This window comes from Mustela putorius, unplaced genomic scaffold (genome assembly GCF_011764305.1).
Source record: "Mustela putorius furo isolate JIRA1106 unplaced genomic scaffold, ASM1176430v1.1 tig00000870_pilon_pilon_pilon, whole genome shotgun sequence".
Lineage (NCBI taxonomy): Eukaryota > Metazoa > Chordata > Mammalia > Carnivora > Mustelidae > Mustela > Mustela putorius.
Genome location: NW_025421503.1, coordinates 2,290,459 through 2,578,816, shown reverse-complemented (window position 1 = coordinate 2,578,816; position 288,358 = coordinate 2,290,459). Strand labels below are relative to the sequence as shown.

Here is a 288,358-nt window from a genome sequence, read left to right as displayed (position 1 = left end):
CAGAAGAAGAGAAAAAAAATTGAAAAAGAAACAAAAATTAAATTAACTGCAAGACTAAAGAATCATGGGGAGAAAGCCATGAGTTCTGTGCTTTGCTTTCTCCTCTTCTGGAATTCTGCTGCTCTCCTTGGTATTGAAACTGCACTCCTTGGTAGGTGAACTTGGTCCTGGCTGGATTTCTTGCTGATCTTCTGGGGGAGGGGCCTGTTGTAGTGGTTCTCAAGTGTCTTTGCCCCAGGCAGAATTGCACCACCCTTACCAGGGGCCTGGCTGAGTAATCTGCTCGGGTTTGCTTTTGGGAGCTTTTGTTCCCTGAGTGCTTTCTGTAGAGTTCTGGAGGACGGGAATGAAAATGGCGGCCTTCTGGTCTCTGGCCCGGAGGATCCGATAGCCTGGGGCCCCACTCCTCAGTGTGCCTTCAGAGAATAGTGCCCAATTACTCCCATCTCCCTGGCCTCCAGCCACACTCCGAGCTCACCGAGCTTGCCCCCAGTTCTAGGTAACCTTGAGCTGGGAGCTCCCTCTTTGGCTCTGTCTTTGTAGCCAGCTTCCCTGTTCTAATACCTGTAAGCTCTGCGATACCCAATCCTTCTGTGACCCTGCGGGACCTAAGCCACGCTGACCCTGCATGGGCTTCACCCCGGTTTAGCCTCTGGAGTGATGTCCCTCAGTGGAACAGACTTTTAAAATTCCTGATTTTGTGCTCCGTTGCTGTGCCACTTGCTGGGAGCAGGCCCTCCCCCCGGGGTATATCTTCCCGTCGCTTTGAGTTCACTTCTCTGCCAGTCCTACCTTTCAGAAAGTGGTTGATTTTTTGTTTCTAGAATTGCTTTTCTTCTCTTTGATCCACTCTTGGATTTGTAGGTGTTTGCAATCTTTAGATAAGCTATCTAGCTGATCTACTAGCTGAAGTAGTCTCAGCCTGCTACTTCTCCTCCATCTTGACTCCTCCCCCAAATTTAATCTATTTATGTTTAAAGTATTGTTTACAGGTAAGGACTTACTGTTGCCATTTTGTTAATTCTTTTCTGGGATTTTATAGATTCACTTTTTTTTTTTTCTTATCCTGCTGTCTTTTTTGTGTATGTTTTAATGTATTTTGTATCAGTGTAATTTGACTTCTTTGTCATGTTATTTTGTGTAATTGCTGCAGTTTTTTCCTTGTGGTTACTATGAGGATTACATAGTAAGGTTATATTATATCACCTTATTTTTAAGCCAGTAACAACTTAACTTCAATGTAATTCTTAAACTTTACACATTTATTTTTCCTCCCCTTTACATCTTAGGTTACTGCTTAAACACTTTACATTTTTTTTACTGCATAACTAATAATGGATTATTGTAGTAACAGTTATTTTTACTACATTCATTGTTTTTATTTTTAAACTAGAATTGTAAGTGAATTATGAACCACCATTACCAAGTTACAGAATCTAACTTTAACTATATGCTTACCATTGAGTGAATTTTACATTAACTTCTAATGTTTTCATGATGTTAATTAGCATCCTTTTACTTTATTTTTTATTTTTTATTTAAATTCAATTTGCCAGGGTATGGTACATTAGTTTGCATCCTTTTACTTTCATTCCAATAACTTGTTTGAGTAGTTCTTGTTAGGCAGATCTAGTGGTGATGAAATCCTTCATTTTCTGTTTGGAAAAGTCTTTATCTGTCCTTCATTTCTGAAGGACAGCTTCACCAGGTATAGTATTCTTTGTTGATAGGTTTTTTTTTTCTTTGAATAATTGAATCTGTCATTCCATTGTCTCCTGACCTGAAATGTTTATTTTGAGGAATCTATCCTTGGTCTTCTGGAGGTTTTCTTGTATGTAACTTCTCTTTCTTCTGTTGCTGCCTTTAAAATTCTTTTTTTTTTTTTGTCTGTGACTTATGATGATTTAATTATAATTTGTCTCAATGTAGCTCTACTCAGGTTCAAATTATTTGGGATCTTTAGGGCCTCGTGGATCTGGAAGTCTGTTTCCCTCCCCAAGTTCAGGATTTTTTTTTCTATGTCTCTTTTCCTTCTATAATTCCCATAAAGTGAATATTGTATATGTTTTTGTGCATAAGTCTTATAGGTCTTTTTCACTCTTTCATTTTTTATAACATTTTTTTCTCCTCTAAGTGATTTCTAATATCCTGTCCTCAAGTCACTGATTCTTTCTTCTGCATGGTTGAATCTCCTTTTGAATCTATCTATTGAATTCTTCATTTCAGTTATTGTATTTTTTTTTAATTTGAGAGAGAAAGATAAAGAACAAGTGGAGAGGAGGAACAGAGAAGGAAGGAGAAGGAAGGGGAAGAATCTCAGACAGACTACATGCTGAGCATTGAGCCTGGTATGGGGCTCAATTTCATGACCCTGAGATCATGACCTGAGCCAAAACCAAGAGATGGATGCTCAGCAGACTGAGCCATCCAGGCATCCCTCAGTTATTGTATTTTTCAACTCTAGGATTTCTGGGTTTTTTTATGGCTTCTATTTCTTTGTTGAATTTCCTGTTTTGTTCATACATTGTTTTACTGATTTTCTTGAGTTGTCTCTGTGTTTTTTTAGTTGCTAATCTTCTTTAAAGGTATTACTCTGAATACTTTGACAGTTCATAAATATCTATTTCTTTAGGATGAGTTATTGGAGCTTTATTAGTTTCCTCTAGTGGTAACATATTTACCTGATTTTTCATTATATTTTATTTCTTATGTTAGTATCTACACATTTGAGTAGTTGAGATTTTATTCCAGACTTTATAAGTTTCCTTTGGTAGAGACATATTTTCACCATTCAGTGCAGTTTGGTTTTCTGGGTGTCTTCTGGTAGTGTCCTTGGTTGGGTGGGACCTTCTATTAGGGTATATTTTGGGGTGAGGCAACAGTTTAAGCTCTGAAGTCAGGACTAGAGGAGGGTGTATCACTAACTGAGAACAGTTATATAGGACTGGTGGCTTGGTTCCCTGCTCATGTGAAACTGTAGCATGGGCACTGGGGTTGCCCTGAATCTCTGGTTAGGCTTACAGCATGGTTGGGCCTGAGTACTATATTCAGTAGTAAATGGGAATATAAATTAGCTTTCCTGCTTTAGCAGGGCAGCAGTTTGGGATCCAAGGGATGGGGGACTCCAGTCATGTAAATGTATGACTGAATCCCCTGGTCAGGTGAGGCCACCAGTTTTTCTCTACAGATAGGGAGAGCCAAAGGCTGTACTCTTAGTTCAAGTGTCACTGTGAGCAAGAATTTTGGATGAGCTACACAATTTCCTATGTTTTTTTGTTAGATTCCCTTGTCAGGAAGGCTGAAGACTATATTAACCAATGAGTGGGGCTATGAATTAATTTCCTTTTCCAGGTACAGCAGGAGAAGCAGTTCTTAAGCTGATAAAGCTCTTTGTTTTCTTAACTTAAGGCAACACAGCCCCAAGTTACCTGGCTACACAGGGCTTCTGGCTTTCTTCTGCTGTCTGTTGGCTCTGCCTGCCTATCTCTCAGCTTCAGCATTGCTGGGTTACACAGTTTCCAGGTCTTGTAGCCAGTCATTCTGTTCAGATGAGGTTGGGAAATACTCTCCACAGTGGGTGGAGCTATGTCTCAGTTTCCTTGTTTGGGCAAAATAAGGAGGGGTCCCTCCAAGTCTCTCACCATTTTCACAAAAAGGCTTTACAGTTTGGAGGATCTGAGAGCTACAAATTAATGCCCATTCCTGGACTATAAATTAATCCCCCTGCCTGGGCATAGCAGGGGAATCCTTCATGCCTGGTACTTGCTTTGTTCGGGGGGCAATTGGCTCCATGTGCCTCTCAGGTGGAGAATTGTTGGACTATATAGCTATGTGATCTTGCCAGCCCCTATGGCAGATGGGGCCAAGAGACACTCTCCCCATTCAGGGGTTTGCCTGGGAATAGGCAAACTGACACTAAGGTTTGCAAAACTCACTTAAGAACCCAAATCAGGCAGATCTTCATTCCAACAAGGTCTCTAGTCAAAAGGTGCCATCAACTTGGTTCTTCAGATGAGCAGAACTTCTAGTTGGGATTACTACTTGGGCACTGCAGATATGAACTCAGTTTTCCAAGATTTGTGTACTGGTTGTTGCAAGCTCCCTGCCTTCTCTGTCACAGATTGCCAGTGGTTAAGACCTGCATATTCCACTGTAGTCTCCATGGGGTGAGACCACATTAGGGAGCTCCACAATGCTAGGGGTTAATGCTAGGGACAATTCTAATTGTCCCCTGGGCATTTTATTTCCCACTGGAGGAAACGGAGACTCAGGGGAGACTTCTTCAAGTGGCGCCATCTTAGTCTATGTGGCACAGCTGGGTGCACCAACCTCAGTCCTGTGTTCTAGGATTTTCTCAATGGTGTCTTGTTCATTAATAGTCATTAGTTCTTCTTCTTGTGAGGGAGAGTGAAGTCAGGAAAGCCTTATATTACTCTCTGAGTGATATCACTCCACACAGTGGGTTTTTGGAAGAAGGTTATTTTGTCATGTGATCAACTTAATAATGCCTCTCAAAAAATATCAATATGTAAACAAACATGTTATTAATTTTTGCTGAATTAGTCCATTTTTCTATAGTTTATTGTATTTATACTATTTATAAAGATAACTTTTAGGTAATAATCCATTTCATTATTTTTTTCTGATTGCTATTTCTACTTTTACAGAGAAATACAGTTTGCAATTAATGTAACTACAGATCAGCAATCAATGAGTATTCATCATTAGCTTGAGCAGTGTATTATTTCATGTATTATGTACACGAAAGCATGAAGTAAGAGTTGCCTTGTTAAACTATGACAAGTTAATGATTATAATAACATAAAATCATTCTGACCTCTGAATTAGTCTCATGGCATTTAACCAGTCTTCCTTTGATATCAAATCTCCTTTCTAAAAATTGCACATTAAATAAGAGATATATATATGTACATATATATAATATTGATATATATGAAGTATTATATAGACTATAATTTTTACTTATAGTACTCATATAACTCATACATACATTATGTATACAAAATATTATATAAATAAGGTATATTCATGCATATAGACTATTAAATATACTATACCCTTGACTCATATTTCCTAATCTAATTTTACAAATGGAATTATAGTAGTAACAAGTATTTTATAAACTAAGCTTTCCAACTTCATCTCAACTGATACTTTCATATCATTTTGCCATAGCGAAGTCTTAGCATTCATGTGTTACTTTTACTTGAAATATGGTGATGACAATCACATATAGAAATTGAAATGTACAATACATACAAAGAGTGGCTTTAAGTGTGTGGTTGAAGAATACTTGTTCTCATAATTTGTTTCAAGTTTAGCTGTTTCCAAGAGCCATCCCAGTTATAAGTTGGATAGATGTAAGGATTGTCTTCTTTGGGTTCATGAATCATAAGCTATTTGAAATTTAAAAATAAATATGAAATATTTCATTGTACTTTAAAAAAAACTAAAATATGTAGTGTTAAGTGTTATGGTAAAATAGATTCTTACCACATTATACAGGAAGAAAATTAATGAAATCATCCAGAAGTCACATCAGACTGATTTAACACATAATAAAATAATGGCACCCTCATAAAACAAAGAAAATCATTCTCCTTTTATTCAATTTCTCACTAGGGTTTTTGTTAAGGAATATTTCCTGTTCTTTCTTAGAATGTTTGAGAAATTATTATGATATTTAGATAAATGAAGGAAGTACAATTATAAAAATCTTACAGATTAATTTGGTCAGTGCTGACTTTTTTCTTAGGAAATTTGTCAGAGTTATCTTCTAATCTGGCATAAATACAGCTATGTAGATATTTGTGGTTAGAAACATTGTTATCTTTGACTATGCCTCTTCCTATCTGCAAGCCCACCTCTTACTGAAAAATAAATGCATAAAACTCTCTCCTAAAATTCTTTCCAAATAAGATTGATCTTTTTTTCTTTTTCAGTATTTACAAATTTTAACTTTCCTTTTAAGAGAGCTTACTTGTAATTTCTTCCACAGAACTTTGGTGGTGGAGGTACAGGACTTCAAGGAAGGATGCTCTGATGGGATGAGCTCCAGGGGCTCTGCACATAGAGGAAGGAAGGAAGGAAGGAAGGAAGGAAGGAAGGAAGGAAGGAAATGTTTAACCATGATTTTAAGGAAATTTGAAACAGAATAGCCTACATTGATTCTACCTGCTAAATATTTAAATGTCAAGGTAGTTCCAGGCAAGATTATTATGAATCACACATAAACAAAGGTATTGCTAAAAAAACAAATGCTTACTGATAGTGACAACTGAGCAAGCTTATCTCACATTCCTATCATCTATCATCTATCTATTATCTAACATATATCTACTTATTTATCTATCATCTATTTATCCATGATGGAGAATGGCTTACTGAAGGAGATATAGAAATGGAATATTTACTTCAGCTGTCACTCTAAGCATTAAGTGACCTTTCTATCCAAAAGAATTAAATATAAACCCGCCTTCCGATTGTTATAGTGTGGAAAACGTACCCAGATAAAACACAGTTGACAAAAGTAACTCAGACTCAATTTTGAGAGCTGCAGCCTCAAATAGTGACAGCACACTGCAGAGAATTTTGGAGGGAAACTAATACATACAAATCAATTTTTAAATAGTTGGTACTTAAAGACTCTACTTTAAGTGCATTAGCAAAGAATAAGTTGTAATAATTATGAGCATTGGAACAAGATATTGCCATTTTATCACAGATATGAGGCATATAACAATGTATCCAGACCAGATCTACACAAAGCTTATTCTTATAGCCACACTGGTTATGTGTGGGTACATAACTTTGTGACATGGCCATTTTGATGGAGCCACATTGAAATCAAGGATTTTTTTTTTTAAAGATTTTATTATTTATTTGACAGAGAGAGATCACAAGTAGGCAGAGAGGCAGGCAGAGAGAGAGAGAGGAGGAAGCAGGCTCCCTGCTGAGCAGAGAGCCCAATGTGGGACTCAATCTCAGGACCCTGAGATCATGACCTGAGCTGAAGGCAGCGGCTTAACCCACTGAGCCACCCAGGCGCCACTGCTACTTTGATAGAGCTATTTTGATATGGAGAAATTTGATGCAGACTATAAAACATTGTACTTTCTGATTAAAAAAAAGATTATTGTATGCACCATGACTCATTCCTAAGTTTCAACTCATGTCCACAACCACCTCTGGGGAGTGGGGAATCTTGGACTGGTAATAATATCAGAGATGAGATAAAAATTAGGTATTTGGAAAGACAAACTGATATAAACAAGAAGAATGAGACATACCCATTATTTCTCCTCTGTTGTCTAATTATCTTTCTTTTGTCTTTGGGCCTTCCTCTTCTGCTTTGTTTTTGCGATCTTCTTTAAAATAAAACAGAAGACCACAAAAAAACAAAAGAAGAAAATCATGACTTTTGAAAGTGTGATTCCTATGAAGCTTGAGAAGAAAGCTTCACTTGTGTCTATATCCAGTCCCTCTGGTCTTTGATCCCTGATGTCATAGTAGTCAGAATCAAGGGTTCCTGACCATTCCATACATCAGGTCTTAAAAGGGCTACCTTTCTTTCCATTGTGGACCTAAGTTCATAAGTCCAGGTCTCTTTCTTCAGCAAGCAAGAGAGAATAGTATTTCTGATGTGACGAAAAGAGGCTTATCTAAAATTTGGCCTTGGAAGTCATAAACCAAATTCTCTAGCTTCAGCAGTGTGGATATACTGAGAAGAATACCATAGAAAAAAAGTGAGGGGGGGTCTCAACATGTAGATGGACTTTCATGTACCTCTCATTTTCCAAGTTTTGGTTTAATTTAAAGTCATTAATGCAAACCCAGCCTTGGTTCAACTAGGTAAATGTCAAAAAGTGTTTTAGGTAGAATGTAAGGGTAGAAAATTATAGAGTAGAAGACAGGGCCACACTGACAGTGTGAGATTATTTTTGAGACCTAAAGGTACTGGTGATGGTAGTGGTTATAGCAGTGTGGCATTCTACTCTGATGAGCACATGGGGATCCAGAAAGAACAGCAACTGACTACAGAAGACAGTTTTCTCCAGAGTCAGTGACTTATCAAACCCTTGAGGCGGGGTGATAATATAGTGTATTGTACAAATCAGAACACTAAGGTGTATAATGGGGACTGTTAATGTTTATATTGGAACAACCAATAGAAAGTGGGACTATCCTGATCACTCTATTTTGAAGTCACTGTTTTGGGACCCATAGCTGAGCCTCTTAATCTTTTTCAGAAACACAGTCAGTGTGGCTTTCACTTTCTCCATCAAAAGTAATTCCTTTTCCATAGTTTGTTTAAGAAAATCTTGAAATACCCTATCTGGTATTACATGAGCAAAATAATTAATTCCATTATTCAGTACCTGTAGAAAGATTGATGATGTGAGAGTGTGAGACGGATGTGTTCAGTAGAACATTAAGCCATGGTCTAACATGACAATTTCAAAGGACAGAGAAAAATCATGTGGAGGGTTCCATTAAGACATGATAAGGAAAATCAGCAGATTCACATTTGAATTCATGATCAAAGAACAAAACATCATCTGAGGATTGGGAAAAGTAAAGAAATCAACAGAAGTTTCTGGAGCTCTCTGATGACATTCCAACGAGAAAAAAAAAAATGTGTGCAGGAATATACACAAAAGGTCCATCTAATCTGGCTAGGACTGCCTGACTAGGTGCCCATGTATTAGAATTCAAACAAATCAGTTCTCCTTTCCAGTGTCAATAGAGTTTTTCCAATTGTTATAGATTGAGGCTCAATTTAGGACAGCGATACCAGGAATCAGGAGTAGACTGCACCACAGGGGACTGGATCTGATTTTTTCAGATGAACTTCAGGTTTGAAAAATATGTGATAAAAATTTTTGTAAAGGGTCTGATAGCACTGCCTAACCATACTACAATTCATTAATTTATTAATACTCCTGTTCTCTGAGACAATTCTTTCACCACACCCTCTCTCCACAAACCTCCAACTTCTCCATCTCCTTTATTCTCAGTTGATGATCTTACTTTTTATTTGACTAAGAAAATACAAATTATTACAAAAGACTATTTTTATTTTCCCACCACCAAATTACCAACCTACTTCCCTCTGTATCCATTAAATCTATTTGGATAAAGTATCAGTGCTTGTGTGAAAAAGCAACTCCTCCAAATGTGCTCAGGATCCTTCTTCTTCTGGCCCTGTCGGGACTTTATGTAATTATTCCCATTCTATCTTGTAGTACAACTTTTATTCTTCATTACTGGGTCATCCTTTTTGATATATAGACTTTCATTACAAAAAAAAAAAAACTTAACTCCACATTATCTCCCAGCTACTACCTCATTTTTCCACTTTCTGTCACTATAGAAAATTTCAAAATAAATTTGTCCACCCTTATTGTAGCCACTCCCTAACCTCTCTTTCACTTGTCAATCCATGCCAGGCTTGTTTCTATGGCCATTACTCTGCTAAAACAACTCTTGTCAAGGATATCAACCACCCCATGTTGCCAAGTCCAAAGTTATTTCTCTCTTCATCTGACTTTTCTTGCAGTATCATTAAATAATAGAATTAAATATAGTTGGTTATTCCCTAATTCTTGAAATACTTTCTTTTCTCTCTTTGCTCCCATGGTACCACACTCTCTTTTTGCTCCTATTGCTTTATGTGATCTGTCCCAATTCCTTTTGCTGGCCCAGATGCTCCTTCATTACCTGATTACTAAATGTTGGAACACCTGAGGTCTTGTTACTAACCTCTCTTTTTCTCTGTATCTACACTCTGTCCATAAGCCCAGTAACATGACTTTAAATAGCACCCATATCCCGATGACTATCAAATTTCTATTTCTACTTCAAAATTGTTTCCTGGGATCCAGATTTATATCTTGCCTACACAAGACTTCCACTTGGGTATTTAGTAGGGGAACTAACCATTTCAAAAAAAAAGATTTCATCCCTACCCCCACAAAACACCCCTCTTCCTCCTCCAGTGTTCCCCCTTCATTCAGCTACTTAAACCAAAATTTTTGGTCACACTTAGTTTCTCTTTTTCCCTTATGTCACATGTCCAATCTATCAGTAAACATTACACTTCTAAAATAGATTACTTCTTTTTCTTTCCACTGTCAATTTCTAGTCCAAGATATCAATACATTTCTCTTAGACTTCTGTCAGATTTTGAACTTTTCTCTCTCCTTCTAGTTGTGGAACCCAGAAAACCATTCTCTGCACAGCATTCAGAATCATTCCTGCAAAGAAAGCCCTCTAATGTGATTTTCCACTGAGCCAGCAATAAAACTAAATATCTTAACAATATCCTACAAACTTGCTCTTGCTGCTTAGTTCTTTCTCTGGATTTTTTCTTTTTCTTTTCTTTTCTTTTTTTTTCTTTCTTTCTTTTTTTTTTTTTTTTTTTTTTTTTTTTTGACAGAGAGAGAGGAGCAGAGAGAGGAGGAGAGAATTGTAAGCAGACTCTATGCCCAGTGTGAAACCCAACATGGAGCTCAATCTCACAACTTTGAGATGATGGCCTGAGCCAAAGTCAAGAGTCATACTTAGCTGATGAGCCACACACGTGCTTCTTTCCCTGACTTTCTGTACAAAGGGTTTTGCTCAGATTTCAGTCTGAGTTCAAATATTATCTCTTCAAAGAGTCTTCCCATCTAACATTGTCCACTTCCAAGTCGCATCACCCTGTTTTCTGTACCTTTATAATTTATCACAATCTAAAATTATCTTATTTGCTTCCTTATTTGTTAACTGTCTGCCTCCTCTCCCTCCCCACAATGGAAAATCCATGAGAATAAGACTTAATCTCAGATACCCCTGTATCCACAGGGTATACAACAGTTCCAAGCAGATAGTAGGCAATAATTTTTTGTTGTTGTTGGCTGGATGAAAGAATGATGATGTCTAATAAACACTACTGAGTGTGGTTCTATGCTGAGGGCCAAAGGGAATAATATTGGTTTCTTCTAATATGGAGACTGCACTCCCTTTGTTATAATCCTATACTTTAATGGCCAATTCATGTATTTATCTTGAAAGAATACTAATCCCAGATGAGGAATAGTCTGAAAAATAAATAAGGCATAATGAGTTTTCAATCAGAACTAGCCTACTGTTTATGCAGGATGCTTTATATCTCAATCATTCTGCCTGCCTACCTTTTGATACCTTTGTGTCCTCATAAGGAGAATAAGAATGAGAAATAAAATTTGGTTCTCAAGCTCATCAATTTGTCTTCCATTAGCAACTTTAATCAAAAGCTAGTAGCAGAAAAAATACTGTGAAGGGGAATTTGATTATTTTCTAGAGATAAACTATATACACATTTCCTCTTGCCTCACTTCCTGATCAAAACAAAAGATATTTAGATATTGAATATTTAAGATCTAGTGAATATGGGTAACACATCCAGGAAATACATGAGTCAAAGAAGTGGAAGAAAGGGAAAGAAACAGGTAGTCTTCAATCCCTTACTCTAGGGTTACTACAATAATCAGAAAGAAGCTGTTTCTTTTCCCGCTTCTGCCTCCAAATAATAGCTTTGTTTACCAAAATTAGTCTCTTTTTGAACTCTTATGGGTCGTCTGTAAAGTGAATATTTACTTTCTTAATGTTCTTTAATTCATACTAGGCTGGCCTGGGAACTTAGAGAAAAGTTTCACATCCATGATTTTAAAAAATCCATAAATATTATAGAAAGTACATATAAATGGAGCAAAAATAACTCATTGGAACCACAACCATAAGACAGATCAAGTATGTCTCTACAAAATTCTCCTTGATTCCAACTCTAAATTGGTTTACTAAGTTCTTTTCTTTCTTTCCCTGTTCTTTTCTTTGTATTAGAGTTTATTTCTATCACTAGTCACAATTGTGATATTTTCCTTAATTTTGTTTAACTTCTTTAATGTTTTCCCCCATTATATTCTAAATGGATAAATTGGGCACATATCTTGGTCATCTATTAATTTGTAGCATCTTGCACTCACAGGCAAGGTACTAGGAGAGCATAAAAAATGAATGTGGTAATATCTTTCATCAAGGACCTCACAAACTAATAGGAAGAAAAGTATTTTTTAAAAAGTCAGCAATACTAGATTGAGTCTCAAATTATAATCAAGACTTGAAAATATATGAAATTAGCAGAGAGGAAGGTCATTTTAAAAACTATAAAGTCAGGAAGGATTTATGAAAAGAAATGCTTAAGCCAAGGTAGGAAGAATGAGTTCATATGGACTAAAAAGGAGAAAACTACATGCAAAACAGAACAAAATATAATAAATAGAATTTGCAAAAAGGAAGAAAGCAGGAGAGAACAAAACTTAAAAAAATATTGTTTGGTTGTCTTTGGACCTCCATTGCTTTTGATGTAACTTTTTATTTCCTCTCGCTACTTTCAAGTTTTTCCTTTAATTTTTGGTTTTCAGCAGTTTAACCATGATGTACTTAGGTGTAGTTTTCCTCATGTATATATTGCTTCGAGTTTGCCAAGCTACTGGTAACTGTAAGTGTGTTTGCAACAATTTAGTGAAATTCTCATACGTTATTTCTCCAAATATTTTTTCTGTCTCCATCTCTCTGTTATTCCAAGTCTTTGTAAGCTAGACTGACTCTTTGTAGTCCTTTTTTCCCCTGTTTTAGATTAAATAATTTTTATTGACCTATCATGTTCACTGACACTTTATTTTTCCATTTGTATTTTGCTGTTGAGTCTATTTAGTTCTAATTAACAATAAGCAAGGCAGAGAGGCAACTTAAGTGTCCATTGATAGATGAATCAATAAAAATTCTTTATCTATCTATCTACATATATACAATCATATATATAATATACATAATATCTCTTACATACATAGTAGAATATTACACAGCCATAAAAAATGAGTTCTTGTCATTTGTGACAACATGGATGCACCTAGAAGATATTATTACAGTGAAATAATTCAGAGACAGACATGATATGATTTCACTTATATGAGGAATCTAAAAATCAATCCACATTGAGATATCACCTTACACCAGTTAGAATGGACAAAATTAACAAAACAGGAAACAACATGTGTTGGATAGGATGTGGAGAAATGGGAACCCTCTCCCACTGTTGGTGGGAATGCAAGTTGGTACAGACTCTTTGGAGAACAGTGTGGAGATTCCTCAAGAAATTAAAAATAGAACTTCCCTATGACGCTGCAATTGCACTCCTGGGTATTTACCCCAAAGATGCAGATGTTGTGAAAATAAGGGCCATCTGTACCCCAATGTTTATAGCAGCAATGGCCATGGTCACCAAACTATAGAAAGAACCAAGATGCCCTTCAATGGACGTATGGATAAGGAAGATGTGGTCCATATACACTATGGAGTATTATGCCTCCATCAGAAAGGATGAATACCCAACTTTTGTAGCAACATGGACGGGATTGGGAGAGATTATGCTGAGTGAAATAAGTCAAGCAGAGAGAGTCAATTTTCATATGGTTTCACGTATTTGTGGAGCAGAACAAATATCATGGAGGACAAGGGGTGTTAGAGAGGAGAAGGGAGTTGGGGTAAAATGGGAGGGGAGGTGAATCATGAGAGACTATGGACTCTGAAAAACAATCTGAGGGTTTGAAGTGGCGGGGGTGTGGGAGGTTGGGGTACAAGCTGGTGGGTATTCTAGAGGGCACGGATTGCATGGAGCACTGGGTGTGGTGAAAAAGAAATGAATACTATTTTTCTGAAAATAAATAAATTGAAAAATTTATTTTAAAAAAAGAAAATATAAAAAAATAAAAAAATAAAAATCAATACAAGTGAAAAAACAATAAAGCAGAAACAAAGATTGCAGTCTGTTCTCCAGAAAGCCCTCCAGACCACACCAACTCCATTCTGCCTTTGCTGTATCAAAAAAAATTTTTTTAAAGATTTTATTTATTTATTTGACAGACAGAGATGACAAGTAGGCAGAGAGGCAGGCAGAGAGAGAGAGAGAGAGAGAGGAGGAAGCAGGCTCTCCGCGGAGCAGACAGCCCGATGCGGGGCTCGATCCCAGGACCCTGGGATCATGACCTGAGCCGAAGGCAGAGGCTTTAACCCACTGAGCCACCCAGGTGCCCCTGTATCAAAAATTTTTTGAACAGATGTCCTTTCATTCTCATTAGTGTCATGAATTTTATAAATTCTTCTTTAATTTCCTGGTTGGTACATTCATTTTTTTAGTAAGATGCTCTTTAGCCTTGAAGTGTTTGAGTTCCTTCCAAATTTTCTCTTGTGATTGAGTTCAAGTTTTAAAGCATTGTGGTCTGAAAATATGCAGGGAATAATTCCAATCTTTTGGTACCAGTTGTGACCTGATTTGTGACCCAGAATGTGATCTATTCTGGAGGAGGTCTAGGTGCACTTGAAAAGAATAAATATTCTGGTTTTTTAGGATGGAATGTTCTGTATATACCTGTGAAGTCCATCTGGTCCAGTGTGTCATTCAATTTCTTCATTTTCTTGTTGATATTCTCTTGATAATTCTGCTTAGATATTTTGCAATGAGAGGGGTGTTAAAGTCCTCTACTGTTATTGAATTATTATCAATGAATTTCTTTAAGTCTCTTTCTAATTGATTTATATAATTGGCTGCTCCCAAGTTAGGAGCATAAATATTTATATTTGTTTGATCTTCTTGTTGGATAGTCCCTTTAATTATGATATAGTGATGTTCTACATCTTTCATTACAGTCTTTGGGTTAAAATCTAATTTGTCTAATATATGTATTGCTACTCCAGCTTTATTTTGATGTTCGTTAGCATGATAAACATTTCTCCACTCTTTGTTTTCAATCTAGAAGTGTGTTTGGGTTTAAAATGAATGTCTTGCAGACAGCATATCAATGGGGCAACTTTTTAAATCCAATCTGATACCTTGTGTCTTTTGACTGGGGCATTTAGCCTTTTTACATGCAGAGTAACTTTCAAAAGATATTTAGTGCCATTTTATTATCTGTAAAGTCAGTTTGTAAAAAATGTCTCTGTTCCTTTTTGGTCTGCATTACTTTTGGGCTCTCTCTTTGCTTTAAGAATCCCCTTTAATATTTCGTGCAGGGCTGGTTTAGTGATCACAAATTCTTTTAGTTTATATTTGTTATCCAAGCTCCCCTACTATTCTGAATGTCAGCCGTGGTGGAAAAGTAATCTTGGCTGCATCTTTTTCTAATTTATTACACTGAATATATCATGCCAGTCCTTTCTGGACTACCAGGTCTCTGTGGATAGGCCTTCTTCCAGTCTAATATTTCTACCTTTGTAGTTTACAGACCTCTTGTCCTGAGCTGCTTTCAGGATTTTCTCTTTGTCTCTAAGATTTGCAAGTTTCACTATACTATGTTGAGGTATTGACCCATATTTATTGATTTTGATGAGGGTTTTCTGTGCTTCTGGACTTGACTACTGAAGCATTATTTACAATAGCTAAATTATGGAAGCAGTCTGAATCTCCAGCGATAGATGAATGGAAAAAGAAAATATGGCGCACATATATATTATATATATATTATATTGAGAATGATATGAGCTGAGGGTTTTTCACATATCACTTTTATGATGCTTTAGGTATGCTTGCTCTAACCTGATGTTGCTGAGGGTTTTTAAACGTGAATGGATGGTGTATATTGTCATGTGCTTCTTCTACATCTATTAAAATGATCTTATGGTTCTTACCCTTTTTTTTTATTAATGTAGTGTGACACATTGATTTGTGAATACTGAACCACACATGCAGCCCAGGAATAATTTCCACTTGCATGTTGTGACTGATTCTTTTAACGTACTGTTGGATTCATTTTGCTAGTATTCCAATGAGAGATTTGGCATCAATGTTCATCAGAGATATTAGCTTATAGTTCTTTTTTTTCTGTGGTATCAATCTGATTTTGGTATTAAGGTAATGCTGATCTCATAGAGCGAATTTGGAAGTTTTCCTTCCTTTTCTATTTTTTGGAATAGTTTCATAACAGGTATTAACACCTCTTTAAATGTTTGGTGGAATTCACTGGTGAAGCCATTCAGACCTGGACTTATTTGTTGAGAGCTTTTTGATTACAGATCAGTTTCTTTGCTGGTTATTGGTCTGTTCAAGTTTTCTATTTCTTCCTGTTTCAGTTTTGGTAATTTATATCTTTCTAGGAATTTATCCCTTGCATGTTGTCCAATTTGTTGATATGTAATTTTTCATAATATTCTCTTATAATTGTTAGTATCTCTGTAAGGTTGGTAGTTATTTCTCCTCTCTATTTTTTTAAATTTTATTATCTTGGTTCCTTTCTATTTTCTTTTACAAATATGATGAGGGTTTTATCAATTTTGTTAGTTTTTTTTCAAAGAATCAGTTCTTGGTTTCATTGTTCTGTTCTGGTTTTGTTTTGTTTTCGTTTTTTATTTATTTAGTTAGTTATTTTAGTTTCTATATCATTTATTTCTGCTCTAAACTTTATCATTTCCTTCTTTTGCTGATGTTAGGTTTTATTTGCTGTTCTCTTTCTATCTCCTTATGTGTATAAAGTTTGGTTTGTTTATTTGATATTTTTTTCCCTTCTTGATGTAGGCCTGTATTACTATATACTTCCTTCCTAGGACTTCCTTTGCTGCATCCAAGAAATTTTGGACCATCATGTTTTCTTTTTATTTGCTTCCATGTATTTTTTTTTTAATTTCTTCTTTTATTTCCTGGTAGACCCAGTCATTCTTTAGCAGCATGTTCTTTAACCTCCATATATTTGTAGTCTTACCAAATTGTTTTTTCTTGTGGTTGATTTCAAGTTTTATAGCACTGTAGTCAGAATATATGCATGGTATGATCTCAGTCTTTTTGTACTTATTGAGGCCTAATTTGTGATCTACTATGTGACCTATTCTGGAGAATGTCTTACTGCACTTGAAAAGAAATTGCTTTCTGCTGCTTTAAGATGAAATGTTCTGAATATATCTGTTAAGTCTGTCTGGTCCAGTGCATCATTCAAAGCCATTGTTTCCTTGTTGACTTTCTGCCTAGGTGATCCTTATGATTGTTGTTTTAAATCTCCTTCAGGGGCGCCTGGGTGGCTCAGTGGGTTAAGCCGCTGCCTTCGGCTCAGGTCATGATCTCAGCGTCCTGGGATCGAGTCCCGCATCGGGCTCTCTGCTCAGCAGGGAGCCTGCTTCCTTCTCTCTCTCTCTCTCTCTGCCTGCCTCTCAGTGTACTTGTAATTTCTCTCTGTCAAATAAATAAATAAAATCTTTAAAAAAAAATAAATAAATCTCCTTCAGGAATGTTACTTATATTGGTTTGCTTAGATCTCTGACTTATGAACTTATGAACTTATCTTGTTTTTTTCAGTTGGGATGAATTTCTCTGTCTTGACATTTTGTCTGAGAGTCTGCTTCTGTGTTTTAAAAAGCCTATTATGTTGCTTTTCTTGATAGTAATAACTTTATGAAAAAGTTATTATATAGCATCTCAAGCCTCCCACTTCAGGGTGTGCCTCTTGTGTGTGCTGCATGTTCTGTAATGTTGTGTTATGGTTGGTCTATCTTTAGTCCAGTCATCTTTTTTGCTCTCTTTACCTTCAGTGGTTAGTGTTTTCTCCTTGCCCAGAATGTGGCAAGATTTAACTACGTGTACTCCAATCTGCTCTTTAAATGAGACCTGATACTACTTCCACTAGAACAGAAGCCCTACAGAATCTCTTGTTGGGAGAGGTGATGTGAGCAGGTGTTATTGCTGGTTTCCTAGTGAAGGGGTCAGACATACTGGGATTGAGGCAAACTTGACTGAGAATGGCAATACAGCCAGAGTGCAGTCGTGTTGGACTTGGTGTAAGCAGATTAGGCAACCAGTGTCAGAACTTTGGTGCTTACTTTATGTAAGTGGCTCTCAGTTTATGTTGAGGCATGGGTGGAGGGAAATGGCATCAGCCAGTTCCTTTTTCCCTGAAGAGGCATTTCCGTCATGATGGCTCTCAGGGAAGCACTGGGAGAAAAGAATACAATCTCCCCCACTGTGAGTCCTAGGCATTTTTCAGACCGCTATTTCCACACTGTGTGCTTCTGGGTTATTTGTTTGTTTTATCAACAAGAGCAGTGAGGTGCCCTTCAACCTCTATCAAACCCAAGTCTGCTGAGTTTTAAAACTCCAGGCTTTATGGACATAGATTTGGCAGGAGCCTTTACTGACCTTGGAAAGAAGGGTCCTGCCATGCTGGGACTCAAGCAAGTTTGACCAAGAAAGGCAGTCACACCGGAGCACAAGGGTATGTGACTTGGTGTAAGCAATTTAGACAGCCAGTGTCAGGGCTGAGCTGCTTTCTGCTGGTGGTTCTGTGTTTATGCTGATGTCAGAGTAGGGAAATAGTGCTGCTAGCTCCTTTGTCCTAGGAGAGGCCTCTCCATGGATGCTGCCTCTCTGGTACAACTCTAAGAAGACTGAATAATCTCCCTTCTCTGTGCCCCAGGAGTTCTTTGCATTGCTGTTTCTATGTCATCTGTCCCAGGTTGTTTGTCTGCCTTCTATCCAGGAGTAGGGCAGGGCCCTCAGGGTTCTATTCCAGCCAAGTCCAGGATCTTTAAACCTTCAGTCTTTAAGCCCTGCCTGCTGCAAAAACTCATGAAAATCAGCCCCTCTTGTTTTCCCAGCCAATGGCTTTGGGGAGATGTTCTCTTTGTGTGTTCTGTATGCTCCTCTCTCTCTCTCACCTTTCTCCAAGACATAGCTCTCTCCACTCTGCAGTACCCATGGTCCATTTATCCCCCACACCAAGTCTCTGTACTTCCTATCTTCTCTAATGTGGCTTCTCTCTCTTTAGTTGTAGGGTTTATTCTTCCTGTCTTCAGGTTGATTTTTGTGGTATTTAGAATGATTTGGTAGTTATCTAGTTGGGTTTGTGGGATGAGATGAGCCTAGGGTCCTCCTGCTGCTCCACCATCTTCTCTCCTTCCTACAAAATTAAGTATGTAAAAGTTACTAGTGGGGCGCCTGGGTGGCTCAGTGCGTTAAAGCCTCTGTCTTCAGCTCAGGTCATGACCCCAGGGTCCTGGGATTGAACCCGTGTCAGGCTCTCTGCTCAGCAGGGAGCCTGCTTCCCTTCCTCTCTTTCTGCTTGCCTCTCTGCCTACTTGTGATCTTTGTCTGTCAAATGAATAAATAAAATCTTTAAAAAAGTTATTAGTAAAACTTCTTCCTTTTGAGTGAAGTCACACACATGCATATGCACACTTGCAGAAACACACATACAGATTTAAGAGAGTGTGTTGGCAGCTGCATTAAAAATTCAACCACCTCTCTTGGATTCTATTTAGTACCACAAAATGGTACTCTGAGATATTGCACACCAGAGAGAGTGAAGGGATTTGCGAAAGGTACTCCTTTTACAAGCCATGAGTAATTTAAATTCTGAGGCAATCTGACTCACGTTACTTACAGTTTCTTCCAATGACACTACAGGTAATAAAGACACCATACACCTGTACTTTTATATGGACAACTCTGAGTTCATGTAACTTCCTTTTAATAATGGAAATGTACCATATATATTACCTAAATATGATGCCATATCTGTGCAAAAAAATATATACAGAACACAAAAATTTTTAAATAATCATTTTCAGACCATATGTCTTCATTTTCAGATCAGCAAATATAATTTCTATTAATTTATTACCTCTTATGATAAGGAAATTCCTCCAGGATTCAGTGATGCATAAAAGAACACAATATTTAGTAAGATGAACCTGATTATCAAGGGTAAGTGTTTTATTGTTACTTCCTTTTTAAAACTGAAGTACAGTTGACATAAATATTATATTAGTTTCAGTTATACAACATAGTGATTCAACAATTCTATACATTATATTTTTCCCATGATAAGTGTAGTTACCATGTCACCATACATTATTCCAATTTTAATGACCATATCCTCTATGTCATGCTTTTCGTCATCATGACCTACTGATTTATTTTATAACTGGAAGTTTTTAACCTCTTAATCCCATTCACTTATTCTACACTTCCTTCCCACCCTTTTCCCTCTGGCAACCACAAGCTTGTTCTCTGTATTTATGCTTCCATCTCTGTTTTTGTTTGTTTCTTCATTTGTCTCATTTTTAAGATACTACATATAAGTGAGATCACATGGCATTTGTTATAAGCATGGGGGAAAAACGTGAAGAAAAGCAGAAACAGACTTAATTATAGAGAACAAATTGATGATTACCAGTGTGGATGTAGGCATGATGGTGAGTTAAACAGGTAATGGGGATTAGGGAGAGCACTTTTGAATAACACTGAAGTTGTATGGAAATGTTCAATGATTAAATTGTATGGCTGAAAGTAATATTACACCGTATGTTAACTAACAGGAATTTAAATAAATATTTGAGGGAAAAGGAAAAAAGAATCCAATGAAGCAGGTATTATTATTATCCCCATTTTATTTACTTATTTGCATTTTAGATTATTATATTTTATTTTTATTTATTTTTTATTGTTATTGGGTCACCATACAGTATATCATTAGTTTTTAATGTACTGTTACATGATTCATTTTATGCCTAAAGCACCCAGTGCTCCATGCAATACATGCCCTCCTTAATACCCATTACTAGGCTAACCCATCCCCCCCCATCTAAAACCCTTAGTTTCTTTCTCAGAGTCTATAGTCTCTTATGCTTCATATCCCCCTCTGATTTCCTGCCCTTCATTTTCCCTTCCCTCTCCTAATATCCTCCATGTTATTCCTTATATTCCACAAATTAATAAAACCATATGAAAATTGACTTTCTCTGATTGACTTGTTTCACTCAGCATAATCTTCTACAGTCTTATCTATGTTGATGCAAAAGTTGGGTATTCATCTTTTGTGATGGCTGAGTAATATTCCATTGTGTACATGGACCACATCTTTATCCATTCATCTGTTGAAGGGCTTCTCGGCTCTTTCCACAGTTTGGCTATTGTGGACATTGCCGCTATGAACATTGGGGTACTTGAGGCCCTTCTTTTCACTACATCTGTATCTTTGGGGTAAATACCCAATAGTGAAATTTCTGGGTCATAAGGTAGGTTTATTTTTAATATTTTGAGGAACCTGAACGTTGTTTTCCAAAGTGGTTGCACCAACTTGCATTCCCATTAACAGTGTAAGAGGGTTCTCCTTTCCCCACAACCTCTCCAACATTTCCTATTTCTTGTCTTGTCAATTTTGGCCATTCTAACTGGTGTAAAGTGGTATCTCAATGTGGTTCTGATTTGAATTTCCCTGATGGCTAATGATGAACATTTTTTTTTTTAATGTGTCTGTTAGCCATTTGTATTTCTTCATTGGAGAAGGGTCTGCTCATGTTTTCTGCCCATTATTTGACTTACTTGTCTTTCGAGTATTGAGTTTAAGAAGTTCTTTATAGATCTTGGATACCAGCCCTTTGTAGTGTCATTTGCAAATATCTTCTCCCATTGCGTGGGTTGCCTCATTGTTTTGTGGAATATGTCCATTGTTGTGCAGCAGCTTTTTATCTAGATGAAGTCCCAAAAGTTCATTTTCACTTTTCTTTCCTCTGCCTTTGGAGATGTGTTTCTAAAGGAGTTGCTGTGGCCAACGTTGAAGAGGTTCTCCTCTAGGATTTTGATGGATTCCCATCTCACACTGAGATCTTTCATCCATTTTTAGGTTATCTTTATTTATGGTGTAAGAGAATGGTCTAGTTTCATTCTTCTGTATATAGCTGTCCAATTTTCCCAGCACCATTTATTGAAGAGACTGTCTTTTTTCCACTGGACATTTTTTCTTGCTTTGTTGAATATTAATTGAGCATGGAGTTGAGGGTCCATGTCTGGGCTCTCTACTCTCTTCCATTGGTCTAGACTGCCATGCAGTCTTGGTGACCACAACTTTGTTTTATAGCTTGAAATCAGGCAGCATGATGACCTCAGCTTAGTTTTTCTTTTTCAACAGTTCCTTGGCAATTCAGGGTCTTTTCTGGTTCCATACAAATTTTAGGATTGTTTGTTCCAGCATTTTGAAAAATGCCGATGGTATTTTGATCCAGATAGCATTGAAAGTGTACATTGCTCTGGGCAGCATGGACGTTTTAACAATGTTTATTCTTCTGATCCTTGAGCATGGAATGTTTTTCCATCTTTTTGTATCTTCTTCAATTTCTTTTGTGAGTGTTCTGTAGTTCCTCAAGTGTAAATCCTTTACCTCTTTGGTTAGGTTTATTACAAGGTATTTTATGGGTTTTGGTGCTATCATAAATTGAATCAATTCTTTAATTTCCCCTCTGCTACTTTTTTGTTAGTGTATAAGAATGCAACTGATTTCTGTGCATTGATTTTGTATCCTGCTATATTACAGTATTGCTGTATGAGTTCTAGTCATTTGGAGGTGGAATCTTTTTAGATTCCCACATAAAGTATTATGTCATCTGCAAAGAGAGAAAGTTTGACTTCTTCTTTGGCAATTTAAATACCTTTTATTTCTTTTTGTTGTTTTATTGCTGTTGCTGGGACTTCTAGTACCATGTTGAACAATAGTAGTGAGAGTGCACATCCTTGTCATGTTCCTGATCTTAAGGGAAAGGTTGTTAGCTTTTCCATTGAGAATGATATTCGCTATGGGTTTTTCATAGATAGATTTTATGAAATTGAGGGATGTTAACCTCTATCCCTATACTCTGAAGAGTTTTAATCAGGAAAAGATGATGTATTTTGTCAAATGCTTTTTCTCAATCAACTGAGATGACCATGTGGTTTTTGTCCCTTCTCTTATTTATGTGTTCTATACATTGATTTGTGAATGTTGAACCACCCTTTCATCCCAGGGATAAATCCCATCTGGTTGTGATGGATTAATCTTCTAATGTACTGTTGGATCTTATTAGCTAGGATCTTGGTGGGAATCTTGAAATCCATGTTTATCAAGGATATTGATCTGAAGTTCTCTTTTTTAATGGGGGCTTTGCCTGGTTTTGCGACCAAAGTAATGCTGGCCTCATAGAATGAGACTGGAAGTTTTTCTTCTCTTTCTATTTTTTGAAACAGATTAGGAGAATAGGTATTATTTCTTCTTTGAGTGTTTGGCAGAATTCCCCAGGGAATCCATCAGGTCCTAGACTCGGTTTTTGGAAGGTTTTCAATTACTGCTTCAATCTCATTACTGGTTACTGGTCTATTCAGGTTGTCAATTTCTTCCTGTTTCAGTCTTGGAAGTTTATAGGTTTCCAGGAATGCATCCATTTCTTCTAGGTTGCTTAACTTATTGGCATACAGCTGTTGAAAATAATTTCTGACCATTGTTTCTATTTCCCTGGTGTTATTCATGATCTCTCCTCTTTCATTCATAATTTTATTAATTTGGGTCCTTTCTCTTTTAATTTTAATAAGTCTGGCCAGTGGTTTTCCAATTTTATTAATTCTTTCAAAGAACCAGCTCTAGTTTTGTGGATGCGTTCTACTGTACCTTTGGTTTCTAATTCATTCTTCTCTGCTCTAATCTTAATTATTTCCATTCTTGTGCCTTGGTTAGGCTTCATTTGTTGTCAAGTCTCCAGTTCTTTAAAGTTTAAAAAGAGCTTGTGTATTTCATATATATATATATATATTTTTTTTTTTTTTTGAGTGAAACTTGAATGGCTCAGTACTTCCCCCTTAGGATTGCCTTTGCTGTATCCCATAGGATTTGGACTGATATGTTTTCATCCTCATTGGCTTCCACGGATTGTTTAAGTTCTTCTTTGATTTCCTGGTTGACCCAAACATTCTTGAGTAGGATGGTCTTTAGCTTCCAAGCATTTGAATTTCTTACAAACTTTTTCTTGTGATCGAATTTCAGTTTTAAAGCATTGTGGTCTGAAAATATGCAGGGAATAATCTCAATATTTTCCTATCAGTTGAGAACTGATTTGTGACCCAGTATGTGGTCTATTCTGGAGAAAGTTCTATGTGCACTTGAGAAGAATGAGTATTCTGTTGTTTTGGGGTGGAGTGTTCTGTATATATTTATAAGGTCCATCTGGTCCAATGTGTCATTCAAAGCTCTTGTTTCTTCATGAATTTCTGCTTAGATTATCATCTATTGCTGAGAATGAAGTGTTAAGGTCTCCCTCTATTAATGCAGTATTATCAATATGTCTCTTTATTTTGGTTAACGGTTGGCATTTGTAGTTGGCTGCTCCCATGTTGGAAGCATAGATATTTACAATTGTTAAACCTTCTTGCTGTATAGACACTTTAAGAATGATATAGTGTCCTTCTACATCCCTGACTACAGTGTTTAACTTAAAGTCTATTTTATCTGATATGAGAATTGCTATCCCAGCTTTCTTTTGAAATCCATTGGCATGAAAGATGGTTTTCCATCACATCGCTTTCAGTCCAGATGTATCTTTAGCTTCAAACTGAGTCTCTTGTAGACAGCATATGGATGGGTCCTGTCTTTTTATCCAATCTGCAACCCTGTACTATTTTATGGGAACAATTTAGGCCATTCATATTGAGAGTGATTTTTGAAAGATATGATTTTATTCTCATCAAGTTGCCTGTGAAGTCCTTGTTTGTATAGATTGTCTCTGTATATTTCTATTCTATATTACTCTTGGAGGTCTATTTCCTTTTTTAGAGCCGCCCCCCCTTAACATTTCTTGCAGGGCTGGATTAGTGGTCACATATTCTTTCAGTTTCTGCCAGTCCTGAAATCTTCTTATCTATTCTAAATAACAGCCTTGCAGGATAATGATTTCTTGGCTGCATGTTCTTCTCATTTAGTTCCCTGAATATGTCTTGCCAACCCTTTCTGGCTTGCCAGGTCTCTGTGGACAGGTCTGACTTTATTCTGATGTTCCTCCCTCTGTATGCAAGGAATCTCTTCCTCCAACTTCCATTAAGATGATTTCGTTGGTTCTAAGATTTGAGAGTTTTACTATTATATGCTGGGGCATTGGTCTGTTCACTTGATAATATGAATCAATCTGTCTAAACTCAATTCTGTAATTTTCAGGGGTGCAAATTAGAGGCTGGCCCACCCAGAAGGACTCACTCCACCAGGGACATCAGGCTGAGGGCAGTCAGAAACATCTCCCATGCAAACACCACCCCTTTGCCCCTCTTGGGTGGAAGCAAGCTCGGGCAGGTGGAGTTGGGTCCAGCAGGGTTGGTGCTGAGCTTTGTCCTTTCTCCATCCTCTCTGCCTCACTCCTCCTGTCCCTTCCTTTTTCAGTGCTATACAGACAGTGCATACAGCCAAGCAGGGGGCTGAAGGGTAGGGGTGGGAAGACTGTGCATTCAGGAAGGGCAAGGGGAGTCTGTAAGAAGGGTAGTGAGGTCTTCTGCTGATTAAGGTGGCTCCTGGTCTCTAGCTTCTGGGAGTCCTGGGGTGGAAGCTGCTACTACGGTTGCTGGTGGGACCTGAAGGTTCTCTGGCATGAACCATGCAGGACAGGGGAAGAAATGCTGGGAAAACAGCCTCTAGAATATGCCTCTCTGCCTCGAGGACATGAATGCTTGTTTCATTCCCCAGATTAGGGAACTTCTCTGCTACGGTTTGCTCAAATATGCCTTCTAGTCCTCACTCTCTTGCCACCCCCTCAGGGATCCCAATAATTCTGACATTGGAACATTTCTTGTCATCATTTATTTCTCTAATTCTGTTTTCATGGATTCTAAGCTGTTTGTTCCAGTCTCTTACTGTTCCTTCTTTTCAATCAGTTTGTCTTCTAGATCACTAATTAGTTCTTCTACCTTGCTCACCCTAGCTGTTAGAGTACTTAGATTAGATTGGATTGCATTGATTTTTAAGTTCTGCCAGATCAGATCACTTCTTCCCTTAGAGAATCTATGTTGTCATTAATAGTTTTCTCCATCCTAGCTATTGTCTGCATAACTGTTACCCTGAAGTCTATTTCTGACATCTTGTTTATATACATATCCATTAATTCTGTGGCAGAGGAGACAGTCTCTGTGGTTTTCCTGTGTTAGAGGTTCCTCCTCTTAGTCATTATGTGGAGGGGTAGTTGAGGAAATGTAGAAATTACTGACCACAACTCGTGCAATATTCACCAGTTTTATAGGGACCTCAAGGTTTTCTGCCTCTTGTTCTTCCAGCCTGTTTTCTGAGGGAGGGGCTTGCTGCACTGTTACTCAGGCAACCCTGTTTGGGCAGAGTTGCCCTTCCCTCTTTGGGAGAGGATGAGCTCAATGAAAACCGGTTGGGGGGGAGCTTTTATTCTCTGGCAGCTTTCCATGCCTCTCCCCAAGAGTCAGAGCAGAAGTGACTGTGTCCAAACCTCTTTTTCAGGACAGAGATCACAGTCTGCCCCTTAGTGGTGTCCCCAGGCCACACTGTCTCCAATTCTGTCTGTACTGGCAAAAACTGGCGTGTTCTGGATTCTGCCCCCTACAGCAGCACTCTCAGCCCTCACTTCCAGGTCAAGGCACATTTCTACCTTTTGTCCTTCTAAAAGCATCAGCCTCCCCAGTTTGCATGCATGCCCCTACAGCTCCAGGTATCAGTCTGGAGGGCTGACCTAAATTATTTTCCCTGCTGCTACTTGTCTGCAAGTCTGTGCCCAGCCCCAGCTCAGGAGGCACAGGATTCTGTTTATCTTCCAATATTTGCCTGCAGAATCACAGTTCCCTGCTTCATACCTTGAAACCAGCCACCTGAGATACTTTCTTTGTAGAGATCCAGGTATATCTTCTTACAGCACAGACTGATTTTGTGGGTGTTCAGAATGGTCTAGTAGATATCCAGCTCAATTCAGGGGACTGGTTGGAATAGGGTCCCTATTCTTCTGCCATCTTTGCCCTTCCACTGGCATCTTTCACAGAGCTAGAACAATCCTAAAATTTTTACTGAACCCAAAAGACCCTGAATAGCCAATGCAACCTTAAAAAAAAAAAAAAAAAAAGCAAACCTGGAGGCATCACAATTTTGGACTTCAACTGCTATTACAAAGCTGTAGTGATCCAGACAGTATGGTATTGGCACAAGAACAGACACATAGATCAATGGAACAGAATAGAAACCCACAAATGAACCCACAATCATATGGTCAACTAATCTTCAACAAAGCAGGAAAAAATATCCAATGGAATAGAGAGTCCCTTCAATAAAGTGCATTGGAAAAACTGAAGAACAACATGCAAAAGAATGAAATTGGACCATATTCTTACAACATACACAGAAATAAATTCAAAATGGATGACAGACCTGAATGTGAGATAGGAAACCATCAAAATCCTAGGAAACACAGGCAGTAACCTCTTTGACATTGGATACAGCAGCTTCTTACCAGATATGTCTCCTGAGCAAGGGAATGAAAAGGAAAATGAACCACTGGGAGTTAATAAAAACTGAAAGCTTCTGCACATCAAAGGAGACAATCAACAAACAAAAAAAATTAACCAATGGAATGGGATAAGATATTTGCAAATGACATATCCAATAAAAGGTTAGTACTCAAAATATATAAGGAACTTATCAAACTGAACACCCCAAAACTAAATAATCCAGTTAAAAAATGGGAGCACTGGGTGTGGCACATAAACAACGAATCTTGGAACACTACATCAAAAGCTAATAATGTATTTTATGGTGAATAACATAACACAATAAAAAAATTAATGGACAGAAGGCACAAATAGACATTTTTCAAAAGAAGACACTCAGATGGCACACAGATACATGAAAAGATGCTCAACATCACTCATCATCATCAAAATACAAATAAAACCACAATGAGATAACACCTCATATGTCATAATGGTTAAAATTAGCAACACAAGGAACTACAGGTCTTGGTGGGGATGCCAAGAAAGGGGTGCCCTTTGAGATTTTTGGTGGGGATGCAAACTAGTGCAGTCACTCTGTAAAACAGTATGGAAGTTCCTCAGAAAGTTAAAAATAGAACTATCCTATGGTCCAGCAATTGCACTAGTAGATATTTACCCAAGGGATACAAAAATAATAATTCGAAGGGAGATATGCACCCCAATGCTTATAGCAGCATTGTCAACCATAGCCAAATTATGGAAAGAATACAAATGTGCATTGAGTGATGAATGGATATAGAAGATGTAATATAGATAGATAGATAGATAGATATAGATATAGATATAGATATAGATATAATGGAATATCACTAAGCCATCAAAAAGACTATCTTGTGATTTCCAACATCATGGATGGAGTTAGAGAGTATTATGCTAAGAAATATATTAGTCAGAGAAAAATAAATACCATTTTATTTCACTCATATGTGGAATTTAAGAAACAATGTGTGCCTGGGTGGCTCAGTGGGTTAAATTCTTTGCCTTTGGCTCACCTCATGATCCCAGAGTTCTGGGATCAAGCCCCATATCGGGCTCTCTGATTGGCAGGGAGCTTGCTTCCCTCTCTCTCCCTCTGCCTGCCTCTCTGCCTATTTGTGATTTCTGTCTATTAAATAAACAAATAAAATCTTTAAAAAAAGAAACAAACAAAACAGATGCACATGGGGGGGGGGAGAAGCAAAGCAGGATACAAACTCTTAACTGTAGTGGTTACCTGAAGGGAGGTGGGCAGAGAGTCAGTTAAACAGATGATGAGGATTAAGGAGGGCATGGTTTTGATGAGCTCTGGGTGTTATATGTAAGTGATGAATTACTAAAATCTACACCTGAAACTAATATTACACTGCATGTTAACTAACTATAATTTAAATAAATACTTGGAAAAAATTAAAGGTTTAGAACTTAAAAACATAATGATATGCTTTATTTTGAGTGGTACACTTTTTTATTTTTTTAAAGATTTTATTTATTTATTTGACAGACAGAGATCACAAGTAGGCAGAGAGGTAGGTAGAGAGAGACAGGGAAAAAGGTTTCCTGTTGGGCACAGAGCCTGATGTGGGGCTTGATTCCAGGACTCTGGGATAATGACCTGAGCCAAAGGCAGGGGCTTTAACCCACTGAGCCACCCAGGTGCCCCAGAGTGGTATACATTTTAAAAGATTTATTTATTTATTTATTTATTTATTTATTTGATGCAGAAAGAAAGAGAGAGAGCAGGGGTGAGGGGCCAAAGGAGAGGGAGAGGGAATCTAAAGCAGACTTCACACTGAGTACAGAATCTGACGCAGGGCTTAATCTCATGACCCTGAGATCATGACTTGAGACAGAACCAAGAGTCAGACACTCAACGGCTGGGCCACCCAGGCACCCCTTGAGTGGTATATGTTTTTAATGTGCACAAAATTCAGGAAAAGATGTGCACATTACTTTAGTGCTTAGTACTAAAGAAACCATTTTCATCCCTTTCTCTGTAATAATATAGTCTTTTGTGTAACAATTCTGGTCATTTGCAGTACTTTACCTTTATTATCTCACTGAATATTCACAACAGCTTTATGAGACAGACAAGAATGGCACATAAGAAATCAGCTAAGATTTTTTGAGCATTTTGAATAAAGGGGTTAGAATGGTTGCATCTTATGCAGACTTTAAACAAACTTTGACAAGTTTCCACACCAAAGACCTTTTAAAATTTAGGTAATATGGGACTAGAGTACAGATAATTTCTTCCAAAATAAAATTTGATGCTGGCCTGATAATGAACTGCCAACCTGATAAAGATAATCTACATGAGGATCTCCCAAGGCTGGGTGAGTGGGTAGAACTCAGCAGAGAAGCTTCAATGACCTAAATGTTATTTATTAGAGAATAGGCATTAAAGAATAAACTTGGCATTTAACATACTGAAAACAAAAGAGTTGAAGGGCAGCAAAAGCAAGAGATCTTTGACTCTTCAAATATGAAGGAAGTTGAAGCAAATTTAAGGTAAAATATGCTGAAAAGTATACAAAAATCTTAAGAGTTGACTCTCATAGAATCTTAGCTGTTATCTAGTCTGTGCTCTCCTGAAGATGTCACTCCTGTCTCATCCTAACCTCTTCTGGAATTCCTCCAGTTCTGAGAGGTGCATCCTCACAGTGGACCTATATATGTGTGTGTGTGTGTGTAGTGTGTGTGTGTATATATATATAGTTATTTGATTGCTCCAACTGTTAGAAGATAAATGTACTACACTGAACTGAAATTTGCCTCTTAGCTGTTGTCTAGTCTGTGCTCTGTGCTCTCCTGATGATGTCACTCCTGTCTCATCCTAGCCTCTTCTGGAATACCTCCACTATAACTATAGTTCCACTGTGAGGATGCACATCTCAGAACTGGAGGTATTCCAGAAGAGGCTGGAAATATATATATATATACACACACATATATATATATATTTAATTATTTGATTGCTATAAATATATATATTTAGTTATTATTTAGTTACATGTATATATATATTTAGTTATTTAGTTATTATTTAGTTATATTTAGTTTATATATATTTAGTTATTTGATTTGGCAAATAAATTTGCCTCTTAGCTGTTATCTAGTCTGTGCACTGTGCTCTCCTGAAGATGTCACTCCTGTCTCCTGTCTGTCATATATATATATGTGTGTGTATATATATATATATGTATATATATATATATATACATATATATATATAGTTCCACTGTGAGGATGCACCTCTCAGAACTGGAGGTATTTCAGAAGAGGCTGGAAATAAATAAATAAATAAATATATATATATATATATATATATTTAATTATTTGATTGCTATAAATATATATATTTAGTTATTAATTCTTATTTAGTTATATGTATATATAAATATATGTATTTAGTTATTTAGTTATTATTTAGTTATATTTAGTTTATATATATTTAGTTATTTGATTGCTCCCACTGTTAGAAGATAAAATTTGTTTGAAATTTGCCTCCTGTAATCTCCACTTTTGGTTTTGGTTCTGTCTTTATGAAGTATGCAAAATAAACATAATCCTTCCACTTATATGTCCTACACATGCTTTAAGACACCTATCATGGACAATATGTCCATACATTTCCCTGCTCCTGGTGGGGAAGCAGACATTACAATAATAGCCACCCAAATGAGTGTACAGATGCAAAGTTAGGTGTGTTATGAAGGAAGAAACATCTTCCTACAAGAGTGTATAGCATGAAGGAAGAAACATCTTCCTACAAGAGTGTATAGCAAAGGAACCTGAGCTAGGATCTTTATCATATTCCTCAAACCAGGGATAATGATGTTTATCTATCTTCCACATGTCCCAGCAGGCCTGCGGACCAAAGAGGTTTCTGACCAATGCTTATTTTAAAATACCTTTGTATTTTTAAAGAATTTGGACTTGCAGACAAGCTGCAAAAATTGTACAGTGAGTTTCCACATTTCCTTGACTCATCTTCCTCTAATATTAACATCTTACACAACCATAGTATCTCATCAAAATTAGGGAAATAACTGTGGTATAATATTATGAACTAAACTACAGACCTTAGGTGAATTTCTTTCCTTTTTTAATTTTTGTGACGATTTTGTTTATTTATTTGAGAGAGCTACACCATGAGTGGGGGAGGGGCAGTGGGGGCATCAGTCTCTCTGCTGAGCAGAAAGCCCAATGCAAGGTTTGACCCCAGGATTCTGGGATCATGACATGAGGGGAAAAAAATGACCAACTGAGCCACCCAGGTGCCTCCGTAGGCTAATTTCAGCAGTTTTCCCACTAATGACATTTTCCTGGTCTAGGATCCAACCCAGAGTCCCACATTTCTTTCACATGCCATCTCTCCTTAGTCTCTTCAGGTAGTGACAGGCTTTCTGTCTTTCTTTGTTTTCCATGACTTTAACACTTTTGAAGAATACTGGTTGGTTATTTTGTAGAACAGCCACTTAAATGAGTTTGTCTAGTGTTTCCTCATTATTATATTTAAGGTTTTCTTTTTTTGTAAAGATTTTATTTATTTGTTTGACACAGAGAGACAGTGAATAGGAACACAAGAAGGGGGGGTGTGGAAGAGGGAGAAGCAGACTTCCTCCCTAGCAGGAAGCCCAGTGCAGGGCTTGATCCCAGTCTGGGATCAAGACCTGAGCCAAAGGCAGATGCTTAGTGACTGAGCCACCCAGGCACCCCATATTGAAGTTTTTCATTTTTGGCAAGAAAACCATAGGAGTGATGTGCCCTTCTTAGTCAACATATCAGAACATACATTATGTCAATATGACTTATTATTAGCAACATTAACTTTGGTCACATGGTTAAGGTGGTTTCTGACATATTTCTGCTTTAAAACATCATAAGGAATAACATGGAAGACATGGGGAAATGAACAGGAGAAGAGAATTGGGGAAAATTGGAGAGGGAGATGAACCATGAGAGACTGTGGACTCTGAGAAACAAACTGAGGATTTTGGACAGGGGGTTTGGGTGAGCCTGGTGGTGGGTATTATGGGGGGCATGTATTGCATGGAGCACTGGGTGTGGTGCATAAACAATGAATTCTGGAACACTGAAAATAAATTTAAAAATGAATAAAACAATAAATAAATAAATAAAACATGGGTTTTTTTATAGCATAATTAAAAGCAAAATATTCTGAAAATTTTTGAATGAGTAACATTTTAAAAAATGAAGTTCTTTTTCTCAGCTCTGTTCCCTAACCACTCATTTCTCACCCCCAGTATTCTAAGCATAACTTTTATACTTGCTTGGGTATTCATCCAGAGTTTCTTTATATAAATATAAGCAAATAGGAAGATATATTCTCACTCTCTCCCCTTATACACAAATGGAAGTGTACTATACACACTGTATCACACCCCCCCCTCCAAGTGATTATGTCTTGGAGACATACCAGGACGCAGATAACTTTCTTCTTTTGTAAAGTTCCATAGCACTCCATTGGATGAAGATACAATAGGTTATTTAAACAGCCTCACTGGACCCACATCATGCCAATGGGCTCCCTTGGCCTATAATGTTTGGTTAAAGGAATTCTCATTAGAAGTTAAGAGGGAGGTAGGAGAGTGAGAATGAAGTAGTTATTCCTCCAGTGCCCTCCCTACAGGGTTGCCTTGAGATGATTGCATACCTTAATCAAGCTGGTCTTCTCCACATAACTCTTTTCTTCCAGGTTCCAGTAACCATTCCCTTTCTTAACTCCTTCAAGCCTAAAGGTGGTAAAAGCTTTGATGTTACTAGTTCTAGGGTGTTATGTTATCCTTGTGACTCCCTTATGCTATCCACACCTTTCTAAATAGTTCCTTTATTAAACTTTCCTTGAAGACAACTAGATGACATTCACATTAGGATAAATAACCCAGAAAACAACCAGATGACTGGCAGAACAAACTCCACAGCTAAAAACAGAGAAAAGGCCATGTTAAGGTAGGGTGAAGACATGGTTTGGGAGAAAAATAGATCGATCCCATCCACAGTTGGGAGGGACCAGTGGCAAGAAGGACAAAAAACAGACTATCACATCAGGGAGCCCACATGGGGAAGATGAATTCCCATAAAGTTTGACTTTGAAAAAGATAGGAGCCAAATTTCATGAGTTCTTACAACCAGAGGTACTTAAAGCCTGGAATGTTACAGTTCAGCAGGCTCAGCTCTGGGAAAGACCAGAGAGCATTAAGAAGTGGCATTCCAACCCTTTAAGGGACAAGACAGAAGACCAGTGGACATACAGATTGGAAGCAGTAGTTTGGAAAAAACAGAGGCAGATGGGAGAAAGTTGTTTACTCATCTCAGAGCATGACCCAGAGATGCAGGGATTGTGGGGAGATCTCTCCAGGAAAAAAGGGAGCTGTCAGGCACCAACTCCTTCCCCTTACCCCCAGCATAAACACACAGCCACCTGTGGGGACCAGTGTGGCTCTCACACTCACTATGTAACTTCTTTAAACCAATTGCTGACCCTCCTCCACATATCAATAGATCTGTCATACCCAGTCACTCTTATTTCAGTCATGATGTTGTGAGCCCCCTCACCCAGAAGACCAGTGCAAACCATACCAATATCTTATCCCCTGGCCCATGCATTTTTGTCAGTGGCAGCGGGTGTCATCTCACAAGCAGACCAGCCCACACATTGTTAAAATGTTCCTCATGCAGTGGGGACCAAAATAGGCCCCACACAAGGCAGAGAGAACCTCTGCGGATAACTAGAGTGAAGGAAGAAGTGGCCAGAACTAAAAGACAGAGCATACACAATACACATAGGAGAAACTCCCTGAAGTACCAGGTCCTGGGGAATAGGAGACACTGCATTACAGGACCTCTTCATCATAAGGCCATCACCTTCAGGAGGAGGAGATGTAGCTGATTTCCAAGATAGACTTAGATGAAATGAGATGACAAAGAAATATGACACAAATGAAGGAACAGGACAAAACCACAGTAAGAGACCTAAATGAAACAGGTATTTGATAGAGAATTTGAATGATCACAAAGGTACTCACTGGACATGAAAAAAGAGTGAAAGACATCAGTAAGATGCTTAACAAAATGACAATAAAAGAACCAATCAGAGAAGAACACAATAAATAAAATTTAAAATATCCTTGGAAAAAATAGCAGGCCAGAGTAAGTAGAGAAATAAATTAATGGTCTAGAAGACAGAGTAATGAAAATAATCAAGGTGAGCAAATGAGAGAAAAAGTTATGCAAAATAAGAATGCACATAGAGAACTCAACTGTGGTAACATTCATATTATAGAGGCCCCAAAAGAACATGAGAGAGAAAAGGGGGTAGAAAGTTTATTTGAAGAAATAATAGTTGAAATCTTCAAAAAATCTGGGGAAGAAAACAAATGTCAAGATCCAGGAGGCACAAAGATCCCTCCAAAAATCAACCCAATGAGGTCCACACCAAGATACAAAGTAATTAAAATGGAAAAATGTAGTGATAAAGAAAAAAAAATTAAAGTGGTAAAAGAAGACAATTATATACAAAGGAAACCCACTAAGACTATCAGCAGGTTATTCAGCAGAACTTTGCAGGCCAGAAGATATTGGCATGATACATTCAAAGTGCTAAAACAGAAAAAATCTGTAGCCAAACATAATCTATCCAGCAAGGCTATCATTCAGAATAGAAGAAAAAATAGCTTCTCAGATAAATAAAAATTAAAGGAGTTTATGACCACTAAATCAACCCTGCAAGGAATATTAAAAAGGGCTCTTTGAATGGAAAGGAAAGACTATAAGAGTATGGAATGAAAAAAAAAAGGCAGTAAAAATAAATACATTTGTAAAAAGCAATCAAGGGATTCACAAAATAAAAGGATGTAAAATGTGAGACCATGTACCTAAAACATGGGATGGCGGGGGAGAAGAGTAAACAAGAGGTTCAAACTTAAGTGACCATCAACTTAATATACACTGCTATATGAAGAGCATGTTATATACAGGCCTAATGAGAACCACAAATCACAAGCCAGTAATAGATATGCAAAGAATCAAGAGAAAGGAATCCAAGAATACTACTAAAGAAAATCTACAAACCTTGAAAGACAGCAATGGAAGAAAAAAATCAGAGGAAAAAATAAAAATGGCCAGAAAACAAGTATGAAAATAGTAATAAATGCGTACCTATGAATAATTGTTTTGAATGTAAATGGACTAAACATTCTATTCAAAAGACACGGTGACAGAACGGATTAAAAAACAAAATTCCCATCTGTATGTTGCCTATAAGAGACTCATTTCAGACCTAAAGACACCTTCAGATTGAAAGTGAGGTAATGGAGAAATATTTATCATGCAAATGGATGTGAAGAGAAATTCATAGTAGCAATACTTATATTTGAGAAAATAGACTGTAAAACAAAGGCTAATGAGACAAAGAAGGACACTATGTAATCATTCAGGGAACAATCCTAAAAGAAGATGAAACAATTATAAATACTTAATGCACCCAACATGGGAGCAGCCAATACATAAAAAGTTAAAAGCAAACATAAAGGAACTAATCAATATTAATACAATAATAGTAGGGGACTTTAACCCTCCACTTACATCTATGGACAGATCATCTAAACAGAAAATCAACAAGGAAACAGTGACTTTGAATGACAGACTGGACTTGATGTATTTAACAAATATATTGAGAATATTCCATCCAAAAACATCAGAACACACATTACTTTCAAGTACACGTGGAACTTTCTCCAGAATAGACGACATATTAGGCCACAAAACAAATCTCAACGAATTGCAAAAGATGAAATTCACACCTGCAGACCTCAAGTTATATTACAAAGCTGTAGTAATCAAAGCAGTATGGTACTGGCATAAAAATTGACACATATATTAATGTAAGAGAGTAGAAAACACATAAATAAATCCACAATTTCATAGTCAATTAATCTTTGAAAAAGGAAGAAGAATATCCAATGGGAAAAGTCTCTTCAACAAATGGTGTTGGGAAAACTGGACAGGTACATGCAAAAGAATGAAACTGGACCACTTTCTTACAACACACACACACAATTCAAAATGGATTACTAAACCTGAAACCATAAAAATCCTAGAAGAGAGCAGAAGCAGTAATTTCTCTGCCATCAGCCATAGCAACATCTTTCTATGTTTTTCTCCTGAGGCAAGGGACATAAAAGCAAAAATAAACTGTTGGGAGTACATCAAAATAAAAAGCTCCTGCACATCAAAGGAAACAATCATAAAAACTAAAGGCAAAACTATGGAATGGGAGAATATATTTGCAAATATCATATGTGATAAAGGGTTAATATGCAAAATATATAAAGAACTGATACAACTCAACATCCAAAGGACAATTCACTTAAAAATGGTCAGAGGACATGAACAGACATTTCTCCAACGAGGACATACAGATGACCAACAGGCACATAAAAAGATGCTCAATATCACTATATCACTCATGATCGGGGAAATGCAAATCAAAACTAAAATGAGTTATCACCTCACACTTGTCAGCAGAGCTAAAATAAAAAACACAAGAAACAACAAGTGTTGGTGAGGATGTGGAGAAAAAAGAACACTTGTGCACTGTTGAAGGGAATATAAATTGGTACAGCCATTCTGGAAAACAGTACAGTAAATTGCTTTACAATCCAATAATTGCACTGCTGGGTATTTAGCTAAGAAACCCAAAAACACTAATTCAAAGGGATACATGTGCCCTTAAGTTTACTGCAGCATTATTCACAATAGCCAAATCATAGAAGAACCCCATATGTCCATCAACAGAAGAATGAATAAAGAAGAGGTATATATGAGGGTGACAAGATGGTGGGGAACTAGGAGAAGGTGCTGTTTCAACCTGTACCCTAAAGTGAGCTGATTACCTACCAAAGAACTCTGGTCACCCAGGAAATCAGCCTGAGATTAGAATTACAAACGTCTGGATCTCTACGGGGGCTGAAGACACCAATGGGCAGGTAAAGTGGAGAGGGAACATTGGACTGACATAGGAAGATAAACAAAAGGGGGAGGGAGCCACCAGAAGTGACCCATTGGAAAGTAATACCCCACTAAGAGAGTGCCCTGCGTCTGTGGACCAGCATTAACTTGGAGTCTGGTTGAAAGCACTCAAAAAGAGCAAAGGATCGTGGGGGAAATTGTGGGAATCAGGGCGGTTAGGTACAGGGGCTTAAGTCCCTGGACTGAGGACAGCCAGCCCTGGCGCTAAGCCAGAGAGAGTGTGGTGGAGAAACCAGGTCTTGGTCCCTGAGCCAGGAGCACGCCTGAGAGCACCATACCTCCCCCTGAGAAAGGTGCTTGCAGGCGCCAGCCCGGCACTATCAGACCCGGAAAGACTGAGCACTCCCAGCCCAGACCAGCGGGAAAATCTCAGTGTGCTATCACTGCTTGGGACATTTCTGGTGGTGTGGAGCTACCCAGACAGTTGTTGCTGTTGTGGTTTTGGGTACAAGCAGGAGTTCCTGCATCCCCAGAGACCACGACTGGGAATGTGCTCTGCCAGCAGCTGAGGAGGAATTTACAAGCTCTGGAGCACCCAGAGGGCAACAGACTGAGGCTTCTCTCTGAGACGGAGGTCTGGGTGCAGTTTGCTTTCCCCTAAACCTCCAAAAACCATCAAAAGCTGTCAAGGTGAGAAAAAACAAATGAACAAAGAAACAAAACACCTCCAGAGAACAAAAACCTGAAAACCCGGTTTCCTCAGAGCCCACCCCCTTGAGGGGGGTGGGAGGACTTAACTCAGGAAACACTGCCTGAAAACCCATGTGGCAGGCCCCTTCCCTAGAAAGCCAACGAGATGGCGGGGGAGACAAGAGAACAACCACTACTACTTCATAGATACAACATTTACTTTTAATTCGTTTCCCCTATTCTTGTTCATTTTTATATAGATAATTTTTTAACCTATTTACCATCACAGTGAGATGTCTAGTACATCAAATTCCATAATAACCTTTTAACCTGAACTTTTGGATACATATACAGATGTTTTTCTTTTGCTTTTCTATTTTTAAATTTTTTTTAAATTTTAGTTTAGTTTATTCTTTTTTAATTTTTATTTTCTAATATTCATATAGATTTAAACTTCAAGGTAATCCCCTTCCCCAATCAATGCTACCCCTATAGGTAAACCTATTTTTAATCCCCCTTTATCTTAGGAAAGTTGAATCTTTTAACAAAGATATCAAGATACATCCAGGAAGAATCAAAACAACCTTCCTCACCCACATTGAGAATTTACAACCACTCTCCCATCTTTTTCTTCCACCAGTGTTTCTGTGTTTTTGTGTTTGTCCTGGTAGTATATAAATCTTATACTTGGGGTTCTTTTTGACGAGGTTCTTTTTTGTTTTGCTTAAATATATATATATATATATATATATATTTTCTCTTGTCATCTACTTCTATCAGTCTTTTTGTTTGTCTGTTTTTGTTTGTATACTTCAAAAATCTTACCTTGGGGCCAAGTTAGGCTGGGCCTTCTCTTTTATTTTATCTTTCTTTTTTTTCCCCGTCAATCTCTCTCTCTCTCTCTCTCTCTCTTTCTTTTTTCTTTCGTTTTGGTGGGGAGTCTTGATTGCTCAGAAGCATTCCAGGGTGCACCTTGCCTGCACCATGGTAAATACATTCAGCTACATCCATTCGGCCATCTCTCACCAAAATGACTAGTAGGAAGAATGCCCAACAGAAGAAAAATTCAGAGGCTGGGCCTTCTGCAACAGAGCTAATGGCTATCAACATAGACAATATGTCAGACAGAGAATTCAGGCTAACAAGTATCCAGGCAGAACTAAGTTGGAGAGTGTCAAAGATGACAAAATGGAATTGATAAAGGCAGAACTGAAAGCCACCAGGGATGATGTTCACAATGTTCTCAATGAGTTCCAATCTAATATAAATTCTCTCAACGCTAGAGTAACTGAGACAGAAGATAGAATTAGTGATCTGGAGGACAAACAGATAGAGAGAAAGGATCAGGAGGAAGCCTGGAACAAACAGCTTAGAACCATGAAAACAGAATTAGGGAAATAAATGACACCATGAAACGTGGCAACGTCAGAATTATTGGAATCCCTGAGGGGGAGGAGAAGGAAAGAAATCTAGGAGATATAGTGGAACATATTCTCCATGAAAATGTTCCCAATCTCGTGAATGGAACCAGTGTTCATGTGCTAGAGGCAGAATGATCTCCCCCAAGATTATGGATTCTCAAAAGTCCTCAAGACACCTGATAGTAAGAATGATGAATCATAATTGTAGACAGGATCTCTTGAAAGCAGCTAGGACAAAGAAGCTCCTTATGTACAGAAGAAAGCCCATCAGAATAACATCAGACTGTCATTCAGGACACTAAATGAAAAGAACATGCAGCCAAGAATAATTTATCCAGCAAGACTGACATTCAAAATCGATGGAGAGATAAAGACTTTCCAAGACCAGCAAGGCTTCAAAGAGTATGCGGCCACTAAGCCGATACTGCAGGAAATATTAAGGGGGGGGTTCTATAAAAGAGACAAAATCCTAAGAATGTCAAGGAACAGAAATATAGAGACAATATACAGAAAGAAAGACTTCAAAGGTAACATGATGTCAATAAAAACGTATCTATCAATAATCACTCTCAATGTGAATGGCCTAAATGCACCCATAAAATTACACAGGGTTGCAGATTGGATAAAATGACAGGATCCATCCATATGTTGTCTACAAGAGACCCATTTTGAACCTAAAGATACAACCAGAATGAAAGTGAAGGGATGGAGAAGCATCTTTCATGCCAATGGGCTTCAAAAGAAGGTTGGGGTAATGATTCTCATATCAGATAAATTAGATTTTAAACTAAAGACTGTAGTAAGAGATACAGAAGGGCACTACATAATTCTTAAAGGGAATATCCACCAAGATGATCTAACAATTGTAAATATCCATGCCCCCAATATGGGAGCAGCCAATTACAGAAGAAAACTGTTAATCAAGATAAAGAGTCATATTGATATAATAACATTAATAGTAGATCTTAACACACCTCTCTCAGAAATAGATCATTGAAGCAGAAAATCAATAAAGAAACAAGAGCATTGAATGACACATTGGACCAGATGGACCTCATAGATATATACAGAACATTCCACCCTAAAACAGCAGAATACTCATTCTTCTTGAGTGCACATGGAACCTTCTCCAGAATAGACCACATACTGGGTCACAAACCAAGGCTCAACTGATACCAAAAGATTGAGATTATTCCTGCATGATCTCAGATCACAATGCTTTGAAACTGGAGCTCAACCACAAAGAAAAGTTTGGAAGAAATTCAAACACCTGGAAGCTAAAGAACACCTTGCTTAAGAATGCTTGGATCAACCATGAAATCAAAGAAGAACTGAAACAATTCATGGAAACCAATGAGAATGAAGACACTTCCATCCAAAACCTATGGCATACAGTAAAGATGGTCCTATAGGGGAAATACATAGCGCTCTAAGCCTCCCTCAAAAAAATTGAAAATTCAGAATACACCAGCTGTTGCTACACCTTAAAGAACTGGAGAATCAACAACAAATTAAACCAACTCCACATACAAGAAGTGAAATAATCAAGATTAGAGCAGAGATTAATGAGATAGAAATTAGAGATACAGTGGAACACATCAATGAAACTGGAAGCTGGTTTTTTGAAAGAATCAATAAGATCAATAAATCATTGACCAAACTAATCCAAAGGAAAAGAGAGAAGACCCAAATTAATAAAATTATGAATGAAAAGGAAGAGATCACAACTAACACCAAGGAAATAGAAACAATCATCAGAAGTTATTATCAACAGTTATATGTCAATAAGTTACACAACCTAGATGAAATGGATGCATTCCTGGAAAACTATAAACTCCCAAAAGTGAACCAGGAAGAAACTGACAACCTGAATAGACCGATATCTAGTAACGAGATTGACACAGTGATCAAAAACCTCCCTAAAAACAAGAGCCCCAGACATGAAAGATTCCCTGGGGAATTCTACCAAACTTTCAAAGAAGAAATAACACCTATTCTCCTGAAGCTGTTTCAAAAACTGGAAGCAGAAGGAAAACTTCCAGACTCTTTTTATAAACCCAGCATTACCCTGACCCCCAGACCAGGCAAAGACCACACCAAAAAGGAGAATTTCAGACCAATATCACTGATGAATATAGATGCTAAGATTCTTAACAAGATCATAGCAAATAGGAGCCAACAGCACATTAAAATGATTATCCACCATGACCAGGTGGGATTTATCCATGGGATGCAAGGGTGGGTCAACATTCACAAATCAATCAATGTGATAGAACAAATCAATAAGAGAAGAGAGAAGAACCACATGGTCCTCTCAATCAATGCAGAAAAAGAATTTGACACAATCCAGCATTCGTTCCTGATTAAAAGGCTTAAAAGTATAGGGATAGAGGGAACATTCCTGAACTTCATAAAATCTATCTATGAAAAACTGACATCAAATATCATCCTCAATGGGGAAAATCTCTCAGCCTTCCCTTTGAGATCAGGAACACGACAAGGATGCCCACTCTCACTACTTTTGTTCAACACAGTATTAGAAGTCCTAGCAATAGCAATCAGACAACAAAGAGAAGTAAAAAGTATCCAAATTGGTAATGAAGAAGTCAAACTCTCTCTCTTCACAGATGACATGTACTTTATATGGAAAACCCAAAAGACTCCACCCCCAAACTACTAGAACTCATACAACAATTCAGCAACGTGGCAGGATACAAAGTCAATGTGCAGAAATCAGTAGCTTTCTTATACACTAACAATGAAAATACAGAAAGGGAAATTAGAGAATCGATTCCATTTACTATAGCACCAAGAACCATAAGATACATGGTAATAAATCTAAACAAAGAGGTAAAGGATCTGTACTCTAGGAACTACAGAACACTCATGAAAGAAATTGAAGACACAAAATGATGGAAGACCATTCCATGCTCATGGATCATAAGAATAAACATTGTTAAAATGTCTATACTGCCTAGAGCAATCTATACTTTCACTGCCATCCCAATCAAAATTCCACTGGTATTTTTCAAAGAGCTGGAGCAAATAATCTAAAATTTTTATGGAACCAAAAGAGAACCCAAATTGCTAAGGAAATGTTGAAAAAGGAAAACAAAACTGGGGGTGTCATGTTACCTGATTTCAAGCTTTACTACAAAGCTGTGATCACCAAGACAGCATGGTACTGGCATAAAAACAGACACATAGACCAGTGGAACAGAGTAGAGAGCCCAGATATGGACCCTCAACTCTATGGTCAAATAATCTTTGACAAAACAGCAAAAAATATACAGTGGAAAAAAGACAGTCTCTTCAATAAATGGTGCTGAGAAAACTGGACAGCTATATGTAGAAGAATGAAACTCGACCATTCTCTTACACCGTACACAAAGATAAACTCGAAATGGATAAAAGGCCTCAATGTGAGACAGGAATCCATCAGAATCCTAGAGGAGAACATAGGCAGTAATCTCTTCGATATCAGCCCCAGCAACTTCTTTCAAGATAGTTGAAAGAAGGCAAAGGAAACAAAAGCGAAAATGAACTTTTGGGACTTCATCAAGATCTGTTTTATTTTGTTTGTATTGTTTTTAATGTAGTAAAATTTCCTTTGTCATTTTATGGCTTCTATATCTTGAGTCATAGAAAGAAATTCCCCATTCCAATTTTGTAAAGGATTTCTCTAATGTTTTCCTCTAGTAATTACATGGTTTCAGTTTTTTTGAAATGAAGTTTTCATCAAGATCAAAATCAACTTCATCAAGATCAAAATGAACTTTTGGGACTTCATCAAGATCTTCATCAAGATCTGCACAGCAAAGGAAACAGTCAACAAAACAAAAAGGCAACCCATGGAATAGGAGAAGATATTTGCAAATTACAGTACAGACAAAAGGTTGATATCCAGGATCTATAAAGAACTCCTCAAACTCAACACACACAAACCAGATAACCATGTCTAAAAATGGGCAGAACACATGAACAGACACTTCTCCAATGAAGACATACAAATGGCTATCAGACACATGAAAAAAATGTTCATCACTAGCCATCGGTGGAATCCAAATTAAAACTACATTGAGATACCACCTTACACCAGTTAGAATGGCCAAAATTAGCAAGACAGGAAACAACATGTGTGCAAGAGGATGTGGAGAAAGGCGAACCCTCTCACACTGTTGGTGGGAATGCACGTTGGTGCAGCCACTTTGGAAAACAGTGTGAAGAATCTTAAGAAATAAAAAATAGAGCTTCTCTATGACCCTGCAATTGCACTACTGAGTATTTACCCCAATGATACAGATGTAATGAAAAGAAGGGTCATCTGTACCTTAATGTTTATAACAGCAATGGCCACGGTCGCCAAACTGTGGAAAGAACCAAGATGCCCTTCAACGGACAAATGGATAAGGAAGATGGGGTCCATATACACTATGGAGTATTATGCCTCCATCAGAAAGGATGAATACCCAACTTTTGTAGTAACATGGACAGGACCGGAAGAGATTATGATGTGTGAAATAAGTCAAGCAGAGAGAGTCAATTATCATATGGTTTCACTGATTTGTGGAGCATAACAAATAGCATGGAGGAAATGGGGAGTTAGAGAGGAGAAGGGAGTTGGGGGAAATTGGAAGGGGCGGTGAACCATGAGAGACTATGGACTCTGAAAAACAACCTGAGGGTTTTGAAGGGGTGGGGGGTAGGAAGTTGGGGGAACCAGGTGGTGGGTATTATGGAGGGCACAGATTGCATGGAGCACTGGGTGTTGTGCAAAAACTATGAATACTGTTACGTTGAAAAGAAATTTTTTAAAAAAGAAGAAGAGATATATACATAATGGAATATTATTCAGCCATAAAAAATAATGAATTCTTGCCATTTGCAACAACAGGGAAAGAGCTAGAGAGTATAATTATAAGTGTAATAAGTCAGTGAAACACAAATACCATATGATTGTACTCATATGATTGTACTCATAAGGGAATTTATTAAACAGTGGAATGAAGGAAATAGAGTGAGAGGGATGGAGAAACCAAGAAACAGACTCTTAAGCATAAAGAACAAACTGATGGCTACCAGAGGGGAAGTGGGTGGAGTGATGGGTGAAATAGGTGATGGAAATTAAAGAGTATATTATGATGAACACTGAGTAGAATACAGAATTGTTGAATCACTATATTGTACACCTGCAACTAATATCACACTCTATGTTAACTCCACTGGAATTAAAATTTTTTAAAAAACATGATAAAGTAAAAGCTGGAAGTAGCTGGGGAAGTGAAAGTTAGAGGAGACATTTCTGATTGGAGTGGGTGGAAAAAGAAGTAGTCTAAAAATGCTATTTTCCAGATAAAATGAATATTAGTCATAAAAAAAAACTCACCCTGAATTAACTGTTTCTTCCTGGAACCCTGAATAGTACAGTATCAGTTGCAAATATTTTTTTCCTATCTTTGTAACTTGTGTTTGTTCATGGTGATTTGACTACATAGAGCTTTTTCTGTTTTATTTTGTTTGTATTGTTTTTAATGTAGTAAAATTTCCTTTGTCATTTTATGGCTTCTATATCTTGAGTCATAGAAAGAAATTCCCCATTCCAATTTTGTAAAGGATTTCTCTAATGTTTTCCTCTAGTAATTACATGGTTTCAGTTTTTTTATATGTAAATATTTTAATTCTTTTTTATTGCTGATTAGTTTCTTCTGCTTTATCTTCTAAACTCATTGTTTGACCAAATGGATGCTACTGATTCTATTCAAAATCTTGGTTTTCTATGTGACTTTACTGTACATAAATAATGATAGCTTTTACTCTCCTTTCTAATTCTTATAACTCTAGTTTCTGTCTTTGTTTAACTATTTGGTTGCCATCTCAAATACTGTTAAATAATAGTAGTAATAGTAAGCATACTAGTTTTGTTCCTTATTTTAGAGGGATTCACTATGTTTTTTATGACTAATGCTGACTTCTGGTTTGGGAGAATTATATTTTATTATGTTGTCAAAATATTAATGGATTTTTATTTTTATTAAGTGCTTTTTTCCATGAATGAGTATTAATTTCTGTCAGTTGCCTTTTAACTTTTGTGGGGATGATCATAAAATTATTTCCTTTGATGTATTAATATGATTAATTATATACCCTTTTATTCTGGGAATAATCCCACTTAGTCACAATTTATTATTTATGTGCCACTAGATGCTGTTCACTAATATTTTGTTTAGGATTTTATGACTTACATTTGTAAAGGTGATTATTCTATGATTTTCTTTTTAAATGCAATCTTTTTCAGATTTTTAAATCAATGTTATACTCACTTCATTAAAAATGTAGAGGTTTTCCTCCTTTTTTATGCTCTGAAATAGTTTAACTATAATTGGAAATCCTGGTTGACACTGATGTATCTAGTGTTCTGTGTGTGTATGGAGGTGGAGGGATTTCTCTATTAGTTCCATGGAAATCACTCTGTTTAATATTTTTTTCTGGAAATACTTATATTTTCCTAGAAAAATATCTAATCCATCTTTTTACATATATTTAGATAGGTTAGGACAAAGTTGTCTTTTGTGATTCTTTAATTTCTTCTGTTTTGGAAGATTCCTCCCACTTAATAATTTATTTTTTATATTTGGAAAAGGCAAATAAATTTTAATTCAGAATTTCGAAAAACATGGGAAAATCGAGATAAGGGAAGCAAAAGCACCCATAGACTCCCACGTAAAGAAAGGAATGGCTAATATTCTGGGTAAATGTATATCCATGTACATTTATGTATACTTTACAAAAAGCAGAGCTGTAATTCTTTTTTTCCTAATACTTGCTTTTTTTGTCTTTTTAATTCTTTTTTTTTTTTTAGTTTATTTTCAGTGTTCCAGAATTCCTTGTTTATGCACCACACCCAGTGCTCCATGCAAAACGTGCCCTCCACAATACACACCACCAGGCTCACCTAACTTCCCACACCCTCCCCTCTAAAACCCTCAGTTTGTTTTTCAGAGTCACAGTCCCTTATGGTTTGTCTCCCCCTCCAGTGTCCCCCAACTCCCTTCTCCTCTCTGTCTCCCCATGTCCTCCATGTTATTCCTTATGCTCCACAAATAAGCAAAACCATATGATAATTGACTCTCTGCTTGACTTCTTTCACTCAGCATAATCTCTTCCAGTCCACTCCATGTTGATATGAAAGTTGGGTATTCATTCTTTCTGATGGAGGCATAATACTCCATAGTATATATGGACCGTATCTTCTTTATCCATTCATCCGTTGAAGGGCTTTATGGTTCTTTCCATAGTCTGGTGACTGTGGCCATTGCTGCTATGAACATTGGGATATAGATGGCATTTCTTTTCACTACATCTGTGTCTTCCAGGTAAATACCCAGTAGTGCAATTGCAGGGTCATAGGGAAGCTCTATTTTTAATTTCTTAAGATTCTCCACACTGTTTTCCAAAGTGGCTGCACCAACTTGCATTCCCACCACAGTAAGAGGGTTCCCCTTACTGCACATCCTCTCCAACACACGTTGTTCCCTGTCTTGTTAATTTTGGCCATTCTAACTGGTCAGGTGGTATCTCAATGTGGTTTTGATTTGAATCTCCCTGATGGCCAGTGATGATGGACATTTTTTCATGTGTCTGTTAGCCATTTGTATGTCTTTTTTAGAGAGGTATCTGTCCATGTCACCTGTCCATTTTTTGACCTGATTATTTGTTTTGTGTGTGTTGAGTTTAAGGAGTTCTTTATACAAGGATATCAGCCCTTTGTCTGTATTGTCATTTGCAAATATCTTCTCCCATTTCCTGTTCAAAAACAGACACATAGATCGATGGAAAATAATAGAGAACCCAGAAATGGATCTTCAACTCTATGTTCAACTAATCTTTGCAAAGCAGGAAACAATATCCAATGGAACAATGACAGTCTCTTCAATAAATGGTGATCAGAAAATTGGACAGCCATGTGCAGAAGAATAAAACTGAACCATTTTCTTACACCACACACAAAGATCAACTCAAAATGTTTGAAAGACCTAAGTGTGAGACAGGAATCCATCAAAATCCTAGAGGAGAATACAGGCATCAACCTCTTCACCCTTGGCTGCAACAACTTCTGACAAGCCATGACTCTAAAAGCAAGGAAAAAAAAAGTAAAAATAAACTATTGGGACTTCATCAAGATAAAAAGCTTCTGCACAGCAAAGGGAACACTCAACAAAACTAAAAGGCAACCTTCCTTCTGCATGGAAGAAGACATTTGCAAATGGCATATCAGATAAAGGGCTGGTATGCAAGATATATTAAGAACTTATGAAACTCAAACTCAAAAATCAAAAAACCCCATCAAGAAAATAGGCAGAGGACATAAACAGAATTTCTCCAAAGAAGACATACAAATGGCCAACAGACACATGAAAAAATGCTCAGCATCACTAGGCATCAGGAAAAAACAAATCAAAACCACAAGAGGATTCCACCTCACACTTGTCAGAAGGGCTAAACTCAACAACTCAGGAAACAGCAAATGTTGGAGAGGATGTGGAGAAAGGGGAACACTTTTACACTGCTAGTGGGAATACAAGCTGGTACAACCACTCTGGAAAATGCTATGGAGAGTCCTCAAAAAGTTGAAAACAGAGCTACCCATGACCCAGCAATTTTTCTATTAGGTATATACCTCAGTGATACAAATGTAGTGATCCAAAGGGGCATTTATAGCAGCAGTGTCCACAATAGCCAATCTATGGAAAGAGTCCAGTTGTTCAATGATAGATGAATGAGTAAAGAAAATGTGTTTTATACACACACACACACACACACACACACACACACACACAAAGGAATATTACTCAGCCATCAAAAATGAAACTTGCCATTTGCAATAATGTGGATAGATGTAGGGGGTATAATCCTAATGAAATAAATAAATCAGAGGAAGATAATTATCATATGATTTCACTCATGTGAAATTTAAGAAACAAAACAGAGGAGCATAGAGGAAGGGAGGGAAAAATAAGATGTAATCAAAGAGGGAGACAATCTATAAGAGACTGTTACCCATAGGAAACAAACTGAGAGTTGCTGGAGGGGAGCGGGTGGGTGATGGGATAACAGGGTGATGGGCATTAAGCAGGTCATGTGATTTAATGAGCACTGGGTGTTATATACAACTGATGAATCATTGAACTCTACCTCTGAAACTCATAATATATTATATGTTAATTAATTAAATTTAAAGAAAAAATCATTGTATACTCAAATTGAGATATATTTCAAAGACTTTTTTACATATATCACTGTTCTTTTCACTATAGATATCTGAAAGTTCTAGCTTCATTAATACTTTTGTTTAACAGATGGGAAATGATTGGGTCATAAATCACCAGTCAGAAGGGTTGAAAACCAAGTAGATGATGGATATTATTAGCTTCTCCATGTGGCCCCCTAAATATAGCTCAATGAATAACTATTCTCCTAGAGGGAGTCACCCATCAGCAACAATTTTGAGTCACATTTGGGTGAGATCAGCTATGTGGCATGCAAGCTAGTTACTGGTCCACAAGCCTGCCTTCTGTTCCTAGGTCTGTCATGGCTTGGACTTGGAAGTAATTATCTGCTACTTTATTTCCCACAGAAAGTGGATATAAGGAATGAACCCCCTATATTTATAGCTGAGGGAGACTCTATTGGATGTAGTACAGTTAGTTTTTAAATATATCCCACCAACATCAGAAAATTACTTGTTTTCCCAGCAGCTAGCATAAAATTTTATGGGCCAGATACCAGTACTCAGTGATCCACCCTGGCATCGTGCAAAGAGTTTTTGTTTTCTGCCCTTAGAGAGTGATCCAGCAAGGGCAGGTACAAAATTATCTTTATGGGTTTATGTTCATCCCAGAAGGATGAGGGAATCTGTTGAAGTAGCAAGGAGATGCGAGAGGATAGAAACTATTTCTATTCTGGTACAAATATCTGAGCTCTGGGAAGTCTAGAGATGCTCCTTGTCCTATCATAGACCCTTCTTCAGTTAGGTCAACAGTTCAGGTTCATTCTATGATAATTGCTGAGCAAGACATTGAAATTTAATGATAAGTCAAGTTATTACCCCACACTCGCTCCACTATCCCTTTGTCCACCAATGGCGTCATTTCTTCAATTGCATGCTGGTGGAAAGTATAGTAAAACTTTGCTTTGGGGGGGGCAATAAGATTATTCTATCTGTACTCATAGACTTTTGGAATGCTACAGTGGCTATAGTGGCATAGCACTCTGCTTGTCTTTCCCTAACAGCCAACATGAAAGACAGCCAACATGAAACATTTTATACATGTTTACCTATTATAAACATCATTAACAGTTATTATTTCAAAAGCACTATTTTTTTGGCATTGTTTTGACCTCCTTGTAAGCAATATATCATTTAATCCTTTAAACAACGTTAAAATATAAATTATTACATCTCTATCTTTGAGGTAGATACCCAGTAGTGCAATTGGAGGGCCATAGGGTAGCTCTATTTTTAATTTTTTGAGGAATCTCTACACTGTTTTCCAAAGTGGTTGCACCAACTTATATTCTCACCTACAGTGTAAGAGGGTTCCCCTTTCTCCACATCCTCTCCTATGTATAGAAGAATGAAACTCGATCATTCTTACACCATACAGAATGATAAACTCGAAATAGATGAAAGACCTCAACATGAGGCAGGAAACTATCAAAATCCTAGAGTAGAACATAGACAGTAACTTCTTTGACATTGGCCATAGCAACTTATTTCAAGACATGTCTCCAAAGACAAAGGAAACAAAAGTGAAAATGAACTTTTGGGACTTAATCAAGATCAAATGCTTCTGCACAGCAAAGGAAACAGTCAACAAAACAAAGAGGCAACCCACAGATGGGAGAATATATTTGCAAATGACACCACAGACTATGAGAAACAAACCGAGGATTTTGGAGGGGAGGAGGGTGGGGGGTTGGGTGAACCTGGTGTTGGGTATTACAGAGGGCACATATTGCATGGAGCACTGGATGTGGTGCATAAGCAATGAATCTTGGAACACTGAAAACATAAAATTTTAAAAATAAAATATTAAAAATTTAAATTTTTTAAAGATAAATTGTTTTTTAAAAGATTTTATTTATTTATTTGACAGAAAGAGCAAGAGAGCACAAACAGGAGGAAAAGTAGAGGGAGAGAGAGAAGCAGGAGCCTCACTGAGCAGGGAGTCCACTGTGGGGCTCGATCCCAGGACCCTGGGATCTTGACCTGAGCTGAAGGCAGATGCTTAACCATCTGAGGCACCCAGGTGCCCCAAAGATAAATTAATTTTAAATTTATTTTTAAAGGTTTATTTATTTGACACAGAGAGAGAGAGAGCATGAGTGGGGGGAGGGGCAGAGGGAGAGGGAAAAGCAGGCTGTCTCTGCTGAGTAGGGAGCCTGATGTGGGACTTGATCCCAGGACCCAGGATCATGACCTGAGCTGAAGGCAGACACTTAACTGACTAAGCCACCCAGGTGCCCAATAAATTAATTTTAATCTCAAACCCAGAAAATTCAAGTGACCCGCCAGCAGCTAGTAAATTCTAGGCCTTTGGCTCAATAGCTCATGTTTCCATAACATTATCATGTTGCCCCATGAAATACAAACTCTGGGCTTACCTGCATAACAATACCCTGACTTTACCCACATGACCTAAAGCTAGGTGATCTAGAGCAATGCCCTGGAGATCTTTCAGGTGCTAAGAGCATCAGAAGCTTGGAGAGAAATTCAGGTAATAGGCAGTTTGTAAGTGTAGTGTTAGTGGCTCCAGAATCACCTCTGCAGCTGTATGGTGAGTAATGTCAGCAATGTGTTCATCCTGTAGCACAATAGTGTTAGCTAAATATTAAGATTCAGATTGTGTACATAGGCCAGTTGCATAAAGGGCCAGGGAGAAAGAAACCAATCGCCACTTTCCTTTCCTACTGGTAAGAATTGTAAAAAGTTTATGTGAATGAATGGAGTAGGAAAGGAAAGACATTGTTGGGTAGTATGGAGAAGAGAAATAATCAAAGCTATCACTGCAGTATAAAATTTTAATGTATCAAGTAAATTTGTATGACATCAAGTAGACTCTTTTTTTCATACTAACTCAGGACAAAATAAATGATCTACCCAAATATTTAGGATACAGAAGATCATATTTTTCTCATTGCATTGGTTGAAGTTTTCCAAAGAACTATCTCCACAGATGAACTCTCAATGTCAAACTCGGGTGTTTAAGTAGCAATAGTGAAATAATTAGATCAGTTTTGAGGACAATTTAAAGAGGAGAAAATATCAAAATGTCATGTCATGTGTGGCATTAATAAGATGCAACTTTGTTCTTTTCAAATTTCTGTTACCATCAATTCATGTCTAATAATACTTATGGTGAACTTAGAAAGTAGTGTCTTTCAAAAATGTCCACTCTTACCACTGTTATTCAACATGGTCCTAGAAGTCCAACTTCAGCAATCAGATGACAAAAAGAAATAAAAGGCATCCAAATTGGCAAAGAAGAAGTCAAACTTTCACTATTTGTAGATGACATGACACTCTATATAGGAAACCCTGAAGACTTGGCCAAAAAACTGCTACAACTGATACACAAATTTAGTAGAGTTGTAGGATATAAAATCAATGTACAGAAATCTGTTGCATCTCTATACACCAATAATGAAGCAGCAGAAAGGGAAATTAAGGAAATATTCCCACTTATAATTGCACCAAAAACAATAAGATACCTAGGAATAAACTTAATCAAAGTGGTAAAATACCTGTACTCTGAAAACTATGAAACATTGATGAAAGAAATTGAAGATGACACAAAGAAATGGAAACACATTCCATTCTCATGGACTGGAAGAACAAATATTGTTAAAATGTCTGTACTACCCAAAGTAATCTATATATTTAATGCAATCCCTATCAAAATACTAACAACAGGGTCACGTGGGTGGATCAGTTAGTTAAGAGTCTGCCTTCAGCTCAGGTCATGATCTCAGGGTCATGGGATCCAGCCCCACATCAGGCTCCCTGCTCAGTGAGTTGCCCCTTCTCCCTCTCCCTCTGTTGCTCCCCCTGCTTGTGCTCTCTCTCTCTCTCTCACAAACAGTACTAAACTTTATATGGAACTACAAAAGACCCTGAATAGCCAAAGCAACCTTGAAAAAGAAAGAAAAGCTGGAGGTATCACAATTGTGGGCTTCAAGTTATATTACAAAACTGTAGTAATCGAAACATTAGGGTAACTGGTACAAAAATGGACACCTAGACCAATAGAACAGGAGACTCAGAAATGAACCGACAACTATAGGGCCAATTAATCTTTAACAAACCAGAAAAGAATATCCAATGGATAAAAGACAGTATCTTCAACAAATGGTGTTGGAAAACTGGACAACATGAAAAAGAATGAAACCACGTTCTTACTCCATACACAAAAATAAATTTAAAATGGATTAAAGACCAGAATATGAGTCCTGAATCTATAGAACACAAGCAATTACCTCTGTGACATTAGCCATAGCAACTTCTTACTCAGTATGTCTCCTGAGGCAAGGGAAACAAAAGCAAAAATGAACTATTGAGAATTCATCAAAAATAACAAGTTTCACCTTTCCTTCCAATTAATTCGAAGGGGAGGTGAACCATGAGAGACTATGGACTCTGAAAAACAATCTGAGGGGTTTGAAGTGGTAGGGGGGTGGGAGGTCGGGGTACCAGGTGGTGGGTATTATAGAGAGCACGGATTACATGGAGCACTGAGTGTGGTGCAAAAATAATGAATACTGTTATGCTGAAAATAAAAAATAAATTTTAAAAAATATAAATAAATAAAAAGTTTCTGCACAGCAAAGGAAACAATAAAAAAAAACTAAAAGGAAAGCTATGGAATGGGAGAAGGTATTTTCAAATGACATATATGATAAAGGGTCAGTATCAAAAATCCATAAATAACTTACCAAACTCAACACCCCCCAAAAAAACCCACAAATAATCCAGATAAGAAATGGGCAGAAGAGGTGAATAGACATTTTTCCAAAGAAGAAATACAGAGGGCCCACAGACACATGAAAAGATGCTCAACATCATTCATCAGCAGGAAAATACAAATCAAAACTACAATGAGCTATCACCTCACACCTGTCAGAATGTCTAAAATGAACAACACAGGAAACAACAGGTGTTGGCAAGGACGTGGAGAAGGAGGGACCCTCTTATACTGTTGATTGGAATGCAAATTGGTACAGCCTCTATAGAAAACAGTATGGAGGTTCCTCAAAAAGTTAAAAATAGAATATCAGCAATTGCCCTATTAGGTATTTACCCAAAGGAAAAAATATAACAATTCAAAATGATACATGAGCCCCGATGTTTATAGCAGCATTATCTTCAATAGCCAAGTTATGGAGCCAGAATAAGTGTACATCAACTGATGGATATATAAATAAGAAGTGGTATATATGGGGCATCTGGGTGGCTCAGTTGGTTAAGTGTCTTCCTTTGGGTGTAGGGTCCAAGGGTCCTGGGATCAAGGCCTGTTTTGGGCTCTCTGCTTAGCAGGGAGCCTGGTTCTCCCTCTCCCTCTGCTTGCCACTCTACCTACTTGTGATCGCTTTCTCTCAAATAAATAAAATCTTAAAGAAGAAGAACTGGTATATATAGAGAAGCAATATTACTCAGCCATAAAAATAATGAAATCATGCCATTTGAAACAACATGGTTGGAGCTAGAGAGTATTATGCTAAGTGAAATAAGTCAGAGAAAGACAAACATCATATAATTTCCCTCATATGTGGAATTTGGAAAATAAAAAAGGAGCAAAGGAAGAAAAGAGGGAAAAAATTGACTCTTAACTATTGAGAACAAACTGATGGTTACCAGAGGGGAGGTGGGTAGGGGGATAGGTTAAAGAGGTGATGGAGATTAAAGAGTGCACTTGTCAGGATGAGCACTGGGTGACGTATGCAATTGTTGAATCACTATACGTACACCTGAAAGTAATTAACACTGTATGTTAACTATACTGGACTTTACACCACCCTGGAAGGAGCCCTCCCCCCTTTCCCACGAATGGGTAGATGACAAAAACATGATTGGGTGACAGGTGCAAGGGGGGAGTGGTTAACCAGATTAAAACAGCTCACCAACAAGCCCATAAAAATCTCTAGACTTAGAAACTCCAGTGGCAACACTCTTGGGTCCCATCTCTCTTCATGAGCTTTGTACTATTGCTCAATGAACTTTGCTTTGCTGACCACCAGACTTCATCTGGTCTACCTTTTCACTCATCAAAGTGGCATGACCAAGAACTGTGGGCCCTGGAGGAAAAGAAATCCTATAACAAAAATAGAATATGTGTTCCTCAATTCTCTATTTATAAAGCAGAAAACAGGAGCTAAGTGATCCATTCAAAGTCATAGCCAGTTAGTAGAAGAGAGCTGATTGGAAGATCTTGAACCAGTGTTCTAGTAAGTTTTGGAGCAGGAAAACTATGGAAAATGCTTAGAAGGTGACCTATTTGCAAGTATGATTTCTAAATATAATGAATCTTTAAAATCTCATGAGGTTTCCAATGTAAGTCAAGCAGTAATATGAAATTCTCCACACTAATTTCAATTTACAAAATTAATGTTAATTAACATTGATTTTATGCCTATGGAATAATGGTGCAAAAAAAGATTAGGATCATGAAACAACAAAAAGGTTGCAGAGTTTATCTCAATCCTCTCAGAGACAAATAACTAATACTGTTCAAGTTGTGTTTTTTTTTTTAAAGATTTTACTTATTTATTTGATAGAGAGAAAGCAGAAGAGGAGCTGAGACAGAAGGACAAAGAGACTCCAGGCAAAGCATGGGGCCTGACAGAGGGCTTGTTCCCACAGTTCTGAGACCATGACCTGAGCTGAAATCAAGAGTTGGGCACTTAACCAACTGAACCACCCAGGCACCCCCAAATTGTTGATTTTATTGAAATTTGCAAACCAATTCTTAGGAGTGTGAGGCTCACAGTGCCAGCACTTCCAGTTTTAAAATTACATTTCAAACTATTGTCATATTGCATAGAGGGTAGTATTATCTTGTCACTGGAGAATGATACATCAAAATAGATGTTAATTTGAATTAACTGAAATAATTGATGATATTTTACCTTATTCGTGTTTACTCCTCATATCTGTACCATTCAGAGGCAATGGAAATTATAAAGGGTACTGTTCACTTTTCAACAAAGAAATAAAATGAATGTAGCAGGGCTTTGCAGCTTTCAAAGCACCATTTTATCTCATTAGATTCCATAAATATAGCATGGGGATTAAGGATTCAGGCCTGGGAACCAGATTGCCCAGGCCAAGTTATTTGATCTCTGTCTCTCAGAAAGCTCATCTGTACTTTATAGGATTCTTGTGAGAATTAAATGAGTTGATAGGTATGAAACATTTATAATTCAGCCTGAGACACATAATAAATCCTCAGGAAATTATTGTTGCTTTCAGTATTATTCTTACAATTTTTATGAGGTGCGTAGTCCAGATTATAACAATCTTTATTTTGTACATGAGGAAATTGAGGCCAAGTGAAGTGAAGAGATTTATCCCAAGATAGAGTCAGGTAATAGTCAAGTTTATTGGGTTCCTCTTTCCATTTCTCTGACATTCTTGCTTGGAGGTGGTGTGAATAGGAGGTACTGGTATAGCAGCACCTCCAGTTTCACTCTTAGGACAGTATGTGTGGTGCCCACAGATAGTGTCTTGGTGGGAGGAAGGCAGTGAATTAGGATAATTCTTTAATAAATTACACTTGGATTTTATCTGGGGAAGAGGCTTCCCAGTTTTTTTAACCAAATCCTGAACAAAATGTATTTGTTTATCCTAACTTTTATTTCAATTTAATTAAGTGTTGATGAATATAAAAGCAAACATACCAGTTGTGGGCATGATAAATGATATCTATTATTTCTTGATTCATTTGCTGATTTTACAAGAGATTTCCCACCATTCTCAGACGTATTTAGAAATTTCTTACTGGTGATCATTTATATTCTTCTTTCACTTCTTTTTACAATAGTGGATAGTCTGGATTGTTACACCAACTACTAAAGTGAATCCTATACCAGACAATACTGTTACTAAATAAGGTTCAGAGTATTCCAGAGTTGGTGACTTTTGGCGCCCATGTGCCAATAATTTCCACCACTGACCTCTGAAATTTGAACATGTAAATAGAGATAATAGAAATAGAAAAAGCTTACAAATTAGAAGAAAAAATTATCTCCCCTGAATGAGTCAAACATTTCCTTGTTACTAAAGCAGGACTTTTCCCTTTAAAGAAAGATTTATGTTGTCCTATTTTCAACTTAAGAAAACCCTCTAAAACCTACAGCTTTTAACATTTGAGTCAGCATGCAGAAGGCTGTCAAGATTTCCCAACTATTAGCTAGTAAAGATGTAGCAGTTAGTTAGAAATAAAAAAAATGGTTCACCCAGAATGTCTATCTTAAGACTGCTTTTAAAATTGTTCACATTTTGCCTACCATTCATGCCTCTATTCACTCTGGCTATTTTAGTTCCATCAGTGCCATTAAAAAAAAAAAAAAAAAGTTTGAAGCAGCCTAGTTGACCAGTTCTGTCTGTAAATGCAGGCTAGGTGAGTCCTTCCACCCACTCCTAAGTGATGAATAAAGATAAGTAAACTGACAGCCACTCTGCAGCAAATACAAGAAACCTGAGAAGGTGAGAATGGGCTGCCAGGGAAATCTGCCTGCCCCCGTCTTTCCCACAACTATAGATTGCTCTCCTCTATTTTATAGAAGTAAATGACTTATATATGAACTTCTGGTGTTTGCATAGAGCCTTGACAATCTGCCAAATAACCTGAATGTGGTTCTCTGGTGCACTGACTATACTGGCATAGCATATGCCCACATAGAAATGTCTATGGTTTTGTGGAAAGAAATAGTATGACTTCTCACCATCCTCTGTGGGAGTAACTAGTGGAGGGGTTAGTTCATGTAGTGTTTTAGAGACTGATTCATTGTGTTCTTAGAATTGGTTAAGGATTACCCAGTTGAAAAGAAAGTGTCGGATCCTAAGTAAGTTACTCCTGATTTGTATTGTTTCAGTACATTAAAAAGTACTGTCATGGATAACATGAAAGAATTAAGTTAGTACTATAAACTTTCATAGTTCTGATAGTCTAGGATTCTGTAAGAAAATGCACTTACCAACATTTATTGCATTTATTATACACTAATCTACTCATTAGGAGATAGTTTATAATATGTAACAATGTCATTCATTAAGGAGGTCAAAATATATATTTGAAATATATTTGAAAAATATGTCTTTTCAACCCTCATGGGTTTCTTCCTGGAAAAAAGATCTTTGCAAGAGTACATTTCCTATTTTCCTTAGGAATGAACCAAAAAGGAAGTATCTATTAAATAATAACATTTCATTCATCTATTCAATAACATTTATTGGGTACTTACTATGTGCCAGGCACTGTTTCAGGCATTTGAGATATAATTTTAAATAAAACAAAGATCCTGTCTTGCTAATTTTGGCCATTCTAACTGGTGTAAGGTGGTATCTCAATGTGGTTTTAATTTGAATCTCCCTGAGGGCTAGTGATGATGAACATTTTTTCATGTGATAGCCATTGGTATGTCTTCATTGGAGAAGTGTCTGTTCATCTGCCCATTTTTTGATATGATTGTCTGTTTTGTGTGTGTTGAGTTTGAGGAGTTCTTTATAGATCCTGGATATCAACCTTTTGTCTGTACCGTCATTTGCAAATATCTTCTCCCATTCCGTGGGTTGCCTCTTTGTTTTCTTGACTGTTTCCTTTGCTGTGCAGAAGCTTTTGATCTTGATGAAGTCCCAAACATTCATTTTCACTTTTGTTTCCTTTGCATTGGAGACATATCTTGAAAGAAGTTGCTGTGGCTGATATCGAAGAGGTTACTGCTATGTTCTCCTCTAGGATTCTGATAGATTCCTGTCTCATGTTGAGGTCTTTTATCCATTCTGAGTTTATCTTTGTGTACGGTGTAAGAGAATGGTCAAGTTTCATTCTTCTACATATAGCTGTCCAGTTTTCCCAGCACCGTTTATTGAAGAGACTGTCTTTTTTCCACTGTATATTTTTTCCTGTTTTGTCGAAGATTAATTGACCATAGAGTTGAGGGTCCATATCTGGGCTCTCTACTCTGTTCCACTGGTCCATGTGTCTGTTTTTATGCCAGTACCGTGCTGTCTTGGTGATCACAGCTTTGTAGTAAAGCTTGAAATAAGGTAACATGATGCCCCCAGTTTTATTTTTGTTTTTCAATATTTCCTTAGCAATTCGGGGTCTCTTCTGATTCCATACAAATTTTTGGATTATTTTCTCCAGCTCTTTGAAAAATACCCATGGAATTTTGATCAAAATGGCATTAAAAGTATAGATTGCTCTAGGCAGTATAGACATTTTAACAATGTTTATTCTTCTGATCCAAGAGCATGGAATGATCTTCCATCTTTTTGTGTCTGCTTCAATTTCTTTCATGAGTGTTCTGTAATTTCTCGAGTATAGTTCCTTTACCTCTTTGGTTAGGTTTATTCCCAGGTATCTTATGGTTCTTGGTGCTATAGTAAATGGAATCGATTCTCTAATTTCCCTATGACCCTGCAATTGCACTATTGGGTATTTACCACAAAGATACAGATGTAGTGAAAAGAAGTGCCATCTGTACCCCAATGTTTATAGCAGCAATGGCCACGGTCACCAAACTGTGGAAAGATCCAAGATGCCCTTCAATGGATGAATGGATAAGGAATATGTGGTCCATATACACTATGGAGTATTATGCCTCCATCAGAAAGGATGAATACCCAACTTTTGTAGCAACATGGACGGGACTGGAAGAGATTATGCTGAGTGAAGTAAGTCAAGCAGAGACAGTCAATTATCATATGGTTTCACTTATTTGTGGAGCATAACAAATAACATGGAGGACAAGGGGAGATGGAGAGGAGAAGGGAATTGAGGGAAACTGGAAGGGGAGGTGAACCATGAGAAACTATGGACTCCGAAAAGCAATCTGAGGGTTTTGAAGGGTCGGTGGGTGGGAAGTTGGGGGAACCAGGTGGTGGGTATTAGAGAGGGCACAGATTTCATGGAGCACTGGGTGTGGTGCAAAAACAATGAATACTGTTATGCTGAAAATAAAAATAAGATTCATAACCTCAAGTGGCTAAAAATATAGCAGAGGAAGACAGACAACAAAAATAAGCATAATTAGTAAATTATCTAAAATGATTAAAGATGGTAAGTGCTAATGAAAAAAGAAAAAGTAGAGGAGAGTAGGAGGGATTAGCAATATAGGTGGCAGGATAATGGGACAGGTTTCAGTCATATAACAAGGTAGTAAAGGGTAGGCCTTTTTAAGAAGGTGAAATTTGAAGGAAGTGAGAGTTAGCCATAGTGTATTTTGGGGAAAGAGCATTCTAAGCAGCAATAACCTCAAGTAAATAAAGGTTCTAAAGCAAGAGGGAGTGCACCTGTTTGTATGAAGAACATAAGGAAATCAGGGTAGTGGATCATAGTGAGTTGGGGGAGTATGGTAGAAGAGCAGGGTAAAGGTCACAAAGCTGTTCAGTAATCTAGGCAAGAGATGACCAGAATATCTTAGAACAGAATAACAGTGGGGGTAGGAGTAAAAAATGGTTTATTTCTGTTCATCTTTTTAAAGGCAGAACTGTAACCAAATCAATGTGAATTCACTCCTTGTGAAAAAAAAAAAAACTGCACCAGGTTGAGTTGTCACACAAAGAAAATTTATTTGCAGCAAAGAAGGAGATCATAGGGAAAGGCTTCCAAAGCTATGACTCCCCCCAAGAGAGGGTGAATGAGTCCCTTTTGTTTAGTGTTCAGATGAATAGATAGGGAAGCCTTGTCCTTCTCTATAGAGGTAAGCATAGGTCACACATCCACCTTAAAGAAACAGGCCTATACACACATTGTATGTTATGTAAATGAGGCAGAGGATCCTCCTTGGATAGAGATTTCAGTGTTAAGGGTATGTGCTATGGTGAGTGCTGTGAAGTATGCAAGCCTGACAATTCACAAACCTGTACCCCTGGGGCAAATAATACATTATATATTTTAAAAAATTTATAAAAGAAATAAAGGTAATTGTAGGTCATTCCAGAGGTCATTCCACAGCCCATCTTAAGATACTTAATAGTAAGTATGTGAAGATAGTAGAAAGATAAATTAACTGTTACAAATAAAAATAGTTGAACTCAGAGAAGAAGAATCAAATGAAGGTTGTCAGGAGCTGGAGGGAAAGGGGTAAAGGGGAAGTGTTTTTCAGTAGGTATAAAGTTACTATTATACATAATGAATTCCATATTCCCTACAGGCAGATAACATACACAAACACACATACACACACATTGTACAACAGTATCTATAGTTAACAGTACAAAATTACATTGTACAACAGTATCTATAATTAACAATACAAAATTGTGCACTTTAAAATATGTCAAGATGATAGAGTTTAAAAAATGGAAAGAAAAGATATCACAAGAAAATTTTTGGAGGTAATGGATATGCTTAGTGCCCATCAAGAGTCTATACATGTTCCCCTTTCTTTGCATCCTCACCAACACATATTGTTTCCTGTGTTGTTAATTTTAGCCATTCTGAAATGTGTGAGGTGGTATCTCACTGTACCTTTGATTAATATTTCCCTGATGAGGAGTAATGTTGAGCATCTTTTCATGTGTCTGTGGACTGTTTGTCTTCTTTGGGAAAATGTCTACTCGTGTCTTCTGCCCATTTCTTAATTGGATTATTTGTGTTTTGGGTGTGAGTTTGATAAGTTCTTTATAGATTTTGGACCATAACTATATATCAGATACATCGTTTGCAAATATCTTCTCCTATTTCATAGGTTGTCTTTTATTTCTGTTGATTGTTTCCTTCACTGTGCAGAAGATTTTATTTTCATGTAGTTCCTGTAGTTCATTTTTGCTTTTGTTTCCCTTGCCTCAGGAGATACATCTAGTAAGAAGTTGCTATGGCTGTTGTCAAAGAGGTTACTGCCTGTGGTACCCTCTAAGATATTGAAGGTTTCCCACTTCAAATTTAGGTCTTTAATCTATTTTGAATTTATTTTTGTGTGTGGTGTAAGAAAGTGGTATGGTTTCATTTTTCTACACGTTGCTGTCTAGTTTTCCCAACACCATTTGTTGAAGAGACTGTCTTATTTCCATTGAATACTTGTTCTTACTTTGTCAAAGATTAGTTGACTATATAGTTGTAGGTTCATTTGTGAGTTTTTATTCTGTCCCATTGATCTATGTGTCTGTATTTCTGCCAGTAATATACTATCTTAATCACTACAGATTTGTAATATCACTTGAAGACCAAAATTGTGATACCTCAGATTTGCTTTTTTTTTTTTTTTTAAAGATGGCTTTGACTATTCAAAGTCTTCTGTGGTTCCACACAAATTTTAATATAGTTTGACCTAGCTCTGTGAAAAATGTTGTTGGTATTTTGATAGGGATTGCATTAAATGTGTAGATTGTTTTGGGTTTTATAGATATTTTAAGAATATTTGTTCTTCCAATCCATGACCATGGCATGTTTTTTCATTTCTTTGTTTCATCTTCAATTTCCTTTTTAAAAAAGATTTATTTATTTATTTATTTATTTATTTATTTGAGAGAGAATGAGAGAGAGAGAGTCAGGGGAGGGGGGCAAAGGGAGAGCAATAGAAACAGACTCCCTACTGAGTGTGGAGTCAGATGCAGGACTTGATCTCATAACTGTGAGATAATGACCTCAGCCAAAATCAAGAGTTGTACACTAAATCAACTGAGCAACCCAAGTACCCCCTTCAATTTCTTTCATAAGTCTTCTAGTCTTCAGAGTACAGATCTTTTAAGTCTTTTGTTAGGTTTATTTCTGTGTGTCGTATAGTTTTAGTGCAATTGTAATTGGGATTGATTCCTTGATTTCACTTTCTACTGCTTCATTATTGGTGTATAGAAATGCAACAGATTTTCGTACATTGATTTTCTATCTTGCAACTTTACTGAATTTGAGCATCAGTTATAGAAATTTTTTGGTGGAGTCTTTCAGGTTTTCAACATAGAGAAATACGTCATCTGCGAGTAGTGAAGATTTGACTTCTTTCTTGCTAATTTGGATTCTTTAACTTCTTTTTGTTGTCTTTTTGCTGAGGCTAGGACTTCAGTGCTATGTTATATAGCAATGGGGACAGTGGACATCCTTGTCTTATTCCTGACTGTAGAGGGCAATCTTTCAGTTTTCCCTTTTGAGGGTGTTATTAGATATAGGTTTGTTTGTTAGATACATATATGACATTTATGATGTTGAGGTTTGTTCCCTCTACCCTACTTTGTTGAGGGTTTTTATCAAGAATTGATGCAACTAAAGAATCATTGAACACTACTTCAAAAACTAATGATGTGATATATGTTGGCTAACCAAATATAAAAAAAAAAAAGAATTAATACTATATTTTGTCAAATGCTTTTTTCTGCATATATTCAGAGGATCATATGATTCTCATCCTTTCTTTTATTAATATAGTGTATCATGTTGACTGATTTGCAAATACTGAACCACTTTTGCAGCCCAGGAATAAATCTCACATGATCATGGTGAATGATTATTTTAACATACTATTTGATTTTGTTTGCTGGTATTTCGTTGAGGATTTTTGCATCCATGCTCATCAGAGATATTGACCTGGCGCTCTCTTTTTTTGATGGCATCTTTGGTTTAGAATGAGTTTGGGAGTTTTTCCTTCCATTTGCATTCTTTGGAACAACTTCAGAAGAATATGTATTAACTCTTCCATAAATGTTTGGTAGAATTCACCTTTTAGGCTGTTTGGGCCAGGACTTTTGTTTATTGGGAGATTTTTGATTACTGATTCAATTTCTGTGCAGGATATCCATCTGTTTGAGTTTTCTATTTCTTCCTGTTTCAGTTTTGGTGGTTTTGTGTTTCTATGAATTTATCCATTTCTTTCAGAGTGTCCAATTTGCTGCCATATAATTTTTCATAATATTCTCTTATAATTAATGTATTTCTGTGGTCTTCGTTGTGATTTCTCCTCTCATTTGTGATTTTATTTATTTCAGTCTTATCTCTTTTCTTTTTGAAAAGTCTGGTTAGAGTTTTATCAATTTTATTAATATTTTCACCATTCCTCGTTTCACAGATCTGTTCTACTGTGTTTTTTTTGTCTGTTTGTTTCTATATCATTTATCCTGCTCTAATTTATTATTCCCTCATGCTGGCTTTAGGCTTCATTTTTTGTTCTTTTTTAGGTCCTTTAGGTGTAAGTTTAGGTTTCATATTTTATATTTTTCTTGCTTTTTAAAAATTTATTTTCAGCATAACACTATTCATTATTTTTTCACCACACCCAGTGCTCCACGCAATCTGTGCTCTCTCTAATACCCACCACCTAGTATCCCAACCTCCCACCCCCCACCACCACTTCAAACCCCTCAGATTGTTTTTCAGAGTCCATAGTCTCTCATGATTCACCTCCCCTTCCAATTTACCCCAACTCCCTTCTCCTCTCTAACTCCCCATGTCCTCCATGCTATTTGTTATGCTCCACAAATAAGTGAAACAATATGATAATTGACTCTCTCTGCTTGACTTATTTCACTTAGAATAATCTCTTCCAGTCCGGTCCATGTTACTACAAAAGTTGGGTATTCATCCTTTCTGATGGAGGCATAATACTCCATAGTGCATATGGACCACATTTTCCTTATCCATTCATCCGTTGAAGGGCATCTTGGTTCTTTCCACAGTTTGGTGACCGTGGCCATTGATGCTATAAACATTAGGGTACAGATGGCCCTTCTTTTCACTACATCTGTATCTTTGGGGTAAATACCCAGTAGTGCAATGGCAGGGTCATAGGGAAGTTCTATTTTTAATTTCTTGAAGAATCTCCACACTGTTCTCCAAAGTGGCTGCACCAACTTGCATTCCCACCAACCTTGGAAGAGGGTTCCCCTTTCTCCACATCCCCTCCAAAACATGTTGTTTCCTGCCTTGTTAATTTTGGCCATTCTACCTGGTGTAAGGTGATATGTCAATGTGGTTTTAATTTGAATCTCCCAGTCCAGTGTATCACTTAAAGCCATTGTTTCCTTGTTCATTTTCTGCTTAGATGATCTGTCTATTTCTATAAGTGGGTTATTAAAGTCTTCTACTATTATTTTACTATTATCAAATAGTTCCTTCCTGTTTGTTTTTTATTTTTTTACGTATTTGGGTACACCCAATTTGGAAGCATAGATATTTATAATTGTTAGATCTTATTGTTGGATAGATCCCTTTATTATTATATAGTGCCCTTCTTCATCTCTTGTTATAGTCTTTGGTTTAAAATTTAGTCTGTCTGATATAAGCTTTGCTACTCCAGCTTTCTTTTGACATCCATTTACATGATAAATTGTTCTCCATTCCCTCTCAATATGCACATGTCTTTAGGTCTAATACGATTCTCTTGTAGGCAGCATATCAGTACATTGAATATACCGTGCCATCTTCTTGACTGAAATGTTTCAGTGGAGATATCTGCTGCTAACCTTATTTGTCTTCCCTTTCAGTTTAGGGACTTCTTTTGTCTTTTTACTTTTAGGATATTTTCTTTAGCTCTAGATTGCAAATATAACCATGATAGTCTTGGTGCTGGCCTGCTTTTGTTGATTTTGATGGGAATTCTTTGTGCTTCCTGGATTTGGATGTCTGTTTCCTTCCCCAGTTTAGGGAAGTTTTTAGCTATAATTTCCTCAAATAAACCTTCTGCCCCTTTTCTCCCTCTCTTCTTCTGGGACTCCTATGATATGAATGTTATTACACTTTATGGAATTGCTCAGTTCCCTAAGTCTACATTCATGGTCTAATATTTTTCTTTCCCTATTCTTTTCAGCATCATTATTTTCCATAATTTTATCCTCTGTATCATTTATTAATTTTTCTACTTCTTCCATCCCTGTGGTCATTACATCCAATCTGTTTCAAATCTCTGTTATTGCCTTCTTAATTTCTAACAGTTATTTTTAAACTCTTATTTCTCTGCAATAAGATTCTCCCTGACATCTCCCATGCTTTTCTCAAGCCCAGTGAGTATCCTTTTGATTGTTGCTTTATATTCTCCATCAGGAATATTATATCTGTTTTGATTAGATGTTTGTCCTAGAGCTTTTCTTTTCTTTCATTTGGGATGAATTCCTTCTCTTGGCATTTTTTCTAGGTCTCTATCTTCTTCTGCATGCTACTAAAGCTCCTTCTTCTGTGTGCTACTATGGCTTTAAGAAGAAGAAGTCACATACTGTCTAGTGCCTGATGCTTCAGGAAGTATCTCTGGTGTATGCTGTGTGTACTCTGCTGCTGTATTTTGGCTACTCTTTCCCTCAGGTCATTCCTCTGCAGAATTTCTCCTTGCCTGCAATAGGAAGTGCTAGAACATTGGCCAGAATATGGTGTGTTTTAATTATGTGTGTTCTGGTCTTCTTGTTAAAAGACTGGTCTTATCTCCTCTAGAGCCCAAGCTTTGTAGAACTTCATGGTTTGTAGATATGGTGCATGTATGGGGTGCTAGTCTTCTGGCAGATGGTCCCACTGCACTAGTTCTCAAACACACTTGCCTGAGAAAAGCAGCACCAGGAGAGTGCAGGATGGGTGGGGCTTGGTGAAAGTGGTTTAGGCTGCCAGTGTTAGTGTTGTATTGCTTAATAAAGTTAGTTTATGCTAAGGGGCAGGGAAAAGAAATGGTGCCAGGCAGCATCCTAGTCCCAGAAGAGGGGAGTTTGCATCTGCTGCTGTCTGGGAATCCCTCCCAGAAGAGTGAACAATCTCCCCTTGTGTGTCACAAGCATCCCTCAGATCACTGCTTTCTTGCCGTCTGTGTCTCAGCCATCTGTCTACTCAGGAGCAGTGCACCTTGGGCTCTATTCCAGACAGGCTGGCTGAGTTTCAAAATTCCAAACTTTAGGGACCTGGCATGGCAGGGATCCACATTGGTCCTCTACAGAAGGGTCCTGCTATGCTGAGACTGGGGTAAGTTTGTCCCAGTAGGGCTGTTGCACCAAAGCATAGAGACATGGGGTTTGGAGTAAAGCACAGCAAAGAGCCAGTGTTCAGGTTAGCTTCCCACAGCAGGTATCTCTGCATCTATGCTGAGGGGTGAGTTGGGGAAATGGTGTCCACCTGCTTCTTTGTTCCTAGAGAGACAATTCCACCTCTCCTAGATACATTCCAAGAAGGGGGACAATCTCTCCCTGTGCATTCCAAGGTATCCTCAGATCTCACATTCTACCTCTGAGCTATCTGTCTTCCTTCTCCACAGGAGTACTGCAGTACCCGCAGGGCTCCACACCAGCCACACTGTGGACCTCTAAAACTCCAGTCATTGAGCCCTGCTCATTGTAAGAATCCATGAAAATTAGTCCCTCTTGTTTTCCCAGTCAATGGCTTTAGGGAAATGTTTTCTTTGTGTGATCCCCTGTGCACTCCTCTCTCTCTTTATGCCTCTCACTTCTCTCTGAGACAGGGCTCCCTCCCTGCCATAGCACCTGTGATTTGTTTCTCCCCCAAATCATGTCTCCACATCTCCTACCTTCCATGATGTGGCCTCTTCTTTCCCTCTAGTTGTGCAGTTTGTTCTGTCAGTTCTTATATAGATTTCTTGGATATTCCAAATAATTTCATATTTATCTAGTTGTGTTCAAGGGACAAGGCAAACCTAGGGTCCTCCTACTACTCTGCCATCTTAGCTCTTTCTCCCTGATGCTCATTTTAATAAGGGTGAGGGAGGTAGAGGGGGAGAGTTAGTTCAGTTTTTTATCTAAAATTCAGTATCTAAAATTATCTTAAACTTTATTCTATTTGCAAAAATGTAAAATTAGTTATTCAAAATAAAACATGACTGAAAATTTTTAGAGGCATATATCAGGTATGTGTTCTTAGTTTGACAAATTTTACTAAGTTGTCTAACTTTAAACACATTTTAAATTTGGTTTTTGTCTATTCTTTATTTAAATAAAACATTCAGAACATGTAAGTGAGTGTGTATGTGTGTGAGAGAGAGATCTGCCTGTAGGGCTGTGTGTGGTGGTGGCAGATATGAACCTTCAGACAACATCAGCAATGCCATTAAAATATTTTAAGAACTAAAAAATAATAATTACATCATTTAGTTTGGTATGTTCAATTCTGATTTTAGTGCCTACCTCTGATGAACAATATCAAAATAACTGACCCAAATTGTGAGATAACTATATTTAGTTGTAAAGATGATCTCTTGTCATCAGGTAGACACTCAAAGAATTCAACAGGCCTAAGCAAATGAACTGATAGAGTTGCTATGAAAGACTGTAGAAAGGCACAGCAAATCCAGAGCAGTTATGGTTCCATATTGAGATCCACAGGTTAAAAAAAAGTTGAATGAACTTGGCAGAGAAAAATATTTCAAAATAGGTATAAGGTCTGTGTGATGTGGCAGTTAAGAATTGTAAAGACTTGTAAAACAAATGGGACAAATAATTATTATAAGGATTAGGAAAATAGAGAAAGGGTAATTGGCTTTTAGCCAACATGTTGATAAAATGCCTCCAGAATTCCTTCCAACTAGGAGTTGGAATAATAATTTAAAAAATGTATTAATAATATAGTATTAACACCACTACTAATAATATTAATATATAATTAATAATTATATAATACTAATAATATTATTAATATATTAAATATGTTATTATCATTATATTATTATAATATATTATATTGTTATTGTTATTATTATTAACATGTTAAATAATATCAAACAATATTAATAATATTATTAATATATTATCATATCATTATTGATTATATAATAATTATATATACACTAATTGTATAATGATTAATGATATAATAATATTTTAATAATATTGTTAGTAATGGTGTTAATACTATATTACTAATATATTAATATTTAATAATATACTATTAATTAATAATATCTTAATAAATATCAATATATTTATCTTAACATAATATTGATATAATATTAATCAATATATCTTTAATGTTGATTGTATTATTAATGATATTAATAATATAATTAATAAAATAATTAATGATTATATTAATAATATAGTATCAACACCACTACTAATAATATTAATATATAATTAATAATTATATAATACTAATAATATTATTACTATATTAAATATGTTATTATAATTATATTATTATATTATAATATATTCTATTGTTATTGTTATTATTATTAACATGTTAAATAATATCAAACAATATTAATAATATCATTAATATATTATCATATCATTATTGATTATATAATAATTATATATACACTAATTGTATAATTATTAATGATATAATAATATTATTAATAATATTGTTAGTAATGGTGTTAATACTATATTACTAATATATTAATATTTAATAATATACATTTAATTAATATTATCTTAATAAATATTAATATATTTATCTTAACATAATATTGATATAATATTAATTAATATATCTTTAATGTTGATTGTATTATTAATGATGTTAATAATATAATTAATAAAATAATTACTGATTATATTAATAATATATGATTAATATAATATATGATTAATGATCATAATTAATTATTAATGTAGAATTAATATATTATTAATTATTTAATATATACCACAGATAATATATTGTCCATAATATATTATCAATAAATTAATAATATTTATACAATTATATTATTAATATATTAGTCATATGTTATTGTAATTAATATACTAATAATAAATTAGTAATGATATATTATTACCATTAATGTTAATTACATACCATTAATAATATATTATTTATATGAATTAATATTAATAATAATATAATTATTAATGATATATCATTAATATATCAGGTATGTGTTCTTAGTTTGACAAATTTTACTAAGTTGTCTAACATTAAACACATTTTAAATTTGTTTTAATGATATATCATTAATAATTATATTAATATGATTATTAATGTTAATGATCTATATTAATATATTATATATTATTAATAAATAGTAATATAATTAATATTAAACAATATTATTAATGTTAGTGATAATGTTAATATATTTTTAGTATTATTATAATAATACATTATTAATATATTATATCAATTATATATTATTATATATTTATGTATTGTACTTTATATAATTATATTATATTATTCAAATTATATAATATATTCATATATAATATATTTTATATATAATTTTTATATATTATATATGATTTTTAAGTGTATATGTAAAATTATAAATATATAATATAAAATATAAAATTATATATAATTACATTATATATAATATATAAAATATAATATTATATTATATTATTATATATATATATATTTCTGCAAGCACAAAATTCTCTCAAATATCAGTGCCTTTGCCCAGACTGGTCCCTTTCCCTACACCTGGTTTTCCTGGTTTTCTTACTATCAGTTTTCAAAGTTCAGCATGGGTCCTGGAAAACCTTTGATTATTGCTCCCTCCCCACCTATCCTCTCTTTCTCTACATATTCACCTTTATTATTCTTATGTTATCTGTTTTCCTGCATCTTCTTCACTTTTTTGACCCAACTACTCTTGTTTTTGTGGTTAGGAAAAAGTAGAAAAAAATGCCCAATTTTTCATTTATTTATTTATTTATTTATTTATTTTTTGGGTGTGCAGCAAAGCAAAGTTTATTGAGGGTATTACAAAGCTTCCAAAGGCGGGGTCCTAAGAGGGTTGCCGGAAAATATGCCTGACTTTTAAAAGAAAAATATTAACTATTAATCAAAGAACACACTCTTCTAAAGAAGTAAACTTGAAAACAAAAAGTGGGCGAATGGATAAGGAAGATGTGGTCCATATACACTATGGAGTATTATGCCTCCATCAGAAAGGATGAATATCCAACTTTTGTAGCAACATGGCCGGGACTGGAAGAGATTATGCTGAGTGAAGTAAGTTAAGCAGAGAGAGTCAATTATCATATGGTTTCACGTATTTGTGGAGCATAACAAATATCATGGAGGACAAGGGGTGTTAGAGAGGAGAAGGGAGTTGGGGTAAATTGGAAGGGGAGGTGAATCACGAGAGACTATGGACTCTGAAAAACAATCTGAGGGGTTTGAAGTGGCGGGGTGGGGGGGTGGGAGGTTGGGGTACCAGGTGGTGGGTATTATAGAGGGCACGGATTGCATGGAGCACTGGGTGTGGTGAAAAAATAATGAATACTGTTTTTCTGAAAATAAATAAATTGAAAAAATTAATTAAAAAAAAGTGGGTGTCACAGTGCCTTTAAAATATTTCTTGCATGAGGTGCCTGGATGGCTCAGTGAGTTAAAGCCTCTACCTTCGGCTCAGGTCATGATCCCAGGGTCCTGGGATCAACCTGGCCATTGGGCTCTCTGCTCAGCGGGGAGCCTGATTCCCCCTCTCTCTCTGCTGGCCTCTCTGCCTACTTGTGATCTCTGTCTTTCAAATGATTAATAAAATCTTTTAAAAAATATTTCTTGATTTACAAATAAACCTTATTCACACATAATATGCCAGGATTATTGCTATTGCATAATATGAGGCACACCTTAATTTTTTCTCCTTTTTTAGAATAATAAAACAGTTTATTTATGAATTATGTAACTTATCTGTAAAAAGTCTAACTAACAAAAGTTTTGAATGATGCTAATCCCTTTAAAGTTAATATAAATTGGGTCAGTTAACGTTTTACATTATGTTGTTTTCAAAACAATTAAAATATTTTAGGAAATCTACAACAACCATGCTATATGTCAGCAGCCTTTTAAAACAAGTATTGCATCATCGAATATAGCAAACAATAAAAACAAAGTGAATTATTACTTACAATATACATTGTGGTTACTCTGCTTTTACAGCATGAATAACCCCTTATTTGCAAAAAGCTCTCCAACTTTGTATACACAAACAATATGCTCTGGACAGAAATCTGTTATAGTCCCTAACAATCATGAAACTCAGTCACAGATATACAATTGGCTGTAAATAACAACATTCAAATATCCCTCAACAATATAATACAAAATGTTTTATACTTGGCTAATATACATGTGAAAAGTTCTACATGTTAGAAAAACTATGTTAAGGAATCTTAAAAAACAAAAGTGAAAATAACTTTGAATGTTCAAATATCATGTATTCAAGTACTAGTCTCTATAAATCAAGATAATCCACAAACATGATTTCATTCTAGTATTTTGTACTTGATGATTTTCATAGCATGACTTAAAATTAATAGTCAATATGCAGCACTATAGACCAAAGGATGTCTAACATTTAAAACAAAGTTCTTTCAGACTGAATTTGAATATCATCTTTAGCTAATGGAAGACAAGCCGATATGACCAATTAGAGTCAACATGTGTCATGGTTTGCTAGGACTGTTCTAGTTTATGTCTGTTGTCCTGGAATAATTATTAATACTTCTTTTTTCATTCTCAAAGTGCCCTGGCTGAAACAGAGAGATTAGTACAGGTAGGCCACTGAGGGATGGCAGGCACCTCAGCCCTAACACTTAATGATTTTTTCATATTTCTAAGATTACACTGGAGAGTCATTCTGCCAATGATAATATCTTCAGTATCCCTTCCAGCAATCTGGACTGAGAAAAGGCTTTCTATATTTTGAAAATTAGTAGTAGGAAAATTTATTAGGAGTCACAGGACCCATAAACATGCATAGAAAATGTGATTCCAAGAAAGGAGTAACTATTTTGACCCTCTGTCAGCATAAACACAAAGAGATCCTATGAAGTGAAATTTCAGACTGTGGGAGTTTCAGACCTTTGAGTATCTTAAGGCAGGTAAGAAGAGAAAATGTTTCTGATAACATCAGGCCCACAGAATCCAAAAGCAAACTGCCCTTTGGAGAGTATATTTTTTCTGACATAAAACATAACACATTGATGTTGTTACATAAACATATCTAAAAGAAATAAAAGAGTGATATCACAAAACATAAAGGAATTTTTAATTGAAAACACTATACGGTACTTTAAAAACAGTTCCACTCAAACATTTGAATATGGAAAGAACTTCAGTTGACCAAAATGCTCCACTGACCATCTAACTATCCAACATAATAAAAACCCCTCACCAAAATTAGTGGGTCAAATGGTGCTACTTAAGAGAAATTTAAGCCATATATGCTTTCAACAGGCAATGTTTTGAAAAATAATTGTACTTTTTGGCTTGCCAAATATTTTAGGCTATATTTTTAGACAAAGATGATTATTTGATTATATAATTTATTTATTTGGATATCTCTCTCCTATTGTAGGAATTCACTTTTTTTTTATTATATCAAGTAAGTACATGTTGTATTAAACATATTGCAGAGCTAAAATTTTCTGAAAAATAAAGTACAACCTTTTTTATATTATGACAAAGTCTTAAATACAAGTGGCCTAAAATAATCAGTAATATTGATACAAGTAAAGATTTTTGTTGGTAGTCCATAGAATTTTCTGTATTTATCTCAGAGATCAGATACAAACATATTAGCTACAAGTGCAAACAGTTATTTATCCATTTTTAAAATAAACACTTTTAAAAAATCAGATACTTTCAGGTTTGTGAATTTTTAACAACAGAACTTTGCATGGAATACAGTCTAGTCTCTTAGGCTACCTACCGCAGGCTTAATTCTCTTTCTAATTAAAATCTGATAAATTTTTCAAATCTTCAACCAATGAAAATAAGGTAATTTAAAATTTTGTGTTGTGCACAATGTACAGTCAGAAAACAGCAGGAGATGAATAGAATTCTAGTCAACATAAACATGTTATAAACCATTGTGAAAGTGAGGCAGAAACATAAGCAGTCCTAACCAGGGCACTTAAAGTCTACTTCAATTATGAGAGGTGATAAGTAAACAGAGATTGTGAATGGTTTATAATAGGAGATAAGTGAGCATGGATTTTGAACTCCCCCTCATCCTGTGTAAATTACTAGTTAATTTTTTTGTTGGTTCCCCGTATCTATAGTCTCTCTCTGTATAACACACATGACTTACCTATCAGTTGTTTACTGTTTGAGTTTACTCACAGCTATTTGTTACTCAGAAGAACTATTTGTTCATCTTTGTACTAGGTTTTATAGTGTCTTATTATATTTTTTCTTTAATCTCATGTTGAAATATACTGCTACAAATGTAGTTTTCAGCTTTGCCAAAGCCGGAGATCTCTGACCTTAAAGCCAGTTGGGATTGCTAAGCAATGATCTGAGGACATCACTGGGTATCAGTGACAAGGAGAAAAAAAATAAAGAGCAGGGGAAAAAAAAAGAAACTGGAAGAGAGCAGAAAGAAAGAAACAGAAATAAGGAGAGCTGCCAGAAGAGAAAATAAATAGGAGACAAGGAAGCATTAGGCAGAGCAACAGACACAAGATGTAACCCAGCTGGGACACCAGGTTTTTATTAGGATCCTTTCCCCCTCATATTTTTCTCTCTCTCTTTCTCTTCCTTTCCCTTCAAGTTCATATTTATCAGGATGTCAGTTCACATTCTGCAATATTACCTTTTATATATTTTTCATCTAGGTGATTTTGATAAGTTGTTAACCTTGCATCCACTGTGTATCTCAAAATGTACTATTTTCCCTATCTACTGTTAAGTGTATTTTATGTACTATTTCCTGCTTATAATTTATCCATGATTGTACTTTATTCTTTACCCCTTTTTTCTGGCAACTGAAATCTTCAGTTTCATGAAGGTTCCATGTTGAACCTTTATGCCACCTGTTAATACAGATAGATAATTTTTTATCTACCCAGATCACCCTGACCCAGTATAACTTCTTTGTTTACAACAATTCTATCTCACTTTAAAAATGATTTTACTTTATAATACTTATAGCAGTAAAATATGTACTTAATGGTATTGGTATCATATTAACAGAATATGTATACTCACTTTTTAAAAACAGGAATTTTTGTTTATTTCTATCATTGTAAGACCCAAGTCCTTATTTAAATGTTTAGTAAGACATAAGATTTTAAAAAGGTTATGAATCACTCAGAATATAGAGTATTTCTATATAACCTCTGCCTGGATCTCCTCTACAAAATTACACTGGCTTCTGAGATGAATCTCAGGGTTTTTGGTTCAAAATTTATAGGGTACTATTGTCACTAAAGTGCTCTGCTTAAACATTCTGGTGAGAGGAAACTCAGATGCTCTGGAAGTAGTGAGCTCTGTTAGAAATATTCTTTTTCTATTAAATGAAAATCTTCTTTCTTGAAACTTTCAGCCAATATGGAACAAAATCACTGTGGACCACTTAGAAAGTCCTGCCATATAGTGAGACTTATGAAGCACAGTGGCAGAAAACTTGTGAGAAGGGAACATTTCAGTTAACATATCCAATTTACTATGGACATAGTAAATATGTACATCCCTTCTTCATCTCTCTCCTTTCTAAGACATTAAGCTATCAATTATCTACGTGAGGCCCATAATGATGGTTGCAATTCCAACAATAAATTGTTCCTTCCTAGCCCAACTCCCACCTTCTTCTATGTAGGCAAAAACCTTTCTTCCCCCAACAGAGGGTGAAATTGCTAGTTATTGCTCTCTCAGCCTACTTTGCAGCTAGATGTGGCCATGTGGCACAATTCTAACTAATGGGACTTAAAGAGAAGTCTGTGGAGCTTCTCAGAAAATGTTCCTCCCTGGTAAAAAGAAAAAGGTTCCTTTCTCTTGCAGTCTTCTTTCTTCCTGCTTTGCATACAGCTGTATCAATATGTGATGCTTAGAATAGTCCCAGTCACCCTATAACCATGAGTAGAGACATCCTAACACAATAGAGGCTACAGAGTGAAAAGATGGGAAAAATCCAAGTACTTGATGACCTCACTGAACTACCAAATCAAGCCTGGTGGTGCCTAATCTTTCCTATTATATGGGTTTTATTAATAAGCTTCTATTGTTTAAACAACATTTAATCAGATGTTCTGTATTTGATGTGAAAAGTATTCTGATTTACCATGTTAATGAAAACAAACAATAGCACAGATCAACTAAAGTGGTTTTTTAAGAATTTGGGGGTAATGATTATAAACCTGTTAATCTGATGCATGAAACAGGATACAATTATTTTTTAAAGTATATATATGATATAAGTTCATATAATTATGGAGGTTGGCAAATCCAAAATCTGCAGTGTAGGCTGGCAGGCTGAAAATCCGGGAGAACCCATGCTGCAATTTCAGTTCCAAGGCAGTCTCCTGGACTACCAGAGAACAGTCTTCTATACTGCTCTTGCTTGAGGAGGTTTGACTTTTTGTTCAATTTAGGCATTTAAATGATTAAATAAGTCCTGCCCACGTTACCCACATTATGAAGGGTAATCTGATTAAATCACAATTTACTGATTTAAATGTTAATCTCAGAAACAGGATTCAGTTAAATCCAAGAAGGCTAACAATGGGTCCCAAATTTTAAAATAATTATATAATGGGAATTTAGTGTAGCCTGCATTGAAAGTATAATCAGCTGTTAATAAAATATATTGTAAATAATTCAGTAAAAGTAATCTTACAATAACAGGAGCTCATCTATGTAGCTTGGTCTAGATATGGTCAAACATACTATTTCAAAAGAACAAAAATGTTACCCTAGTTCTGCCTTTTGCTGTGTGACCTTGGGCAAGTTAGCTAACTTCTTTGAGCCTTCGTTTCCTCTTGAAAAGAAGGAATGATAATAATAGTACCTTCTTCATAATCTTGTTTTGAGGATCAAAAATGTAACAGAGCACTTACTTGGCATGCAAGAAGTACATGATAAGTGAGAGCTATTATCATAATTATTTATAATTTTATGAAAAATTCAATTCAAATTAAAAAATTAGAAGAACAAAATCATTGTCATTTAGGTGAATAGGGTATAATTTTGGCTTTCATCCTTGAATGAGTGAAAAGAGCATCAAAAGCAGGCAAGAGGGGCGCCTGGGTGGCTCAGTGGGTTAAAGCCTCTGCTTTCGGCTCAGGTCATCATCCCAGGGTCCTGGGATTGAGTCCCCCATCTGGCTTTCTGCTCAGCGGGGAGACTGCTTCCTCCTCTCTCTCTGCCTGTTTCTCTGCCTACTTGTGATCTCTGTCTGTCAAATAAATTTTTTAAAAAATCTTTAAAAAAAAAAAGCAGTCAAGAAATAAACAGATTGTTAATGGCAGTATGCATGTATTTTTATATTTACTTATTTATTTATTTTAAATATTTTATTTATTTATTTGACAGAGAGAGATCACAAGTAGGCAGAGAGAGAGAGAGGAGGAAGCAGGCTCCCCACCAAGCAGAGAGCCTGATGCGGGGCTCGATCCCAGGACCCTGCGATCTGACCTGAGCTGAAGGCAGAGGCTTTAACCCACTGAGCCACCCAGGCGCCCCATGCATGTATTTTTAAAGTAGGTTGGATTTAAGTTCAAAAACATAGAAAACTAATGGTAGTTACCATTGGGAGAGTAATGACTGAGAGCAACAGGGGAATCCTGGGGTGTGGATAACGTTCTGGTTCTTGATCTGGGTACTATTTACATGGGTATGCTCACTTTGTGAAAGATTACCTGCTTGTGCACCTATGATTCATATATTTTTATGAATGCAATACTTCAATAAAAAGTTGTTTTATAAAGGGGAGTTGGGTCTTCTTATAGAAAGAATATAATGAGTTTAATGTAAATTAAATTCAGATCCTTGGCTTTCAGAAAGGCATATTTGATGTTTCCTTACATGTTGATGGACAAAGGCAAATCCATGAATAATAAGCCCATAAGAAAGTGAGATTAATCCAAGAAGTCTTTTTGAGAATTATGAGAATAGGCCAAGACATTGTAATAAGGAACTTAGCTTGCTTTCTTTGAAGACTAAATTAATCTCAGTAAACCAAGGCCTTAAATGAATTATTGCTCAGAAGACAGAAAAATATTGTGGTGGCATTAAGTGCACAAACTTTAGAGCCCAACAGTGGGATTCATGACTTGGCTCCTCCATTTACTCACTATGTATCTCAGTTTCCCCATCTGTAAAATGGGAATAACAGTAGCATCTACTTCACTGGGTTATTGTGATAATGAAATGAATCAATCTATGAAAAGTGTTTGGAACTGTGCTTGGCACAGGGCAGATGCTATTAAAGTATTAGCCATTATCACAAATGCTAGGCTCCTCTCCTTTTAAAAACAACATCTCATACACTGAGGGATTCTTATTCTTTGGCAGAATTAACATTCAGTTCTGATCTCCAAGTTATGATTTATCAAAGGGCAAGGCTGGTTACAATGGTGGTTAGCAAAAGGCTAAAAATTTCCATCTGGAACAGTAGAAACAGATTCATGTGAATCAGGCAACCCTAAGAGCATGTGTATTGAATAAAAATAACAATAAGAGTGCCTCTGCCTTCGGCTCAGGTCATGATCCCAGGGTCCTGGGATCAAGCCCCACATCGGGCTCTCTGCGCTGCAGGGAGCCTGCTTCCTCCTCTCTCTCTGCCTGCCTCTCTGCCTACTTGTGATCTCTGTCAGATAAATAAAGAAAAAAATCTTTAAAAAAAATAACAATAAGAGCAACAATAACATTTTAATGATAATAACTTGTACATTGTTTCTTATCTCTTCTTGCCTACTTAAGGATTTTGCTCATTAATTCTTCCCTCTCTCTTCTGCATTAGAGTTTTTGGTTCTTCATTGGATCATTCCCATCAACAAACATGCTCTCGTGTTATGCATTTTCTTTTTTTTTTTTTTGAATTATTAATTTTTTATTTTTTATAAACATATATTTTTATCCCCAGGGGTACAGGTCTGTGAATCACCAGGTTTACACACTTCACAGCACTCACCAAAGCACATACCCTCCCCAATGTCCATAATCCCACCCCCTTCTCCCAAACCCCCTCCCCCCAGCAACCTTCAGTTTGTTTTGTGAGATTAAGAGTCACTTATGGTTTGTCTCCCTCCCAATCCCATCTTGTTTCATTTATTCTTCTCCTATGAACAAAAAATTCATTGACCTCTTCCTTCACCTATTTTCCTTTATTCTCATTAAAATTAAAAAAGTCAGAGACGTCTAGGCTTATTATCTCCAGCTTTTCCACATTCTGTCTCAAATTCACTTCAATCAAGCCTTCTTTTCACCATTCCACTAAAACTGCTTCTGTCATGCTCAACAATGATCACCATGATGCTAAATCCAATGGCTAATTCTCAGTCCTCATGATACGTGACCTATCTTGGTGATCATATGTCCAGGTTGCCCAGGACAGTTTTAGCTTTTGCCTATTCTCTGAACATGATTATTAATAGCATTCTCTTTCACTCTCAGAAGTGTCCCACTTCAGACTACAAGTTACATGATCACCTGACCCTACCTATTTGACACAGTTGCTCACTATTTCTTTGTTTTGTTTTGTTTCACTCTCTATTTATTGAAACACTTTCTTCACTTGGATGCTGGGACATCTTTCTTGCTTTTTTTACTTTACTGGCCATTCCTTCAGAGACATCTCTGCTGGGCTATTAATTTCTAAGCAATGGAGTGCCAAGGACTAAACCTTAACCTCTTCTTTTCTCTGTTACATTTCATTGATCTCATATCATTCCAGGCTAATGATTTTGACATTTTTATCTCCACTCCAAACTACTCTAATCTCCAAACTCATATATCCAACAACCTACCAGACACTTCAACTTGATTCTAAACAAGTGTCTCAGACTTATTTCCCAAACCTTCTAATATTTCCCCTTAAATTAGTTTCTTGCAGTCTTACCATGCCCTAAAGACACTATCTAATCTAACCATATCTCCCAATTGCCTCCTTGTTTATTGAACTTTAAACCAATACACTAGCCTCCTTACTGTTAACCCAGAATGTTAGACACTCGTATTGTCTGGGACTATGTACTTGTTCTCTCAGACTGGAAATCTGAAATTCCAGATATTCAAATACATTACTTTTTCACTCTTTTACGTTTTTGATAAAATGCTGAGTTTAAAATTAGGCTTCCCTGGCCAGCGTATTTTAAATTTGCATCACCTTCACAATGCCGCTCTCCCAAATATCCTTCCCTGCATTATTTTCTGCATAATATTTAAATCCATTTGACATTATACACACCTTATTTGTTGATTATTTCTGTCTCCCTCAACTGGAAGGTAAGCTTCATGGAGGCAAGTGCTATTTGGGTAGAGAGTTAAAGGAATTGAGGGATGGAGTCACATGGATTTCTGAGAAAGGGAAACAGGTGACATTACACAACTTGTGTTTTAAAAGATCACATAGGCCACTGTGTGGAGAAAATGCTGCAAAGGGAAAAGGTAGAAGCAAAGGGATAGTAGAACACTATTACAGTCTTCTAATTTCAGCTTCAACACATGCAGAACTTGAAAGTCATCACTCCCTTCCTTGCAGCAAGGAAAAAGCCACACAAACTGAAGACCAGTGATATTTCTTAGACCTGTTAGAGAACTGAGGTTACAGGGCAAGTCACTGCCTCTAAACTGGAGACAGGTGAACATAACGAGTAATGGTCCAGATTAGTTTCCCTGGTACAGAAGTTAATGGAGGCACTAACTTGTAGGAACACTTAAATAGCAACTGAAAAATTGCTAAAGGCTGAACATGGAAAAACTTGAGAATTAAAAAACTTCTGGGGCCCAGTCTTGGGGTTGGGGTGCACTTTCATTAAGTTTACCTTCAGGAGCCCCATTAAGTTTTCACAGTGAGGATCAGAGAAAAACCCATGTTTTTGGGGCAGGAAGAGGGGAAAAGTAAGCATTTTAAAATATGATCAGAAGAAAATAACCACTTTGAAATGCTCAGAGTATTCTGTTCTCAATAACAAGGTTCTGCTCTCAAGGAAAACTACTTTACCAGAGCCTTATCTGACTTGTAGGAAAGGCAATTAGACAATGCCAGTCCCCTGGAGTGTTCCTTTTTCAGATATAAGAGGTGAAAAAAAAGGCTATGAAGTGCTTTTAAAGGTTACAGCCTAAGGACTCAGGCCCATTAACAAAATGAGATGGATTACAAGATTATAGAACACTTCCCCTTCCTTATACCTTACTGTCACTAAAACAGGACTGTGGTATAATAACAGTAGGATTACAATAAGGAGAGCTGTGAGACAAAGGCTCCATTTAAGGATCTTTAGGAAAATCCAAACACAGTGGGGGTGGGGGCAAAAGAAGGACATTAGAGGACATTTTAGCCACTGACACCAACAACTCCAGAAACAGTAAATACAGTTTTACTTCAGATAAAGATGATACCTCACACTAAAAGTCTATTGATTCCAGCTCCTCCCACCTTATACATCATGTCTGGTTTAAAACAATTACAAGGTGGGCGCCTGGGTGGCTCAGTGGGTTAAGCCGCTGCCTTCGGCTCAGGTCATGATCTCAGGGTCCTGGGATCGGGTCCCGCATCGGGCTCTCTGCTCAGCAGGGAGCCTGCTTCCATCTCTCTCTCTCTCTCTCTCTGCCTGCCTCTCCATCTACTTGTGATCTCTCTCTATCAAATAAATAAATAAAATCTTTTAAAAAAAAAAAACCTGTGTTTTCTAAAAAAAAAAAAAAACAAACAATTACAAGGCATGCTCAAAGGCAGGGATGGGAGGGAAGTCTGAAAACCTCAAACAGAGCATCAGAGTCATAATAAGATATGGCAGAAAATTTGGATTTATCAGATTGGAAATTTAAAATAATAGTGATTAACATGCTAAAGCTTCAAATGGAAAAAGTAGACAACACAAGAATAGATGGGCAATGTAAGCAGAGAGACAGATAGAATTTCATTCATAATGGAATTCTACAACAAACACCATGACAGAAATGAAGAATACTTCTAATGGGTTTATTAGTAGACTGGACATGGTTGAGGAAAAAAATCTGAGCTGGAAAATATGTCAGTAGAAACTTCCCAAACTGAAATGCAAAGAGGAAAAAAAAAAAAAAAAACAGAATAGAATAGAATACCCAAGAACTATGGGGCAACTACAAAAGGCATAACGTATGTGTAATGGAAATACCAGAAGGAGAAGAAATAGATACAGGAGCAAAAGAACTATTTGAAGTAATAGGAGCTGAGAATTTCCTAAAATTAATGACAAACACCAAACCGTAGATCAGAAATCTCAGAGAACACTGAACAAGCTAAATACCAAAAACTCTATATGTAGGTATTATCAGATTAAAACTGTGGAAAACAAAAGCAAAGAGAATCCTTTAGAGAAGCTGGGGTTGGGGGGGTGGGCAGAGAGAGCTATTACAATCATCAAAGAGAGATACTATTGTTTCAGATTAGGGTAGTGGTAGTGGAGTTAGAGAAAAGTGGTTGGATTTAGCATATATTTTGAATGTAAAGCTGACAGAATTTCCTGAAGGATTAGAAATGGGATATAAGAATAAGTATGGGGCGCCTGGGTGGCTCAGTGGGTTAAGGCCTCTGCTTTCAGCTCAGGTCATGATCCTTGGCCCTGGGATCGAACCCTGCATTGGGTTCTCTGCTCAGTGTGGAGCCTGTCCCCCACCTCCCAACGCCTGCCTCTCTGCCTACTTGTGATCTCTGTCTTTCAAATAAATAAATAAAATATTTTAAGAAAAAAATAACTAGAAGTGAAGAGCATGGCACATGGCCTCCAGCATCAGACAAACCAGGGATTCTTTTTAACTCTAGTCATCTCCTTTAAATTTTACCTTTATCTACTATTCCAGACTTTCATCACCCTAGATAACAATTTTCATAGGGTAAAATTGAGGTTATGATGTGATGACTCATTAGCTTCCTGACTCTTGCCATTGACCTTTCACATATAAAAGCTTCTCTACACTGGCTTCCATCATTAACTTCTTCATTCCCATCCTTCCATTTGTGTTCTAGATCCCAACCTCTTCAGATTCCTTACATTCCCTCTTCCTTGATTACCCCCTTTCTCCTGAATCTCAGGCTTCTTTATGTTTGTCTTTATGTTGGCTCCTTTTAATCAGCATTTAAAGATAATCAAGTCTTTTGAAAGAGAGAAAGAGGGAGAGAAGTGAAAAAAAAAACTGTTATGGAGACAAAGATAATTAAAAAAAAAGACAAGTCTTTGAAGTTCATTAATTATGTGCATGCAAATGGTGCTGTTGTTGTGATGAAGTTCTAGAACCTAGGTGAGGTTCGGTGGGCTGAGGTCCGGAGCCGACCAAGAAAGAATTCTTGAGACATCTTTGGTGCAAAATGGTGGTTTATTAAAGCATGGGGACAGGACCCGTGGGCAGGAAGAGCTGCTGCCCCAGTTGTGAGGGGTGGCAGGTTACGTACCCTGCGGTTGGGGGAAGGTGAGGGGAAGGGAGGTTTCAACGGAGTTTTCATATGCTAAAGAGGGCCTACAATGTGCCAGAAGACCAATGTTGTCTTTTAGCAAGCCATTAACATCAAGATAGTTGGGAGATTCCTGTCTTGCAGGATTGTGATCCCTGCAAGTTAATTATTTGCTTATTGTTCATGGCAGTTGGGGCTGCCTGAGGAATGCCACACATATTACCGAGGGGGAGTGGATGGAGAGGGGGGTGCAAGGCGCCAGCTTTTGCTTTGTCTTCAGCCAGCCTCATGCTCCCTCATCAGGAAGGAGAGTAGGAAAGAAGAAGGCAGGAAGAGAAAGAAAAGGAGAGGGAGAGAGACCTCCATTAAGCCAACTGTGCCTTCAGTTATCACGATTTCTCTCTTCTTCATAGCACAGCTAGATATAAGAATAATATTCATTCATTGTATCTACTCCTGCACTTCTTATCCACTCCTCAGCCTAAAACAGTTTGATTCCATTCCATTCATTTCACTGAAATTGAAACTGTTCTCAATAAGGTTATATATAACCTACATGTTGCTAAATCCAGTGCATACTTTTCAGTCTTTATGTCCTGTGCAACATTTGACACTGGTAACTACTTCCTTCTGGACACTCTGTTCCCTTGGCTTCTGTGATATTATTATTGTAAGGTTTTTTCCGGCGAGATAAACACAACACCAGGCAAAGTGGGTGCAAGGCAAGATTTATTAAAAATGCTCTCCGGCGAAGTTTCAGGGCTCAGGAGAAGGGGAGCCAGGAAAGTTGCGCCGGGAGGAGGTGGGCACCCTCGGGCAAGGTTCCACCACTCTGGAAAGCAGAGTGGCAGAAGTCGCGCCCAAGACAGGGAGGAGGGGGCTTTTAAGGGGTCTTGGGGAAAGCTCAGGGGTCTTTTGGCAAGTTTCCCTTATTTGGATATCCCGCCGCTCATCGGGATCCCATTGGTCCACAGGAGCCCGGGGCGGGGGTCTCAGATTCCTGCTTGGGCCTTTGTTCTCCTGTCCAAGCTCAGGTCTTGTGGCGGGAACTTTCGCCATCTTTGGTAGCCCTTCCTGCCAGCCCAACAATTATCTCCCTGACTTTCTCCATACCTCTATAGAGAATTCATTTCAATCTTCTTCAGGGGCTTCTCTTCTTCTATTTAGTCCATATACAATGATACTTCTTAGGACTCTACCACTGGGGTTCTGATCTTACTTTTTGTACTCTCTGTTGAGTAAACTCATAGTCCTCAATTACCAACTCTCTGAAAGTAGGCCTAAGTCTATCCCCAACACAGAAGTCCAACTGCTAACTGAACATCTCTGCTTGGAAATGTCCAAGTTACCTGAAGCTTGGCATAACTGAACTCATAATTTTGCCTGTGTGCCTGCTTCTTCCCCTCTCTATATGCTATGTTTCATTAAACTGTATTTATTTATTTATATTATGTTCAGTTAGCCACCATATAGTACATCAATAGTTTTTGATGTAGTGTTCAATAATTCATTAGTTGTGTATAATTCCCAGTGTTCAAAAACTGCATTCTTATCCATTTATTCACAAAGGCCCCAAACCAGGGGTCTTCCTATATTCTACCATCTCTCCCATTCTCACATGTAGTCAGTAATCAGGTCCCCTCATATCTACCCCTAAATAATTACTGAATGTATCCTCTTTCCTCTGTACATCCGCAGCTTTATTTCAGAACTTCATTTTTTAAAGTGTAGTTTATTATGGACATTGCTACTATGAACACTGGGGTGCATGTGCCCCTTCTTTTCACTACATCTGTATCTTTGAGCTGAGATGTCCTTCAACAGATGAATGGATAAAGAAGATATGGTGTAGGCAGCCACAGACCCAGCTAGAGGCGAGGGATCAAACCAGGCCCTTACTCATGCCTCCTGAATATCAGTTGAGTTGTGCTTGAGAAAGAGCCTGAGCTATGGACCCGCCAACGTGACTGCCTGCATGTATTAAGAGGCAAAACTGGGTTGTACATTTAACTGTTATAAGATTTCCCTGTACTTGCATGGATTATAAATTGCACCATTGTAAGCTCGGGAATTGCTAGTTAAAGATTAGCTAAGTAGACAAAAGTTACTGGCCTCAGAAGATCCACTACTAGCGCTTGGGAAATGGGCTTCCTAAAAGCTTGAGGGGTTTCATGTGAATGTTACGTGTGTATGAGCAATCAATCGAAAATAGATACTTCCTTATAATTGTTTCTGATAACTATATAATGCCTCACAGCCTTGAATAAAATTGGCACTGTTGGACAATCAATCTCCTCAGTGTCCTCCTGCCCCCATCTCTTTGTCTCTTAATTCCTTTTCACTATCCTCTTACCCTCACATTCCTGGTAGATTTGTCACACTGGCCACGACAATGTGGTATACATATACAATGGAATATTATTCAGGCATCAGAAATGATGAATACCCAACTTTTGCATCAACATGGATGGAAAAGGAGGGGATTATGCTAAGTGAAATAAGTTAAGCAGAGAAAGACAATTATCATATTGTATTTCACTCATGTGTGGAACATAAGGAATAGCATGGAGGACAATAGGGGAAGGAAGGGAAAATTGAAGGGGCGAAAATCGGAGAGGGACACAAAACATGAGAGACTATGGACTCTGGGAAACAAGTTGAGGGTTTCCAAGGGGAGGAGGGATAGGGTAGCTGGGAGATGGGTAATAACCAGAGCATGTGCTGTGATGAGCACCGAGTGTTATATGCAACTAATAAATCATTGAACACTACATCAAAAACTAAGGATGAACAATGAATTCTGGAACACTGAAAAGGAATTTTTAAAAAATAAAATTTTTTAAAAAACTAATGATATACTATATGCTGTCTAACTGAACATAACAAAAAAATAAAAATAATAAAGTATAGATTAAAGTAACAATCTCTCAACTGATTTTGGTTCTTTCCCTCTTTCATTAGATTTATCTCTGAAACAATACTTATGTCACTGTCCTGCTTAAAATACTTTCATGGCTCTCAATCCCTTCAGGATAAAATCAAATTCCTAAGCAACATCATACCAAGTATATTTTTTAAGATCTGGCTCCTGTTTACATCTTCAGCTTCATCTATTGCTGCTCCTTCCATCACACTTACATTGAACAAGTTGCAATCTCATGGAATCCTCCTTGCTTTTTGTTATCTCAAGACATTAATAAAAAGCTTCTTCCACTACCAGAAATACACCCCAATCTCCTTTAATACGAATAACTTCTATTTCTCACTTATAACTCAGCTCAGGCTTTCATCTACTCCAAAAAACTTTACTTGATCATTCAATTTGAGACCGATGTTCTCTTGCTTGCTCCTTTTGCACTCTCTGCATATCTCTAGCACAGTACTTACATTGACTTCATCTATATCATCTATCATCTGTCATCATCTATCAATAGGTCATTACAGACTGACTTTAAGATAAATTCTTGTGTATGCCAAGTTCAGAAGTGATATCTCCTGTTTAAATAAGCCAGTGGCCAATTCTTTTTTCCTCTCCCTAGACACAACACACACACACACACACACACACACACACACAACACACACACACACACACACACACACACACACACACACCTTCAAATGGAAGGAAAAACACATGCATCAGATTTAAGCAATGAAGAGTTATTTTTGCTTCTGCCTTCACTTTTTGCCTGGCCAACACCTACTCACTTTAATGTCACTTCCCAATTAAGGTATCCACTTTTTTACATTAAAAGAAGACCCAACAAATTCAATATCCCTGTGATACTCTCTAATAGACTCTATGGTTCTTCTTCATGGCACTTATCACACGTTTTTCTCAGACAGATGATTAGATATAATTTAATGTTTGCCTGTCCCACTATACTCTAGCTCCATGAGGGCAAGAACCACACTGGTTTTTTGAGCCAGTGTATACCCAGTGCATGAAGTGATGTCTGGCTCATAAGTGCTCAGTACATTATTTGTTTAATGAACTAAGTGGAGAAGAAAGCTGGCATTTATTGAATACCTAGCCCTATGCTAGACACTTTACACATAAACTCATATTCTTTTTTAAATTTATTTTTATTTTTTACTATGTTCAGTTAGCTAGCATATACTATATCATACTTGTTCTTTACAACAGTTTTGTGAGGATGGTATTATTAGTAAATTTTAAAGAGGTGGAAACTGAAGTTCAGAGAGACTAAGTAACTTTTCTAACATCACAGCATTATTAAATGGCTGTGCCAGGATTCAATGTGAAGATGGCTTGATTCCAAAGCTAGTGCTCTTTGCTCTAGCCCATTGCTGCTTTTTTTTTTAAATTGAGAAATAACTGACATATAACTTTGTGTAAGTTATATATTACAGTATGATCACTACAGTGGTGTTACTCTATTATGTCATATAATTATTTTTTTCTTGTATTGAGAATAATTGAAATGTAGTCTTAGAGACTTTGAAGTTACAGTATTGTGGACTATAATCACTATGCTGTGCATTAGATCTCCAGAACTTATTTATCAACTAGTTGTAAGTTTTTAACCCTTAGACATCTCCCCAATTCCCTCAATCTCAGCTCCTTACCACATTGCTTTAATATCTGTTTAGTGTGATATTTTCACTAAATCGATGATATAAAGGATATTCCCAGGAGCTGTATATAAATTAACAGAAGAAAAGAATAAGGCAAATGTTTGAAACTAAATATTTACAATTTAGTCCCAAATATCTAAGTATCATAGAGAAAGCTGGATTATAAATAACTATTCAAATGCATTTTTATAGAGTGGCATATTGATAAATCATGGAGTCAATAGCATAGCCCTTGCCTTTTTAAAGCAATTCTTTTTTTTTTAATTTCAAAGGTAATATGTACTCATTTTTTAAAAATCAAACAATACAGAAGTATATGAAGTAAAAACCTAAGTCCCTTACCCTTGTCCCAATCCCACTCTTCAGCAGTAACCAGATTATCAGTATGCTGTGTTGGCAATGTGCCTTTTTGGTTTCTGAAAAATCATCTACAATTTCCATTAAAAGATTTATGTAACTCATGTTTGACAGATTTTACAACAGTGAATCTTGGAATGGGTAAATGTTTATCATTTAGTGTGTGTGTTCTTAGAGCATATCTCTTTGTAGTAATTGATATGTAAGGTTCAAAGGGCCTCACGGAATTCACATTGTTTTTCCCACTTTAGGGGACCTGTTTTTTCCCCTTCCTTTCTTTCATATAGTCACTTATTTATTTCTTTGTTTCAACACGTATTGAGTCCTTACTGTATACCAGGCACTGGAAACACAAATCGTGAGCAAGACAAACATAGTGCTCTCATTACAAGTTAGAGGGAAGAGACAGATATATAATTTTAATTCAGGGTGATGAGTATTATGAAAGATTGTGGCTCTTAATATTTAGTGTTCATCAAAATCATTTGGGATGCTAGTTAACTTGAAGACTGGCTCTATACCAGACCCACTGAATCAGAACACCAGGAGGGTGGATTCTAGGAGTTTGCATTTTAATAATCTCCCAGGTGTTCTGATGTGGGTGTTTTCTTTTGGCAATGTATAGAGGAAGAATGGGGTTCAATAGGAAGTTCACAGGGGCAAATTTGTTTAAAGGGAACCTGAAATATTCTGCAAAAAGTTATGTCTACCTTGAGATTTGAATAATTAGTAAGAATTAACCAGGCAATTGGAAATTGGGCATTGAGAAGTGAGTAAAAGTATAACAAGAAGACACGCTGCCTGAATATGAGAGAGGGAGAGAGAGAGATAGTGTCTGTAATCAGAAAGTGAAATAAGTTCCATATGGCTAAGAACAGAGTTTGTAGTAGGTAGGAGAGTGGCAAGTGGATAAGAATCCCAGTTGAAAGGGTACCTTGAGGTGATAACCAAGGGTGCTACCATAGGGATCATTAACATTTAAGGGAGGTGTGAAGGAGGTTAAGACGATTAAGAAGGCCATTTAATTATTTTGTTATATTCTTAATCAATTAGTAGTTCTTGTTTTACACTTACAGATATCATTATCACTCTGTATTTAATAATCCCTTACATTTGTACTTTTATATATATTTTTTTCATTTGAATAAACCCTCACAACAAATCTGTGAAGTAGGCTGCACAGGTATTATTATCTCAACTTTACATATGAGAAAACTATGGCTCAAAGAGTTTAAGTTTCCTAAGGCTGGAAAGTTACTAAGAAGCACAGACTTGACTCTTGAACTAAGATTTTTTTTGTTTGTTGTTCTGTTTTTGGTTTTTTGATACTAAGTTCAATATTCCTCTATCTCTTTCTCTGAGAGCATTTTGAATTCTGAGTTTATCTTCCAAAATTCTATTTACTTCAACTGACTGAAAGCCATTACAATGTTGAGAATATCATCACCAAACAAGTGATGATAGCACAGAGCCCAGAGCCAACTTAAGTAGAACCCATTTTTTTTCCATTTCTATGATGGATAACTCTAATTTTTTTTTTTTTTTTGGTAATAGGTTTGTAGAAGAAGAGGAGTGTGTTTCAGAGTATATGGTTCAAAATCACTAGCATTTGGTGAGTAATAACATTTTCCATTAGTAGTCCATAATATTACAGAAGATCGTTTATTGTTATGACTTTTCCAGTTCCAAAGTTCAAGTGAAGGAGAATTCTCTCATCAAACACCAGTAACATAAACTCAGTTTCTGGAAACATGTTTCCTTTAACTTTGCTTCCTGCTATCTTGAATATTTCCCAATAATCTTGAAGTAAATTGAATTCTCAATTTCTTTTTTTTTAAAGATTTTATTTATTTATTTGACAGAGAGAAATCACAAGTAGATGGAGAGGCAGGCAGAGAGAGAGAGAGAGAGGGAAGCAGGCTCCCTGCTGAGCAGAGAGCCCGATGCGGCACTCGATCCCAGGACCCTGAGATCATGACCTGAGCCGAAGGCAGCAGCTTAACCCACTGAGCCACCCAGGCGCCCCGAATTCTCAATTTCTTGTTAGCATTTTTGGTCTGCGTTCATCCCAGAATTATATTCTTCTTAACAGCTTTACTTTTACTTTCCTTTTTTGTTTGTTTGTTTGTTGTTCTGTTTTTGGTTTTTTGATACTAAGTTCAATATTCCTCTCTTTCTCTGAGATCATTTTGAATTCTGAGTTTATCTTCCAAAATTCTATTTACTTCAACTGACTGAAAGCCATTACAATGTTGAGAATATCATCACCAAACAAGTACAGGAACAAGGATATTTGCAGAGACTAGAAAAGTAAGATTACAATAAGATTTAGTTGGGTTACTACACAGTTTAAAAGGAAGATTAATTGAAGGGGGAAAATCAGGATTTAAATTACATTAAATTGCTTAATAATTAATAATTAAAAAGGGAAAAGTTATTTCTTAAATGTATCCTGAATTGTTTTATTCTAGTACTTGATTTTTTTTTCCTTTTAATGTTTCATATTTAAACAACCTCTTAAGGATAGCTTTTCTCCTCCACTTTCCTCTGATTCTCCTTAAAATATTTGAAGAGGGGTGCCTGGGTGGCCCAGTCAGTTAAGCATCTGATTCTTGATCTTGGCTCAGGTCATGATCTCAGGGTCATTAGATCAAGCCCTGTGTCTGGCCTTGCACTGGGCATGGAGCCTGCTTAGGATTCTCTTTCTCTCTAAAGAAAAAAAAAAGGTTAAAAATATTTGAAGAGTTAGATTAATATATATATATATTTATATTTATATTAATATATCTATCTATATCTATATCTATCTATATATAATTTATTTGACAGAGAGAGAGAACAAGTAGGCAGAGAGGCAGGCAGGGAGAGAGAGGAGGAAGCAGGCTCTCCACGGAGCAGAGAGCCTGATGTGGGGCTTGATCCCAGGACCCTGGGATCATGACCTGAGCCAAAAGCAGAGGCTTTAACCCACCGAACCACCCAGGTGCCCCCAAAATATATATTTTTTAAAAGTAAGCTCCACATGGGCATGGAGTCCAACATGCGGTTTGAACTCACAACCCTAAGATCAAGACCTGAGCTGAGATTAAGAGTCATATACACATGTAGCACTGGGTGTGGTGCAAAAACAATGAATACTGTTATGTTGAAAATAAATAAAAAAAAAATTTTTTTTTAAAAGAGTCATACACAACCAACTCAGCCACCCAGGCACTCCTCCATTTTTAAAAATTTATTATTATTATTATTATTTATTTATTTATTTATTTTTTTAGTGTTCCAAGATTCATTGTTTATGCACCATACCCATTGCTCCATGCAGTACATGCCCTCCTTAATACCCACCACCAGGCTCACCCAAGCCCCACCCTTCTCCCCTCCAAAACCTTCAGTTTGTTTCTCAGAGTCCACAGTCTCTCATGGTTCATATGCCCCTCTGATTTCCCCTAAATCACTTCACCTCTCCAACTCCCAATGTCTTCCGTGTTATTCCTTATGCTCCACAAGTAAGTGAAACCCTATAATAATTGACTCTCTCTGCTTGACTTATTTCACTCAGCATTATCTCCTCCAGTCCTGTCCATGTTGATATAAATTTGGGTATTCATCTTTTCTGACAGAGGCATAATATTCCATTGTATATATGGACTATATCTCCTTTATCCATTAGTCTGTTGAAGGGCATTTTGGCTCTTTCTACAGTTTGGTGACTGTGGCCATTGCTGCTATGAACATTGCGGTACAGAAGGCCCTTCTTTTTACTACACCTGTATCTTTGGGGTAAATACGCAGTAGTGCAATTGCAGGGTCATAGGGTAGCTCTCTTTTAATTTTCTTAAGAAATCTCCACACTGTTTTCCAAAGTGGCTGCACCAACTTGCATTCCCACCAACAGTGTAAGAGGGTTACCTTTTCTCCACATCCTCTCCTACACTTGTGTTGATTTTGGCCATTCTAACTGGAGTCAGGTGGTATCTCAATATGGTTTTGATATGAATCTCCCTGATGGCTAATGATGATGAACATTTTTTCATGTGTCCATTAGCCATTTGTAGGTCTTCTTTTTTTAAAGTTTTTAAAATTTATTTCCAGCGTAACAGTATTCATTGTTTTTGCACCACACCCAGTGCTCCAGGCAATCCGTGCTCTCTCCAATACCCACCACCTAGTTCCCCCAACCTCACACCCCCCGATCCTTCAAAACCCTCAGATTGTTTTTCAGAGTCCATAGTCTCTCATGGTTCACCTCCCCTTCCAATTTCCCTCAATTCTCTTCTCCTCTCCATCTCCCCTTGTCCTCCATGCTATTTGTTATGCTCCACAAATAAGTGAAACCATATGATAATTGACTCTCCCTGCTTGACTTATTTCACTCAGCATAATCTCTTCCAGTCCCGTCCATGTTGCTACAAAAGTTGGGTATTCATCCTTTCTGATGGAGGCATAATACTCCTTAGTATATATGTACCACATCTTCTTTATCCATTCGTCCGTTGAAGGGCATCTTGGTTCTTTGGAGAAATGTCTGTTCATGCCTTCTGCCCATTTTTTGACATGATTATCTGTTTTGTGTGTGTTGAGTTTGAGGAGTTCTTTATAGATCTTGGATATCAACTCATCATTGTAGAGTCATCTGCGAATATCTTCTCCCATACCATGGGTTGCCTCTTTGTTCTGTTGACTGCTTCCTTTGCTGTGAAGAAGGTTTTGATCTTGATGAAGTCCCAAAAGTTCATTTTTGCTTTTGTTTCCCTTGCATTTGGAGACATATATATTTTTTTAAGATTTTATTTATTTGTCAGAGAGAGAGAGAGAGAGAGTGAGTGAACACTGGCAGATGGAGGTGGAGGGAGAAGCAGGCTCCCTGCCGAGCAAGGAGCCTGATAAGGGACTCAATCCCAGGACGCTGGGATCATGACCTGAGCCAAAGGCAGCCGCCCAACCAACTGAGCCACCCAGGCGTCCCTGGAGACATATCTTGAAAGAAGTTGCTGTGGCTGATATTGAAGAGATTACTGCCTATGTTCTCCTCTAGAATTCTGATGGATTCCTGTCTCACATTGAAATCTTTTATCCATTTTTAGTTTATCTTTGTGTACGGTGTAAGAGAATGGTCGAGTTTCATTCTTCTACATATAGCTCCCCAGGTTTCCCAGCACCATTTATTGAAGAGACTGTCTTTTTTCCACTGAATATTTTTTCCTTCTTTGTTGAAGATTAGCTGACCATAGAGTTGAGAGTCCATATGTGGACTCTCTACTCTGTTCCACTGGTCTATGTGCCTGTTTTTGTGCCAGCACCATGTTGTCTTGGTGATCACAGCTATGTAGTAAAGCTTGAAATCAGGAAATGTGATGCCCCCAGTTTTGTTTTTCTTTTTCAACATTTCATTAGCAATTCAGGGTCTCTTCTGGTTAGGTACAAATTTTAGGATTGGCAATCAGGGTGGCATTGAAAGCATAGTTTGTTCTAGGCAGTATAGACATTTTAACAAAGTTTAACTTCCTGATTCATAAGCATGGAATTCTCTTCCATCTTTTGTGTCCCATTGAGTATGATATTAGCTGTGGGTTTTCATAGATAGATTTTATGAAGCTGAGGAATGTTCCCTCTATCCCTATACCTTGAAGCATTTTAATTGGGAACAGATGCTGTACCATGTCAAATGCTTTTTTTTTTCTTTTTTTTTTTTTGCATCAATTGAGAGGACCATGTGATTCTTCTCTCTTCTCTTATTGATTTGTTCTATGACATTGATTGACTTGCGAATGTTGAACCACACTTGTATCCCAGGGATAAATCCCATCAGGTCACAGTGGATAATCTTTTTAATGTACTGTTGCATCCTGTTAGGTAGGATATTGTTAAGAATCTTGGCATCCAAATTCATCAGAGATATTGGTCTGAAATTCTCCTTTTTGATGGGGTCTTTGCCTGGTTTGGGGATCAGGTTAATGCTGACTTCATAGAAAGAGTCTGGAAGTTTTCCTTCTGTTTCTATTTTTTGAAACAGCTTCAGGAGAATAGGTAGTATTTCTTCTTTGAATGTTTGGTAGAATTCTCCAGGAAATACGTCTGGTCCCTCTTGTTTTGGGGGAGGTTTTTGGTCACTGCTTCAACCTCATTACCAGATAGTGATATATTCAGGTTGTCAGTTTCTTCCTGGTTCAGTGGAAGTTTATAGATTTCCAGGAAGGCATCCATTTCTTCTAGGTTGCTTAACTTATTGGCACATAGCTATTGATAATAATTTCTGATGATTGTTTCTATTTCCTTGGTGTTATTCATAATCTTTCTCCTTTCATTCATAATTTTATTAATTTGGGCCCTCTCTCTTTTCATTGGATTAGTCTGGCTAATGGGTTTCTCAATCTTACTGATTTTTTCAAAAAACCAGGTTCTAGTTTCATTGATGTGTTCTACTGTATCTCTAGTTTCTATCTCCTTGATCTCTGCTCTAATCTTGTTTGTTTCCCTTTTTTGTGCACGGGTTTGGCTTAATTTGTGTTGATTTTCCAGTTCTTTAAGGGTATAAAGAGAGCTGTTGTATTCTGGATTTTTCATTTTTTAGAGTGAGGCTTGGGTTATGTATTTCCCCCTTAGGACTGCCTTTGCCGTATCCCTTTGGTTTGGGGCTGTTATGTCTTCATTCTCATTGGTTTCCATGAATTGTTTAAGTTCTTCTTTGATTTCCTGGTTGATCCAAACATTCTTAAGCAGGGTGGTATTTAGCTTCCAAGTGTTTGAATTCCTTCCAAACTTTTTCTTTTGGTTGAGTTCAAGTTTCAAGGCATTGTGGTCTGAGAATATGGAGGGAATAATCTCAATCTTTTGGTATTGGTGGAGCCCTGATTTGTGACCCAGTATGTGGTCTATTCTGGAGAAAGTTCCATGTGCACTCGAGAAGACTGAGTATTCTGTTGCTTTAGGGTGGAATGTTCTGTATATACCTATAAGGTCCATCTGGTCCAATGTGTCATTCAAAGCTCTTGTTTCTTTATTGATTTTTTGCATGGATGATCTGTCTATTACTGTGGGTGGCATGTTAATATCCCCTTCTATTAATTTATTCATATCAATATGACTATTTTGATTAACAGTTGGCCTATGTAGATGGCTGCTCCCATATTAGGGGCATAAATATTTACAATTGTTAAATCTTCTTGGTCGATAGACCCTTTAAGAATGTAGTGTCCTTCTGTATCTCTGACTACAGGCCTTACTTTAAAATCTAATTTATCTGACAGAAGAATCACTACCCCAGCTTTCTTTTGAGGCCGGTTGGCATGAAAGATGCTTCTCCATCCCTTCACTTTAAGTCTGGATGTATCTTTAGGTTCCAAACATGTCTTTTGTAGACAGCATATATATGGACAGGTCCTCTTGTTTTATCCAATCTGCAACCCTGTACCATTTTATGGGAGCATTTAGGCCATTTATGTTAAGCATGATTATTGAAAGGTATGTTTTTATTGACACCATGTTGCATGTAAAGTCCTTGTTTCTATAGACTGTCTCTGTAAATTTCTGTTATATGCCACTCTTGGGTTCTTTCTTCTTTTATAGAACCCCCCCTTAATATTTCTTGTAGTGTCAGCTTGGTAGTCACTACTCTTTTAAACCTTGCCAGTTTTGGAAGCTCTTTATCTCTCCATCCTTTTTGAATGTCAGCCTTGCTGGATAAAGTATTCTTGGCTGCATGTTCTTCTCATTTAGTGCCCTGAATATGTCTTGCCAGCCCTTTCTGGCTTGCCAGGTTTCTGTGGACAGGTCTGATGTTATTCTGATAGACCTTCCTCTGTATGTAAGGAAACTCTTTCCCCTGCTGCCCTCAGAAGTTCTTATCTAAAATTATGAGTCATCAGTTTCACAATTAAGTGCCTCAAGGTCTTTCCAGATTCATTGATCTTGGGGGGTGTTCTTTCTGTCTCTAGGACAGGAACACTTGTTCCATTCCCCAGACTAGGAAAATTTTCATCCAAAATTTGTTCAACTATATCTTCTAGTCTTCTTTCTTTCTCCACCTCCTCAGGGATGCCAATAATTCTGACGTTGGTACGTTTCATGGCATCATTTATTTCCCTAATTCTATTTTCATGGCCTCTAAGCTGTTTGTTCCATCCCTCCTTTTGATCCTCTTCTCTATTATGTTGTCCTCTAGATCACTAATTCTATCTTCTGCCCCTGTTACCCTACCTTTTAGAGTATTTATATTAGATCGGCTCTCATTGATAGCATTTTTAACTTCTTCCCTGGTGGCTCTCACTTCTGCCCTTAGAGATTCTATGATGTCACTAATGGTTTTCTCCAACCTAGGCATTGCCTGGATAATTGTTACTCTGAATTCCCTTTCTGACATACTGTTTATGTCCATATCCAATAGTTCTAATGGAGAGGGCACAGTATCTGAATTTTTCCTCTGTTGGGTGTTCCTCCTGGTAATCATTTTGGTGAGAGGTGGTTGAGGGGATTTAAATCTGATTATATCAACAATGATCCAGGCAAGGTGCATCCTGCAATGCTTTGGAGAAATCAGAAGTCACTACCAAAAAGAAAGAATTCTAGGGCTCACCAGATTAAGCCCCAAAAGTAAGATTTATAAGGTATATAAACAAAAACCAACAGACAAAAAGACGGGCAAAAGTAAATGAGAGGAAAGAAAAAAAAAAAACCCAAGATTAAGATTTATATAATGCCAGAAGAAAAACAAATACACAGAAACACTGACAGAAGAAAAGGATGGGGGGTGGATATAAATCCTTGATGTGGACGAGGAAGGTTATTTTAGTTCTTTCTCGGTGTATCTTATTATCTTTGTTAAAGCACTCAACACAGATAATGGGAGATTAAAACTGGTGTATATATAGGGGTAGGATTGAATAAGGAAAAAGGATTACCTTTAAGCTTATATCCATATGTATTTTTTAAAAAAGAAAAAAGAAAAGAAAATACAGATATATGTATGAATAAAGTTCAAGTTAAAAGGTTGCTATGGAGTATGTTGTATTAAACCTCTGGTTGTAATGGTAGGTAGGTTAAAGAAATTAAAAGATCAAGAATTGTGAGAACAAATTAAAAAAAGAGTTGTATCTATGAAATATACAGGTTTTAGGGCAATGCTGGGAGCTTAATATATTTTTATTCCCAATGTTGGGGTTTTACAGTTTTATGGGGACCCTGTAGTGGTTGTCTTCTCATTTTTTTGGCTTTCCTTCTGGGGGAGGGACCTGCCACATTGTTTTTCAGTCAGTCTTGCTTGGGTTGCATCGTCTTGCCCCCAGTCAAGGGGCTGGGCTCTGCAGAAAACAGTTTTTCATGTTTTTGTTATCTGGAGGTTTTTGTTCTTTGGCAGCTTTTTGCGGCTTTTGGTGGGGTGGGGGGCTAGTGGAAAGAAAATTGTACCCAGATCTCTGTCTCAGAGAGAAGCCTCAGACTGTTCCTTTCTGGGTGGCCCAGAACACACAGATTCCTCCTTTGCAAACTCTGCTGAGCCACGCAACCTCCCACAGGTAGTGTATGGGCCCCCAGCCACTGTCTCAGGGGATCACCCAAAGTGCCCGCTTGTCTCTGCACACCTGTGCCACTAGAACTGCAATGATATTGGTCCAGGGAGTCCACTTCCAGTAGTTGCTTTTGTCGGGACTGCTGTCTGGGGACCAGGCTCATGCCACCGGGTGCACCAAGGGATCCTGACCAGAGATTGCACCAAGTTCCTTCAGGCCTGGGATGGGAAGGTCCAGACCCTTGGTAGGTGACTGCCAGCTAGTGCTCATATGGAGCTTTCTCAGGCAGGGAGTGGGTTAGACACCAGTCGCACAGTGCTTGCAGAGTGCAAAAGGCTGTAGTTCCAGAGAGCACAGGCTGGCACCCACACCAGACTCCCTCATGCGGGGACAAGAGTGCCCCCAGCTGAGCAGCAGTGCAAGCCATGCAATGCCAGGAGCTCAGGGACCATGGAATAGAGGCCCCACCAGACTCTCTCTGGCATGGGTAGTTGCTGGCAGTGGCCATCCTAGGTCCGTGGGCTTAGACCTGTGCTCATGACTGCCCCATTCTACCAGTTGCCCCTTAAGCTCTTTTGCTCTTTTTGAGTGCTTTTAACCAGACTCCAAGCTAATGCTGGTCCCCAATCACAGGTCACTCTTGTATTGGGGTATTACTTTCCAGTGGATTGCTTCAGGTGGCTCCCTCCCCTTTCTGCCTATCCTCCGATATTAGTCTGAGCAGTCCCACACTGCCTTACCTCTCCATTGGTGTCTACTGCCCCCAGAGAGAACCAGAAATGTATAATCCTACATCTCAGACTGATTTCATGGGTGTTCAGAGTGTTCTGGTAGGTATTTAGTTCACTTTAGGGGACAGTTGATACAGTGTCTCCTACTTACCTGCCACCTTGCCCCTCCCCACAGTCTTTCCACCCCTACATTTTTTAATATGAAAAGTATATCCTAACTTGATACTCCCTGGGTATTTGCTGAACCTTGTATATTGAGGGAGATCTTTTACCTAAGTGTCATATATATCAAATGAAAGGTATTTAAATATCTTAAATAGAGCTTTTGTGTTTTATCTACTGATATTTTTCTAAAAAGTTTCTGGGTTCTCCAGACATATTTAAAGTGATTTTTATTTAAAAACATATTACACAAATATGCTGACTGGAACACTGTTTAACACTATAAAACTGGAAACAAAAATGCACATCAAATGTCATATTAAAGAAAACATATACACAAACAGTGAAGTAACTCAGCATCTGGTTCAAAGCAGTGAGCTCAGGAATCACACTAGCTCTGGGTTTGAATATTGGCTCAAACCAAGTTGTATGATCTTAGTAAGTTTAATTTCTCTAAGCCTCACTTTCTCTAAGAAATTACGGTCATTATGCCTACCTTATTGTGGGGATTAAATGGGATTACATATATATATATATAAAGCATTTGCCATAGCACCAGACACTTGATAAATGTTCAACAGGGCCTTAAACAATTTGCCATATGGTTGGTGTTTAATAAATATTTGCGCAGTGACAACAAATTTTAAAATGTTGTATGTAATGGTATAGCATGGGGGAAGATTAATAATATATTGCTAAGCAAAAAGAGGTAGCTACCACATATCAATTATATTTTAAAATTTTATATAATTATATAATTATACTTTATGTATATTTTTATTATAAAATTATATATGTATATATTAGAGAAAGAAGAGAAGATAGTCATTAAAATGTAAATAGTTATCTCTAGATAGAATTCTGACAGGTTTTTCATTTCTATTTTATATATATATTTTTTAGGAAACTTATGTCTTCCAGTCCTCTGGCTCCCTTTAAAAAAAGTGCTTTTTATGTGCAAAGCAATTTAATTCTCAGTCTCCATCCCAGACTATGCTCTGGACTCATCTTGCCTTTCACAAAAGGTCACCCTTGGGGCACTTGACTAAACAAAAAAGCCATGAGAAGAAGAAAATGATGGTGGAGTAAGACCATAGGTGCACCTTATTCCATGAACACAACCAGATAACTAATCATCCTAAATACCCCAGAAATCAATATAAAGACTGACAAAACAATTTCCACAATCAATCAGAGAGAAGCAGCCACCTCAAAGAAGGTAAGAAGTACAGGGGCACCTGGGTGGCTCAGTGAGTTAAAGCCTCTGCCTTCGGCTCAGGTCATGATCCTGGGGTCCTGGGATGGAGCCCCGCATTGGGCTCTCTGCTCAGCAAGGAGCCTGCTTCCTCCTCTCTCTCTGCCTGCTTCTCTGCCTACTTGTGATCTCTGTCTGTCAAATAAATAAATAAAAATCTTTAAAAAAAAAAAAAGGTAAGAAGTAGAGAGATGTGGTTGAGGAGAGAAATGGATTGTGGGTACTTTAGAAGGGAGGGAGCCATGGTCACAGAGAGAGGGTAACACCCAGGGGAATGCACAAAGAAAAGGTTTCTGCAAAGCCATTGGCTTGGAAAACAAGAAGAACCGAATCTTGTGAGTACTTGTAACCAACAGGGCTTAACGACTGGCATTTTAAAGACTAGCAGGCTTGGCAGGGTAGAGACTGGATGACACTACCCTGCTTCTGGAGAGAAAACAGGCAAACAACCCAGGAGCAGATGGCACAGAAACAGCAATTTGAAGAACACCTGAGGCACCCAGGGGAGAGACTACTCACTCTTCTTGGAGCATGTCCCTGAGAGGCAGTGCTTACAGACAGACCTTTCTGGGAATAAAGAAGCTGGCCAGAGCCATTTCCCTTCTCTGCCCCTCAGCATAGACAGGGTGTTGAGCACTATAGCACCAATATTGGTTGCTTAACTTGCACACACAAAGCTCTATAGCCCTGTATTCTGGTGGATTTCCCCTTCTCAATCATGCTTACTTTGGTTTCAGCACAGTGGGACCCTCACCCAGAAGACCAGCACAATCCCTGTCCACACCATGTCTTCCAACCAGAGTGTATGTAGGATCTTAGTTCTGGTAGAGATGGTGTTAGGTATCATTTCACAAGCAGACCAGAGTACATCTAGCTAAAACCACTCAGTCCAGGGACCAAACATTGCCCACAGCAGGCAAAAGGAGCCTTGGCATTAGAGTGGCCTAAAGGTTAGAGCAGCCAAAACACAACAGCAGAGTGAATGCAGTACATAAAAGAGACTCCCTGAAGTGCCATACCCCAGGCATTACATGATTCCTTCTTCATAAGGCCATTACTTTCTGGAGCAGGACACATGACCTTTTAAAAGGGTTACTAAGTGCCTCGGTGTTAGTTAGTTAGTTAGTTAGTTACTAACCTCGGTGTTAGCTTTTCTAACACAGAGAAGGAGGAGACTTAGACAAAATGTGAAGATGGAGGAATTTATCTTAAGTGAAAGAAAAAGATAAGGCCACTCTCAGAGATCTAAGCAAAACAGATATAAATAATATGCATGGTGGAGAATTTAAAGCAACAATCATAAGGATACTCACTGGACTTGAGAAAAAAATAGAAGACATCAGTGAGATCCTTGCCACAGAAATAAAGGGTTAAAAAAAATCAATCAGAGATGAAGAGTTTAATAAATGTAATTGGAAATATGCTTCATGCAATAAAAAGCAGGCTGGAAGAAGCAGAAGAATAAATTAGTGACCTAGAGGACAATAATGGAAAGTAATGAAGCTGAACAAAAGAAAGAAAGAAGAACTACACAAAACAAGAACAGATGTAGGGAACTCAGTGACTCCATCAAATACAATAACATTCATGTATTACAGAAGTCCCAGAAGAAGAGAGAGGAAAGGGGGCAAAAAATTTATTTGAAGAAATAATAGCACTGCCCCACCCCCAGCCCTTCCACCTCCTACTTAACCTTCCACATTTCATCTATTGTGCCCCTCAGATGCAGCCCCCTCCTCCCTGTCACATGCTTCTCTTCCCTACTGTTGTCCATCTTGGCCCTTCCAGGTTACTAAGTGCCTGATCATGGGCTTCCTTGCTTTGTGTTTCTCTCCCTGCTAGAATGTAACAGCTTTGTGAGAAATGTAATAGCTTTGTGAGAGCAGAGGGAGTCTTTTTTTCTTAGTTGGGTTTCTTTGTTTTGTTTTGTTTTCTCAAAAGTAGTGGCTGGGGGCATGGGAGGAGCAAGACGGCAGAGGAGTAGGAGACCTAAATTTCATCTGGTCCCAGGAATTCAGCTAGTTATCAAACCATTCTGAACACCTACAAACTCAACAGGAGATTGAAGAGAAGAAGAGCAGCAATTTTATGGAGAGAAAAGCTACCACTTTCTAGAAGGTTGATGTGTGGAGAAGTGAATTCAAGTTGATACATGGTAAGATAGACCATGGAGGGGAGGGAGCCTCTGTCATCCAGCTACTGGCAAGTGAGAGGGCAGCGGAGTACAAAATCAGAACCTTTAGACGTCTGCTCCATGGTGGGACTTTGCTCCAGTGAATAAGCATGGACTGGAATCCTCATAGGGACAGTGTGGTCTCAGGACACTCAGGGTCACAGATAGACTGGGGGTGCCTGAGTGTGGCAGAGTCCCAGGTATCAGAGCGGGGAAGAAAGCTGCAAAGATGGAGCCAAGGAAGGGGCTCTCAGTTTGGGGTTGCCATAAACCATGATCTGATGCAAAGTCAAGACACTACTCTTCCAGCAGGGACCCCACAAGTGGCAGATCTGGGGAGGCCCCCTTCCTCTGCCAGGAGGAGCAGCATGGAAGTACACTGCAGGAATCTGCTGGGCTTGGAGGCTCCAAAAAGGGCCATGTGCCAGAGATAGAAATGCTTGGTCACAGGTTGGGTGGGCATGGAGTACAGCTGGAGGCCAGGGAGATAGAAGTGACTGCCTGATTTTCTCTAAGGGCTCATTGAAGAGGGGGGCCCCTGAACTCTTGGCTTCTCCAGTGTTGCAGATTGGGAGACTGGCATTTTCATTCTCGTCCTCCAATGCTGTACAGGAAACAAAAGCTACGGAGAGCAAACCTGAGCAGATTCTTTAGCCTGGCCTCTGGCTAGGGTGCTGTAATCTGCCTTGGGCAAAGACATTTGAGAATCACTGCTACAGACCCCTCCCCTAGAAGATCAGCAAGAACTACCAGCTAAGACGAAGTTTACTGATCAATGAGAACTGCAAAACTCCTGAACTAGGGAAATACAGCACATCAAATTCATGGCTTTTCCTCCCATGATTCTTTAGTCTTTCAAAGTTAAAATTTTTAAAATTTCATTATTTTTTTCTTTTTAAAAAATTTTCATCATTCCTATTTCAACCTATTTTAATTATTTTATCATTTAAAAACCTTTTTACAAATTTTTTAAATTTTTCATTGCTATAGTCATATTCTCCCTTCACTGTATTTAACCTTATTTTTTGTATACATATAAGTTTTCCTTTCCTTAAAATTTTGGGATACAGTTTCTTCTAACAGACTAAAATATACCCTAAATCTAGCACATGGCTTTGTTCTCATCTCCATTGATGATCACATTCTCTCCTTTTTTTTCTTTCTTTTAAACTAACTTCTTATATTTTCAATTCCTTTTTTAGAATCTTTTTTCATTTTCATCTTTACAGTTATATTCCATCCCTTCATCATGCTTACCCATCTTTTGTATATATGTAAGTTTTTCTTTAAAATTTTTGGGAGTCAGTTTCTTCTAACAGACCAAAATATACCCCAAATCAAGTGTGTGGTACTTTTCTATTCACAGTCTAATCATATTTTTTTCCCTTTCTTCTCCCCCCAGTTTGGGGTCTCTTTTGATTTGGTTAGTATATATTTTTCTGGGGCCATTGTTACCCTTTTAACATTTTGTTTTCTCATTCATCTATTCTTCTCTGGACAAAATGACAAGGCAGAAAATCTCACCTTAAAAAAGAAAAGAACAAGAGGCAGTACCGACTGCTAGGGACCTAATGAATACAGACATTAGTAAGATGCCAGAACTAGAGTTCAGAATGATGATTATAAAGATACTAGCTGGGCTTGAAAAAACAATCATAGAAAATACAAGAGAATCCCTTTCTGGAGAAACAAAAGAATAAAAATCTAACCAAGTTGAAATAAAAAAAATATTAATGAGGTGCAATAAGAATAGAGGCTCTTACTGCTAGGATAAATGAGGAAGAAGAGAGAACTAGTGATATAGGAGACCAAATTATGGAGAATAAAGAAGCTGAGAAAAAGAGAGATAAACAAGTATTGGACCACAAGGGGAGAATTCAAGAGATAAGTGATACTATAAGATGAAACAATATTAGAATAATTGAGATCATAGAAGAAGAAGAAAGAGAGAGAGGGGCAGAAGGTATATTGAAGCAAATTATAGTAGAGAACTTCCCTAATTTGGGGAAGGAAACAAGCATCACAATCCAGGAGGCACAGAGAACCCCTCTCAAAATCAATAAAAATAGGTCAACGCCCTATTTAATATCATTTAATAGTAAAACTTACAAGTCTCAGAGACAAAGAAAAAATCCTAAAAGCAGCTCAGGACAAGAGGTCTGTAACCTACAATGGTATAAATATTAGATTGGCAGCAGACCTATCCACAGAGACCTGGCAGGTCAGAAAGGACTGGCGTGATATATTCAGATCACTACATGGAAAAATATGCAGTCAAGAATACTATATCCAGCTAGGTTGTCATTGAAAATAGAAGGAGAAATATAAAGCTTCCAGGACAAACAAAAACTAAAAGAATTTACAAACACCAAACCAGCCCTACAGGAAATATTGAAAGTGGTCCTCTAAGCAAAGAGAGAGCCTAAAAGAAACAGACCAGAAAGCAACAGAGACAATATACAGTAACAGTCACCTTACAGGCAATACAGTGGCATTAAATTCATATTTTTCTATAATTACTCTGAAAGTAAATGGGCTAAATGCCCCAAACAAAAGACATAGGGTATCAGAATGGATAAGAAAAACAAGACACATCAATATGCTGTCTACAAGAAACTCATTTGAGACCCAAAGACACCTCCAGATTTAAAGTGAGAGGGTGGAAAACCATTTACCATGCTAATGGACATCAAAAGAAAGCTGGGGTGGCAATCCTTATATCAGACAAATTAGATTTTAAGCCAAAGACTATAATAAGAGATAGGAAGGACACTATATTATACTTAAAGGGTCTGTCCAACAAGAAGATCTAACAATTTTAAATATCTATGCCCCTAACATGCAAGCAGCCAATTATATAAACCAATTAATAATAAAATCAAAGAAACACTTCAACAATAATACAATAATAGTAGGGGATTTCAACACCCCCGTCACTGAAATGGGCAGATCATCTAATTAAAAGATCAAGGAAATAAAGGCTTTAAATGACATACTGGACCAGATGGACATCACAGATATATTCAGAACATTCCATCCCAAAGCAACAGAACACATATTCTTCTGTCATGCACATGGAACATTCTCCAGAATCGATCACATCCTGGGTCATAAATCAGGTCTCAATTGGTACCAAAAGTTTGGGATCATTCCCTGCATATTTTCAGACCATAACGCTTTAAACCTAGAACTCAACCACAAGAGGAAAGTTGGAAGAAACTCAAATACATGTAGACCAAAGAGCATCCGACTAAAGAATGAATGGGTCAACCAGGAAATTAAAGAAGAATTTTGAAAATTCATGGAAAAAAATGAAAATGAAAACAACTGTTCAAAATCTTTGGGATGCAGGAAAAGCAGTCCTAAGAAGGAAGCATATAGTAATATAGGCCTATCCCAAGAAGCACAAAAAGTCTCAAATACACAACCTAACTTTACATATAAAGAAGCTACGAAAAGAACAACAAAGCCTAAAGCCAGCAGGACAGAAATAATAAAGAGTAGAGCAGAAATAAATTAGCAATAATCGCGCCTCGGATAAAATTCATTGGCTATGATACTGCCACTGCGCAAAGCTAGAGCAGAAATAAATGATACAGAAACAAATGAAAAACGGTAGAACAGATTAATAAAACCAGCTCTTTCAAAAAATTAATAAAATTGTTAAAACCCCTAGCTAGACTTATCAAAAGGAAAACAGAAAGGACCAAAATAAATAAAATAAAAAGAAAGTAGACATAACAACCAACTTCACAGAAATATAATTATAAGAGAATATTATGAAAAATTACATGCCAACAAATTGGACAAACTGGAAGGGATAAAGCCCTGGAAAGATAAATTACCAAACTGAAACAGGAAAAAATAGAAACCTTGAACAGACCAATAACCAGCAAAGAAATTGAATTAGTAATCACAAAACTCCCAATAAGTAAGTCTAGCTCTGGATGACTTCACAGGTTTTAAAAAAAACAGAAATGCAAGGAAAACTTCCAAATTCATTCTATCAGGCCACTATTACCCTGATATGAAAACCAGATAAAAACACCACAAAGAGAAATACAGGCCAGTATCTCTGATGAACATAGATGCAAAAATCCTCAACAAAATACTAACAAGCCAAAGGCAACAATACATTAAAACAATTATATACCACAATCAAGTGGGAATTATTCCCATGAGGAAATGGTGCTCATTATTCACAAATCAAGAAATGCTATATACCACATTAATAAAAGAAATGATAAGCACCATATGATCATTTCAAATGATGCTGAAAAAGCATTTGATGAAGTACAGCATCCATTCATGATTAAAAAAAAAAAACCCTCTACAGAGGAGGTTTAGAGGGAACATACATCAAAATCCTAAAGCCATCTATGAAAAACTCAAGCTAGTATTATCCTAAATTGGGCAAAAACTGAGAGCTCTTCTTTGACAGTCAGGAAGGAGACAGGGATGTCTAACTCTCACCAGTTATTTAACATTGTATCACCCACAGCAGTCAGGTTACAAAATTATCATATGCCTTCATTTATTTGTGGAACATAGGAATAATATGGAGGACATTAGGAGAAGGAAAGGAAAAGTGAAGTGGGGGAAATCGGAGGGGGAGATGAACCATGACAGACTGTGGACTCTGAGAAACAAACTGAGGGGTTTGGAAGGAAGGTGGGTGAGGGATAGGTGAGCCTGGTGGTGGGTGTTAAGGGCACGTATTGCATGGAGCACTGGGTGTGGTACATAAACAATGAATCTTGAAACCCTGAAAAATAAAATTAAATTTTAAAAAAAGAAAAGGCATCCATATTATTTCAAATGACATGATACTATATAATGAAAACACTAAAGACTTGACCAAAAACCTGCTAGAAGTGATACATGAATTCAGTATAGTTTCAGGATACAAAATCAAATTACAGAAATCTGTAATCAGCCCAGCAACAATGAAGCAGCATAAGGAGAAATTAAGGAATCATTTCCATTTATAATTGCATCCAAAACCACAAGATATCTAGGAATTAGCCTAACCAAAGAGGTTAAATATCTGTACTCTGAAAACTATAAAACACTGAGGAAAGAAATTGAAGATGACATGAAGAAATGGAAAGACATTCCATGCTCATGGATTGGAAAAACAAATATTGTTAAAATGTCTATACTACCCAAAGCAAGCTACACATTTAATGCAATTCCATCAAAATACCACCAGCATTTTTCACAGAGCTAGAAGAAACTGCTAAAATTTATGGAACTACAAAAGATCCCAAATAGTCAAAGTAACCTTGCAGGGGGGGGGGAGGAAAAGAAAAGAAAAAAAAAAAAAGATAAGAAGAAAAGCAACACTATTCTAGACTTCAAATTATATTACAAAGCTACAGTAATCAAAACAGTATGGTACTTGCAAAAAAAAAAAAAAAAGGACAAAGATCAATAGAACAGAATAGAAATCCCAGAAATGAACCCACAACTATATCATCAATTAACTTTCAACAAAGGAGGAAAGGATATCCAATGGGAAAAAGAATGTCTCTTCATCAAATGGTATTGGGAATACTGGACAGCCACATGCATAAGAATGAATCTGGACCACTTTCTTACACCAAACACAAAAATTAACTCAAATGGATTAAAGACTTAAATGTGAGATAGGAAACCATTAAAATCCCAGAGAAGACTGGGGCGCCTGGGTGGCTCAGTGGGTTGGGCCACTGCCTTCGGCTCAGGTCGTGATCCCACGGTCCTGGGATCGAGCCCCGCATCGGGCTCTCTGCTCGGCGGGGAGCCTGCTTCCTCTTCTCCCTCTCTGCCTGCCTCTCTGCGTGCTTGTCATCTCTCTCTGTCAAATAAATAAAATTAAAAATCTTAAAAAAAATTAAAAAAAAAATCCCAGAGAAGAACATGGGCAGTAACCTCTGATATTGGCTATAGCAACTTCTAGATATGTGTCCTGAGGCAAGTGAATTGAAAGCAAAAATAATCTATGGGGACCTCATCAAAATAAAATGCTTCTGCACAGTGAAGGAAACAACAAAACTAAAAGGCATCCTGTGGAGTGGGAGAAGATATCTGATAAAGGGTTAGTATTCAAAATATATAAAGAGCTTATAAAACTCAACACACAAAAATGAAAAATCCAATTAAAAACAGGTAGAAGACATGAATAGACATTTTTCCATAGAAGATATACAGATGGCCAACAGACACATGAAAAGTTGCTCAACGTTGTCCTCATGCATGAGCAAAGTGATAGTTTTCACTTAATTGGAAATTTACTGCTATTTGGAAATAAATTTCAAATTCTTGGGTGTGCTCATTTCCAATCACAGTGAAGTGGTGAGGTATTTTTTCTTTTTGGCTGTCTGTCAGATATATTCCAAATATTTTAAAATAAGCATGTATTCTGAAATAAAATAAAATAAAATAAATAAAATAAAATATAGCAAATATTATGAAAATATTAAGTGGTACTTACTGATAGATGCCTCCAAAGCACTCTAAGTTTTTATTTCAGAAGATATCCCATATGTTAGCCCTGTTCTAGTCTGGCTCCCTACATTAAGATCCACCCCTCCCTCCCACACACCCCCTATCCTCCAGTCCACTCAATCTTCTGTCTTTTCTTTTTCTTTTATTTCTTTTTATTTGCATTTAACAGAAGCAAAAACTAAAAATTAAAGGGGTAGGAGAAAAAATATTGGCTCTGAAGTATATGAAGATTCCAACAAACTTAAATTCTGTTTGCTATAGATTAAAACTATACAAATGCCTTTTTAAACTGTGCATATTCCTTTAGATGACACCAAGCTAGGGTCAGAATTTAGAATACAGGATTTTACTTAGCTTCTTCAGAAAAGGGCACATTCTGAGTTGAAGTCATTTTAACGCATAAACATATCCATATTTTTAGATATATTGGTGGTGGCTTTATATATTATATTAAATTTAAAACATTTTGGTAGAGCAGACAATGCATGCAGTTTGAAATCTTAGAATCTGGCAGGTCTTGCCATATATAATTCACTACCTAGACTGTAACAAAATAGTATGTTAAGACTAATAAGATTTTAAAAAAATTTTCTGATAACATCTGGAAATGACAAAAACCTCAAATTAAGAGTATGTATACTTTGATTAATCATTTAGACTTTGGGTTCCCAAACTGGATAACACTGCCACCTTGTGGCAAACACTTATTATGGAGGGTTTTGTTTAAATATTAAAAAACCACCTAGTTTTTCCCGGATGGTATTACACCTACAGTGTGAAGATACTTGCATGGCTGATGGAGGCAGTCTCATTCTGTATTCCAAAGATGGGACAACTTGTGTTAATAAGTAACTGAGCAGGAATATGCATTCTTGGTGTGTTCTCTTAAAATAAAAATTGAGTAATATTCAAACCAAACATTCTTTAAAAAAGAAAATGAAAACCTACATGACTTTCAAGAGATGTAAATGTTTATGAGCCAAAATACAAAAGAAACTATTTAACAGATATAGGTCACTAAACAAATTTCTGGTTTTATCCCTTTAAGGGATCAACTAGACATATGTCTCCTCTAAAATAGTAGAAAAAAAAAAAAGTCAAACATCCCCATGATGAATTATGCAAATGGTCTGATTTTGTAAAGCAAACAGTAAAGTTCCTTCACCCCTTTCATGGCATTTCAGAAAAACCAAAATGGTAACTGGGTTTTCCAAATTTTGTCTGAACTTTTCATTGTGTAACTTAAGTCAAATTATCTAACCTCTCTGTTTTTCTACCTGAAACAATGGTCATAATAATATCATCCATGTCACTGGACTTTGTGAGGATTAAATAAATTACTGCAAGTAAATTTTTCCTTAAAATCATGCCTAACATCACAGGAATCATTCATAAAATTTTGCATCTCATTATTATTACAAATGGGTTGAGATCAAATTACCTACATATAATGTGTCAGGTTTACCATAATTTTGTGATGTGACTTATTTGCCTGTCATTATATGAAAATGGACTCTCTAGTTTCCATTTACAGCCAGTATATGCCAAATGGTGATTGTGCCTCCACGGTTCTATTTATTGTTTTGTCCATGCGATGGGCTTTGGACTCTGTCCCCCTTCTGCCATGTAGTAGACTTGGAAAAACTAGTTAATTCAGATTATTAATAAAGTGTAGAACAGTATATATTTCACAGAGTTGCTTTGGTGATTAAAAGAAGTAATGCATATATAAAGTATGAGACTTAAAACAGCTTCAGTCAAGGCTCTCTGGTATAGTTAAAAAATAAAATTCATTCCATCTGTAACAATTTTAGTATCTATTACATAATATCCATTGTTGTAGAAATGAGCCAACAAATAAAATGGGATAAGGGTTACTGTGAGGGAGGATGGGGTATAATACACTTGATTTCACAGTTATTGGGATGAAGAATAAGCATAGCGTGTGTAAGAGGCAGGATAGTGTGATAGCAAAATGCCTGAAAATGGAGTTGGACAGATCTGGGCCTGAATTCAGGTTCTTTTCCAATCGTTTAGGCCTTAGTTATTTTACCAGATCTTCTGAACAATTTTCCCCAGAAGTGGGAAAAATAGGATTGCCATGGGATTAAATGAGAAAATGTAATGTGCTTCTCACTGAGCCTAGGTCACAAAATAAGTCAATAAATAGTAACCAGTTATTTTTTAATTATTTGTAAAGAAATATTTTCTGTATTAGAGACTTGAGCACCTCATTAGAACAACCTTTTTAAGCATTCTAGTTTCGATGCCTATGGGAAAGAGGTAGTAAGTGGAAGTCAGGACAGAAATAGGAAGTGAATTATTTCAGGGCCAGGGAATGGGACAAGCAGAATTAAAGGAACTATCTTTGAATTGAGTGGTTAAAATATCAGGTAATTTAGGGATACTGCCAAGCATAAATAAGCCCTCAGACTCCTTCCAGCTTCTTGCTTCACTCTCTCAAGATCCAAGAAAAGAGGAAATAAAGTGGTGGTCAAACAGGTCCTGTCCCTCACCACATGGGGGAGCACTTAGGCACATTAAACATGAGCATTGTGACTTCATCACTATGACACAGAGACTGTGCAAGGGGGTGAAGCAGTAATACTCCCCCAGGATCATTTTCTTCTTCCCCTCACTTCTGGCCTGTTGGCAGAGAAAGGCCAGATGACAACCTGAAATCCAGCCAAGCCTACAGCTGTAATCGCTGGTGAGGTCAACTCCAGCAAATCAGAGGCATCAATACTCTTTAGGTAGACCTTTATTTTACCCATTCTCATTTTGATAGAGGGGTCTCAAAGTACGAATCAAGTTGAGAAAAAAAAAAAAACAGAAAAATCCTAAAGCCTCCCACTACAGCACTGTAGTTAAAGACCCCTCCTCCATCAAGACACTTAGTCACTGGCCAACCAGTCATCTGCCAACCCATCATCGGCTAGCCAGTCCTCAGCCTACCAGTCATAAGTCAACAAGTCCTTAGCCAACCAGGGATGAATCAACTGGGCGTGAACCAATCAGGCATCAAAGAATCAAGCTTACCAGACATGAACCAACCAGGGATGAGCCAGCCAGGCACAAGCTTATTTGGTACAAACCAACTGGACATAAATCAACCAAATGCAAGCTTAACTGACATGAACCAACTGAGCATGACACAACCGGGGAGAAGTCAATCAGGCAGAAGTCAACCAGGCACATGCCGTCCAGGTTTGAGCCAACTAGGCCTGAGCCAACCAGCCCTAAGCCAACTAGGCATGAACCAACCAAGCATGAGGCAACCATACTCGAGCCAATTCAGCACAAGTCAACAAAGCATGAGGCAACTAGGCCCAAGCCAACCATTCACAAGTCAACCAGGCCCGAGGCAACCAGGCCTGAGCCAATTCAGTATCAGTCAATCTGGCATGAGGCAACCAGGCTGGAGCCAATCAGGCCCAAGTAAAGCAGGAACAAGCCAATCAGGAACAAGTCATGCAGGTATGAATCAACCAAGTCCAAGCCAACCAGGCATGAGGCAACCGGGCAGAAGCCAATCAGGCATGAGGCAACCGGGCAAAAGCCAATCAGGCATGAGGCAACCAAGCAAGAATTCTTTCCGAGTAAGACCTGCAGAGGCTCATGACTGCCCAGAAATCCTGCGCCTAATTAAAGTAAGCATCTATCTCCTTATTCTGTGGAGTTTCATGACGTTAGTTTAGGGCTGAGAGTAAGGAAGGCTTAGATTGGGTTTGAATCCTAGCTCTGCTAATTATGACCCATGTACACAACTTTCTGGAAGTTACTGGACCTCTCTAGGCTTCAATTTTCACATCTAAAATCAAGGTCATAACACTATCTACATGAAAATATTGTTGTAATAACATAAAATAAATATACATAAATTTTTTTACTTAAAGTAGTGGGCTCAGGAAGTTGGGGGGGATGAATTCGTGGATATTTCAGGGACCTAGTATTTTGTCCCTCCTGGGGAATTTTTAACTTTAAAAGAGGATCATAGAGAAAAGGAATGTTTCACTTAAATGAATGAGCTATCAGTGATAGAATTTCAGGTATTAATGTACAAGATTTTAGGATGTTTAGGATGTTTAGGATTTTTAGGATGTTTAAGATTTTTCTCGTTGCTTTTAGGACCACACCCAAATGTAGAAGCTAATGATTGTACAGGAAACAATATTCAACTAGAATAATTTTCCATACAATTTCAGACAATTCTTTGACTCCTAAAGCCCATTTTAATGGTTTTCCTGGAAATCATCCCAGTAAAGAGGACAAACTAATATTGACAGTTACTGTGCGGAAGTTCTGTGGTACTCAAAGCAATCACTTATGTGATGCACAACCTAAACAACTCCATATAAAAGTAGTAGCCTAGATTTTTAATGGATTAAATATGAGACTGGAATAAGGCACAAGTTATAGATAAGGGAACCTTATAAAGAGTTTTGCAATGAAAATATTCCCATCTACTAATTTAGGTATACATACTGATTTATATTGATTTATATATATATATGTTTTCTTCCTATCTATCTATCCTTAAATCAGGTCAAGTTTCTGTTCCCTTTGATCAGAGAATGTGTTTTAATGGCCAAAATAGAATACCATGCATTTTCTAGTGAAATCCATCTGATGGAATGATGCTAGGTCCTATTACAGATCTGTAAGAACTGGGTTATCTATCCTTCTATATCTTCCATTCTGTTCTATCCCCACAAGTTCCCATATCATTTCTCTAACTGGCATTAATCTGCATGATTAGATCACCAATCAAAATACTAGGTACAACATGTTAATTATTCCAGAAGCACACTTTCCCATGTAAAAAAATTAATTTTTTGTAGCTTAGTATCTGACACTCAGTTGGCAATTAATAAATTTATTTTTGAATGGCAATGAACTTCTCTATCCAGAAAAATTACCTTATCTTTCCAAACATCACCAAGGGAAAAATATATCATGGACTGTCCCACTTAAATGAACCTGTATTTGTGGAGTTCCTGATCACATTTACTTTTAAATTTGCCTCATATACCAGAATATACTCCAGAAGTTTCTTGGGAATAATTCTAGTGAGTATTCACTAGAAAAGTAACAGAAAAGCCAAAATTACTTACTCTTATAGAAATGAGACATTACTTACTCATAGACATGAATGTAATAATTAATTTGCTTTGAGATTTATGCTCTAATAATCTGAAAGTGGGCAATGATTTTCCAAGCATGAGATCCAAACCATCTATTAATTTGAATGTGCAAAACAAATTATATAGTGAAAAGCCACATCAACAAAGTCTAAACTGGGAAAAACACATCACAGGCAAACATGACAGATGTTTCTGTAAAGTCTACTAGCTTTATTGTATATAGACTTTGTGACATCTACCTTCAATATGCAGGAACATTTTTCACTTTACTTCCACCTTTCTGGTTGTATTCAAGTTACCTGGACAATCTTCATGAGTGAGTTATTGACATAGTTGATATTCTCTCTATGTACATTTAGATTTTAAGGTTCTAGATGATTGGAGTTAATTCTCACTCACGTCTATTAATATTAATACTGTGGAAGGGCACCTGGCTGGCTCAGTGGGTTAAAGCCTCTGCCTTCAGTTTGGGTCATGATCCCAGCGTCCTGGGATGGAGCCCCGCATTGGGCTCTTTGCTCAGCAGGGAGCCTGCTTCCCTTCCTCTCTCTCTGCCTGCCTCTCTGCCTACTTGTGATCTATACCTGTCAAATAAACAAAAAAATCTAAAAAAAAAAATTGACTGGGGCATCTTATGTTAATGAATGCTCAATAAATAAGTGCTCAAGAAAAAAACTTCATGATTATCATAGTAAAAATGTTATTAAGCCATAAACTGAATGTTTTCTCTACTTTGATAGGAATTGGCTTCCTGTGAAAACATGTTAGATTCAGTGAAGTTAACAGTAACAGGTAAGATGTTTCAAAGTATTTTCAGAGCTAAAAAAAAGAAACATGGCATAAAATATACACATATACTGCTTGTATCTAGATATGTGGAAGCTGCTGTCCTTGGTATACAAAGATAGTGCCATTAATAGTATCTACATGGACAGGACAATGGCTTGGTAGCTTTGTCAGTGATCCACTATTTTATATTTTCCCCATCTTTTAAGTATGAAATTAATATTTAAGAGTTTTTACATTTTTATGGCTGCAATAGACTTCAACTAATTTTCAAAATGTAGAATGAGCAGTGTAACTGTTCAAAGACAGTAAATTTAATGCCCAATATGTCCATAGTAACTTTATAGGATGAAATGGATAAACATAAAATGACAAGCTATTTTCAAGATATTTACTACATTTTGATAGCCAGCAATATTAAAAGGATAGGCTTGTGTTTTATAATGAATTAGAACCTTTTAGGCAGGAAATATGAACACTAAAAGATGATTGAAGTGTAGAACATTACACACTTGGATTTCTAAATAAATTTAAGGATTGGCTTTACCATTTCTGTGAAAAGGGAAAGGGACTGGAATTTTGATAAGGATTGCATTAAATCTTTAGATCACTTTGGGTAGTACTGACTTCTTAATAATAATGTTAACTCTTATCTGTGAATACAAGAAGTCTTTCAATTTATTTAGGTCCTTTTCTTTCAGCAATGTTTTTGTAGTTTTCAGCAAGCAAATAGTTCACCTCTTTGGTTATAGTTATTCCTAGTTATTGATTTTAGAGGCTACTGTAAATGGAGTTGCTTTCTTGGTTTACTTTTTCGTTTGTTCTTTTTATGTATAGAAACAAAACTGACTTTTGTTGATCTTGTCATCTGCAAATTTGCTGAATTCCTTTATCAGCTATAGTAACTTTCTTTTGATTTTTTTTATCAGTAGGATTATGTCATCTACAGAGATCATTTTACCTCTTTTTTAAAAGATTTTATTTATTTATTTGAGAGAGAGTGAGAGAGAGATCACGAGTGGGGTGGGGGGAGGGCAGAGGGAGCTACAGACTCTCTGCTGAGCAGGGAGCCCAACACAGGCCTCAATCCCAGGATCCTGGGATCATGACCTGAGCCAAAGTCAGACACTCAACCAACTGAGCCACCCAGGCGCCCCTCATTTTACCTCCTTCTTTCTAAGTTAGATAGCTTCTAATTCTTTTTCTTTTCTAAAAGCTTTGGCTGTAATTTCCAGTACAATGTTGAATAGCAGTAGTAAAAAGTAGGCACCCTTTTCAAGATGGGACCAGGGAAATAGACAAACCATAAGAGACTCTTAATCTCAGGAAACAAACTGAGGGTTGCTGGTGGAGGTGGTGGTGGAATGGAGGGGTTGAGATAGGGTGACTGGGTTATGGACATTGGGGAGGGTATGTGCTATGGTGAGTGCTATGTATTGTGTGACTGATGATTCACAGACCTGTACACCTTAAACAAATAATACATTATATGTTAATTTTAAAAATGCACATCCTTGCCTTCTTAATCTTAGGGGGTATGCTTTATGCTATTCACCACTGAGCATGAAGTTAATGGGTTTTTAATAAGTACCCTTTATCAAAAATGTTGAGGAACTTTCCTCTACTCCTGGTTTTTTTAGGGCTTTTGTCGTGAAAGGATATTTTGTCAAATGCCTCTCCTGCATCAATTGAGATATTCATGTGCTTTTTTCCTTTTGTTTTGTTAATGATGCATTATATTGATTGATTTTCATATGTTGAACCATCCTTTCTTCCCTAGGATAAATAACACTTGGTTATGGGTCATGGTGAATAATTCTTTTACTATGCCGTGGGTTCACTTTGCTTATAGTTTGTTGGAGATCTTTGCATCTATATTAATGAGGGATATTGGTCTGTAACTTTATTTTCTTATGATGTCTTTTTTAAATGATTTTATTTATTTATTTGAGAAAGAGAGCCAGAGAGTGCAAAAGTGGGGGGAGAGGCAAAGGGGGGGGAAGTAGACTCCCTGGCTGAGAAGAGAGCTGGACATGGGGTTCAAACCCAAGACCTGGGATCATGACCTGAGCCAAAGGCAGACGCTTAACCAACTGAGGAACCCAGGTGCCCCTCTTGTGATGTCTTTACTTATCTTTCGTACCAAAGTAATACTGATTTCATAGAATGAGTTAGGACATGTTTCTTTCTCTTCAAATTTTTTTAGAAGAGCTTGGGAATTATGTTAATTCTTCTTTAAGTGTTTGATAGGCATCCAGGTGGCTCAGTCATTAAGCATCTGGCTTTGGCTCAGGTCATGATCCCAGGGTCCTGGGACTGAGACCACATTGGGCTCCCTGCTCTGCACGAAGTCTGCTTCTCCCTCTCCCACTCCCCCTGCTTGTTTTCCCTCTCTCACTGTCTGTCAAATAAATAAAATCTTAAAAAAAGATGTTTGATAAAATTGACTAGGGAAACCATTCATGGTTCCTGACTTTCCTTGTTTTGAGAAATTTTTTTTGATTACTGATTCAAACTCTTGTTACAGGTCTGCTCAGATTTTTTCTTGTTTCAGTTTAGGTCATTTGTGAGTTTCAAGAAATTTGTTCATTTCTTCTAGGTTATCTAATTTCTTGGAGTAAAGTTCATAGCATTAATTTATCATTTTTATCTCTATAACATCAGTAGTAGTGGTGCTTTATTTCTGATTTTAGTTAACTTGCATCTTCTCTTTTTTGTCAGTCTACTTATCCAGTTTTTTTATATTTTCAAAGAATCAACTTTTGGTTTTACTGATTTTTCTCTATTGTACTTTTCCCCTTTATTTTGTTTATCTCTGCTCTAAACTTTATTATTAACTCCCTTCTATTAGCTTTGGGCTTAGTTTGCTCCTTTTTTCTAGTTTCTTAAAGTATAAGGTTAGGTATTACTTGAGTTTTTTTTGTTTTGTTTTGTTTTGTTTTTAGTGTAGGCATTTATAGCGTAAGTTTCCAAGCACTGCTTTCACTGCATTCCATAAGTTTCATATGTTGTATTTTCATTTTCATTCATCTTTTTCATTCATCTCTGTTTTCTAATTTCCCTTGTGATTTCTTCTTTGACCTATTGGTTAAAAGTCCATTACTTTCTACATATATGTCATATTCCTAGTTTCCCTCTGCTGTTGATTTCTAGTTTCATTCCGCTGTGATTGGAGAAGATACTGTGCATGATTTAAATCTTTCAAAATTTATTGACTTGTTTTGTAGCCTAACATATGGCCTATCCTAGACAAAGTTCCATGTGTACTTTAGAAACATGGGCATTATGTTGTTGTTGGGTGGAGTGTACTGTATATTTCTTTTCAGTCCATTTGATCTATATTGTTGTTCAAATAATCTAGTAAATTATTTATCTTCTGCCCAGTTGTTCGATACATTACTGAAATTGAAGACCTGAAGTTTCCTACTATTAGTGTAGGTAGCTTCAATTCTGTCACTATCTGCTTCATATACTTTGAATCTCTAATGACTGGTACATAAATGTTTATAAATGTTACATCCTCTTGGCGAGTTGACCTTTTCTTAATAAATATATATTAATACATAAATATTAATAAACAACCTCCTTGTTTCTTGTAACAGTTTTAACTTAAAGTGTATATATACTACAGCCACCTCAGCTCTCTTTCGGTTACTCTTTGCATGAAATATTTTTCCCATTATTTCACTATTAACCTTTCTATTTGTGTGTTTATTTTTTTTTTTTTTTTTTTAAAGATTTTATTTATTTATCTGACAGAGATCACAAGTAGGCAGAGAGGCAGGCAGAGAGAGAGAGGAGGAAGCAGGCTCCCTGCTGAGCAGAGAGCCCGATGCGGGACTCGATCCCAGGACCCTGAGATCATGACCTGAGCCGAAGGCAGCGGCTTAACCCACTGAGCCACCCAGGCGCCCTCTATTTGTGTGTTTAAATCTAAACTGAGTCCCCTATAAACAACACAGAGTTGGATAATTTAATTTTGTTTTAATCCATTATGCTTATTTCTGTCTTTTGCTGTTTTCTATATGCCATACAGCCTTTTTGTTCTTCATCTCCTCCAGTACTACCTTTTGTGTTTTGTTGATTTCTGTATTGAAATATGTTGATTCCCTTCACATTTCATTATGTGTATATTTTATAGATATTTTCTTTGTGGTTATTATGGAAATTACATTTAACATCCCAAAGTTATAATAATCTAATTTGAATTTATATCAGCTTAATTCCAATAATATATAAAATTCTTCTCTTATATGTCTCCATTTCCCCCTTTTATGTTACTGATGTAGAAAATAAAAGGTGGAGTTATAAACAAATTAAAATAACTATAGTCCTTTTAAATGCCCATGTATTGGGGTGCCTGGGTGGCTCAGTGGGTTAAAGCCTTTGCCTTTGGCTCAGGTCATGATCCCCGGGTCCTGGGATCGAGCCCCGCATCTGGCTCTCTGCTCAGCAGGGAGCCTGCTTCCCCCTCTCTCTCTGCCTGCCTCTCTGCTACTTGTGATCTCTGTCAAATAAATAAATAAAAAGTCTTTAAAAAAATATAAATGCCCATGTATTTACCTTTAACTCAGTACCTTTAGTTTTTTATTTTTTTAAGATTTTATTTACTTATTTATTTGACAGAGAGAGAGAGAAAGCAGAGGCTTAACCCACTGAGCCACCCAGGCACCCCTCGGTACCTTTAGTTTTATCTTTATTTCTTTATGTGGCTTGAGTTACTATCTAGCTTTCTTTCATGTCAACCTGAAGAACTAGCATTTTATGTAGGGAAGTCTAGTGATAATGAAATACCTCAGGTTTTTGTTTTGGGTGGTGATCAAGGGATGTCTCAATTTCTCCCTCATTTTTGAAGGGCAGTTTTGGTGGAGATACAATTCTCAGTTGATAGGCTCCCCCAGCACTTTGAATAGATCAATCCACTGCCTTCTGGTCTCCACGGTTTCTGATGAGAAATCAGCTGATAATCCTACTGAGGATCCATTGTAGGTAACAAGTTCCTTTTCCCTTGCTGCTTTCAAAATTTTCTCTTTGTCATTCAGCAGTTAAAGTATGTGTCTTGGTGTTGCTTGTTTTGGATTTGTGTGAAGTTGTTTTTGTATGGAGTTTTGTTTTGTATGAAATTTGTTGAGCTTGTTGGATTTGTAGATACATTAACTGATTCAAATTTAGAAAGTTTTCAGCCATCATTTCTTCAGATACTTTTTTCCTCTCTTTCATCCTCCTAAGAACCTGCCATATAGTGTGTATATTGGCCCACTCAATAGTGTTCCACAAAGCCCTTAGGCCTTGTTTACTTTCTTCATTATTTTTCTTTCAGTTCCCGAGATGGTAATTTCAATTGTCTTATATTCAAATTCACGGATTTTTTTTCTTCTGCTAGTTCAATTCTGATTTTTCTCCTCTACAGTGCATTTGTCACTTCAGTTATTGTACATAATTATCAGCTTCAGAATTTTTTGGTGTTCTTTTTTCATAATTTGTATTTTGTTACTGAGATTCTTATTTTATTCACATATTTGTTTCCCGTTTTTGTGCATTCTTTTTTTTTTTTTTTTAACTCTTTGAGCATTTTTAAGACAGCTCTTTTAGTCTTGGTCTAGTACATGTGGGCTTCCTCAGGTACGTTTTCTACTGATTCATTTCATTCTTTTGAATGAGGAATAGCTTCCAGTTTCCTTGAATGCCTTGTGACTTGTTGTTGTTGAAAACCGGACATTTGAATCTTAATATGTTTTAACTCTGGAAATGAAATTCTCCCCCTTCGGGGCGCCTGGGTGGCTCAGTGGGTTAAAGCCTCTGCCCTTGGCTCGGGTCATGATCCCAGGGTCCTGGGATCGAGCCCTGCATTGGGCTCTCCACTCAGTGGGGAGCCTGCTTCCTCCTCTCTGCGTGCCTCTCTCCCTACTTGTGATCTGTCAAATAAATAAATAAAAATCTTAAAAAAAAAATTCTCCCCCTTTACCAGGAATGGTTTTTGTTTTTGGTTTTGGTTTTGTTTTGTTTTTATTATTATAGGGTATCTCTGTTAAGAGATCAGCCTGAGTTAAATGTTTAAGGTATTGTGAGGTCATTTCTAAATCTCTGTCTTTCCCTGGTCATGCACAGTAGCTTTGTAAATTCTCTGTATATGTGGTTGTTTTAAATATCAAACGAAACAAGTGTGGCTCTTTTTACATCTGGAAGCTGCTTTCATTGGTGAAGGTTGGAAAAATGGTGGCCAACTTCATAGCTCTTACCTCAACATTCAGGGTAGCAATCCATGCCTCAGCATTCAGAGTAGCAATCCATGATCAGAACACAGAACTCTAGTGTTTGGAGGATAATGCCTAATGCCTACCCTGGCTCCAGCAAATCACTCAGCAATTTATGTTTTGTATACCTGCTTCCATAAAGCAAGGAGACAGGGGAGACTTGTAAGCCACCAGTGGGCTGACAGCTGAATTTAACCAACATTAACTGAAATTTACCAGCCAAGCTGTCCTCTGGAAGTTGCAAATGTTCAAATAAACTCTAGACTTCCAGAATATCCACTGCCAGTACAGTTATACATGTGAAGAGATGAATTTCTGGTGCTGCCTACTCTACCATCTTCCTTTTCTTTATTATAAACTTTCTAACATACTGTATATGAATTTGTATTTCAGATTTACTCAGGGATGGCTTTGGGGACAATCCCCTTTTCTACTGCCTAATTGCAGAAGTACACAATCAACAAAAACCATCAGGTAAAATAAATCTGCCTCTTCCAATTTAATCTGGAGTATACTTTCTCTACCCTGAAAATGAAGAACAGTTTAATAGTACAGAATTACTATTAAATAGAGTAGAAGGGCATAAGCACACAAACTCATTTTTTTAAAAGAATATGTGTGGTATGTATTTGTATATGCATAGAAAATTTTTGAAGAATATACATTATTAAAAGATGGCTTATCTTTTTTTAAGATTGTGTTATAAGGGACTTAAGCCTACATTATATATATTTTTTTATTGTTTGATATTTTGTCCAGTAAGCTTTTATTAGTTTAATAAGGAAATCACTAACATACTCAATTTTAGAGGAAAGAACATTCTAAGATTCAAAGCATTAACCTCATCGTACCTTCTCTTCCCTCTTCTAGGCAAAGTGACTGTTGGATTTGCCATGTACTATTTTACATACGACCCCTGGATTGGCAAGTTACTTTACCTAGAGGACTTTTATGTCATACAAGCTTACCGAGGTCAAGCTATACTTATATTACTACGTACAGTTTAGAAGTTAAAATGGCACATTTTAAGGAGTAGAGATAGGGCTTCAGTATAAATATGGTATTTAAATTAGTTTATGTAACTCACTTCTATTTAATGAGACTGATCATTATCCTAGTTATCTTTGCATATGGTGAAAACTCAATCACAGATTAGAAAATGACTTTCATGGCTCCTATCAACGTTTGAATACACCAAGTTATCACAGCTACCCTTTTATCTTAAAAAAATCTATTTATATTTTAGATTGTGTTGTCTGAAAATGAATAATAAGTATACTATATCGAGCGTGACAGGGACTCATTTCTGCTTCACCAGTCTTTAAATACAAAATCTCTTCTACTACCTTTGGAACCACTTTACAATTAGGAAGAAGATATTAAAAACATTCATGAGTTTGAGTTGAGTTTCAACATAACTTATTAAGAATATATAACAGCCAGATATAGGGTTTTATGTTTTACTTATTTAAGATTAAAGCAAATGAACTTAAGTGGAATTTTTTTCAACTCATGTCATTTTTCATTATCTATTTAAAAGGTCTAGGTATTGGAGCTGAAATGCTGAAGAGGTTAAGTCAGGTATGTATTACATTTAGTATTGGTATTCTATATGTTATAATTTTCTTCATTAAATATTAATTGACAGGGTGTAAATTAGATAATTTCTCTCACCTTCTGAATATATCCTCAAAACATACTTTTTATTCCAATTAAAAACACATTTTCAAATCAGATAGTCATATAAGTTATATCTGAATTATATTTAATCAAAAATTGATTTGTATGTAATCCACAACCATACTATACACCACTTTCCTATAAAGCAGAAGTAAGCAAGAGGGGGATTAGAAGGCAATTTCAATTTTACCTATAAAATAGGTCCATGGTATGAATATAAGAAGAGCATAAAAATGACTTCTGGGAAGTTGGAGGAGTAGGAGCCTCCCTAAGCTCATTTTGTCCCAGGGACACACCAAGAAAACAGCCACATCAGTATAATCAACCCAGAAAATGACCTAAAGACTAGCAGAACAGATATTCCACAGTTAATCAAAGAGAGGAGTTCACATCAAAAAGGGTAGGAGAGTCAGAGACAAGGTCAAGAACCAAATTCCTGAGGAGACTAAGCACAAGTGGGAGAGACATCACAAGCACATAGAAAGGAGAGGATCAGATCCACACCAGGAAACCTAGGCATGAGGGATCTGCATTGGAGACAAGTTCCCATAACATTTGGCTTTGAAGACCATGGAGCTTAACTTCTTGAGTTTTTACAACCAGCTGGGCTTAACTACGGGAGCTTTAAAAATCAGTGGGCTTGGGGCACCTGGGTGGCTCAGTGGGTTAAGCCTCTGCCTTTAGCTCAGGGCTCAGGCCGTGATCTCAGGGTCCTGGGATCTAGTCCCGAATCGGGATCTCTGCCCAGCAAGGAGCCTGCTTCCTCCTCTCTCTCTGCCTGCCTCTCTGCCCACTTGTGATCTCCCTGTCAAATAAATAAATAAAATCTTTAAAAAAAAGTCAGTGGGCTTAGCACTGAGAGTGAGAGGGCAACAGGAAATAGAGTCCCCGACCTTAAAGAAACAGCATAACAAAACAACCCCACAAAGATAGAGCATAGAAGCAGCAATATGAAAAATGCACAAGGTATCCAAGAGGATTTCTTTACAAATCTCAGAATATGTGCTGGTGGGAACCATTTCTCTTCTCACTAAATCCCTACTTCCCAGCCTAGAGAGTGGGATACCTGTGGGAAACAGGATATACTGCACCTACCTTGCTAATACCATGCATCCTACCCCACATTCTCCTGTGGATCCACTCCATCCATTTCACTCCACTCAGCAGGAGTCCCTCCAAAGCAGCTCCTGCCAGGTCTTATTTAAGCAGCTCTGGCAGTGACCTGCACCAATCCAAAATGATTCCTGCCTCGGGGAGAGGGAAAGATAACCCTGGACATCAGTTTGACTGAAGTCCTAGCAGCTAAACCATGTAACTGACAGTGCAGAGAGTGTATTGCTGATCAGTGGGTCTGCAGTATCAACACATAGACTGGGGGACAGGCACCTGATATGATAACTGGCTCTGTCCAACAACAAAAACCCCTCAGGGGTAGCAAATAGAGAGACTTGTACAGTTTGGGGTCACTGCATGGAAGCTTGGCAATAGACATCTGGTCTGCCAGCCCTGCCAACAAATAAAAGCCTCTCAAGGCAGGAGAGCACCCTGCAGGCTGGTGCTACCACAGCCCTAAGAGACAAACGGGATAGCATCTAATTTGTTTACAGCCCCTGCCCACCAACAGAAGCCTCTTAGAAGACAACATAGGGAAAACACTCTGCAGTCTGGTATGACTAGAGCCCCAGCAAACTGGGCTTAGGGCAGGCATTTAGTCTGACTGCTGACAATGTCCAACTATAAGCCTATGGCCGCAGAATGGCCCTGAACAACACAAGACCAAACACAGCCCACAAAATTCAAAGAATGGACTGAAAGCAAATGAGGCTTAGCCACAGCAGTAGGGCACACAAACCACAGAGAGGATACCCATGAAGTACCTATTCTGGTGAACAGGGGCCATTGTGCTACAGGAAACCACAGGACCTCTTCTTTGTAAGACCACTACATTCAGGATAGGAGATGTAACTGATTTTGCTAATACATATAAACAAACATAGAGAATTAGACAAAATAAAACAGAGGAATATATCCCAAATGAAAGACCAGGACAAAACCACAGCAAAAAAGCTAAATGAAATGGAAATAAAGAATATACCTGGTAATGAATTCAAACTAATGGTCATAAAGATAATGGACTTGAGAAAAGTGGAAAAACATAAGGAAACCTTCAACAAAGAAATAGAAAACAAAAAAGAACCAATCAGAGATGAAGAATTTAATTACTGAAATGAAAAGCAGGCTAGAGGGAATCAATAGATGAGAGGAGGCAGAAGACAGATCAGTGAGTGGGAAGACAGTATTGGAAAGCAACAATGCTGAAGAGGAAAAAGAAAAAAAAATAATTAAAAATGAGAATATGGTTAGGGAACTCAGCGACATCATCAAACCTAATAAAATTCACACTAAGTGGATCCCAAAAAGAGAAATGAGGGAAGGGGACAGAAAACTTATTTGAAGAAATAATAACTAAAAACTTCTCCAATCTGGGGAAAGAAACAGACATTCAGATCCAGGAGGCACAGAGAGTCCCCAAGAAAATCAACACAAGGAGATCCATACCAACACACATAATGATTAAAATGGCAAGAAAGTACTGAAAAGAGAGAATTTTAAAAGCAGTAAGAGAAAAGTTACATACAAGGGAACCCCCTTAAGGCCATCAGCTGATTTTTCAGCAGAAACCATGTAGGTCAGGAAGGAGTGGTATGATATATTCAAAGTGATGAAAAGAAAAACACTTGCAATCAAGAATACTCATTTCATGGCTATCCAGCAAGGTCATCATTCAGAACAGAAATAGAGATAAAGAGTTTCCCAGACAAATGAAAAGCACAGCAGTTCATCACAACTTAACCAGCCTTAGAAAAAACAGTAAAGAGAATTCTTCGAGTAGAAAGAAAACATGATAATCAGGAGTAAGAAATTATGAAAGGAAAAAGCTTTAGTTAAATACAAACAAAATAAAAGCCACAGATCAATCACTTATAAAACCAGTATGGAGGTTAAAGCACAAAAGCAGTTAAGACCAAGTGTATCTAAAAATACCAAGTCAAAGGATTCAGAAAATGGAAGGGCATGAAGTAGGACATATTATACATAAAATCGTGGGGGGAGGATAAAAATTTACTGCTTTTAGAGTGGGTTCTTAAAAAGGGGTGCCTGGGTGGCTCAGTTAAGTGTCTGCCTTCAGCTCCGGTCATGATCCCAGGGTCCTGGTGATTGCCAGAGGGAAGGTGCGTGGAGGGGATGGGTGAAATAGATAAAGGGAATTAAGAGTACACTTAACTTGATAAGTGATGAGAAATATATAAAACTGTTGAATCATTTATTATACTGTATACCTGAAACTAATATAACATTATACAATGTTAATTGTACTTGAAAAAAAAAGCATAGTATAAAAATAAGATCCTTTTGTACTTTGGAAATGAATATGAAAATTTTAGGATCTGGCAATCACCAGTTTGTTCTCTGTATTTAAGAATGTTGTTCTGTTTGACTTTTTTCTTTGTTCATTAGTTTTGATCCTTAAATTCTACATGAGTGAAATTACAAAGTATTTGTCTCTCTCTGGCTTAATTTCACTTAGAATTATACCCTCTAGATACATCCATGTTGTTGCAAATGGCAACATATCGTTCTTTTTATGGCTCAGAAATATACCATTGTGTGTGTATATGTATGTAAATATACATACCACATCTTCTTATCCATTCATCTGTTGATGAACACAAAGGTTGCTTCTCTTTAGCTTGGCTATTGTAAATAATGCTACAGTAAACATAGGGGTGCATATATCTTTTTGAATTAGTACTCAGTAGTGGAATTACTGTATCATATGGCTTTTTTCCATAAAGAGAAAAACTGAATTGGATTTGTAGAAAAACCAATGCGTAGACTTTGCAAATCATTTTTGGACTTTTCAAAGAAAGAGTTTTAAAATTCAACAGAATTTCTTTTTCTTCTTACAGCTTTAGGCAAGTCCTAGAGTTAACTATTGTATTATTATTTGGAAGTATTATATAGACATAGTGCTTTGCATATAGACTTTTAATAAAATAAATGTGTTAATAAAGACTATGCTTTCAATTAAAAATAACTTTTATTTGTTTTTAAACAGATAGCCATCAGAAGCCAATGTAACTGCATGCATTTTCTTGTTGTCATTTGGAACCAGGCTTCTATTGACTACTACACTCGTCGAGGGGCCTTAGACCTTTCTTCTGAAGAGGGCTGGCATCTATTCAGGTTTAACAGAGAAGAACTCATGGATATGGCAAAGGAAGAGTGAAAGATGACCCATTTCAACTTGTCCCAATACATGCTCCAACATTCAAATGTCACCTGAGTCCAACAGCAGTTTGACTTTGAGTGTTGTACAATACAGCAAGTGATGAAACTCTGGTTTGAGCAGATCTTTTACTTTGAAACAGATTTGACAGATATGATCAACCTTCCTTTATCCAAATATACTAATGACTAGTAGCGGAGCTGATGAATCAAAAGAGTAGATAAATCAAGAATCACTTTATAGTTGGTGTTAGAATATTTATTTTTTAACTACCATATCTCACTAAATTTAAGATATTTATATTTTCACATCTTAACATAGCTGAAACTGGGATAAGTATAATTACCCACTGGTAGCACTTTTTTCTTAGAGGTAAATAACATGTCTTAGAATTGATGAAATATGGATTTGTTTTATTATAAACAGATGAGTTACAAAAAATTCATTTAAAATACTGAAGGTAAATTTTGAGGAGCTTACTTATGAAACACTAGTAAGTGAACTATTTCCCTACCCTGAGTAGTTCAAGTACCATTGACCCCTTAAGATCATCTCAGAACTACAGTTTATTTCTGAACTGTATTTTATCTCTGAGCATTTACAGCTCTTTGGTTGTATTTATCTGAGGGAAAATACTATATGTAATACCGTCTATGCATATGTTTCTTTCCTTTCTAGTAGAAATATAAACCTTTTGATAGGAGTATAATTACTTTTGTATCCTGTGTTGCAAGCATAGAACACAAGTTTCTGCTATGTATTTCATGAGCATAAAAGCTGCACAAAGATGATTTAGTCATACCCACAAGGAATCTTGTCTGTGAAAAAATACTAGTTTTAGTTTTAATAATAAATTGGATGGGTTGTCACAGCTATGAAGTACAAAGGAAGGCAAAATAGAGAGCATTTTAATCCTACCTTGGATGATGGAGGAAGGTGACACCAGAATTGGGTTTGAAGGATGAGGAGGAAGTTGGAATATGGAAAAGGATTATACAGAAAAAAAAAAAAATTCTAAGAGGAAATACAAGCACAGACAGAAAAAAAACCCAACTTAAAATAACAAAGCATGTTCATGGAGCAATGAACATTATATTATTATATTATATTATAGATAAAATATACACTGGCAGTAGGGTAGGAAAGGAGAGGAAAGATAGGATTAAAGTTGAATTGGGACCATAAGTGAAGGGCCTTATATGTCATGCTTAGGAGTCTTCATTTGATGACTATATAGGCAATGATGAACCACTGGAAGATTTCAGAGACAACTAACCATAATAGTTGTTAGAAAGGCAATTATGCCATAATACGACAGATGGATTAGAAGAATAGGGTAGTAGACAATATAAGTTAGCTGAAACTCAACACCCATTCCATATCCCTTTCTCCTTGACTTCCTCACCATAGGAAAAAAAATATGATTTGCCCATTTGCCTTGAGCTAAGGTGGCTACATGGTAAGTTCTAGTCAAGATATAGATAAGAATTCTGAGAGGCACTCTATGAAAGCATTTTACTTTTTTGATAAGAGAGGGTCAGAAACATCTAGTAGGGTTTGCCCTAATTTTTCTTCCTACACTGAATGTGTATATGTTCCCTAGAGCAACAACAGCCACTTTGTGACCATAAGATGACAAGCTGACATACTAAAGAGCAGAGTGAAAAGAGAATACGTTTAGGTCCTTGATGGCACTAATGAGCTACTGAATGAACCCTGTACTGCCCAATTCCAGATTTTTATATACAGTCTCATTGACTGTGAACTGGTTTACTGTTACCTGCAGAGACAACACATTCTCAAGTGACAGAAAGCAAGATTGATGGAGGGCAGATGAAGGACTATTGTAATAATTCAGGAAGGTGGTGATAAAAACTTGAATGGAAGCAAGGATTAGAGAAGAGTAGAAAAGGTTGAGTAGATTTGAAAAACACAGAAATTGAAGAAAAGAGAGGCAGAAGCAATTTAGTCTTAGACATATTAACATTGGGGACACCTATGGCATATAAGGTAGATGTATTAATAAATAATTAGAAAATAGGTATATAGCTCTAGAGAAATATGGGATCTGGAAACATAAATGATAAGGAAATATAAATGGTGGCTACAGCCAGTAAAGTATATTGAATGAAAATGAGAGAGCATATAAAATGAGAAAAGATGACTAGGAATGCAACCTGAAGAACCACAGCATTTTGATTCAGAGCAAGAGAATGAAGAATGACAAGATAAGCAGGAATAACAGAGAGCAAAGGGAGGAGTGAGTTTCAGGGAGGGAGTGTTTAAGAGTCAATAATTACAGAAAATTCAAATAGGTAAAGAGGTCAGGGAGTCAGAAAGTTAGAGAGGAACCAAAACTGTGGAAGTAAGAAAGGGACACTGTTTTTTCCCAAAGTATGGCAATCATAGGAAAGAGAAAGGAAAGGCAGCTTGAGAGGAAGTGGCAGGGTTAAAGAAATGTTTTTGTTATTCTTGTTTTTGGACAAAGAAGATCTGAATCTATTTACAGATTGAGGAAAAGAAATTAATGAAAAGAGAAACCAAAAGGTAAAGATTAAACAGGATAGAGTATGGTACTGAAAAACATGGCAAAGAAGGAGATCAGGAACACGAATAAGCATTGGCCTTAGATGAAGGGGATGCATGGCTAGAAAGAGGTAAGTCTTGAAGGTAGAGGGGAAGAAGTTGAAATGGTCATAAAGCTCATGTTTCCCCTCTACATAACAGACAGTCATCTTCGGCAGGTATAGAAGGCTTAAGAATAGAAGGTGTGTAATATCTCTCCTGGGGAACAGAACAGGAAACCACCTAAAGGAACCAGTAGGATTACTAGGCAGCATTGTGGTGCCTTGTAGCCTATGGTCCTCTTAAAAAAAGTGTTTTTGGACATTTAAGAGGAGTTGCCATTTATAAAACAAAGAGACAAAACCAAGCCCAAGTGTCGTAAAATAATGGATATTTTATTCCAGCTCTGGGGTATGAAAAAAAAAGGAGGGGACACATCCTTCTACACACCATTCTAATTTAGCTAACATTAATTTGAAAAAGCTAAAGCAAATATGTGCATGTATCTGTATAAATATTTATATATACACATACATATTTCATAAGTATTTATATATTTACTCTAGTTTTTTATAAACACACCTTAAAAATCATTAAATGCATCCCAATACTTCTGCCTCTTCATCAATTACTTAATATTGTTTGGATTAAATTCACAGTTTGTGTTTTAATCTCTTATGTGATTGGTCAAACTGTACATTACATTAGAAGATGTGAGAGAAAAGCTTTGTTTAAAAGTTATACCCCCCCAAAAAAAGTTATACTCTGTATCAGTTACCCTTTACATGATTTTTCCATCATTATTTTCAACTTCATACATCTTGTAGTTCTCTACGCAGAGTATTTTAGCTTCTAGTGCTGTACATATCTACATCTTCTGGATGGGACTGTCCATGATCCATGAGCTTGGGGTCAGGCATAAACTGTGTAGCACCTGATAAAGTATTAAAATGAAAAAAAGTCATTCATTTCACAAATGAATTGTTGGTACTAGGAATACAGCAGTGAATAAAGCAAGTAAAATATCTGTTGATATGGACCTAACATTTAAGTTTGGCAACACAGACAATAAATTAAGTAAAAGATATATCAGATGGTGGTAAGTGCTATGCAAAACAAACAAAAAAAAAACAGGGAGGGGCATATAGAGCACTTGGGCAATTTACAGGGTGGCCTTCAAAAAAAAAAAAAGGTGGTAACTGAGCAAAGAACTGAAGGAGGTAAGGATTTGAGCCCTGTAGCTATCAGAGGAAAATGTCTTGAAAGTATAATGGACCTGAGGCCATGCCTGAGGAACCACAAAATGGTCAGTATGGCTGGAACAGAATAGGTAAGATGTGGTGATGGTGGGTACAGTGAGAGTGTTAGGAGACATGATCAGAAAACAATAGAAGGCTAAGCCATACAGGTCCATGGTAAGGTGTTTCTCTTTTATTTTAATGCTAGATGGACAGTTTTTTTTTTTTTTTAAGATTTTATTAATTTATTTGACAGAGAGAAAGATCACAAGTAGGCGGAGAGTCAGGCAGAGAGAGAGGAGGAAGCAGGCTCCCGCTGAGCAAAGAGCCCGATGCGGGGCTCGATCCCAGGACACTGAGATCATGACCTGAGCCGAAGGCAGCGGCTTAATCCACTGAGCCACCCAGGCGCCCCGCTAGATGGACAGTTTTGAGCAGAGAATTGGCACGATGTTTTACTTTTTTAAAAGATCACTCTTGGGGCATCTGGGTGGTTCAGTCGGTTAAGCGTCTGCCTTCAACTCAGGTTATCATCCTAGGATCCTGGGATTGAGACCCATGTTGGGTTCCCTGCTCAGTGGGAAGCCTGCGCCTCCCTCTCCTTCCTATTCATGTTCTCTCCTCCTATCCGTCTCTCTCAAATAAATAAATAAAATCTTAAAAAAAAATCACTCTTGTCTGTAGGGATAAGACTACAGGGAAATGAGCGTGGAAGCACAGAGACCAGTAGCAATGGAGGTGGTAAAAAGAGACTGGATTCTGGATAACTTCTGAAGATGGAATGGGCAGGATTTCCTAAGTGGACTGAATATGTTGTGTGAGAGAGAATCTAACTTAAGAAACTGGAAAGATGGAGTTGACACTTACTGTGATAGGGAATAATGTGGGAGAAGCATATCTGGGGGAAGGCAAAGTAAGTGTCAAGTTGTGGATGTGCTAAATTTTGCACTGCTAACTAAACATCTGAGTACAAATGATGAGTAATCTGTTGGAAATGTGAGTCTCTGGAGCTCAGGAGAGATCTTGGTTGCTTTATAAATTTTATGGTACTAATTTACAGATGGCATTTAAAATTATGGAACTATGAGATCATCTAGAGCATCAGAGAAGAGGTTTAAAGAATGAGTCCTTTGGATACTCCATTTCTTCTGAATTTAAGAAAATTAGGAGAATGTATCAGAAAAGGCTGAGAAGGAACAGCCAGTCAGTGAAGTCAGAGAATCAAGAGCAAGTGCTATCCCACAAGGCAAGTGAGGAGATTTGTTTCAAGGAAGAGGGAGTAATCACCTGTGTTAAAAGTTACTGATAGATTGCATAAGATGGAGATTGAAAATGGACTGGAGGGGCGCCTGGGTGGCTCAATGGGTTAAAGCCCCTGCCTTCGGCTCAGGTCATGATCCCAGGGTCCTGGGATCGAGCCCCGCATCGGGATCTCTGCTCAGCAGGCAGCCGGCTTCCTCCTCTCTCTCTGCCTGCCTCTCTGCCTACTTGTGATCTCTGTCACTCAAATAAATAAATAAAATCTTAAAAAAGAAAAAGAAAAAAGAAAATGGACTGGATTTGGCAACGTGCAGATCATTGGTGATCTTGATAAACTGTGTGACAGGTAAGATACTACATTATTTTCATGTATTATCTAAGATAATAAGATATATATAATATCTCAGATAATGAGATAATACATGAAAATAACGAGACAGATAATACTTTTATATTATCCTTGTTTTATAGAAAAGGACATTTTAATTTACAGATGTTAAGAAAATTTACCCATCTCACTTAGCTCATAAATGAGCTAGTTCTGAATCCAGGTTAGTCTGACTCCCAAAACAACCACCCTGACTCTTATAAAATGGGGGTTAAAGTAGTAACAATGTCATACGATTATTTTAGTATTCAATATAATAATACAAAGTGCTGCATATAATACCCTGTGCGTGGTAAGTAGGCAAGAAATAGCTATTTTTATATTTACTTTGTGATGTAAGATTAAAAACATTTTTTCAGAAATTTTTTTTTTCAAAATCTGATTTAAAATAATTTAGTTATATTTGGGAAATATCTTTTTCCCAGAGAGGAATTTAATTTCCAATTTTATGAAAACAAAGGGGAAAAACAGATTTACATATAATAATTTATTTTATGTCTATCTCTTCAGAAACTTTCTATTTCATAAAGTGTCATATACCTATACGTAACTTCACTACCAAATATATCTTTAAAAACCCAGATCATAAGTAATCACTATCCATACACTCATATAGTTCTCCATAGAAGAGAAACTTTTTTTAGGATAGAAATTCTTAATATGGGATCCTTTGGGGGGTCTAGGGACAGAATTCATATGATCTATGAATTTAAGTGTAGGAAATTTGTCTTCATTTTCATTAACTTCGGACTGAAAATAAATATTTTCTTCAGTAATGAATGTAGGCAACAAACACACAATAGTATTAGGAGGACCTCAGATTTTGTCACTAACAGATATCACAAATATTTTCATATCATGCTGCAGTTGCAAATACTTTGAAATATTTATACTTACCACTACTTCAAAACTATGGATTTTATTAGATCTTTTAGGCACTGTTGTTTAATACATTTAAAGAAACACATATCATATATTTTGTTTTATCGACTTAAAAGCATTATTCTGAGAAGAGATCCATCACACACAAAAAGTTTAAGAAACTCATTCGGCTTCTTTCTCAAATGTATCTTTACTGCCACCTGGTGGAAGTGTTTCCTCAGTACAAATGAAAAGCATCCTAGGAAACATTTTCTTCTTTATCAAACGTATTGCACTAAGTGTATAACAAATATTTTACATAAGTCTGAATGTGCCTAATTTGCTTAACAATGCCAATCAGTTGACTAAGTTCTCTAACACTTCTACTTATTTCCTTAATATATATTCTTGTCCAAAGTCTAGTCATAACTTCAGCTCACCCAAATTGAAACGTTCCATTGACCTACCTTTCAAAATTTATTGAAAGGCCTCAGAATTTTAAATTATCCACAGCTTATGTCAGACATTATTAACTAGAGGAATACACACAGAGAACTACCTGTGGACCTTTGCCTACAATCCATCTGCTTAGAGGCTTCACCTCTGAAGATTCTAATTTATAATCCTTGAGTAAAGTGAATTTTAGAAAACAAACAACTTCAGTAACTGTAACATGGATCTCTCTGGTTTAGAACCACTTAGCCTAGGTCATTTGTTTTCTGCCTTTTAAAAAAGATTCATCTCCTGCTATTTTGAGTAACTAAGGATTACATCTTTCCTCTTAGAAATTTCTTCACCCCTTGAGCTGATCAAGAGCTCTCTCCTCCCAAAGGGTTAACAGTAATAACTCTTCTTGAATCTCAATCTTAACCCATTAGAATGTTTTTCTTTGTACTTTATCATATTTTTAATCTTTCATTAAAAAGCAGCTTTCATACTTAGTTTTTTAGATTTTAAAAAGCTGGTGTTATCTTGTTATGATGAGCATTGGGTTTTTGTACAGAAGTGCTGAGTCACTATACTGGAAGCCTGAAATTAGTATTACACTGTATTTAACTAACTGGAATTTAAATAAAAACTTAAAAGCTGGTGTTACAACAAACAGGAAAGGATAAAGATGTTTAAAGTCATAAAATAACAATAAATTTTCTTAAATAGCCATCATGTGATATCTACTCACTGATAATTTAGTTCACAAAATTATCTCATTTATATTCTGAGCAAGTTAGATATAAAAATGGGACAGATCACTAATAAATTTCTGAGTGAAGTTAGTATTGTTATAAATTCTATTTGTTTCTTTGTATAAAATTGAGATGATATTCAGCATTGAGCTTCTAAGTAATTGAGACTAGTCACTGCAATTTACCTTCTCACACTCTTGTTATTTTCATTCTTTTTTCTTCCTGTGCTTCACTTTGGCTACGTTCTATTTACTTGTATTTGAGTTCATTAATTCTGTTCTCTTTTGTATATAGTCTGCTGTTATATTTAGCCAATGAGTCCTTAATTTCAGGTACTATGTTTTTCACTTCTAGAATATCCACTTGATTTTTTAAGTAGATCTCAATTTCTGTGAAATTATCCATTTTTTATCTTTACTTGTTCATATTTTCCATATTAATCAGTTAATTTAAAATCCTCTTCTACAAACTTCAATATTTAGAGCACCTGTAGGTCTACTGTTATTTTCTTGTTTGTCAGTCACATCTTTCTGCCTGTCAGTCATCCTTCTGCCTCTTTGCATAACTAATATTTTGTTTGTTTGCATGGTGGACACTGTGTATAAAAGAACCATAGAAGCTCCAGATGGTATCTTCTATGAGAAAGTAGACCCTTTCCTCTTTAGGAAGGGTAAGGTGCTTATCATCTTAATCCAATCAGATACTGAGCTGAAACCAAGTGTTAAGAGTCAATCAACCACTTGTTCCTCTCTTTTCCTCAGGTATAGCAAACACCAAAGATGCTGACTGAGAGCCTGATGAGTTTCTGTTTCCCTGGCTAAAAAAGACTAGAAAATTTGGTTTTGCCCCTTCAGATGTTTGGAGCTTGGCTATTTAGTCTCCTGACCCATAGAACAGCTGGCAAATATTATAAAGGGAGGATGAGTCATATATTTATGGTACACCTCATCCTTCTAAAAGAAATACCAGCAATCTTTTTCTGCTGTAGGCCAGAGAGTAAATATTGTGACTTTGTAAACCATAAGGTCTCCTTTGCAAGTGCTCAACTTTGCCATTGTAGTATGAAGGCAACCACAAACAATAAATGAAGGAGTGCAGCTGTATTCCAATAAAACTTTATTTATAGACACTAAGATTTGACTTTCATATAATGTTTTCTTGTCACAAAATACTTTTTTTTCCCTGACCATTTAAACCATGTAGAAATCATTCTTGGCTTGTGAAATTTACAAAATAGATGGAGAGCCAGATTTGGCAAAATCTGCTTGAGAGAGATATTAATCCTGGGAGAATGTGAGAGATTTTATTCTTCTTTCATCAGATTTCGAAGAGGTCCATGTCTTTAGGAATTTGCTATCCTAAAATAACATAATTTTTGTTAATAATGTATATGAATGACTATAAACTACCAAGTTCTCTGTCTAGTATAACCAACATATTCTGTATGGTGGTAAGTGGTAGCTATGGCTAAGCTCTCTAGCTAAATGGTGTGCTCCCAAAGCGTGCTCAATGGAAAGACTTGTTTATCAGAAAAATGGCTAATTTCTCTGGGCAAATGATATTTTCTAACACTCACTGAGAATTTAGCATGTGACTGACATGGTACTTGGTGCTTTACATGCAGCATCTCATTTAATCCTTACAACTATGTGAGAAAAACACTATTGTTCCCTTCTTTGTGGATCAGAAGACAGGCTTATGGTATTAGATAATTTTTTAAAAGGTTTTATTTCTTTATTTGACAGACAGAGATCACAAGTAGGCAGAGAGACAGGCAGAGAAAAAGGAAGAAGCAGGCTACCTGCTGAGCAGAGAGCCAATGCAGGGCTGGATCCCAGGACCCTGGTATCATGATCTGAGCCAAAGGCAGAGGCTTTAACCCACTGAGCCACACAGGTGCCCCAGGTCTAAGGTTTTTTTTGTTTTGTTCTGTTTAATTCTTTAGGATTATCTATATAGAGAGAGGCTTAACCCACTGAGCCACCTAGGTGTCCTGGTATTAGATAATTTGTCCCAAGTAAGAGAACTAGCAAATATTGGATCTAGGATTCTGTTCCAAGTCTTACACTTAAATCTGTGCTCATAATCACTACTGTTTTCCATGTCTTGGACCTTTGGGATTGCATGTGAAATGTGGAAATGATAAATACCAAAAGTATTCTGTATAATCAATTTTGAATAATATATGATAAGGATGAATAGTACTGGCATATTTCTCTCCTTTACAGGTGAACTTAGAATGATTTTCATATAATACATTAGCCATGACAAGTGGGTAAAGGGTTCTAGAATACACATGTGTGAAGAAAAAGCATGGGCTAGCAATGGTTTGGCTCCACTGTTATGCTGTAACATGTTTCATCTCCACAAAAATATTCTTTAATTGACAGGTATTTAGAAAACTGACAGGATATATACTTGTGGGAATATGGTGAACTGTGGATTATCAGAGTCTAAAACCTGCAAACCATTCTAGAACAGAGAAAGGGGAAGATGGTGGCAGAGTAGGAGGACACTAGGCTCATCCTGTCCCATGAATGAAACTAGGTAACTATTAAATCATCCTAAGTCACAGAAATTGACATGAAGACTGGCAGAACAAACTCTACAACTAAAGGCAGAAAGGAGGCCATATTAAAGAAAGTAAAAGGTATGGAGACTTAGGTTTGGGAGAGAAATAGATGGCCACTATGGTAGACAGGGAGGTACAATCTTGGAGAAGGGTGACAGAGAAACAAGAGCACAGAGGAAAAAAAATCTCCATAGCAAGTGGCTTAGAAAGTGTGAGGGGACAAATTTCAGAAGTGCCTGCAACCAGCTGGGCTTAAAGGTCAGTGGGCAGGGCTTGGGGAGAGCCTAGAACCACTGCTCTTAGAGAGAAGGCAGAGCAAACAGCCTGTGGACATTTAGTGTGGAAACAGTGATCTGAAGAGCACCTGGAAGAAAACTGCAGTGGTTATTTGCTCATCTCAGAGCATGTCACAGAGAGGCAGCATTCACAGAGAGACATCTCCAGGAACAAAGGAACTGGCAGGCATCAATTACCTTCCCAGCCCTTCAGCATAAAAAAAGAGCCATCTGCAGGAACCAGCACAGCCTCCACACTACCTAAATTGGTTACACAAGGTCATGCCCCCCATGCTCTGGGGGAAGTGTCCCTCCTAGTTACACCTGCCTCAGTCGCAGTACAGAGGGCCCCTTAGTGCCCAAACCCCTATCCAAACATGTGTCTCAACCAGGGAGATCTGCAGGGTCTTGGTTCTGTAGGTGGTAGCAAAAGCAGACTGGAGCACGCCTAGTTAAAACTTGCCACATTTAGGCCAAGGATAAAACACTGCCAACAACAGGCAAAGAAAACCTCTGCAAGCAATTGCCCTAAAGAATAAAGTGGCCACGACACAATAATAGAGCACACACAGCACATATTAGAGACACTCCTGGAAGCTCCAGGCACTAGGGAACAGGGAACACTCAGATGTCTTATTCATAAGGCCACTATCCTCCAGAACAGGAGACATAGCTGACTTTCTTAACACAGAAACAGAAAAATGAAAAGACAGGAATTTGTCCTAAATTAAAGAACAGGACAAGACCATGACCAGAGATCTAAGTGAAATGGATCTAAGTAACATGCATGATAGAGAATTTAAATTAAAGATAAAAAGGACACTAACTGGAATTAAAAAAAAATAGTGGAAGGGATAAAGAAGACTCTTAAAACAGAGATAAGGAATAACAGAATAGAGAGACAGAGCTCAATAAACAAAATGAGAAACACATTTGATGGAATGAACACCATGCCGGGAGGAGAGGAATGAATTAATGACCCAGAAGACAGAGTGATGGAAAGTAATCAACCTGAAAAAATGAAAAAAATATATATACAAACAAGGATAGACTCAGAGAACTCGGTGACAACATGGATGTAATGATATTCACATTATAGGAGTCCCAGAAGTAGAAGAGGGAAAAAAAAGGGCACAGAAAATTTCTTTCAGAGATAACAGATGAATATTTCCCTAATTGGGCAAGGAAAGAGATCCAGTAGGCAAAGAGAAACCACAACAAAGTCAACAAAGCAGATTTACACCAAGACATATTATAATTAAATGACAAAATACAGTGATAAAGGATAAAAAATTAAAAGCAGCAAGACAAAAGTAGACAGTTACATACAAAGGAAACACCATCAGGCTATCAAGGGATTTATTTGCATAAACTCTGCAAGCAAAAAGAGACAGGCATGATATATTCAAAGTTTTGTTTTCTTTTTTTTTTTAAAAGATTTTATTTATTTATTTGACAGAGAGAAATCACAAGCAGGCAGTCAGAGAGGCAGGCAGAGAGAGAGGAAGGGAAGCAGGCCCCCTGCTGAGCAGAGCCCGATGTGGGACTCGATCCCAGGACCCCGAGATCATGACCTGAGCCGAAGGCAGCAGCTTAACCCACTGGGCCACCCAGGCGTCCCATATTCAAAGTTTTGAATGGGAAAAATCTGCAGCCAGTAATGTTCTATTCAACAAGGCTTTAACTCAGACTACAAGGAGAGATAAAGTTTCCCAGACAAAAAGTAAAGGAGTTCATGATAACTAAACCAGACCTGCAAGAACTATTAAAGGGGACTCTGAGTGGAAAGGAAAGACTAAAAGTGACAGAATGTAGGTAGGAAACATAAAAGCAGCAAAAACGAGTATTTCTCTAAAAATTAGACAAGGAACCCACAAAATAAAAAGATATAAAATATGAAACCATATCCTTAACACAGAGAGAGGAGAAGAATAAACTGGTCCAAACCATTAAATAATATAGAGCTACATGCAGAAGATGCTATATACAAAGTTGATGGTAATACCATATTAGAAAACCTATAATAGATATGCAGAAAATACAAAGAAATCCAAATATATCACTAAAGAAAACCAGCAAACCATGGAAGAGAGAAAGAAAAATCAGAGGAATCAGAAATAACCATAAAATAGAGAGTATACTGGCAATAAATACATATTTATCAACAATTAGCCTGAATGTTCATGGAATAAAAGCTCCAATCAAAAGACATGGGGTATCAGAATGGATTAAAAAAATATATAAGACCCAGCTTACTGCCTAAAAGAGACTCATTTTGGACCTAAAGACACCTACACATCGAAGGTGAGGGGACAGAGAAACATCTAACATGCAAATAGATGTCAAAAGAAAGCTGGAATAACAATACTTATATTCGACAAAACATACTTTAAAGCAAAGACTGTAAGAAGAGTCAAAGAAGGGTACTATACAACCATTAAGGGGATATTTCAACAAGAAGAAAGAACAACTCTAAATATTTATGTACCCAACACAGGAGCACCCAAATACATGAAACAGTTAATAACAAACATAAAGGAACTAAAGGAAAATAATCTAATTATAGTAGTGGACTTGAACATCCCACTTAAGAGCAATGCACAGATCATCTAAAAAGAAAATCAACAAGGGAACAATGGCTTTGAATAACACACAGGACCAGATAGACTGAACCAATATATTCAGAACATTTCATCCTAAAAGAGCAGAATGCACATTCTTTTCAAGTACACATGGACTATTTCCCAGAATAAATAATATATGAGGGGTGCCTGGGTGGCTCAGTGGATTAAGCCGCTGCCTTCAGCTCAGGTCATGATCTCAGGGTCCTGGGATCGAGCCCCGCATCAGGCTCTCTGCTCAGCAGGGAGCCTGCTTCCCTTCCTCTCTCTCTGCCTGCATCTCTGACTACTTGTGATCTCTGTCAAATAAATTTTAAAAAAATCTTAAAAAAAATAATATATGAGATCACAAAAAAGCTTTAACAAACTGAAAAAAATTGAAGCATACCACATATCTCTTCTGACCACAACACTATGAAACTAGAAGTCACCCACAAGAAAAAAAAATCTGCGAAGTCCACAAATACATGGAGGTTAAATAACATGCTACTAAAGAATGAATGTGTCGATCAGGAAATTAAAAAAAGTTATAAGAAAGAACATGGAAACACATTAAAACAAAAGCACAATGATTCAAAACTTTTGGGACATAGCAAAAAGAAGTTCTAAAAGGAAGTTTATAGCAACACAGGCTTACATCAAGAAGCAATAAAAATCTCAAATAAACAATGTAACTTTACACCTAAGAAGCAGGAAAAGAGAAACAAACAATACCTCAAACCAGCAGAAAGGAGGACATGATAAAGATCAGAGCAGAAACAAATGATATATAAACTAAAAAAAGCAAACAATACAAAGGGTCAATGAAACCTGGTTTCTTTGAATGAGGTGGTTCTTTGAAAAAAAAAAAAAGGATAAAATTGGTAAAATCTAGCCATACTCATTAAGAAAAAAATGGGAAAGAACTCCAGTAAATGAAATTATAAATGAGAGAAGAGAAATAAAACCAACATCAAAGAAATACAATTATAAGAGAATATTAAGAAATCAATATGCTGACAAATTGGTCAACCTAGAGGACATGGATAAATTTCTAGAAAACTATAAACTATCAAAATTGAAACAGGAAGAAATAGAACATTTGAACAGACTGATCACCATTTAAAAAACTGAATCAGTAATCAAAAAATCCCAAACCAACAAAATTCCAAGACCAGATGGCTTTACAAGGGCATTCTACCAAACATTTAAAGGAGGGGGAGATGAAGCATGAGAGTCTGTGGACTCTAAGAAACAAACTGAGGCTTTTGGAAGGGAGGGATTGGGAGGATGGATGGTGGGTATTAAGGAGGGCACGTATTGCATGGAGCACTGGTGTGCTGTATAAACAATGAATCTTGGAACACTGAGAAGTAAAATAAAATAAAAAAAATAAATGTAATATGTTAAATACTTTAGGAGATATTATAGAAAACAAATGTGTATAGAACAAAAAAAAGAAAAAAAGAAGAGTTCCTACCTACTCTTCTCAAACTGTTCCAAAAAGTAGAAAAGGGAGGAAAACTTCCAAATTCATTCTACGAGGCCAGCATTACCCTGATACCAAAACCAGATAAAGACAACCCTAACAGGGAAAATGATAGGCCGTTATCTCTGATGACCACAGATGCAAAAAACATCAACAAAATGCTAAGAAATCTAATTCAACAATACATTAAAAATCATTCATCACAATCAACTGGGATTTATATCTGTGTTGCAAGGGTGGTTTATTTTTCACAAATCAATCAACAGGTTACATCACATCAATGAGAGAAAGGGTAAGAAACATATTTTCATCTGAACAGATACAGAAAGAGCCTTTGACAAAGTACAACATTCATTCATGATAAAAACTTTCAACAAAGATTTAGAGGGAACAAACATCAACATAATAAATGCAATATAAGAAAAACCCACATTAACATGATAATCCACAGGGAAAAACTGAAACCTTTTCCCCTAACAGGACCAAGACAAGGATATCCACTCTCACCACATTGATTCAACATAGCACTGGAAGTCCTAGCCACAGCAATTAGACAACAAAAAGAAATAAAAGACAACAATTTGGTAAAGAAGTTAAACTTTAACTCTTTGCAGCTGACCTTGTATTTTATACAGAAAACCTAAGAGACCCCACCAAAAAACTGCAAAATGATAAAAGATTTAAAAGTTGCAGAACACAAAATCAAAGTACAGAAAGCTGTTGCAATTTCTAGACACCAGTAGTGAATAAACAGAAAGTAATTAAGGAATCAATCCTATTTTCAAATGTTCCAAAAACAAAAAGTTAGCTAGGAATAAGTTTGACCACAGAGGTGAAAGACGTGTATTCTGACAACTACAGAATGCTTATGAAAGAGACTGAAGATGACACAAAGAAGCAGACATTTCATGCTTACAGATGGAAGTGGAGATACTGTTAAAACGGCTATACTACCCAAAGCAATTTACACATTTAATGTAATCCCTATCAAAATACCACCAGCATTTTTCACAGAACAAGAACAAACAATCCTAAAATTGTATGGAATCACAAAAGACCCCAAGTCACCAAAGCATCCTTGAAAAAGCAAACAAAGCTGGAGGCATGATAATTGCGTTACAAAGCTGTAGTACTCAAATCAGTATGATAATGGCACAAAAACAGATATATAGATCAATGGAACATAATAGAAACACAGAAATGAACCCACAACTATATGGTCAATCAATCTTCAACAAAGCAACAAAAAGTAACCAGTGGTGTTGGGCAAACCAGAAAGTAACATATTTAAAAGTGGTACTACTGGTACTAGGAACACTTTGTTATAACATACAAAAAACTAAAGTCAGAGTGGATTAAAGACCTAAATGTGAGACTTGAACCCCTAAAAATCCTAGAAGAGAGTACAGGCAATAATGTCTCAGAAATCAGCCATAGCCAACACTTTACTAGAAAGGTCCCCTGAGGCAAGGGAAAGAAACGCAATAAACTATGGGGAGTAAATCAATACAAAGGCTCCTACACAATGAAGGAAATAACAAAACTAAAAGGCAACCTATTGAATGGTAGAGGATATTTGCTAATGACATTGCCAAAAAAGGGTTAGTATCTGAACCATATTAAGAACTTAACACAACTCAAAACCTGAAAGCAACAGTAAAAAAATGTAATTAAAAATGGGTAAAAAGCATGAACAGGTATTTCTCTGAAGTAGACATACTGATAACCAAAAGACACATGAAAAGATGCTCATTATCACTTGTCATCAGGGAAATGCAAATCAAAACTACAATGCAGTATCAGCTCAAACCTGTCAGAATGGATAAAATCAACAGCACAAGAAACAAAAGGTATTGGGGAGGATGTAGAGAAAAATCAACCCTACTGCACTGGGTGGGAATGCAAACTGGGGCAGCCAGTCTGGAAAACAGTATGGAGGTTCCTTAGAGTTAAAAATAGAATTATGCTATGATTCAACAACTGCACTAGTGGTTATTTATCCAAAGAATATAAAAATACTAATTCAAAGGGATACAGGCACCCCTGTGTTTATAACAGCATTATTTATAATCGCCAAGATATGGAAGTAACACATGTATCCACTGACTGATGAATGGATAAAGATGTGGCAAAGGAGTAAAAATGGTAGAGGAATGGGGGACCGTAAGTTTGTCTCATCCCTTGAACACAGCTAGATAAATATTAAATCATTCTGAACACCCAAGAAATCTGAGAACAGAACAAACTGCACATCTACAGGTAGAAAAACAGTCACCTTTGGGAAGGTAGATGTTGTGGAGAGTTGAAAAGAACTGTGGGTGTGGCAGAGTGGAGGGAGTCCTGATCATGAAGAGAAAAGCAAGAGAGAAAGAGAGAGGGAGAGGAAGAAGAGTGAAAGCACAAGCAGGGGAATGCACAAGAAAATCTCTTCCCCAAAACTACTGACTGGGAAAATGAGAAGGGTTAACTACTTAAGTTTTTATAAGCAGCAGAGCTCAAAGTCAAATCAGAAGTCTGCACTATCACTGGAGTCATGCTTGGTAGGTTCAGTGATGCTCCAATAGGGAAGGAAGGCTGAGACCCAGGAGCAGGCAGCATGGTCTGAGGAGCCAACGGGTCACATAATGAGAAAGTTCCCATTCCTGCAGTGCATCTGAGAGTGCTGTCACAGCACCTCTGGGGACAAAAGAGCTGGCGGTACCAATGTGCTGCCCTGCTCACTAGCAAAGGAACAAAGATACCAGCTGTGGGCAGCAAACCTTGGCACCAGCCTTTTGGTGTGCTTTACATAAACTCTGAACCACTGCACAGTCATGCTACTGCTTTTCTGGGACAGACCAGAACAGGGCACAACACAGCTAAATCCTCCCCTAGAGGATCAGTATAGGTCCACACCGAGTGGGTCGCTAAAATTTGGAGTTTTGTAACCCAGCTACAGGTCTGTGATAAAACACAGGGGTACTGTGGCACCTAGCAGGGAGATAGCTCAGATATCCCCAGAGAGGGTAAAGGCAAGGATTTTAAGGAATCTGGTGATACACAAGAGGTGATTGTCTGCTCTTCAGTGAGGACTTCCTGAAGAGTGGCAGGTGTGAATTCCCTGCTCCAGGGAAAGGAGAGGAGGGTGACCCTCCCACCCATTCTTCCTTCACCCATTAGCACTGACTGACTTCAGAGAGCAACATAGCACCACTCAGTGGAGGCCAGAGCTGCTTACACCAAGCCCCATCCCCTAGTGCTCCTAGTGCATTTCCACTAGGGCAAGTGTGGATGAGAATCCGTGCAGCAGGGCCCTCCCCTAGAAGATCAGCACAAAACCCTTGCAGGCACCAAGTCTACTAATTCACAGAGTGCAGCAAAGCTTTAGTTTTAAGGGAAATGGGATCTATCTTTTTTTTTTCATCTAGCTTCTTTTAACAAGCAGACCAAAACGCACCTATTTAAACCTTGCCACAAAGTAGACATGGTCTAAACATCCCTCACTGCAGGCAAGGAGAAACTGCAGAGGACTTCCCTGAGGAAAGGAACAACAAAAACACAAGAGCAGAGCACACACTTTGAAACACCTCCTGAAGCACTAGGTCCAAGACAGTATAGGACCTCTTAAAATAGCCATTACTCTCAGGAGCAGCAACAGAACAGGCTTTCCTAACAATAACACATGAAAAAAAAAAAAAAAAAACAGTGACCTAGACATAAATGACACTATGGAGGAATTTACCCTAAAAGAAAGAACAGGAGGAAATGATGGCCAGGGATTTAATCAATACAGATATAAGCATGATGCCTGAACCACAATTTGAAATAATGATTATATGGATCCTAGCTAGGCTTGAGAAAGGCACAGAAGACACCAGAGAATCCCTTACAACAGAGGTAAAAGAACTATAAACTAGTCAAGCCAAAATTAAAAATGCTATAATCAAGATGACAGTCTGACTGGATATAATGACAAGAATGGACACACCAGAGGAATCAGTAATACAGAAGATAAAATTATGTAAAATAATGAAACTGAAAAGAAGAGGTAAAAAAAAGTTACTGGATCACGAATGTAGATGTAGGGAATTCAGTGACTCCTTAAAATGTAGTAACAGTCATATCAAAGGAGTCCAAGAAGTAGAGAAACAAGGAAAGGCAGAAGGTTTATTTGTGCAAAGTATAACTGAAAACTTCCCTAATCAGAGATAGGAAATAGACACTGAAATTTAAGAAACACAAAGAACTCCCATTATACACATTCAGTATACATATGTATATATACTATACATTCACAATATACACAGAGAAGGAAAGAATCCTGAAAGTAGCAATAGGGAAAAAATCCTTAAACAAGGGAACACAAGTCAGGTTTGCAGCAGACCTAGCCACAGAAACATCGTAGGGCAGAAAACAGTGGTGTGATATATTCAAAGTGCTGAATGGGAAAAATACGCAGCCAAGAATACTTATACACTAAGCCTGTCATTCAGAATCAACAAACAATAGAAGAAACAAACCAAAAAAAAAAAAAAAAAAAAAAAAAGGTTGTAACCACTAAACCAGGCCTGCAAGAAAAATTAAAGGGAACACTCTGAGTAGGGAAAAAGATGATATGAAGAAACAAAGACTAGAAAGGAAAGGAGAGCACCACCAGAAACACCAATTTACAGATAACATGATGTCACTAAATTCATATCTACCAATAATCACTCTGAATGTAAATGCATTAAATGCTCCAATCAAAAGACACAGGGTATCAGAATGGATTAAAAAAAAAAGACCCTTATATATGCTGTCTACAGAAAACTCATTTTATACCTAAAGCCACTTGGAGATTGAAAGTAAGGGGATGGGGGAAGACAAGATAGCAGGGAAGTAGGAGGAGGCACCGTTTCAACCTGTACCCTAAAGTGAGCTGATTACCTGATTACCCATGAAATCAGCCTGAGATCAGAATTATACACGTCTGGATCTCTACAGGGGCAGAAGACACCAGTGAAAAGGTAAAGCAGAGTGGGAATGTCGGACTGATATCAGAAGATAAACAAAAGGGGGAGGGAGCCACCAGAGGCGACTGATTGGAAAGTAATAACCCTAATACAAGAGCACCCTGCATCTGGGGACCAGCATTAACTTGGAGTCTAGTTGAAAGCACTCAAAAAAAGCAAAGGATCACGGGAGGGAAATTGTGGGAATCAGGGCAGCTAGGGACAGGGGCCTATGTCCCTGGACACAGGACAGCCTTCCCGGGCGCTGAGCCAGAGAGAGTGTGGCGGAGAAACCATGTCTTGGTCTCTGGGCATGGGTTCTGGCTCCTGTGAGGGGCTGGGAGCCTCACTGGATGGCAGAATGACAAGCCATGCTAACAGAGCCTGAGACATGCGAGCCCCTCACCCTCCCCTGAGAGAGGTGCTCGAAGGCCCAGCCCAGTGCTCTTAGACCCCTGTCATACTATCAGAGCCCCACACCCTCCCCTGAGAGAGGTGTGTGAAAGCCCAGCCTGGTGCTCTCAGACCCGTGCCCTGCTACCAGAACCTGAGACTTGAGCGACCCACACCCTCCCCTGAGAGAGGTGCACACAAGCCCAGTGCTCTTAGACCCAGAAAGACCAGGCACTCCCAGCCCGGGCCAGTGGGAAAATCTCAGTGTGCGATCACCGCTGCCATGGTTTTGGGTACAAGCAGAAGATCCTAAGTCCTCAGGGACCCTGGCTCAAAACTCCTCTGCAAACTGCCAGGGGGGAATTTAGATGGGCTCTGAAGCCCCCACAGGGGAGCAGACTGAGGCTTCTCTCTCAGAGGGAAGTCAGGGTGCAGTTTGCTTTCCTCTGAACCTACAAAAACCATCAAAAGCGGTCAAGGCGAGAGGAAAAAAAGTGAACAAACATAAAAACCTCCAGAAAACAAAAGCCTGAAAAAACCGGTTTCCTCAGAGCCCACCCCCTTGAGGGGGGCTGGGAGGACTTAACTCAGGGAACATCAATGACTGAAAACCCACCGGGCAGGCCGCTCCCTCAGAAAACCAACCAGGAAAGAAAAAAAAAAGACTATAAGAGAAAAACCGCCACTATTTCATAGACACAACTTCTATTTTAACTCATTTCCAATATTCTGGTTCATTTTTTTTATATAGATAATTTTTTTTATCCTATTTGCCATCACAGTGAGATGTCCAGTACATCAAATTCCATAATAACCTTCTAACCTGAACTTTTTGATACATATACCTGGGTTATCTTTTGCATTTCTATTTTTAAATTTTTTTTTTAATTTTAGTTTAGTCTAGTTTATTCCTTTTTTATTTTTAACTTTCTAATATTCATATAGAATTAAACTTCAAGGTAATCCCCTTTCCCCAATCAATGCTACCCCTATAGGTAAACCAATTTTTTAGGAAAGTTGAGTCCTATAACAAACATATCAAGATATATCCAGAAGAATCAAAATAACCTTCCTCGCCCACACTAAGAATTTATAACCACTCTCCCATCTTTTTCTTCCACCAGTGTTTCTGTGTTTTTGTGTTTGTCCTGATAGTATATAAATCTTATACTTGGGGTACTTTTTTATGAGGTTCTTCCTTTTTTTGCTTATCTATATACTTTTTTTTTCTATTCTCATATACTTTTATCAGTCTTTTTGTTTGTCTGTTTTTGTTTGTCTACTTCATAAATCTTACCTTGGGGCCCATTTGGGCTGAACCTTCTCTTTTATCTTCCCCCCCCCCTTTTTTTTTTTCCTATCTCTCTCTCTCTCTCTTTGTTTTCTCTTTCTTTTCTTTTTTCTCTCGTTTGGGTGGGGAATCCTGATTGATCAGCAGCGTTTCAGGGTACACCTTGACTGCACCATGGTTGATATATCCAACTACATCCGTTCAATCATCTCTCACCAAAATGACTAGCAGGACGAATGCCCAACAGAAGAAAAATACAGAGGATGGGCCTTCTGCAACAGAGCTAATGGCTATCAACATAGACAATATGTCCGAAAGAGAATTCAGGCTAACAATTATCCAAGCAATAGCTAGGTTGGAGAAAGCCATGGATGACCAAACAGAACTGATTAGGGCAGAACTGAAAGCCACCAGGGATGAGGTTCACGATGCTCTCAATGACTTCCAATCTAATCTAAATTCTCTCAAAGCTAGGCTGAGACAGAAGATAGAATTAGTGATCTGGAGGACAAAAAGATAGAAATGATCAGGAGGAATCCTGAAACAAACAGCTTAGAAGCTATGAAAACAGAATCAGGGAAATAAATGATGCCATGAAACGTTTCAACGTCAGAATTATTGGAAACACTGAAGGGGAGGAGAAAGAAAGAAGTCTAGAAGATATTGTGGAACAAGTCCTTCATGAAAATTTTCCCAATCACGTGAATGGAACCAGCATCATGTACTAGAGGCAGAATGGACTCCACCCAAGATTATAGATTCCAAAACAAATCAAGGCACCAGATAGTCAAATTGATGAATCATAATTGTAGATAAAATCTCTTATAAGCCGATAGGAAAAAGAGGCTCCTTACTTAGAGAGGAAAGCCCATCAGAATAACGTCAGACCTGTCCACAGAGACCTGGCAAGCCAGAAAGGGCTGGCAAGATATATTCAGGGCACTAAATGAGAAGAACATGTAGCCAAGAATACAATATCCAGCAAGACTGACATTCAAAATGGATGGAGAGATAAAGAGTTTCCAAGACCAGCAAGGCTTAAAAGACTATGCAACCACCAAGCCGATAATGCAGGAAATATTAAGGGGGGGTTCTATAAAAGAGGAAAAATCCTAAGAATAGCATTGGGCAGAAATAGAGAGACAATCTACAGAAAGAAAGACTTCAAAGGTAACATGATGTCAATAAAAACGTATCTATCAATTATCAGTCTCAATGTGAATGACCTAAATGCACCCATAAAACGACACAGGGTTGCAGATTGGATAAAATGACAGGACCCATCCATATGTTGTCTACAAGAGACCCATTTTGAACCTAAAGATACACCCAGAGGGAAAGTGAAGGGATGGAGAAGCATCTTTCATGCTAATGGGCCTCAAAGGAAAGCTGAGGTAATGATTCTCATATCAGAAAAATTAGATTTTAAACTGAAGACTGTACTCAGAGATACAGAAGGACACTACATAATTCTTAAAGGGACTATCCACCAAGATGATCTAAAAATTGTAAATATCTATACCCTCAATATGGGAGCAGTAAATTACATAAGAAAACTGTTAATCAAGATAAAGAGTCATACTGATATGAATACATTAATAGTAGGAGATCTTAACACACCTCTCTCAGAAACAGATCATCAAAGCAGAAAATCAATAAAGAAACAAGAGCATTGAGAGACACACTGGACCAGATGGACCTCATAGATATATACAGAACATTCCACCTTAAAATAATATAATACTCATTCTTCTCAAGTGCACATGGAACCTTCTCAAGAATAAACCACTAATGGGTCACAAATCAGGACTCACCCAATACCAAAAGACTGAGATTATTCCCTGCATATTCTCAGATCACAATGCTTTGAAACTAGAGCTCAATCACAAGGAAAAGTTCGGAAGGAACTGAAACACCTGGAAGCTAAAGACCACCCTGCTTAAGAATGCTTGGATCAACCAGGAGATCAAAGAAGAACTTAAACAATTCATGGAAAGCAATGAGAATGAAGACACGTCGGTCCAAAACCTATGGGATACAGCAAAGGCGGTCCTAAGGGGGAAATACATAGCCATCCAAGCCTCCCTCAAAAAAATTGAAAAATCCAGAATACACAAGCTGTCTCTACACCTTAATGAACTGGAGAATCAACAACAAATCAAACCAACTCCACACATAGGAAGGGAAATCATCAAGATTAGAGCAGAGATCAATGAGGTAGAAACCAGAGATACAGTAGAATGTATCAATGAAACTAGAAGCTGATTTTTTGAAAGAATCAATAAGACTGACAAACCATTGGCCACACTAATCCAAAGGAAAAGAGAGAAAGCCCAAATTCATAAAATTATGAATGAAAAGGGAGAGATCACAACGAACACCAAGGAAGTAGAAACAATCATCAGAAGTTATTATCAACAGTTATATGCCAATAAGCTAAGCAATCTAGATGAAATGGATGCATTCCTGGAAAACTATAAACTCCCAATATTGAACCAGGAAGAAATTGACAACGTGAGTAGACTGATATCTAGTAAAGAGACTGAAGCAGTGATCAAAAACCTCCCAAAAAACAAGAGCCCAGGACCTGATGGATTCCCTGGGGAATTCTACCAAGCTTCCAAAGAAGAAATAACACCTATTCTCCTGAAGCTGTTTCAAAAAATTGAAGCAGAAGTAAAACTTCCAGACTCTTTCTATGAAGCCAGCATTACCCTGATCCCCAAACCAGGCAAAGACCACACCAAAAAGGAGAATTTCAGAACAATATTCCTGATGAATATGGTTGGTAAGATTCTCAACGAGCTCCTAGCAAATAGGATCCAACAGCACATTAAAAAAATCATCCACCATGAATAGGCGGGATTCATGCCTGGATTGCAAGGTTGGTTCAACATTCACAAATCATTAAGAGAAGAGAGAAGAGCCACATGGTCCTCTCAATTGGTGGAGAAAAAAGCATTTGACAAATCCAGCTTCCATTCCTAATTAAAATGCTTCAAAGTATAGGGATAGAGGGAACATTCCTGAACTTCATAAAATCTATCTATGAAAGACCCACAGTAAATATCATCCTCAATGGGAAAGAGCTCACAGCTTTCCTGTTGAGATCAGAAACACGACAAGGATGCCCACTCTCAGCACTCTTGTTCAACATAGTATTAGAAGTCCTACCAACAGCAATCAGACAACAAAGAGAAATAAAAGGTATCCACATTGGCAATGAAGAAGTCAAACTCTCTCTCTTCGCAGATGATATGATTGCTTGTATGGAACACCCAAAAGACTCCACCCCCAAACTACTAGAACTCATACAGCAATTCAGTAACGTGGCAGGATACAAACTCAATGTACAGAAATCAGTGGCTTTCTTATACACTAACAATGAAAATAGAGAAAGGGAAATTAGAGAATCAATTCCATTTACTATAGGACCAAGAACCATAAGATACCTGGGAATAAACCTAACCAATAAAGGATCTGTACTCAATGAATTACAGAACACTCATGAAAGAAATTGAAGAAGACACAAAATGATGGAAGACCATTCCATGCTCTGGAATCAGAAGAATAAAAATTGTTAAAATGTCTATACTGCCTAGAGCAATCTATACTTTTAATGCCATTCCGATAAAAATTCCACCAGTATTTTTCAAAGAGCTGGAGCAAATAATCCTAAAATGTGTATGGAATCAGAGAAGACCTCAAATAGATAAGGATAAGTTGAAAAACAAAAACAAAACTGGGGGCATCACGTTACCTGATTTCAAGCTTTACTACAAAGTTGTTATCACCAAGACAGCATGGTACTGGCATAAAACAAAAACATAGAACAGTGGAACAGAGTAGAGAGCCCAGATATGGGCCCTCAACTCTATGGTCAAATAATATTTGATAGGGAGGAGTCAAGATGGCGGAGAAGTAGCAGGCTGAGACTACTTCAGGTAGCAGGAGATCAGCTAGATAGCTTATCTAAAGATTGCAAACACCTACAAATCCAACGGGAGATTGAAGAGAAGAAGAACTTCAATTCTAGAAACAGAAAATCAACCACTTTCTGAAAGGTAGTACTGGCGGAGAAGTGAATTGAAAGCAATGGGAAGATAGACCACGGGCGGAGGGGCCAAATCCCGGCTAGCGGCGGAGCAACGGAGCACAAAATTGGGAATTTTAAAAGTCTGTTCCACTGAGGGACATCGCTTGAGAGGCTAAACCAGGGTGAAGCCCATGTGGGGTTACAAGAAGATCGGGGGTGTCTGAGTGTTGCAGAGCTTACAGGTATTTGAACGGGCAAGCCGGCTACAAAGACAGAGCTGAGGAGTGAGCTCTCAGCTCGGGGTTACTTTGAACCGGTCACAGGTTCAGTGAGCTAGGAGCACAGCCGGAGGCCAGGGAGACAGGAGGTACTGGGCGCTGTTCTCTGAGGGCACACTGAGGAGTGTGGCTCCGAGATCTCAGCTCCTCCAGGCCAGAGACCGGGAGGCTGCCATTTTCATTCCCGTCCTCTGGAACTGTACGGAAAGCGCTCAGGGCACAAAAGCTCCCAAAAGCGAACCCAAGCGGATCACTCAGCCCGGCCCCTGATAAGGGCGGTGCAATTCCGAATGGGGCAAAGACACTTGCGAATCACTACAAAAGCCCCTCCCTCAGAAGATCAACAAAAAATCCAGCCAGGACCAAGTTCACGTACCAAGGAGTACAGTTTCAATACCAAGGAGAGCAGCAGAATTCCAGAGGAGACGAAAGCCAAGCACGGAACTCATGGCTTTCTCCCCATGATTCTTTAGTCTTGCAGTTAATTTAATTTTTTCTTCTTTTTGTATTTTATTTTCTCTTCCTCTGCTAAACTTTTTTTGCTTTTACCCTTTTCTTTTTTATGGTTTTTTAAACTAGTTAATCTAATATATATATTTTCTTTTTTATATTTTCTCTGTATTCCTTTTCTTTTTTTGTATTTTTTATTTTCTTTCTTTTTTTTTTTTCTTTCTGAACCTCTTTTTTACCCCCTTTCTACCCTCCCACGATTTGGGATCTCTTCTGACATGGTTAAAGCATATTTTCCTGGGGTTGTTGCCACCCTTTTAGTACCTTAATTGCACCTTCATATACTCTTTTCTGGACAAAATGACAAGGCAGAAAAATTCACAACAAAAAAAAGAACAATAGGCAGTACCGAAGGCTAGGGACCTAATCAATACAGACTTTGGTAATATGTCAGATCTAGAGTTCAGAATGACGATTCTCAATGTTCTAGCCAGGCTTGAAAAAGGCATGGAAGATATTAGGGAAACCCTCTTGAGACATATAAAAGTCCTTCCTGGAGAAATAAAATAAATAAAATCTAACCAAGTTGAAATCAAAAAAGCTATTAATGAGGTGCAATGAAATATGGAGGCTATCACTGTAAGGATGAATGAGGCAGAAGAAAGAATTAGTGATATAGAAGACCAAATGATAGAGAATAAAGAAGCTGAATAAAAGAGGGACAAAGAGCTAGTGGACCACGTGGGGAGAATTCGAGAGATAAGTGACACCATAAGATGAAACATTAGAATAATTGGGATTCCAGAAGAAGAAGAAAGAGAGAGGGGAGCAGAAGGTATATTGGAGAGAATTATTGGAGAGAATTTCCCCAATATGGCAAAGGGAACAAGCATCAAAATCCAGGACAGAGAACCCACCTCAAAATCAATTAGAACAGGTCCACACATGGGGCGCCTGGATGGCTCAGTGGGTTAAAGCCTCTGCCTTTGGCTCAGGTCATGATCTCAGGGTCCTGAGATCGAGCCCCGCATCAGGCTCTCTGCTCGGCAGGGAGCCTGCTTCCTCCTTCTTCTCTCTCTACCTGCCTCTCTGCCTACTTGTGATCTCTCTCAGTCAAATAAATAAATAAAATCTTTAAAAAAAAAAAAAAGAATAGGTCCATGCCCTGTCACCTAAAAGTAAAATTTACAAGTCTTAGTGACAAAGAAAAAAATCCTGCAAGCAGCCCGGGAAAAGAAGTCTGTAACATAAAATGGTAAAAATAGTAGATTGGCAGCAGACTTATCCACAGAGACATGGCAGGCCAGAAAGAGCTGTCATGATACATTCAGAGCACTAAAAGAGAAAAACCTGCAGCCAAGAACACTATATCCAGGTAGGCTATCATTGAAAATAGAAGCAGAGATAAAAAGCTTACAGGACAAACAAAAACTGAAAGAATTTGCAAACACCAAACCAGTTCTACAGTTAATACTGAAAGGGGTCCTCTAAGCAAAGAGAGAGCCTAAAAGTAGTAGATCAGAAAGGAACAGAGACCATATACAATAACAGTCACCTTACAGACAATACAATGGCACTAAATTCATATCTCTCAATAGTTACCCTGAATGTGAATGGGCTAAATGCCCCAATCAAAAGACACAGGGTATCAGAATGGATAAAAAATAAAACCCGGGGCGCCTGGGTGGCTCAGTGGGTTAAGCCGCTGCCTTCGGCTCAGGTCATGATCTCAGAGTCCTGGGATCGAGTCCCGCATCGGGCTCTCTGCTCAGCAGGGAGCCTGCTTCCCTCTCTCTCTCTCTCTGCCTGCCTCTCCATCTACTTGTGATTTCTCTCTGTCAAATAAATAAATAAAATCTTTAAAAAAAAAATAATAAAAATAAAATAAAACCCATCTATACGTTGCCTACAAGTTTTAAACGCGAAGATACCTCCAGATTTAAAGTGAAGGGGTGGAAAAGAATTTACCATGCTAATGGACATCAGAAGAAAGCAGGAGTGGCAATCCTTATATCAGATCAATTATATTTTAAGCCAAAGACTATAATAAGAGATGAGGAAGGACACTATATCATATTCAAAGGATCTGTCGAACAAGAAGATCTAAGAATTATAAATATCTATGCCCCCAACGTGGGAGCAGCCAACTATATGAACCAATGAATAACAAAATCAAAGAAACACATCAAAAATAATACAATAGGGGCGCCTGGGTGGCTCAGTGGTTTGGGCTGCTGCCTTCGGCTCGGGTCATGATCTCAGGGTCCTGGGATGGAGCCCTGCATCAGGCTCTCTGCTCCGCAGGAAGCCTGCTTCCCTCTTTCTCTCTCTCTCTCTCTGCCTGCCTCTCTGCCTACTTGTGATCTCTGTCTGTCAGATAAATAATAAAAAAGAAAAAAGAAAAAAATAATAATACAATAATAGTAGGGGGCTTTAACACTTCCCTCACTGAAATGGACAGATCATCCAAGCAAAAGATCCACAAGGAAATAAAGGCCTTAAATGACACACTGGACCAGATGGACATCACAGATATATACAGAACATTTCATCCCAAAGCAACAGAATACACATTCTTCTCTAGTGCACATGGAACATTCTCCACAATAGATCACATCCTCGGTCCTAAATCAGGCCTCAACAGGTATCAAAAGATTGGCATCATTCTCTGCATATGTTCAGACCACAATGCTCTGAAGCTAGAAATCAATCACAAGAGGAAATTTGGAAAGAACCCAAATACATGGAGACTAAACAGCACCCTTCTAAAGAATGAAAGGGTCAACCAAGAAATTAAAGAAGAATTGAAAAAATTCATGGAAACAAATGCTAATGAAAACACAACAGTTCAAAATCTGTGGGACACAACAAAGGCAGTCTTGAGAGGAAAATATATAGTGGTTCAAGTCCTGAGAGGAAAATATATAGTGGTTCAAGCCTTTCTCAAGAAACAAGAAAGGTCTCAGGTACACAACCTAATCCTCCACCTAAGGAGCTGGAGAAAGAAGAAGAAAGAAAGCCTAAACCCAGCAGGAGAAGAGAAATCATAAAGATCAGAGCAGAAACCAATGAAATAGAAACCAAAAAAACAAGAGAACAAATCAACGAAACTAGGAGCTGGTTTTTTGAAAGAATTAATAAGATTGATAAACCCCTGCCCAGAATCATCAAAAAGAAAAGAGAAAGGACCCAAATAAATAAAATCATGAATGAAAGAGGAGAGATCAGAACTAACACCAAAGAAATACAGACAATTATAAGAACATACTATGAGCTACTCTACGCCAACAAACTGGACAATCTGGAAGAAATGGATGCACTCCTAGAGACATATAAACTACCACAACTGAACCAGGAAGAAATAGAAAGCCTGAACAGACCCATAACCAGTAAGGAGATTGAACCAGTCATCAAAAGTCTCCAAACAAACAAAAACCCAGGGCCAGACGGTTTCCTGGGGTAATTCTACCAAACATTTAAAGAACTAATTCCTATTCTCCTGAAACTGTTCCAAAAAATAGAAATGGAAGGAAAACTTCCAAATTCATTTTATTAGGCCAGCATCGCCTTGATCCCCAAACCAGAAAAGGATCCCATCAGAAAAAAGAACTACATGGACATGACTCGAAGACATTATGCTGAGTGAAATAAGTCAAGCAGAGAGAGTCAATTATCATATGGTTTCACTTATTTGTGGAGCATGACAAATAGCATGGAAGACATGGGGAGTTAGAGAGGAGAAGAGAGTTGGGGTAAATTGGAATGGGAGGGGAATCATGAGAGACTATGGACTCTGAAAAACAATCTGAGGGGTTTGAAGTGGCGGGGGTGGGAAGTTGGGGTACCAGGTGCTGGGTATTATAGAGGGCATGGATTGCATGGAGCACTGGGGGTGGTGAAAAAATAATGAATACTGTTATGCTTAAAATAAATAAAATAATATTTTAAAAAGAGAGAGAGAACTACAAACCAATATCCTTGATGAACACAGATGCAAAAATTCTCACCAAGATACTAGTCAATAGGATTCAACGGTACATTAAAAGGATTATTCACCACTACCAAGTGGGATTTATTCCAGGGCTGCAAGGTTGGTTGAACATTTGCAAATCAATCAGTGTGATACAACACATTAATAAAAGAAAGAACAAGAACCATATGATACTCTCAATCAATGCTGAAAAAGCATTTGACAAAGTACAGCATCCCTTCCTGATGAAAACTCTTTTAAGTGTAGGCATAGTGGGCACATACCTCAATATTATCAAAGCCATCTATGAAATACCCACTGCAAATATCATTCTCAATGGAGAAAAATTGAAAGCTTTTCCGCTAAGGTCAGGAACACGGCAGGGATGTCCATTATCACCACTGCTATTCAACATAGTACTAGAAGTCCTAGCCTCAGCAATCAGACAACAAAAGGAAATTAAATCATCCAAATCAGCAAAGAAGAAGTCAAACTATCACTCTTCACAGATGATATGATACTTTATGTGGAAAACTCAAAAGACTCCACTCCAAAACTGCTAGAACCTGTACAGGAATTCAGTGAAGTGTCAGGATATAAAATCAATGCACAGAAATCAGTTGCATATCTCTACACCAGCAACAAGACAGAAGAAAGAGAACTTAAGGGGTCAATCCCATTTACAACTGCACCCAAAACTATAAAATACCTAGGAATAAACCTAACCAAAGAGGCTAAGAATGTATACTCAGAAAACTAGAAAGTACTCATGAAAGAAATTGAGGAAGACACAAAGAAATGGAAAAATATTCCATGCTCCTGGATAGGAAGAATAAATATTGTGAAAACGTCTATGCTACCTAAAGGAACGTACACATTTAATGCAATTCCTATCAAAGTACGATCCATTTGCTTCAAAGAAATGGAACAAATAATTCTAAACTTTATATGGAACCAGAAAAGACCTCGAATAGCCAAAGGAATATTGAAAAAGAAAGCCAAAATTGGTGGCATCACAATTCCGGACTTCAACCTCTATTACAAAGCTGTCATCATCAAGACAGCATGGTACTGGCACAAAAACAGACACATGGATCAATGGAACAGAATAGAGAGCCCAGAAATAGACCCTCAACTCTATGGTCAACTAATCTTCAACAAAGCAGGAAAGAATGTCCAATGGAAAAAGGACAGCCTCTTCAATAAATGGTGTTGGGAAAATAGGACAGCCACATGCAGAGAAATGAAATTGGACCATTTCCTTACACCACACAGAAAAATAGAATCAAAATGGATGAAGGACCTCAATGTGAGAAAAGAATCCATCAGAATCCTTGAAGAGAACACAGATAGCAACCTCTTTGACCTCAGCCACAGCAACATCTTCCTAGGAACATCGCCAAAGGCAAGAGAAACAAGGGCAAAAATGAACTATTGGGACTTCGTCAAGATCAAAGGCTTTTGCACAGCAAAGGAAACAGCTAACAAAACCAAAAGACAACTCACAGAATGGGAGAAGATATTTGCAAACAACATATCAGATAAAGGGCTAGTGTCCAAAATCTATAAAGAACTTAGCAAACTCAACACCCCAAGAACAAATAATCCAATCAAGAAATGGGCAGAAGACATGAACAGACATTTCTACAAAGAAGACATCCAGATGGCCAACAGACACATGAAAAAGTGCTCCATATCACTCGGCATCAGGGAAATACAAATCAAAACCACAATGAGATATGAACAGACACTTCTCCAATGAAGACATAAAAATGGCTATCAGATACATGAAAAAATGTTCATCATCACTAGCCATCAGGGAGATTCAAATCAAAACTACACTGAGATACAACCTTACACCAGTTAGAATGGCCAAAATTAGCAAGATAGGAAACAACATGTGTTGGAGAGGATGTGGAGAAAGGGGAACCCTCTTCCACTGCTGGTGGAAATGCAAGTTGCTGCAGCCACTTTGTAACAGTGTGGACATTCCTCAAGAAATTAAAAATAGAGCTTCCCTATGATCCTACAGTTGCACTACTGAGTATTTACCCCAAAGATTCAGATGTAATGAAAAGAAGGGCCATCTGTACCCCAATGTTTATAGCAGCAATGGCCACGGTTTCCAAACTGTGGAAAGAACCAAGATGCCCTTCAACGGACGAATGGATAAGGAAGATGGGGTCCATACACACTATGGAGTATTATGTCTCCATCAGAAAGGATGAATACCCAACTTTTGTAGCAACAAAGATGGGACTGGAAGAGATTATGCTGAGTGAAATAAGTCAAGCAGAGAGAGTCAATTATCATATGGTTTCACTTATTTGTGGAGCATAAAAAATAGCATGGAGGACAAGGGGAGATGGAGAGGAGAAGGGAGTTGAGGGAAATTAGAAGGGGAGATGAACCATGAGAGACTATGGACTCTGAAAAACAATCTCAGGATTTTGAAGGGGCAGGGGGTGGGAGGTTGGGGGAACCAGGTGGTGGGTATTAGAGAGGGCACGGATTGCATGGAGCACTGGGTTTAGTGCAAAAACAATAATACTGTTACGCTGAAAAGAAATAAAAAATTAAAAAAAAATGAAAATAAAGGAATGAAGAACTATCTCTTATGTTAATCGATGTCAAAAGAAAGCCAGAATAGCCATACATTTATCAGACAAACTAGATTTTAAAGCACAGACTGTAACAAGAAGAAGGGTATTATATCAAAATTAAAGGGTCTATCCATCAAGAAGATCTAACAATTATAAATATTTATACCTCCAAATAGAAAGCATGCAAATATTTAAATCAATTAATAACAAAAACACCGAATCTCACTGATAATAAAATAATAGCTGGGGACATTAACACTCCACTTACAGCAATGGACTGATCACCTAAGAAGAAAATCAATAAGGAAACAATGGTTCTGAATGAAACACTAGACTGATGGGCTAAACAGATATATTCAGAACATTTCATCCTAAAGCAGCAAAATACACAAATTCTTTTCAAGTATACACAGAATATTTTCCAGAACAGATCACACACTGGATCAAAAATCAGGCTTCAACAAGTACAAAAAGATTGAGATCACACCATGCATAGCTTCAGAACACAACACAATGAAACTTGAAGTCAATCACGAGAAAAAATTTGGAAAGACAACAAATACATCAAGGTTAAAGAACATCCTATTAAAGAATGGCTTAGCCAGGAAATTAAAGGTGAAATTTAAAAAATGAAAACACGACAGCCCAAAACATTTCAGATGCAGTAAAGGTGGTCCTAAGAGGGAAGTATAATATAGCAATACAGGCCTACCTAAGGAAGGAACAAAATTCTCAAATGTATAACCTAATCTTATACATAAAGGGGCTAGGAAAGGAACAGCAAATAACTCAAAGCCAGAAGAAGAAGGGAAATAATAAAGATTAGACCAGAAATAAACATTATTCTGATAAATAAACGTTATACAGATCAATGAAACTAAGAGCTGGTACTTTGAAAGAAGTAATAACATTGATAAACTGTAGCCAGACTTATCAAAAAGAAAAAAGAAAATGACTGAAATAAACAAAATCATGAATGAGGGAGGAGAGATCACAACCAACACAAAAAATATAAACAATTTCAAGAGAGTAATGAAAAATTATATGCCAACACGACATCTGGGAAATCTGGGAAATCTGGAAGACATGAACAAATAATTAGAAACATACAAAATACCAAAACTGAAACAAGAACAATTAGAAAATTTGAACAGACTCATAGCCAGCAAACAAACTGAATCAGCAATCAGAAGTTTCCCAGCAAACAAAATGCAGAGCCAGATGTCTTCCCAGCAGATTTATACCAGATATTTAAAGTAGAGTTAATATATATTCTTCTCAAACCATTCCAAAAAAGCAGAAATGGAAGGAATACTTCCAAACATTCTACAAGGCCAGCATTTCCTTGATTCCAAAACCAGACAAAGACCCCACCAAAAAGGAGAATTACCGCCAATATTCCTGATGAACATGGATGCAGAAATTCTCAATAAGATGCTAGCAATTCACATTCAGCAGTATATTAAAAGAATTATTCACCACAATCATGTGGGATTTATTTCTAGGCTTCAGGGGTGTTCAACAATAGCAAAACAATCAATGCAATATACCACTTTAATAAAAGAAAGGATAAGAACCATATGATCTTCTCAATAGATGTAGAAAAAGCATTTCACAAAATGCAGAATCAATTTTTGATAAAAACCCTCTACCATGTAGGAAGGGGGCAACATACTTCAGTATCATAAAAGCAGTATACAAAAGACCCACAGCCAATATCATCGTCAGTAGGGAAATACTGAGAGCTTTTCCTTTACAGTCAGGAGACAGAAATGTCCAGTCTCACAATTGCTATTTAACATAGTTACTGGAAGTCAGCCTCAGCAGTCAGAAAACAAAAAGAAATAAAAAGCATTCAAATCGGCAAAGAAGAGTCAAACTTTCACTATTTGCAGAGGACATGACACTCTGTGCAGAAAACCCAAAAGATTCCACCAAAATATTAGTAGAACTAATACATCAATTCAGCAATGACACATTATCAAATCAATGTACAGAAATCTGCTGCATTGCTGTAATCCAATTATGAAGCAGCAGAAAGACAAATAAAGCAATCAGTCCCACTTATAATTGCAACAAAAACCGTAAGATTCCTAGGAATAAACCTAACCAAAGAGGTAAAAAATACCCTGAAAACTACAGAACACTTATGAAAGAACTGAAAAGGAGAGAAAGAAGTGGAAAAACATTCCATGCTCAAGGACTTGAAGAACAAACATTTTAAAAATATCTATAGTACTGAAAGCAATCTGCACATTTAAGGCAATCCCTATCAAAACACCACCAGTATTTTTCACAGAGCTAGAACAAATAATCCTAAAATTTGTACGGAAACACAAAACACTCAAAACAGCAAAAGCAATCCTGAAAAAGAAGAGCAAAGCTGGAGACCTCATAATTCCAGACTTTAAACTATATTACAAAGTTGTAGTCATCAAGACAGTATGGTACTGACACAAAAACAGATCTGAAGATCAGTGGAACAGAAAAGAAAACCAAGAAATGGACCAACAACTATATGGTCAATTAATCTTGACAAAGCAAGAATATCCAATGGAAAAAAGTCTCGGGGTGCCTGGGTGGCTCAGTTAGTTGGGTGTCCAACTCTTGATTTTGGCGCAGGTCATGATCTCAGGGTCATGTATCAAGCCCTGTGTCAGGCTCCATGTGTAGGCCCTGCTTAAGATTCTCTCTCTCCTTTTCCCCTTCCCCTTCCTCCCTGCTAGTGTTCCCACTCAAAAAAAAAAAAAAAAGTCTCTTCAAGAAGTGATGCTGGGAAAACTGGGCAGCCATATGCAGAAGAATGACAGGACTAGTTTCTTACACCATACATAAAAATAAACCCGAAATAAAGACCTAAACCTAAGACAGAAAACCATCAAATTCCTAGAGGAGAACACAGCAGAAACCTCTTTGACCTGGCTGTAGTAACTTATTATCAGACACATCTCCAGAGGCAAGGGAAACAAAAGCAGAAATGAACTACAGGGACTTCCTCAAGATAAAAAACTTCTGCACAGCAAAGGAAACAATCACGAAAACTAAAATGCAGCCTTCAGAATCAGAGAAGATAGCTGCAAATAACATACCCGATGAAAGTTTAGTATCCAAAATCTATAAAGAAATATCCAACTCAACACCCAAAAAACAAACAACACAGTTAAGAAATGGGCAGAAGACATGAATAAACATGTTTCCAAAGAAGACATACAGATGGCTAACAGGCACATGAAAAGATACTCAACATCACTCATCATCAGGGAAATACAAATCAAAACACAATGAAGTACTACTTCAGACCTGTCAGAATCACTAACTTTAAGAACAAGGAAACAACAGATGTCGGCAAGGATGTGGAAAAGGTGGAACCATGTTACATTATTGGTGGGAATCCAAACTGATGCAGCCATTCTGGAAAATAGTATGGAGGTTCCTCACCAAATTAAAAACAGAGCTACCCACAACCCAGCAATTGCACTACTAGGAATTTACCTACCAATACAAATACCACTACTAGGTATTAGCCCAAAGAATACAAAAGTACAGATTTGAAGGGGTACATGCACCACAATGGTTTTTTTTTTTCTTTTTTTTTTTTCACCACAATGTTTTTAACAGCATTATCAGTGGCAGTCAAAACATGAAAATAGCCCAAATGTCCATCGATACACACACATATATACACATACACACACATCTCCTTTACATATAATCTATCTAATCTATCTATATCTGCATGGATGCAAGAAAAAAAAAGAAAATAGAAAAAGAGGGACAAGCCAGGAAACAGACTCTTAACTCCTGAGGACAAACTGATGGTTACCAGAGGGGAGGTTGGTGAGGGATTGGTGAAAGAGCTGTTCGGGATTAAGGAGTATACTTGTTTTGATGAGCACAGGGTGTTCTATGGCAGAGCTGAATCACTGTGTTGTACACCTGAAACTAATACAACACTGTATGCTAACTGTACCAGAATTGAAAATAAATAATAAAAAAGTAAATACTGTAAACCATCATATTAGAAATGAGAGGTGACAGGAGGACACTGTAAAACTCCTACCAGGTTTGTTAATCAGTGACAGGTTTTGTAAAAATTAAAATAGGGGAGAAATTAGAGACTAAACTCTGATTTTAACCTACCTAGTTATATATATTGTATACAGATATTGTATATATAGTGTATATATATTGTATATAGATATACTGTATATATCAGATATCTATATTGTATATAGGTAACCTATATACAATAGAAAGAGCTTGGACTTTGGTATTTGAAAAAGCTAGGCTATGAATACATCTCTACTCCTCATGACTTTGAGCAAGTTACTTAAGCTTCCTGAGTCTCAAGCTGTTCATTGTGCAATGATTATAACTACATATGCAGAAGAGTTGTTTGTTTTGTTTTGCCTTTTGGGTGAGAATTGAATAACACAGGATATATTTATAACTCTTTTTTTTTCGACCGGGCAGAACCTTTATTGCTGAACATAAAATACCCACCAGGGAGCCCAGCTGGAGTCCTGGGGGTAGTGGGGGGGAGGGGTGAGTTGCATGGCACAGCTGCTCTCACACCCACAGTGGGCCCAGGCCTGGCGCGGAGCCCTGCCTGGTCCCCCTCCAGGCTGGAGGTTGGGACGCATCCTGGGTGCTAGGCTGAGGGTGCAGGGAGGGGGTGGGAGGAAGGCGGGTGTGCAGAGGGGCTGGCTGGGCAGGGCCCGGCCCAAGGACTAGGCGTATTTATAATTCTTAATACCACAGTAGCGCTCTGTAAAGGGCAGATATTATCATTATTTTCTACTTCCTTATCTCTGAATTGGTCTTATTTCCTTTGCAGTAAAACAATGGGTAGTACCATTCACATTGTACAGACAGATAATCCTGTGTAACCTAGTGACTGCTGAGTTTCTGTGAATACACTCCTAAAATGGTATTAAACACTGTTATCTTCTCAATGATTACAATAAAACTATGGGAATATTTGCCTAGAAAGTACAACTGTCACTATTTGGTCTCATAAAGTACAAACTGCCAGTATCTAATATTAAAAAAAAGTTATTAGTATTATTATTGGTGTTATTTTATTATTTCATGCTGAATGTTCTCCTAGTAGCTAAACTAAATATAAGTGATGGTGGAAACTAAGACTGATAGGGGTAAATAGCACAAGAAATGGAAAGATAATATTTCTTCTATGTAGATATGACTCACACTATAGAACCTAGAAAGGCACACTTTCCGCCACCTAATTGCAAAGCTCACATTTATAAAGTGATATTAAATGCTTCACTCACCCAACCCACCAGTGCTACTTCACACTCCTATATGCAAAGATTGGTACTATGAACAATATGGCAATTAGAAAAAGTCCCAAGTATACCAGTATCTCATAATCTAAAAAGATATATAGACTACAGATATGAGAAAGAAAAAACATTTATAAAGAAAGCACTTACATAAGTTCAAACTATACCTAATAATACTACAAAATTACTTGGGAAAAGAATGAAAATAAAATTGAATTATTTCAAACTAACCTGAGGTGGATTCTGATTTTGTCTTTGTTTCAGAGCTGAGTTCTGCTGGCAAGGAAACTGAGTATTTCAGGCTGTCAGTTGTTTTTTCAGGTATTTCTAGTGTAGCAGAATTTCCTAGCTGTTTACCAAAAAGATTTTTCCTTCATAAGTAAATCATTTTGCCAAAACAATAAAACATCCTAAAAACGTATAGTATGCAAATATACTATGTCCTTCATCTCCTTTCATTTTCTTGACCTCTGTCAATGACTCCTATTATAAGCCAATCCCTCACCCCAACCAATGAAACTCAATGTCTACCTTTTTGGTCCACTTAAACTCTACCTTAGATTTTTCTTTAGGTTTAGGAAGTGATTCTTCTTTGTTGCTTTTTGTCCGCAATGATTTAACTGCTCCATAAATTTGCTGGCTTACAGTATATGCCTTTTCCCCAGTTACCTAATTAAAACAAGAAATGAATCAAATAAGATGTATTTTTAAAAGTCAAAATAACAAATATCAGAAAAATTATGTCAGGAATTTTATGTGAACACTCAGGTCAGAATCAATAATAAAGATATAAATCTTTAGATCATGTAACAGAAAACCCCATTTTTTTCAATCTTATATGAAAGATCATTTGCCTCATGTAAAAGGCTAAAAAATGTAGAGCTGAGACAACACCAAGAGTGAATCCTAAAGTAAACTATGAATTTGGGTGATGATGTGTCAACGTAGGCTTATCAATTGCAACAAATGTACCATTCTAATGGGGGATGTGGAAAACAGACACGGATAATGGAGGATGCTAAGCATATGTGCACAGGAAATCTCTGTACCTTCTGCTTAATTTTGTTGTGAACCTAAAACTGCTCTTAGAAAAATAAATTCTTAAAAATGTATAGTTTGCATTCCCACTGCAATATGTGAATTTAAAAACTATGCCTATTTAACAGAAGTTTGGGAAAGACAGCTTGAGATAATAAACTAAGAAAATAAGATTCTAAGATGCTACAAAGTTAATACTTTTGTTCAAATTTTTATGGTGCTTTCCCCTGTCATAATGTATTAATGCATTTCTCCACAGAATAATATTCTCTTTTAGTAGAAACATAAAATACAAAATGAACTACAAACACACCAAAGCAGAGGCAAGGATGGTGAGTGACTTCCTAAAGCTGCTGTTACTTTCAGATTTCTTTCCCTTTAAAAATCTCCTGATTCCTTCGTTCTATTCTTTCCCCATCCTTTTGTTCCCTATGGCTAAAGTAATTTCAATAGCTATGACTTTTCAAGTTTTAAAGAGGTTTTGGAAGCTTTTCAGGATTATACTTTTTATAAACATGAACTTAAAAATTTTTTAAAACTGTGACTTTCTTGTTTAAAATAGAATTTTTTTTTTTGCTAAGTATATACTTACACTTAAGAAAAATAAATCAATCCACTAATATAAAGTCTTCTTCCTCCCCAAAATGTAACTTTGGTCACAGCTGTGTGGCTATCGTCCCTGAGATTTTCCTCTCATATGTGCATTAGATACATACAGACAATATTTTAGAACAAATGGAATGTTGATATCTATTTGGATCTACCAAAAAGGATGAGGTAGATTTTAGATTTATATGCACTGATATGGATTTCCATGATGAACCACTAAATTGAAAAGACAAGATTAGAGAACAGATTATACTCTACAATCTCAATTATGTTTTAAATTAAATTTTTTTATTTTTTTTTAAGATTTTATTTATTTATTTGACAGACAGAGATCACAAGCAGGCAGAGAGGCAGGCAGGGAGAGAGGAGGAAGCAGGCTCCCTGCCAAGGAGAGAGCCAGTAGCGGTCTGGATCCCAGACCCCGGGACCACGACTGGAGCCAAAGGCAGAGGCTTTAACCCACTGAGCCACCGAGGCCCCCCTTAAATTTTAAAATAAACCACACACATATACACTTAGCTTGTTTCCTTTTTTCAAAATACAAATAGGATCACACTATACATATTGATATTTTAAAAACTCAGCAATTTGTCAGAGATGTTTCCATATCAGTTTATATACCTGTAGATCTGCTTCTTTTATAATAGCTACATAGTAAGTATTCACAATGAATATACCACAGTTAGTTTAATAAATTCCCTATGTTGGGGAATATGGGATTTTTTTTTTTTTGGACAATTATAAGCATGCTGTGATTAGCATTCTTACACATAAAACTGGGACCACACATCTTTGTGGTGTTTCCTGGATGTGAAATATCTGGATTAAAGATTATATGCATTTTAATTTTTTATAATATTGACACATTGCCTCCATAAAGTCAGCGATATAATGTAGTAATTTATACGCCCAACAAAAATGTTTTACTACCCCATTTACCAGAAGCAGTATTATTATGAGTCTTTTAAATCTTTATCAAAGTGAAAGACTCAAAGCCAATCTCTAAATGATCTTTAAATTTGCATTTGATTGCTGATAAAGTTAAGAATATTTCATTTATTAGGCCATTTATGTTTCTTATTTTGTGGATTGCTTGTGTATTACTGTCTTCATTTTCTTTTCTTTTTCTTTTTTTTTACTTTCTTCATTTCCTTAGAGGACATTTATCTTTTTCCTATCAATTTATAGGAGTTCTTAATATAGAAAGGCCATTATTTATTCCTTTGTTATAGATGTTGCAAATATTTTTCCCAGTTTTGTATTTTCCATTAACTTTGTATATATTATATTGTGATCAGAAGAAATACATTTATTTTGATGTAGTAAAATGCATTAATTTTTTTTTGATGGCTTCTGGATTTTAAGAGGGCCTTTTCTATCTCAACATCACTGAAATATTTATCTTCTTTCTTCTAATATTTTTACAGTATTATATTTTATGATCTTTAGTCCACCTGGAATTTATTTTTGCATGATAACTGGTAAAGGTCTAAGATGTTTATCAAAAAAGCTAATTATTCCAACACATGTCTAAAATAACCAATCCATCCTTTCTTTACACACTGATCTGAAATGCCACCTTTACTATACCCTCCCCCTATCCCACAATGTATACAAAGACATACTTGATATATTTGTTTTTGGACGTTCTCTTGGGTTTTTTTTGGGGGGGGTCTATTTTATTGTCTATGCTAGCACAGTTACCAGTACATGGTATATGGTCAACATATACTGGTTGAATGAATGTCATACTCCCTACAAACCCAGGAATTCTGTAAGAACCAAATTAAACTTCTAAATTTGGGAATATATGCCATATTCCAATATTCAGTCCTTTCATCTAGAAACTAGATAGGTCTCTAAATGTATTTAAAGTTGTAAAAATGCCTTTCAGTAAAGTTTAGTAGTTTTAAATAAATATGTCTTAGAACATTATTTGACAAGTTTATTCCTAGATATTTTATAGTTTTCAAAGACAGATTACTTGAGGTTCTTTATGTAAGTTAATAATGAAAACAGTGTGAGGAAAATCATAAAAAGCAAAAAGTAATCCCATCTTGAAGTACATTTCCAAAATGGTGAATAACTGGAGTGTAACTTCTATTTTTTAAAGACCTTTCTGGACTATCATTTTGTGATTTTTTTTAATGTCATAGACCTCAGAGGATTTCCTAAAAGTATGGGCCCTTTCCTTAAGAAAAATACCCATATAGCAGACAAGCTCTTACCTGATACCCTTTGAAGAGATTTGTCTGATTAACTAAAGATGTCTTAAAAATGTATAATAAATAAATGTTCATAGAATGCTGAGTATTCATCGATAGTAGGTACTCTCAAATATGTCTAAGTATTGTCTTTCACAAGTGATCTGTACACTTACCAAGAATCAGTTGTATTTATTTCTAAGTCTCTATATCCATTTTACTATAACTTAAAAAATTAAAATATAACATAATAGGATGAAATATGAGTGTGAAAAGAACTGTTGCCTACAGCAAAATTAAGTTAAATGCTTTGTAAAGCCTAAAAAAAATGACTTACCTAAATTAATTAATTAATAATTAATTAAAATAATCACTCAAATTAGAGGTAGGCAAAGTCAACTGTTAAAGGCTGGAAGAAATAATAACAATTTAAGAGGATTCTGCACTCATATTATTTTAAAAATGTTTTCAGTGTTCATTCTATTTTAAGGAGATCTAAACTGAAAACAGCAGAAGACATAAATGGCTAACCATAAGACAGATGTTATGGATCTTCAACTAGGAGACCCATACTCATAGAAAATACCTACTTCAAAAGAGAGAAAACCAGACACACATTCGTTATAATTTGAAATAAAATATTTAAGGTCTGTATTCATGATTTTTTAAATCTTTCTACTTTAACATTTTTAATTAATTGGTAACTACTGGTCCCAACAATATCAAATTAGAAGGCATCTATTCTATATATAAAATTTTTCATAGTTTTGGGTGGTGGAGTCACTCTGAAGTTTATCATTGATCTCAGGTTAAGAATCCATGTTATATATATATTAGAATCCATCAGTTATTACACATGACATTATGTGATGCCAGTCAAAGAAAAAGCAAGGGTCTCTAGGAGTTTCAGAAACAATAAGTATTTAACCATAGAATAACTTTCAGGAAATCATACTAATATCTTTTATCATAGAAATTTTTATTTGAAGTTCAGGAATTCCTTTATTTTCCTTCTGTCAGAGTAAAATTAAGTTTAATACTTTATTCTTAAAATTAAAAAAAAGATGTGGGGCGCCTGGGTGGCTCAGTGGGTTAAAGCCTATGCCTTCAGCTCAGGTCATGATCCTAGGGTCCTGGGATCGAGCCCCACATTGGGTTCTCTTCTCATCAGGGAGCCTGCTTCCTCCTCTCTCTCTGCCTGCCTCTCTGCCTGCTTGTGATCTCTGCCTGTCAAATCAATAAATAAAATCTTTTAAAAAAATTAAGATACATACTACAAAGTTATCCTGTTATTATGAAACTGTATCTGCCTATTCACCCATCTATCTATCTCTATATACACATAAAGAAAGGTCTCAACAACATTCTACCAAATGTTAACACTGATATTTTTCTGGATAAAAAAATTCCAGGTGGTTAATTGTTTTTTCTTTCCTATACTTTTCTATAATGCTTAAATCATTTAAGGACAAGTAGTAACGAATTTTATTTAAAAAAACATTAAGGCATTACTCTAAACAAACCAAAAGATTCAGTGGCAACATTACACACTGAGAAGAGAAATGGACAGGGAAGCAGGATACCTGAAACTAAATAGAACCCTGGACAAATCAGTCACTGTGAAACTTTCCTGGGCCACAGTTTTCTCATCAGTAAATGAGAAAATGAGGAAGTTGAATGTAATAAGTGCACAAGTTTCTTTAAGCATGTGATCATGTAATTAAGAATGGCATTTACCATCCTGAAATGAATGCGATTTTGCCAAAGTAAGAGCTGATGCTCACTATATTTCTCTGAAAATTAAAGTTGAAGATACTTAGGACATTTAAGTATTGTCACTGTAAGGGTTTAAATAAATATTGAAATGTAGCTATCACTTCAAAGGAACTTACCTTTGCAATTATTACTGACTGAACTGGGTAGCAAACAGTTGCTCCTAAAGTGGCCAGCCCCAGTGGATAAGCAATTTTCTTAAACCTAGAACCTATGAAATTCAAACAAACTATTAAACTCCAAACAGATTCTAGCAGAGACCTGATGGTTTAATAACTTTAATGTTCTCTTTGTTCCTCTTCAAGTCATTGCCCTATGTCAATTTGTTCTTTAGATAATAATACTAATCAAAATGGTAGCTAAAATATTTTTAAGGATCACAATTCAATGCCTTAGTTGTCATGTCCAATTTTAGAATAATATTCTCAATTTAAAATTGATAATTAGCTACACAAAGGGAATGGATAATTTTTTTCTTTTTAAAAACTAGGTTTTTTTTTTTTTCATGTCCTAAGAAAATCAAAATTGTAACCACATTTTTTTCAAGTATCTAATAGGGCATAATAATATCAAAAAACTGATCAACTACCATACTCGTGACACCATGTTAAAGGGAAATGGACTCTTACTACATATCCTGTTTTTTTTTTTAATTTTTTATAAACATGTATTTTTATCCCCAGGGGTACAGGTCTGTGAATCAGCACTCACCAAAGCACATACCCTCCCCAATGTCCATAACCCCACCCCCCTTCTCCCAAACCCCCTCCCCCCAGCAACCCTCAGTTTGTTTTGTAAGATTAAGAGTCACTTATGGTTTGTCTCCCCCCAATCCCATCTTGTTTCATTGATTCTTCTCCTACCCACTTAAGCCCCCATGTTGCATCACCACTTCCTCATATCAGGGAGATCATATGATAGTTATATATACATATCCTGTTTTGATTAAGTCCTTAGGAACATGAAATATTGAAGTAACTAATCAGTTAAGGACTTTAAAAGGAATATAACTCCTTCATGTCACTGATTTAAAACACAGAATTAGTAATTTAATAACTGCAGGTAACGAAATCTTGGAAATGTTGGAAATGTGCTCATTTCCAAAAGAGTATCTAAGAGACATTTTCAAACCTTTTAAAGATTTATTTATTTTAGAGAGAGAAAGCATGAGCAGAGGGAGGGGTAGAGGGAGAAGGAGACAAGCAGACTCCACCTCTCTCCCTCCCCCTAATGTAGGGCTCAATCTTACAACCTTGAGATCATGACCTGACCCAAAATCAAGAGTCAGACATTTAACTGACTGAGCTACCCAGGAGCTCCCAAACTTTTTTTTTTTTAAAAAACAGCAAAATCCTTTTTAAAAAATCTTCCAAATATAATCTCACTAGTAACTTCATACAGCCATAGCTTAGTTCCAACAGACCACTGGTTCAAAACAGTATGTATCCTAAATGCTTGAATGGGTACCTTGGACTCTTATGAACTGGGCATTTAGATGATGGGATTTCTAACTGGGGCAAGTACTTTTACTCTGAAACACCTCTTACGACCCTTATTTTAAAAATGGTACAGCCTAATTGGTATATCAGTAAAGGCTAAGGTGAAAAAAATAACTGGCAATGTCGCAGGCAATGTTAATGAAAGATAAAAAAGATAGAAACAAGAGCTATTTCTGTGTCTGGTTTACCTATCTGAAGGAGGCCTACAGTCATGTCTACAGGACTGAGCTTTGGTAGAGGTGGGTAGGTAGGCTGCTTCGACCTCTAATCTAGCTTTCCTTTGGTTTTAGACTGGTTTGTGTGGTACTGTGAAAGAGGGTCTAGATTTGTTAAGACATATCATAAGACAGAAAAATCAAACATGTCTTAAGTTGCTCCTTTACTCAGGTCCTGCTCACTATTATTCTAGTATCTATAGTTTGTTTCTTGATTTTACTGACCTAACATCTCATAATACAAGTTTCCTTGACTTAGTCAAATTCCCCTAACTGTGCTGCTCCTAACCTCAGAAAGTAGCATTTTCCCCCTTGCTTTGTCATTTTAAATATTAAAAAAGACTTACATTCATTTTCTCTTTACCTGATATGAAGGGTCAGTTTAACAAAATATAAATTTCATTTGGATTCAATAGCTCTACTCCCATAAGTAGGAAAGGACTCTAGACACAGCCACCAATAAGTTATGTACTATGAAATCACTGAGTGATTTCCCTTTTCTGGACCTCTATATGTAGCTAATGGGGTTAGGCTAAATCAACAGCTTTCAAATATTTTTTGACCATGACTCAGAAAAAATTTACATTATGACCTATGACCTATCTTACACACACACACACACACACACACACACTCCATGGAAACAAAACTTTCACAGTATTTGCCCATATTAAGTACAGAACACTCTGACATTTGCTGTTCTCCTGTATTTTATTTCTTTAATAAAATGTCTCCTGAGATTTACTATGCTTATTTCATTATCTAATAATAGGTTGAGATCTGCAACTTGAAAAACAGTGGGTTAGATTATTCTAGCTCTGAAATTTAGAAACAATGTGAATGACCTAAGAAACATTCTTTTGCAGGTGGATTATGAGTTTCTTACTGAAAATTGATTAGTATGTTCTTCTTTGAGTTTTATATGCTACACAGAGTAATCTTGGTTTTCCATTTTTTTCCTAGTAAGTAATTTATAATATGTATCCACGTGAAAGTTGCACAGAGTGTTAGAATTAAAAATGATAAATCAGGAGCCATTATTAGCTATTGGGAGACTGCTAGGTCTATTAGGATGAGATATATGGACCAGAGCTAGAATGTTGGAATGTTCTTATAATTCACCAAGGTTTTATATCCAATTGGGTATACTTGAGTTGAGACTACTTTAAGGACTAAAGCTGGGCAAACAAACCGTAAGGTATGATATTTGATTCCAGACTGATTCAGAGCTATGACTTTGAAGCACACATAATTTCGTTTGGGGGCAATGACTGGCAACTGAGTGGTGGACAGAAGATGAATGGAAGGTGATCAAAATGGCTACTGACCAGAGAGCCGTACCAGCTTCAGTGAGGAGGAGAGCCAGGAATGCCTACTGAGAAGAATTTCCATACTCAGAGGTAGAAGATAGGAAAATACAAAATTCTCTATGTGCTAATGAAAGATAGTTATATAATAGTGTGCAGAAAGTGTTCACATAGTAGTTCAAGACTGCCATTATTAGAAAAGCTGCTTGTAAAGCTGACTCTTGATTGGCATCTGGGGACTTCACTGGTATATAGTTCCCTACAATGATAGAAAACATTCTCTGAATGATAAGAGTGATGCACTGTGCCTAAACCATTTGTTGAAATAATATGGTTTATGCTACTTTCCTTCCAGTATGGAGTTCTGGACATGCTACAGACTGTGTTTAGGTGATCAGCTGCTAATAATAACCTTGACTGCTCAGTCTTTAATGAGCCTCCTTGGCCGACAACATCTTATATGTATTGTCATAATCCATTAGAGGAGGAATTAAGTACATCTTATATGACTCCACTGGAAGAGGATCCTTAGAAGCCTGTACCTAGTTTCTTATAAGCTTTGCCCCATTTGCCTTTTCCCTTTTCTTATTTTACATTGCAGTGTTTCACTGTAATAAGGCCTGTGACTATAGGTTGAGTCTTCTAAGCCTTTCCTACTTAACCATCAAACCCGTGGGTGGTGTTGGGGACCCTCTACAAAAGTGGTAGAGTGAGAACGAATGACAAAGTTCATAGAGATACAGGGTAAAAGAGGGAAAAAAGAAATCAAGCTTATCAAGCTTCATGTGCTGAACGAGTTGTCTACTTTCGCAAACTCCATTCTGAGGTGGCTGGTGTCACTTCTAGGAACTCTGGTCAGGATGAAATTATGAGAGAATAAAATATTTTTCTGATACCAGCGTCTCTATCTCAAATCCTAAATATAGTCCCCAGAATATGGATGGTCATCAGAAAGCAGAGAAAACAAGTTTGAGTGGTTAGCACACACTTTCACATTAACATAAAACTACCAAGGTCTTTTTTTTTTTTTTTGATAGCTAGAGACTGAAAACCTTTAAATATTTTTTTTTAATTTTAAGTTTTATTTATTTATTTGAGAGAGAGAGAGAGAGAGCATGAGCAGTGGGGAGGGGGAACAGGAGAGGGAGAAGCAGACTCCCTGCTTAGCAGGCAGCCTGATGCAGAGCTCAATCCCAGGACCCCAGGATCATGACCTAAACCAAAGGCAGATGCTTAACTAACTAAGCCACCCAGGCACCCTTGAAAATCTTTTTAAAGGGAGAGAAGAAGACGGCAGCAGAGTAGGAAGACTCTAGGCTCGCCTTATCCCACTAACACAAATAGATAACAATCAAATCATCCTAAATACCCCAGAAATTGTCCTGAAGACTGACAGAGCAACTTCTATAATTAAAGGGAAAGAAAAGGCCACATCAAAGAAGGTGGGAAGTATGGGGATGTGGTTTAGGGGAGAAATGGATCCCAGCTGTTGCAGAGGAGAGGGATCCGTGGTCTAGAGAAGGGTGAGACAGAGAGGAACACACAAGGAAATGGACAAGAAGGTTTCTCTAAAGCCAATGGCTCAGAGAATAAGAGAGGCTGAACTTTGTGAGTTCAATCAACCAGTAGGGTTTAAAACCTGGAGATTTAAAGATCAGCAGGCTTGGCTGGGACAGAGTCTAGAAGGTACTGTCCTGCACCTGGAGAGAAGGCAGGCAAACAACTAGGAGGGCAGAAAGTGTGGAAACAGTGATCTGAAGAGGGGCTGAGGCACAGAGTAGGGAGATTATTCGCACTTCTCAGGGCGCATATCTGAGAGGCAACATTCACAGATACCTCTCCAGGAACAAAGGAGCTGGCCAGCACCATTTCCATCTCCTGCCTTTCAGCATTAGCACACAGCTACTGGCAGAAGGTAGTACAGCACCAACACTACTTGCCTAACTTTTATACACCAATACATTCTTTTCAAGAGCACGTGGAACATTTTCCACAATATATAACATATTGTATTACAAAGCAGGCCTCAAAAATATCACAAGATTGAAGACATCCCATGTACCTCTTCTGACCATAGCACTATGAAACTGGAAGGCAACCAAAAGAAAAAATTTGGAACAACCGCAAATACGCAGAAGTTAAACAATATGCTGATAAACAATGAATGACCCAATGAGGAAATTTACAAAGAGGGGCGCCTAGGTGGCTCAGTGGGTTAAGCCTCTGCCTTTGGCTCAGGTCATGATCGCAGGGTCCTGGGATGGAGCCCCGCATCAGACTCCCTCCTCAGTGGGGAGTCTGCTCCCCCCTTCGCCTGCCTCTCTGTCTGTCAAATAAATAAATTAAATCTTAAAAAAAAAATCAGTAATCAAAAACCTCCCAACAAACAAAAGTCCAGGGCCAGATGGCTTCATGGGCAAATTCTACCTAACACTTAAAGAAGAGTTAATACCTATTCTTCTCAAACTATTGCAAACAATAGAAAAGGAAGGATAACTTCCAAATTCATTCAGGGAGGCCAGCATTACCTTGATAACAAAACCAGATAAAGACCCCAATAAAAAGAGAACTACAGGCCAATATTACTGATGAACATAGATGTAAAAATTTTCAATAAAATACTAGCAAACCAAATCCAAAAATATATTAAAGAAATCAGTCACTGCAATCAAGCTGGATTTATTTCTAGGCTGCAAGGGGGGAGTAATGTTTACATATCAAACAACAGGATACACCACATTATTAAAAGGTTAAAAGAAAATATAGGAACCTTTCAAAACATGCCAAAAAAACCCCATTTGACAAAGTAGAACATTCATTCATGACAAAAACCCTCAAAAAAGTAGGGTTAGAGGGAATATACCTCAATATAATAAAGGTCACATATGATAAAACCATAGCTAATAGCATCCTAAATGGCAATAACTTTGAGCTTTGCCTCTATGGTCAGGAACAAGACAATGATACGAACTCTCACTATGATCATTAAACACAGTACTGGAAGTTTTAGCCACACCAGTAAGGCAACAAAAGGAAATAAAAGGCATTTGAAATGGCAAGGAAGGAGTAAAACTTTCATTATTTGCAGGTGACACAGCAATACATATATATAGAAAACCTGAAAGCCTCCACAAAAAACTGCTAGAATAGGCAAATTTAGTAAAGTTGCAGGTACAAAATCAATATACGGAATTCTGTGCATCTGCACCAATAATGACACAGAAGAAAGAGAAATTGAGGAATAAATCCTACTCGCAAATGCAGCAAAGACAGTAAGATAACCAGAAATATTTTTTCACATGTCTGATGGTCATTTGTATGTCTTCTTTGAAGAAACGCCTGTTCATGACTTCTGCCCATTTCTTGATTGGATTATTGTCTCCATGTTGAGTTTGATAAACTCTTTATAGATTATGGATACTAGCCCTTTAACTGATAAGACATTAGTAAACATCTTCTCCTATTCTATTGGCTGTCTTTTAGTTTTGTTGATTGTCTCTTTTGCTGTGCAAAAAGCCTTTTATCTTGATGAAGTACCAATAGTTGATTTTTGCCTTTGTTTCCCTTGCCTTTGGAGGTGTGTCCACCAAAAAGTTGTGGTAGACAAGGTCAAAGAGGTTGCTACAGGTGTTCTCCTCTAGGATTTTGATGGAGCCAGTCTCACAATTAAATATTTCATCCATTTTGAGTTTATTTTTGTGTATGGTATAAGAAAATGGTCCCATTTCATTCTTCTAAATGTGGTTGTCCAATTTTCCCAACACCATTTATGGAAGAGACTGTCCTTTTTTCCACTGGATATTGTTTCCTGCTTTGTTAAAGATTGGTTGACCATAGAGCTAAGGGTCCATTTCTGGGTTCTCTATTCTGTTCCACTGATCTATGTGTCTGTTTTTGTGCCATACCGTCTTGATGACTACAACTTTGTAATAGAGCCTGAAGTCCAAAACTGTGATGCTACGAGCTTTAGCTTTCTTTTTCAACATTCCTCTGGCTATTCAGGGTCATTTCTGGCTCCATACAAATTTTAGGATTATTTGTTCCAGCTCTGTGAAAAAAGTTGATAGTATTTTGGTAGGGACTGCACTGAATGTACTGATTGCTTGAGGTAGCACATACATTCTAACAATATTTATTCTTCCAATACATGAGCATGGAATGTTTTTCCATTTCTTTGTGTCTTCCTCAATTTCTTTCATGAGTACTTTATAGTTTTCTAAGTACAGATCCTTTGCCTCTTTGGTTAGGTTTATTCCTAGGTATCTTATGGTTTTTAGTGCAATTGCAAATGGGATCAACTCCTTAATTTCTCTTTCTTCTATCTCATTGTTAGTGTATAGAAATTCCACTGATTTCTGTGCATTGATTTTTTATCCTGCCACTTTGCTGAATTCCTGTATGAGTTCTAGCAATTCTGGGGTGGGGGTCTCTTGGGTTTTCCACATAGTGTATCATGTTATTGTGAAAAAATGCTCAATATCACTGGGCACTGAGGAAATACAAATCAAAACCACAATGAGACACCACCTTACACCAGTTGGAATGGCTAAAATAAACAACTCAGGAAACAACAGATGTTGGCAAGGATGTGGAAAAAGGGAAACCTTCTTATACTATTGGTAGGAATGCAAGCTGGTGCAGCTACTCTGGAAAACACTATGGAGGTTCCTCAAAAAGTTGAAAATAGAGCTATCCTAAAACCCAGCAACGGCACTACTAGGTATCTACACCAAAGATACAAATGCAGTGATTCGAAGGATCACCTGCACTCCAATGTTCATAGCACCTATGTCCTCAGTAGACAAACTATGGAAAGAGACCATATGTTCATCAATAGAAGAATGGATAAAGAAGAGGTGGTATATATATACACAATGGAATACTACTCAGCCAATAGAAAAGAAATGCCATTTCCCATTTGCAACAGCGTGGATGGAACTAGAGGGTATTATACTAAGCGAAATAAGTCAACCAGAGACAATTATCATATGATCTCACTCCTATGTGGAATTTAAGAAACAAAATAGAGGACCACAGGGGAAGGAAGGGAAAGATAAAACAAGATGAAATCAGAGAGGGAGACAAGCCATAAGAGACTCTTAATCATAGGAAATAAACTGAAGGTGCTGGAGGGGTGGGGTGGGGGATGGGGTAGCTGGGTGATGGATACTAAGGAGGGCATGCTATGTAATGAGCACTGGGAGTTATATAAGACTGATGAATCACTGAACTTTACCTCTGAAACTAATAATATACTATATGTTAATTAATTGAATTTAAATTTAAAAATATAATTTAAAAAAGTAAGATATCTAGGAAGAAATCTAACCAAAGAGGCAAAAGACCTTACTCTGAAAACTATAAAACACTGCTGAGAGAAATTAAAGATGACAGAAGGAAATAGGAAGGCATTCCATGTTCATGGGCTAAAAGAATAAATATTGTTAAAATGTCTATACTACCCAAAGCAATGTACACACTTAATGCAATCCCTATCAAAATGCCAACAGCATTTTTCACAGAACTAGAACAAAACATCTTAAAATTTGCATGGAACCACAAAATACCCTGAATAACCAAAGCAGTAAAAAAGGCAAAGCAAAGTTGGAGGCCTCACAATTCCAAACTTCAAGTTATCAAGCTGTAGTGATCAACACAGTACTGACATAAAATGGATACACATATTAATGGAAGTGAATGGAAATGAACCTAGAAGTATATGGTCAATTAATATTGAAGAAAGAACAAATACAGTAGGAAAAGACAGTATTTTCAACAGATGGTGTTGGGAAAACTCTACAGGAATATGCAAGAGAACAAAACTGAACCACTTCCTTACACCATACACAAAAATAAACTGTAAATGGAGCTAAGACCTAATTGTGAGACAGGAAACCAAGAAAATTCTAGAAGAGAACACAGGCAGTAACTTCTTTGACATTGGCCATAGAAACTTCTTTCTAGATATGTCTCCGGAGGCAAGGGAAACAATGGCAAAAAGAAACTATTAAGACTTAATCAAAATAAAAAGCTTCTGCACAGTGAAGGAAACAACCAACAAAACTGAAAGGCAGCCTACAGGATGGGAAAAAATATCTACAAATGACATATCTGATAAAGGGTTATTATTCAAAATATATAAACAACCTATAAAACTAAACAATAAACAAACAATCCAGTTAAAAAGTAGGCAGAAGACATGACTAGGTATTTTTTCATGAAGATATACAGATGGCCAACAGACACTTGAATAGATGTTTGGTATCACTCATCATCAGGGAAATACAAATCAAAACTACAATACCTTTAAGAATAGTTAAAATTAATAACATAAGAAACAAGAGTTAGTGATAGATGTGGAGAGGAATCCTCTTGGCACTGCTGGTGGTAATGAAAGCTGGTGCAGCCTTTTGGAAAACAGTATGGAATTTCTTCAAATAGTTAAAAATAGAACTATGAACCAACAACTGTACTTCTAGGAATTTATTCAAGGAATACAGAAATAGTAATTCATAGGGATACATGCATCCCAATGTTACAGCAGCATTATATACAGTAGCCAAATTATGGGAACAGTTCAAGTATCCATTGCCTGATAAATGGATCATTGGATGAAGGAGAGAAGACAGATATCAATCACAGAGTTTAACTCAACCTTAAAAAAGAATGAAATCTTCCCATTTTCAAGGACATGGATGGAATTGGAGAGTATTATGCTTAGGGAAATAAGTTAGAGAAAGACAAATACCATGTGATTTCACTCATATGTGGAATTTAAGAATCAAAATGAATGAGCAAAGGGAAAAAAAGAGTGTCATATCAAGAAACAACCTCTTAACTATAAAGAACAAACTGACTATTATGAGAGGGGAGGTAAGTGGGCCATGGGTTAAATAGACGATGGGGATTAAGAAGTTCATTTGTTGTACTGAGAGCTGGGTGTTGTATGAAACTGTTGAATCACTAAATTGTACACCTGAAACTAATATTATACTGTATGTTATCTAACTGGAATTTAAATTTAAAAAACCTTTTAAAAAATAAAGTTATCTAAAAGATGACAAAATGATAAATTATAATTTTAATAGGAACAGCTATATATTTTTGAATTTTATTTTAAATATCATACAGAAAATTGATCTATACTTCTATCACTTTTAATACATGTATAGAGTCATGTAACCACCAGTACATTCAGATATGGAACAGTTCTATCACTGTTAAAAAAAAAAAAATCTCGGGGCGCCTGGGTGGCTCAGTGGGTTAAAGCTTCTGCCTTCGGCTCAGGTCATGATCCCAGCATCCTGGGATCGAGCCCCACATCCAGCTCTCTGCTTAGCAGGGAGCCTGATTCCTCCTGTCTCTCTGTCTGCCTCTCTGCCTACTTGTGATCTCCGTCTGTCAAATAAAAAAAAGAAAATCTTTAAAAAAAAAAAAAAGAAAGAAAAAAAATCTTATGTGACCTCCTTATAGTCAGTCACACCTTCCCATACCTAACTCCTGGGAACTACTGATATTTTGTTTTTGTTGTTGTTAGTATAGTTTTGTCTTTTTGAGAAAGTTGTATGAATAAAATCACAGCACATATAACTTTTTTAGACTGGCTTCTTTATGTCAGATTCATCAAGACTGCTGCATGTGTCAATGGTTTATTCGTTTTATTCATGAGTCTAATTCCTTTGGATGTGCCACAGTTTAGTTTACCCTTGAAAGACATTTAGGTTGTTTCCAGCTTTTGGTAATTATTAATAGAATTACTATAAACATTTAGGTACAGATTTTTCATTTTTCCAGGGTAAATACCCAGAAGTGTGATTACTTGGTCTCATGATAAGAGCATGTTTAACTTTCTAAGAGAAACTTGGGGTGCCTGGGTGACTCAGTCATTAAGCAACTGCCTTCGGCTCGGGTCATGATCCCAGGGTTCTGGGATCAAACCCCACATCGGGCTTCCCACTCAGCAGGAAGCCTGTTTCTCCATCTTCCACTCCCCTGCTTATGTTTCCTCTCTCACTGTGTCTGTCGCTGTCAAATAAATAAATAAAGCCTTTTTTTTAAATTTTTATTTTTTATAAACATTTATTTTTATCCCCAGGGGTACAGGTCTGTGAATCACCAGGTTTACACACTTCACAGCACTCACCAAAGCACATACCCTCCCCAAAGTCCATAACCCCACCCCCCTTCTCCCAACCTCCCCCCCCCCCCCCCGGCAACCCTCAGGTTGTTTTGTGAGATTAAGAGTCACTTATGGTTTGTCTCCCTCCCAATCCCATCTTGTTTCATTTATTCTTCTCCTACCCACTTAAGCCCCCATGTTGCATCACCACTTCCTCATATCAGGGAGATCATATGATAGTTGTCTTTCTCTGCTTGACTTATTTCGCTAAGCATGATACGCTCTAGTTCCATCCATGTTGTCACAAATGGCAAGATTTCATTTCTTTAAATAAAACCTTTTAAAAAAGAGAAATTGTCAAACTGTTTTCTTGAATGGTGGTACCATTTTGTACTCCCACCAGCAGTATATGAGTTTCAGTTGCTCTACATTCTTGACTATACTCGGTATGGTGAGTCTTTTTAATTTTAGACATTCTAATATTGTCACTGTGGCTTTCATTTGCATTTACCTAATAGCTAATGATGTTAAACATCTTGAAATAGCTATATTTTTTAAAGTACAGTCTTTATAAAAATAAACATGTTGTAACGTAGAATCTAAAAATTTTCACAGTACCCTATCCTAACACTATTCAATAAAGACTATGAGGTTTTCCCATGACTGTAAAATTCAGAATATAAAGGAAGTGAAAGAAAAAATTATTTTTTTAAACCCTACCTTTTCTTGCTGAAACCAAGCCTGCCAATGCTGAAACTGTAATCACTCCAAGTTTTGGGAGAAAATCTTGAGGTGGATTCTTCAGGTAAATATATGCATCTATTAAGAAGTAAGTTAAAAACTAATATAAATGACTTATAATAATGACTAATATAAATGACTTAGGCATTCTAAATATGATGTATAAATGCTAAAGAGATTTGCCAAGATAGTAGAAGATGGTAAACACTCTTCAAAAAAAGCTACAAAAATAATGATTTGAGCAGCAAATGAAAAAGCTAGTTAAAACAGTTATTTGCTACAAAATAAAATCTTCCTTCCATAGCTGACTTACTGTTTTCTTAATACAGGCAATTATTACTCTTTAATGAAATATGATGCTAGAGTTCACACCTTTGCATGAATTATTATAAAGTAACTGCTTGTTTATGTAGTATTTATCTGTCTAATGGAAATGCTTCTGGACCTACCTGTTCAAAGTTTGACAGGATCCAGTAGGAATAGAAATATTTTATTTCTATTATAGGAACTTTATAGGAACTATTATAGTTCTATTATAGGAACTATTATAGGAACTTTTCTATATTATAGGAACTTTGAATAATTAACTAGGGATACATGTAGCTTGTAGACATTACTTGCCAATACTCCCCAATACCCAGAGCAGCCAATGCTTTTTGTTAAAACCAATGATCAGGAGAAGTGAGCCTAAACCAAAAGTAGATGAAGAGTGGGCACAAGCCTAGATGTTTTGGCTTTTTATATAATTAAATTATTTGTTTCCATGCAACCCAAAAAATAGATGCTTAATCACATTTAATTATTTAATAGTAATCACCTGTTTAATTATATTCCTCAAGACTGATGAGGAATATAATTTGGAATTAATTCCTATATACCTTAAGTAATAATACCTTTACATGTCATCAATATCATGGAGATATTTAAAATTTTAGCTGATCTTTCTGTCTCCCATACACATTTATTTGAACAATTGGCTTAGGGCAAGAATATTAGGAAGATCTATCTACTGTCAAATACCATTATCAAATTAAATAATCAAATAAAATTGCTTTCCAACATTAGCTCAAATATTCTAATGACTGGTATTAGTGTTTCCTAGCAACGGATGCCAAAATTCTATGTATTTTAACAGCAAACAGCACCTATTTAAACTAATTCATAACAACGTGGACATGTTTCTATTTTATGCTTTGAGCATATAATATGAGCTTTGCAGCTAAACAGACCTCAGTTTGAGTCCAGGCGCTGCCACTTAGTATCTATGTGACCTTGGCAACCTACTTTATCTTTTTAAACCTCAGTTGTCTTATCTGTAAAAAATGGATAATCACAGGGGCACCTGGTTGGCTCAGTTGGTTGGGTATCCAACTCTTGACTTCAGCTTGGGTCATGACCTCACAGTCATGAGATGGAGGCCCATGTTGGGCTCTGTGCTCAGCGTGAAGTCTGCTTGTCCCTCTTCCTCCACCTCTCCTGGCTTGTGCTCATACCCACCCTCACACTCTCTCTCAAATAAATAAATAAAATCTTGTAAAAAGGGGAATAATTATAATACCAACACTCATAGAATTGGTATAGAAATTAAATTTGATAAATTGTATAAAATGCTTATCATAGTGCCTTAACATATAATTGCTTAATTGCTTAATAAATGACAGTTACTATTACTCTCATATTCTCATAAAGTTCTATAGAGTATCTTCTCAGTTGGTAAAACATGATAATGAATAACTTACTGCCTTTATTTCTCTCACATTTAAACCTTGCAAGTTAACAAGACAACAGAACATTTCTGTTTTTTTCTGTTATTCTACAGCTTCTCTTTTTTTCCAATTATATTTGATTTTATTTTTTCAGTGTTCCAAGATTCACTGTTTATGCCCCATACCCAGTGCTCCATGCAATACGTGCCCTCCTTAACATTTCTAATTATGGATGGTTCACTCACCTACCTTTTCCAAATTGTACTGTATCCATTATCCCATTTTTCATAAACACATAAACACCCTAAGCAAAAAGAAAAAAAAAGGACATCTGCATTTTTGAAGATGTTGATAATTAAATCATATAGTCCATATCTCTGAGACCATATTAAAATGTTGACTTAGCATTGTATTCAAATCTAACTCTAATTTTCCTATTTATTCACATGAGAATACTTGTTGAATTAGCTTCATGCCCTGCTTTTCATTCTGTTTAACATGGATAATACTTGTTTACTATTTTCCTCATATAAAGAAGTAATGCCTATAAAGTAGTCAGAGCATCTCACAGATAATTTATTGCAGAAATACAAAGACTTATCATCTTACTTTATAAAGCCTTAGAAAAATGAATTGAATTTAAATAAATCATGGATAGAGGTATATTTCAGCTTAGAAGCAACATCTGATTAATACATATGTGGTAGCAATGACATAATGATTTGTAAAGAAAGTAATAACAACAAACTTAAAGAAAGTACTTCATCTTCTCCTTTTTTAAAAGTGTGCATAAGAATGGGAAAAAATCTAAATAAGACATTTATTTCAGGATAGAAATCATCCTACAAAGACTAGTGTTTATATTATTTTTACATAGGAATATAAATTCTCTAAAAATTAAGATCATTAACTCACTGAAGTGATTAAAGTTTTAAATCAAATTTTCTCTTTTACCTATTTCTAACTAATTCATTTTAATGCAAGGAATTTGGTTACACTCATTTACCGAGTGGTAGATACTACCTCAATTATATCTGCCTTCAAAAATGAAGGCAGAGGATGATTTACCCAGAGTAATTGCCCATAGTCATGCTGTACTCTATTGAAGAAACCAGAAAATACAACTGAAATATATGGTCTCCATCTCTGAACTAGCTGCTATGAAACCATGGGATAAAAAGAACAAAAACATTTTTCAAAGCAAAGAACAGAGAAATAATTTCATTACACAGGAAACAAAGAAGTCATTATTATCATGATATCTCCATAATAGTAACCTTATCACAGATATTTTCATGGTGATCAGAGATCAGAGATCAGAGATGTAGAGGTTCATCCCTTCATCGTGGTTTCAAGCTGTACAAACCAGCACAGACCTTAACTGTCAAAGTTACTTCTCCCTAAAGACTCTCTCAAGAAGACCTCACCTTTAAAGTTATAATACCTATTGACTGGCTGACTGAAAACCATGTAACTGTTGAGGAAAAAACCTAGTCACTCCTTTTGGGAAGTCTTCCTTAGCTTGTTTAGGAAATCACTTTTACCACTGTGGGTCACTGCTACCTAAATTTCAAAACACTAAGGAGAAGAAGAACTGAATTTGGTCTGCAAGATTCTAAGTTTAACGCAGAATGCAACTTGAGTCAGAAGTAATTTTTTAAAGAATAGATTATGTTTATAGGGGAAAATTAGAGAGAAAAAGTTGTTTACACTAAGATGAAATGCATTCAAAGTGCCTTCTTCCACCTATTCACTTTAGCATATTAAGAGAATAAAAGTTCTTTTAGTCTTAAATTGGGTGATAGTTAACAACAGCAATTTAAGGATCTCTCAGGAACAATTTACCTCACTGAAAACAAATTTGAGAACACCATGGAAAATTAGGTCTCAGGAGACTTAAGTATGAATCATCTGGCTACTGGTATATAGTATTAGGGGCATGATTCAAACCCTTATTAGTTAATACACTTTCCTCTGAGATCAAACTATTAAAAGTGTATAATATAACTCATATTATTAGAGTTGTCTGACAGACACAAATTTAAAAAAAAAAAAACAGTATTCATCAGATATTTTAAATATCACCTGGAATGACCAGAGTTCATATTTAGTGTTTCATAAAACCATTAGAATCTTAAAAAAAAAAAAAAAAAGAATGTATTAGAAACAAAAAAGAACAAGGGTTCACAATTGGATAGGTTGTATCTGAAAAAAAAAAAAGTTGTTAGGTCAGTTATTAGGTCAGAATGATGAAAACATGGTACCAACATTATCATTATGACACTGACATTGGATATGTTGATGCCAACACAACTGTGTTGATGTGAGGATAATGTAACATCAATATTTTATCCTTACTCCATCACTCTGCTGCTAGATAACGCTGACTAAAGGCTAAGTATTTTTTTAAGGATTTTATTTATTTATTTGACAGAAATCACAAGTAGGTAGAGGCAGGCAGAGAGAGAGAGAGAGAGAGAGAGAGAGAAGCAGGCTCCCTGCTGAGCAGAGAGCCCAATGTGGGGCTCAATCCCAGAACCCTGGGATCATGACCTGAGCTGAAGGCAGAGGCTTTAACCCACTGAGCCATCCAGGCGCCCAAGGCTAAGTATTAAAGTGAGATGAATTTCATTTTTCCCAATAGCTGACTATATTCAGAATGGTCTTATAAACTATATCCAACAAGTTAACATTTTGCTTAGCCAAGTAAGAAAAGATTGCGAAATAATTTCAGAACTTCTTGTAAATAGCCAAACAACTGTACATGAAAAATAACATAAATGCTTGCTGAACTATCTTAATACATGTAGTAGTGATATAGTAGATTAAATATGGCCACAAATTCTTGGCTGCTACTCATATTGAGAGGTGATATCTAATTCCACTCCCTTTAAAACTGGGGTGGCCTTTGTGATCTAACAATAGAATGCTGTATAACTAACTTTCTTGGACATCTGATGATAAATAAGAAGCTTAGTAAATTCTGCCAAGGGCCTCTTTGTAAGAGCCCTGAACTGCCTGTGTAAGTTATCTGACTGCTCAGATCACAAGGCTTGACAGGCCACATGTATTTGCTTTACACAACATTCCTAGCTGAGCCCAGCCTTCTAGCTATCTGTGACAAGGTACTAAAGATGAGAATGGACCGTCTTAGGGCCTCTAGATCAACCCATTCACCTGATGAATGTCACTGAGTAACCTCTGCCAATACCAAATGCAACAGAAGAATTACCTGTCTGAAAAAATCAGAAACCTCCAACGTTGAACCACTATTAGTACTCACATACCTTGCACCAGCCAATATAATGACCAGTTGTACTGCGGATGGATGCAAAGCCCCTTTGTAAATGACCAGGCTGCTCTTCAACATATTTAGACTGCAGAGGTGGTGCAGTATATATGGGAAGCTAGAGGCAAAAAAAAAAAATCATGTCAAAAATGTAGAACAGCTGGACTTCTTTTTCAGGAGTATAGCAGAAGTCATCGACCTTCATGCTAAAAGCAACTAAAAATGCTGATAAAATATATTTAAAAATATCTTAAATGGGAGGAATGATCCAGGAAGCTGTTTATAAAGACTTTTCAGAAGCTTAGATTAAAAAACAACAGAAATGCAGAGATAAACAATATAGCCAGCTTTTACCTTGTCACCATGTGCTTTAAAATAGATGGTTCATAGAACATGGAATCATGAACAAAACCTAGAAAAAGCAATCTACAGATAAAATACCATCCCTATCAAAATACTAATAGCATTTTTTTACTGAACTAGAACAAACTATCCTAAAATTTGTGTGGAACCACAAGACTGCAAATAGCTAAAGCAATTTTAATAAAGATAACTAAAACTGTGGAGGTATAACAATCCAGATTTTAAGTTATATTACAAAGCTGTAGTAATCAAAACAGAGTAGTACTGGCAGAAAACTGGACACATAAATCAATGGAACACACAGGAAATCCAGAAATAAGACCAAATATCATACAGTCAATTAATTTCCAACCAAAGAGGCAAGAATATGCAATGGGAAAAAGGACGGTTTCTTCAACAAATGGTGTTGGGAAAACTGGACAACCATACACAAAAGAATGAAACTGGACCACCTTCTTACACCATACACAAAAATGAATTAAAAGTGAATTAAAAACCTAAATGTGAAACCATAAAAATCCTAGAAGAGAACAGAGGCAGTAACTACTCTGACATTAGCTGCAGCAACATCTTTCTAGATATGCCTCCTGAGGTAAGGGAAATAAAAGCAAACATAAATTTTGGGGGCTAATCAAAATAAAAGGCTTTTGCACAAAAAAGGAGACCATCAATACAACTGCAAACTGTTGAATGGGAAAAGATATTATATCTGATAAAGTGTTAGTATCTAAAATATATACAAAAAACTTATAAAAATCAATACCCAAAAAACAAATTATCCCTTTGAAAAATGGGCGTAAGATATGAACAGATATCTCTCCAAAGAAGACATACAGATGGCCAACAGACTTAAAAAAAAAGAGGTTCAGTATAACTCATCATCAAAAAAATGCAAATCAAAACCCCAATGAGCTATCAACTCAACAGCTGTCAGAATGGCTAAAATAAAAAACGTAAGAGACACAAGTGTCGTTGAGGATGTGGAAAAGAAGGAACTCTTGTGAACTGTTGGTGGGAATGAAAATTGGTGTAGCTACTGTGGAAAACAGTCTGAAGTTCCCTCTATAATTCTGTAATTGCACTACTGGGTACTTACCCAAAAATACAGTAACACTAATTCAAAGAGATACATATACCCTTATGTTTATCGCAGCATTGTTTACAACAGCCACATTGTGGAAGTAACCCATATGTCCATGGACAGATGAATGGATAAAGAAGATGTGATATACATACACACACACACAGAGGACTATTATTTAGTCATAAAAAGAATGCAATCTTGCCATCTGCAAGGATATGGAAGGAATTAGTATAATGCTAAGTGAAATAAGTTGGTCAGAGAAAGACAACATGATGTTAATCGTACGTGGAATGAAAGAGAAGGAATGAGCAAAGGAAAACAAAAGACAAAAAAAAAAAAAAACAACAGTCTCTTAAACAATAGATAACAAACTGATAGTTACCAGATAAGAGGTGGGTGGGCAGATGAGTAAAATAGGTCATGGAGATTAAATATTACACTTACAATGAGCACTTGAGCAATGTATAGAATTGTTGAATCAGTATATTGTATACTGGAAATGAATATAACAGCATATGTTAACTATACTAAAATTAAAATTAAAAAGTTGATAGAAAAAGAACTCAATTGACAAGTTAGACTAGATATAGCTATTGAAAGACTTAGTGAACTGGTCAATCTGAAGAAATTATGCAAAGAAATTTAAGAAATGAAAGAAATGTGTAAGATAGAATGAAAAGAGAGGAGCAGAGAAAATATCTAAATAGAATGGCCAAGATTTTTCCAGGACTAAACTAAACACTGGGGAGATTCAGAAATCCAACATATCCCTAGAAGGATAAAGAAAAAAATAAACCACAATTGGATATACAATAGTAAAACTCCATAATGCCAATGACAGAAAAGGAATCTTTAAAAAAAAAAAAAGCCAGAGAATAGATTACCTTCACAGGAATAAATATTAAATAAAATTTTGACTTCTCAATAACAACACTGCACAAGATAATATCTTCAATGTGCCAAGAAGAAGTAACACAACTGGGAATTATATACTCAATAAAATTAAGGGGTTTTTTGTTTCAAAAATGAGGGGGAAGCAAGAATACATTCAGACAGATAAAACCCAAGATACTCTGCAACCAAATAACTCTCATTAGGCAGTTTATTTATTTACTTACTTGATCATACTTACTTACTAGATCACCAGTTTATTATTAAGGCTATAACTAAGAAACAGCTAAATGGAAGAGGTGCATAGGTCAAGGCCTGGGGAAAGGGAATGTAGCTTCCATGCCCTCTCCAGGTACACCATCCTCCCCACATATCCATGTGTTCAATGTGGAAGCTCTTCAAACTGCATCTTTTTGGATTTTTTTTAAAAGATTTATTTATCTCAGAAGGGGGGAGAGAGAGCACATGAGCAGGGGGAGAGGCAGAGGAAGATGGAGAGAAGTAAACTATCCACTGAGTGTGGAGCCCAATGCAGGACTCGATCTCAGGACTCATGAGATCATGACCTGAAGTGAAATCAAGAGTCAGATACAACTGACTGAGCCACTGAGGTGTCCTTCCTTTTTGTTTTTTGTTTCTTTTTCAAATGTACTGTTCAATAATTTACCAGTTGCATAAAACACCCACTGCTCAACATATTATATGCCCTCCTTAATGCCTATCACCTAATTACCTCATCCCCCAATTACCTCCCCTCCAGCAAACTTCAGTTTCTTTCTCTCATGGTTTTTCTCCCTCTCTGATGACTTACCATTCTGTTTTCCCTCCATTCCCCTGTGGTCTGCTGCCCCATTTCTTATATTTGACATATAAATGAAGCCAAATAATAATTATCTTTCTCTCATTGACTTATTTTGCTCAACATAATATCCTCCAGTTCCATCCATGTCAATGTAAATGGTAATTATTCATCCTTTCTGATGGCTGAGTAATACTCCTTTGCATATATAAACCACATCTTCTATATCCATTCCTCTGCCCATGGACAACTCAGCTCTTTCTACACTTTGACTATTATGGACATTGGGGCTATGAACATTAGGGTGTAGGTGCCCCCTTTGATTCACCATGTTTCTATCTCTGAGGTAAATACCTAGTAGTACAATTCCTGGGTCAAAGGGTAGCCCTATTTTTAACTCTTTGAGGAACCTCCATACTGTCTTCCAGAGTGGCTGTTACCAGCTTGCATTCTTACTAACAGTGTAAAAGGGTTCCCCATTCTCCACATTCTCACCATCATATATTGTTTCCTGAATTGTTTATTTCAGCCATTCTGACTAGTGTGAGGTGGGATCTCATTGTGGTTTTGATTTGTATTTCCCTGATGATGAATGATGTTGAGCATTTTTTCATGTGCCTGTTAGCCATCTGTATGTCTTTTTTGGAGAAGTATCTGCTTATGTCTTTTGCCCATTTTTTAAATGGATTACTTGATTTTGGGGGTGTTGAGTCTATTAAGTTCTTTTTAGATCTTGGATACAAGACCTTTATGTGATTCATTGTTTCCTTATAATACCCAGTGCTCCATGTAATACATGCCCTCCTTAATATCCACCACTGGGCTCACCCATCTCCTCATCGCCCTCCCCTCTAGCGCTACTCTATGACCCAGAAACTTCACTACTGGGTATTTAACCCAAAGACACAGATGTACTGAAAAGAAGGGCCATTCGCACCCCAGTGTTCATAGCAGCAATGGCCACAACTGCCAAACTGTGGAAAGAGCCGAGATGCATTTCAAGAGACGAATGGACAAAGAAGATGTGGTCCATATATACAATGGAGTACTACTCAGCCATCAGAAAGGATGAATACCCAACTTTGGCATCAACATGGATGAGACTGGAGGAGATTATGCTAAGTCAAATAAGTCAAGCAGAGAAAGTCAATTATAATTCCCATTTTGATGTGAACTTTGTATTGTTTAGGGATCAAGGTAATGCTGGCCTTGAAAAATGATTTTGGAAGTTTTCCCCCATATCTATTTTTTGGAACAGCCTCAGAAGAATAGGTATTAGTTCTTATTTAAACATTTGGTAGAATTCCCCTTGGAAGCCATCTGATCCTGGATTCTTGTTTGTTGGGAGATTTTTGATTATTATTTCAATTTCCTTGCTGGCTATAGGTCTGTTTAGGTTATCTCTTTCTTTTTTGTGCCAGTACCATTCTGTCTTGATGATGACAGCTTTGTAATCGAGCTTGAAGTCCGGAATTGTGATGCCACCAACGTTGGCTTTCTTTTTCAATATCCCTTTGGCTATTCGAGGTCTTTTCTGGTTCCATATAAATTTTAGAATTATTTGTTCCATTTCTTTGAAAAAGATGGATGGTACTTTGATAGGAATTGCATTAAATGTGTAGATTGCTTTAGGTAGCATAGACATTTTCACAATATTTATTCTTCCAATCCAGGAGCATGGAACATTTTTCCATTTCTTTGTGTCTTCCTCAATTTCTTTCATGAGTACTTTATAGTTTTCTGAGTATAGATTCTGTGCCTCTTTGGTTAGGTTTATTCCTAGGTATCTTATGGTTTTGGGTGCAATTGTAAATGGGACTGACTCCTTAATTTCCCTTTCTTCTGTCTTGCTGTTGGTGTAGAGAAATGCAACTGATTTCTGTGCATTGATTTTATATCCTGACACTTTACTGAATTCCTGTATAAGTTCTAGCAGTTTTGGAGTGGAGTCTTTTGGGTTTTCCACATATAGTATCACATCATCTGCGAAGAGTGATAATTTGACTTCTTCTTTGCCGATTTGGATGCCTTTAATTTCCTTTTGTTGTCTGATTGCTGAGGCTAGGACCTCTAGTACTATGTTGAATAGCAGTTGTGATAATGGACATCCCTGCCGTGTTCCTGACCTTAGCGGAAAAGCTTTCAGTTTTTCTCCATTGAGAATGATATTTGCGGTGGGTTTTTCATAGATGGCTTTGACAATATTGAGGTATGTGCCCTCTATCCCTACACTTTGAAGAGTTTTGATCAGGAAGGGATGCTGTACTTTGTCAAATGCTTTTTCAGCATCTATTGAGAGTATCATATGGTTCTTCCCTTTTCAGTCGTGGTAGTTTATTAGTTTCCAGGAATGTATCCATTTCTTCCAAATTGCCTAATATGTTGGCATATAGTTGCTCACATTATGTTCTGAAAATTGTTTGTATTTCCTTGATGTTGATCATAATCTCTCCTCTTCCATTCATGATTTTAATAATTTGGGTTCTTTTTCTTTTTGGTAAGCCTGGCTACAGTTTTATCAATCTTATTCTTTCAACAAACAAGCTCCTTATTTCACTTATCTGTTTTATTATTCTTCTGGTTTCTATGTCATTGATTTCTGCTCTAATCTTGATGATTTCTCTTTTCCAGCTTAGTTTAGGCTTATTTGTTGTTCTTTCTCCAGCTCCATTAGGTGTAAATTTAGCTTGTACATGTGAGACTTTTCTAATTTTTTTGAAAAAGGCTTGTATTACTATGTATTTCCCCCTTAGGACCACCTTTGCTGTATCGCAAAGGTTTTGAACAGCTGTTTTCATTTTCATTTGTTTTCATAATTTTTAAAAAATTATTTTTACTTTCCTGGTTGACACATTCATTCTTCAGGTGCATGCTCTGTATCTCTCAAGCATTTGAATTTCTCCCAAATTTCCTCTTCTGTTGGAGTTCAAGTGTCAAAATTGTGGTCTGAAAATATGCACGGAATAATCCCAATCTTTTGGTATGGTTGAAACCTGATTTGTGACCCAGTATGTGATCTATTCTGGATAAGGTTCCATGTGCACTCAAGAAGAAGAATGTGTATTATGCTGCTTTAGAACGGAATGCTCTGTACTTAATCTGCAAAGTTCATCTGGTCCTATGTGTCACTGAAATCCTTTATTTCTTCATTCACCTTCTGCTTAATCTGTCCCTTGCTGTGAGTGGGATGTTGAAGTCCCTTGCAATTATTGTATTATTATCAATATGTTTCTTTAATTTGGTTATTAATTGGTTCATGCAATTGGCTGCCCCCATATTGGGGGCATAAATATTTACAATTGTTAGACCTTGTTGGACAGACACTTTAAGTATGACATAGTATCACTCTTTACCCCTTACTACAGTCTGGTTTAAAACTTAATTTGTCTGATGTGAGGGTAGCTACCCTAGCTTTCTTTTGAGGTTCACCTGTGTGGTACATGGTTCTCCATTCCCTCACTTTCAGTCTGTAAGTGTCTTTAGATCTAAAATGAGTTCTTGTAAACAGCATATGGATGGGTCTTGCCTTTTTATCCAAACTGATACTCTGTGTCTTTTGATTGGAGCATTTAGTACATTTACATTCAGAGTCACTATTCACAGATATGAATTTAGTGCCATTATATTACCCTCAAGTCCCTGTTTCTGTAGATTGTGTCCATTTCTTTATGGTCTATGTTACTTTTGGGCTTTCTCTTCACTTACAAGATCCCCTTTATTATCCCTTGCAGGGCTGATTTAGTGGCTACATATTCTTTTAGTTCCTTTGTCCTGGAAGCTCTTTATCTCTCCTTCCATCCTAAATGATAACCTTGCCAGATCAAGTACTCCTGGTTGCAGGTTCTTCTTATTTAGTAACCTGAATATATCATGCCAGCCCTTTCTGGCCTGCCAGGTCCCTGTAGATAGGACTGCTGCCAGCCAGCCTAATGTTTTTTATCATTGCAGGTTAAGAAGTTTTTGCCTTGAGCTGCTTTCAGGATTCCTCTGGGATCCCAGTAATTCTAACATTGGTTTCATATTTTTTGGTATCACTGATTTCTTGAAGCCTCACCTCATGTTCCATTAGTTGTTTTTCTCTCTTTTCCTCAGCTTCCTTACTTTCATCAACTTGCCTTCTATGTCACTTACTTTCTCTTCTGCCTCATTTACCCCAGCTGTTAGTCCACTTTAGACAGCTTCTCAGTTAAAGCATTTTTAATGTAGGCCTGATTCGATTTTATTTCTGCACTAAAAAATTCTCTAGTATGTTTCATTCTTTTTTGAAGCCCACCTAGTAACTTTATCACTGTTTTCCTGAATTTCAGCTCTGACATTTTACTTATGTCCATATCAATTAGATCTGTGGCAGAGTATTCCCTCTGTTTTTCTTTTGTTGTGAAGTTCTCCTTCTAGTCATTTTGCCCAGAGAAGAATGGATGAATGAGAGAGCAAAATAAAAAATACCAACCATGACCTAAGTGAAATACACACTAGACAAATCCTAAGAGTCAGAAACCAAACCAAACCAAAATCAAAACAAACAAACAAACAAAACAATTTTAAAAGGGGAGGGAGTGGAAGAAGAGAGAATATGATCTCCCAAGTGGGCAAAACAGGGTGATCCACTTGGTCCTGGAAGTGTTTTGGTCTATTTGTTAGAAGACACTAATTCTCAAAATTGTAAAGAAAGCAGAAGTGTGTGTGTGTGTGTGTGTGTGTGTGTGTATATATATATATATATATATATATATATATATATATTTGAATATAGTAAAAGGAAGCCACAATGAAAACTGTCTATAAAATGTAAATGTAAAAGATGAAAGTTTAAAAAAGACTTCAAAACAAAGAATTGATAAAATAAGAAATATTTTAAACTAAAAGATAAGCAAATCATGAGGAAAAGAGAATCTCAACTTCTATATTGCTATTTTGCCCTAGCATTGTAGTTTTACAGTCCTGTGTGCTCCATAAACTTAGTATTAGCCTGATGTTCCTGTTAGTCTTCTTGGGGAGGAGTCTGTTTCACTGATTCTCAAGTGTCTGTCTGTGTGGAGTTACACCGCCCCTTGCCAGAGGGCCACGCTCAGTGTAAACTGCTTCAGGTTTTTCTATGTGGCTTTTGTTCCGTGAGGGCTTTCTGTGCCTCTTTAGAGGACTAAAATAAAAATGACAGCATAGTAAAGCTAAAAGACATGGTTCTCTCTCTTCAGTAAACTCTCAGAGATAAGCAGTCTTCACTTTAGTGTATGCCAAACTCCACAGTCTCCTGCGGTGCATGCAGGCAGAGTGTCACTCTGTTTCTGTCCTTTGCAGGGCCCCGGCACAGAGAGCTGTCAACCAGTCATGTGCACACCTGCGATGAACCTCCAGGGATGGTGTAGGGTTCCTGTGTTTTTGCCCTTTGCAGTGCCCCCACACAGAAAGCTGTCACCTGCCAAGTCTCAGTTCATGGTTTATGGCAAACTGAGTTGAGAGCCCCCTCCTGGGTTCATTGACTCTAACCAGTTTGCCCACTCCAATGCTTGGGAACTGTCCTAGCTCGGGCACCCCCATTCTTTCTGTGACCCAAGGATCCTGAAACCACACTGTCTAACCTAGCATTCTGCCCTGCTTCACCACCTGAGTACCCTTCAGGCAGGGATGTCTCTCACTGGAGCAGATTTCTAAAGGTTCTGATTTTGCGGTCCAGGGCTGTATTACTTTCCCATAGGGAGCTGATGGAGGCTCCCTCACCCCACAGAGTATCTTCAAATATATACATTCAGATTCACTTCTCTGTACCTCCCACATTGCAAAAAGTGGTTACTTTTCTATTTGTAGAATTTCAGCAATTCTTTTCTTACATTTCAAGTTGAATTCATAGGTGTTCAGAATGATTTGATAAATCTCTAGCTAAATTCAAGGGACCAGATGAAATGAGGTCCCTGTCTCTTCCACCATCTTGCTGCCCTCTTCTTTTAAAGCAGAAGGAAAATATTCTCATTGAGAAGGTTTGAGATATAAGAAGGAATGATTACCAAAGAAAGTGGTAAATATGTGGGTAAACATGAACCAATGAATATATAATGTTTTATGCATATATTTGAAAAATAGAACAAAATTATGAACATTAATATAGTATAAGAAGGGATGACATACATTTAAATATCACCTTACACCAGTCAGAATGGCAAAAATTAACAAGGCAGGAAACCACAAATGTTGGCAAGGATATGGAGAAAGGGGAACCCTCTTACACTGTTGGTGGGAATGCAAGCTGGTACAGCCAATCTGAAAAACAGTATGGAGGTTCCCCACAAAGTTAAAAATAGAGCTACCCTAAGGGCACCTGGGTGGCTCAGTGGGTTAAAGCCTCTGCCTTTGGCTCAGGTCATGGTCTTGGGTTCCTGGGATCAAGCCCCGAGTCAGGCTCTCCGCTCAGCGGGGAGACCGCTTCCCTTCCTCTCTCTCTGCCTACTTGTGATTTCTGTATGTCAAATAAATAAATAAAAATCTTAAAAAAAAATAGAGCTATCCTATGACCCAACAGATGCACTACTAGGTACTAGCAACTGCACTACTACTACTACAAAGATACAGATGTTGTAAAAAGAATGCACCCCAATGTTCATAGCAGCAATGTCCACAATAGCCGAACTGTTGAAAGAGCTAAGACACCCTTCAACAGATGAATGGATAAAGAAGGTGTGATTCATATATACAATAGAATATTACTCAGCCATCAGAAAGGATGAATGCCTACTAATAGCACTGACAGGGATGAAACTGGAGGGGGTTATTCCAAGTGAAGTAAGCCAAGCAGAGAAAGACAGTTATCATACAATTTCACTCATATGTGGAACATAAGGAATAGCATGGAGGACTATAGGGGAGGGAAGGGAAAACTGGGAGGGAGAGAATCAGAGAGAAAGATAAACCATGAAGACACTATGGACTCTGGAAAACAAACTGAGGGGGTCAGAGGGGAGTGGGGTTGGGTATGGGGCAGCTGGGTGATGGGTATTAAGGAAGACACATACTGTGATGAGCACTGTGTGTTATACACAACTAATCAATAACTGAACACTACATCAGAAACTAATGATGTACTGTATGGTGGCTAACTTAACATAATAAAAAAGAAAAAACTCAGAAAAATATTCTAAGTTCTCAATATTGTTCAGAGGAATATACTGATCACACTTGAAAACAAATGGAGGTTAAAATTTCTACTTCATCAATTAAAGAAAATAATCAGAATTCATAATTGAGTAACTGTTGTGCAGAAAAATAAGTAGACAAAAATAATCTTTAAAAAGAGAAAAAAAGAACAAGATGTGCAAAAAATTAAAAACCTACAAGATTTTGTAGAATTCAAAAGGTAACAATAATAAATACAAATGGATAAAATGGCATAATTAAAAGCCAAAGATGACATCAGATAGCATTTCCAAAATATAGTCACATGCTGTTCATGAGACACTCTGAATATAACTCTTTAGGAAGCTTAAACAAACCTTTACAGGCATACTGAACAAATTGCAACAAAAAGAAAGCAACTACAAGCTATATTAATATTAGATAAAGAGGAGGTGGGTGGAGGATGGGATAACTTGGTGACAGGCAATAAGGAAGGGATGTGATGTGATGAGCACATGTAACTAATGAATACTTGAACATTATATCAAATACTAATGACATACTATAACTGGGATAATAGTTAAATATATATATATATATATATATATATATATATAGTGATGAAAAAAATTTTAAATATTAGAAAAAAGACTTTAAGACAAAATCCATTACTAAATATGAAGTGACTCTATCAAGACAAAAAGTTTAAATAACCGGAGATAATATAATCTTAAACTTGTATACACCTAGTAACATATCCTCAAAATATTATAAACAAGATAGGGGTTTAACTTATTCTCTCAGCAACTGGTTGATCAAAAGCAGATAAAAACAAAAGAACTAGGACTTCTCTAACATTGTGTCACAGGAAGTTCCTAAACTCACCTCCTACAATGGAAATACTAAATCTACAGCTACATACAGGAATATTTCTTTCTGAAAAAGATCTGAAAACTAGATGAAATGCTTTTTCACAAAAAAGGATAAAAAGACTACATTGAGACAGGTAAGAGAGACAAAGACACAGTCTCACCAACCCAAACTTCTGGCTAGACAACACACAATAGAGAGGGATCTCACAAGTCCAGTGTTCCTCCAGAAAGAGTGAAGGATCGATAGCCCACATCAGGCACCCCAATGACTAGGATCGACACTATAGAGATGAGCCCCCAAACATCTACCACCTTAGAAAACTGACGTTGCTAACGTCCAAGGGCCCCAAAGCACTACAAGAAACGGAGATTCTGCTTTTAAAGGGTTTCTTGGAGCACATGCGTGGCTCATTTGGTTGAGGGTACAACTCTTGTTTTCAGCTCAGGATTGTGGGATCGAGCCCCACATCAGGTTTCACACTCAAAAGTGAGTCTGCTTGAGATTCCCTCTCTTCCTCTCCCTCTGCCCCTCACCCAATATGCTTTCTTTCTCTCTCTTTAGAGAGAGAAAATTAACAAATCATTATTTGTTAGAGAGAGAAAATTAACAAATCATTATTTTCCTCTGTTTCTTTTATTTTTTATTTTCAGCATAACAGTATTCATTGTTTTTTCACCACGCCCAGTGCCCATGCAATCCGTACCCTCTCTAATACCCACCACCTGGTACCCCAACCTCCCACCCCCCCGCCCCTTCAAAACCCTCAGATTGTTTTTCAGAATACATAGTCTCTAATGGTTTACCTCCCCTTCCAATTCCCCCCAACTCCCTTCTCCTATCTCCCCATGTCCTCCATTCTATTTGTTATGCACCACAAATAAGTGAAATCATATGATAATTGGCTCTCTCTGCCTGACTTACTTCACTCAGCATAATCTCTTCCAGTCCCATCCATGTTGCTACAAAAGTTGGGTATTCGTCCTTTCTGATGGAGGCATAATACTCCATAGTGTATATGGACCACATCTTCCTTATCCATTCGTCCATTGAAGGGCATATTGGTTCTTTCCACAGTTTGACGACCGGGGCCATTGCTGCTATAAACATTGGAGTACAGATGGCCCTTTTTTTCACTACATCTGTATCTTTAGGGTAAATACCCAGTAGTGCAATTGCAGGGTCATAGGGAAGTTCTATTTTTAATTTCTTGAGGAATCTCCACACTGTTCTCCAAAGAGGCTGCACCAACGTGCATTCCCACCAACAGTGTAAGAGGGTTCCCTTTCTCCACATCCCCTCCAACACATGTTGTTTCCTGTCTTGTTAATTTTGGCCATTCTAACTGGTGTAAGGTGATATCTCAATGTAGTTTTAATTTGAATCTCCCTAATGGCTAATGATGATGAACATTTTTTCATGGGTCTGATAGCCATTTGTATGTCTTCATTGGAGAAGTGTCTGTCCGTATCTTCTGCCCATTTTATGATATGATTGCCTGTTTTGTGTGTGTTGAGTTTGAGGAGTTCATTATAGATCCTGGATAACAACCTTTTGTCTCTACTGTCATTTGCAAATATCTTCTCCCATTCCGTGGGCTCTTATTTTTTTGACTGTTTCCTTTGCTGTGCAGAAGCTTTTGATTTTGATGAAGTCCCAAAAGTTTATTTTCGCTTTTGTTTCCATTGCCTTTGGAGACATATCTTGAAAGAAGTTGCTGTAGCTGATATTGAAGAGATTACTACTTATGTTCTCCTCTAAGAGTCTGATGGATTCCTGTCTCACATTGAGGTCATTTATCCATTTGGAGTTTATCTTTGTGTACGGTGTAAGAGAATGGTCGAGTTTCATTCTTCTACATATAGCTGCCCAGTTTTCCCAGCACCATTTATTGAAGAGACTGCCTTGTTTCCACTGGATATTTTTTCCTGCTTTGTCGAAGACTATTTGACCATAGCGTTGAGGGTCCATATCTGGGCTCTCTACTCTGTTCCACTGGTCTATGTGTCTGTTTTTATGCCAATACCATGTTGTCTTGGTAATCACAGCTTGTAGTAAAGCTTGAAATCAGATAACATGATGCCCCCCATTTTATTTTTGCTTTTCAACATTTTCTTAGCGATTCGGGGGTCTCTTCTGATTCCACACGAATTTTTGGATTATTTGCTCCAGCTCTTTGAAGAATGCCGGTGGAATTTTGATCAGAATGGCATTAAAAGTATAAACTGCTCTAGGCAGTATAGACATTTTAACAATGTTTCTTCTTCCGATCCAAGAGCATGGAATGGTCTTCCATCTTTTTGTGTCTTCTTCAGTTTCTGTCATGAGTGTTCTGTAGTTCCACGAGTACAGATCCTTTACCTCTTTGCTTAGGTTTATTCCCAGGTATCTTATGGTTCTTGGTGCTATAGTAAATGGAATCGATTCTCTAATTTCCCTTTCTGTATTTTCATTGTTAGTGTATAAGAAAGCCACTGATTTCTGTACATTGACTTTGTATCCTGCCACGTTGCTGAATTGTATGAGTTCTAGTAGTTTGGGGGTGGAGTCTTTTGGGTCTTCCATATAAAGAATCATGTCATCTGCAAAGAGAGAGAGTTTGACTTCTTCATTGCTAATGTGGATATCTTTTATTTCTCTTTGTTGTCTGAATGCTATTGCTAGGACTTCTAATACTATGTTGAACAAGAGTGGTGAGAGTGGGCATCCTTGTCGTGTTCCTGATCTCAACGGGAAGGACGCAAGCTTTTTCCCATTGAGGATGATATTTGCTATAGGTCTTCCATAGATAGATTTTTATGAAGTTCAGGAATGTTCCTTCTATCCCTATACTTTGAAGCGTTTTAATCAGGAACAGATGCTGGATTTTGTCAAGTGCTTTTTCTGCATCAATTGAGGGGACCATGTGGTTCTTCTCTCCTCTCTTATTAATTTGTTCTATCACATTGATTTGCGAATGTTGAACCATCCTTTGTAGTCTAGGGATGATTCCCACCTGGTCATGGTGGATAATCTTTTTAATGGGCTGTTGGATCCTGTTTGCTAGGATCTTGTTGAGAATCTTAGCATCCATATTCATCAGTGATATTGGTCTGAAATTCTCCTTTATGGTAGAGTGTTTACCTGGTTTGGGGATCAGGGTAATGCTGGCTTCATAGAAAGAGTCTGGAAGTTTTCCTTCTGCTTCCATTTTTTGAAACAGCTTCAGGAGAATAGGTGTTATTTCTTCTTTGAAAGTTTGATAGAATTCCCCACGGAATCCGTCAGGAACTGGGCTCTTGTTTCTTGGGAGGTTTCTGATCACTGCTTCAATCTCGTTACTAGATATTGGTCTATTCAGGTTGTCAACTTCTTCCTGGTTCAATTTTGGGAGTTTATAGTTTTCGAGGAATGAATCCATTCCATCTAGGTTGCTTAGCTTATTGGCATATAACTGTTGATAAAAACTTCGGATGATTGTTTCAACTTCCTTGGTGTTAGTTGTGATCTGTCCCTTTTCATTCATAATTTTATGTATTTGAGCTTTCTCTCTTTTCTTTTGGATTAGTGTTGCCAATGGTTCATCGATCTTATTGATTCTTTCAAAAAACCAGCTTCTATTTTCATTGATACGTTCTACTGTATCTCTGGTTTCTACCTCATTGATCTCAGCTCTAATCTTGATGATTTCCCTTCTTATGTGTGGAGTTGGTTTGATTTGTTGTTGATTCTCCAGTTCATTAAGGTGTAGAGAGAGCTGCTGTGTTCTGGATTTTTCAATTTTTTTGAGGGAGGCTTGGATGGCTATGTATTTCCCCCTTAGGACCGCCTTTGCTGTATCCCATAGGTTTTGGATCGAAGTGTCTTCATTCTCATTGCTTTCCATGAATTGTTTAAGTTCTTCTTTGATTTCCTGGTTGATCCAAGCATTCTTAAGCAAGGTGGTCTTTAGTTCCAGGTTGAGTTCCTTCTGAACTTTTCCTTGTGATTGAGCTCCAAAGCACAGTGATCTCAGAATGTGCAGGGAATAATCTCAGTCTTTTGGTATCAGTTGAGTACTGACTTGTGACCCAGTATGTGGTCTATTCTGGAGAAAGTTCCATGTGCACTTGAGAAGAATGAGTATTGTGTTTTTTTTAGGGTGGAATGTTCTGTATATATCTATGAGGTCCATCTGGTCCAATGTGTCATTCAATGCTCTTGTTTCTTTACTGATTTTCTGCTTTGGTGATCTGTCTATTTCTGAGAGAGGTGTGTTAAGATCTCCAACAATTAGTGTATTCATATCAATATGACTCTTTATCTTGATTAACAGTTTTCTTGTGTAATTGGCTGCTCCCATATTGGGGGCATAGATATTTACAATTGTTAGATCATCTTGGTGGATAGTCCCTTTAAGGAATATAGTGTCCTTCTGTATCTCTGACTACAGTCTTTAGTTTAAAATCTAATTTGTCTGATATGAGAATCACTACCCCAGCCTTCTTATGAGGCCCACTGGCATGAAAGATGCTTCTCCATCCCTTCACTTTCAGTCTGGGTGTATCTGTAGGTTCAAAATGAGTCTCTTCTAGACAACGTATGGATGGGTCCTGTCGTTTTATCCAGTCTGCAACCCTGTGCCATTTTATGGGAGCATTTCGGCCATTCACATTGAGGGTGATTATTGATAGATACGTTTTTATTGACATCGTGTTGCCTTTGAAGTCAATCATTTTGTAGATTGTCTCTATATTTCTTTTCAATGCTATTCTTGGGCCTTTTCCTCCTTTAAAGAAGCCCCCTTAATATTTCCTGCAGTATCGGCTTGGTGGTTGCATAGTCTTTTAAGCCTTGCTGGTCTTGGAAACTCTTTATCTCTCCATCCATTTTGAATGTCAGTCTTGCTGGATAAAGTATTCTTGGCTGCATGTTCTTCTCATTCAGTGCCCTCAATATATCTTGCCAGCCTTTTCTGGCTTGCCAGGTCTCTGTGGACAGATCTAACATTATTCTGATGGGCTTTCCTCTGTACGTAAGGATCTTCTTTGTCCTAGCTGCTTTCAAGAGGTTCTGCCTACAATTATAATTTTTCATTCTTACTATTAGGTGTCTCGAGGACTTTTGAGAATATGTAATATTGGGGGGAAACCTTCGGCCTCTATTACATGAACACTGGTTCCATTCAGGAGATTCAGAAAATTTTCATGAAGAACTTGTTCCACTATATCATCTAGACTTCTTTCTTTCTCCTCCCCTTCAGGGATTCCAATAATTCTGACGTTGGAACGTTTCATGACATCATTTCTTTCCCTGATTCTGTTTTCGTGGCTCCTAAGCTGTTTATTCCAGGCTTCCTCCTGATCCTTTCTCTCTGTTTATCCTCCAGATCACTAATTCTATTTACTGTCTCAGTTACTCTAGCATTGAGAGAATTTAGATTAGATTGGAACTCATTGAGAGAATTATGAAGCTCATCCCTGGTAGCTTTTAGCTCTTCCCTAATATTGAAAACATGATCTCTGGTCGTTTTCAGTTCATCCCTAATCAATTCCATTTGGTCACCCATGGCTTTCTCCAACCTAGCTATTGCTTGGATAATTGTTAGCCTGAATTCTCTTTCCGACATATTGTCTATGTTGATAGCCGTTAGCTCTGTTAAAAAAGGTCCATCCTCTGTATTTTTCTTCTGTTGGGCATTCCTCCTCCTAGTCATTTTGGTAAGAGATGGCTGAACGGGTGTAGCTGGATGTATCGACTGTGATGCAGTCAAGGAAGGTGCACCCTGGAATGCTTCTGAGCAATCAGGGTTCCCCACCCAAATGAGACAAAAAAGAGAAGGAAAACAAAAAAAGAGAGAGGGAGAGAGACAGGAACGGAAAGTGAGATAAAAGAGAAGGTTCAGCCCAAATGGCCCCAAGGTAAGATTTATGAAGTATACAAACAAAAACAAACAAAAAGACTGATAAAAGTATATGACAAGAGAAAATATATATATATATATATATATATATATATATATTTGCATATATATGCAAATAAAGGAAGAACCTCGTCAAAAAGAACCCGCAGTATAAGATTTATATACTATCAGGACAAACACAAAAACACAGAAATACTGGTGGAAGAAAAAGATGGGAGAGTGGTTGTAAATTCTCAGTGGGGGTGAGGAAGGTTGTTTTGATTCTTCTTGGATGTATCTTGATATCTTTGTTAAAGGACTCAACTTTCTGAAGATAAAGGGGGATTAGGAATTGGTTTACCTATAGGGGTGGCATTGATTGGGGAAAAGGGATTACCTTGAAGTTTAACTCTATATGAATATTAGAAAAAAAATGTAAAAAAGGTATAAACTAGACTAAACTAAAATTTAAAGAAAAAGAAATTTAAAAAATAGAGGTGCAAAAGGAAAACACAGGTGTATGTATCAAAAAGTTCAGGTTAGAAGGTTATTATGGAATTTGATGTACTGGACATCTCACCATGACGGTAAATAGGTTAAAAAATTATCTATATAATAATAAAAAATTATCTCTATAAAAAATGGCCAGAATAGTGGGATCGATTTAATAATAAAAATTGTCCTGTGAAGTAGTGGTGGTTGTTCTCTTGTCGTCTTTTTGGTTTTGTTTTTTTTTTTCCTTTCCTGGTTGGTTTTCTGGAAGAGGCCTGCCATGTGGGTTTTCAGTCAATGATGTTCTCTGAGTTAAGTCCTCCTGCCCCCCTCAAGGGGGTGGGCTCTGAGGAAACTGTTTTTTTCAGGCTTTTGTTCTCTGGAGGTTTTTATATTTGTTCACTTTTGTTTTTCCTCTCTTGCCTTGACTGCTTTTGATGGTTTTTGTAGGTTTAGAGGAAAGCAAACTGCACCCTGACCTCCCTCTCAGAGAGAAGCCTCAGTCTGGCTGCAAAGACCAAATAAATCCCCCCTTGGCCGCTGGCAGAGCAGGTTCCCAGTCGCAGTCCCTGGGGACTCAGAATTTTTTGCTTGTACCCAAAACCAAGGCAGTGGAGGCTGTCTGGGCAGCTCCAGACTGCCAGAGAAGTTCCAAGCAGTGATCACACACTGAGATTTTCCTGCTGGCCCGGGCTGGGAATGCCTGGTCTTTCTGGTCTGAGAGCACCAGGCTGGTGCCTTTGTGCACCTCTCTCTGGGTAGGGAGTGGGGCACGACTCAGACTCTTGATGGCAGGACAGGGTACTTGCGTGGGGACTGCAAAAAGGCTGTGCTTCTGTTGGCTGGCGAGGCTCCCAGCCCCTCAGGGGAGCCGGGCGCCAGGCACTCTCAGAAGCGCTGGTTGTTCAGGGACCAAGACCTGGTTCGCTGTTGTACTCTCTCTAGCTCTGCACCAGGGGTGGCTGTCCTGGGTCTGGGGACTTAAGCCCCTGACCCTAACACCCCGATTTCCACAATTTCCCCCCGGTGATCCTTTGCTCTTTTTGAGTGCTTTCTACCAGACTCCCTAGTTAATGCTGGTCCCCAGGTGCAGGGCACTCCCATATTGGGATATTACTTTCCAACTGGTCGCCTCTGGTGGCTCCCTCCCCCTTTTGTTTATCTTCCAATATCAGTCCAACTTCCCCACTCCGCTTTACCTGCCCACTGGCGTCTTCTGTTCCGGTAGAGATCCAGACGTGTATAATTCTGATCTCAGTCTGATTTCGTGGGTGATCAGAGTTCCTTGGAAGGTAATCAGCTCACTTTAGGGTACAGGTTGAAAGGGCGCCTCCTCCTACTCCCCTGCCATCTTGTCTCCCCAAATTAACAAATCTTTAAAAAAAATAAAGGCCTTTTCCCACTCAACCTGAGAGCCAGTTAAAAAACAGTAGTTTGAAAGCATCTAAATTCTATGTAAAGGATAAATGCCTACCTAAAAGCATTTGATGGAGAAGCAGGGGACTGTTGAAAATCTCCTCAGATACAGAGATGCTGACACTAATTTTGTACTCTCCACCTACTCTGATAGTACAGGTAGGTGATCTGAGACATGGCAACTTCCCACTGACTTTGTAAGACAGGCAGGGTGAATGGTTGTGGCACTATCCCGCTGCCTTCAAGACAGAAATTGTCAGTGGTTGCAGCACTACCTAGCTCCTGGCTGGGGCAGGCTAGCACAGTCATAGCACCTTCCCACTCCCTAGCTAAAGTCAGTAAACATGGACAGTGTGTCAATCCCTTCTTCCTTGGCTGAGGCTGGCAAATGAAAGCAGTCACAGCATTTTCCTACAAACTTCCATTGCATTCCTGAAGCCCACAGGCTTGATAGTCAAAACATTTTCCCTGTTGTCTTTAAGATTTTAAATTTTTTATTTGACCGAGAGCTCACAAGTATGCAGAGAGGCAGGCAGAGAGAGAGGGGGAAGCCAAGCAGAGAGCCCGATGTGGGGCTTGATCCCAGGACCCTGAAATCATGACCTGAGCCAAAGGCAGAGGCTTAACACCAAGCAGAGAGCCCGACGTGGGGCTTGATCCCAGGACCCTGAGATCATGACCTGAGCCAAAGGCAGAGGCTTAACACACTGAGCCACCCAGGCACCCTCCCTGTTGTCTTTTTAAAGCCAGTGAATGTGCCCAGCCCCCTATACTCTCCACCTGCCTAGGTAAAGCCAGTGGGCATACATTGTTCACTGAGAGGATACTCCTCAACCATCTGGGCTTGTTGGTCAAAGGGACTGGCTTTCCAGAGTACTATGGAAATGTAAAAATTGGAAAGAAAGTACTTGGCAGTTGTCCAACCCAGGGTACTGCACAGACAGCAAAGTAAAACATAACCCTCGGGCGCCTGGGTGGCTCAGTGGGTTAAGCCGCTGCCTTCGGCTCAGGTCATGATCTCAGAGTCCTGGGATCGAGTCCCGCATCGGGCTCTCTGCTCAGCGGAGAGCCTGCTTCCCTCTCTCTCTCTGCCTGCCTCTCCATCTACTTGTGATTTCTCTCTGTCAAATAAATAAATAAAATCTTTAAAAAAAAAAAAAAAACATAACCCTAGTCTTCTGAAAAAAAAAAAAATAGGTCTATATACTTAGCCTGGAGCTTCAGTCTACCAACAGGCTTTAGGCTACCCATATATCTATAGGTTAATGAGGTGTTTCCTAGAACATAAGCAGGGAAATGCCATTCTTGTACACCACTTTGACTTTGAGGAGATCTCCCAGAAAGAACTTACACATTCATCTGGAGCCACAATTTTGGCAAGTATCACCCTGGGGATACCTCAAAATCTCATATTCTGGAGATCGACAGAAATTAAAATTTGGCTCCACAGAACTATAAATATTTCTATGGTTTCAAAGGTGCTGCCTGAGGTCTAGCTTCAAATTAGGCATATGTTTTCCCTAATACATACAAACAAACAAAAAAAAGAGAGAGAGAGAGAGAGGTAGAGAGAGACAGTCAAGCTAAATGAGAATAAAGAGAAATGTGTTCCAAATGAAAGAACAAGAGAAAACCTCAGAAAAATAACCCTAATGATACAACGATAAGTAATCTACCTGATAAAGAATTCAGAGTAATGGTTAATAAACATGTTCACCAAAGTAGGGGGGGAAAAAACAATAAACACAGTGAGAATGTCAGTAATATAAGGAAATATAAGAAAGTACCAAACTGAAGTCACATAACTGAAAAATATAATAACTGAACTAAAAAATACACCAGAGGGGTTCAACGGTAGACTAGATGAAGAAGAATGAATCAGAACTAGAAAATAAATAACAACAAAAAACCTACAATAGATCAATGAAACCAGGGACCTGTTTCTTTGAAAAGGTTAACAAAATTGATCAATCTTTAGCAAGACTTATAAAGAAAAAAAGAGAGAGAGAGAGAACTCAAGGAAATAAAATCAGAAATGAAATAAAAGAAATAATAACCACCACCACCAAAATACAAAAGGTTATTGAGAATACTATAAGAAATTATATACCAACAATTTGAACAACCTAGATGAAATGAATAAATTCCTAGAAACATGTAACTTCACAAACTGAATCGGGAAGAAATAGAACATTGAAACAGAACAATTACTAGCAATGAAATTGAATCAGTAATCAAAGATCTGGCAACAAAAAAGTCTAGGATCCAATGAACTCACAGGTGAATCCAACAAAACATTTAAAAAAGAGTTAATATATATTCTTCTCAAACTATTCGAAAAAATAGAAAAGGAAGGAAAGTTTCCAAAATCATTCTACAAGGACACCATTACTTTGACAACAAAACTAGATAAAGACACCACGCCCACACACACACCCACTATAGGCCAATATCTCTGATAAACATAGATGCAAAATGTTAGCAAAGTGAATCCAACAATGTGTGAAAAAAATCACTCACCATGGTCAAGTGGGATTTATTCCGAGTATGCACGGGTGGTTTAGTAAGCACAAATCAATGTAATCTATCACATCAACATGTGAAAGTACAAAAACCATACAATAACATCAATACAAGTATAACAAGCATTTGACAAAGTAAGACACCCATTTACAATAAAAACTCCCCACAAAATAGGTCTAGTGGGAACATACCTCAATATAGTAAAGGCCACATATGAAAAGCCCACAGATAACATCATATTATATGGTGAAATCTGAGAGCTTATCCTCTTAAGATCAGGAACAAAACAAGGATATCCACTCCCACCATTTTTAATCAATGTGGTACCAGAGGTCCTAGTCATAGTAATCAGGCAAGAAAAAGATATAAAAGGCATCCAAACTGATAAGGAAGAAATACAACTTTCACTCTTTGCAGATGATAATATTATATATAGTAAACTTTAAAGAACCATCAAATAACTACTAAATCTGTTAATTCAGCAAAGCCACAGGATATAAAATTAATATACAGAAATCCATTGCATTTCTACGCACTAATAATGAAGTAGCCAAAAGAGATACTAAGGAAATAATCCCAATGACAACTGAACCAAAAGTAATAAAATACCTAGTAATAAATTTAACCAGGATGGTGAAATACTGGTATTCCAAATCCTATGAATCATTGATGAAAGAAACTGAAGATGACTGACAAAAAGAAATGGAAATACACTCCATGCTCACAGACTAGAAAAGCAAACATTGCTAAAATGACCATACTACACAAAGCAATCTACAGATTTAATGCAATCCCTACCAAAGTGCCAAGAACATTTTTCATAGCACTAGGACAAATTACCCCCAAATTTGTATATAGCCATAAAAGACCTTATTAGCCAAAGCAATCTATTTTTTAAGAGATTTATTTATTTCAGAGAGATGGAGGGAGAAAAAGAGAGAGAGAGAGAGAGAGAATCCTAAGCAGACTCCCCACTGAACATGGAGCCCAATGTGGGGCTTGATCTCATGACCCTGAGATCACAACCTGAGCCAAAACCAAGAGTCAGCTTCTTAACAGACTGCCACCCAGGCACCCCTTGCTGAACAATCTTAAGAAAAAAAAAAAAAAAAAAAACAAAGCTTGAGGTATTATGCTGTCAGATTTCAAGATACAAGACTAGAGTAATCTAAACAATAAAATACTGGCACAAAAAATGATACAAAGATCAAAAGAAAAGAATACAGAGCCTAGAGACAAATGCACATTTACAAAATAAATTAATCTATGGCAAAGGAGGCAAGAGTATATAATGGAGGAAAGACAGATTTTTTCAATGAATGGTGCTCGGAAAACTGGATGGCTACAAGCAAAACAATGAAGTGGGACTTCTTTCTTTCAAAGTACATACACACAAAAACTCAAAATGGATTAAAGACCTAAATGTGATACCTGAAAACATAAAACTCCTAGAAGAAAACAGAAGCAGCAATCTCTTTGACACAGGCTGTGGAAGTAAATTTCTAGATGTGACTTGGAAGGCAAGAGAAACAAAAGCAAAAATAAGGCTACTGGTACTACACCAAAATAAAAAGCTTCTGCCCAGCAAAGCAAACAGTAAGACAAAAAGGTAACCTACTAAATGGAAGAAGATATTTTCAAATGATGTATCTGATAAGGGGTTAATATCTAGAACATATAAAGAACTTATACAACTCAGCACCAAAAAAGCAAGCAACCCAATTAAAAATGGGCAGAAAACCTGAAAAGAAGACATACAGTTGGCCAATACACAGATGAAAAGATGCTGAACATCACTCATCATCAAGGAAATGCAAAGCAAAATATCATTTCACACCTGTCAGAATGGCTAAAATCAAACAGACTAGAAATAATGTGTTGGTGAGGACATGGACAAAAGGGAACCCTCATGCACTACCCTCATGTCAATGTAAACTGGTACAGCCGCTGTGGAATACAGTATGGAGGTTCCTCAAAAAATTAAAAACAGAACAACTATATGATCCAGCAAATCCAGTTCTGGGTATTTATCCAAAGGAAACAAAAATACTAATTCAAAAAGATATATGCAATCCTATGTTTACTGTAGCAATATTTACAATAGGAAAGATATGGAAGCAACCAACATGTCCATCAACTAAAGAATGAATAAATAAGATATAAACAAGATGTGAGATACACAAACACACAAGTGTACAGAATTGTTGAATCACTACACTGTATACCTGAAACAAATTTACCATTGTATGTTAATTATACCTGAACAACAAAAAAAAATACAAATGCCAATAATCCAATGAAAGCAAGATCAATTTCACTTACAACCAAAATGCAAACCAACCAACCAACAAAAAGAAGCACAGAGTAGAATAGTGGTTACCAGAGATGGGTGGAGAAGGAAATGTGGAGGTGATGGCTGAAGAGTAAAAAGTTTCAATTAAAGAATAAGTTCCAGAAATACAGTACACGATGGTGACTATAGTTAATAATACTGTGTTGTAGAATTGAAATTTGCTAAGAGCGTAGATCTTAAGTGTTTACAACCCCCACACATACACAGAAGAAAATGTTAACTATGAGAGGTGACATATTAATTAGCTTGATTGTGGTGATAATTTTATAATGTAATACATAGGTCTAAACCTCATGCTGTATACCTTAAATATATTCAACTCCTATTTGTCAGTTATAAAGCTGGAAAAAAGAACTTCAACTGTACTCTGAGAATTTTGTCTTCACTGAGGGAAGAACATTCCTACTATGGATTAGAGGCTCTGGGCTGAAATGGCACATATTGTACAAATACAATTTGTACTCTCTTAGAAATTACAATTAGATTAAGTAAGCTATAAAACCATATAAAGCCACATTTAACTTAAACTGAACCAAAGTAACTAGAACTCTTAAATCAGTATTTCTTCTGTTTTTGTTGTTGTTGTTGTTATTTTGGGGGTTTTTCTTTTTTGGGTCAAAGCAAGCAAATAACAGTGAATCAAACATGTATCACAGAAATATTTTAAAAAGAAACATGTAATGATGTCTATGGCTGATTGTATACACACAGTGCAAATGCACCATTTTACATATAATACTGAAAATTTCATAATTTAAAAAAATGATAATCTCCAGGGTGCTTGGGTAGCTTAGTTAAGAGGCTGCCTTGGGCTGAGGTCATGGTCTCAGGGTCCTGGGATCAAGCCCTCACTCAGGCTCCTTGCTCAGCAGCAAGCCTGCTTCTCCCTCTCCCTCTGCCTGTCGCTCCCCCTACTTGTGCTCTCTCTCTCTCACTGTGTTTCTCACTCGCTCTCTGTCAAATAAATAAAATTATTTTAAAAATGATAACCCCGTGGCTCTGCAAATTTTTCTAACATATTTAATTATTTTACTAGATGGTACTTAATAAGGTAGAAATATACTGAAACTTTTAAAAAGATGTTTAACAATAAGAGTTGAACTATAAAAGGATTTTCTGAGTTAACCACAACTTTACTAGAAGATTCTATTAACCAGAATACCTCATTCACAGTGTTTTGGTTTAGTACAGGCTTTAAGTAAATTTAAAAGGAGGCAAAACTCACTTTACAGTGTACACAATGTTACCCATAACAACCGAATAAAGTTACCCAGAACTTCATAAATTTAAGTTCCTCAGAAATTGGATTCCATCTTTGGGAATATTCCCCAGCACTTAGCTGGCCACCAATTTTGTTTGAAAAGTAATTCAATTAAATTCTATTTAAAATGTATTGTGGAACACAATAAATACCAAGGAATTCTGTGTATTCTATAATATAGTAAAGAATACAAATTTTTAAATTCAGAAATATGTAAGTTCAGCTATTTGAGACAAACAGATTTTCGGGAATACCCAGACTTTGAGCTCTTCAAAGATGATAGTGTCAAGGTAAGCTTAAAATCACCATCTCTCTAAGATTAATAAAAAGGAGAAAAAAAACTGTGTATTAGCAAGTATATAGGAGAATGACTATCGTAGATTGCTAAAGAAAATTTAAGAAACTTTACCCAGTGCTTATACAGTGCATACACAGACAAGAGGAATTCAGGAAACAGTTTTGTTAAATGAATACTACCTTTATGCATGTCAGTTTGGCAATGGTATTGGTATTCTTTATGCCTTCTGACATACAGTTCCATTTCCAGAAGTTCATTTTAAGGAAAGAGTTATAAATGTATGTAAAGATTTATGTACAAGGTGTTTCAACAAAGCACTGATTACAATAGCAAAATAATTGGAATGACATTAAATTTCAAAAAAATTATGGAAATTGTACATTTGGTAATGGTACATTCATACAACCAAATATTTATCCCACCATTAAGAATTCTCTTTAATGTCATCTGAATAGTCAGTGGTGGAGTCAGGATTCAGATTCAGACTTACATAAATTTCTCTAAGAATGCAGACAAACCTTAGGGGTGACTTCAGGCTGGAAAAGATAAAAATTACAACAGTGAACAGGGCGCCGGGAGGAGGGGCTGCTGGTAGGAACGCAGTTTCTGTAGATGGTATGAGTTTGGCTGGCAACCAGGTCCCCAGAAGACCATGAGGAACCAGGTTTCTGGGTTCCTGGAGGCACAGGAGGAAGATGAGTTCTATCAGATGATTTATGGGGGTTTCACAGAGGGATTGGGAAATAATGAGTATCAAGGGCACCAGTCAGACACAGAGGATTAGGTGGATTCTGACTTTGACATCCATGAAGGGGATGAACCATCCAGTGACAGAGAAGCAGAAAAACCAAGACGTAAGTGCTGAGTAGTCATCAAAGCATTAAGGAGCCTCTCAAGATCTTGAGACCTCAAAAAGTCAGCATTCCAGGTAGTAGCTCTCAGAAGGCCTGATAAGAGAAAGCACTGCTGCCACTAGGAATTACAGGAAAATGGCTCTGGCAGAATTCCATGTGTTGAGCTGAGCATACATGACAGACATTCCTTTGGGTACAGGAGAGGCAGGGCCAGTCATAGCAGTGAAAGCAGTCCCCACTGCGAGTGGCTACTGATCCAGGAGGCACTGCTCAGAAAGGCCAAGATCACAGAGCTCAACTTTCATTTACTAGAAACATATGAGTGGATCAAGGCTGACAAAAAGAAGCAAGTGCAGAAGAAGCAGAAGTGCCCTGGGCCCATAATCACCTACCATTCAGTAGCAGTGCTGCCTGTAGGGGAGCCACACCCTAAAGAAGAGACTGTGGATGTGCAAGGACTTGATCCTGCTCCCACAGATTCTGCACTGACTCCCTATGCCAGCATTGGACCCATCAACCCTCCTTCTCACTGTCCTGTGCATTCATAATTTTCAGTGATAATGACTGAAGTGACATTTGAGTAATGGTTTCCCCAAGGGCAGCCCCCAAGGTCTCTGGGAGGTCTTCCCTGCAACCCACTGCCCAGCCCTGTACTTAGACCCTGTCACAGACCTCCCCTATTTCACTGCTCAAGGCTTCAAGATCATCAATGATGCCTACAAATAGAACCTCACTGCCTATGGATTGCCGCCCACTACCTCAGCACTTTCCGAGCCACTCCTTGGCTCTGGGCCCCAAGTCTTATACCAGAAAACTGTCATCAAATAAGGAGATTTTTACTCTTTAGAAACCTCTTTCATGCCTGACTTGGGGCTCTTAATGTTCCCCCACCTCTCTCTGTTTCTCTACTTTGTCATCTCTGAGCTTTGCCCAGATCTTTTCTGTATTTCTTTCCCTCAATTCCTCTAGGTTTTATTTGTTTTTTAATCTAATAAAAGAGAAAGATTCCCCTTAAAAAAAAGTACAAAAAAAAAGTACAATGGTGAACAGAATCAACAGCCATAATTAGGTATCAACAAGCTGGTATGATAGACTAGATCAACAAAATTTAAGTTAAAGAGGCATAACTGTAATGGAATCCAAAAAAAAGTACATAAACATAAGTACCAACTGGAAAAATAAATAGCTTACCAGTGGCCCATATAACGAGGTTTGATTAATTTTAGAGAACTCCAAGTTAACTATTTCATGGTCAAAAGCTGATTATAAGCAAGGCTGATTATAAGAACACTCAAAACAAACATAAACATAAAAATAAATGTAATCTCGGGCAGTATTAACAGAAATACATGATCAAGAATAAGAGAAGTCAGAATCTGACTCTATCCAGGGATAGAATTTTTCTGCACAGTAGCAATGCCAAGAGAAACAAGGCCAAAGGATAGAACTTATTATGAAACAAGTTTGTGTTTGACATAGGGAAGTACCTTAACTTGAATGAGAGCTGCCTGGAAATGGATGATTGCCTTAGGTTCCTTTATCCAGAGTTTTATTGTTATAGAAGACAAATAGCCACTTTAGTGTGCCTATCGTAGAGGGGACTACATTACCATACAGAAGGCTGAATTAGAAAATATTTAAGGTCAACATTTTGAGGAACCTCCATGCTGTTTTCCAGAGTGGCTGCACCAGCTTGCATTCCCACCAACAGTGTAGGAGGGTTCCCCTTTCTCCGCATCCTCGCCAGCATCTGTCATTTCCTGACTTGTTGATTTTAGCCATTCTGACTGGTGTGAGGTGATATCTCATTGTGGTTTTGATTTGTATTTCCCTGATGCCAAGTGATATGGAGCACTTTTTCATGTGTCTGTTGGCCATCTGGATGTCTTCTTTGCACAAATGTCTGTTCATGTCCTCTGCCCATTTCTTGATTGGATTATTTGTTCTTTGGGTGTTGAGTTTGCTAAGTTCTTTATAGATTCTGGACACTAGTCCTTTATCTGATATGTCGTTTGCAAATATCTTCTCCCATTCTGTCAGTTGTCTTTTGATTTTGTTAACTGTTTCCTTTGCTGTGCAAAAGCTTTTGATCTTGATGAAATCCCAATAGTTCATCTTTGCCCTTGCTTCCCTTGCCTTTGGCGTTGTTCCTAGGAAGATGTTGCTGCGGCTGAGGTCGAAGAGGTTGCTGCCTGTGTTCTCCTCAAGGATTTTGATGGATTCCTTTCGCACATTGAGGTCCTTGATCCATTTTGAGTCTATTTTTGTGTGTGGTGTAAGGAAATGGTCCAATTTCATTTTTCTGCATGTGGCTGTCCAATTTTCCCATCACCATTTATTGAAGAGGATGTCTTTTTTCCATTGGACATTGTTTCCTGCTTTGTCGAAGATGAGTTGACCGTAGAGTTGAGGGTCTATTTCTGGGCTCTCTATTCTGTTCCATTGATCTATGTGCCTGTTTTTGTGCCAGTACCATGCTGTCTTGATGACGACAGCTTTGTAATAGAGCTTGAAGTCCGGAATTGTGATGCCACCAACGTTGGCTTTCTTTTTCAATATCCCTTTGGCTATTCGAGGTCTTTTCTGGTTCCATATAAATTTTAGAATTATTTGTTCCATTTCTTTGAAAAAGATGGATGTTACATGGGGGCTTAAGTGGGTAGGAGAAGAATAAATGAAACAAGATGGGATGGGAGGGAGACAAACCATAAGTGACTCTTAATCTCACAAAACAAACTGAGGGTTGCTAGGGGGAGGGGGTTTGGGAGAAGGGGGTGGGATTATGGACATTGGGGAGGGTATGTGCTTTGGTGAGTGCTGTGAAGTGTGTAAACCTGGTGATTCACAGACCTGTACCCCTGGGGATAAAAATATATGTTTATTAAAAAAAAGGGGGAATCTTTCTGCCCTTCAACAGATGAATGGATAAGGAAAATGTGGTCCATATACACTATGGAGTATTATGCCTCCATCAGAAAGGATGAATATCCAACTTTTGTAGCAACATGGATGGGACTGGAAAAGATTATGCTGAGTGAAATAAGTCAAGCAGAGAGAGTCAATTATCATATGGTTTCACTTACTTGTGGAGCATAACAAATAGCATGGAGGACATGGGGAGTTGGAGAGGAGAAGGGAGTTGGGGGAAATTGGAAGGGGAGGTGAACCATGAGAGACTATGGACTCTGAAAAACAATCTGAGGGGAATGAAGTGGTGGGGGGGGTGGGAGGTTGGGGGTACCAGGTGGTGGGTATTATAAAGGGCACAGATTGCATGGAGCACTGGGTGTGGTGCAAAAATAATGAATACTATTATGCTGAAAATAAATAAATTTAATTTAAAAAAAAAGGAAATATTTAAGGTCACTTTCAAAGCTGAGATCTTAATGAATTTCTTAAACTAGGGTTTTCAAATATCAGGTGTGCTTGTATAAATTTGTTAAGAAAAAACAAATCAGACTGCTTTTAAGTACTAAGATCCAGTACTACTACTAATTGATTATTCACTAAGAAAAATCACTATTTATTTTATTGGGGTTAGAATTTTAGATATTTGATTTACATATAAAAAATATAGTGTTTATTTTGACATACCCTAAAATTACTTCTTTCAACTTGTAATATGGGCTTAACAAATACTTCAAATACATTTTTGATGAATAGAGATAACTCAAAAGTAAAAACACTCATGGCTTTTGCATCATATTTATATTATACAAAATCCACAAACTTTTGTAGGTAAATTACCTGCTCCGGTTTTACTAGCTGCTTTTTGTATTCTTCTTCTTTAGCTGCAAGCACAGTTATAGATGCACATATCAGACCTGCAGGTACGGGTGTCAGCTTTCCCATCTGAGAAAGATATATCAAAAATATTTTTTTAATTGAGAAGATTGTCATCCTCCATTTCCTGATACATTTTGGGGGTATCCAAGCAACACGATGGGTTTTATTTAAAGTATTAAAAACTCAAGCACTCCAAACTGCTGCATATATTTTTAGAGTATAATTCCTAAAATTCTCTCATCATCCTGGATAGCAGAGTATTATTTTTTATTAGTTAACTGCCTAATTTATATGGAATATACCAATAAAATAATTACTAAGAAGAAGTGAATACAAAATTTGAGGGATGTAGTAGGATAGATCATAGTATTCACTTAGTACACAAATACACGTCAGACCATGGTCTCAAGTGCTTAGGATATACATAAACAAAACAAAGATTCTTGTTCTTATGGAGCTGATATTCTAATGGAGCACAGACAGGCAATAAATACAATAAGTTATATATTACAAAGTGATAAATGCTATGGAGAAAGTAAAAAATAAGAGTGATCTGGAGTACTGGATGATTCAAGTTGTATCTTGAAATACCATTTATACTGATATTATTCATAAAGACAATTTCCTTCCATTACAAATCCTTTGTTCCTAACTTTCTAAAACATTCCTTCTTACGTATCTCATGCTTAATCTGAAGCCAAAGTGAACTGTGTTTTGGATGTAATCTGATTTGAATTAAGAATGCAGGAAAGAGGCACCAGAGTGGCAGAGTCAGCTAAGCTACAAGTCTTGGTTTTGGCTCAGGTTGTGATCTCAGGGTTGAGACCAAGCCCTGCATGGGGCTCTGCGCTGAGCATGGAGTCTGCTTGTGATTCTCTCTCCCTCTGCCCCTCCTGCTCATGCTCTCTCTCTCTCTCCTGATCTCTAAATTAATAAATATTTAAGCAAAAAATAATGCAGGAAAATCACTGGCTCTAAGAACAAAATGTTCCAGTGTCATTCAGGTATCAAAATATTCCCCAAAGATTATCCATTCAAGGCCAAATGAAAAGCTCCCTAGGGAACAAATATTTTAAGAGCTTGATTCTTTACATAGGAAAGGAGGCTTGCTGAAATTGACAAAGGACATCCAGAGCAAAGAGGTCTCTTTGGCTTACAAACAAGGGAAATTATAAACGAACTGGAAGAAATACTAGTCAAAGGACTCTAAATATTCTCTGATGACAGTGATAGTGCCTATACTTCATTTATGACACATTTTCAATATTTTCTGAGCAGAAGAGGAGAAGCTAGAGACTCTAGTTAGGCTATTTTCTGTTTAAGCCAGTCATAACTGATTTAGACCGAGACTTCAGACAGGGTAAATGAAGACTCAATTCTATCTTTTTATTTATTTATTTATTTTTAAAGATTTTATTTATTCATTTGACAGAGAGAAATCACAAGTAGATGGAGAGGCAGGCAGAGAGAGAGAGAGAGAGGGAAGCAGGCTCCCTGCTGAGCAGAGAGCCCGATGCGGGACTCGATCCCAGGATCCTGAGATCATGACCTGAGCCGAAGGCAGCGGCTTAACCCACTGAGCCACCCAGGCGCCCCCTATCTTTTTTTTTAAAGATTTTATTTATTTATTTAGAGATCACAAGCAGGCAGAGAGGTAGGCAGAGAGATGGGGGAAGCAGGCACCCCACTGAGCAGAGAGCCCGATGTGGTGCTTGATCCCAGGACCCCAGGATCATAACCTGAGCCGAAAGCAGAGTCTTTAACCCACTGAGCCACCCAGGTGCCCCTACAGACTCAATTCTAATAAAAATTTTATTCACTGTTATTTTCCCTTCAAGCCTCCCTCTGATAGATGTATCAGCATCACAGAATAATTTATCTAGGCCTGCCTTCCCAAAAGACATTCCATTTGATTTCATTATACTTGGTATTCACTAATGAATTAAGATTTCTATACCATACCTTTGTCATTTCTCAATAAAAAAATATTAAAGCTGATGCCATCAAGAACGCGCTCCCATGTACCTAAGATACTTTGTTAATTTATCTCTGAAGTGATTAAAGAATGTAAATTCTCACAGTTAAAAGCCATTTTAAAAACAGCTGATTAGATCTTTCTTATTCCCTAGATACAAAAAAACACTGAAGTATGCTAATAGCTAAAAACATTTTATTGCCCTAATCTTCTCAGTGTACACTAATCTTACTTCACATAATACTGTAATAATATATATACTATAAAATAAATTCATAGGTATTGCTTGATATTCATGATCCAGTGCTCCAGAGTCCAGATTAACTGAACTAGTGACCTAAAAGTTAACATATTTTGAAAAATGGCTACATAAATTTGCTACATTTTCTACTCAGTAGAGTAGGGCCCATCCACCTTTAATAAATGAGGTAGTGTGGGATAATGGCAAAAACATTAGCTTAGGAGTTACACAGACCTGGTTTTGAATTCCAGTTGTGGAACTGTCTAAATCTGGGCAAGTAACTTAAGCTCTTAGAGCTATGCTGCACAAGTAACTATTAGCTACTTGTGGTTATTTAAATTTAAATAAAAAAATAAATCTTAAAATTTATTTCCTTAGTTACATTAGCTCCATTTCAAGTGCTCAACAGTATACTGTAGAACACAGATACACAGTACTTCCATCAGTATACTGTAATCAGTATACTGTAGAGCACAGATACACAGTAATTCCACAGTATACTGTAATCAGTATACAGTAATTCTCAACAGTATACTGTAGAGGACAGATACACAGTAATTCCATCATTGAAGAAAATCCTACTGTCCAGTGCTACCTTAGAGTTTCAGATTATATATCTGAAAAACATGAAAATGCCTTCCTTTTATATGGTTATCATGAAGACTAAATACATAATTATATAAAAATGGATTATACTTGGCAAATGGACAAGTAATTTTAGCTCCCCAGTCTTTCCTTGCTGAACAAAGATGTTAAGTGGCTGGTCTTACTCCTCATTTTTCTTCTCAGATGTATGGGATGTTAGTGAGGTTCTGGCCAAGATACATCATATCAATAAAACACAACATACCTGATGTCTCAAAACAAAAGCCAAGATTTTGATTAAAAGAAAACAGGTACATTAGCATCCTCAGCCTTTTTCAAACACAGGTTATACTGATGAAGAAGGGATTCCCTACCCAAAGAGGGGCAGCTGATTGCATAACACATGAAAATTTTAGAATAGGAATTGGCAAATTACAGCTCTGGGCTAAATCTGACCAGGCTTCTGAGCTAAAAATGTTTTTTTTCTTTCTTTTCTTTTTTCTTTTTTACATTTTTTAAAGATTCTATTTATTTGCCAGAGAGAGTGAGAGCACATGAGTGCAAGCAGGGGGAGTGGTAGGCAAAGAGAGAGGCAGGCCCCCTGCTGAGCAAGGAGGCCCGTGTGGGACTTGATCCCAAGACCACCTGGGCCAAAGGCAGACACCTAACCAACTGAGCCACCCAGGTGTCCTGTTTTCTTTCTTCTTCCTCTTCTTTTTTTTTTTTTTTAAATAAAGAATTGTAAAAACAAAAATAAAAAACAAAGAAGAAAATGTGACCTTGTGTTTTATAGAGTCTAACAAATTTGCTATCTAAACTTTTACAGAAAAAACTCCTGATTTAGAAAATTAAATAAGAGATTAAAAAAAAAATCAGAGCTTCATACTATACAAACTTATAGTCCCATAAGGCCATTAATTAAATAGCATTAAAACTTACAAAGGTAATCCTACTTTTCATAATTTAAGAAGACCATGCATTAAAATTATTTAAAACTTTAGAATAATGACTTGTCAATTCAAAATTATTAATGACTTGTTTAAAATCAATAAAACAGAGAAACTGGCTTCTTCCAAAAGATAACAGGTCCTAGAACAGAATTCTATCAGACAAAGATTTACAAAAACCAGCACTAAAGAAGAGCATCAGATTAACTCCCACAAAAAAGACTCATCCTTTCCAAGCACTTCTTTAATCAAAATACAGTTGATTCCCATTATTTGCAGTAGCTGCATTCCATAAAATAGCTGTGAAAAGTGATTTAGGGAATACTGAAACACTGCTCCTAGGGAAAATAAGGGGTTAATTTCTTGCAATCCTCTGGTTACATTTTTATCAACTGACCAATATATAACCTTGATTCATATGTGTTTCTGTTTAAAAACACCTTATTTAATATATAGTTAATTCACTGACATTAAACTTATGGTCAACAGCACTATAACTCATGCCTAAACCAAGTATATTGAACACATATTTTCTCTGTAAGGCACATCACGTATTTCTTGCACTTAAAAATACTAGACAGCATTTGTATACTACGCATGGGAGTCATTTTAAATAGCAGCACCACCAAAAAAAGAGAAAAACATGTAGGACTAATTAGATCACAGTTGGGATAGTTAGGGGAATCCAAATCAAAAGTAGAATGAGATATCACCTCACAACTGTCAGAATGGGTAAGTGCCTTATCCGTCTTCACTTGGGAATATAAAATATGGATTATTTTCTGCTTTCCTAACAGAACTGAAATGTAAATTTTTCTTTATAAGAATTTTTGTTACCTATTTTGTAATAAAGACTACATATTTATTAGTCTAATATAAAGTCAGTCCTAATGATTTAGAGATCATCACGTAGCAAAGGATTTTTTGTATTAAACAGGAGTCCTAGGTGTTATATCCAACTGATAAATTACTAAACTCTACATCTGAACCTAATAATGTACTATATGTTGGCTAATTGAATTTAAGTTTAAAGAAAGAAAAAAAAAGAAATCAAGAGTCCTATGATAAGTATAAAATTTTTAAATTTAAAGATTAAAAAAGAGGTGCCTGGGTGGCTCAGTTGATTAAGCATCCAACTCTTGATTTCAGCTCAGGTCATGGGTCCTGGGATCGTACCCGAAGCCAGGCTACAAGCTCAGCGGGGAATCTGCTTCTCTCCCTCTCTCTCATTGCCCCTCCCCCACTCACATACTCTTGCTTTCTCTACCTCTGAAATAAGTAAATCTTGACAAAAATTTAAAGATAAAAGGTAAGCCCTAAAAACTAAATAGAAAATGAAATAAACAATGCAGAGGCAATGATCGCAGAGAGGAACAATTCACAGTGATTACAACCAAGTTAATTGATTGTCCATCCCTAATGGGTAATATAACCAAAAGCCAGAAAGAACAGCAAAAAATACATATGCAAAAACAACAAAAATCTTAAAACTGTTTTTAATAATGTATTTAATATATTTCTAATAATCACACTGTTGGAAGCAGTGTTAACACTTTATAAGGAAACTGTTGCATATATTGTTTTGTAGAATAAAACAAAGTACATTGGCATTTGAAAGACTGAGATTTTTGTATGGGAAAAAGATAGATGAAATTAAAGCAAAATCTTCTAGCTCTCAATTTAAATAGAAATTGTCAGTTAATTATCCTACATTACTATGATACAGGAGATAAAGACAATGAAACACATTAAAATACACTATGGGAATTCATAAGGAAAATTGAGGAATTCAGGGGCACCTGGGTGGCTCGGTGGGTTGAAGCCTCTGCCTTTGGCTCTGATCATGGTCCCAGGGTCCGGGATCGAGCCCCGCATCAGGCTCTTTGCTCTGCAGGGAACCTGCTTCCCCACCCTCTCTCTGCCTGCCTCTCTGCCTGCTTATGATCTCTGTCTGTCAAGTAAATAAATAAAATCTTAAAAAAAAAAAAAAGAAAATTGAGGAATTCAGAAGCTCTAAGGGGAAAGGGACATGACCTGATTTCCTCAATAAATAAACACAAAATGGAGGCAGAGACTTACGAGACTTAAAATCAATAAATTCAAACATATGATACCATTTGGAATGAGAATTTAAAAATGAACTTTAAAAAGTTATGTACCCACGGAATGGGAGAAGATATTTGCAAATGAGAGTACAGACAAAAGGTTGATATCCAGGATCTATAATGAACTCCTCAAACTCAACACACACAAAACAGACAATCATATCAAAAAATGGGCAGAAGATATGTACAGACACTTCTCCAATAAAGACATACAAATGGCTATCAGACACACGAAAAAAATGTTCATCACTAGCCATCAGGAAGATTCAAATTAAAACTACATTGAGATATCACCTTACAAAGTTAGAATGGCCAAAATTAGCAAGACAGGAAACAACATGTGTTGGAGAGGATATGGAGAAAGGTGAACCCTCTTCCACTGTTGGTGGGAATGCAAGTTGGTGCAGCCTCTTTGGAGAACAGTGTGGAGATTCCTCAAGAAATTAAAAATAGAACTTCCCTATGACCCTGCAATTGCACTCCTGGGTATTTACCCCAAAGATACAGATGTAGTGAAAAGAAGGGCCATCTGTACCCCAATGTTTATAGCAGCAATGGCCACGGTCGCCAAACTGTGGAAAGAACCAAGATGCCCTTCAGCGGATGAACGGATAAGGAAGATGTCGTCCATATACACTATGGAGTATTATGCCTCCATTAGAAAGGATGAATACCCAACTTTTGTAGCAACATGGACGGGACTGTAAGAGATTATGCTGAGTGAAATAAGTCAAGCAGAGAGAGTCAATAATCATATGGTTTCACTTATTTGTGGAGCATAAAAAGTAGCATGGAGGACATGGGGAGATAGAGAGGAGAAGGGAGTTGGGAGAAATTGGAAGGGGAGGTGAACCATGAGAGACTATGGATTCTGAAAAACAATCTGAGGGTTTTGAAGGGGCGGGGGGTGAGAGGTCGGGGTAACAGGTGGTGGGTATTATAGAGGGCACAGATTGCATGGAGCACTGGGTGTGGTGCAAAAACAATGAATACTGTTATGCTGAAAATAAAAAATAAATTAAAAAAAATTATGACACATTCAGAGATTATTTTTAATATATGTGCAGCTCAAGCAAGGGTGTATTATTTTTAAAATGTACTCTTTAATAACTGTCACCTGTTTCACCCATTGCCCACCCACTTCCCCTCAGGAGGTTTTCCATAGTTAATAGTCTGTCTTTTTTTCCTTTCTTTATTTGTTTTGCTTCTTAAAGTCTACATATGAGTGACATCAAATGGTACTTGTCTTTTTCTGACTTATTTCACTTAGCATTACACATATTAGCTCCATCCATATTTGCAGCTGGTTAAGATTTCACTCTTTTCCATAGCTGAACAACATCCCATTGTGTGTGTGTATAACAACCTACACACACACACACATTTTCTTTATCCATTAATCTACTGATGGGCATTTGGCATTTGTGCTGCTTCCACAGTATACATACTGTAAATAATACTGCAATAAACATAGGGGTGCATGTATCCCTCTGAATTAACGTTTTTACATTTTTTGTGTGAATGAATACCCAGTAATGCAATTACTGGATCACAGGGTACTTCTATTTTTAATTATTTGAAAAACCATCATAGCATTTGACACAGTGGCTATACCAGTTTGCCTTTCCACAAACAGTGCAAGAGTGTTCTCTTTCCTCCACATCCTCACTAACATTTCTAATGTTTTCAATTTCACCCATTCTGACAAGATGGTATCTCACTCTAGTTTTGATTTGAATCTCCCTAATGCTCTTTGATGTTGAACACCATTTCATGTATCTGTAGGTCATCTGTATATATTCTCTGGAAAAATGTCTATTCATGTCTTCTGCACATTTTAATTGGATTATTCATTTTTTAGGTGTTAAATTTTCTAAGTTCTTTAGGTATTGTTGGTACTAACCCTTTATCAGATGTGTCACTTGCAAATATCTTCTCCTACTCCACAGGTTGACTTTTAGCTTTGTTGATTTTTTCCTTCACTATCCAGAAGCTTTTTAGTTTGAAGATGTCCCTATAGTTTATTTCTGCTTGTTTCCCTTGCCTCAAGATACATATCTAGTAAGAAGTCACTATAGCCAATATCAAAGAAGTTAATACCTGTGTTCACTTCTAGGATTTTTATAGTTTCAGGTCTCACAGTAGGTCTTTAATCCATTTACAATTTATTTCTGTTTATGGTGTAAGAAAGTGGTCCAATTTCATTATTTTGCATGTTGCTATCCAGTTTTCTGAACACTTGTTAAAGAGACTTGTCTTTTTCCCATTGGATATTCCTTTTTGCTTTGTCAAAGATTAATTGACCATATAATTATGGATTCATTACTGGGTTTCCTATTCTATTCTAATTTTATGCCAGTACCATACTGTTTTGATCACTACAGCTTTGTAAAATAACTTGACCAACTGTGATGCCTCCACCTATACTTTTCTTTTACAAGATTTCTTTGACTATTCAGGGTCTTTTGTGGTTCCATACAAATTGTAAGATTATTTGTTCCTGTGAAAAATAAATGTTGCTGTTTTGACAGGCATTGCATTAAATGGATAGATTACTTTGGGTACTATACACATTTTACCAATATCTGTTCTTTTAGTTCCTGAGCATGAAATGTCTTTACATTCCTTTGTGTCATCTTCAATTTCTTTAATCAGTGTTTCATAGTTTTCAGAGTACAGGACTTTCGCCTCTTTGGTTAGGTTTACTCAAGGTACCATAGTGTTTACTATGTAATCGTAAATAGGACTGATTTCTTCATTTCTCTTTTTGCTACTTCATTTCTGGTGTACAGAAATGGAATAATGTCTGTATATTGATTTTGTATCCAGCAACTTTACTGAATTATTTTATCAGTTCTAGCAGTTTTATGGGGTGGTATTTTAATTTAGTTACATATAGTACTCCATCATCTGCAAATAGTGGATGTCTGACTTCTTACTTGCTAATTTGGATGCCTTTTATTTCTTTTTGTTGTGTGATTGCTGTGGCTAGCACTTCCAGTAAAATATTAAATAACAGCAGTGAAAGAGGACATTGCTGTTGTGCTTCTGACCTTAGGGGAAATGCTCTCAGTATTTTCCCCATTAAGGATGATATTGGCTGTGGGCTTTTAGCATATGGACTTAATTATGTTAAGGTATGCTGCCCCCAAAGCTACTTCATTTAAGATTTTTAGCATGAATGGATGTTGCAGTTTGTCAAATGATTTTCCACATCTACTGAGAAGATCAAATGCTTCGTATCATTTATTAATACAGTGTATCACACTGATTGATTTGTGACTACTGAACCACTCTTGCAACCTAGGAATAAATTCCACTTGATTGTGGTGAATAATTTTTTTTAATGTATGCTTAGATTCAACAGCGAGTACTTTGTTGAGGATTTTTGCATCTATGCTCCTCAGAGACATTGGCCTGTAGTTGTCTGTTTCATGGTGTATTTATCTCATTTTTGTATCAAGGTTATGCTGGCTTTTCTATCTTTTGTAATCATTTAAGAAGAGTAAGTAGTAACTCTTCCTCAAATGTTTGGTAGAATCCTCCCATGAAGCCATCTGGTCCTGGACTCTGTTGCAAGATTATGAATTACTGATTCAATTTCTTTGCTGGTGATTGGTCTGTTCAAATTTTTTTTTTCCTGCTTCAGTTTTAGCAGTTAGTATGTTTCTAGGAATTTATCCATCTCTTTTATTTTATTTTATTTTTTAAAGATTTTATTTATTTGTCAGAGAGAGAGAGAGCACAGGCAGAGTGGCAGGCAGAGTCAGAGGGAGAGGCAGGCTCCCTGCGGGGCAAGGAGCCCGATGTGGGACTCGATCCCAGAACACTGGGATCATGACCTGAGCCGAAGGCAGCTGCTTAACCAACTGAGCCACCCAGGCGTCCCTATCCATCTCTTTTAGCTTGTCCAGTTAGTTAACATATAGTTTTTCATACTATTCTAATAATTTGTATTTCTCTGCTGTTGGTTGGTATTTCTCCACTTTCACTTATAGTTTTATTTGGGTCCTTTCCCTTTTCTTTTTGGTATGTCTGGCTACAGATTTGTTAATCTTATTGATATTTTCAAAGAACCAGCTCCTGGTTTCATTGATCTGTTCTACTGTTTTCTTAGTTTCTATATCATTTATTTCTGCTCTATTCTTTTATTATTTCCTTCCTTTTACAGGTCTTAGGCTTCCTTTGTTGCTTCTCTTGATTTAGGTACAAAATTAGGTCGTTTGAGATTGCTCCTGTTTCTTGAGGTAGGCCTGTATTGCTACATACTTCCCTCTTAAGACTGCTTTTGCTGCATCCCAAACATTTTGGTAGTTGTGTTTTAATTTTCATTTGTTTCCATTGTATTTTTTAAACTTTTTATTTCCTGGTTGACCCATTCATTGTTTGCTACCATGTTATTTAACCTTCATGTACTTGTGTACTTTCCAAATTATGTCTTGTGGTAGAATTCCAAGTTTCATATTGTGGTCAGCAAAGGCATATAGTATGACTGCAATCTTCCTGTATCCTGTTGATGCCATTTAAAAAAAAAATTATTTATTTGACAGAGAGAGGTCACAAGTAGGCAGAGAGGCAGGCGGGGCAGGGGGGAAGCAGGCTCCCTGCTGAGCAGAGAGCCTAATGTGGGGCTGGATCCCAGGACTCCGGGATTGTGACCTGAGCTGAAGGCAGAGGATTTAACCCACTGAGCCACCCATGCGCCCCAACAGAGGCCATTTTTTGTGACATAATATGTGATCTATTTTAGAGAATGTTCCACGTACACTTGAAAAAAAATGTGTATTCTGCTCTTTTAGAATGTAAAGTTCTGAATACATCTGTTACATCCATCTGGTCCAGTGTGTCACTCAAATCCATTATTTTCTTGCTGATATTCTGTTTGGACGATCTGCCCATTGATGTTATGTGGAGTGTTAATGTTCCATACTATTTGTTATTGTAGTACTATTGATTAGTTCCTTAATGATTGCTATTAATCATTTTGGGTGCATAAATAATTATAACTTTTCTATCTTCTTGATGAATTTTCCCCTTTATTATACAGTACCATTACTGTGCCTTATGGCAGTCTCTGCTTTAAAATCTATTTTGTCCAATACAAGTATTGCTACTCCAGCTTTCTTATGACACCTATTTGCATGACAAACATTTGTCCATCCTCTCACTTCCAATCTGCAAGTGTCTTTAAGTCTATAATGAGTTTCTTGTAGGTAACATAAATGTTATGTATTTATTTATTGTTTGTTTAGTTGTTTATTTATCTATTTGGCACAGAGAGAGAGAGAGCACACAAACAGGGGGAGCAGCAGAGGGAGAGGGAAAAGCAGGCTCCCTGCTGAGTGGGGAGCCCAATGCAGAGGCTCAGTCCTGGGACCCTGGGATTATGACCTGATCTGAAGGCAGACAATTAACTGACTGAGCCACCCAGGTGCCCCAGTCTGGTTTCTTTTATATGTTTTGATACTGTAAATCTTTTGACTGGAGCACTGAGTCCATGTACAAAGTAATTATTAATAGATAAGTACTTATTGCAATTTTATTCATTTTGTAGTTGTTTCTGAAAATTTTCTGTTCCTTTATTGTATTTCTCTCAGGTTTCGCTTATTTTCTTTAGTGATATATTTGTATTTCTTTTTCTTTATCCTTAGCATATTTAGTAATGGTTTTTGATAGTTACCACTAACTTTCTGTGTAACCTCTTCTGAAAATAGCAGTATATTTTAACTCTATGGTCATTCAAGTGTCAATCCATTCTTTCTTCCTCTCCTCCTCATGTTTTAGGTATATGTCATTATATTTTATACCTTTTATGTGTGTGAATTACTTGGCTGTTTTTTTACAGAAATACTCATTTTACTGCTTTTGTGCTTCCTGCCTTAATACTGTCATTTTTGGTCTCTCCTTTCCAAAGAGTCCCCTTTAATATTTCTTGCAGAGCTGGCATACTGGCCACAAACTCCTTTAGTTTTTGTTTGGGAAACTCTCTCTCTCCTTCTATTTCGAATAACAGTGTTGCTAAATTGAGTCTTGTCTGTGTCTTGCTATGGATCTCCTTTGGTTCATTTTGTTGGGGGAATCTCTGTGCTTCCTTATGTTACCTACAAGAAACTCATTATAGACTTAAAGACACTTGCAGATTGGAATTAGGAAGTTTTTTTGCTCTTATTTCTTCAAATTAAATTTCTGCCTCCTTTTTTCACTCTTCTTCTGAGATCCCTATAATGCAGACTGCTCTCATTTGGAATAGTTTTCTTCTCCTTTGCTGAGCTTGGTTACTTTCCATTACTTTGTCTTCCAGGTAGTTAATTTGTTCCTTAGCTTCCTCTAGTCTGCTATTTTTTTCCAGCAAGTGCATTTTAAATTTCATTTATTGTGTTCTTCAACTCTGAATGATTCTTTTATATCTCTTTGTGAAGTGTCTCAATGATATTCTCCACACTCTTCTCAAGTCTACTGAGTATCTTTACGGTCATTACTTTAAATTCTCTATCAGCCATATTACTTATATCTGTTTTGCTTAGGTCTCTTGCTATGGTTTGGTCTTGTTCTTCCATTTGGAACATATTTCTCTGTCTTCTCATTTTGTTTCTGTGTCTGCTTCTGTATGTTAGTAGAGTTAGCTATGTCTCTTGCTTTTGAAAGTAATGGCCTTAAGAAAAAGAGATCCTGTAGTGTCCTGCAGTGCAGTGCACTAGAAATGCACCAGAGCCTAGCATTTCAGGGACTATGTCCTATATGTGTTGCATGTGCTCTGCTGTTGAGTCTTGGCTTCTTTTTCCTTTAATCCTTCAATCCAGTTGTCTGCAGAGGTTCTCTTTGCAGTGTTTGGTCCCCAGCAGGTTGGGGCAAATTTTAACATGATGTGCAGTGGTCTCCTTGTGAAATGAGATCTGCACCCAGCACCTCTGGAACTGAGGTCCTACAAAACACACAGGTTGGGAAATGTGGTATTGGCAAGGTTTGCTCCTATCTTCCAGGCGAGGGGCTTGCAGCACCAGGACTAAGTATATCATGACTGGGAGGTAAGAATCCACAGACGCATGGTGGATGAGGGGATGGGCAGGGCTTGGTATAAGATGTTAAGTAAAGAGTGTCTGTGGTGCTCTGCTTCCAGCAAGTGGCCACTATTCATACCTGGGGATAGGGGAGGGAATTAGTGCCTGCCATCTCCTTTGTTCCTGGAGAGGTCTCCCTATAATCCCTGTCTCTTAGGGCCATTCTCTGAGATGAGTAAACAACTACCTCCCATATGCCCCTGGTCTTTTTCAAACTGCTGTTTCCAGGCTATATCTCTGGAGTTTGTCATGCCAGTTGTCACATCATTTTCTAGATTACTTAAGCTGATGTGAGTGTTATCTAGGTGTATCTGTGGGATGAGGTGAGCTTAGAGTCCTACTACTATGTCATCTTTCCAACCAACCTCATATGCAGAGATACTTTAACACTGACCATGTACCTGGTATTAGGGAATTTTTATGTATGATAATTTTTTAAAGAGTTCCAGTTTTTAAGAGATATATGCTAATATTTTTACAGATGAAATATGTCTCGGATATGCTTCAAAGTATTCCAGGGGTGGGTAAAGATGAAAGATTTGCCAGGATTTGATTATTGTTGAAACTCAGGGACAGGCATATATTATATACGTTACATTACATTTATGTTATATTATGCTATATTACATCATTTTATTTCACACTGTTTTCTGTACGTTTGTAAATGTTTGAAATTCTCCAAAATAAAAAACTTTTTAAAACTTCCATGAAACTTATGATATATCCCATTATCTGTCAACAGCATTTTTCAGTTGAAATGAAGGCAGTTTACTAATATTGATAAAAGGCAAGAATAGAAGAAAGCATTCTAGAATTCCAACTTTAATATTCTACTGCACTCGAGTACAAAAGTTTATATCTCTTCCTTACTCTGTACTCTCTATTCTTTCATTCAACAAACATTTTCTTAAAAATATTTATTTGAGAGAGAGAAAGCATGAGTGGAGGGAGGGGCAGAGGGAGAAGCAGACTCCCTGCTCAGCATGGAGCATGATCCCAGGACCCTCAGATCATGATCTAAAGAAGTTGGACACTTAACTGAGACAACCAAGCACCCCCTCAACAAACATCTTCTAGTGCCTAATGTAAAATTTAGGTGCTGGGTTGCTAAAATGATTAATATATAATCCATATCCTCAAATAATCACAGTCTAGTAGAGAAGACAAATATATACTACAAAAAGAGCCCATAGTGATGAATTTTATAATACAGGTAGGTACGGAGTGCTAACGGATCCACCACCCTAACTAGACCAGGCCTTTGCTGCCTGATTAGTAAAATAATGGAGAGAGCAGAGACTTCAGAGTGAGAATGGGTGTGTCATTTTTAAAATGCTGTAATACTACTTATCTCATAGGAACAAACAGAGAAAAGGGGCTCATATATTTTAATTATAACCATCATCATCATTTCCATCATCACCAATCTTTTAGCCAAAGGCCACCACTCCATTCTCATCTAACTCCAACCAACTGTAATTAACACTGTCAAACTAAAAGCATTCTTTTGTCAGATTACTACTCTGCTCAAAAAAATTGGTGTCCTCTTGCCTAGAACACTATTTAAAACCATTTTGTATTTTATACTCTTCATAATCTATCCCCAATCCATACAGATGGTCTTATTTCCCCCTATTCCCCAATAATTACCCTTAACTTCTTTTTTTAATTTAAATTTGATTTTTAAATTTAATTTTTTAATTTAAATTCAATTAGCCAACTTATACTACTTATACATCATTAGTTTCAGATGTAGTGCTAAATGACTGATCATTTGTGTATAACACCCAGTGCTCATCACATCATGTGCCCTCCTTAATGCTCATCACCCAGTTACCCCAAACACCCACCCACTTCCACTCTAGCAATCCTTAGTTTGTTTCCTATAGTTAAATGTTTCTTACAGTTTTTCTCCCTCTTTGATGACTTCCCATTCAGTTTTCCTCCTTTCCCCAATGGTCTTCTGCCCTGTTTCTTGTATTTCACATGAGTGAAACCATATGATAATTGTCATTCTCTGACTGACTTTACTTCACTCAGCATAACACCCTCCAGTTCCACCCATGTGAATGTAAATGGTAAGTATTCATCTGTTCTGATGGCTGAGTAATATTCCATTGTACATATACGCCACATCTTCCTTACCCATTCCTCTATCCATGGACATCTCAGCTCTTTTGACACACTGGCTATTGTGAACATTGCTGCTATGAACACTGGGGTACAGGTACCCCTTTCTTTCGCTATATTTGTATTTTTGAGGTAAATACCTAGTAGTGCAATTGCTGGATCATACAGTAGCTCTATTTTTAACTTCTTGAGAAACCTCCATACTGTTTTCCAGAGTGGCTACACCAGCTTACAATTCCTACCAACAGTGTAAAAGGGTTCCCCTTTCTCTGCATCCTCGCCAACACATGTTGTTTACTTTCTTGTTAACTTTAGCCATTCTGACTGGTGTGAGGTGGTACCTCACTGTGGTTTTGATCTGTATTTCCCTGATGCCAAGGCATGTGGAGCAGTTTTTATATGTCTGTTGGCCATTTGGATGTCTTCTTTCTAAAAATGTTTGTTCATGGCTTCTGCCTATTTCTTGATTGCATTATTTGTTCTTTGGATGTGGAGTTTGGTAAGTTCTTTATAGATTTTGGATAATAGCCCTTTATCTGATATGTCATTTGCAAATATCTTCTCCCATCTTCCTAATTTTGACAATGCACAATTCTGAAGTTCCGTGATAATTTCCCAGTGTAGAATTTACTACAGATAAGATATTGCTATCTTGTTTCTCTTAAACCTACAAGGGAAGTTCTGAACACATATTACATTATATCAAAATAATACTCTAGATTATATGACCAGAATCCCTCTTTTTACCCACATTGAACATCTTGAATGTGGAGACGACCAGAGGAAATTTCAAAAAATAAGAGGTAAAAGTCATTTACAATCACACACAATGAAAATCTGCTTCCTAGTTAAATAAATTAATTTGAAAACTTCACCCTAAAGATATCTTTTTGTTGTTGTTTTTTGATGGAGAGAATGTAGGTGAAGTAGTGAAGTAGTGGAATTGCTACTAAACACAAAAAATGGAATAAATGTAGTAATTACAATTTGATTAGCAACTTAAGAATTTCAAAGTGTCCAAAAAAATTGGAAAGTGTTCATATCTAGTAATATCACTTGAGCATTAGGATACCTGTGTTTAATCCCAGTTCTGTTCCTAAACAACTACATAATCTCTGGGCCAAAGTATCCCTATTTATAAAATGAAGGACCTCAAGCAGACAATTTCTTAGGACCCTTAGAATTATATTGTCCAATACGGTAGCTACTACCAACATATGCTATTTAAATTTATATTTCAATTAAATTAATTTAAAATAAATTAAATTAAATTTCAATTAAATAAAATTGAGAATGCAGTTCCTTCATCCCCTAACCACATTTCAAGGCCTCAAAAGATAAATGTGACTCTAGTGGCCACAAAAACAGAACATTTCCATCACTGAAGAAGTTTTATTGGGTTGCACTGCTTTAGAGCTCCAACATTACATCTTTCTTATGATTCTATCAGAAAGAAGAGATTAAGATTTCAATGAGATATATGCACCTCCATATTTACTGCAGCATTATTCACAATTGCCAAGATATGGAAACAACTCAAATGCCCATCAATAAACACATGAAAAAGAATGTGGTACATATACAAAATGGAGTATTATTCAGCCCTGAGACAGAATGATATCCTGCTATTTGTTTTTGTTGTTGTTTGTTTACTTCTTTAATTTATTTCTTTTCAGCCTAACAGTATTCATTGTTTTTGCACCACACCCAGTGCTCCATTCAATCCGTGCCCTCTCTAATACCCACCACCTGGTTCCCCTAACTTCCTAACCCCCGCCCCTTCAAATCCCGCAGACTGTTTTTCAGAGTCTAGAGTCTCTCATGGTTCACCTCCCCTTCCAATTTCCCTCAACTCTCTTCTCCTCTCCACCTCCCCTTTTCCTCCATGCTATTTGTTATGCTCCACAAATAAGTGAAACCATATGATAATTGATTCTGCTTGACTTATTTCACTCAGCATAATCTCTTCCAGTCCTGCTATTTGTAACAATATGGATGGACCTTGAGCACATGATACTAAGTGAGATAAATCAGAGAAAGACAAGTACTGTATGAAATCATTGATATGTGTAATCTAAAAAGTCAAACCTATAAAAAACAGTAAGATGGTAGTAACCAGGGGACAGAGGTAGATAAGATTGATGGTGTTTAAGTGTACAAACTTGTAACAAGTAAAAAAAAAGAGAGAGAGAGAGATTGAAAGCACAGTATAATGAATACAGATAATATTGTACTGTAATTATGTAATATGATAAGTATCATTACAATGGCAATCATATTATAATATATAAATGTATCAAAGTAACACACTGTATATCTTTAACTTACACTATGTTACATGTGAAGTTTATTTGATAAAAAATTATTTACATGGTTTCTGCTTTTACACATGCCAATCTTTTTATTTTTTTTAATTTAATTTTATTTTTGTGTGTGTGTTCCAAAATTCATTGTTTATGCACCATACCCAGTGCTCCATGCAATACATGCCCTCCTTAATACACACATATCAATCTTAACTCTACAACCATCTATTTAAGGTTTGTGCTGACCTGAAGACAGCAGTAGAAAGAGCTGGATGTTTTTCATGCTACTGCAGAGGAATATAATGGCATTATACTTTCAAGAAATTAAAAAGAAAATTTAAAGCTTAGTGATTTTATTCTTACATAGAAATGGTTCTGAACATGATTTAAATCTATAAATCAGAGAATAGTCTAATAAAAATCATAAAAACAAACCTATTATATATATATATATATATATATACATATATATATATATAACATTTTTCCCATTCTTTAAGCAAAGATTAATCAAGCATAATGCTAGGTACTAGGAATATAAACATAAAAAAAATATGCTCTTACCTTTCCCACACCCCATCTCTGAGGAAACTCACCATCACTTTTTCTAACCTTGTATCTATTCATTACTCTCCTTCAGGTACTCTTTGAGTATAAACTCAACTGGTTGACTGCCTCCATGTCATTACCCCATTAATACCCTCTGTACTAAAATCCTGGCCATTCTTAAGAACTACTTGTTATGACACTACTTATGTAGTCTTTCCTAACTTAATTATATTTGTTTTGTCACTCCATTTTGAACCCTACAGACTGCATTTCACTTGATGACAAGGACTCTCAGCAGTGTTGTAGCCATTTTACCCCAGGCTTGTACCAAGGATACCTTTTAGTATAAATTAGTAACAGCAGAATACCAGGTCAAAATAACCTATCTTTGGACAAATGTAAGATCCAAAGACTAAAATATGATGTAATCACATCATCTTTATCCATGCTTTAGATTTTCATTGGGCCTACAAATCATCACATTTCTGATGTGTGAGAACTTAGAACAGGGGGTAAAAATGAGCATATTCAAGATAACCTGTTTATACATTATTATGTATTATCCCACAGGTTTAAAATTAGAAAAAGCCAGTTTTGGCATGAAACAGGTCTTTCATCTGAAATTTCTTACAATATGAAACACAAGGTTTATGAAATACTAATGTGGTATAATTTATTAACTATCACCAGAAATCTGCTAATAAACCCAAAATCCATTAGATACTATATTTTTGTTAGACATGAAAACTGTCAAATCATGAATTTGCTTATTTTTCTCTCAGCCCTGAACTGACATTTTTGTTAAAAACAAAGAGTATCACCTGGGAAAAATACTGAAGCTTTCTCCTTGTACTATAAACATAACGCTGATTTTTTTTATAGTTATCCACTATCATCCAGCTTTTATATATATAGCGGTTTTATTAGTTCTAATCTAACAATACTATGGGGACACGTGATGACCAAGCATGATCCAAAGTGAAATAAAGGGGATGAGGACACTTTCAAAGAAAGATATTTTTATACAATGATATCAAACTTGGTCAATATTAAGATTTTTTTAAAGATTTTATTTATTTGACAGGCAGAGATTACAAGTAGGCTGAGAGGCTGACAGAGAGAGAGAAGGAGGAAGCAGGCTCCCTGCCGAGCAGAGAGCCCAATGCGGGGCTCGATCCCAGGACCTTGGGATCATGACCTGAGCCGAAGGCAGAGGCTTTAACCCACTGAGCCACCCAGGCGCCCCAATATTAAGATATTTTTAAAGAGAGGAGTTAAGATTGTGAAAGAGTAGGAAGATTCAGAGCTTTTCATCCCTCCAACACAGCCATATAGTTATCAAATTCTTCTGAACACCCAAAAAGTCAATGAGAGGTCAAAGAGAACAAAAACTGCAAAACCAATCTACCAGTTGAAAAGCAACCACCTCTTGGAAGGTAGGAGGTGTGGAAGCTCACTTGGGGGAGACACAGCTGTGGATGCAGTGGTGGGGGGGAAGACTGCTTGGAGCATATGCAATGTATTAGAAGCAACTGGGGACAAAATCTGATCTTTTACATTCTCTATTGTGGGGGACATTCCTGGATTAAGGGTGCTCAGGTGGCAGGGAGGGGCAGAATACCAGGAGTGACAGGGTGGTCTGAGGTTCTCCTGGGTTGCAGGAAGAATGGGCGGCACCAAGGTGCTGAGCTATTTCCACTTACAGGAGCCAGCAGGCCCGCAGAGAACAGCGAATCTTGGTATAGGGTTTCTGCTATAAACTGCAAACTGCCAGGTGGTCATGTGACTGCTTTTCTGGGACAGGCTGGCAAGTGTGGCAAGACTCTCCCCTGGAGGAACCGTGTGGGTCTGTGGCACCAACATCCATGGAATTTGGAGTTTTGACCTGGTCACACAACTGAGAGGCTTGGACATGCACAGGGTGAATCCAGGGTTGAGATGGAAACCAGAGAAACAAATAGGGTGACTGACTCCTTTTCTGTGAGGGCTCATTGAAGGGCTACAGAGGAGCGTGTAACCATTTTCGTCCAAGGCTACAGAAGAGCATGCAGCCATTTTCGTCCCACCCTTCAGTGCTAAAAGGCTTCAGGGAGCAAAAGAGCGCCACCTCCTGGAGGCCAGGGACTTATACCCAAGCCCCAGGTCCCTGCAACCTGGGGAAGCATTTCCACTGAAACAAGTCACCTGAGAATCAGTGTAGCAGGCCCCTCCCCCAGAACAGCACAAACAACTAGTTGGCATCAAGTTTTTAGATCATACAGTACTGCAAAGCTTCAGCGCTAGAGGGGATAGGATTGAGCTTCCATTTTACTTGTATTACTTCTTTTACTTTTAAGATCTTTTATTTTCTTATATTTCCCAATTCCTTTTAAATTTCTGTTACTATTTTATTTATATATGTACACTTTGTATATCTATATAAAGAGATATTATTTCTGGTCTACTTTATTTATTTATCCTTATTATGGAATGTAGATTCTTTTAACAAGCACATCAAAACACACACAAGATCTTTTTTTTTTTTTTTTGGTTTTCTTATTTTGTGTTTTTGCTTTTTCTTTTGTTTTTGTTGTTTGTTTCTGTTTTTTTTTGTTTTGGGTTTTTTTAATTCTTTTTTTTCCTTCCCTCTTTTCTTTTCTAGACAAAATGATGAGATGGAAAAATTCACCCCAAAACAAAGAACACAAGCTAGAACTCACAGCCAGGAATTTAGTCAAGACAGACACAAATAAGATGTCTGAACTAGAACTTAAAACAATTATAAGGATACTAGCTAGACTTTAGGACACTAGAGAATCCCTTATTACAGATATAAAAGAACTAAAATCTATGCAGGCTAAAAATAAAAATGCTATAACTGAGATGCAAACACAAATAGAGGCCATAAAAACAAAGGAGAAAAATGAATCAGTGATACACAAGATAAAATTATAAAAAATAATGAAGCCAAAAAGAAGAATAAAAGAAAGGTGATGAACCATGAAGGTGTACTTACAGAACTCAGGAACTTAGTAAAACATAGCACTCATATCATAGGAGTTCCAGAAAATTAAGAGAGAGATAAAGGGGCAGGTTTACTCAAACAAATTAAGTTTGAATAGGGAAGTACACAGATATCAAAAACCAAGAAGCACAGAGACTCCCACTAAATTAAACAAAAGCCAGCCATTGCAAAGGCATATCATAGTCAAATACACAAACACAGCAAGGAAATAATTCGGAAAGCAACAAGGGGAAAAAGTCCTTAACCTACAAGGAAAGACAGATCAAGTTCACAGCAGATGTGTCCACAGAGACTTGGCAGGACATAGAGCCGTGGAAGAAAATATTCATCATGTTGAATAGGAAAAATATGCAGCTAAGACTTCTTTAACAAACAAGGATGTCATTCAAAACAGAAGGAGAGATTAAAAAAAAATTTCAGATGAGCAGAAACTAAAGGAGTTTGTGACCACTAAACAAGCCCTAAAAGAAATTTTATGGGGGATTCTCTGAGTGGGGAGAAAAAAAGACCAAAAGCAAAAAATAAAGGACCAGAGAACACCACCAAAAACACCAGCTCTACAGGTAAGATAATAGCACTAAATTATATCTATCAATAATCATTCTGAATGTAAAAGGGTTAAATATGCCAATCAAAAGACACAGGGTATCAGACTGGATAGGAAAACAAAACTCATCAATAGGCAACTTACAAAAGACTCATCTTAGACCCACAGACACCTCGAGAGTGAAAGTAAGGGGATGAAGAGCAATTGATCATGCTAATGGACATCAAAAGAAACCCAGAGTAGCAATATTGGTTATCAGACAAACTAGATTTTAAAATAAAGACTGTAACTAGAGAGGAAGAAGGGCATTAATCATAATGAAGAGGTCTATCAATCAAAAGCAGTCCTAAGAAGGAAGTATACTATAGTACAGGCTTACCTCAAGAAGATCTAACAATTATAAATTTTTATGGCCCTAAATTGGGAGCACCCAAATACATAAATCAATTACAAACAAACATAAATAAACTCATTGATGATAATACAATTATAATAGGGGACTGTAACACCCCATTTACAGCAAAGGACAGATCATCTAAGCAGAAAATCAACAAAGAAACAATGGCTTTGAATGACACACTGGATCAGATAGACTTAAAGGATGTATTCAGAACATTTCATCCTAAAGCACCAGAGTATACATTCCTATGCACTCAAAAAGCATGCACAGGAAACACTGTCCAGAACAGATCACTTACTGGGTCACAAATCACGTTTCAACCAGCATGAAAAGATTGAGATCATACCATGCAAATTTTAGACCACAACACTATGAAACTGGGAGTCAACCACAAGGAAAAAAAATTAGAAACACCTGAAATACATGGAAATTATTCCACTAAAAAAGGAATGGGTTAACCAGGAAATTAAAGAATTTTTTTTTAAAATACATGGAAGCAACAGAAAATGAAAGCATGACATCCCAAAACCTTTGGAATGCAGCAAAAGCAGTCCTAAGAAGGAAGTATATTATAGTACAGGCTTACCTCAAGAAGCAAGTTGAAAAAACCTCAAATACATAAACCTAACCTTACACCTACAGGAGACAGAATAGGAACAGCAAATAAAGCCTAAAGCCAGAGGAAGAAGGAAAATAATAAAGATAAGATAAGAAATAAATGATATAGAAACAAGAACAACAAAAACACAGTAAAACAGATTAAAAAAACTAAGAGCTGCTTCTTTGTAAGAATTAAAATTGATAAACCCCTAGCTAGATGTATCAAAAAGAGAAAGGACCAAAATAGATAAAATCATGAATGACAGAGGAAAGATCACAACCAATACCACAAAACACAAACAATTTTAAGAGATTACCATAAAAAAATTACACACCAACAAACTGGGAAACATGGAAGAAATGGACAAACTCCTAAAACCTTACAAACTACCAAAACTGAAACAGGAAGAAATAGAAAATTTGGACAGACCCATAACAGCAAACAAACTGAATCAGTAATCAAAAATTTCCTAATAAACATAAGTCCCAAGCTGGATGCCTTCTCAGGGGAATTCTACCAGACATTTAAAGAAGAGTTAATACCTATTTTTCTCAAACTGTTCCAAAAAATAGAAATGGAAGGAAAACTTCCAAACCCATGCTACAAAGCCAGCATTACCTTGATTCCAAAACAAGACAAAGGCCCAACTATAAAGGAGAATTACAGGGCAATATCCCTGATGAACATGTAAAAATTCTCAATAAAATACTAACAGACTGAATTCAACAGTTCAGTAAAAGAATTATTTACCATGACCAAGTGTGATTTATTCCTAGGATTCAGGGGTGGTGCAATATTCCTAAAAACAAAAAAAAATCAATGTGATATACCACATTATATAAAAAAAGGACCTTTCATAAAAAAAGGATCCTGTCAATAGATACAGAAAAAGCATCTGACAAAATACTCCTCCTTTCCTGATAAAAACACTCAAGAAAGTAGGGATAGATGGAACATACCTCAATATCATAAAGCCACATGCAAAAGAACCACATCTAATATCATCCTCAATGGGGAAATACTGAGAGCCCTACTGTCAGGAACAAGACAAGGATGTCCACTCTCACGATTACCATTTAACATTGTACTAGAAGTCTTAGCCTCAGTAATCCCACAACAAAAAGAAATAAAAGGAATCCAAATTGACAAGGAAGAAGTCAAACATTCAGTATTTGCACAGTACATGATATTATGTAGAAATGTAGAAGTAATTCATAAAAAAAAATTGGTAGAACTCATATATGAATTCAGCAAAGTCACAGGATACAAAACCAATGTGCAAAAATCAGTTGCACTTCTATACATCAGTAACAAAGCAGCAGAAAAAGAAATCAAGGAATTGATCCCATTTGTAACTATAGCAAAAAAATAAGATAACTAGGAATAAATCTAATAAAGAAATAAATGATCTATACTCTCAAAACTATAAAACAATTAGGAAAGAAATTGAAGAAGACACAAAGAAATGGAAAAGCATTCCATGTTCACGGATTGGAAGAACAAACATTTTTTAAATGGCTATACTACTCAAAGCAATCTATACATTTAATGCAATCTCCATCAAAACACCACCAGCACTTTTCACAGAGCTAGAACAAACCATCCTCCATATGTGTGGAACCATGAAAGGCCCCAAACTGCCAAACCAATCCTGAAAAACAAACTTGGAGGTATCATGACTCTAGATTTCAAGCTATTACAAGTGCCCTCTTTAATACCCATCACACATCTAGCCCAATCCCCAAAATAATATATATTACTTAGCCATCAAAAAAGAATGAAATCTTGCCATTTGCAATGACTTGGGTGGAGCTAGAATGTGTTATGCTAAGTAAAATAAGTCAAAGAAAGACAAATACCACATGCTCTCACTCAATGTGGAATTTAAGGAAGAAAACAGATGAACATATGAGAAGGGGGAAATAAAAAAAGGAGAGAGGGAAGCAAAGCTTAAGAGACTCTTCTGATAACAGAACAAATTGTTGATAGAGGAAGGTTGGTGGGGAATGGGCTGCAGTGTGATGGGTATTAAGGAGGGCACTTGTTATGATGAACACTGGGTTTTGTATGTAAGTGATGAATCATTGAATTTCACTTCATGAATGAATAAATGAATACTGCACTGTAAAATAAAGAGACATTTTTAAAGACTGATTTTAGAGAAAGAAAGAAAGCATACACATGCAGAGGGAGGGACAGAGGGAAAGGAGGTGAGAAGCAGACTCCCCACTAAGCACAGAGCCCATTGTGGGCCTTGATCTCAGGATCCTGAGATCATGACTTGAGCCAAAATTAAGAGTTGGACACTTAACTGACTGAACCACCCAGGCCCTCCAAAATTTTATTTAAATTTAAAAACATGCAAGGTGTTACTGATTGAATGTTTGTATCCCCCCAAATTCATACATTGAAGCCTTAAACCCCTAATGTGATGGTATTATAAGGTAGGGCCTTTGATAGGCAATTAGGTCTAGAAGAAGTCACTAGGGTGGAGCCCTACAAGGGGATTAGTCTCTTTGTAATAAGAGGAAGAGACATAAGAACTCTCTTTCTCATAAGCATGTACAAAAATGTATCACATGAGCATACAACTTGACAGTGGTGGTCTGCAAGCCAGGAAGGCAGCCCTCATTGAAGAATCAAATCTGCTGGCATCCTGATCTTGGATATCCCAATCTCCAGAACTGTGAGAAATAAATGTCACTTAAGCCACTCAGTCTACATTTTGTTATAGTAGCCAGATCTAACTAAGACACATAGTATGACTCCAATGTAAGAAGATTAAATTTCTTTCAGCTTTTAGAAATGCTTATTATACATGCTTATTATACATTACAGTATGCTTACCATGCTTATTATACATTACAGTATGATCTTAGCTATCTAGAAATTTTAGGTATCTAGAGGAATTCTAAACCATGCTTATTATACATTACAGTATGATCTTAGCTATCTAGAACTTTTAGATATCTAGAGGAATTCTAAAATATGGGGTGGGGAAAAAGAAACAAGATCTCATATTTCAGAACCTCTTGTAGCCAAAAAGCTGTTCCTCAATATCCAGCAACCAACAAAAAGGGAGAAGAACTAAAGAGCTGAGTATTATAGTATTATAGGCAAGGATATTCCAATTGGCTAGCTGTGTTTTGGCAAGTTTTGATTTATCATACAAAAACCAAGTGGGAGAAGTAACAAAAAATACATGGGATAATAAAGAATTAAAGTAGAAAGAAAGTCGTAGCAGATGCATATGCTATAGCTAAGAAAACAAACAAACAAACAATAAAGCTATAAATGGATGATGGAATAGCTCACCAATCTGATAATGGTACCGGTGCTACACCTGAATATATGTCCCTCAAAATATAAGGGATCTCTGAAGACAGGGTTTACTTTGTTTAAGGAACACTTACTATGTGGCAAGTGCTTTACACTCATAAGCTTTTTAATCTTCAGAGCAGTCCAATATAGTAGGTATCACTTAGGATTCTTTTGGCTGAAGTTTTGGTATCCCAAACTCAAACAGGCTTTGACAATGATGAAATATTATTCTCCCATATAAGAGGAAGTCTAGAAGTAGGCAGAACTTTCACATTGAGTGATTTCAGTGACTTAATGAAAAACCGAGGTTCTTCCATCTCTTTGCTCTGTTGTCTACCATTTAAAATGCCATTTTCTAAAAAATAACTATTTACCTATTTGAAAGAGAAAGAGAGAGGGTGCACACAAGCAGGTGGAGCAGCAATCAGAGGAAGAGGGAGAAGCAGGCTCCTTGCTGAGCAGAGACCGCCCCCCCAAGTGGGGTTTGGTCCCAGGACACTGGGATCATGAGCCAAACTGAAGGCCGATGCTTAACTGTGCCAGCAAGATGCCTATTTTAGGGGCACCATTTGGGGCACCTGGCGGGCGCAGTCAGTTAAGCATCCAACTCTTGGTTTCAGCTCAGGCTGTAATCTCAAGGTCATGAGATCAAGCCCCACATTGGGCTCCACACTCAGCATGGAGTCTGCTTCAGAATCTCTATCTCTCCCTCTGAGCCTCCCCCTGAACTCTCTCTCATAAACAAAAATAAATAAATAAATAAATCTTAAGAAAAAGGCCATTTTAGGGGTGTCTGGTCACTCAGTTAAGCATCTGACTTTTGGTTTAAGCTGAGGTCATGATCTCATTGGTTGCAAGATCGAGCCCCATATGGGACCCCCACGCTGAGTAGGGAGTCTGCTTGAAAATTCTTTCCCTCTGCCCCTCCCCCTGCTCATTCTCTGTTAAACAATCTTCTTTAAAAATTTTTCTAAAAATTAAAATTAAGGGGCACCTGGGTGGCTCAGTGGGTTAAAGCCTCTGCCTTCAGCTCAGGTCATGATCCCAGGGGTCCTGGGATCAAGCCCCACATTGGGCTCTCTGCTCCTTCTCTCTCTCGATGCCTGCCTCTCTGCCTACTTGTGATATCTGTCAAATAAATAAAATCCTTAAAAAAATTAAAATTAAAAAATTAAAACTTAAAAAATTAAAATGCCATTTTATTTTTTATTTAAGTATAATTAATACACAGCTTTAAATTAGTTTCAGGTACAAAATACAATGACTCAAAAATTCTATCTATTACTCAGTGTTCATCATGATAAGTTTACTCTTAATCTCCTTCACCTATCTCACACACTCTCTCACCCATCTCCCTTCTGGCATCCCAGTTTGTTCTCTATATTTAAGTCTGTTTCTTCCTTTTTTTCTTTGTTCATTTGTTTTGTTTCTTAAATTCCACACAGGAGTGAAATCATATGACTGACTTATTTCACTTAGCATTATGCCCTCTAGATCCAACCATGTTGTTGCAAATGGCAAGAGTTCATTTTTTTAATAGCTAAGTAATATTTCATTCTGTGTGTGTGTGTGTCTGTATACCCCATATCTTCCTTATTCTATGGATGGAAACTTGGGTTGCTTCTACACCTTGACTTATAAATAATGTTGCAATAAACACAAAAGTGCATATATTTTTTCAAATTAGTATTTGAAAAAAGTACAACATCCATTCATGATAAAAACTCTCCACAAGGTAGGTTTGGAGGGAACACACCTCAATATAATAAAGGCCTTACATGCAAAATCCACAACTAATATCATATTCAACAGTGACAACTGAGATCTCACTCCCCTAAGATCAGGAACAAGACAAGGATGTCTGTTCTCTCCTCTTTTATTCAACACAGTACTGGAAATTCAATCAATCAGACAACAAAAAGAAATAAAAGGCTTCCAAACTGGTAAGGAAGAAATAAAATTTCCACTCTTTGCATATTGATACCATATATAGAAAACCCCAAAGACAACACCAAAGTAAAGACTCCACCAAACTAGAATGGATAGATGATTCAGCAAAGTCACAGGATACAAAATTAATATACAGAAATCTGTTGCATTTCTATACACTAATAATGAAGTAGCAGAAAGAGAAATTAAGAAAGGGATCCCAATAACAAATGGACCCAAAATAACAAAATACCTAGGAATAAATTAACTAAGAAGGTAAAAGACATCTACTCTAAAAACTATAAAGTTCTGGTGAAAGACACTGAAGATGACACAAACAAATGGGAACATATTCCATGTTCACATACTGGGAGAATAAATACTGTTAAAAAGTCCATACTACATAAAGCTATCTACAGATTTAATGCAATTCCTGTCAAAATACTAATAACATTTTTTATAAAACCTAAAACAAATAATCCTAAAATTTGAATGGAGCCACAAGATACCTCGAATAGCCAAAGCAATGTTGAAAAAGCACAAAGCTGGAGGTATCACAATCCCAAATTTTAAGAACTGCTACACAGCTGGCAGTACCATAATTCCGTATTTCTAGATTTACTACACACCTGTAGTAGTAAAAAACAGTATGCTAGTGGCACAAAAACAGACACAGATCATTGGAACAGAACAGAGAGTCCAGAAATTAAACTCACATTTTTTTGTTGTTGTTGTTCAGTTAAACTATGACAAAGGAGGCAAAAATACACAATGGGATAAAGACAGTCTCTTCAACAAAGAGTGCTGGGAAAATGGGACAGCTACATGGGAACCAATGGAAATGGACCACTTTCTTATACCATACATAAAAATAAAATGGATTAAAGATCTAAATGTGAGGGGTGCCTAGGTGGCTCAGTGGGTTAAAGCCTCTGCCTTCGGCTCGGGTCATGATCCTGGGGTCCTGGGATGGAGCTCCACATCGGGCTCTCTGCTCAGTGGGGAGCCTGCTTCCCTTCCTCTCTCTCTGCCTGCCTCTCTGCCTGCTTGTGATTTCTGTCAAATATAAATAAAATCTTAAAAAAAAAAAAAGATCTAAAGTGAGACCAGAAACCATAAAATTCCTAGAAGAAAACATAAGCAGTAATTTCTTTGACATTGGCCATAGAAGCATTTTTCTAGGTATTTCCTCAGGAAAGGGAATCAAAAGCAAATGCAAACTTATTGGAACTATAGCAAAATAAAAACTTTTGCAAGGCAAAGTAAACTATCAACAAACAAAAAGGCAACGTATTGAATGGGAGAAGATATTTGCAAAGGATAAAAATCCATTTTATTTTTTTATTTAAAATATTACTTTATTTTAATTCCAGTATAGTTAACAGTGTTGTATTAGTTTCAAATGTACAGTATAGCTACTCAACAATTTCATATATTTCTCAGTGTTCATCAAGGTAAGTGTACTCTTAATCCCCTTTACCTATTTCACCCATTACCCTACCCACCTACCCTCTGGTAATCCTCTGTTTGCTCTCTATTGTTAAGAGCCCGTTTTTTGGTCTGCCCTTTTTTGTTTTTTTAAATAAAGATGCCAATAAGTAAAACCATATGATAATTGACTCTCTCTGCTTGACTTATTTCACTCAGCATAATCTCTTCCAGTCCCATCCATATTGCTACAAAGGTTGGCTATTCATCCTTTCTGATGGAGGCATAAAACTCCATAGTGCATATGGATCACATCTTCTTTATTCATTCGTCCATTGAAGGGCATCTTGGTTCTCTCCATAGTTTGGCAACCGTGGCTATTGCTGCTATAAACATTGGGGTACAGATGGCCTTTCTTTTCACTACATCTGTATTTGGGGTAAATACCCAGTAGTGCAATTGCAGGTTCAAAGGGAAGCTCTATTTTTAATTTCTTGAGGAATCTCCACATTGTTCTCCGAAGTGGCTGAACAAATTGCATTCCCACCAACAGTGTAAGAGGGTTCCCCTTTCTCCACATCCTCTCCAACACATGTTGTTGCCTGTCTTGCTAATTTTGGCCGTTCTAATTGGTGTAAGGTGGTATCTCAATGTGGTTTTAATTTGAATCTCCCTGATGGCTAGTGATGATGAACATTTTTTCCTGTGTCTGATAGCCCCTCATAGGTCTTCACTGGAGAAGTGTCTGTTCATATATTCTGCCCATTTTCTGATATGATTATCTGTTTTGTGTGTGTTGAGCTTGAGCATAGCAAATAACATGGAGGACATGGGGAGATGGAGAGGAGAAGAGAGTTGAGGGAAACTGGAAGGGGAGGTGAACCATGAGAGACTATGGACACTGAAAAACAACCTGAGGGTTTTGAAGGGGCAGGGGGTGGGAGGTTGGGGGAGCCAGGTGGTAGGTATTAAGGAGGGCATGTATTGCATGGAGCACTGGGTGTGGTGCAAAAACAATGAATACTGTTATGCTGAAAAGAAATGTAAAAATTTTTAAAAAAATAAAAATAAAGATGCCATTTTAAATGCTGTATAGCATCTGGTCTTTCCCTGGAAATTAAATACTGAAGAACACTAAGAGAAAGTAGTGACCTGTAGCACATCTGCAAAAGTTAAGGAATATGAAGATGAATGTGCTTATAAAATAGTATTAGTGCTCTAATACATCAGTAACAGTAAAGGAGTAAGTAGTATTTTTGAATGCCTACTATGCATGAGAAAGTATTTTTTTTTAAGATTTTATTTATTTATTTGACAGAGAGAAATCGCAAGTAGATGGAGAGGCAGGCAGAGAGAGAGAGAGGGAAGCAGGCTCCCTGCTGAGCAGAGAGCCGGATGCGGGACTCGATCCCAGGACCCTGAGATCATGACCCGAGCCGAAGGCTTCGGCTTAACCCACTTAGCCACCCAGGCGCCCCGAGAAAGTATTTTGTTAATGGTGCACAAGGCATACTAATATTTTCGATGTAAAAGGAAGCAAATATCAGCAGTGACATTTGGAGGACAGAAAAACACTTAGGAAAAGATTGCTTTTGTTTATTGAGCATGTTATATCACCCATAAAGCTAAGAAAATATATAATATGTATATATAATTTATATACATAAATATCAATAAACATATATATACATATATAATACAAAATGACACCAGAAACCTTTTAATATAACATTAATTCTAAGGTTATGTCTGTGTTCAATACCCATTCAAGTTCACTATGTTTGCATTTGCATACTTCATACTGTTATTCTTTAAGAATATCAGTTATAGGGGCGCCTGGGTGGCTCAGTGGGTTAAATCCTCTGCTTTCGGCTCAGGTCATGATCCCAGGGTCCTGGGATCGAGCCCCACATCGGGCTCTCTGCTCAGTAGGAAGCCTGCTTCCTCCTCTCTCTCTGTCTGCCTCTCTGCCTACTTGTGATCTCTGTCTGTCAAATAAATAAATAAATCTTAAAAAAAAAAGAATATCAGTTATAGCATACAGCATATTACAACTGGCAAAGTTTAGTAAAGACAGTTTAAGATGAATGGGAAGTACCTGGTACATGTGAATTATAATCTTCATCAAAATTAAAGCTCAAGCACTAATAAGGCCTATCTTAAGTTAGCCAGAACAAATAACTACCCAGCTTAGTGTGGCTTGGATAGATATGGCTTTTACTATATTATTAAATTATAGAATATTAATGTTAAAGCATTAATAAAGCACTGGGTGTTTTAATTATGATATATGAATGAACTAAACTATTTTGGAATTTCTAAACACTCAATAATGATAAGTATTACTGAATAACACCTGAAAGTGTCAAAAGTTTATCTGAAATAAAAATTAAAGAAATATAAAATTTAAAAAAAAAACATATATGGGGAATATAAGAGTTACACAAATCTACACTTAAAAAAATCCTCCAAAAACGGCACAGCAGACTAGCATAATTCAACTTTAGTCAGTATGGTCATCAGGATTAGACAAATAGTTTTCAAAATCAGTAACTGAATTTAAAAGAAAACACCAAACAGCTCACTTTTATACACATATATATAGCACAATATATATGTGTGCTAAATATAGGAAAGCAATTGGGCTATTATCTACCTTGTCGGGATATGACAAAGGAATACTAGGTGGCTCAGTCAGTTAAGCATCTGGCTTTAGCTCAGGTTATGATCCCAGGGTCCTGGTATGGAGCCCCAAGGCAGGCTCCCTGTTCAGTGGGGAGCCCGCTTTTCTCTCTCCCTCAACCGCTACCCTTCCACCCTTCAGTCACGCTCACACTCTCCCTCAAATAAATAAATAAAATCTTTTTAAAAAATAAGTAAAAATAAAATGTACGCTCTTTGTCAGTAGTTATATGTCTCTTCGTACCCCCAAGGGCTTTATAGGACAAAGAACCTCAAAACTAAGTAAATTTAGAGGTTTAAATAAGGCAATATACATAGAAAATCTAGCAAGTTATTTTTTGTTTTATTAACATCTGTGAAGGTAAGTGGTAACTAAAGGTCCAAGCTAATCGAAAATTATAAGATTGATTCAGTGGTGTTACTTTTTGACACTCTAGTATGAATTATGAACTATGGTTCCCCCAAATGGAATTATTCTCAAAATTTTAAGTATGCTTGTAGTGCTCTCTAAAGCATTTAAAGACTGAACTACTCCAGCCCCACCACAAATAAAATTTACAATGAGCACCTTTTATCCTGAAACACAAATACCTTAGAGGATATCTCTCTCATTAAAAATTCTCACAGCAATGTGTTAATAATCATATATGATACATATAAGACATATAATTTATAATAGATAAAATTTTACAAAAACTATTATGCTACATAAATGGAAGGTAGCATTCTATTGACAAACTTTGACTAAATTTCAAACTTCTGAAGATTATATTTGAGTAGACAACAAACATGATTTTTTTAGCATAACAGTATTATTTTTTCATCACACGCAGTACTCCATGCAATCCATGCCCTCAATGATACCCACCACCTAGTACCCAAACCTCCCACCACCCAGCCATTTCAAAACATCAGAAAGTTTTTCAGAGTCCACAGTCTCCCATGGTTCACCTCCCCTTCCAATTTCCCCCAACTCCCTTCTCCTCTCTAACTACCCCTGTCCTCCATGATATTTGTTATGCTCCACAAATAAGTGAAACCGTATGATAATTGACTCTCTCTGCTTGACTTATTTCATTCAGCATAATCTCTTCCAGTACCATCCATGTTGCTACAAAAGTTGGGTATTCATCCTTTCTGATGGAGGCATAATACTCCATAGTGTATATATACCACATTTTCCTTATCCATTCATCCGCTGAAGGGCATCTTGATTCGTTCCACAGTTTGGCGACTGTGGCCATTGCTGCTATAAACATTGGGGTACAGATGGCCCATCATTTCTCATCTGTATCTTTGGGGTAAATACCTGGGAGTGCAATTGCAGGGTCATAGGGAAGCTCTATTTTTAATTTCTTGAGGAATCTCCACACTGTTCTCCAAAGACGCTGCACCAACTTGCTTTCCCACCAACAGTGTAAGAGGGTTCCCCTTTCTCCACATCCCCTCCAACACATGTTCTTTCCTGTGATGTTAATTTTGGCCATTAAAACTGGTGTAAGGTCATATCTAAATGTCGTTTTAATTTGAATCTCCCTGATGGCTAGTGATGATGAACATTTTTTCATGTGTCTGATAGCCATTTGTATGTCTTCATTGGAGAAGTGTCTGCTCATCTTCTGCCCATTTTTTGATATGATTGTCTGTTTTGTGTGTGCTGAGTTTGAGGAGTTCTTTATAGATCCTGCATATCAACCTTTTGTCTGTACTGTCATTTGCAAATATCTCCTCCCATTCCGTGGGTTGCCTCTTTGTTTTTTTGACTGTTTCTTTTGCTGTGCACAGGCTTTTGATTTTGATGAAGTCCCAAAAGTCTATTTTCAGTTTGTTTCCTTTGCCTTTATAGACATATCTTGAAAGAAGTTGCTGTGGCTGATATCGAAGAGCGTACTGCCTATGCTCTCCTCTAGGATTCTGATGGATTCCTGTCTCACGTTGAGGTCTTTTATCCATTTTGAGTTTATCTTTGTGTACAGTGTAAGAGAATGGTCGAGTTTGAATCTTCTACATATAGCTGTCCAGTTTTCCCAGCACCATTTATTGAAGAGACTGTCTTTATTCCACTGTATATTTTTTCCTGTATTATCAAATGTTAATTGACCATAAAGTTAAGGGTCCATATCTGGGCTCTGTACTCTGTTGCACTAGTCTATGTGTCTGTTTTTATGCCGGTACCACGCTGTCTTGCTGATCACAGCTTTGTAGTAAAGCTTGCAATCAGGTAACGTGATGCCCCCAGTTTTATTTATGTTTTTCAACATTTCCTTAGTGATTCGGGGTCTCTTCTGATTCCATACAAATTTTTGGATTATTTGCTCCAGCTCTTTGAAGAATGCCAGTGGAATTTTGATCGGAATGGCATTAAAGATATAGATTGCTCTAGGAAGTATAGACATTTTAACAATGTTTATTCTTCCGATTCAAGAGCATGGAATGGTCTTCCATCTTTTTGTGTCTTCTTCAATTTCTTTCATGAGTGTTCTCTGTTTCCTCAAGTACAGATCCTTTACCTCTTTAGTTAGGTTTATTCCCAGGTATCTTATGGTTCTTGGTGCTATAGTAAATGGAATCGATTCTCTAATTTCCCTTTCTGTATTTTCATTGTTAGTGTATAAGAAAGCCACTGATTTCTGTACATTGACTTTGTATCCTGCCACGTTGCTGAATTGCTGTATGAGTTCTAGTAGTTTGGGGGTGGAGTCTTTTGGGTCTTCCATATAAAGAATCATGTCATCTGCGAAGAGACAGAGTTTGACTTCTTCATTGTCAATTTGGATACCTTTCATTTCTCTTTGTTGTCTGATTGCTGTTGCTAGGACATCTAATACTATGTTGAACAAGAGTGGTGAAAGTGGGCATCCTTGGATTGTTCCTGATCTCAACGGGAAGGCTGCAAGCTTTTTCCCATTGAGGATGATATTTGCTGTGGGTCTTTCATAGCCAGATTTATGAATTTCAGGAATGTTCCCTCTATCCCTATACTTTGAAGCATTTTAATTAGGAACAGATACTGGATTTTGTCAAATGTTTTTCCTGCATCAATTGAGAGGACCATGTGCTTCTTCTCTTTTCTCATATTAATTTGTTGTATCACATTGACTGAATTGCAAATGTTGAACCATCCTTGTAGCCCAGGGATGATTCCCACCTGGTCATGGTGGATAAACTTTTTAATTTGCTGTTGGACCCTGTTTGCTAGGATCTTGCTAAGAATCATAGCATCCATATTCATCAGTGATATTGATCAGAAATTCTCCTTTTTGGTAAGGTCTTTGCCTAGTTTGGGGATCAGGGTAATGCTGGCTTCATAGAAAGAGTCTGGAAGTTTTCCTTCTGTTTCAATTTTTTGAAACAGCTCCAAGAGAATACGTGTCATTTCTTCTTTGAAAGTTTGGCAGAATTCCCCAGGGAATCCGTCAGGTCCTGGGCTCTTGTTTTTTGGGAGGTTTCTCATCACTGCTTCAATCTCGTTACTAGATTATCAGTCTATTCAGGTTATCGATTTCTTCCTGGTTCTATTTTGGAAGTTTATAGTTTTCCATCAATGCATCCATTTCATCTAGGTTGCTAAGCTTATTGGCATATAACTGTTGATAATAACTTCTGATCATTGTTTCTACTTCCTTGGTGTTAGTTGTGATCTCTCCCTTTTCATTCATAATTTTATGAATTTGGGCTTTCTCTCTTTTCTTTTGGATTAGTGTGGCCAATGGATTATCGATCTTATTGATTCTTTCAAAAACCAGTTTCTAATTTCATTGGTACATTCTACTGTATCTCTGGTTTCTACCTCATTGATCTCAGCTCTAATCTTGATGATTTCCCTTCTTATGTGTGGAGTTGGTTTGATTTGTTGTTGATTCTCCAGTTCATTAAGGTGTAGAGACAGCTGCTGTGTTCTGGATTTTTCAATTTTTTTTGAGGGAGGCTTGGATGGCTATGTATTTCCCCCTTAGGACTGCCTTTGCTGTATCCCATAGGTTTCAGATCACAGGTGTCTTCATTCTCATTGGTTTCCATGAATTGTTTAAGTTCTTCTTTGATCTCCTGTTTGATCCAAGCATTCTTAAGCGAGGTGGTCTTTAGCTTCCAGGTGTTTGAGTTCCTTCTGAAATTTCCTTGTGATTGAGCTCCAGTTTCAAAGCATTGTGATGTGAGAATATGCAGGGAATAATTTCAGTCTTTTGTTAACGGTTGAGTCCTTATATGTGACCCAGTATGTGGTTTATTCTTGAGAAGGTTCCACGTGCACTTGAGAAGAATGAATATTCAGTTGTTTTAGGGTGGAATGCTCTGTATATATCTATGAGGTCCATCTGGTCCAATGTGTCATTCAATGCTCTTGTTTCTTTTTTAATTTTCTGCTTCGATGATCTATTTCTGAGAGAGGTGTGTTAAGATCTCCTACTATTAGTGTATTTATATCAATATGACTCCTCATCTTGATTAACAGTTTTCTTATGTAATTGGCTGCTCCCATATTGGGGGCATAGATATTTACAATTGTTAGATCATCTTGGTGGATAGTCCCTTTAAGGATTATGTAGTGTCTTTCTGTATCTCTGACTACAGTCTGTAGTTTAAAATCTAATTTATCTGATACAAGAATCGCTACCCCAGCCTTCTTTTGAGGCCCATTGGCATGAAAGATGCTTCTCCATCCTTTCACTTCAGTCTGGGTCTATCTCTAGGTTCAAAATGGGTCTCTTGTAGACAACATATGAATGGGTCCTGTCATTTTATCCAATCTGCAACCCTGAGCCATTTTATGGGCACATTTAGGCCATTCTCATTGAGTGATTATTGATAGATACGTTTTTATTTACATCATGTTACCTTTGCAGTCCTTCTTTCTGTAGACTATCTCTATATTTCTGTTCAATGTTATTCTCAGGATTTTTCCTCTTTTATTTTTTCAAAGATTTTGTTTATTTCACAGAGATCACAAGTAGACAGAGAGGCAGGCAGAGAGAGAGAGAAGGAAGCAGGCTCCCTGCTGAGCAGAGAGCCCGACCCGGGACTCAATCCCAGGACCCTGAGATCATGACCTGAGCCGAAGGCAGCAGCTAAACCCACTGAGCTACCCAGGTGCCCAGGATTTTTCCTCTTTTATAGAACCCCCCTTAATATTTCCTGCAGTGTTGGCTTGGTGGTTGTATAGTCTTTTAAGCCTTGCTGGTCTTGGAAACTCTTTATCTCTCCATCCATTTTGAATGTCAGTCTTGCTGGATAAATTATTCTTGGCTGCATGTTCTTCTCATTTAGTGCCCTGAATATATCCCGCCAGCCCTTTCTCGCCAGGTCTCTGTGGACAGATCTGACGTTATTCTCATGGGCTTTCCTCTGTAAGTTAGGAGCCTCTTTGTCCTAGCGGCTTTCAAGAGATTGTACCTACAATTATGACTCCTCAATTTGACTATCAGGTGTCGTGATGTTTTTTGGAATCTATAATCTTGGGTGGAGACCGTTCAGCCTCTAGTACATGAATGCTCGTTCCACTCACGAGATTGGGAAAATTTTCATGAAGAACTTGTTCCACTATATCTTCTAGACTTCTTTCTTTCTCCTCCCCTTCAGGGATTCCAATAATTTTGACGTTGGAACATTTCATGGCATCATTTATTTCCCTGATTCTGTTTTCCTGGTTTCTAAGCTGTTTGTTCCAGGCTTCCTCCTGATCCTTTCTATCTGTTTGTCCTCCAGATCACTAATTCTATCTTCTGTCTCAGTTAGCCTAGCTTTGAGAGAATTTAGATTAGATTGGAACTCATTGAGAGCACTGTGAAGCTCATCCCTGGTAGCTTTCAGCTCTTCCCTAACATTGAAAACATGACCTCGGGTCGTTTTCAGTTCGGCCCTAATCACTTCCATTTGGTCATCCATGGCTTTCTCCAACCTAGCTATTGCCTGGATAATTGTTGGCCTGAATTCTCTTTCCAACATATTGTCTACATTGATAGCCATTAGCTCTGTTGCAGAAGGACTATCCTCTGTAATTTTCTTCTGTTTGGCATTCCTTCCCCTAGTCATTTTGGTGAGAGACGACTGAACAGATGTAGCTGGATGTATTGATCGTGGTGCAGTCAAGGTGCACCCTGGAACACTTCTGAGCAATCAGGATTCCCCACCCAAAGGAGAGACAAAAGAAAAGAAAAAGAAAAAGAGAGGGGGGGGGGAAGAAAGGGAATCTGAAAGAGAAGGTTCAGCCTACATGGGCCCCAAGGTAGGATTTATGAAGTAGACTAACAAAAACAGACTAACAAAAAGACTGATAAAAGTATATGACAAGAGATAAATTATATATCATATATATATATATATATATATATATATGCAAATAAAGGAAGAACCTCGTCAAAAAGAACCCGACGTGTAAGATTTATATACTATCAGGACAAACTCAGAAACAGTGATGTAAGAAAAAGATGGGAGAGTGGTTATAAATTATCAGTGTGGGTGAGGAAGTTTGTTTTTATTCTTCCTGGATGTATCTTAATATCTTTGTTAAAGGATTCAACTTCCCTAAGATAAAGGGGGATTAAAAATTGGTTTAACTATAGGGGTAGTATTGATTGGGGAAAGGGGATTACTTTGAAGTTTAACTCTATATGAATATTAGAAAATAAAAATAAAAAGGAATAACCTAGATAAACTAAAATAAAAAAAAAGAAATTCAAAAAATAGAAATGCAAAAGAAAAACATAGGTGTATGTATCAAAAAGTTCAGGTTAGAAGATTATTATGGAATTTGATGTTCTGGACAGCTCACTGTGATGGTAAAAAGGTTAAAGAAATTATTTATATTAAAAAAAATGAGGGTGCCTGGGTGGTTCAGTGGGTTAAGCCGCTGCCTTCCGCTCAGGTCATGATCTCACGGTCCTGGGAACGAGTCCCGCATCGGGCTCTATGCTCGGCAGGGAGCCTGCTTCCTCCTCTCTCTCTCTCTCTCTGCCTGCCTCTCTGCCTACTTGTGATCTCTCTCTGTCAAATAAATAAATAAAATTTTAAAAAAATGAACCAGAATAGTGGGAACAAGTAAAAAATAAAAGTTTTGCTATGAAGTAATCGTGGTTGTTCTCTTGTCATCTTTTTTTTTCTTTCTTGTTTTCTTTTCTGGGGGAGGGACCTGCCACGTGGGTTTTCAATGATGTTCCGTGAGTTAAGTCCTCCCGCCCCCCCTCAAGGGGGTGGGCTCTGAGGAAACTGGTTTTTTTTTAAATTTTTTATTTTTGATAAACATATATTTTTATCCCCAGGGGTACAGGTCTGTGAATCAACAGGTTTACACACTTCACAGCACTCACCAAAGCACATACCCTCCCCAATGTCCATAATCCCACCCCCTTCTCCCAAACCCCCTCCCACAGCAACCCTCAGTTTGTTTTGTGAGATTAAGAGTCACTTATGGTTTGTCTCCCTCCCAATCCCATCTTGTTTCATTGATTCTTCTCCTGCCCACTTAAGCCCCCATGTTGCATCACCACTTCCTCATATCAGGGAGATCATATGATAGTTGTCTTTCTCTGCTTGACTTATTTCGCTAAGCATGATACACTCTAGTTCCATCCATGTTGTCGCAAATGGCAAGATTTCATTTCTTTTGATGGCTGCATAGTATTCCATTGTGTATATATACCACATCTTCTTGATCCATTCATCTGTTGATATACAACTAGGTTCTTTCCATAGTTTGGCTATTGTGGACATTGCTGCTATAAACATTCGGGTGCACGTGCCCCTTTGGATCACTATGTTTGTATCTTTAGGGTAAATACCCAGTAGTGCTATTGCAGGGTCATAGGGCAGTTCTATTTTCAACATTTTGAGGAACCTCCATGCTGTTTTCCAGAGTGGCTGCACAAGCTTGCATTCCCACCAACAGTGTAGGAGGGTTCCCCTTTCTCTGCATCCTCGCCAGCATCTGTCATTTCCTGACTTGTTGATTTTAGCCATTCTGACTGGTGTGAGGTGATATCTCATTGTGGTTTTAATTTGTATTCACTGATGCCGAGTGATATGGAGCACTTTTTCATGTGTCTGTTGGCCATCTGGATGTCTTCTTTGCAGAAATGTCTGTTCATGTCCTCTGCCCATTTCTTGATTGGATTATTTGTTCTTTGGGTGTTGAGTTTGCTAAGTTCTTTATAGATTCTGGACACTAGTCCTTTATCTGATATGTCGTTTGCAAATATCTTCTCCCATTCTGTCAGTTGTCTTTTGATTTTGTTAACTGTTTCCTTTGCTGTGCAATAGCTTTTGATCTTGATGAAATCCCAATAGTTCATTTTTGCCCTTGCTTCCCTTGCCTTTTGCGTTGTTCCTAGGAAGATGTTGCTGCGGCTGATGTCGAAGAGGTTGCTGCCTGTGTTCTCCTCAAGGATTTTGATGGATTCCTTTTGCACATTGAGGTCCTTCATCCATTTTGAGTCTATTTTTGTGTGTGGTGTAAGGAAATGGTCCAATTTCATTTTTCTGCATGTGGCTGTCCAATTTTCCCAGCACCATTTATTGAAGAGGCTGTCATTTTTCCATCGGACATTCTTTCCTGCTTTGTCGAAGATGAGTTGACCGTAGAGTTGAGGGTCTATTTCTGGGCTCTCTATTCTGTTCCATTGATCTATGTGTCTGTTTTTGTGCCAGTACCATGCTGTATTGATGATGACAGCTTTGTAATAGAGCTTGAAGTCCATACTCAGAAAACTATAAAGTACTCATGAAAGAAATTGAGGAAGACACAAAAAAATGGAAAAATGTTCCATGCTGCTGGATTGGAAGAATAAATATTGTGAAAATGTCTATGCTACCTAAAGCAATCTACACATTTAATGCAATTCCTATCAAAGTACCATCCATCTTTTTCAAAGAAATGGAACAAATAATTCTAAAATTTATATGGAACCAGAAAAGACCTCGAATAGCCAAAGGGATATTGAAAAAGAAAGCCAACGTTGGTGGCATCACAATTCCGCACTTCAAGCTCTATTACGAAACTGGTTTTTTTCAGGCTTTTGTTCTCTGGCGGTTTTTATGTTTGTTCACTTTTTATTTCTCTCACCTTGACCGCATTTGATGGTTTTATACTTTTAGAGAAAAACAAACTGCACCCTGACCTCCCTCTTAGAGAGAAGGCTCAGTCTGGCTGCAGAGCCCAAATAAGTTCCCCCTTGGCCGCTGGCAGAGCAGGTTCTGAGTCGTGGTCCCTGGGGATGCAGGATCTTTTGCTGGTACCCAAAGCCAAGGTAGTGGCGGCTGTCTGGGCAGCTCCAGATCACCAGAGAGGTTCCAAGGAGCAATCGCACACCGAGATTTTCCCGCTGGCCCGGGCTGGGAGTGCCAGGATCTAAGAGCACCAGGGTCTAAGAGCACCAGGCTTGTGCGCTCCTCTTTTAGGGGAGGCTGTGGGTCGCGCGCGGGTCTCAGGCTCTGAGAATGGGGCGCAGGTCCAAAAGCACCAGGCTGGGCCTTCGCGCACCTCTCTGGGGGGAGAGTTTGGTGCACGCATCTTAGGCTCTGAAACAATGGCGTGTATCAAAGGGCGCCGGCTGGGCCTTTGTACCTCTCTCAGGGGAGGATGAGGGGCACGCGCATCTCAGGCTCTATAGCATGGCTTGAGCGTTCTGTCGTCCGGCGTGGCTCCCATCCCCTCACAGGAGCTGGACCCCACGCATTCTCGGGCGCACCGGTGGCTTAGGGACCAAGACCTGGTTTCTCCGCTGCACTCTCTCTGGCTCAGTGCCAGGGGAGGCTGTCCTGGGACCAGGGACTTAAGCCCCTGGCCATAGCCACCCCGATTCCCACAATTTACCCCCATGATCCTTTGCTCTTTTGGAGTGCTTTCAACCAGTCTCCAAGTTAATGCTGGTCCCCAGATGCAGGGCACTTTCGCTCGTATTGGGGGTATTACTTTCCAACCGGTCGCCTCTGGTGGCTCCCTCCTCCTTTTGTTTATCTTCTGATATCAGTCCGCCATTCCCACTCCACTTTACCTGTCCACTGGCGTCTTCTGCCCTGTAGAGATCCAGACGTGTATAATTCTGATCTCAGGCTGATTTCATGGGTGATCGGAGTTCTTTGGTAGGTAATTAGCTCACTTTAGGGTACAGGTTGAAATGGTGCCTCCTCCTACTTCCCTGACATCTTGTCCCAACATGATTCTTTCTTACTGGAAACAGCACTCTACTTTGCACATGCCATGACAAAATTTCTTGGTCAAATTAATGTGGTGATTACCATATCAAATAAATGTTTTAAAATACACTTTATTTCTAAACTGATACATTTTTAGCTAGAATTATCAATGATACCTTGATTAAGGAATCCCTTACAGAAAAACACTCCTGTATACTACACTGCTTAAATATATACTCTTAAAAAGCCTTTTTGTGGAGGTCAAAAGTTTGAGAAATGGAAGGAGTGGGAAATGTATGAAAGGAGTTTCTCTTTCAGTGTGTGGGGCTGTTATCTTTTAGGAGCTGTTCACAACAAAAAACTCAACACCATGTGGCTATTTATGACTCTAGATCACAAGACCTGGGTGGGGAAGAGAAGGAAGTTATAGTCTTCCATCTTCCGTAAAGGAGAAAGAAGACTACCCATCTCCAATTTCTCCCATTTTTTGCTCTTCTCTTCATCTCTTTCTTCTAACCTTTGTTTTTCCAGCAATTATATGTTCCAACTGATCTTAAAGTTTTATTTTACCTTCCTATTTCTTTTTCTTCTTTTTCCCTTTCCTTTCTTTGTAGACCTCAACTGCTAATAGCTTACATCATCAGCAGGGAAGGGAGAACTGTGGATGACTCTATCAGTACTACTTTTTCTGGGTGATTTTTGTTATCTATGAACCTAATGTACAAATACTCCTGAGGTAAACAAACATGGGGGCATAACTATGTAATTGATGAAGTTTAGCCTCTTCTGACGTATCAGATAGGAGATGGAAGGCAAACTGGCTTGAAAAATCAAGCACTGCTCCTGAATAAACTAATGATTATTGGATCATTATGGATAAAATGGATATTGGATAAAATCGCAAAAGAAAGACTGGTTTCAAAATACAAGGCATTGTCTCAGGCATATTACCATCTTTGTACTAGAATTTTGATATCACAATGCAAAGTGACCTTAAAGGTCTTCTGGTCCAACCATTTCTCTCATTATGAATTCCTCCAATTTACATATGAACCCCTTCACTAATGGGAAACTCCGCTGACAGATCATTTCATCTTCATACAGCTCTATGAGAAATTTCATCCACAGACAAAACTGAAATACATGCCCATATATTTTCACTGGTCCTGGCTCCACTCCTTTGGGTCATACAGGACTCATCCAGCCATACTTGCCCATGAAAGCATATTTTGATTCCCTTTTAAGTGACTTCTGGAATGTACCCTTGTGTCTCCTGTTCTACTTTCTAGGGGTAATAACATTTCTGATAATGGCAAATGCTACTGAACTCATCTTCTGCTCTAACAGAAATATTATTTCTGACTAAAAGTAAAACAAGAAAAGGTGCTAATGTCGCATTGTGTAGCCATAGCCCAAGAGCTATTTCTTGACAGCAATGTAAAAGTCTTACATGAAGGTACAGTTTGAACCAGTTGAGTCACTAACAAAAATTTGTATGTATCATGGTGCTTATTTTCTTCAAAAAATAATGAGTGGGTGAATCACTTCTAAGAGAATAAGCTATCATTAAATCTACAGAGAATAGCAGTCTCCCAGTTATGCCATTTTTCATTATTCTGCTACATGAAAAGCAGATAATTCACTGAAATAGAAAATTTTAAAACGCTGCCTATATTTTCTCATGAAATTCTTGAAAAATATAGTGGTACTAAAGAACAAATAAACTACAAAAATGTACCTATACAATTTGGTCCTTCCACAATTGCATATCAAACAGTGTACTTCAAACGAATGAAATGCTAGTTGAGAGAGAAGATGATGGTGGAATAGGAGAACCCTAGGCTCATCCTGTCCCACAAACACAGCTAGACAACTATCAAATCATTCTAAATGCCCCAGAAACCTATCAGGAGACTGGCAGAATGAATTCTACCACTAAAGGAAGAGAAGAAATCACACTGAAGAAGGTAGGAAGTATGGACACATGGTTAAGGGGAGAAACAAGCTGTGAGTCCTGCAGAGGAGAGGGAGGACACCTGGGACACACACTGGGAGATTATTCACTCTTCTTGGAGCACATCCCTGAGAGGCAGCATTCGCAGAGATGCCTCTTCCAGGATAAAGGAGGTGCATGGAGTCATTTCCCTTCCCTGCCTCTAAGCATAACTAAAAAGCCACTTGCAGAAAGCAGATGAGTCCCAATACTGGCAGCCTAACCTGCTTACACCAAGTCCCACACCTCTGTGTTCTGGTGTGGGAACCCTTCTGGGTTAGCCTTCTTCAGTCCCAGTATGGCAAGCGCCTTCTCCAGAAGACCATTTGGACCCTAAGGCCTAGAGTTTAAAAGGCAGCAGATTTGGCTGGAACATAGCCCAAGGGGCAATGCCCTGCTCCTGAAAGTAAGGCAGGTAAACAACCCAAAGGCAAACAGTGTAGAAACCAATCTGAAAAAAGCCTAGAACACACAGTGCAGAGATTATATGCTCTTCTCAGAGTGCTTCATGGAGAACAGCAAGCACCCAGAGCCCTCTGCAGAGAAACAGAAGCTGGCTGGCTTCATTTCCCTGATCTGCCCCTCAGCATAAACACAGAGCCACCTGTAGCAAACACCACAGCACCTCCACTGGCTGCTTAACCTGGTTACAAGTCCCATACCCCTACACTCTGGCAGTACTGCCCTTATCAGCCGAGTCTGCCTCAGTACCAACACGGCGGGCCCCTTTGCCAGAAGACCAGAAGAAACCCCTGCCCAAAACAAGTGTCCAGCCCAGACAGCTCTGCAGGGCTTCAGTTCTAGTGGAAGCAGTATCAGGTCTCATTTAAAGAGCAAACTGGAGCACACCTAGTTAAAACTTGCCACATTCTGGCTAAGGACTAAACACTGCCCACTGGAAGCTAGGAAAGCCTCTGCAGTTGATGGCCTGAAGAACAGAAAAGGCAAAGGACAACAGCAGAGCACACATAGCACAGACTAAAGACACTCCCTGAAGCAGAAAGCCCTGAACACTATATAACATCTTCATGAAGCCATTACTTCCAGGAGCAGGAAACAAAATGGGCTTTTCTAAAACACAGAAGGTGGCAAAGACTTAGAAAAAATGTCAAGATGGAGGAATTCATCCCAAATGAAAGAACAAGCTAAAGTCACCACCAGAAATCTAACCAAAACAATAGAAGTAGCATGCCTGATGGAAATTTAAACTAACAATCATAAGGATACTTGCTGAGGCTGAGATGAGAATGGAAGACGTTAGGGAGGCCCTTACCACAGACATAAAAGAATTTAAAAAGTAAGAAATGGAAAATGGGAGATGCCTGAATGGCACAGTTGGTTAAGCATCCAGTCTTGATTTCAGCTCAGATCTTGATTTCAGGATCAAGATTTCAAGCCCCACATTGGGCTCCACACCCAGCATAAAAGAAAACATTAAAAAAAAGAAATGAAAAATACAATAACTGAGATTGGACACAGGCTTGATGCAATGAACAGCAGGCTAGAAAAAAAGAGAGGACTGAATAAGTAACCTAGAAGACAAAATAACTCCACTGAACTTAATAGCATTCATATTGTAAGAATCCCTGAAGAAGAGAGTGGGAAAAGGGGCAGAAAAATTTTTTGAAGGGATAACAGCTAAAAACTTCCCTAATCATGGGAAGGAAACAGACATCCAGACCTAGGAGGCACTGAGAACTCCCATCACAATCAACAAAAGCAGGCCCAAATCAAGACATATTGTAATTAAATTTGTAAAATATAGTGATGAAAAAAATCATAAAACCAGCAAGACAAACACAAGAGAAGACTCATTAAGCTAGCTGGAGATTTCTCAACACAATGTTGCAACTCAGAAGGGAGTAGCATGACATTCAAGGTGCTGAATGGAAAAAATCTTCACCCAAGAATACTCTACCAGTCAAGGCTATTATTCAGAACAGAAAGGCAAATAAAGAGTTTTCCAAAAAAACAAAAACTAAAGAAGTTCCTTACCACTAAACCATCCCTGCAAGAAATAGTAACGGAGACTCTGAGTAGAAAAATCTCCAGAAACAATGATAAAATAAGTAATAAAATGGAACTATATACATATCTATCAATAATTCTTCTGAATGTAAATGGACTAAATGCTCCAAGCAAAAGACATGGGGTGTAAGAATGTATTAAAAAAAAAAAAAAACGAGTCCCAGGTGCTGGGTGGCTCAGTCACTTAAGTGACTGACTCTTGATTTCAACTTAGGTTGTGATCTCAGTGTGGTGAGATCAAGCCCCAGCTCAGGCTCTGCACTCAGCACAGAGTCTGAGATTTTTCTCTCCTTCCTTCTGTCCCTCCCTCAACAGACACACACAAGCATTCACTCTCTCTCTGTCAAAAAAAAAAAAAAAATCCTAAACAAAACAAGAGCCAAGTATATACTGCCTACAAGAGATTTATTATAAACTGAAAGACACATGCACATTGAAAGTGAGGGGAGGGAGAAACATTTATCATACAAATGGAAGTCACAAGAAAGCCAGAGTACCAATACTTATATTGGAAAACTATACTTTAAACAAAAGACTGTAACAGGAGATGAAGAAGAGCACTATACCATAATAAGGGGACAATCCAACAAGAATATCTAACAACTGTAATTATTTATGCACCCAATAAGGGAGCAGTCAAATATATAAAACAATTAATAACAAATTTAAAGGAACTCATTGATAATACAGTAATGGCAGGGGATTTTAAACTCCACTTACACCAATGGACAGATCATCTAGATATAAAGTCAACAAGGAAACAGCTGCTCTGAATGACACACAGGACCACATGGACTTAACAGACTATTCAGAACATTCCATTCTAAAACAGCAGAATACACATTCTTTTCAAGTTCACATGGCACACTCTCCACAAGAGAGCACATACTAAGTCACAAATCATTCCTTAACAAATACAAAAAGATTGAGATCAGACCAAGCATCTTTTGTGACAACAATGCTATGGAACTTGAAGTCAACCACAAGAAAATATTCGGAAAGACCATAAATACATGGAGCTTAAAGAACATCCTACTAAACAATGAATGGGTCAACCAGCAAATGAAGGAAATTTTTTAAAAATCATGAAAATAAATGAAAAGAAAAACTCAACAGTCCAAAAGCCTTTGGGATGCAGCAAAAGCAGTCCTAACAGGGAAGTATATAGCAATTCATGCCTATGTTAAGAAGCAAGAAAAATCTCAAATACACAACATAACCTTACACCTAAAGGAGCTAGAAAAGGAACAAAGCCTAAAGCCAGCAAAATGAAAAAAATAATGAAAATCAGAGCAGAAAAAAATAATACAGAAACTTAAAAAATAAAAAGAAGAATAGATCAGTGAAACCAGAAGCTGGGCTTTTGAAAAAAAAAATCAGTAAAATTAATAAACCCTTAGCCAGACTGAACAAAAACAAAAGAACATGGACCCATTTAAATAAAACCACAATCAAGAGAGGAAAAATAACAACCAACACCACAGAAATATAAAAAATTATAATAGAATATTATGAAAAATTATACACCAACAAATTGAATAATCTGGAAGAAATGAATATATTCCTAGAAAGATTTAAATTACCAAAACTGAAAAAGGAAGAAACACAAAACTTGAAAAGGCTGATAATCAGCAAAGAAATAGAATCAGTAATCAAAAATCTCCCACCAAATAAAAAATTAAGGGTCACATGGCTTTAAAGGCAAATTCTACCAAACATGTAAAGAAGAGTTAATACCCATTCTTCTCAAAATATTCCAAAAGACAGAAAAAGCAGGAAAACTTCCAAATTCCTTCTACGATACCAGCATTACTCTGATACCAAAACCAGATAAAGACATACAATAAAGGATAAGAAAGGATAAGAACCAAACAATCTGTTCAACAAATGCAGAAAAAGCATTTGAAAAAGTACAACATCCATTCATAATAGAAACTCTCAACAAAGTAGGGTTAGAAAGAACGTACATCAACATAATAAAGGCCATATATTAAACAAAAACCCACAGCTGATACCCACAATAGGGAAAAACTGAGAGCTTTTCCTTCAAGGTCAGGAACAAGACAGGGATGTCCACTCTCATCACTATTTTTTTTAAAGATTTTATTTATTTCTTTGAGAGATCACAAGTGGGCAGAGAGGCAGGCAGCAGAGTGGAGGAAGCAGGCTCCCTGATGAGCAGAGACTCCCAATGTGGGGCTCGATCCCAGGACCCTAAGATCATGACCTGAGCCAAAGGCAGAGACTTAACCCACTGAGCCACCCAGGTGCCCGTCATTACTATTTTTTAAACATAGTACCAGCCACAGCAATCAGACAACAAAAAGAAATAAAAGCATCCAAATCAGCAAGGAAGAAGTCAAACTTCCAGTATTTGCACATGACATGATACTCTATACAGAAAACCTTAAAGATTCCACCAAAAAATTACTAGAACTGATACATTAATTCAGTAAAGTCACAGGATACAAAATCAATGCACAGAAAACTGTTGCATTTCTATACACCAATAATGAAGCAGCAGAAACAGAAATCAAGGAATCAATCCCATTTACAATTGCAAAAAAAGTAAGATACCTAAGAATACATTTAAACAAAGAGGTGAAAGACCTGTATTCTCAAAACTATACCATATTCATGAAAGAAATTGAAGAGGAAACGAAATAATGGAAAGACATGCCATGCTCATGGATTGGAAGAACAAATATTGTTAAAATGTCTATATTACCCAAAGGAATCTACACATTTAATGAAATCCCTCATCAAAATATCATCAGTATTTTTCACAGAGCTAGAACAAACAATTCTAAGATTTGTGTGGAACCAGAAAAGACCCTGAATAGCCAAAGCAACCTTGAAAAGGAAAAGCAAAGCTGGAGACCTCAAAATTCCAGACTTCACGTTATATTACAAAGCTGTAGTGATCAAAACAGTATGATACTGGTACAAAAACAGACACATAGGTCAATGGAACGTAACAGAAAACCCATAAATAAACCCACAACCATCTGGACAATTAATCTTGGTCAAAAGAGGAAGCAGTATCTACTGGGAAAAAGACAATCTCTTCAATAAATGGTGTTGGGAAAACTGGACAGCAACATGCAAAAGAATGAAGTTGGACCACTTTTTTTGCCATACACAAAAATAAATTCAAAATGGATAAAAGACCTAAATGTGAGACACAAAACCATCAAAATCCTAGAGAAGAACATACATAGTAACCTCTTTGACATCAGCCTCATCAACTTCTTACTAGATAATTCTCTTGAGGCAAGGGAAACAAAAGCAAAAACAAACTACTAAGATTTTATCAAGACAAAAAGTTTCTACACAGCAAGGGAAATAATGAACCAAACTAAAAGGCCACTTATGGAATAGGAGGAGATACTTGCAAATAACATACCTGATAGAGGATTAGCATCCAAAAAATATAATGAACTTATAAAACTCAACACCAAAAAACAAATAATCTAATTAGAAATGGGCATGAATAGACATTTTTCCAAAGATATACAGAAGGTCAACAGATACATGAAAAGATCCTCAACATAAGTCATCATTAAGGAAATACAAATCGAAATTACAATGAGATATCACCTCTCAACATTGAGAATGGCTAAAATCAACAGCACAAGAAACAAGTACTGGAGAGGGCATAAAAAGGAACCCTCTGGCAGCACTGCTGGGAATCCAAACTGGTGAAGCCACTCAGGAAAATAGCATGGCACTTTCTCAAAAAATTAAAAATAGAATTATCCTACAATCTAGCAATTTATACTAACAGTGATTTACCCAAAAATACGTGTTGTGAAGAGCACTTGAGTGTTATATGCAACTAATGGATCATGAACCCTACTTTAGAAACTTATGATGTACTACATGCTGACTATCTGAACATAATTAAAAAAAAATACTAATTCAAAGGGAGACATGCACCCCAATGTTAACAGAAGCATTATCTAGAACAGCCCATTAAGAAAACAGCCCAAATGCCCATCAACTAATGGATGGATAAAGAAGTGGTATGTATATACATAAACATACACACACGTGCACACAACAGAATATTACTGGAATATTACTCGGCCATAAAAACGAATGAGATCTTGCCCTTTGAAAAGACATGGGTGGAGCTAGAGAGTATTATGCTAAGTGAAATAAGTCAGTCAGAGAAAGACAAATACCATTATAATTTCACTCATATGTGGATTTTAAGAAACAAAACAAAGAGCATAAAAGGAAAAAAGAGAAAGGCAAACCAAAAAACTCTTAACTATAGAGAACAAACAAATGGTTACCAGAGGGAATGTGGGCAAAGGGATAGGTTAAATAGATGATGGTGATTAAGGATTGCAAATGTTTTGATGAGTACCAGGTTTAGTATGGAAGTAATGAATCACTATATTGTACACCTGAAACTAATATTATACTATATGTTAAGTGTAATATAAATAAAAATTTGAAAAGACAAAAAAATAAAATACCTGTGAAAAAAATCTATAGGCCTAAAACAGCAACAAACTACAAAGCCTTTAGTATCTCAATACTTGAAGGTTTAAGACTCTATTACACTCTTTTATCAGTACGGTTCATAGATCAGTGAAAAATGATACTCTCATTCCTACTGTACCAGAATTTTACCACCTTCAATCAGGGTTATTCTCTTTTTTTTAAGATTTATTTATTTGAGAGACAGAGAGAGCATGCAAGTGAGTGTGGTGGGGGAGGAGCAGATGGAGAGGGAATCTCCAAAAGACTCCCTGATGAGCATGGAGCCTGACATGGGACTCAATACCACAACCCTGAGATTATGACCTGAGCTGAAATCAAGAGTCGATTCTTAATCAACTGACCCACCCAGGTCCCTGTAATTAGGGTGATTCTTAAAGAAATCTTTCTTAAGTCATAAAACCTGTTCTAAGTTTCACATGACAGTTTTTGACTAAACAATCTCTGCAATAATCTCTCCATTCAAATTTTTTGTTTACTGCCTTAGGATTTGAATGATGAAGATAGCAAGAACATTTTATACATAAAGGATATGGTGACCAAAAAAGCACGTTACGTTTTATACTTTTTGAAAGATTATTAATCATTAAGAGTATCATGAATATGCAGCAAGAGCCTGAAAGAAATCAAAATAAGTCTAAGAAGAAACAAGGCTATATATAAATGTTCATTTCAATAAATACCTGATCACATTAACACAACAAATTTCTATTGTACTTACTTAAGACTACTGATACTCAAAAGAAACAGGTTATCAATCCACTAGCGTGAACAAGGTGTGACTTAAATTGGAATCTAGAGGTCAGAAAATAATGGCATTATAATAAGTGCTGGGAATATATTCTTTTAAACACTAAGAGTAAGAGGAGCTAGGAATTACTGGGTGTTTGCAATAACTCATGCATAGTGCTGGGCACATAATATACTATTTATTAGTATTTCCTAGTATAATACCCAACTTTTGTATCAACATGGATGAGACTGGAAGGGATTATGCTGAGTGAAATAAGTCAAGCAGAGAGGATCAACTATCACATGGTTTCGCTTACTTGTGGAGCATAAGGAATAACACGGAGGACATGGGGAGATGGATAGAAGTAAGGGAAAATTGAAGGGGGAGATGAACCATGAGTCTGTGGACTCTGAGAAACAAACTGAGTGTTTTGGAGGGGCATGGGGTAGGAGGTTGGGTGAACCTGGTGGTGGGTACTAAGGAGGGCACGTATTGCATGGAGCCCTGGGTGTGGTGCATAAACAATGAATTCTGGAACACTGAAAAGGAAAAAAAAAAAACCTTATTTCAGATAAGAAAACTGAGGTTTCGACAGGTTAAGTGAGTTGCTCAAAGTCATACAGCTAGTCTTCGGTCTAGCAGCAAAACTCACATGGGTCCAAGGAGATCTACATATTATAGTTCATAGCAGCATTATTTGTAATAGAAAAAAGTGACCACAGTATCCATTAAGAGAATGGAGAGATACATATACTATATTCATGTAAAAGAATACTATGCACAATGAAAATAAATGAACTATAGCTACACATGTAAACATTATGTACCACAAACAGTGCTACTGCAGAAGAATAGATGCCACATAAATACAATTTATATGAAAAAAGCACACAAAACGACAGTGTATAAAGTTTAGGAATACATGCATATACAGTAAAAGTCTAAAAACATGCATAGCAATTATTAAATAAGTCAGGGAAGTAGCTATGGGGGGTTTCAGGAAGCAAGGGGTACACAGAGTTGGAGGGATACACAGGAGGTTCCACCTACATTTACAGTGTTCATTAATGCCTTTCTGATAACTGTAATATTTTACATTAAATTTAAAAAATCATAAATCATTGTGGATTTATCTCAATGGCTCTCTACTACCTTTAAAATAAAATTCCAACATATCCTAGCACTCAAACACTCCACCATCTTGCTGCTTTTTATCCTTGAGGAGCCCCTTTCCCACTTTAAATTACAAGATGTTAATAACTTAGCTCTTAACAGTAATTCCAAATATATTCTACCATATTTCAACAACTTTACTACTTACTTCTGGAAGGTATTCAAAAGTACATTTATACCAGAAAGACCATGAACCCCCAAAGTGTATCCATCCATCCATTGCCTTGGCCCCTCTAAGAAGCTTCAGAGCATCTGACAATTATAGTGTTCCCTCCTATGATTCCTAACATCGGTTGCTATGCTTTGAACTACAGGACTAATGCCTTGGCCAAAACTGACTAGACTAGGGATTGGTACCTGAGCCAAAGACAGCCAACTAGATGCTGTCTTATAAAGGGGCCTGATGTGCAATTTCTGCCCAAGAGGGGTACTTTGTAGTGGTTAGTGTCTAGCCGACCCAATCAAATCCTTTCCCTAGGAAAGTCTGGATATAAAACATGTAGAGTTAGCAGAAACAGAACAGTCCAGTCATGAGACTGGTAATACCAGACTTGCTATGATATTCTGAATGGTTCTTCTTGAGGTTTGTTTAGCTCGTGAAACACCTTCCCAAGCTTTGTTGCTAAACTACGCATCCAAAACAGGATGGGATCAGGAGGGAGACGAACCATAAGAGACTCTTAATCTCACAAAACAAACTGAGGGTTGCTGGGGAGGATGGGGTGAGGTAGGGAGAGGGTGGTTAGGTTATGGACATTGGGGAGGGTATGTGATATGGTGAGTCCTGTGAAAGGTGTAAGCCTGACGATTCGCAGACCTGTACCCCTGGGGCACATAATACATTTTATGTTAATAAAATATTTTTTTAAAAAACACTACTTAAGATAACTTGAACATGCCTCTGTTCCCCATAACCTTAGGACACATGGCAAGCAATATTTTATTTCCATATTCAATGAGGTTCACAGAATACCTGACCACCACCTGTGAGGATGGTGTTACAGGGAATAGTCAGTCATATGGGTGTGGGAGGAGGCAACGCACACATCATTTTCACTTTACGGCATAAAGTGATATCCTGGAACCTATACCAAACATTGTTAAATAGGTTAAGGGTTTCAAAGCGTAACTTTCAAAGCTGTACTGAAAATAAACATGTTCAACAATGCTGAATGGAAACAGGAACACTGATTTGGCTAGACATAACCACCAGTCTTCCAACCTAACAAATTTCACTTTGTTGGGTTCCAACTATTTTTTGGTATAACTTACATGAAACAAGGAAAAGGAAAGACAAGGACTAAAGTTGACAGAAAGGAATATACAGCTGGTATTATCAAGGATTTTGAAACCGTAAATCCTGTGAGGTCCATGTTCCTCCCCATACCAATCATCCTTGGCCAAAGCCCCAAAATATAATCCCAGTGATGTATTATCTCCTGTATTCTAATTTCTACAGTGCTCTGTATTTTCTCTCCACTGACCAAACTTCCTGCTATTCCTCAAAACTCCAAAAGTCCTTGCATTGTGTCTACCCTCCCCCTCTCCCCTCTCCTTGCCTGAAATGAAACATGATTGTCCTCTGAGGTCTCTACTTCCCTTACAATCCTCAAGAGAAGGCTAATCAAAGCAATCTCAGGGAAAGGAGGTAGTTTTTCTTTCTTCCTGATACCCAATGCTACTTCTAAGCTGTTACTTCTTTACCCTTAAGTAGAAATCTCTGGTCCTATTAGTGAGGAAGTAGAACAACTAGAACTCTCATGAATGGAATGCAAATTGGTACAACCACTTTGAAAAACTATTTGGCAGTATCTACCAAAGAAAGCTGCATGCTCTAAGACCTGGCAATCCCACTCCTAGGCACGTACTCAGTAGAAATGCACACTTATGTGCACCAAAAAGAGACATACAGAAGAATATTCACAGGGTCATTATTTGTGTAATAGCTCAAAACTGAAGATAATTCAAATTTTCCTCAAGAGCTGGGGTGGCTCAGTTGGTTAAGCAACTGCCTTCAGCTCAGGTCATGATCCTGGAGTCCCAGGATCGAGTCCCGAATTGGGCTCCCTGCTTGGCAGAGAGTCTGCTTCCCTCTCTGACCCTCCCTTTTCTCATGTGCTCGCGCTCTCTCTCTCAAATAAAAAAAAAATTGTTCCTCAAGAGTAGAATGGATACATAAATTATGATACATTCATCCTCTTATATCGTAATGAAAATGAATTAGTGTCACAAGCATAATGGTTGAATCACAGAAACAAAACTTTGGATGAAAGAAGCCAGACACAGCAGAGTAAATATGGCATCATTTCATTTATATGAAGTTCAAAAATAAGCAAAAATAATCTACAGTGGAGGGTAACGATGTAGAGGAAATAGAAGGAAAGGCTCCTGAGCGGTTGGTAATGCTTTTTTTTTTTTTTAAATTGGGTTCTGATTAAAAAAATAATCATCTTATGAAAATTTACCAAGCTACTTATGACTCGTGTACTTTTACTGTATATATGCTATACTTCAATTTTAAAAAGTTCACATAAAAGAAATAAAACTAACGCTGCTACTTTGAAGTTGATACCATCTATTTATTCATTCTTAGTACTATCATCTACCTGCATCCTGGTCACTGCATCACATCAGAGGTTAGAATTCTGGTTAGCAGTTTTTTTCTATACTCTAAATCCTGCTTTAACTAACAATGGCTTTAATATGCATGTGGACAAACCACCCAAAAGCCTCCCCTCACTCCTTGACTTTACCTCCATAGACCTTTATATTCATTCCACTGTGGCTATCCACTCCATGAGTATACCCTGAATTTACCACTACCCAGACTTGCTAATAGCTAAAATCATACACTCAACAAGCTTTTCTCCAACTACAACCTCCTATTGCTGCTTTGTTTTTTTTGTTTTGTTTTCTGCTCTACTCCTGTTGTCTGAGCTTACCTACATTCAAAAACTTTTCATGAGAGTGAAATGATGTGCATCAACAGCTTGGCACAATGTCAGACACAAAGGAAGTGCTCAATAAATGGTAGCCATATTTTCTTTTCTTTTCTTTTCTTTTTTTAAGATTTTATTTATTTCAGAGGGAGAGGGAATGAGCAGTTAGGTTACTCCCTAACCACTGAGTAGGGACTCTGATGCAGGGCTTGATCCTAGGACCCTGAGATCATGATCTGAGCCAAAAGCAGAGGCTTAACCAAGTGAGCAACCCAAGTGCCCCCATATTTTGGTATTAAGTATTTTATTATAAACAAATTTTCTTTCAAAACTCATGTTTTCCTCAAATTCATTCAACCTCTGGCATGAAAGAAACTTGGCTTTTGTCTAACACTACTACAGTCTTCCCAATTCTTTTTTTTTTTTTTTGAAGATTTATTTATTCATTTGAGAGAGTGAGAGAGGTGGGGAGGAGCAGAGGGAGAGAGAGAGAAATTTTAGCCAACTCTACACTCAGCACAGAGCCCCATATGAGGCTCTGTCCCATGACCCTGAGATGAGGGCCTGAGCAAAAACTAAGTAAGAGTTAGAAGTTAACTGACCCAGGTGCCTCTCCTCCCAATCCTTTTAAATGAAGTCCAGTCCTCAAATCATTATTTCTAATTCAAGAAGTTGGGAGGAAAAATCAACATAGTCCTTATTCCTTGAGGCTAACTTCATGTCAGTGTTTCACTGTCATATCTGTGCAACAAGCTCTACTCCAAGATATACATATACTCTTTTTGAGAGTTTTCTGCCAACTTTCAGGGTTCCTCTCTCTCTTACTCTATTAAACTCTAGGGCTTCAAAATGAACATGGATCACCCTCTTTGGACCTTGTAGGTCCAAATGCTTCCTCAAACTTAAGCCTCGTAACTGGGACTCAGATCATGTAATTGCAGATCTAGCTCTACTGCTTACTATCCTGTGACTGTGGGCAAGTTACTTAACCTTTCTAAGCTTCAGTTTCCTTACCTGTAAAATGCTGATAACAGAACTTACTCATAGGGCCACTGTAAAGCATGAGAAAATCAAGTAAAATCCTCGGCAAAATGCCTAGCATGGTAAATGTTTACTAAGTTAATAGCTAGCTGTGATAACTATTATTATCTTTCCTCTATACCAATTTAAGATTTTATATATCGGGTGGGGAGCACAAGCAGGGAGAGCAGCAGGCAGAGTGAGAAGCAGGCTCCCTCCTGAGCAAGAAGCCTGGTGTGGGACTTGATCCCAGGGTCCTGGGATCATAACCTGAGTCGAAGGCAGAGGCCTCACAACTGAGCCACCCAGGTGTCCCACCTCTGTACTAGTTTTTGGCACATTTCCCCTCATCACCAAACCAGCTCAGGCCTCCTGACTTTGTTTTTCCAGTTTATCAAGATACAATTGACAGTCTCCTGACTTTAAATGAAAAGACACCTTTTCTGGGATTTGCTACCTGTATCCCAAGATTTATTTCCTTCCTTTCACCACAACAATTTCCAAAGAGTAATATACCATTCCTTTCAGAAGCAAGGAGTAATGGAAGGATCATGGGCTTTGGAGCCAAACAGACCTGTATTTGAACCTGACTCTTCACTTAGCAGCTGCATAACCTGGAGCACACAATTTTTCTAAGCCTTTTTCATAAATAAAATAAGGATACTACCCTATTTCTTAGGGTCATCAATAGGATTAAAATGAAATGATATCTGTAGAGCAGCTGCCCAAAATAAGTGCTAAATTAAGGCCAGTTTCCCACCCCTTACCCATTCCTTAACCCCTTACAATCCAGGTTCTCCCTCCTCCACTTTATTTATACTGGTTCTTCTCACTTCAGCTCTTATTAGCATTATGATTTGGGGCAATTTACTGGACTTCTCCCAATCTTAGAATTTCATTTGTAAAACAGTGATCAGAATAACTACAACATAAAGTTGTCTGGAGATTTAAGTGAAATGACATATATATTTTTGTATGGTGCCTGATCTTGTAGTAAGCACTTAATAAATGGTAGCCTCCAGTGACTTTTTAATGTCCAAATCCAAAGACTGTTCAACTCACTACTCTAGGCTTCAGTGACAACACACTATTCTGGTTTGCTTTTTACCACTGACTGTTCCTGCTATCTCTGCACCTCCTCCACAAAGTCTTTCTTTATTCTCCTCAGCAAGGTTTGGGTTTTCTCTTTTGAACCCTCAGATCACTTTGTACTTCTCCCGAGGCAAGGCACTTCTATTGCTCTGAATCAGAATACACTACTACTTCACTGCCTGGCATTTATTTCTTCCTGTAGCTTTTACTGGGTACCTAATGTAAGTCAGACCTGTGCTAGGGATAGAAAAATTAATATCCTACTTACTGTCCTAAAGCAGCTTATAGGATGGTAGAACAGGCAAGCAAATAGTCTATTAGCTGAAGTGTGAAAAGTCCTAAGGTAAATGTATGCCCAGAGTCTTCTGGAAGCACGAAAAAGGAGTTAAATTACACTGGGGAAGTCCGGAACACTTGCCTGGAAAACGCATTTTGTACTTAGTATATGAGGAGGCAGTACACAAAGAGCTGTTAAACGAATGAATGGACTTCAACAGGCGCTAACTAGATGAGGATATTTCCCATCAGGTCCAAAGAAACAGCAGGGGAAAAGGCTTGGAGTACAGATGTTAAAAGATTTCCTAAGAGAGAACAGATGAAGCTTAAAAGCCAAGCCAGGGTTAGGTGTTTTAGACATAGGAGTCTGCCCTGACCCCAGTGGGAAAATGACGGAGTGCCAATAAAGGTTTTTAAGCAGGAAAGGAGTATAATCAGATCTGCATTTTACTATGAGTACTCTGGCAGTTCAGGGAAAATGGATTCGCTGAGAGCTAGGCTAGAGACAGAGAGTCCAGTCAGAAGGCTGCTGTGATTACTGCGATAAATTCTGAGAACCAGAAATGCTGTAATGGAGATTGGTCAAACAAGATGGATACTGAGTCACCTCACATTTCAGCTGAACTGAACTACTCATATTTGTATCTTCCTCAAGCAGTGCACTGCACCCTTAAAACCCGCTACCAATACTCACCTGTAGATATCTATTACTATTATTGAAACCTACTTAGGGAACAGCAGTTAGCAGGCAGCTGAGTCACTTCCGGTACAAAGATTCCTAAGTAAAGGCATCTTTTCCCATTACAGAACTCAAAAGAAACTTGGGTTTATTAATCAAACCCGGGAAAGAACAATAGTGAATACAAACACCGCACACTGCGTAAAGGCTATGAGACATCTCTATCCCAGTCTATTTCACCTCCAAATAACGTTTGAACAAAGTGTTTAAAGGGTCCTGAGACTCCGCCCTGTGCGCCCAGTCCAATGTCCAGGATTCTTTACTCTTCGTTTCTGTTCGAGACCCGGCCGTTTTTCACCCAGCCGTTCCCCAGTTTTCACCATGCCGCTGTATAAACAGTTAACTGCAGGGGACTGAGGAGACAGTCCCAAACTGAGGAAATCCAAGGGGGAGAGGTAGGTGTTTTGAAGGTTCAAACGTTTAAGACTCTCTGGCCTTGTCAATTCTCTCACAACCCCACCTCCACCTTGCCTCTTGCTGTGGGGCTCCCTTCTGAAGTTAGGAGGATCCCTTCGATAGTTACTAGAATGCTATCTGCACCCAGAAACTAAGAAAGGTTTGGGGTTTTTTTCTGAAACTTACCCTAACAGCCGCCATATCTGTGACCTTCTCCGCCAGAGTTCTCATATGGTGGGCAGAGAGGGACAAAACAGTTCAATCCGGCTCCTCCGCAGCTCCGCCTGGTTATGTCCCTCTGCTGCTGGCTCCGCCCTTTCTCCGCCCTCCCAGCGCGGCTTCGGGAAGCTGCTACAAACCGCTTGTCCTCGCGACTGACGGTTCCCATCCTCGATGAAGTTTTTCAAAATACTCTCCATAATCCAGTTGAAAGCTATTCTGAGTGCAGAAGTCTGCACTATTTTCACTGTTTCAGACATTATGTGATTTGTCTAGATAAGGATCTAAAATCCAAGTCCAGCTGCTTTACATAACTATATATTCGGGTCCAGGAAGATTCAACAAAGCTTTCTTAAAATTTTAAAAGAGAAAGGAAAAGAGTTTTATTCAAGCTCAAGTTTAAAAATTGCCTGGAAACACAATCTTCACAAAGAAAGGAGTGCTCTTGGGAAGGAACATTTGGTCCAGGGTTATATATGTTTTGTTTTGTTTTCTTCTGTTTTGTTTTTCATTTAAAAAAGTTACAAGTCATTCTGAGGAAGGACATTCCAGAAAGTTAAAGACTTTATCTTAGGTTTTTAATATGTGCAAGGCTGTACAATTTTAATCTTATGGAAACCTGGGAGATTTTTTTTTCCTTTTTCTTATCTTTATGTTTGGAATGCTCCTTTTTTGTTATTTTTTTAATGAAGCATGTGTACAATATATGCCTGAGGCAGAAATAGAGTCCATGCTTGGAAGTTTTGCAGAATCATTTTGACGTTGGTAAATATTAAAAGATACATTCTCTGGGACCCCAGGAGCAGAGCCCACAAACACATGAAAAGTTGAAAATTTCCTTCATTTTACCTCTTTGACAAAAGGTCAAGTTCATACATTGTCAGACTATGTCACTCTGAACCTCCTATATGCCAGGCACTTGTTCAACATACAGAACAATACAATGCAATCATCAATCAATACAAACATCATGGAGCTGATGTTTCCAAGAGAAAAAGACAAATAAATGTTACAGGTGCCAAATGCTATGAAGGAAAGTGAAACAGTATGGGGATAAGGTGAGAATTTTCTTGTTTGAATAGGTTAGGGAAAGGCTTTCTGATAAGCTGACATTTGAGAAAAGTGCTGAAGGAATTTAGGGAAAAGCATTTGATGTGGAAAGAACAACAATGATGTGGCTGGGGTGGTAAGTTCAAAAGGAATGAAATAACAGGCTATGTAGAGGTTATTCATACCACCATAAAGACTTTGAATTTGATTATTTTTTTAAGATTTTATTTATTTATATGGCAGACAGAGATCACAAGCAGGCAGAGAGGCAGGCAGAGAGAAAGAAGGAAGCAAGCTCCCCGCTGAGCAGAGAATCCTGACCTGGGCTGAAGGCAGAGGCTTTAACCCACTGAGCCACCCAGACGCCCCTGGATTTGATTCTTAATGCGGGGGGAGGCGGGGGGGCAATGGAGGGTTTTGAGCAAAGATGTGGCATGTCCTAAGTTAGATTTTAAAAGGATCATCTTGGTGCTGTCAGACCATGCAGTGAAGAGGAGCAACATACTCAACAGGAGCAAGATCTTTCCTAGTCCTCCAGTAAATGATGCTAGGGGAAAAAAATGCTCATAATCTGATCATCGGCATAGCCATTATTAGTTCATTTATTCATTCAGCAAATATTTAAGTGCAAATTATATACCAGGCATCAGTAACGTATGTAACATATTTGACACCCTAAGAAAATCATTTTTAACGGCTTCCTCCTCTATATAACAAAATTATGTTGATAAAGAATGATGACTGAGTAATATTCTATTGTATAATATATACCACATCTTTATTTATTCATCTATTGTTGGACACTTAGAATGCTTTCATATCGTGGCTATTCAGCCATCAAAAAAGATGAGATATTGCCATCTGGAACAACATGGATGGATTTAGAGGATATTATGCTAAATAAAATATGTCAGACACAGAAAGACAAATACCACATGGTTTCATTTACATACGGAAACTAAATAACAAAACAAATGAATAAACAAACAAAAAGCAGAAACAGACATTAGTACAAAGGACAAATTAATGGCTGCCAGAAAGGAGGGGTAGGGATGAGCAATATGAGTGAAGGGGAGTGGAAGATACAGACTTCCAGTTATGATAAAATAAGTCAGGATAACAAAAGGTACAGCACAGGAAATACAGCCAGAGGTATTGTAATAGGGTTTTATAGTGACAGATGTCGTGAGCATAGCATAATGTATAGAGTTATTGAGGCACTATGTTGTACACCTGAAACTAATGTAACATTGTGTGTCCACTATACTCAAAAATATTAGTTACTTAATAAATATTAAATATCATAAATATTATTTATAAATATTAAATATTATAATAAATAAATATTTCAAAAGAAATAAGGATGAAATTAAACTAAAATAAAGGTTATAAAAGACACTGAAATTTTTCTTTTATTGAATTTTATATCTATCTATCATAAAAATAAAACAGAACATAAATAGTGCAGTACAGAAAAGGAAAAAAATAACGGATCAATGTTTTCTCGTTGCATTAATGTATTTTTTAAAGGAGAAGGAACTTAAAACTATATATTGGTCTACTGAATAATAAATAAAAGCATTTCAGTTGGAATACCTGGGTGGCACTGTTGGTTGGGTGTCTAACTCATAGTTTGGCTCAGGTTGTGATCTCAGGGTTGTGAGATTAAGACCCACATCTGGCTCCATGGTCTGCATGGAGGCTGCTTAGGACTCTTTCTCCCTTCCCTCCTCCACATCCCCCTGTGCTCACTTGCACTTTCTCTCCCTCAAACAAATAAATCTTTTAAAAACTATTAGTTCCTGCTTTTGAGCTTGAAGTTATTGGCAAATAGGCATTGCCTATTTGCCAATAACTTCATCAAAATCTAATACTTTTAAATATTCAGTAGGTGGTATAGGTAGACTTTGATGTATATTTGTTTATAGTTTAAAGATGAACACTTTTTAATTAATTTTAATATTAATAAAGTTAATTTCCTGTAAAGCAACATATATACAAATAAGAAAAGTCTTAAAATTGTGAATAAGTTTGGAAGAGAATTATAATAATTCTCTTTCACAGAATTTCCATGAATGACAATACCACCCATGTGTTAGTTTATTCAGGATCAAATTCAGTGGCATTAAAATCTTCCACAGTTGAAAATTTAAACCAAAATATCTTCTTCAGAAAAGTATAAATTTCTATACTACTAGGTAAAAACTTCAGAACTTCTTCTTCTGCAGAAATCAGTGAAAAATGTGTAAACAAGAAGGAACTTCGACATCATTTGATCCATTGTTTTGAAACAAGTGTCCAGTGCTTTCTGAAAACTATCAAGGCATTCATATAATGCCCTTTTAGTTTCTTCTGGTAATAATCACAAAATCATCTTCTGTTATTTCTCCTGCTATCATTTTTTTAAATGTGGTTATCTTTTCTATGTAATCTCCATTTCCTTACATTGTATTGTTGCATAGTAAATTACTTTCTTCACATTTTCTGTGCCCCAATTTTCAAGGAAAAGTTTAAGATTTGTTTTTCACTGTGCAGTGCTTGAGGCTAATTCTGGCTGTTTGCACATATTTTTCTGCCTGATTAACAACCTCATCTAAATTTTCATACCAGAAAATTCAAATTCAGTAAAATAGCTCGTGATAAATTAAAAGTTACATTTTCGGGGTGCCTGGGTGGCTCAGTCAGTTAAGCATCTGCCTTTGGCTCAGGTCATGGTCCCAGGAACCCTGGGATCCCTGAGCAGTGGGAAGTCTGCTTCTCCTTCTCCCTCTGTCCCTCCTCCTGCCTGTTCTCTGTCTCTGTCTCTGTCTCTCTCTCTCAAATAAATATTTTTTTAAGTTACACTTTTCCAAACAAAAATTGCACCTCAAAGTTTGTACTCCGTTTCAGTGCTTTTAATTTTAAATACACACACACAGACACACACACACCCCAATTTGTCAATAAAATGGCAGAATTGAAATAATCCAAATTCTGTTTCACTGTCTTTTTCAATCACTGTGCTATCATTGTTCATTTCTAATCTGTTTAAATGCGAGGATCTGTAATACCACAGGGGACAGAGATGCAACGTTCACCAAAGTTGAGCTCCAACAATTTGGAAACTTTGTAAATTTACTCTCTAAAAGAATTTGTGTAGCTCAGTCAACATGTTTTTGGACACTGACTGTATAACTTGGAATTATCCAAATTAACTTTCACTGGAGAATACAATGTTTCTTAAAGAATAAGTAATCAAGATGTGCTGATTTGAAAGTTACATATATATTATTAAAACTCAAAAGTAACCAAAAGATTTGTTTAGAACTTGGACCAAACTCGGGCTCCCTGCTTAGCACGAAGCCCGATTCTCCCTCTCCCACTCTGCCTGCTTGTGTTCCCTCTCTTGCTGTCTCTTTCTGTGTCAAATAAATAAATAAAAACTTCTAAAAAGCAGGGGGGTAGGGTGGCGCCTGGGTGGCTCAGTCGTTAAGAGTCTGTCCCTCCCCACCTCTCTCACTCTCTCAAATGAATAAATAAATCTTCAAAAAAAAAAAAAAGAATTGGGAAGACTGTAGTAGTGTTAGACAAAAGCCAAGTTTCTTTCATGCCAGAGGTTGAATGAATTTGAGGAAAACATGAGTTTTGAAAGAAAATTTGTTTATAATAAAATACTTAATACCAAAATATGGGGGCACTTGGGTTGCTCACTTGGTTAAGCCTCTGCTTTTGGCTCAGATCATGATCTCAGGGTCCTAGGATCAAGCCCTGCATCAGAGTCCCTACTCAGTGGTTAGGGAGTAACCTAACTGCTCATTCCCTCTCCCTCTGAAATAAATAAAATCTTAAAAAAAGAAAAGAAAAGAAAAGAAAATATGGCTACCATTTATTGAGCACTTCCTTTGTGTCTGACATTGTGCCAAGCTGTTGATGCACATCATTTCACTCTCATGAAAAGTTTTTGAATGTAGGTAAGCTCAGACAACAGGAGTAGAGCAGAAAACAAAACAAAAAAAACAAAGCAGCAATAGGAGGTTGTAGTTGGAGAAAAGCTTGTTGAGTGTATGATTTTAGCTATTAGCAAGTCTGGGTAGTGGTAAATTCAGGGTATACTCATGGAGTGGATAGCCACAGTGGAATGAATATAAAGGTCTATGGAGGTAAAGTCAAGGAGTGAGGGGAGGCTTTTGGGTGGTTTGTCCACATGCATATTAAAGCCATTGTTAGTTAAAGCAGGATTTAGAGTATAGAAAACTGCTAACCAGAATTCTAACCTCTGATGTGATGCAGTGACCAGGATGCAGGTAGATGATAGTACTAAGAATGAATAAATAGATGGTATCAACTTCAAAGTAGCAGCGTTAGTTTTATTTCTTTTATGTGAACTTTTTAAAATTGAAGTATAGCATATATACAGTAAAAGTACACGAGTCATAAGTAGCTTGGTAAATTTTCATAAGATGATTATTTTTTTAATCAGAACCCAATTTAAAAAAAAAAAAAGCATTACCAACCGCTCAGGAGCCTTTCCTTCTATTTCCTCTACATCGTTACCCTCCACTGTAGATTATTTTTGCTTATTTTTGAACTTCATATAAATGAAATGATGCCATATTTACTCTGCTGTGTCTGGCTTCTTTCATCCAAAGTTTTGTTTCTGTGATTCAACCATTATGCTTGTGACACTAATTCATTTTCATTACGATATAAGAGGATGAATGTATCATAATTTATGTATCCATTCTACTCTTGAGGAACAATTTTTTTTTTATTTGAGAGAGAGAGCGCGAGCACATGAGAAAAGGGAGGGTCAGAGAGGGAAGCAGACTCTCTGCCAAGCAGGGAGCCCAATTCGGGACTCGATCCTGGGACTCCAGGATCATGACCTGAGCTGAAGGCAGTTGCTTAACCAACTGAGCCACCCAGCTCTTGAGGAAAATTTGAATTATCTTCAGTTTTGAGCTATTACACAAATAATGACCCTGTGAATATTCTTCTGTATGTCTTTTTGGTGCACATAAGTGTGCATTTCTACTGAGTACGTGCCTAGGAGTGGGATTGCCAGGTCTTAGAGCATGCAGCTTTCTTTGGTAGATACTGCCAAATAGTTTTTCAAAGTGGTTGTACCAATTTGCATTCCATTCATGAGAGTTCTAGTTGTTCTACTTCCTCACTAATAGGACCAGAGATTTCTACTTAAGGGTAAAGAAGTAACAGCTTAGAAGTAGCATTGGGTATCAGGAAGAAGAAAACTACCTCCTTTCCCTGAGATGCTTTGATTAGCCTTCTCTTGAGGATTGTAAGGGAAGTAGAGACCTCAGAGGACAATCATGTTTCATTTCAGGCAAGGAGAGGGGAGGGTAGACACAATGCAAGGACTTTTGGAGTTTTGAGGAATAGCAGGAAGTTTGGTCAGTGGAGAGAAAATACAGAGCACTGTAGAAATTAGAATACAGGAGATAATACATCACTGGGATTATATTTTGGGGCTTTGGCCAAGGATGATTGGTATGGGGAGGAACATGGACCTCACAGGATTTACGGTTTCAAAATCCTTGATAATACCAGCTGTATATTCCTTTCTGTCAACTTTAGTCCTTGTCTTTCCTTTTCCTTGTTTCATGTAAGTTATACCAAAAAATAGTTGGAACCCAACAAAGTGAAATTTGTTAGGTTGGAAGACTGGTGGTTATGTCTAGCCAAATCTAGTTGGCTGTCTTTGGCTCAGGTACCAATCCCTAGTCTAGTCAGTTTTGGCCAAGGCATTAGTCCTGTAGTTCAAAGCATAGCAACCGATGTTAGGAATCATAGGAGGGAACACTATAATTGTCAGATGCTCTGAAGCTTCTTAGAGGGGCCAAGGCAATGGATGGATGGATACACTTTGGGGGTTCATGGTCTTTCTGGTATAAATGTACTTTTGAATACCTTCCAGAAGTAAGTAGTAAAGTTGTTGAAATATGGTAGAATATATTTGGAATTACTGTTAAGAGCTAAGTTATTAACATCTTGTAATTTAAAGTGGGAAAGGGGCTCCTCAAGGATAAAAAGCAGCAAGATGGTGGAGTGTTTGAGTGCTAGGATATGTTGGAATTTTATTTTAAAGGTAGTAGAGAGCCATTGAGATAAATCCACAATGATTTATGATTTTTTAAATTTAATGTAAAATATTACAGTTATCAGAAAGGCATTAATGAACACTGTAAATGTAGGTGGAACCTCCTGTGTATCCCCTCCAACTCTGTGTACCCCTTGCTTCCTGAAACCCCCCATAGCTACTTCCCTGACTTATTTAATAATTGCTATGCATGTTTTTAGACTTTTACTGTATATGCATGTATTCCTAAACTTTATACACTGTCGTTTTGTGTGCTTTTTTCATATAAATTGTATTTATGTGGCATCTATTCTTCTGCAGTAGCACTGTTTGTGGTACATAATGTTTACATGTGTAGCTATAGTTCATTTATTTTCATTGTGCATAGTATTCTTTTACATGAATATAGTATATGTATCTCTCCATTCTCTTAATGGATACTGTGGTCACTTTTTTCTATTACAAATAATGCTGCTATGAACTATAATATGTAGATCTCCTTGGACCCATGTGAGTTTTGCTGCTAGACCGAAGACTAGCTGTATGACTTTGAGCAACTCACTTAACCTGTCGAAACCTCAGTTTTCTTATCTGAAATAAGGTTTTTTTTTTTTCCTTTTCAGTGTTCCAGAATTCATTGTTTATGCACCACACCCAGGGCTCCATGCAATACGTGCCCTCCTTAGTACCCACCACCAGGTTCACCCAACCTCCTACCCCATGCCCCTCCAAAACACTCAGTTTGTTTCTCAGAGTCCACAGACTCATGGTTCGTCTCCCCCTTCAATTTTCCCTTACTTCTATCCATCTCCCCATGTCCTCCGTGTTATTCCTTATGCTCCACAAGTAAGCGAAACCATGTGATAGTTGATCCTCTCTGCTTGACTTATTTCACTCAGCATAATCCCTTCCAGTCTCGTCCATGTTGATACAAAAGTTGGGTATTATATTAGGAAATACATTATTATTTTAATTAATTAATTAAAATCCAGTGGCTTTTGCTCCTACTTCACTTCAGCCATCTACAACAATGTTCATACTCTTGTATTTGTTATTACTAGGAGGACCATTTCTCCTCTGAAGCTTTATATTTAAGCAATTATTATCCTTTATGCTCTTGGAACCATACATTTTCTTTGGTTTGTCAAGATCTCTAGGCCTTGATATCTGTATTAGTGATCTCTGGCTACATTAACATTTTACCCCAAATTTAGCAGTACAAAAAACCAACACTATTTCACAGTTTCTGTGGCTCAGGATTTCAAAAGTGGCTTAGCTGTGTGATTCTACCTCTAGGTCTTTCATGAGGTTCTTCTCAAGATGTTAGCTGGAGGGGCGCCTGGGTGGCTCAGTGGGTTAAGCCGCTGCCTTCGGCTCAGGTCATGATCTCAGGGTCCTGGGATCAAGCCCCACATCAGGCTCTCTGCTCAGCAGGGAGCCTGCTTCCCTTCCTCTCTCTCTGCCTGCCTCTCTGCCTACTTGTGATCTCTCGCTGTCAAATAAATAAAATCTTAAAAAAAAAAAAAAGATGTTAGCTGGAACTGCATTTATCAGAAAGTTTGATGGAAATTCAGGACACCTGTACTCTGAAAACTATAAAACATTGATGAAAAAAATTGAACACAAACAAATGGTAGGATATTTCGTGTTCATGAGGTGGAAAAATTGTAATTGTTAAAATGTCCATCCTACTAAAACCAAACTGCACTTTTTTTTAAGATTTTATTTATTCCTTTGACAGAGACACATCAGAAGCAGGCAAAGAGGAAGGCAGAGAGAGGAGGAAGCAGGCTCCCTGCCAAGCAGAGAGCCCAATGCGGGACTCGATCCCAGGACCCTGAAATCATGACCTGAGCTGAAGGCAGAGGCTTTAACCCACTGAGCCACCCAGGCGCCCCCAAACTGCACTTTTATTGCAAATGATTTTAGTATCAAAATACTAACATCATTTTTCACAGAACTAGAAAAATTAATACTAAAATTTGTATGGATCCACAATAACTCCTGAATAGCCAAATAAATCTTGAGAAAGAATAGAGCTGCAAGTATCACAATCCTAGATTTCATTACAAAGCTATAATAATAAAAATAGTATGCTACTGGCACAAAAGCAAACACATAAATCAATAGAACAGAATAGAGAAGTCATAAATAAATCCACATGAGGAAAAGATAGTTTTGTCAGTAAATCGTCCTGGGAAAACTGGACCACTTTCTTACATCATACACAAAAACAAATTCAAGATAGACTAAAGACCTAAATGTGAGAAATAAATCATGAAACCCCTAATAGAAAACATAGGGAGTATTCTCTCTTATATTGGCCTTAGCAACATTTTTCTAGTTATTTCTCCTGAGGTAAGGGAAACAAAAACAAAAACAAACTATTGGGGTTACACCAAATTATGAAGCATTTTCACGGCAAAGGAAAACATCAACAAAATAAAAATATGACCTAATAAATAGAAGAAGAGATCTGCAAATGATATATCCAATAGGGGATAATATCCAAAATATATAGATAACTGGTACAATTCAATAGCGTAAAAACAAATAATCACATTAAAAATTGTGAAGAGCACTTGAAAGACCTTTTTCTAAGGAAGACATGTAGATGTTCGACAGACTCATGAAAAGATGCTCAATATTACTAATCTTCAGGGAAATCAAAACCACAATGAGATATCGCCTTACAACTCTCAGAATGGCTAAAATCAAAGACACAATAAATAGCAAATGCTGGGAAGGTGTGGAGAAAAACAAACACCCATGCACTGTTAGTGGGAATGCAAACTGGTGCAGCCACTGTAGAAAACAATGTGGCACTTCCTCACAAAAGTGAAAGTAGAAATACCACATGATCCAATAATTCCACTATGGATCTTTACCCAAAGAAAATGAAAACACTAAATAAAAAAGACATATGCACCTTCTTGTTTATCAGAGTATTATTTACAATAGTAAAGATAGGGAGACAGCCTGTGTCCCCTGTGTCCCTTGATAGATGAATGGATAAAAAAGCTGTGGTATAGAGTTCTGGTCCAAGATGGTGACAAAGGAAGACCCTGAACTCACATCCTTCATGAAACACACCAAATTACACTTATTTATAGAACATGTCCTCCTAAAGAAGAACTGAGGGCAGATGAACAACTTCTGCATGACAAAAGATAAAACAGCAAAATAAAAATGCAAGAGAGAAGGAAAAACGGTAACAAAGTTCTCTGTCAACCACCCTACTCTGTGAACTGCATTGGGAAGGGATAGTACTGAGGGCCTTTGTTATAACAGATTCCTTTGTTACTGGGCACAGAAAAGAGAGGTTGGTTTAAAAGAGCAACTAAGGGTGCTTGGGCGGCTCAGTCATTTGGGTATCTACCATTGCCTCAGGACATGATCCTGGAGTCCCAGGATGGAGTCCTGCATCATGCTCTCTGCTCAGCAGGGAGTCTGCTTCTCCCTCTGACCCTCCCCCTTCTCACACTTTCTTTCTCTCTCTCTGTATACATCAAATAAATAAATAAAATCTTAAAATAAATTAATTAATTAACAAGTAATATGTGAAAGAGACAACTTTGGAATTCTGCCAAATGGCAGAGGAGTCATGGGAATGGTCTCTGGGTTATAGGAACTGAAGAACTGCAGGTTGATGTTCCCTCTCCACCTTAAAAATACAGACCAGAGCAAGGTCCTGAATTGCTATCTGCAAGCCCTGCGTCTGCAAACCCACACCAGTCCCAGTCACTCCAAGACACAGAAAACAACCAACCAACCAACAACAACAACAAAACCCACCAAAACAAAACAAAAACAAAAAGCTACATGTTGTCTTCTTTTTTCTCTTCCCTTTCTTCTTCATTTTTTTCCTTTTTTTCCTTTTTTTATTTAAAAATTTGCAGCTTAAAACAGCAACAAGCATATAAAAATCTAGCACTAGACCTTTACCAAATGGCTGGGAGAACTGCTGGAGTGCTCTGTAGGTGGAAAAGGATGATGGACAAGATTTACACTTTCCCTAACATTGAAAGCACAGACCAGTGTACAGTCTGGGCATCCTAACTACCTGTCACATCAGTGAACCTCAGGCCTATAGCCCACACTGGCCCTAGGTGTTACCAAGGTAGCCACAAGGCAGTGCACACTAGAACACCCCTGATTATTGATCACTACAGCTCCAGCCTTTGTGCTAATGTGACACAGGCACAAATCACTGTGGAAAACTCCAGGCCTATACCATTCTGGCTTTAGATGGCTTGCTAGGGCACCCCAGTGCAGAGTGCCCAGGAAACTTGGTTAAGTTTCCTGCCCTGTAAGGGTACCCCCTATGTGGAACACCCTTGGAGCCTCTAGCCCAAGGTTGTATTGATTTGAACCTTTCCACCAGGCCACACCCTGTGTCTGGCACCCCAGAACACATCTTCTCACATCAGTCATGGTCTCATTTACCTGGCCAGGGCATTCACTGAGCTGAGTACCTTGGGATATTCAAGCTTGTACCCAATTCAGCTTCAGCTGCTCTGACAGGGCACATTTTGTATGAAGAGCCCAGGGACCACACTGCCCCAGATCCATTTTAACTTTAACAGAATTGCCAGGGCACCATCTTCATGGAACACCAAGGAACTCCTGGTCTGTACAGTGCTTCCCCTGCAGTCACCCCTTGTGGGTACCATATGCATAGAGAGTCCTGGAATCCTTGGTTTATACCCACTCCAGTGTCAGTTTTCTGGCCAAGGTGCCCTCAGTATATAGAACCTTGCGTTCTCCTGGGCTGCAACCAGTTCAGTTTTAGCTTGCCTGTCAAGGCACCCTCGGCGCAGAGAGCTCAGGGGCCTCCCAGCTTGCATAATATCTCTGCTCCAGCTGAACCATCAGGGCATCTCCTACACACAGTGCCCTAGGGGACCCCAGCTTGCACCCATTTCAGATTCAGCTGTCCTGCCAGGGTACCCTCAACACAAAGAACCCCAGGACACACTGATCTACATCCACCTCAACTTAAATGATCTGACAGTGTGGAAAGTCCCTCTGTGGAAAGAACCAGGACCCCAGCTCACAATAGCCATAGCAAAAGTCACAAATCACACAAAATCTACATAGATAATCACACATTAGACCAATCCTTCAAGTTTAGATGAAGTAGCTGTACTGCCTAGTCCATAGAAACAAACACAGAAAGTTAAGAAAGATGGGGAGACAGGGGAATATTCCCCCCCCAAAAAGAACAAGACTAAACCTCAGAAAATAACTAAATGAAAGGGGGTAAGCAATATGCTTGATTAAAATTATAAGTAATGATTGTGAAGATGCTCACTGGCTTGGAGAAATTAATGGGAAAACTCAGTGAGAACTTCAATGAAGAGTTAAAAAATATTAAAATGAACCAATGAGAGTTGAAGAGTACAGTAACTGAAATAAAAATAATACTAGAGGGAATCAACAGTAGACTAGACAGGGAGGCAAGAAGGTGGAAGAGTAGACTTTATTTCATCTGGACCCTTGAATTTAGCCCGATATCTATCAAATCATTCTGAATGCCTATGAATTCAACCTGAGATGTAAGAAAAGAATTGCTGAACTTCTACAAATGAAAATCGATGACATTTTGCAAGGTAGAATGTATGGAAAAGTGAGTCAGAGGGGATATATTAG

General features: G+C 37.3%; 2 protein-coding genes and 2 pseudogenes across 4 annotated transcripts; 2 read left to right on the top strand and 2 right to left on the bottom strand.

Moving 5' to 3' along the window:
* Positions 1–105,166: 105,166 nt before the first annotated feature.
* LOC123393505 lies at positions 105,167–105,274 on the bottom strand (annotated as a pseudogene).
* Positions 105,275–110,788: 5,514 nt separating this feature from the next.
* On the top strand, positions 110,789–126,517 carry SATL1 (spermidine/spermine N1-acetyl transferase like 1). Its single transcript, XM_004779932.3, has 6 exons — positions 110,789–111,836; positions 114,071–114,122; positions 120,764–120,844; positions 121,241–121,342; positions 121,911–121,951; positions 126,171–126,517. The coding sequence occupies exons 1-6, from the start codon at positions 111,177–111,179 to the stop codon at positions 126,339–126,341; spliced, it is 1,107 nt and encodes a 368-aa protein (XP_004779989.1). The 5' UTR covers positions 110,789–111,176; the 3' UTR covers positions 126,342–126,517.
* A 2,763-nt stretch (positions 126,518–129,280) lies between these two features.
* On the bottom strand, positions 129,281–275,662 carry APOOL (apolipoprotein O like). 3 transcript variants are annotated; one of them, XM_045085578.1, is made up of 9 exons: positions 275,548–275,662; positions 216,486–216,590; positions 186,569–186,688; positions 183,531–183,585; positions 181,555–181,653; positions 169,814–169,905; positions 164,626–164,739; positions 164,302–164,419; positions 129,281–129,840 (listed from the first exon to the last, which is right to left on the bottom strand). In XM_045085578.1, exons 1-9 carry the CDS (start codon positions 275,590–275,592, stop codon positions 129,752–129,754), a joined length of 837 nt encoding a protein of 278 aa, XP_044941513.1. In that variant the 5' UTR covers positions 275,593–275,662; the 3' UTR covers positions 129,281–129,751. The 3 variants fall into 3 exon arrangements, with proteins under 3 accessions (XP_044941513.1, XP_044941514.1, XP_044941515.1); XM_045085579.1 differs by lacking the exon at positions 275,548–275,662 and adding an exon at positions 219,511–219,530; XM_045085580.1 differs by lacking the exon at positions 164,302–164,419.
* On the top strand, positions 212,502–213,566 carry LOC123393499 (annotated as a pseudogene).
* Positions 275,663–288,358: the final 12,696 nt, after the last annotated feature.

Coding starts and splice junctions, on each gene's coding strand:
- SATL1 (XM_004779932.3), top strand. CDS start 111,177: ATGAATCAACTGGGCGTGAACCAATCAGGCATCAAAGAATCAAGCTTA. Junction 111,837..114,070: donor AAATCCTGCGCCTAATTAAA/GTAAGCATCTAT, acceptor CTACTTTGATAG/GAATTGGCTTCCTGTGAAAA. Junction 120,845..121,240: donor CAATCAACAAAAACCATCAG/GTAAAATAAATC, acceptor TCCCTCTTCTAG/GCAAAGTGACTGTTGGATTT.
- APOOL (XM_045085578.1), bottom strand. CDS start 275,592: ATGAGAACTCTGGCGGAGAAGGTCACAGATATGGCGGCTGTTAGG. Junction 186,689..216,485: donor AGCTAGTAAAACCGGAGCAG/GTAATTTACCTA, acceptor TTTTGCCTCTAG/CTTCCCATATATACTGCACC. Junction 181,654..183,530: donor TACAGTACAATTTGGAAAAG/GTAGGTGAGTGA, acceptor ACTTCTTAATAG/ATGCATATATTTACCTGAAG.